At 41.8% G+C, this 243793-nt stretch overlaps 6 protein-coding genes and 1 long non-coding RNA gene across 10 annotated transcripts; 4 read left to right on the forward strand and 3 right to left on the reverse strand.

Annotated features, from left to right (window-relative positions):
- Positions 1–49024: 49024 nt before the first annotated feature.
- On the forward strand, positions 49025–53006 carry RPL29 (ribosomal protein L29). The gene is made up of 4 exons (XM_081847611.1): positions 49025–49132; positions 49899–49944; positions 51425–51489; positions 52797–53006. The coding sequence occupies exons 2-4, from the start codon at positions 49908–49910 to the stop codon at positions 52893–52895; spliced, it is 201 nt and encodes a 66-aa protein (XP_081703737.1). The 5' UTR covers positions 49025–49132; positions 49899–49907; the 3' UTR covers positions 52896–53006.
- Positions 53007–66845: 13839 nt separating this feature from the next.
- TNNC1 (troponin C1, slow skeletal and cardiac type) lies at positions 66846–76420 on the reverse strand. The gene is made up of 6 exons (XM_081847539.1): positions 76284–76420; positions 72605–72635; positions 71663–71809; positions 71003–71117; positions 69774–69910; positions 66846–67289 (listed from the first exon to the last, which is right to left on the reverse strand). The coding sequence occupies exons 1-6, from the start codon at positions 76305–76307 to the stop codon at positions 67258–67260; spliced, it is 486 nt and encodes a 161-aa protein (XP_081703665.1). The 5' UTR covers positions 76308–76420; the 3' UTR covers positions 66846–67257.
- Positions 76421–79561: 3141 nt separating this feature from the next.
- NISCH (nischarin) lies at positions 79562–116418 on the forward strand. Its single transcript, XM_081847305.1, has 21 exons — positions 79562–79956; positions 87425–87508; positions 89035–89217; positions 90390–90438; positions 91384–91547; positions 92958–93053; positions 93929–94024; positions 94416–94568; positions 94990–95058; positions 95368–95553; positions 96369–96497; positions 97006–97119; positions 101344–101452; positions 104012–104130; positions 105529–105584; positions 106069–107382; positions 108328–108502; positions 109418–109571; positions 111555–111683; positions 112221–112382; positions 114768–116418. The coding sequence occupies exons 1-21, from the start codon at positions 79870–79872 to the stop codon at positions 115394–115396; spliced, it is 4257 nt and encodes a 1418-aa protein (XP_081703431.1). The 5' UTR covers positions 79562–79869; the 3' UTR covers positions 115397–116418.
- LOC309333723 (putative CENPB DNA-binding domain-containing protein 1) lies at positions 98232–99590 on the reverse strand. Of its 2 annotated transcripts, XM_081847493.1 has the most exons (3): positions 99427–99590; positions 98720–99243; positions 98232–98674 (listed from the first exon to the last, which is right to left on the reverse strand). In XM_081847493.1, exons 2-3 carry the CDS (start codon positions 99224–99226, stop codon positions 98375–98377), a joined length of 807 nt encoding a protein of 268 aa, XP_081703619.1. In that variant the 5' UTR covers positions 99227–99243; positions 99427–99590; the 3' UTR covers positions 98232–98374. The 2 variants fall into 2 exon arrangements, with proteins under 2 accessions (XP_081703619.1, XP_081703620.1); XM_081847494.1 differs by having other exon boundaries at positions 98232–98668; positions 98744–99590.
- Positions 104140–104915, forward strand: LOC309333791. The gene is made up of 2 exons (XR_014152689.1): positions 104140–104599; positions 104663–104915. It is a non-coding gene; the product is annotated as an uncharacterized lncRNA (long non-coding RNA).
- A 3470-nt stretch (positions 116419–119888) lies between the features above and the next one.
- On the forward strand, positions 119889–212978 carry STAB1 (stabilin 1). Of its 3 annotated transcripts, none has more exons than XM_081851618.1 (69): positions 119889–120436; positions 123249–123385; positions 123708–123823; positions 124616–124701; positions 127871–127940; positions 128299–128394; positions 130839–130955; positions 132251–132447; positions 135362–135489; positions 136715–136842; positions 137488–137576; positions 139885–140001; positions 141083–141232; positions 141734–141796; positions 144018–144131; positions 145742–145795; positions 148186–148266; positions 148603–148761; positions 150290–150352; positions 150772–150873; positions 152970–153056; positions 153779–153890; positions 155822–156008; positions 156939–157032; positions 158844–159002; positions 160861–160956; positions 162240–162335; positions 163466–163513; positions 164654–164784; positions 166152–166263; positions 168043–168120; positions 168669–168770; positions 169628–169735; positions 171438–171569; positions 172025–172153; positions 174088–174144; positions 175441–175536; positions 176809–177004; positions 177793–177888; positions 178829–178874; positions 179824–179903; positions 182685–182810; positions 183519–183592; positions 184458–184532; positions 185055–185168; positions 186201–186248; positions 186861–186944; positions 187548–187694; positions 189211–189348; positions 189938–189997; positions 190597–190773; positions 190870–190956; positions 192433–192582; positions 195380–195439; positions 195583–195799; positions 198165–198314; positions 199315–199419; positions 201628–201735; positions 203485–203678; positions 204350–204494; positions 205274–205407; positions 205937–206102; positions 206326–206432; positions 206696–206815; positions 208111–208257; positions 208421–208540; positions 209639–209782; positions 210589–210699; positions 211649–212978. In XM_081851618.1, exons 1-69 carry the CDS (start codon positions 120356–120358, stop codon positions 211703–211705), a joined length of 7755 nt encoding a protein of 2584 aa, XP_081707744.1. In that variant the 5' UTR covers positions 119889–120355; the 3' UTR covers positions 211706–212978. The 3 variants fall into 3 exon arrangements, with proteins under 3 accessions (XP_081707744.1, XP_081707743.1, XP_081707745.1); XM_081851617.1 differs by having other exon boundaries at positions 120272–120436; positions 208424–208540; XM_081851619.1 differs by lacking the exons at positions 119889–120436; positions 123249–123385; positions 123708–123823; positions 124616–124701 and adding an exon at positions 124738–124914.
- A 1237-nt stretch (positions 212979–214215) lies between these two features.
- On the reverse strand, positions 214216–243133 carry NT5DC2 (5'-nucleotidase domain containing 2). The gene is made up of 14 exons (XM_081847346.1): positions 242495–243133; positions 237228–237412; positions 235549–235623; positions 232741–232796; positions 230690–230783; positions 225980–226108; positions 225152–225212; positions 224849–224951; positions 222371–222472; positions 221475–221556; positions 219422–219508; positions 217896–218036; positions 217589–217653; positions 214216–216298 (listed from the first exon to the last, which is right to left on the reverse strand). The coding sequence occupies exons 1-14, from the start codon at positions 242826–242828 to the stop codon at positions 216037–216039; spliced, it is 1776 nt and encodes a 591-aa protein (XP_081703472.1). The 5' UTR covers positions 242829–243133; the 3' UTR covers positions 214216–216036.
- Positions 243134–243793: the final 660 nt, after the last annotated feature.

The following is a 243793-nucleotide window of genomic DNA, read 5'->3' on the forward strand; positions in this document are numbered from 1 at the left end:
CAGTGCTGTAAAAGATCTCTGCCTGGGGAGCAGTCAGATCAGACGATCCTGGATTGTCCAGTTTGAGAGGAGACAGCCGCATAAAATAAGATTTATCTTGCTTCCTGAATACCCTCTGCACTTTAGGGCCTGGGACTCCTTTTAAGGCCAGAGCATACCTTATAGTTGCCATGGTAATACTGCTGAAAATGGACTCTCTGTTGGGAATGATGCTCAACCACTCAGGCTGTAATATTTAAAAAGCACTCAGTGGGTAGAGCTCATCCATCACAGTGAGACTGGAAATATCTGTGCCTGGTTAATGGAAGGGTGTGAGGAGCCAACTTGAAGTCGCAGTATCCCTGACACGCCATTGTCCAGCCTCTGCTTAAATTCCTCCAGCCGAGACCCCACCACTTCCTTAGACAGTCCGTTCCGCAGTCAAGCTGATAATTAGGAAGCTTCTCTTAACGTCTGGCCAGCATATGCACTCTGATATATTTCATCCATTGGTTCTAGTTGTGCCTTCTGGATCAATAGGGAACAAGTCTAGGAACATAGGAAGCTGCCTGGTACTTTGGTGCATCTAATTTAATATTTTCTACGGTAGCTGGCATTGGCTCTCATGGGTTTCAGGCAAGGGTCTCTCCCTTCCCACCTGGGAATTGAACCTGAAGCCTTCTGTATACAAAGCAGATTCTCTGCCACTAAGCTACGGCCCTTCCTGTTCCACCTGCATAATAGCTCTTCCGATATTTGAAGACCACCATTGTGTCTCCTCTTAATCTTCTCTTCTCCAGCTTGAGCGGACCCAACTGATCTTCACAGGACTTGGTTTGCAAAACCCTTCACCATTCTGTTAGACCTCCCCAGACATGCTCCAGATTGTCAAAGTGCTTTTTAAAAATGTCGCATCCAGACCCACCAAGCCCAATGTTGCCTAGCACCTGCACACAGTGGCCCACTAAGGGCTCGGCGAACCAGTTCTTTTGCTTGCCTCAAGCTACAGAAATTAGGAGAGGATGGTTGTATTCAGTTGGGCACATCCCAGATTGTGCAGGCAGGGACTGAGCCTGGACTGAAGCTGTCTGCAGGGATCCAATGCACATAAGCAATCCAGATCCCGCAGCTGGTAGTTGTGGGTGGATGCATCTCTAAAGGAAATAAGTGCTTGCAGCCCAGGCTCCTGCCACAGGTGGCTATGAAAGGAGCATTTATTCCTGTTCACCATTGTTGTATTCCATGCCCAACATCTGGAAAGGCTCCCACTGAACAGAGAGGGCCTCTCTCACTCGAGCCCTCAGTCTATAAAAAGCACTTGTAGTTGGTAAGCATTTAACCCCAGGAGGCACCTCCTCTAGGGATCCCACTGTATGGCTCATGAATGATGAATGGATGTGACAGGTTAAGTGGCAGAGGTTAAGCAAAGTCTGGTGATGGATGAGAAATGTAGTTGCCATGGAAATTACAAGGGAGCTGGCACTGCAATAAGCCCCAGTGTAATGGAAATTTGATTAATGGGATATTGGTGTTTTGCTTTTAAACCGAAAGCCTGTTACAAAAAATAAAACAACATCCTACAAATCCTACAAAGATGGAACAAAAGAAGACAGCCTTGCAGATAGTACAACATAGAAACATATCATCAGAGCATATTGGACTATCTGGGATTCTCCCTTCTGATACAACAGCCTGAATTGAAAAGCCCTGAATCATTGTAATTTTCATTGATTTATTTTTTCATTCATTGCTTTCTTCCTCCATTCATTCAACTGTCCTTTCCATTCATATTTTCCCTCTGGTTTAATGAGCCGCGCTTAGTTCCCTGCTTTATCAAGGCTCCTACTGAGCTCTCTCCCTCTATAGGCCAGCTCTCTTCTGAGATGTGACAGCTGCCTTAAAGGGCCATGTGCTCATGTTGAGTTGCAGAATGTTTGTGCTCCTCTTTTGGCCAGCAAAATCAGCAGTAGCACCCAATAAATTCTACTTTGTGTCTTTAGGCAAACCGCTGTCTCATAACATCAACTTCTACTCCTATCAGTACCACTATCTGCAACATCAAAGTAATGAATATATAATGTTCACCTATATTACAATGTTGTTGCAAGGTTTGTTGAAATAATGCATGCTTTGAACATTTGGAAGTGCTATACAACTTGTTTACTTTAAAAAATAGAGGCTCTGGTATGGCACTAAGGGAATGTTGTCTGTCCCAAATTTCCACAGTGATGGAAAAAGAACATACTAAATATGAACTTTCCACTCTAACAATGAATGGCTTTTGCCCTGAGTGGCGTTTGCTAAATAGTACATTATAATTCCCTTAAGAGGACCTATGCCTTTCCTCAAAACAGCACCCACAGTAAAGTTTTACGTATATGCAAATATATTCCAGTGTATTTGTTTAAAAGCCAGATGATTAATCAATTGAAACCTTTAATTACATTCAGGATTCATCAAACAGGGAGACAAGCCAGCCCTCCTTTCCTAATGGGGACTGTCACAAATACGTTCCAAGCCCTTTCATACAATACCCTCTCCCATTGTTTCTGCTCTCTCAGTTATTATTTCTGAATGGCTGCTTTCACCAGCCGCTGCTGATGTATTCCCTCCTCTCAGCAATTACAGGTTTAGTCATTCTTGCTGAGATGCTGTATTGTGGAAGTATGTTGTGTGGTCTGTGGCCAAGGTAAACTGAGGTGAGCCATGCTTGCTGACTTACCTGTCAAGTTAATTAGGAATGGGTGTCTGATGCCCCTGATCTGAGTGAGACAGGAAGAAAAGCAGGGAAGATGGAATCCATAGCCTTTTTAGATGCAAAAGGGTGGCGGGGGGGAGCAATAGAAAGATGGCTGGATCTGAAGTTTCCTTTTCAGATTGGAGCTAGATGGTTTTTACCTCACAGTTTGGGAAGCATCCTCCAGCGCATTGGATTTTGCCACTGTGAGAATGGGGTGGGCCGTTGCTCTGGTCCACCAGGGCTGTTTTGGTGATCTGATGTTCTTATACACTCTTCCTTTGTTGGTAGTAGAATTGTTGCAGAAATGGGTTGGTGAGATGCAACTGTAGTTATAGAAAGAGAAAAGGGCAGCATATCAACATTTCAGGATATCTATTTTTAAAAAAGAAGTAAGTAATCTTTTTTAGAAGGGGTCTGTAGTTTTATGGTTCTTCTTCTTCTTCCTCTTCTTCTTCTTCAGTGATCACTCTTAATCAAGTAAGATTGTCTTCCATGAACATGGTCTTAACAGTGAATCCATAACCCACCCTTCACTCTAAGGTTCCAGGTTGGGTTACAGTATTAAAACACAATATTAAAAACAGTTTAAAACAACTTACCATCATAGAAATGAAGTGGGTCCTGAAAATATACAATTGTCAAAAGCCAAGGTAAAGAGGTGTGTCTTTAGCATTTTCCGGAAGCTGTATAACAAAGGTGCCAAATGCACCTTTGTGGGGAGGGACTTCCACAGTTTAGGCGCTGCCAAGAGCGTTCCTTCTGGCAACCTTAGCACCCAAGGGGGGGGGGCTGTAGGGAAGGAAGGGGCCTTTCAGGTATTTGGGCCCCAAGTCATTTCGGGATTTAAACACTGACATGAGCACCTTGAATCGGAAACAAACTGGCGACGTAGAGTGCCAGTGGAGTGCATTGTAGTAATCCATTGTGGAAGTTACCAGAGCATGGAGCACAGTGGCCAAATCATTTGTGCCCCAAAAGGTACCAAGTGTATAAATAAAGGCCACAAGTCAAGGCAGACCTAAGGGCACTTTACAGTGCAATACTACACATACCTGCTCATTCTGTTCAATAAGGTTTACTCCCAGGGCAATAGGAAATAGGATTGCAGCCTCAAATCCACTGGTACGGAAAGATTTAAGTGCCTTTCAGTCTGCACTGGATTGTTGTAGAAACACTTTAGCCACCCTGGTCTCCTTTGGGACAGTCAGGCAGAAATGTCTAGGAATAAAACACACAACATACTGTTGAATATAAATACCAATGTATGGCATTTTGAAGCTTCTGCTAAATCATCAAGACACACATTTCCCCCACCATTTATTAAAGTGTGGATTCAGAATATTTGATATTTATTTTTAATTCCACAAAACACGGGAAATGTAAGTTGCATAAGACCCTAATTAAATCACCGTTCTGATGCCATCGCACGCCTGGTCAGACATTGTTTACTAATATCCTGTCCAAATGACGCCGTATCGTTCGTATGTCAATGCCTTCACCTAAGAGATTTCTGTTCCCTTCGCAGTACAGTTGGCCCGTAACCAAGTTTTAAACAAAGTACTTAATAGGAAAAATGTTGGTATTCAAGAGAGATTATGCTCAGTTCTACAAGGAGCTCATGTGCTCCACCACAGGACTGTGAGCCCCTGGCACTTGAGCTAGCTGGTGGACGCAGATTCCTAGATGAAGAAATCTGATAGGTGTCTGCATTTGAATTGCTTTCCAGTAATTCCAAGAACCAAGTTGTAAGGAAGACATATAACTTTTTGTTTCAGTGAACCCAAGATGACGAAAAGAAATACAAAATAAGGCTAAGACCATTGAAAGCACATGACCTGCCCCACGATTCCCAGCACCCATAACAAACTACAGTTCCCATGATTCTTTGAGGTAAGAAATGTGTGTATGCAGCCATTCATGAAAAAGAATGCAATGTACAAGAAGTTAGCCACTCTTTCACATCCAGAAATCCTTTGCACAAATACAGTCCATGCGTAGATAGAGTTCCTTAATTCAGGGAATGTTGTATATTGCTTGTGGGGGAGGGGCGGATCACTCATATGAAGAAACATACAGCAAGGAATTATCCCTGTCAAGTCAGGTCCCTATATAATAAATAGGCTGACTGAAAAAGATTTTCCACTATTCCATTTTAAAGGTTACGGGAAGCAGAAACAGGGTATTATGCAATTCATATATGAACTCAATAAGCAGGATCTCCTTGCTTTTAATCACACCTCAAAACTGCAATTTAAATAAAAAGCCCCACAAGGCTGGACTGGTTTCCGTTAAGCCATTTTATCTGCAGCCGAACAACCTCCCTGTCACAAAGCTAGTAGCTTGCTTGCTACTATAATGAGGTTAGGAATAGCTCCAAGAGCTTCCTTGCTTCAGGGAGTCATGTGACCTCTCCCATTCATTATGCAGGAATCAATGAAATAATGAATGCAATTCAGGTCAGGCCACCCATCCCCTGTACAATCTCTCCCTCTCCTTTTCAAAACAACTGAACGGAGAAGGCAGTGGTACTAGACACACACACACTGCCGACCCCACCCTGTCAGATATTAAGATATGGAAATACCTTATTACCATGTTCTAAAGTATGGCTGAAAAGATTTGGCCAGTGAATAGAGAAAAAAGATCTCCCAGAACAAAGGAGCATTCCATCTTTATTTCTCCTTAGCTGTTGCGGCTTTTTCAGTAAATATGCCCTGTTCCGACAGATAGTTTTCAAGTTGTTAAAGAAAGAAAACCGTATCCTATGTGGCTTTTTTTAAAAAAAAACAACATGCACACTAGGCAAAATCCAAATGTACTGTAAGCTATGCTATACTGTAAACCATGGGTAGGCAAACTAAGGCCCGGGGGCCAGATTCGGCCCAATCGCCGTCTAAATCCGGCCCATGGACAGTCCGGGAATCAGGGTGTTTTTACATGACTAGAATGTGCCCTTTTATTTAAAATGCATATCTGGGTTATTTGTGGGGCCTGCCTGGTGTTTTTACATGAATAGAATGTGTGCTTTTATTTAAAATGCATCTCTGGATTATTTGTGGGGCATAGGAATTCGTTCATATTTTTTTCCAAAATATAGTCCGGTGCCCCACAAGGTCTGAGGGACAGTGGACTGGCCCCCTGCTGAAAAAGTTTGCTGACCCCTGCTGTAAACTAAGCAGTCCTGTCCTTACGTTATTCTGGGACAGAAGATTTGGTATTGCAGCAGAACAACCACTGACTCCAATATGTGCTTTGGCTGGGAGCTGGAGTTTGTGTGTGTAGCCACCACTGGGAAATAGGGGAGAAATTTCTTAAAGACTACAGGTGTGCCCAGTGTTGGGGAAGAGCCACAACTCAATGGGAGAACATCCACTTTGCAGGCAGAAGGTTCCAGGTTCAAATATAACAAGCAAATAGAAAGAGAACCTATCCAATTGACGCTGACACCAGTGGCGTAGCGTGGGGGGTGCAGGGGGGGCCGGCCGCACCGGGTGCAACATCTGGGGGTTAGGGTTAGGGGGCGCAAATCCATGGGTTAGGGGGCGCAAATTACTTGCCTTGCTGACAACCCACGCTACGCCACTGGCTGACACAAAACGGCACACGTACACTATAAAAAAGAATATGTTTCACAGCCCCAACTCTCCTCTCCCCCACTCTTCTTCCCTGACCTTATACTGTACTCAACACTAATGTCTCATAGCAAATGTAACTGATCTGTACAAAAGATTTTACAACCTGGAAAAAGAGACAATGCACGTACTTTTGTAAACCAGGAAAATGTTTAATAAAAATTATTATTTAAAAAGAAGAAGAAGGTTCAGTCCCTGGCATCTCCAGGTCAGGCTGGGAGAGACCCAGGTCTGAAAACATGGGGAGCTGCCACCAGTCACTGTAGACAATATTGAGTTAGGTGGACCATCTTATTATATGGCCACTTCCAATGTCCCTAAGAAAGGGAGAGCACTGCCAGCCAATATTGCAAGGCATGACTAATGGTCCTTGTTTAATGTTGTTATTGATTCCACCCACCCACCTTCCAGCCTGGTTTGCCTCAATATGTTTGGAAAGGCAGGCTAGAAATCCAGAGTGAATTAAGGCAAGGAGCAAGGCAGATTTCTCCACAAATGTAGCTACACTTCTTTACAAATGTTGTTCTTCTATCCAAAGGCTGACTTTCCGGTAGGAAAGTCACTGTGTCTTGACATGAGACCCATGTTGGAGGAATGCTGTGCTCCTCACAGCAGCCCTTCATCTGGTAGCAAAGCACTGGGGAGAGCAGAATTCCTGTCAAATTCTTTTCCTCTTGCAACACAACTGGCGCAAGTGCCAGCAGCTGCAAGTCAAAAATAACAGCTACTGTTCCCTCAACCTGACTGATTTATCTTGTGGTTTTTCTCAGGCCTTTAATCGCCAGTAAATAATCTCTCACTTCCTTGTGGTCTTTCTAATTCCATGCTTTCAGATGGAACTTCCTGTAAACAGCACGGGCGGATCAGGAGCATAATGTACCCTAAGCTTAGGGGGAACTTTATCCAAGTGATGCATAAGACCTATTTCAGTGGGGTTGGAAGAAGAGCAAGTCATCAGAGCCAAACAGGTCATTCTCCTTTCACTTTGACCTGCCAGAAGTAACCAGCGGCTAAGTAAAATATGAGAGTTTTAAACCAGCTCAACTATTGGCGTGGTGCATTGCATACTGGGATTTGTAGTATTGTGACGGTGCTGAGAATTATTATTAAGTTCCACGGGGAACTGCAGTTCCCAGAGAACCAAAGTGGCAGGGAGCCATGACAATACCCCTGTTCATGCAACCACCAGTGTGGTTATTATTTATCTGACTTATTAATTGCTCAGTACAAAAAAAGGCTCTAAATGCCTTATAGGAATAAGTGCCAAAGGCATATCATGAGATCAAAAGAAGAATACATTTCAATAAAATCATTGATCCAGCAAAACAGCAGCAGCAGCAGAAACCAGTAAGCAATGCACAGCAGAACATTTGGTAGGATTGTGGCAGTAGCCTCTGCCCTGCCTTCTGCTCATGTAGTTGGTTGCTTGAAAAGACCCTGCATCACAAGTACAAACTGCAGCTGTGCTGAATCTCACCCTCATAGTTCTAGATAATCTTTGCCCCATGCAAAAGAGTCTGGCTTTTCCTGGTTATTTCTCGGGATGTTTAAGAAATTGTTTTATATATTCATTGTAGCAGAGTCGGCAGTGACTTACGAGGTGGGTGAGTGAGTGACCTCTTCCATTATACAGTGGTACCTCGGGTTACATACGCTTCAGGTTACATACGCTTCAGGTTACAGACTCCGCTAACACAGAAATAGTGCTTCAGGTTAAGAACTTTGCTTCAGGATAAGAACAGAAATCGTGTGGCGGCGGCACAGCAGCAGCAGTAAGCCCCATTAGCTAAAGTGGTGCTTCAGGTTAAGAACAGTTTCAGGTTAAGAACGGACCTCCAGAACGAATTAAGTTCTTAACCTGAGGTACCACTGTACAATCACCTCTTGGCAATTTGCAGCCTTACCTGCCTGTGCTCCCTCCTTCAGAACCCTATGACATCCTCAGGCCGACACTGGGACCCTGAAGATTTAGGGAACATGACACACAGGTAAATCCAAGAGAGGAGGCTAGTACCCTTGCAAACTCTGCTGCTAAATGAAAAAGGACAGGAGCGATGGAGGTGGGCAGAATTTGCCGTGGAAGAAAATAAAAAAGCCCAGAAAGAATAAAGAAGGAAAACGAATGGAGTAGCAACATAAATCCTTTTGTTGTTACACATGCCTGATGTGAGAGACATTGACAGCTGAAACAAAACAAATTCCTTCCAGTAGCACCTTAAAGACCAACTAAGTCAGTTCTTGGTATGAGCTTTCGTGTGCATGCACACTTCTTCAGATACACTGAAACAGAAGTCACCAGACCCTTCTATATAGTGAGAAGGTGGGGAGGGGTATTACTCAGAAGGGTGGTGGGATTGGGTGATTGGCAGATAGCTGTGATGAGCCTGTTGACGACTCTTAACGACTGCAATAGGTCTTACAGGAAAAAGCAAGGGGTGAAAAGGTGAAAAATGGCTTTGTCATGTATAAGGTGAAAAATGGCTTTGTCATGTATAAGGCCAGACCTTACGCCAAAGAATAAACGGACATAAATCGGACATCAGGAATCACAAGACAGAGAAACCAGTAGGAGAACATTTCAATCTCCCAGGACATTCTATACAAGATCTCAAAGTAGCTGTTTTACTACAAAGGAATTTCAGAAATAGACTGGAAAGAGAAGCTGCTGAATTACAACTTATCACCAAACTCAAAACCATGGAGAAACCTGGTCTGAACAAAGACCTTGGATTCTTATCTCATTATACATGACAAAGCCATTTTTCACCTTTTCACCCCTTGCTTTTTCCTGTAAGACCTATTGCAGTCGTTAAGAGTCGTCAACAGGCTCATCACAGCTATCTGCCAATCACCCATTCCCACCACCCTTCTGAGTAATACCCCTCCCCACCTTCTCACTATATAGAAGGGTCTGGAAACTTCTGTTTCAGTGTATCTGAAGAAGTGTGCATGCACACGAAAGCTCATACCAAGAACTGACTTAGTTGGTCTTTAAGGTGCTACTGGAAGGAATTTGTTTTGTTTTGACTATGGCAGACCAACACGGCTACCTATCTGTAATTGACAGCTGAGTCACCAAACAGCTTAAGCTAGACCCTGTGACCTGTAAATTCCCATTACTTTTTGTGCAGTGCCATAGTTCCTTCTTTGATCCTGCTTCCTGTGCTCTTACCTGATCAAAACTCTGGTGCTACCTCACCGGAGCACACTCTTAAGTGAAGCAAACTTCTATCGCTCTCTATGATTTGCTATTGCCTTGATATGGAAATTTCCCCTTGACAAGGTTTCCAACTCTGCTACCAATCTGTGAGCAGTAAAGATCCTTCCCTAGCCTGTTTTGATATTTATAGGGGGGAAATGTTTTAATCAAAGGAGCCTGTGCAAAAAGGAACATAGATGTGAGATAGTGCTCACGGCTAGGTGCTACTTTGTGAAGTCTGAAGAGGAATTCACACTGGAACAAAACTTGTTTTGATGTTTTAGAACTCCCCATCAGCTCTTACTTGACTACAGCACATTTCTGACACTGAAAAACCTGCCTCAGGTAACTGTGCGGCTTATAAAGACTGTGCAACTGCGGAATGCTCTGTGGTCTGGCCATAGTATTGAATTGCTTGGCGTGTTACCGAGGTGGATCTATATGTCCTGAGAAAAGTTTGCTTATTCATACAAGAATGAAGCTTCAAGCCCTTTCAGTGTGCATATTAACAATTTTCACATCCACGCAGGATGTGTGAAGCGACTTATGAACCGTTTAAACAACACTGATTGCATGACAGCGTGCGGCACATCTTTACTTTTCACCCTAGCTATAGAAAATTTTGGTGAAGATATCTTTTAGTGAAAGAACTTTGACTGGAAGCGTAGATATTTTCAAGTTACATAGAACAATACAACCAGAATTGTGCTTCTCCTTTGACAACCTTGCAGATGTAAAAAGGATGGAGTGGGGCCTTTTTGTGACATTTCACTCTTTCCCCTCACCAGTCCTCCCTGGTCTGGGCTCAGCCCAGAGGCCTGTTTGCTTGAGGTGGGGGAAAGAGCAGGCAGGCGACAGAAGTGGGAGAAGCCACCACCGCTGACCCTATACATTGTTCTTTCTTTTCAAATACTGTATTTTGAAAATTATTTGGCTTAGGCAGCCTTCTACAATGTGGTGTCCTCCAGGTGTTGTGCCCAACCAGCATGGCCAATTGTCAGGAAAGATGGGAGTTGTAGTCCCCCCCCAAAAAAGAGGGCATCTGGTTGGGGAAAGCTGGACTAAAGGAAATGAATATTCTGCATGGAATGATAAATGGCTAGACTACATCTAGACAAGTCCTTTGATGTGCTCCATTTATAATCAATTGCAATGCATCCAAATGATCTTTGATTGCTTTTCTACAATGCAGCAGGGCAGAGGAGGTGGGGATTGCTAATGGAAAGGATAATAAAAAAAAAATAGTGAGTGGAATTCAGTGTAGCACTAAGTAAGGTGTGCATACTCGAAATGAGGTCCGCTCACGCAACTTGACTGTTCCCTCCTCTCCTTCCCCTGTGTGCCCTTAAACTTGTTCTGAGCGGGGCGTGTTTCACCCAGTTCTCCAGGGCAGATTTAGGGGGAGGAGAGGAAGATGTCCTATTGCACAAGGGGAGCTTGCTCCGTGCACACAACTACTTAGCTGAATCCTGCCCCATGTTTGCCCATCCTGTGTTTAATGTATAATTTTAAAAAAATTAAAAGAACCGACAAGCACAATGAAACCCAGTCTGCCTACATCTTCTTTAATATAAAGAAATGACACCAAAATATTTTAAATAAAGTTTATGCACATTGTCAAAAAGATGAGTGAGAGAGAAGTTGAGGAGCTGAAAATGCACTTTTAAAAATGCGGGCAATGCCATGAACATTAATTATTGTAACTGAAAACACCAGTACTCTTGTCTTTTGAACCACATATACACCATATGTCGAAGGTTGTAGTTAAGGCTCAAATCATGTGTCATGGATGTTGTTGAAAAGTTTGTGGGGAAACCTTTGGAAACTATTTTTCACATACCCCAAACCGCCACTTTCTTGAATGTAAAATGAATGGTGCAGCAACCTTACAGGGCACGCCAGTTATATGCAAGAAAAACCGGGTGGCTGCTTTTCCCAGGGAAGTGAACTAGATAATCCTTGAGGTCCCTTACAATTCTACGATTCTACAACTTTTTTAATGCAGATAAATAATTGGGCATGCACTTAGAGACGTCTCCCTATCTTCTTCCTTTTAGATGCAACTTGACCTTCCCCATGCCTGGTGTCCTAGATGACATCAGGCCAGGGAAAGGTGGGCTTGGTTTGCCCAAAATGACATGGTAGATCCAGTTAGGCCCAGTTATTTCCCACCACTGGTCTAGCCCTTTTAAAAGTTATTTAACATGAGACCATTATCTTATGAGAACAAATTATATAAGCTGATGCATTGTGTGAAAAACCATCGCCTTTCGTCTAACTTGAACTGCCGCCACTCAGGACTCAGGATAAAGGAGTGGAATTGATTGGCAGTACACTGTCATCAACAAGGGTAGAGATACTCTTGGCTTTCTATCCATTTGGCTTTGTGGCCACATATTCCTTGTTCTGGAGATCCTCCTTCATGAAAATCCCCGAACAATTGTTGTGCCTAACAAGCTCACGCTGCCTATAGCCAGGAAAACGTGAGGCTCATAAGCACACACAGCTGTTGCTATGACAACCTTTCAGAGGCAACTCAGAAAAGGCCATATGTATATATATACCGATCATGAGCTGCAAGGCAGCCTTTGTACATGATCCCTCTCTCATTTCTTTTTTGTCTCCTTCGCTCTCACTAGCTTTGTGTTTCCCTCCTGCCTGTAGCTTACGCTCCAGCAAGCTCAAGGATGAGCCGTTCCCCACATAAGCTACGGTAGAGAGTGACTCTGATACATACTGACAAGCCTTCAGTTTCCAGGTCAATATGATCTCATTCACTACATCCTTGAATCAAGGCAGGCCTCAAAGAGCAAAAAGCTATTCCGCCTCCTTCTCCGCCTGTCACAGAATTCCCCACAGGTATTGTGGTTTCCTGTGCTGGATTCTCCAGGCTTGTTCAGCCACCAGGTCTAGTGTGTGAGCTGTCAGAAGATCCAAGTCACACTAGATCACTAGTGGGTGAAGCAGGAGGGAGAAAAGGCAGGAGGAGATAGCAAGGCTTTGAAATACTTGCCACCTCCTGAAAATGGGCTTTTAGCAGAGACCCTCAGTGATACTTCACCTTACTAATAAGCGCAAGGTATCCCTAAACATCTCTGTGAGATTAAGATGGCAGCCTAATTTGTTCAGTTTGGCGCGAATGACCTTCCTTGATAGTATGGCTGGCTGGACTTTATATCTGGGGTGCGGGGGGACTTTGCTTAATATCCCCTCTGTAAACATTTCTGAGACAGATAGGTAAGTGGTGCCTTGTTGCCATGACACTGGTGTTCTTCTGCTCATCTCCAAGGTTACATAACACAATCAAGGGGCTGGATTCTGATAGCTTCCTACACAGGGAATATGTGTGTATTTATTTGTGCGCAACACTTATATGCCGCATTTCAGGGTAAAGCTTCCCCGCCCCCCTCCACAACTCAAAGCAACTCACCTACATAATTAAAAACATAAAGTGCAACTAAAATAATCTATTATCTCCACAACGCTAAAACAGCAGTCTAAAAACACGATACAGCCAAACATATCCAATAAAACAGATTAAAACAATTTGAACAATCAAACAACCCAGTGTGGGGCAGCCATGAAAAAGGCCAATTCCATGCTAGGGATCATTAGGAAAGGAATTGAAAATAAAACTCCCAATATCATCAAATCTATTATGTAACCACATTTGGAGTACTTTTTTACTTTTCTGGTTTCTTCAACTCAAAAACGGCCATCTCTGGAGCCTGTCAATTATCTTGTCAACACCAACTTCTGAGGATGCTCTTAAGACAGGTTCATATGGGTGGGTGTATTTTTGTTAGCATCACCGGGTGCTAACAAAAATAGCAGTTATTATGTGTTGTGTCTTGAGGGTGGAATCAGGACTGTTTCTGTGAGATGGTCCTTTGATGTTTGGTATCAGAACTGCGTATCTCCACCATGAATTCAAGGAACCATCTCACAGAAATAATGCTCACCTCACAACCAGTGTAAAAGGGAAGTTGAGCATGACCCAGAATTAGCCTGGCTTTCTTTTCTCATCTGCTCTTTTCCTGCTCTTTTCTTGAGGGTGCGGGGAAGCAGATTGACAGTGAGGCGCTAATGAAAAGATGTGAAATGAAAATGGTGACCCAGTAAGAACTCCAAAGCTTGGTCCAGTGCTACAATGAACTGTGAGGAACAGTCTTCTCTGTTCTGTTCTACGCACATGAAAAGAGACCAAATTACTAATTTCCTTCATCTTTTGGCCATGATGTTTCCCCTTCCTGTGCACCAGAGCGACCCTTGGCCTGTGTTGAAAGGCTTTGCCTTTGTGCAGAATGCGGAGACTGTAAGTTTTGTATGGCTTCCTTTCTTTCTCGCACCATTGTACCTCACCAGTAATAATGAATGGTGATGTTTCCTCTCCTGGCACTCATCCTCTTGTCCTGCTTAGCCTCTGACAAACTAGGAAGTTATTGGATAGCAGGTTGGGGGGAGGGAAGCACCCACTAATCTCTCATATTGGCTAATCCCTCAGTCTGCAGGCATTCCTGTGCTAGACAATTTGATAAAGGAGGCTGAATCACATCCTATTATTTTCCCGAGTTTACAGTACAGTGTTGAGTGCTTGATTTTTCTTCCACCAGAAACTTTCCAAAAGGTCATGTTAATTAAGAGATCGTACCCTTGTCACAACCACTAATGCAACTAAATGTCTGTATACATCATAAATACTGTAAGAATGACGGTAAATTAAGACTGTTTGTCTGGGGAGCCTGGTTTAATATGCTGGCTCCAGGCTATAGGAAATTCCACAAACAGTCCTATATTAAGGACATAGATTTTTAAACATTTCAATGCCGCCATTAATTTTTTTTTTCCTCACACAGTCAGCCCACACTGGTACAGACAAGCAAGTACTTGAAGTTACCTCTTCCTGACTGTACCAGAACTCAGTGCAATTCCAGACTGTCATAATTTTTCAGGTGGGATTCAGTCACAAGTTCAGGTTGGGCAACTGAAGTTTTTTCCCATTCTTTTTCCTAGCAATTAAAAATCATAGCCTGCCTGCTATTTTTTCTCAGGGAGTGTACTACAGTGGGAGAACTGTGAGGAAAAACCCTAGCTTTTCCTAGTTTTGGCAATGAAGGTAAAATCACATAGTACACTAGCCCCTGGACCTATCTGTCTGCTCCTTGGTTGGCTTCTAACCCAGGGGAATTTCCCTGATGCCCCCAGGTTTCAAACTGATTCCTTTCTCCCACCTCCAGCCAAGAAAAACTAGGAGAAGAGACGTGATTAAAATTTTCACTCCAAAATGTTAAGGTCTGCCACTGTGGAAGAATCCCTGCATGTATCTTTATGAAATCTGGCAAGCCTTATCCCCTCAGAAGGGGCAACTATGCCTCCAATTCGCATCCATTTCTAGCAGAAAAGAAAAAAAAGGCCTTTTCTTCTTAAAAAACACACACTAAAGATCCTGCACAAAACCTCCTGCATGGACCTGCTTGAGACTTGGAGGGGCTCCTTTACCTACAGATGCCACCCACACGTGAAAAGGGAGAAAAGTTCATAGCCATTTGTCAGATGGCAATGGTGGTTGCTCGTGAGTAACCAGTCAGGACTCCGACCTGTCTTTTACAGGTTTTTATTTTGGTGCAAAACTATTTACAGTGCAGAGCCACAAGTTAACGTCTGCCTAGATCACTAGCAGAATCTGGAAGTGGTTGTTTCCGGGTTCTCCCCCAACATAATAGCTTAGTCACCCCCAGCCTTTTCCTTCCTTCTTTGCGTTTTGCACCTCTGCGCAATGTGGGCTACGGAAGGGGCATGCTTCCCTCTTGGCCGGCTTGATCAGGAGCGGTGCTGAGGCTCCCACCAGCATCCTCTGGTCCCTTCCCCTCTTCCCCACTGGAGGTGGGGCTTTCCCCACCAAAGGAAGAGGAACTGCTTTACAAGATTTTCGGAGGTTCCCTATAACCCAACTGCCCCTCTTCCCTGTTCCGATGGCAGTCCCCTGGCACCATTCTTAGATTCTCCAATGGAGGTAAAACAGCTTTAGATTTAGCAGATCAGATTCAGAGCCAAAGAATGATTTGAAGTGGAGTGACAACTGAGTGCATGTGAAGTAGATCCAGCTGCTTTCAAATGCAAAAGATACAAGATGACTGTTACGATTCCTACAAGATATTCAGACATTGGGCATGATCCCCTATCATAAGAAAGTCCAGTGTCCCAGATTTAGTTTAGAAGTCTGTGAGCACCTAGAAAGGAATACTGTGATCACCAATAGTCAGCATGTATTTCTGAAAAATAAGTCATGTCAGACTAACCTGATCTCATTTTTTGACAGAATTACAAGCCTGGTAGATGAAGGGAATGCAGTGGATGTATCCTACCTTGATTTCAGCAAGGCATTTGACAAGGTGCCCCATGATATTCTTGTAAAGAAGCTGGTAAAATGCGGACTTGACTATGCTACCACTCAGTGGATTTGTAACTGGCTGACTGACCGAACCCAAAGGCTGCTCATCACTGGTTCCTCTTCATCCTGGAGAAGAGTGACTAGTGGGGTGCCACAGGGTTCTGTCTTGGGCCCCGTCTTATTCAACATCTTTATCAACGACTTGGATGATGGACTCAAGGGCATCCTGATCAAATTTGCAGATGACACCAAACTGGGAGGGGTGGCTAACACCCCAGAGGACAGGAACACACTTCAAAACGACCTTGACAGATTAGAGAACAGGGCCAAAACAAACAAAATGAATTTTAACAGGGAGAAATGTAAAGTATTGCACTTGGGCAAAAAAAATGAGAGGCACAAATACAAGCTAGGTGACACCTGGCTTGAGAGCAGTACATGTGAAAAGGATCTAGGAGTCTTGGTTGACCACAAACTTGACATGAGCCAACAGTGTGACGCGGCAGCTAAAAAAGCCAATGCAATTCTGGGCTGCATCAATAGGAGTATAGCATCTAGATCAAGGGAAGTAATAGTGCCACTGTATTCTGCTCTGGTCAGACCTCACCTGGAGTACTGTGTCCAGTTCTGGGCACCACAGTTCAAGAAGGACACTGACAAACTGGAACGTGTCCAGAGGAGGGCAACCAAAATGGTCAAAGGCCTGGAAATGATGCCTTATGAGGAACGGCTAAGGGAGCTGGGCATGTTTAGCCTGGAGAAGAGGAGGTTAAGGGGTGATATGATAGCCATGTTCAAATATATAAAAGGATGTCACATAGAGGAGGGAGAAAGGTTGTTTTCTGCTGCTCCAGAGAAGCGGACACGGAGCAATGGTTCCAAACTACAAGAAAAAAGATTCCACCTAAACATTAGGAAGAACTTCCTGACAGTAAGAGCTGTTCGACAGTGGAATTTGCTGCCAAGGAGTGTGGTGGAGTCTCCTTCTTTGGAGGTCTTTAAGCAGAGGCTTGACAACCATATGTCAGGAGTGCTCTGATGCTGTTTCCTGCTTGGCAGGGGGTTGGACTCGATGGCCCTTGTGGTCTCTTCCAACTCTAGGATTCTAGGATTCTAGGATTCTAAGGTGCAGTCATGAGCCTCATTTCCTGAATTGTGAGTAGCTTCAAGTAGTGTAAAGAATGGAATAGAAATGTGAATATGCTCAACTAATTGTCTGCTCTGTAGAACAGTAGTTATCTCGATCGCATTACTTCATAAATATTTCCATTGAGGTTGAAGTCAGTGACAACACAGTAAGGCAAACGGATAAGAGAGGACTAGGAAGTGAATAGGAAGTTGATTAGTTAATGACCAGGCAGGCAATCTGTAGAAAATGCACTCCAAGTTACCGGTATATATTGTACATCTACAGAGCTCAGATCTCCCCAAAGAAAAGGAAAGAAGCCTTTGGCCAAAATAGCTACAGCAAAATTAAAAATACATGGGTAAGAGCGGATTGGAAGTATATTTTGTGGAATTTTTATATGCCTCCTGAATAGTCATTGCTTTGGTATATCTATCAGGAACAGCTATGTTTTAAAACCATGCTGGATCAGACCAGGGGTATATTTTAGCATACACAAAAGTGTGGTGATGAACATCACACTTTTCTGATCGTTCCATCAGCGCAAGCAAGTCTGCTTGCCAGACAGAATCATCCCCCCTCCTCCTCCCACATGCTGTTCAGGGGGTTCTCCCCCCCCAAAAAAAAAACAATTTCAGGGGGGCAGGGGGGAACCCTGTGGCGCTAGTGGAAGTCCTTGTGCTGGCCCTTGATAGTGTGCTGGTTTAGTTGAATCTGGGCCACATGTTCCATTTTAACAGTATGAAAGAAAACCATATGCTAAGTATACCTGCCTCTGGCCAAATTCAAATCCGAATACTTTTTCTGCTGATTTCATTACTGCCAGGAGGAAGTGGAGTGGGTTTTGTACCTTTGGAAAGAGATGTGAACCTTCTTGTAAAATGTGTTAGATAAAAGCTCCACAATTGTGATGTCGAGACAACAAGTACTGATATCCTATGAGTATGGGGAGAAAGAAAGACAGATAGATGACAGACAGAAAGAAAGAAAGAAAGAAAGAAAGAAAGAAAGAAAGAAGGAAAGAAAGAAAGAAAGAAAGAAAAGCTTCAGCAAGTCTAATTTTGGGAGTGGAGTTTTGCTGTGAGATTTGGTACAAGAAAAGTATTTTTAATTGATACATTTTACAAAAACGATAGAGCAACAGATCTCAGAATCACATACATCCAAAACAAAGTATTTACTTGTTTTCATTTCACACACACACACACACACACACACACACACACACACACACACACAAACACATTTTAAAAATATATTTTCTGAACATATAGATGATGCAAGGAAGGATATGCAGAAGAGAGAACAGAGGGGCAGACTGAGGACTTTCAGAAGGAATCCCTTGTAGGTTTCAGCTGAATATATAGCCACCAGGATTGGAGAGAGGAGCCATGCAGACCCTAAACAGAAACAATTGTTAAAACAGGGAGAGATTGCAGATGTGATTATATTGCTGTTACAGCTGGAAAAATGATGAGTACCACTTCCTTGAGGCTCACAATTCTGTGTTTTTCATGTATATACCCTCAAAGTCCTCCAATCTTCTTACAAGACAAATAATGATTTTTGTTCCCTAAATGTCAGACCTGCCAAAAATCAAACTAGCATTGGAAAAATGAATTCAGCTTCTTTCATTGCTGCCAGCACTATATTTTATATTGGGAAAATTTACCCCAAGGCAGCGTTACCAGTATATTTTCTGAAATAAATAACGTGTGCCTTATATGTTCAGAATGGGCTATTATGTGGAGGGCTGAGGATGCAGGGAGATATGGTGATGAGGGGCAGAGGAAGGGGTGTGTGGTAGGGGCGGTGTGCCCCAGGTGTCATCACTGAGGGGGCGTGACAAAATGCTGGGCGGCACTTACCACAGGGCCTGCAGCGCGCCATAGCCACGCGTCTCTCCTGGGAGATAAAATCAGAAACTGGGACACTTGGAGGGTCTGGTATCTGCCATGGTGGTCTTTGTGGAGACTGGGGACCAAGTCATTTAGGGCTTTATACATTAGTATCAGCACTTTGAATTGGGTAGCTCACTGGCAGACAACACTGTGCTCTCAAAACTGGAGTGATGTGCCCTCCTCTGGCATCTCCAGCCAAGCTGTTGAATTTTGCACCAGCTGCAGCACCACGACTGCTTCCAAGGGCAGTCCCATGCAGAGCACACTGCAACAATCCAGGAGGCACAGACCTGGGCAGACAGTGCTTGTTTCAAATCAATGTCCGTCCAAATTTAACTCCAAAGCTACTCAGTTTTTAGCTCTCCTTGGACACACCGCCCACAGTCAAACAGGCAATACCAGTTTTCACTCCCTTTTGCTCAAGCTGCATGACAAGATGTACCATTAGATACAGTCAAAAATACTTCCAAATGCCCCATTCATTCATTGTTCCCTTATTAATGACCATCCCATTCTGAAGCTTAAAGGGAGGCTTTGTGGAATAGGATGATTCAGAGAAATATTCATCATCACACAAACTGTTTGGAACTAAAAAATAAAATAAAATAAAGAGCTGCATAAGCAATTGGCAATAATTCCTGCAATCTACATAAAACTTAAACCATTCTACAAGTAGTCCTTTTCTTCATGCCAACAAAATATCAGGAGTTTTTTGCATTGTATTTCTCCTTTTTACCTACTACCACTAATTCAGCCCTGTTCATGTATTCCATGAAGAGAAGTCCCTGGATGTTCTTTGGCTTCTCCCACTTCTGACATTCACACATTAAGCATGATCAACTGCAGCCAAATGTGCAGGTGTCAATTCACACAGGCTTTATCCATGCAAAGCATACAGTACATGCTGGGAAGGATTAAGTCATACAACCTCAGGGGTGGGGCCAGCAGTGCAGTCCCACCAACCCTTGACTGCTAAGCATATGAAGTGGATTTCCATACTGAGGTGACTTGCAGTGGATCACAAACCAGGCAGCTTACGCTGATGATCACTGTGTTGCATGACAATCTGCCATGAATAGGAAGCCATCACATACTGTCCCAGATCAGTATTCTTAATCTTCTTTAAACCCAGGGCAATCTTCCCAATATGCAATACAGTGGTAGCTTGGGTTAAGTACTTAATTCGTTCCGGAGGTCTGTTCTTAACCTGAAACTGTTCTTAACCTGAAGCACCACTTTAGGTAATGGGGCCTCCTGCTGCCGCCGTGCCACCAAAGCACAATTTCTGTTCTCATCCTGAAGCAAAGTTCTTAACCTGAAGCACTATTTCTGGGTTAGCAGAGTCTGTAACCTGAAGCGTATGTAACCTGAGGTACCACTGTAATGGACCCATTTTTAATTGTATATAGGCTTTCCCCCTATTCTCCCTATTTTTAAATTTCTTCTGTGTCTTTCTATCTCTCTTCCTCGCCTATTTCTTTCCCTTCTCTTTGACAACTTTATAAAAAGGAACAAGAAAGAAAAAATGGCAGTAGCACCATTGCACTGGTGCAAACGAAATAGGTTGGGCACGATCTATTTGTGGGTCCTGACAAAAACAGTTGAACACCAATGTTTTGAATGAATGGACGGATCACTTTCCTACTTAGGTCAGAGGGGTAGTGATGTAAACATGCAATTGGGTGTTAAAGTTACTTGTCTTCCTTCCAAGACTGGGATTGACTTAGACCTTTGACAGAAAATTACAGATAATTAAAGAGCTTTGCCCCACAAAGGCTGCTCTGCCCTCCCTCCCAAGGTGATATGAAGAAGACCAGCAAGCAAAACAGGATGGATGTTCAGTAAAGAGATAATATGAAGGAGCCCACAGAAGCTAAAGATAATTGCCAAACACCACTGTGATCGGAACTTGGCTGAAGGTGCACAAAATGGTATCATTTTTAAAACTCAGAAAATGGAGCAAAGCCCCAAGAAATTGCAAATAGGAAGTATCATCAACATCTGTTTATTTGTATGCCACAAAATTGCGACCAAAGTGGCTCACAAGGTATCAAGTATAACCATTCAAAACCTATTAGAAACAATTATAAATATTCATAATTATGAGTACATACAAAAAAAGAGAGATCCATGCAACATTGTATTTAAACAATACAAATAGGCTAACCTAACTTTAAAGCACACATGAAGCTTGCTTTTATTCCTGCCAGAAAATTGCAGAGAACCAGAGGAGCCTGTCTGTAAGCTGAGGCACACACAAGAGGTTTCTCCTCGAAAAACCTGTAGTACCGCAGAGCTTCAATCTGCAGTTGGCACCTGCCCAAAAGGAGATAATGACGAGAAGAACTAAAGGCTGCCACGTGCAGCACTGCAGCAAAGGGTCCTCAAATTCCATTGCCAGAACTAGCTGGAGTATCCTGGCATACAAGCACACAAGACAGCCCAAAAGCAAGGTGCCGTCAGTCCATAAACGTAAAACTGAAAGCTGCCCTTTGCCCAGCTCCTTGCTGTAAAGTCAAGCTGCCAGCAATCGGTCCTGCTGCTTAGCAGAACAGGCTGTAGATGCCAGATTTAGACACCCCAGAGAAGTGTGATCCAAGTGCAAATGCTGGGGAAACAGTTTTTGTCTCTATCTTGGGGCTGCCAAAATGCTGAAGTAAACAAGCTCTCCTCGCCAGATGCATGAAATCGTGATCATGTCCTGGGAGAGCTTCTCTCCCACATTGGTCTCTACAGCCACAGCAGGCGCTGTGACCTTCCAACAGCTTGACCTCACCCCCAAAGGAGCACTCCTCCATTGTCTCCCGAGAGAGACGGCTGGCAGCAGAACCTCCTTAGCGTTAGACTTGTTCAGAACCCTTGTATTGAGACAATTTCAAAAGAAACTGCAGACAGAATAGAAAAAAAGACTGATCTGGCCATGTGTCTTCATTTGCAATAATCACATTCTATTAACTTACAACAATGTACAAACCAAAATAGAACGCACAAATGAGACAGATAGATAATCAAAGCAATTAAATATACATTATAATTAAGCCAAATTAAAAACTATTTTATATCAGTGTGTCACACAAACACACACTCGTTCTTCTTATCCATGATTAATTATCTTACAAAGGTAAAACATCATGTGTGGAGTTTTTAATATCACTGGCTTTCAACCTCAAACGTACTACATAGTAATGGTGACTATTAATGCGTTCATGTGTGAAGTGAGGGCAAATTGAGTAAATCCGTGTTTGAGCTCTGAAAAGGGATTAATGTGAGATGTGAGGATTCCCAGGTAAGATCCTCCCTCTATTGTGTGGGCAGGTAATCCCTCCCCAACCTGGCCTGGTCTCCTTGGCAACACCTCCCCCAGGTGGGATTGGACAATTGACTGAGGTAGGCGGAGACCTCTAGGTATCCCACCTGAGGGAGGCAAAGCCAAGCCTATGCTGTTGGAGCCGCTTCAGATCTAGGGGCTGCGCGCATCCACGCAAAGGCGCCCCCCGTTTTAAGCAGGGAGCGGTCATTCCGACTCCTTGAAATGATGGTTCAGGTGAAGCTTTCCAGCATAGGCTCTTTCTGTGGTTGTCTCCACATGAGGAATCTTCAGAAATCTAAAGGCATTGCTAGAAGTGGAATTAAAGTGGTGTTTCCACGTGGCACACAACTGAAGGAAAGGGGACAGCATACTTTTCTTTTAAAAAAAACAAACATTGGAAAGGACATTCCAGGAAGGAAATTTCAGGAAGGAAATCTATTGCATGTGATACCACTAACCAGAATTCCTTCCACTCTAGGAGCCCGTATTGAATTATTTAATTTCTATACAGTTGTACTTTGGTTGTCGAACAGAATCCATTCCGGGAGTCTGTTCGACTTCCAAAACGTTTGCAAACCAAGGCACAGCTTCTGATTGTCTGGATTGGCCCCCAAAACAATGCCAACAGCCAAAATGGATGTTCGGCTTCCCAAAAACCGGAACACTTACTTCCAGTTACAGGTGTGTATCTGAAGAAGTGTGCATGCACATGAAAGCTCATACCAATAACAAACTTAGTTGGTCTCTAAGGTCCTACTGGAAGGAATTTTTTATTTTGACTTACTTGCAGGTTTGCGGTGTTCAGGAGCCAGAACGTCTGAGTACCAAGGCATTTGACAACCAAGGTACAGCTATACTGCATCTGAAGATCACTGTCAGTTTACAATATAAAAACACAAAGCTACATAACATAGTAAGAAACAGAAGCAATAACACCCGCTTAATGTTGCTCAGGCATTACTTTTTCACCATCAAATGAAAGCAGAATGGTTGTTCTACACAGCACTTCATAGCCTAATATCAGTCTGTGATGCCAACCCCATATTGCCAATATTCACAAGTATATCCTATTCAGCCAAGATCCCTTGTAATACTAATTAGCATCTTTCTCCTTGCAGATTCTGCCACTTCTATTGTTTTCTGTTTGTAAAAGGCGAAAGATTTATACGATCTGAAGAGAAACCAGAGTATAGGTCGCTCTTACATGAATCAAGCAACAACACTACGTCCTTCGTTTTCTGTTTGAACAACATAGTGCTTTATTACTCTTCTTACTTATTTCATTCATAGCCTGCCTTTCCTCCCAGGAGTGCAAAGAAACATACAGTAGGTGGTTGTCCCTTCTCCATTTTATCCTCAGCTCTGATAACACTTTGCCAGTCCATATAGGACAGACCAGCGCTGCAATGGCATTTCATTGCAAATATCTATTGCCATGTATTAGATCTTAAGAAAATATTGAAAGAAAATAATAGAAAACACCGGAATGCAATGTTCTGACAGGAACATCATCTGGATCCTCTAGAACAGCGGTTCTCAACCTGTGGATCTCCAAATGTTGTTGGACTACAACTCCCATCATCCCTGAGCTCTGGCCTTGCTAGCTAGGGGTGATGGGAGTTGTAGTTCAACAACATCTGGGGACCCACAGGATGAGAAGGGCTGCTCTAGAAGAAGAGAGTGAGCAACAGATGGAAATTCCAGTGAAGGGGGAGAGTGTGGGACCAAGTGTGGGACCAACCTTCTTCCACTACTGTCTGTTGTCATTCTGTTTGCAAGAGAAAGCCTCCTCTCTAGAAAACAGAGCATGAAAGAACAAACGAAAGGATGGTGTCTTCCTGCCAATGACCCTCCATGAGTGGAAGAAGCAGGAGAAAGAATTTTGTACATAAAGCATGTACGAATTTGATAATGGTAAAGCACCGCCTCCTGTTGGGTTGTTTGTTGTTTGATTCATGTAAGAGCTACCTATAGCTGCAAATCTAAGTGCATCCCCCTGGTTGTGTACCTCTCTGAGATTTACTCAGAAATGTGAGTCTGCAAGACCAACACACCGGTTGCTTTTCCGGGGACACATAAGAAGCGTCTGACAAGGATCCGAAGGCACCATTTATTGCATCCCGAGACTTTGCCTAAATCTATAAAGCCATCCTTCCCTCACATTTTACCACCGAGTGCTCCCTGACTGAGGCCCCAGACAAATTGTGGTTTGTTGATCTCAGTGAAATCTGGAAGAAATTCATTGCGAAAGAATTTAGCAGCATCAAAGGAGACTCTCAGACTGGATCTTTGTTTGCCAAGACTTCTAAGAACAATTATTTAATTAGTCCCTTTCCAGCCCTTTGCTGACCCCGCAAGCAGCTGTGGAAGGGATTCCAGAGAAGAACCATAGACCACATCAGGAAATGTCCACAAAAGATGCAATAGAAAAATCCTAGATTGCTAGGTTTGGCAGCTAAGCTGCCATCTACGAACCTCAGGTCATGAGTCACTCATATAGATGCCCTCAGCACTGGATTCCTTGTGAAGGAAAGTAAAGAAGCAGAAAGAAAAGAGAGCATTGCAAGGGTGGGGGACAAATTTGCTTCAGTTTTCATTTAAAGGTGAACCCACCTAATTTGTCCTTTCTAAAACAATACATAAGGGATGCGGGTGACGCTGTGGTCTAAACCACAAAGCCTAGGGCTTGCCGATTGGAAGCTCGGGAGTTTGAATCCCCGCGACGGGGTGAGCTCCCGTTCGGTCCCAGCTCCTGCCCACCTAGCAATTCAAAAGCACGTCGAAGTGCAAGTAGATAAATAGGTACTGCTCTAGCAGGAAGGTAAACGGCCTTTCCGTGTGCTGCTCTGGTTCACCAGAAGTGGCTTAGTCATGCTGGCCACATGACCCAGACATAAGCTGTCTGCAGACAAATGCCAGCTCCCTCAGCCTATAGAGCAAGATGAGCACACAACCCCAGAGTCGTCCGCGAGTGGACCTAATGGTCAGGGGCAACTTTACCTTTACCTAAAGCAATACATGAACCTAAACATTGCCCTTCAAAAGTTGCATTTCTCTGAAGTAGGCAATGCTCCAGCCAAGTAATATGTACAAAAATGCATAAAATATGTGCAGACACTGTTTAGGGAAGTTTTTAATGTTTGATCTTTTATTGTGTTTTTAATAACTTGTTGGAAGCTGCCCAGAGTGGCTGGAGAGGCCCAGCCAGGTGGGCAGGGTATAAGATAGATAGATAGATAGATAGATAGATAGATAGATACACACACACACAGAGAGAGGGGGGGGGAGTATTTGATCCCCTGCTAAATTTGCCCGTTTGCCCTCTGACGAAGAAATGACCAGTCCATAATTTTAATGGTAGGTTTGTTGTAGCTGTGAGAGACAGAATAACAACAGGAAAAACCCCAGAAACCCAGAAGACAAAAGTCAGAGATTGATGTGTATATATAACACACACACACAATAACACATGAGAATTGGACTTCAGCAAGCTTGGGTGCAAAGGACACCCTCTTTTCCTGCAGTGACATCATGCCCCCTTGTTACCTGGCAACCTCTCCCTCTCTTGTCTGATGCTGAATGTCTCACCTTTTCTCATGGTAGAGACTCTGCTATTGCTTGTTTCTGTTGTTGGATGGCTCCTCTCTAAGCTCAACTCCTGAGGAATCTGGCTTGACTTCAAACCCCACATTTACTAATTTCGGGAATGATGTGGAGAACCTGGCATCCAGGAATTTTAGGGGACCCTTGTCCCCTGAAAACCCATAATTTTTATAGTTCAACAAACAGAGTTGGTTCAAGTATCCGCTTGGCTTAAATGTAGGTGAGATTTCAAACATTTGCTTTATCTGGGCTTAAACAACCAGCTCCAGATTTATATAAAGTAGCTCCGATTTATCATAATTTACTTTTGGACCCATCACTTTACCATACAGCTCCTTCACTATTTCTGGCTGTGCCTGCATTGGATCTGTCAGCAGGATAGAAGCTGTCCTTTCTAGAAGCAAGCGGAGCTTTTTCCTCCCATCAGTGAGAGAGGAGGCGTTGACACTCCAAAGAGCTTTGCAAGCAACAAGGGATATACACATCCCCCATTTTGTTGCCATTCAAAAGTTGGAAGAGAACCATCTCAGAATTCTATTGGAAGTCTGGAAGCTCCATAGAAACGTCTCAAGATGCTCATGGTTTGATTCAAAGCCATGAAAGGGGGCTGGTGGCAATGTGCTCTTAGTAATATAAGAATCTGCAGAACATATAGACAAGGAAAGGCTCAGACTGGAAATAAACATTTCCTGTTCAGATTCTTCAGCACCCCTTTGGGCCTTCAATGGTAATTCCAGGAGAACTACTCAGATGGGTTAAATCAACAGAGCTCCAGTTATCTCCATGAAGCTCTTTGATTTATATCAGCTGAAGAGTTGGCGCCACACTCTCCACTTCCTGGTTTCTTTGTCTCTGCAGGAGCTGCCTCCAAAAGAGCAGCAGCAGCTGGAGTTCCTTTCTGTTTTTCTCTTTTGTAGGTGCTCTCCACTGTGCTGTGAACACCTAGTCCTTTTAACAGCTCTCTGTTAGTGACTTTCAATAGCTACAGGCAGCATTGCACTTCTCATCTCTGAAGCCGAAGCTGCTTCATCAGTGATATCTTCCTACTGGCAAATGTGCTTTTTTTCTGGCAGGCCACACCAAAGGGATACCTTCTGTGATTTTCAGCTCCCAGTGCTGGGAATGGTTGCAAACTGGAAACTTGTGGATTGGAGCCATCCATCCCTATATTAAGAGCAGCAGTGTGTCCTACTTCACAGAGGATAGTCCTCTATTTGGATAGCAGTCAGAGGTTCTTTGTTTGAAGACATTCACTGTTTGAAACGTTGTCTAGTCCAAGTTTGTTTTAAAGACTTAAGAACTATAAAAATGAAACTGTTAGCACCTATATTACAGACTGAGCAAACACACACTATAGTGAGATTTGATTTGATTTGATTTAAGCTTTAGTAATTAATTACTAAATTTGCATTCATTCATATAGAATTGATATGTGCACATTTTTATGTAAATCTGTGCCTTCTGTCCTCTATTTTGGGGTGGAGAGGGTGATGTGTTAAATGGCCCCTCAGCTCTAAAACAAATTTATTTGGCTGCTGGTAAATTTCAGTCAAGGTATTTAAGAAAATTTGGTGGATCCAGAAGACCTGTAAGGGCTACATGCAACCCACAGGCCATACAAATACTAATGAGTGAGAGTGTGAATAAAAAACATTAGCACTTTGGGCAATATAAGAAAAAAGGAATTTACCATGTTCCTTGAATCTAACATTGGTCCAGAGTCAGAGGTTTCAAGGGCACCAGATGGAGACTCAGGTCATGATCAGGTCATTGCACCTGAGAGCTTTGGGTGTGAATTCCCAGAGGAACCTCCCAGACTACCAGGGCATGTAGGGCCAGAGCCTGTGAAGTGTAGGTGGGTTCCAACAAGGCAAGACACAGTGATAACAGCAAGAACCTTTATTGAACTAACAGAAGTGGGCAGCAGGGGCAAAGCAACTGCTTATATACATTTCTAAAGGCCTGGGCCACGCCCACACCCAACGTGATTGGCTGTCTAAATTTCCAAGCTTCGAATCACGACTCAGATTTTAAGGGCCAATGGCAGAGGCCCAATTCCTGAAATGTTCTGTGATTGGATATCATGTATCAAATCAGAACACAGGGGCTCAGAATCCTTAGTCCTAAATGGCCTCGGTCCAGTATATCTGAAGGAGCGTCTCCTCCCCCATCGTTCTGCCCGGACACTGAGGTCCAGCTCCGAGGGCCTTCTGGCGGTTCCCTCACTGCGAGAGGCCAAGTTACAGGGAACCAGGCAGAGGGCCTTCTCGGTAGTGGCACCCACCCTGTGGAATGCCCTCCCATCAGATGTCAAAGCGATAAACAACTACCTGACATTCAGAAGACATCTGAAGGCAGCCCTGTTCAGGGAAGTTTTTAATATGTGACATTTTAGTGTATTTTTCATCTTTGTTGGAAGCCGCCCAGAGTGGCTGGGGAAACCCAGCCAGATGGGCGGGGTACAAATAATAAATTATTATTATTATTATTATTACTTAGTCCAGACTCAAGCTCAGGCAAACAAAGACCACTGAATACATAACAGTCTGGACCTTCAAAGGCACCCTTCCCTGAGCCTGAAGAACCAGATTTAGTAAGTGGTTCTAGATTTCTTCCGAGCCTATTGGATTTGGGGTCACAGGTGGACAGGGTGCGGTTGTGCTCATGTCCAGCTTGCAGGCTTCTCACAAGATGATGGACTAGATGGGCCATTGGCATGATCCAGCAGCTCATCTTACATGTTTACTTTCTCGTGATATAGGAAGGTTCGTTTATATATTTCAGTGTCCATATGGAGGCTATCATAAAATGCATTGCGTTGGGGCTGTTATCACATAGTTAGCTCTTTGCGCGCGGCAGTTCTCCATGTGGATCAGACAGTTTTCTCTATGGTGCCACAGAAAGGTCAGTGGGACAGATAAAATCATCTGATTCACGAACAAACTGCTCAGAAGTAGATGTGACAGTTTCCATTTGGAGCTATTTGAAGTAGCCTCCACATGAATGCCAGAATGTGTAAAGCAGCTCTGACTTTCAGGATTAGGGTAAAATAAGCTGTCCCATTGAATCCATCTAAACCACTTGGTCCATCTAAACTACTATCACCTATTCTGATTGGCACTGCCTTGCCAGAGCCTCAAACACAGGCCTTTTTTAACACTGCTATCTCAGATCCTTTAGCAGGAGACATCAAGGACTGAACCAGGGATGCTCAACATGCAAAGCTATGATCTGCCACTGAGTGATGGCCCTTTCCAACACTGCTTCCAACTTTCTTCACTGCAGCATGACTTAGAGCACCATACTATGCATGTTTACTCAGAAGTAAGCCTTGTTGGGTTCAATGAGATTTACTCTCAGACGTTTGGGGATGGTGCTGCACCGTTAAGAACTATTGGAGACACTGCAATGAATACTCAGTACCATTATGTACAGAAGTGATAGTACATTTAAACCACAATGGCTACAGGATGTGACATTTAATTCTCGAAAATGTACTAGACATCTGAATCTGTTTCATATTTTGAAATGTGTACCATCCACGGTGTTTCTGTGTGCGGCACTAGTGCTGGATCGCCAGTTGCAGCTTCATCACGCTGGCCACGTGACTCGGAAGTGTCTTCGGACGGCGCCGGCTCCCGGCCTCTTGAGCAAGATGAGCGCGCAGCCCTAGAGTCGGTCACGACTGGCCTGTACGGGCAGGGGTACCTTTACCTTTTTACCATCCATTGTGTTCTTTGAAACTGTGAGGTATTCAAAAAGAAGGAGGAAACTTTCAAATTAAGCCATGAGGCATGCAAAAGAATAAGTTTATATAAATTTTAGTGTGGAATGGGATATAAATTAATAAATTATAAACAATAAATCATTTTTCAAAAGTTCTGTTGCATCCGTAACTCTGTTAAACCAGACTCTGTTTTTTCATAGAATGTGTGTATGTGTGTGTATGTGTGTGTGTGTGTGTGTGTGTGTGTGTGTGTGTGTGTATATGCAACTTCTTGAAACTATTTATAGTGTTTATGAATTGCATCTTCACTACGAAAACATGCCAGAGGCAATGTGCAATAAAAACATGAAGATCGTGTGTGTGTGTGAGAGAGAGAGAGAGAGAGAGAGAGAGAGAGAGTGAGTGAGTGAGTGAGTGAGTGCACTGGGCTTCTCCAACATGTTTTAATACTATTAATTCCACAGCTCCGCATTTTTTTATCCACTACACAAGAGCTCCTTCTACTGGCAGTATTATTTCTACACATGACCACCTACTATTAGCTCTCACTTTTTGGACAGGGATCTGCAGTTACTTACTTACTTGCAGTTTCACCTAAGGATAAAGACAGGCCTAGTTAAGAGATTTATTTTAATTTTTTAAAAAATATGTGGTTATTGACCACTATGTGTTCTTTCTTCCCAACAGCTGTAGAGGCATCCTCACACCTACACAACACCTAACAGAAGATAAGAAGAAGAAGAAGAGTCTGGATTTGATATCCCACTTTATCACCACCCGAAGGAGTCTCAAAGCGGCTAACATTCTCCTTTCCCTTCCTCCCCCACAACAAACACTCTGTGAGGTGAGTGGGGCTGAGAGACTTCAGAGAAGTGTGACTAGCCCAAGGTCACTAAAGCTGCATGTGGAGGAACGGAGACGCAAACCCAGTTCCCCAGATTACGAGTCTACCACTCTTAACCACTACACCACACTGGCCTCATTTGAGCTTCAAATATACTTCTGCCCACATTCTATCTTACATCTGCAATCAGGGCTGTATACCCATGGCACTTAAAAGTGGATTTCATGCATTCCGCATGTGCATATTTTTGATATTGTCCCCATGACACTGCCCACGTCCAGGTGATAGCACAACACCTCCCCTCCCCACCCCCGCATTTAATTAAGATTTTCCCAATCTGCAAATAATACAGCAAAGCGGGGCGGGGCGGGAATCAACATTAACGTGCATGTCCACCAACTGTGGATGTACTGAAGCCCATTCTGTGTGTGGGTTCATGTTTTGTTTTAATGTGTAGTGTCATTTTGCTGCTGCCATGTGCCACCACACACCGGCTACTTGCACTCACAAGATGCTCTTCGGTCGGCTGCTGGTGCAGCCAGCTATGGCACACATGGCTGTTTCTCAAGATTCTTTTTTAACTCGCTGTTTTGTGGAAGTCTGATATATAGGAACACTGGTGTCTCTATTAAAAATAATAATATCCAGCCATCCTGTGTACATGTCCATAATAGCCCTCAGTTTTCCTGGGAATGTGAGGAAGGACTGTTTGAGGGCAGGGAACAATAACACAGTGTGGATACATCCCATCAAGGAATGTCTGCTCCTGTGGCTGGGAAAGACAGTGGTACCTCGGGTTACAAATGTTATGTATTGAAGTTCTCACCCTGGCCACCAGGAGTATCATGTATATAGTTTTCACTCAGGTCCATGTCAGTTACTTTAGGCGGGAAACCCTGGGTTGTTGTTGCTACAATGTTGACAGCGGGCTGCCTATAAAAGCAGGCCGGCTGAGCTGTTTGCTGTTCAGTTCTGTTCCAGCTTACAAATAAAGAGCTGTTTGAAGAATCGCTGTGTCGTCTGATATGTTCACGCACAACTTAACAACAAACACCTTGGGTTACAAACACTTCAGGTTACAGACTCCGCTAACCCGGATGTAGTACCTCAGGTTAAGAACTTTACCTCAGGATGAGAACATAAATCGTGTGGCGGTAGCGGGAGGCCCCATTAGCTAAAGTGGTACCTCAGGTTAAGAACGGTTTCAGGTTAAGAATGGACCTCTGGAACAAATTAAGTTCTTAACCCGAGGTACCACTGTATTGCAATACAGTTCAACTGAAAAGACTTGTATGTAGATGTATATTCACAAAAGAACGCACAGGGGAGCAATCAACTAACTTACTTGTTAGTGCAAGGATTACTGCTAATGCACACACACTCTACACCCCCCCAAAAAAAAATCTGCTCTGGAGTGTTGGGGGGGAACCCCGAACAGATTTAGGGGGTGTATAGTGGGAAGAAATTGGAGAAAATCCTCTTCTCAGAGGTCTCCTTCATAAAATGCAACCTACCTAGGACATCTTCAGTCAGCTTCTTGGCCTTTTATCATTTTCATTGAGTGTGCAAACTTTCCCAGCGTATTGTTTCATAAAAAGACTCTCCAATTTTAAGAGAGATTAAAAGGTATTGTAGTGCAGAGGCAGACTTTATGTATAATCATGAATCCTGCCAGTTGCCATAATTAAGGTATAGCGCACATTATTACAAACTGCAAGAGTAAAGGTCTGAGGAGAGGCTCGAGTGTGACAAACAAACAGGAATGCAGATAGATGGTGGTGAAATCAGGTATGCATAATAGGCTGTGATCATCCTTAATAACAAAAACCCAGATGTCTCCAGCAAGCAGATTGGGCCACACCCCAAAGTTCGGACGGGGCGGTGGGACATCTGCATGGCCCCATCTCATTTGGCATATGCAGGACACTGCTTGAGTTGCCGATTTATTCTTATGTTGGCAAATCCAAAGCAGCTCCTCAGGATTAGTTGGCAAGCCACAGGTGTTGTTTTTTCTGGTTTAAGTGTTAGATGTGGCCACCCAGCAGTAAGGGCTGGGAGGAGCCCACAGATACACGCACCCCAAAAGGTCACAGGGGATCTGGCCAATTTCTGACTGAGCACTGGACGCTGACCTGGTCCTGCTCCTCCCTCACGGCATCCGTGGCAGAACCCACTTTTCTGGCCCTTAAACTAGCTGTCCTACATCTGTGTTGCAGCTGCTCTGGCCCAATGAGCCTCCTGCTTTAATGGCAGTGTTGTTTTAATAGGATTGTCTTATCTTATTGCATATTTTCATTGTCTATGTTTATATCTTCTTCTTATTTAAATGGGATTGCTTTATTGTGCATTTGCATTATGGATATTTACATTCCAAGGTCTGTGTAAAACTGTTTTTTATGCTTCATAAACTGCTTAGAAGCCCATTTTAGTATTAAGAGATAAATTAAAGGTTTCAGCAGTGTAACTGTTGTGTTACATCCTGTACAGGGATGCGGGTGGCGCTGTGGTCTAAACCACTGGGCTTTTGGGGCTTGCTGAACAGAAGGTCAGCAGTTTGAATCCCTGCAATGGGGCGAGCTCCCATTGCTCTGTCCCAGCTCCTGCCAACCTACTAGTTTAAAACCACTCCAGTGCAAGTAGATAAATAGGTAGCACTGTGGCAGGAAGGTAAATGGCATTTCCATGCGCTCTGGTTTCCATCACGGTGTCCCATTGCGCCAGAAGCAGTTTAGTCCTGCTGGCCACATGACCCGGAAAGCTGTCTGTGGACAAACGCCTGCTCCCTCGGCCTGAAAGCAAGATGAGCGCCGCAACCCCATAATTGCCTTTGACTGGACTTAACTGTCCAGGGGTCCTTTACCTTTACCTTTTACCTTACATCCTGTACACCAGTTCATCTAAGTCCCATTCAGGTGGTTTAATCTCTCATGCAAATGAGGGAGGGAGGGGACAAGTGCACTTGCTTCAGCCACCCATTGCCATCCCAACTGCCTTCAATGTGTCGGAGTCACAGAACCCTGATCTTCCAGGGCTCTTACAGGGAGATGGCATGAGTAGAGCAGGCTCTGTTGTGCAGTTCAGGCCCCAACATGTGGAGAGCTGCAGGTGCCTATGGTGATGAGGGGAGAGGGTGGGCCAGGGACAGTGGCGTAGTGTGGGGGGTGCAGGGGGGCCGGCCGCACCGGGCGCAACATCTGGGGGTTAGGGTTAGGGGGTGCAAATCCACGGGATAGGGGGCGCAAATTACTTGCCTTGCCCCGGGTGCTGACAACCCACGCTACGCCACTGGCCAGGGAGCACAGTCCCACTCTTCCCCCTCCCCTGATGATAATCACATGTAGGGGACAGCTGAAGAGGGCTTTAGTTTGTACCCTGTCTTTGGACAGTGGATGGAAATGAAGGCTATGACTGAATTGTTAGCACTTGTCTGAAATACAATAGTAACAGTTTACTTGCACTTACAGTTTCTTCCACATTCTGGTTCTCTTGCTTAAGAACTCCATTTACAAAAGCTGCTGAATGGGCCTCAGAGCATCTGACCTGCGAGAACTGCTTTTCTAAAGATTATTGGGGTGAAGTATTGTTCAAGAGTTTTTATTGGGGACAAGGTTTTATTGGAAGGTGCTTAACGTTTGCTGTGATTGGTTTTTGTATCTTTCTTGTTAGACCTTATTATGAATTCTTTGGGGGTTGTTGGATTTTATTGTATACCTACTGAATTGTTTTCATTTATGGTTTATGACTACTTGAATTTTGCTAGATTTTTGTAATTATGTAAATGTTTTGAAGTTGCAAGCTGCCTTAAGCATGGTTCAACCTTGGAAAGGTGGCATGCAAATGAAGATGAACATAAGGTCTGCTACACCAGACCAGTGGCCCATCTAAACCAGCATTGTTATCACCGTGGTTAACCAGCTGCCTATGTAGTCAGGGGTCCCTTTACCTTTATCTTTTATGGGAAGCTCATAATCAGAACCCCCACCCACCTCCATGGTTTCCATAAACTCTTATTCAGAAGCATGAGGCCTCCAACAAGTGGAAGCAGAACACAGACATTATGGTTAGTAGCCATTGTTAGTCTTGAACTTGTCTAATCCTCTTTTAAAGCTAGCCAACTTTTTTGCCATCTTGCTTAAACTTGTAAAGAGGATCTGCAGGTTACAGTGTAACCTCAGCCCAAAGGAAACAAGATTATGGTGAGACATAACCATAACCTTTTAGATGTCTAAAAGAAGGTTACCCAAAATATTTTTTTTACCTTGCTACTAAGGAAAGGGCAATGGGTTTAACTCAGAAATATTCAGTTAGATGATTTCATACCTGTTTATTACCTGAAAAGTAGCAGAGTAAACTGTCAAGAAGAGTTTGAAATTTCTTCCAGTGGAAAATTCTGAATGGCTAAATAAATATTTGTAAAGAGTGGTAGAACTATAATAAATGGAAGACATAGGAAGATAGTGAAATCTTTTCTGTGACTACAAAGCAGTAGGCAAACTACAAGGTTTTCCTGTCCATCCTCATTATTCTGTTTGTCAAAAAAGAGGCGAATGGCAGAAATGGTTGCCTCTGTGTTTCAAAAAAAAAAAAAGGCAAACTCCTAAGATTAGAAGTTCAAGCTAAAGAAATCAAATGTGGGCCTTTCTAAAGAGAGAGAAATCCAATGCCTCAAAAGAAAATATTTAGCTGGGCACATGATTTGTTTTTTAAAAATCAGCGGTTTGTTAGCCCTCTTAGTATCTTATGCAACATAAAACCTTGCCTTTATGTAATATTGCCTGCTTATCACTTCCAGATATTTAGAAACAAAAGCCATTGTTTGTGCAAGAGTTAAGCTGGAGGTACAAGGTGCACTTATGCAATCAAGTGTCCATCAAGATTAACTTCTTACTCTCATTTAGTCTTAAAACAATCTGAGACCTTGGCTTGTCCTTTGCCTTATGCCATACACAGCTCATACATCCTTGCAGATGAGCTCTAACAAGCTAAAAATGATTTCCATACTTTCTTGGGAATATTCGGTAAGTGCTTGTCAAAAAATATCAATACATATTCCATGAATGTTAATTGATTTACAGCTAGGTCTTTGTATTGCTCCGTTAGCATTGCAAGCCATGGCTTTGTAGCAACGATACAAGCAGATTGACCCACATACTACCATATATATGCCACACCTCTACCAACATGTCCCAACCTGCTCTAGATGATATATAGATTAGATTAGATTAGATTAGATGATAGATTAGATGATAGATAGATAGATAGATAGATAGATAGATTAGATAGATGATAGATAGATAGATAGATGATAGATAGATAGATAGATAGATAGATAGATAGAGATAGATAGAGATAGATAGATAGATAGATGATAGATAGATAGATAGATAGATAGATAGATAGATAGATAGATAGATAGATGATAGATAGATGATAGATAGATGATAGATAGATAGATGATAGATAGATAGATAGATAGATAGATAGATAGATAGATAGATAGATAGATAGACAGAGATGATAGATAGATATAGATAGATAGATGATAGATAGATAGATAGATAGATGATAGATAGATAGGTAGATAGATAGATAGATGATAGATAGATAGATAGATAGATAGATGATAGATAGATAGATAGATAGATAGATAGATAGATAGATAGATGATAGATAGATAGATATAGATAGATGATATAGATAGATAGATGATAGATAGATAGATAGATAGATAGATAGATAGATAGATAGACAGATGATAGATAGATGATATAGATAGATGATTGATAGATAGATATAGATGATAGATAGATAGGTGATAGGATAGACTTCCACTCATCTCCAACCCAGTGCTTTTACAGCTTCCACCAGCCCTAGGCTGCATGACCATTGGCCAAGGATCATGGGAGTTGTGGTCCAACATACATTTGGAGAGCACCCGGTTGGAGAAAACTGCTTGGTTTGGTCCAGATTGGTGCAACTGTGAACAGTAATGGGACCAGCTAGTATGGCCGAGGATGATTCCAGGGGGTAGTCTTTGGGGAACAGGATGGTCGTGGTGCCACCCACCTAGACAGAAGTGATGGCATGGTTCCTCCTCAAAATGCACCCCTTTGACCCTACAGTATTTGGCTGATACCTCCCAATGGCCAATATCACCCTTTTAGACAAAGTGGTCATGTCGCATGGTTGATGGGTAGTGTATCTTCTGTTGCAGAGTGGGACACGGCCTTCTCTGTGGCTGTGGAACTATTGTGGAAAAATAGTTGTCCCCTCACTGCTGACTTTAGCAGGTGCTAAAAGTGCATCTCATTACACAGGCATTTGGGGCAGGAAGGTGGTGCCTGAATCACTTAATAATTGTTGCTTTTTATTGTTTTTAGTTTATTGCTAGATTGTTGTGAACTGTACTTTATTTGTACACCACTCTGTGATTTTAAGGACTGATGGGTGGTTTGGAAGTATAAATGATCATCAGTGATATATGTGAATACACAAAGGTTTGGGTTGGTGGAGAATCTATCCCTTTTTCCTAGGCCCAAAGTCCTACTGAAATAAATAGGACTTCTGAGTATATCTCCAGGTTGAAGGAAATTTTTGGTGCTACTAATACTTTTTGAAGTGTCACCCTCTGCATGTCTGCTCCGAAGTAAATCCTGATGGGTTCAATAGAACCTTCTGCCGCGTAAGCGTGCAGGACTGCAGCCTTAGATCCGAATGTGTCACTGGTAAACATTGTTAATGCGAGGCAGAAAACAGATCATTTTAAATCAAGCGTACATCTGATTGCCTTCAAATTACAGATGTGAGAAACACAGGAACCAATTTACACATCACTTGGAAAAACACCATTAGACCCTTTCTGGAGTGGATACCTGAGGACAGGCCTTCAAAGAGAAAGCATCAGCAGAAAAATTGCCCTGCAGAAAGCTCATGCCTCCTGCAGTTACAAATAACACCTAAAATTACTATAATTGAGAGAGATTAAAAGGGGGGGATGTGGCTCTGCAGTTCAAAGTGTTGCATCTCTGCGCTTAGCAGCTCTATGCCAGCGAACACATTCATTGCTCCTCTATATAAGCAGTTAGTCAGTGCAGCACCTGGTTCTTTTTTGTGCATAGCTGACCAAACAACAGAGGAGAGAAAAGCATTTAGGAATGTGTGGTTTCAAAAAAGCAAAAAGTGGAAAGGGCAGGCGTAGGGTTAGAGCAAAACTGAGGCTGCAAGCCTAACTATGTCTACTCCCTGAATTCAAGTTATCCGTGACTCAATTCCAGTTGATTTTAATGAAAACAGACTTCAGCTAGCTTAGTCTGGCTTCAGCCCATTGTTCTAAAGCCCACCTTTATATTTTCTTTGGAAATTCTGTGTCTAAAATTGTTGGTGCCTCTATAATTACACTAGTAAAGCATGGTGGGAGTTCTTGAGTGAAATGTGCTACAAAAGAGCAAGCAGGCTATTATTAATGTAGGTGGTGAGCCTCCAACGACTTGCTTCAGCAGCTATTACTACACTTGAATAAGAGTCTCTAGAAGCAAGCAAGACTTAATTTCCAAGCCAATGTGCTTAGGACTGGGGTGGAGGAAGAGTGACCCAGTGCCACGCAACCTGGAGCTGTGCCAAATATATTGCCTTTGAGCACACCTGATAAAGGCTACTGCATTCCATTCTGTATTGAATTTGAGGACCCAGAAAGAGCCAAGCAGAAAGTTCACTGTCACTGCTGCCACTATAGGGCCAGTGGAACAGATAGGAATGGACCTCTGGGCCAAATATCAGAGTCACACAGTCCAGGGGACCCCTGCTGCTACCTTCCCCACCCCACCCCATCAAATGACCACTCAGAAAGTGGCAATTTGAGATGAGGAGCAAACAGATCCAGCATCATTCTTTCCTCCTCCATATTTTTTAAAAAATAAAAACATAGTCAAGGGGTAGCTGGGCAGCCATGTACACTATTAAGGATTCTTATTTTTTTGACTTAAAATCATAGAAAGGACCACGAGGATTATCTAGCCCGACGCCCTTGCAACGCAGGAATCTCAAACCCATAACCCTGAGATTAAGAGTCTTGTGCTCTACTGATTGAGTTCACCATCATAAGCAAATGCATTATCCTTTTCTACAACAAATGGTGCTTATTTCCAAGTAAACGTGCTTAGCATCAGGGCAACAGAAGCAACCCCCAGTTTATTCCTGTATTCAGGAATGGTGCTGAGATTTAAGTGAGTTTAAAATGCACGTTTTCAGGGTATTTCTTCTTCCTTTATAGGGTTGGCAATCTTTTGTTTGTTTGTTGGCTTTAATGTATTATAAATGTAGAAGCAGTTGTAAAATTGGGAATGAGAGCAATGGGGGGTGTTAATTGTGTGTCTTACAATTTAAGTAATACATATGACCACCTAAAGGGGCTCCCAGAAGACTCTTTACTTCAGGTCCAAAATTACTTAGCTGCTCTGTTTATGTGCCTTCACCCTCTCATCTTACTCTGGTGAAAAAGTCTGGAATAACCCTGCTAGAAGGAGAGATGGAATCACAGAACTGTGAATCAAAGAATCATAGAATTGTAGAATTGGAAGGGACCGCAATCCTCTACAATGCAGGAATATTTTGCGCAATGTGGGGCTCAAACCCACAACCCTGAGATTCAGGTAGGTAGCCGTGTTGATCTGAAGTAGTTGAAATATATATATACAAATTAAAAATTGCCCAGTAGCACCTTAGAGACCAACTAAGTTTGTTCTGGGTATAAGCTTTCGTGTGCATGTGTGTCTAAAGAAGTGTGCATGTACATGAAAGCTTATACCCAGAACAAACTTAGTTGGTCTCTAAGGTGCTACTGGACTACCTTGAGATTGAAAACCTCATGCTCTGTTGACTGAGGCTGATATGGCCCATGATCTGAGTTCATTAAAGACCAGCCCTGGTTTGGACCTTTTGAGTTCTTAATTGACACTGTAGGGTAGTAGGCTGGGGATAATATTGTTCAGGAGAAGGGAGGTTGTTCACAGAATCGTACAAAGGGCAAGGCGCCCATGTGTTTTTCTGTCTACAGTTCTCTCAGAAACACCCACAGCATTATAGTCAGTTCCCACAGTCTGATTTGTATAGGGAATTTGTCAATTTCACTTGCTCTCAGAAGAAGTGGGTAAGTGGAACTGGGAATGAAGAAGTAGCTTTTGAAAAGAAACCCAGAAAGTTCACCAAATGACAGCACATTAGAAGAATTATCTTGCTTGTATTTGCTCAGTTCCTCATCACACACCACACAAGCAAACACACTGCTGGAGCGGTATGGGGAGCATCCAGCACTCATGAAAAAATAGAAGTTGTATGAAATGGGAACAAACCAATAGGTGCTGACTTCGCAATTAAAGTACTGCTGGGGGATATGAATTATGGTGAATATAGGAGAGCGATCACTAGGATTGCAGCTTTGTGGAGAGAGTAGCCCTACTGACCCTGTGGTTTTAAGAGCAGCCTGATTCACATAAATATAGCAGGTGAAACTTTTTCTATCACACTCTTATGCTAGAAGAATGGCAGCCCAGAGAATCACATTTCTCCAGTGCCACAAATCTGATTAGCTCTCAGTTCACAGGCTAGCTGAGATATATACCCACAACACACACTGAATGAGCAAGCTGAGAGAAGGACATCTGGACTTCCCACAACAGCTGAGTAATGGCATTTGTCTGGAAAGTCCCTGAGATTGTACTTTCTGTGAACAAGGTGCCTTTTTTCAGATTCGCTTTCCTTGAAAAGGTGTCCTCATTTTCTCGGTATTGTCCCCTAATCTAATAAAATGGTTGCACTACTCTTTTGAAGGCTGGCGAATAGCTTTGCACAGGCAGCTACCCTTTCCTTCTACCCACATTTTAGATCTCTTTATTAACAGAAAATTGTCATCCCATATTTGTAGGCAAAATGGCATTCACAAAGGCTGCATTCATACATATGCCATGGTTTGTTTTAACCATGCTGTGTTCAACAAATCATGAGTCATCTCAATTATTATTATTATTATTATTATTATTATTATTATTATTATTATGCTGCCCATCTGACTGGATTGCCTCAGCCATTTTGGACAGCTCCCAGCAAAATATTAAAAACACAATAAAACATCAAGCAAAAACTTCCCTATACAGGGCTGCCTTCAGATGTTATCTAAAAGTCAAATAGTTGTTTATTTCCCTGACATCTGATAGGAGGGCTTTCTACAAGTCAAGTGCCGCTACTGAAAAGGCCCTCTGCCGGGTTCCCTGTAATTTCACTTCTCACAGTGAGGGAACCCCAAAAGGTCCTCGGAGATGGACATCAGTGTCCAGGCTGAGCAATGGGGGTGGAGATGCTCCTTCAGGTATACTGGGCTGAGGCCGTTTAGGGCTTTAAAGGTCAGCACCAACACTTTGAATTGTGCTCGGAAACATACAATGTAGATCTTTTAGGACCAGTGTTATATGGTCCGCGGCGGCTGCTCCCAGTCATCAGTCTAGCTGCTGCATTCTGGATTAGTTGTAGTTTCCTAGTCACCTTCAAAGTAGGCCTACATAGAATACATTGCAGAAGTCCACGTGGGAGATAACCAGATGATGTATAACTCTGGCAAGACAGCGCGCAGGCAAGTAGGGTCTCAGCCGTTGTACCAGGTGGAGCTGGTAGACAGCTGTCCTGGACACAGAATTGACCTGTGCCTCCCTGGACAGCTATGAATCCAAAATGACCCCAAGGCTGCACACCTGGTTCTTTAGTGGCACAGTTACCCCATTCAGGACCAGGGCATCCCCCACATTTGCCAGCCCCCTGCCTCCCAGAAACAGTACTTTTCTCTTGTTGAGATTCAACCTCAATCCTCTAGTCATGGCTTGTTTCTTGCCTCTGTAGCTTGGGAAGTGTCTGGTGTAGGGTGACAAAATAAACAATAGTTAAGCAAGACTTTTGGGTTCAGCCATAACACCAAACCGCAGTTAAAAGTTTGGGAGCCAACAAGAAGCCATGGCTTTATATCATGGGTTGTTGCTAGGAAACAAACCACAGTCTGCTGTGGGCAAACCATAGCTTGCAAACTAGACCAATATCTTAGATTGATTAAAGAACAAAACATGACCAGTATCAGTATCAATATAATCAAACAATAAACCATCAACAATTTAAAAAAACAGCAGGAGGAGCAAAAACAACAACAACTGGAGTGCTTTGTGCTCATGGCAATCATGTTCTCTGAATCTTTCAAGTACAAAAACAAATTTTGCTCACTATCACTCAATCCACATTGAGGAAGATCATAGAATCATAGAATCATAGAGTTGGAAGAGACCACAAGGGCCAAGCAGGAAACAGCATCAGAGCACTCCTGACATATGGTTGTCAAGCCTCTGCTTAAAGACCTCCAAAGAAGGAGACTCCACCACACTCCTTGGCAGCAAATTCCACTGTCGAACAGCTCTTACTGTCAGGAAGTTCTTCCTAATGTTTAGGTGGAATTTTCTTTCTTGTAGTTTGGATCCATTGCTCCATGTCCGCTTCTCTGGAGCAGCAGAAAACAACCTTTCTCCCTCCTCTATGTGACATCCTTTTATATATTTGAACATGGCTATCATATCACCCCTTAACTTCCTCTTCTCCAGGCTAAACATGCCCAGCTCCCTTAGCCGTTCCTCATAAGGCATCGTTTCCAGGCCTTTGACCATTTTGGTTGCCCTCCTCTGGACACGTTCCAGTTTGTCAGTGTCCTTCTTGAACTGTGGTGCCCAGAACTGGACACAGTACTCCAGGTGAGGTCTGACCAGAGCAGAATACAGTGGCACTATTACTTCCCTTGATCTAGATGCTATACTCCTATTGATGCAGCCCAGAATTAGAATTAGGATTGTGGCAGCATGAAAAATTGCAGTGTGTGCTTGTGACAACTCAGACAACAGCGCTATCTGGGAGGACCACCCCTTGAAAAATAACCAGATTTATTCAGGATGTCTCTGCAACTTTTGAGTTGGAATATTAATGGCTGTAACATCCCGGAAAAAAGGAGGAAAATTTTTCATATATTAAAAAAAGAACAATTGGACATTATCTGCTTACAAGAAACACATGTGACTAGGCTCCATAGAAAGGTGTTAATAAACAAAAGACTTGGCCAAGAATTTATATCTTCGGACAGAGTAAAGAAGCGAGGAGTGGTGATATATGCAAAAGAGAGCCTGTCACCTAAATTTTTGTTTAAAGATGAACATGGAAGAATATTAGCAATCGAGATACAACATCAAGGAGAAAAGATTCTGATATTAGGAATTTATGCACCAAATGACGGGAAATCGGAATTTTATAAGAAGTTGCATGAGATTATGCTGGACTATCTGGACTACAACAACATCATTATGATGGGAGATATGAATGGGGTCGTATCGACTAACATGGATAAGTCACAAAATCAAAATGTTACAAAAGACGGCAGACTACCAAAGACCTTTTTTGAAATGACTGACAATATGGACTGGATTGACATTTGGAGAATTAAGAACCCCCTGGGAAGAGAGGGAACATTCTTCTCTGAAGCCCAGCTGACTTGGACAAGAATCGACCAAATATGGATAACTAGAGGTCTGGCACCCAAGGTTAGAAAAGTGGAAATCTGCCCAAAGACCTGCTCCGACCATAACGCGCTGAAGATGGATATGACACTCTTGCCAACCGGCTCCTTTAGATGGAAGATGAATGATAGCTTGTTTAGAGACCAGGAGATTATTAAGAAGGCCCAAAAAACTCTGAAGGATTATTTCGAAATAAATATGAACACTACGGTGGAAAAAAGAACTATCTGGGACGCAAGCAAAGCTGTGATGAGGGGGTTCTTGATACAACAGAACGCCGTAAAGAAAAGGACACAAAATGAAAGGAAAGATAAGATCTTGCAGAAAATTAAAGAATTGGAGAAGAAATTAAGATCAAACCCGAAGTCACAGCCGATTCTGAGAGAAATTAAATTATACCAAGCACAATATTCCAAATTGATAAACCAAGAAATAGAATGGAAGATTAAATTAATGAAACAAAAAACTTTTGAATCGGCGAATAAATGTGGGAAACTGCTTGCTTGGCAGTTGAAGAAGAGACAGAAATTAAATACAGTTACAAACCTAGAAATTGAAGGAAGAAACATTCAGAACCCCATGGAAATTAGAAAGTGCTTCCAGAGATACTTCAAAAAATTATACACTCAAGGGCCGCAAGATGAGGTTGAGATTAAACAATTTTTGGAAAGAAATGGACTAACAAAGTTGTCACAAGAAAACAGAGTAATCCTGAATAACAAAATAACACAACAAGAGATTGAACAAGCTATTCAGAACATGCAACTGGGCAAATCTCCAGGGCCAGATGGCTTGACCTCCAAGTATTATAAGACATTAAAAGACTATCTGATCCAACCAATGATGGAGGTCTGTAATGAAATTATGGAAGGGAAGAAGGCGCCGGAATCGTGGAAGGAAGCTTTCATCACATTGATACCAAAATCTGAAACTGAAAAGACACAACTCAAAAACTATCGTCCCATTTCCCTTCTGAATGTGGATTACAAAATATTTGCAGACATTTTGGCAAGTAGACTTAAAAGAGTTCTTAATGAAGTAATTCATAAAGACCAGGCAGGCTTTCTCCCAGGTAGACATATGTTTGCTAACACTAGGAACATTATTGACATTTTGGAACTTTTGCAAACAGACATAAATACAAAAGCAGTGTTAATTTTTATAGATGCGGAGAAGGCCTTTGATAATATTTCTTGGAAATTCATGAAGGGAAATTTGAAAGAAATGGGAGTGGGACGGGGGTTTGAGAATGGGATTGATGCAATATATTCAGAACAAAAGGCCAAACTGATAGTTAACAATGTGGTTACAGAAGAGTTCAAAATTGAAAAAGGAACACGACAAGGCTGCCCGATTTCCCCTTTGTTATTTATCTCGGTTCTGGAGGTGCTCTTGAATATGATTAGAGGGGACCGGTTGGTGGAAGGGATTCAGGTCGGAGCGAAACAATACAAACTTAAAGCTTTTGCAGATGACCTAGTTTTGACCCTGCAGGAGCCAGAATCTAGTACGAAAAGAGTATTACAATTGATACAGGACTTTGGTCGGGTGGCGGGATTTAAATTAAACAAACAGAAAACCAAAGTGTTGGGAAAAAACTTGACAGACATAGAGTCAGAACGGTTTCAGAGAGAAACAGAATTAACTATGGTTAAAAAGGTAAAGTACCTAGGGGTAAACATAACAGCAAAAAACCTGAGTCTATTCAAGGATAACTATGAAAAATGTTGGTCTGAAATTAAGAGAGACTTGGATAGTTGGACAAAATTGAAGCTTTCTTTGTTAGGCCGAATTGCTGCTATTAAGATGAATGTATTGCCAAAAATGCTGTTTTTGTTTCAAACATTACAGATTGTGGACAAAACGGAGTGCTTCCGGAAGTGGCAGAAAGATATATCTAAATTTGTCTGGCAGGGCAAAAAGCCCAGAATTAAGTTTAAGATATTAACAGATGCGAAAGAAAGAGGGGGCTTTGCCCTGCCAGACTTAAAGTTGTACTATGAAGCCGCAGCTTTTTGCTGGCTAAAAGACTGGCTACTTCTCGAAGACACTGACGTGTTGGACCTGGAAGGTTTTAACAATGCTTTTGGTTGGCATGCATATTTATGGTATGACAAAGTTAAGATCAATAAGGCCTTTAAGAACCATATTGTCAGGAAAGCAGTGTTTAATGTCTGGACAAAATATAAAGACTTATTGGAAAATAAAACTCCAAGGTGGCTTTCACCTCTGGAAGCTAAGGCCCGAAAAAGACCCAATATGGAGGCCAAATGGCCAAAATATTGGGAAATATTAGAGAAAGATGGAGACAATTGGAAATTGCAGAGTTTGGAGAAAATGAAGGATAAGGTGCGAGACTGGTTACATTATGCTCAGATTAAAGAAGTTTTTAAAAATGACAAAAAGTTAGGGTTCCAGGTGGAGAAATCGAAGTTAGAAACAGAATTGTTAGAACCAAAGACCAAGGTATTATCTAGAATGTATAACTTGCTGCTAAAGTGGAATACACAAGACGAAATGGTTAAATCGGCTATGATAAAATGGGCACAGGACATTGGGCATAACATTATGTTTGAGGACTGGGAAAGGTTGTGGACCACTGGGCTGAACTTCACCGCATGTAATGCTCTGAAGGAAAATGTTATGAAAATGATATATAGATGGTACATGGCCCCAGTTAAACTTGCCAAAATATACCATTCGTCTGATAATAAATGTTGGAAATGTAAAGAAAATGAAGGAACATTCTTTCACCTCTGGTGGACATGCCCTAAGGTGAAGGTCTTCTGGGAAATGATATATAATGAGCTGAAAAAGGTATTTAAGTATACCTTCACAAAGAAACCAGAGGCCTTTCTTCTGGGCATTGTCGGCCAGAAGGTGTTAAAGAAGGATCGAACTTTTTTCATGTATGCAACAACGGCAGCAAGGATTCTCATCGCAAAAAACTGGAAAACCCAAGATCTACCCACACTGGAAGAGTGGCAGATGCAGCTGATGGACTATATGCAACTGGCCGAGATGACCGGCAGAATCCGTGATCTGGGAGAAGAGAAATTGGAGGAAGACTGGGAGAAATTCAAGATGTATCTACAAAAACATTGTAATTTGGTTGAATGTTAAGAAGGATGCTAGATTATAAAAAACTGGTCACCACTAAACTAGATCTAAATTTGATGATAAGTGAGACTAAAGAAAATATAAAATTTTTTGGAAGAAGCGCTAGATTATATGTGAATGAGTGGACATGAGATTGTAAACAAGTTGATAATTTGTTTGGAAAAATTTTTTTTTAACGATGTAAATGGGAGCGGGAGACGTGAGGGAGCCCAAAGAAGTGATGAAATTGTTGTGAAAGAAGTAAGATTGTTTATTATGTGTGCATTTATATTTAAAAACCTTAATAAATATTTATTAAAAAAAAGAAGCATCTTAACAAACTGTCCCTAACATACATGCATATTAGGACATTTCTTAACTTTCCAGTCATACTCCTAAAACGGTGTGTTCAATCCATGCTCATCTGCAAAGTGCTGTGTAAATGATATTAGCAAACACTTCCCTTAAACGCCTCTCAAACCTGCAAATATTTGCACTCACAATTTATGTTAAATGTTCAGAACCCTGCTTGGTTTCAGTAGGACCACTTATGAGATGGCAGGCAAAGCAGACATATTTACAGCTTTATGCTGTCATTCCATTATGTCTTGAGTCCCATGGCACTGTCAGGATCGGGCCTGGGTTGGCAGGTCCCAACACAAGAGGAGGAGGAAACGGGGGGAGGAGGGGAAAGATGGGAATCAGAGTCAGAGGAGGGAAGCTCTCCCCAGTGTGCCTTAACTTCTGATGCTTCTGAAGGGGGAGCAGACATGCAGACAACTTCCCCTAATCTCCCAGCACAGCAGAGAGTCTCAGTAGAGACTGGCGAGGGCTGTAGGCAGCTGGGGGGTGGGGGAGGCAGTGATCAGGAGCCTGAACAGGAGGATGCAGTATTGTTACCTAGGACCAGGTGCCATCTCTAGAGATGCAAGCAGACCAATGCATCCCAGAGCAACACACATTTGCAAACCTGATGTTCTTGCAAACTGAGTGAATATTGTGTGTGAGCCCCCTCTTTGAAAGACAAACATGGGGGAAATGGAAACTGCTGAGATACCTTAGATGCTTCCATCCAGTTGTGACCGTCTTGCCTGATTCCTGAACTCTGTGTCTGCTGCCAAGCCTATGCCATTACTTGCTTGAAGAAAAATTGCTTTCTTATTTAAAAGTAAGAGTCTCTTTCTGTATGTGTTGGGCATGAAGCAGGACATATTGTTACATTTTGAGGGGAGATAATAATACAGATACAGTACAGTACATGAACTGTCTTACTGTATCAGACCTAAGGTCTACAGTGGTACCTCATGTTACATATGCTTCAGGTTACAGACACTTCAGGTTACAGACTCCACTAACCCAGAAATAGTACCTCGGGTTAAGAACTTTGCTTCAGGATGAGAACAGAAATCGTGCTGCAGCGGCGCAGCAGCAGCAGGAGGCCCCATTAGCTAAAGTGGTGCTTCAGGTTAAGAACAGTTTCAGGTTAAGTACGGACCTCAAGAATGAATTAAGTACTTAACCCAAGGTACCACTGTATTTAGTTCAGCATTCTCCTGTCAATAGTGGCTAGCCAGATGCCCTGGGAGGTTCAAAAAGGCATTGTGGTGATAATCTTCCTTGGTTTCTACAGATGGTGAGTAGTTCCAGGGGTGCAGCACGTACCCAGGTTTGCATGCCTTTGGAAGGAGGTTGTTACAGAAAATATACAGGTGGAGCACAGATTGAGGCACACAGCTTAGAACCTGTGACAGCTTAAAGTGAAGGGGGCAGTTGCCCCCTTAAATCAATAAAAGCCAATACAAATCTGATGTTCTGCCCCCCCCCCCATACTCACTAAAACAGAACATCAGAAACAATAATCTATTAATATGTCCAACCAGTTATAAAATTTAGCAGCCTCCCTTGACTATTGTGATCAAATAGTGCCCCCAGGTGAGAGAACACATGGACCTCAGGTTGGCACAATGAATATCACAGCTGAGGCAGGAAATAAAGCTGCATTTCACACATTCAAGCTTACCATTACATTATACCATACCATTGCATTATACCATACCGGTTCTAGTAATAACCGAGTATGCTGTTTAAACTGACAATCTTGCAGGACTATGCTGTTGAATGGTATTACAAGGAACACTGTAGGAAAGTCGAGTCTTTAATGAATTGAGCAACTCACTAGCATTACTGCTTAGGGTTACTATGAGAATAAACACCACAATGCCACCACATTTGTGTACTCTGAGTTAATGAGAATGACTTCCTTTCAGACATAAATTTGCAATACAAAATACAACGTCAGGGAATGTTTTTCGAAACGTGCCAACATTTACAATATCGGATAGCTTTCCTAAAACGCCAACTCGAGGAGTCAAATGCCTGCATGCCTTCCTGATCACAAGAAAAAGGTTACCGAAATGTATTTTAAAACGTTCAAATTGAAAATTAAAATAAAACACCATTATTAGACGGGGGAGGCAAAAATTTTAAAGGTGTGAGTTCAGAGCGAAACCTTCTCTGATTCTGAAAACATGGGAGATTGCAGTCGTGGGTTTGCCTCTGGTAAACCAGTTTCTGTCCACAGAAAGAAAGAAAAATGCTTTTTTCCGCCCTTGATCTGACGCTATAATGGGCTGCGGTGGATCTTATGATAGGCAACAATGCAATGATAAACCATAAGGAAAGAAATCTGCCCAGAGAAGCAACGAAGCTTTTTATCGGAACGCCCTGTTATCTCAAATCGGAACACACTCAACTCCGCGAAAATCCTGCCAAAGCTCGTCCACTCTTTATTTCAGAAAAGGAAATAAACAGCGGAAGGAACGGAAGGCGAGGATGTTCTCCTGCGGAACCATTTTAACGGAGGCTCGTGTTTCCAGTCGGAAACACAATAACGCAGCCCGTTCTGCGTCTATGACCGGGCTTTGTGGCTTCCCAGAGTGCCTTACGAGTGTCGCTTCTCTTCCGGTTTTGGTCTGAACTGTGGCGGAGCTTCAGGTGAGCTTTCCATCTCTCGATCCGGTTCCATCCTTCCCGAGGGATGCCCCCAGAGCGGCGAATGGCCGGCGCAGGAGGGGTGGGACGCCTTCCTAAGAGGCCGTTTCGTGCTCTGTGCCCGAGGGATGGGAATGAGATCAGCTTGGAGCGTCTGAAAGGTGGAGTGGGTGGGTGGATGAAAAGATGGGAAGAAAGGGTGGCTGAAGCGCGCCCGGTATCGCCCTTGGCACGGTCGGGGTCCCGCTTGGTCGTCCTGTGGGATGTCTGGACCTTGTATCTTGGCAGGATATTGGATCCAGCATCCAAGTTTATATGAAGTTCGCTCCTGTGTAACAATCCCTATCACATGTGATATTGCGGCCACTAGAGATTATACTAATGCGTGGAGAAATATCAGCATTTTGTGCCGTGCGAGCTTCATCTTCTGCGGCTACAGACCTGTGACAGTGTGCATGTCTACACTGAGGTCAGCCAAACCTATTGGTGTGTTTTGGATGGCAGCTGTAGTCTCAATTAATTGCCAGGTATCTGTGGAGTCTGGTTGTCTTCATGACTTCCCAGGGACATTTAACTGCATGGATGCATAATACTGAACTAGGTGGCCTTTTGGTCTGATTCAGCAAAGCAGATCTTAGAAAGGTGTTTAGGATGTTAGATGGATATTGGTTTTAAAGTTTTTCTACATAAACTTGTTCCTGAGGAGCTTGGGGCTTTCTGCTATTCTGTGTTTGAAAGGAACACTTCTGATTCTTATTCTTTTTCACAGGTTTAAGCCATGGCCAAGTCCAAGAACCACACCACACACAACCAGTGTAAGTTCGCATAGAGGTCAGGGAGTGAATAGTGGTCAGTAATTGTTTATCAAGGTATAGTTGGATGCATGTAGTTAGCAACTCTGAGCATGCAGAAGAGTTTTAAGTAATGGTAACTGTAGTTGACCTCTTGAAACAACATATATCTTGATTAAACTTTCAGTATTTATAAGTGAGGGGATCCACATCCCTTTACTAACAATTCCAAATAACTGGGTGCTGAAATATAATTCATTGTTTTCGCTATCATGTTTTTCATTTGACTTGCATAGTGTGCCAGGAATAACTGGTCTGATCCAAAATAACTATAAGCAAACATTAATATACATGAAATCTAGATTCAAGTTTAATAAGACTGAATATCTGTATCCTATATTTAGTTTGTAATCTAACTGAAATTGTAGTGGGTAAACAGTCTCATATAGGGCACTCTTAAGTTTTGGCTGGTCCTGCTAGCCAAGCAATTGTTGTCTGGTCCTTTCCCCTCCCCTGTTGCCTTGATGGAGGTAAACACATCCCAAGGAGGCTTCAGAAAACCACTTTCAGGAAAGTCGGTCAGGGAGTCTGCCATCTTCAACTGATGGAGGAAAGCTGATCATGCAACAGCTTCATCCTTGCCATGGCAATTATAAATGTCAATGCCTGGCCCCAAAATTGCCCACATTTCTGGTGTTTATCATAGCATAACCAGAATAATCCCCAGTTTAGCTCTTTCAGGGCTTCCAGATGATCCTCATTTGGAAACCATCCTTGAATGTAATGGTCTCCAACAGTGGTAGGCAAGCATGTTTTTCTCCCACTAATAATATTACATGAGTAGTATCCATTTGGAGTAATAGAAGAGCATGGGCTTCATTGGCCACTGTGCTTGTGGGTTTAATTCAATGTAGGTGTTGTCAGAAGTTGGGGAAAGAATAGAAGATTTACACTTTAGTCCTAACTGCATACACATTGGAGTGACACTCATTCCTTTAAAACAGATTTCAAGTAAAAAGTAGGCAGGAATGCACCTTTTAAGAGTGCCGCAGGATGGTATTTGTAAAGGTGGCAACAGAGAACATTTGACAGTATGTTGACATTTCCTGCCTCCCAATGCAATCTCATGCCTCAAAGGGAAAGTTATACAGAGAAAGCACATGCTTCGAGAACAAGATCCAATAGCATTTGTTTGTATGGACATTGAGTGCTTCACGTATCAAGAGCCCACCAATTTTGGACATCCTTGATAGATAGCCAAAACTGGTGCTTACTAGGGACTGGCCAGATTCAGGATTTTAACTAGGGACTTCTACACTAGCTCACAGGACTTTGAAAGCCCACATGTGTGACAGAGGCAGATAAAGCTAGCCTGGAATGGTCATGCTCACTGGAGCTGATGGGAGTTGTAGCCCAAAATATCTGAAGGGCACCAAGCTGGCAAAGGGTGATGGACAATATTAACAGCCTTTATCCTTAATGTGAAAATGGTATCTCCTAACAGCTCGCAAGTGGCACAGAAATGGCATTAAGAAACCCAGATCAAATAGATACGAATCTCTGAAGGGGGTAAGTGCATTTTTCCTCATCAGCACCCTTTTCCTTTTCACCCATTACTAGTGGGCTTGTAGAGGCCTTGCATGCTAAGATTGTATGATAACAGAGAATGACATTAAGTGTCACTTTATTTGGAAATTTTATGTCATAATTTTGCTTGATTAATTTATGATAGACTTATTTAGTTATTTATTGGTCCTTTTGTATGATTTTGCAATTGTGGTATATTGTTTTTCTCTATTTATTTTCATTACGATGTTCCTCACTGTAGAATTGAGAACACTGTAAATTCTGTAAATAGATAAATAAAGTCTGTGTCATATTCGGTGAATCTTGCAAAATACAACCTGCACTTTGTACACTTGAGGCTCCATCCGCACTATACTTTTAAAGCAGTATCATACCACTTTGAATAGTCATGTTTTCCCCCAAAGACTCCTGGGAAGTGTAGTTTCCTAAGTGCCAAGAGTTGCTGGGAGACGCCTGTTCACCTCACAGAGCTACAGATCTCAGAGTGGTTTAACAATCAATACCCCTTCCCAGGAATCTTTGGGGAAAGCCATGACTACATAATGTGGTATGGTGATTGCTTTAAATGTATAGCGCAGAGGGGGCCTGAGTTTGAATATTACTGGTGTTTTGTTATATCCTTTTTCTTATTTGGCCATTGTTGAGGAACATCTTACTACAAGTTGGCTTTGAAATTCTTATTTGGATAGAAATCAGTGATACAGAATAGTCTCTTGGTGCAATGGAAAAGGGGTCTTCTCACAGTGAAAGAACCAGTCTGATAACACTCCTGTTTCGTCTGTTTCTTCATTGCTCACCAATGTTGGAAACTAACCTGCTTGGCAGTTTTTAGAACCTGGAACAGCGCTTTTCTAATGTCTCTCTTGAAGCAAGTATTGTCTGGAGATTGTGAACATATGCCTATATAGGAGATATGTTCTTATTTGCCCTTCTTGCTAGATGGGCTGCTCACCTACATTTTGTTTGGAAACTTGTCTTTTTGTTTGCCAGCAGTTACCAATAGCCACTTAAATTATAGTCATAACCATGGTTCTTTATGTGGTTGATCACAGTACCATAACAAGATGTCAGAGACAGAGATGCATAAGACTACTGGAAAAGCCGGCAGGTTTGAGCCAGACAGAGTAGGTTGGTGAGCCTGACGTGGCCAAAGGGCTGCTTTATTGAAGAACAGGACTGTACAATAGTATTATACCTCAGTCAGTTGTCCCACTTTAAATACTAGGACTTGTACCCAGCTATATGAGTTGCTAAGCAAATTATATCTCTCCCCACCCCCCATTTTCTAGGTTGATCCCAAGTTCCTGCGGAACATGCGTTTTGCAAAGAAACACAACAAGAAAGGGCTGAAGAAAATGCGGGCCAACAACGCTAAGAATGCCAAGTAACCAGCTTGCCTCCAGATGGCAAAAGGGACTGACTTGCTTGGCAACTGACTAGCAGTTGTTTTCATCTTTTCACTCAAGGAGTTTTGTATAAATAAAATTGAGTGTAATGTGTGGATGCCGTGCTTTCTGTTTTGACCCTGCAAGATATACCTTCTGAAGGTGATTTTATTCCTTTGAGGGGGGGAAGTGTCCCCCTTTATTTTCCCTTATTAAAATAGCTCAGGGGTTGCTTCATATTGTGGGGTATGCCATGGGAAATTGGAGGTGGTGGGGTGGGTGGGGCAAAACAGAGGGGAGGAGAAAACCTCAGGTAGTGCAGGACTTAGCCTTAGCACAAAGGGTTGCATGCTGCCAGGAGACTGGGGAAGTGGAAATCCTGAGCCCTACAAAACCATTGGGATAGGGGAGCCCAGTTACACAGATGGTAGTAAAAGAATTTCCATAGTTTCTTGGGACCTTGTGCAGTTGGTGGGAAGCGATGGGAGTGCTGAATTTCACATGGTAACAACGTCCTAAAGAGTAGCTGTATCAGTGTGCTACAGCAAAAACAATGTAGCACCTTAAAAGCTGAAGCTCTTGTATAATTGACTTCATCTGATTCATGAACTGTTACAACTCCGTTGACAGTTATGTACATGTATCACATATAAAAGCATACAGAGAGGGAGGCCAAGAAATGAGAGAATGCAAAAAGGACAAACATACTCTCAACAAGTGCCAGCTAAGCTTTATTATAGCTCAGTGCATTTCAGAACATTTCATGATGCTACGAAGGCAACACTAGGCTGCTTATGTGTCCAAACTGCTTCAGCTACTATATGGCACTTGGGATTTTATTTTTTCATATATGTTTATAATTTTCATTTATTACAAACATTTCAACAACAAAACATTAAACAATTATCAGATATCAAACTTCTACTTCCCTTCCCATCTTTAAGCAGTTCCAAAAAATTACCCTCTTTTTTATTTTGCATAATTAAATTAACTATTCTTTTCGTCATGTATTTTGTATATTTTTGGTACTTGGAATTTTAAGGTGGCGCCTGAAAAAGGAACCTTTGTCATGGAATATACTGACAAAAATTGTTGCTGCTTTTTGAGAACACATTTGTCCCTTTTCTATTTTTATTGAAAATGTAAACAGTTGGACCAAAACTGCTATGGTGTGACAATTATATATGAAATTTAGAAGTACACAAGGTAAGTGCAGTGACCATACATGATGTTGTGAATGTCATCATTCATTTAAGCTTCATGTGGAATTGTCAGTTTGTACTTCTAGCGTTTTATACCCTTTTGGCCTGCAGGTAACAATTTGGTTTTACACCCTGTGTGCACAGTGTCTAGTGCCCACAAGTTACTAAAGCAACTATTGAGCCTACAGAATTAATTTTCAGTATGAGATCCCCTTGCTACTGTTCAATATGGAAGAATATACCAACAGTAAGTTGAGTAAACATTTAAATAGAATAGCTTCTATCCCCTAGAGACGTGCATGAGCTATAAGCAGGGGGTGTGTTGCTATAATGTCATTTGTCCAGAAGGTGGTGCCTTCAGCATATGAGCAATGCCATCCAACTTAAAATGGGAATATAAGAATTTCTGATGGAGAGTATTGACAACTAAGTATGAACTACCTTTTATGTCTGAAATACAATAAAGAAGGTTTGATTACTTGTAGCATGTAATCTAAGGCAGGCTTGGTTCCCAAGCTTGATTCAGGAATAAATGGGGCTTTCCTCAGTCCACTCCTGAAAATCTGCAGTTTGAAGGTCTAGGTGGGAACAAAGGAATATATTGAAGGGGAGTTTAGCAGAAAGCAGCCCACTCCCTAACATAAACAGAGGAGCTATTTAGGGACAAAGCTATATAATACTGCTTTTCATTTCTTTCTGTCGTTTGTACGCCACATTTCCATAGTTAAACCAATGCTCAAGGCAGCTAACAAGATGAAAAGATTTACGGTACACAATTACAGAAGTAGTCATAATAAAGCACATCAAAAAGTACACCACAAAATCTATATTTCCATATGTCATGATAAGAGCTGAAAAATAAAGGTCTAAAAAATAAATATCAGTGACAGCAACAAATGCCCCTAAACAATACCTCAGCCCTATAGATCCTATCTGCCCCTGAAGTGACTATACATAGTAATCACTGCTTTATGGGATCTTCAGATACTATGTTGACTCCTAATAATCTTAGGACAAAGCCCAAGTTCCACCCTTTAGCTCAGGGGTCAGCAAACTTTTTCAGCAGGAGGCAGGTCCACTGTCCCTCAGACCTTGTGCGGGGCCAGACTATATTTTGGAAAGGAAAAAAAATGAACCAATTCCTATGCCCCACAAATAACCCAGAGATGCATTTTAAATAAAAGCACACATTCTACTCATGTAAAAACACGTTGATTCCCGGACTGTCCACAGGCTGGATTTAGAAGGCGATTGGGCCAGATCTGGCCTTAGGTTGCCTACCCATGCTTTAGCTGAATGACACTAAGTAGGGTTCTAGAATTCTATACTTTTAAGGGATGTCCCACTCCTGTGACAAAAATAAACTTACGTACATGTGACCACTTCATTGCTCTCAACTGAGCTTTGAGATAGCTGGCTTAATTCAGATGTAATGCTGTGATCTGGAATTACCGTATATTGAAGATTGTTAACTTACGGCCCTCCAGATGAAGGCGAGTTGCAACACCATCTGTGATCATTGGCCTGCATTACAAGAATGTGCCTCAAGCTTACGAACTTTCTCCTTCCCTTGTGTCACAAAAGGACCAGAGACTGTGGAACCTACAGCCCTCCAGATGTTAGTGGGTCAGCTCCTTTTGGTGCCAGCCAGCATGGCCAATGGTCAGGGATGATGGGAGTTGGAGTAACAGTATCTGCAGGGGCAGTTTCCCCATCCATAACATAACCCCTAATCATGATGAATAGTACTTAGGCTGATATTTTTCTATCATTTAATTACTAATTATTTTTTACTATTTGCAAACTATATGCATTATGTGGTAGCTGTCTTTGTGCCATAAATTGCTCAGCTAATACTCTCTTATTACACTAACTAGTAACATATTAAGCTGTGCATTTCAATTCCTGTGTTTTCTGCTCTCCTTTCTCTTACTGTATGTTCTTCATTTGTACATGTGCTGGGCCATTTTTAAATTCTGTGATTTAAAAAATAGGTGGCATGGGTAATAAAATGGTGATGGAGTTTGCTAGAATTCCATTCAAGCTAGAGACGGAGAACCCAGCTGTTAACAAGCTAACTACACATAAAGGCTTAATCCTCCTTTTCCCCTCCAATCAGTTGAATATTTTCTAAGTTCTTGAAAATTTAACGGTGACACTGAACAGCATTTTTTGAAGTGAGTGCCAGTAGAGGACTCAAAAAGGTTTGTGTTCCTGCTTCCATTTGCAATTGGGAAACTGCCTTTATTGGAAGGCTTTTGTCATCACTGACCTTCAGCTCTGTCCTGCCGTGCAAGACTTTCCCAAATATGGTCTGAACAGCTTCCAGCTCAAAATAGCCTCGTGTGACACAATGCAACATGGAATAATGCACTCTAAAGCCAGAGCTTCATTGTGTGAAAAGAGAAGGCGGCTTGCAAGCTTTGGCAATCCAAAGGGATCAGGTTGCCCTCTGCCCACTTGTCATTCTGGACACTTCTGACTCGTAGAATAACCTTGGCATGAGAACATCATCTAAATCCCTTTGAGCTAAAAGACGTCATGCTGCGGTTTGTTTGTTTGTTTTTTAATATTTTATTGGTTTTAACAGAAACAATAAAACAGGTAACACAGGATCAGTGATTGAAGATGCAACATCGACAGCAAAAACATGACCTGCAGTCACAATGCAGCAAGATATCAGTCATTTTTACAGAGAAACACTGAAAGGTTTGAGTTGTACTTGACCTATGAATAAAACTTACAAAGGGAAGCCGAATGTTATCAAATTCGTTGTGCTTTGCCATGCCTTCTATTATTCTGGGATGATAAGTTAGATGTTCTGAAAGAGCAATATTCCATACTCATTGCTACCAGCTTTCAGCGACTTCCAGATATGTGGTGACCAGGAGTAGGGAAACTACACCTTGCTACTCTGGTGTACAATCTAACTGCAGCAATACTGAATGGAAACGTATGCATGCTTCTCCACTATTACACTGCAGACAGTGCATCCAGTCAATCAACAGAAAAACCTGGTGCGTTCAAGCTTTCAATTGCAGCCGTGTCCTGTAGAATGATCTGTCTTGGCAGTGACTTCCATTTTTGCTATAGCCCAACTCCACCTTCCACCCAAGTGTTAACTGTTATCCACATGCGGTACCCATCCTAGTGTGGGTCAGTGAAAATAGAGAGCCACTTCTTGTGCCAGATGCTAGCAGTAGAACAAACAGTGGCATATGAGGCTATTCAGAGAAGGATTCGTCACTACAGTAGTTTATGTTTGGCAAGAGGAGGTTCTTGCTGATGTTCAGTCCACCCTCAGGGGCTACCCTGTTCGTGTTGCAGCTGACCTGGTTCCCTTGCAGTCTCTTCAGAGCTGTAGCCAGAGATCTTGACCTACTGTACTTACTGATCGAACACTTCTGCAGGCATGCTAAGGAGGTCACAACTTTCTCTCGATACTGAAAGGAAGGGAGGGAGAAGGCACAAGCAGAGCCTTAGATACTTCCACTGCAGCAATTTTAAAACACAGTCTTGATTCAGAGACATAAAGCTACTATATCAGTTCACCCAACCTAGATACTAATGTGATCATGAAGAGTTCTCCAGGACTGCCCCCTCTCACAGAAGTAGAGAAGAAATACCAGCATTGTTATTATTTTTATATCCTCTAAATTGTATTTTATAGCATGTGACTGTATGCAGCTGAACAACTGGCTACAACTGAGGCTACTTTAATAAAAGAAAAGCAGGCTTTTGACAGATATTATCAGTGGGGCAGCTTTAAATCTGGTTCAATGGCAATCTTATACCTTCTCTACTCTTTCTTAATGTTCTCACAAGCACATCTTTTAAACTGAATGCTTCATCTTGGCATCGGTCCACTTTGCTAAGGAAAGAAATACAATAAACTTCCTTGAAGTTATCCTGCTTCTCGATGGCAATTTGGCTAGAATGCTACTAATCCATCCAGGAGGTCAGATAAGCAGCGTTAAAGCAATCTCAATTAGTTTAGTGTTCTTGTGAGCCATTTTTAGCATTATTCATAAAAGGGGCATGGAAATAAACTTGATTATGATTCTGTTTTAACAGGATGGACCATCTGAGGCCTACTAGAAATGTATTCACATTTCAAATTTGCAAGTCATGCCGTCAGATATTATCTCTGTTCTGCAGCTTGAAAGGGGTGGTACCTCTGGTGGGGGACATATTGTGCTCCTTCTGGGGTAGTTTGCACCCCAGAGAGGTCACTTCAGTGCTGCTATCCCTTTCGGGATATCTTCGGGAGAAGAAAAGGCTAAGAAGTACACCCCACACAAATCCAGAGTGGAGTCCCTAAGATGGTTGGATGGTGCCTTGTATGCCCTCCTTCCAGCAACTCCTGTGGCCCAGCTGGTGCCAAACGTATTGCTCTGTTTTTCTTTGGACCACGTCAGTGAGGCCCGGAGGGAGTTCTTGTCATCTGGGCAGCCCAGGACCTCCATACACACTGCTCAGACTTGCACCCTGGGGAGGTTACCGGTGTTGCTAGCGCAGCAGTTTGACTTCATCCCTGGAGGCACACTCCAATGTCTCTTGAGACAGACGGATACCAGCAGCAACAACTAGGAAAAGCAGGGCGTGAGCTATTAACTGACTTGGTGAATATAATCAGTGCCATAATCCAGAACATTTTGCCTTTAAGCCAATCACAATGAGGTCATATTATTCTTCCTACATAAGCGACAAACCACCCATGCTTAATTTGCAACACTGCAAGGTAGACTAGAGATTTACCTGCTTATTCAGACATATGTAAATGACTGGATTGTATACGGTGCCTGTTTTAGCCATATACATAGGGATGCTCTGGATTTGGGGACCCATGATCACATCTGGATTCACCACTCTGGTCAGGGCAAAGGCAGCATAAGGCACCCAGCTGAGAAGAAAGGCCAGGATCATAATGACAACCGTCTTGGTCACCTGAGTCTCAGCCCGCTGAGTCGAATTGCTCTGGGCTATGCCACTTTTTGCCACCTAAAAAGAGAGAGAATGAAATGCAATGTATTGATATAAGATTGGGGGCTGGTAGCAGAAGGAACTGCTGAAATGGTCAGATAAAGATTTAGGGCTACAGTTTAGGCTACAGGGCGATTTCTCCTTTTCATCTTCTGCGTCTTAAGACTTTGTGGACTCTCCCAGTGGCTCACAGAAATGAATACACTGCTTTCTCTGCTTTTTGCAGCAGTTTAAATGCTTCAACTAAAACAACGGCAGCCATCCATGGATGCAAACGAGTCAAAGAGGAGGGACTCCAGAGACAACAATAAAGGATGGAAAGCGGTGGCAGCTGCTAAACAATGCCTGTGCTAAGTATTCCCAGCATGCCCTGAAATAATGTGCCTATAAATAGCTGCAAGTCATATTAGTGCAAAGGACATGCCTCCTTCAAATGCCTTAAGGTCAGACAGTTGTTACTGGAGCCTAAGTATGTATTGTCTCCCCAAGACTGCACGATCGGTTGTTGCTCTTTCTTTCTTTTTCTTTTGCCATTTCACACCCACCCACACGCACCTTTTCAAGTTAAACATAAGTTGAAACATCATGAAATTTTGCCTAGATTTCTTCAGTGTTGGTCCGATCCTAAAATCTGTGGCTCAGTGACAGAGCTCCTGCCTTGCATAGAGAAGGCCCCAGCAGCTCCAGGTAGGGCTAAGAAAGACCCCACTTGAAATCAATGAGTTGCTGCCATCACTGTAGACAATACTGAGCTAGATGATACCAATGACTTGACTCAGAGTAAAGCAGCTTCCTCTGTTCCTAATCTGATCCAGAGCTCAGATACATGAAGGGATGCTGTGCAAAGAGGTTCTGTCTCCATTCATATCGGTGGAAGACTCAGCTCCAGGCTCGCAATTTGTGCCAGATTTACGTATAAGCTAAACAAGCTATAGCTTAGGGCTCCACTCTCTTGGGGGCCCCCAAAAAAATTAAAGAAAAAAATGTTTTTGAATTATTAAGTTTGTTATGAATAAAAATCATTTTAAGTTAGAGCTTAATAATTATTTCACTATTGATATGGGTTAGGGTACAGGGACCTCTGACCATTAGGTCCAGTCGTGACCGACTCTGGGGTTGCGGTGCTCATCTCGCTTTACTGGCCGAGGGAGCCGGCGTACAGCTTCTGGGTCATGTGGCCAGCATGACTAAGCCGCTTCTGGCGAACCAGAGCAGCGCATGGAAACACCGTTTACCTTCCTGCCAGAGCGGTACCTATTTATCTACTTGCACTTTGACGTGCTTTTGAACCTCTAAGTTGGCAGGAGCAGGGACCGAGAAATGGGAGCTCACCTCATCATGGGGATTTGAACTGCTGACCTTCTGATCGGCAAGCCCTAGGCTTTGTGGTTTAGACCACAGCGCCACCCGCGTTCCTATTAATATACTATATAATATACTATTAATATACTTCTTCTTTGTTGTATTTCAATTCAACAATTACTTTGATAAAATACATATTTTGTTATGTGCAAATGGCTTTAGATACCTATTAGGTCCATAAATTACCATATAGCATATATTCAACACAAAAAACAGTAACAATTTGTTGTTGGCAAAGGGCAACCTTTTGCACTCATTGAAATATCTCTCCATTTAAATGCATGGAAAGGCTTTGCAAGGTTTTCTCTCTGTGTGTGTACTTTGAAAGGAAGAAGGTTGCCTGGGAAGGAACGCAGCCCTCAGATTGAAAAAATGTTCCTCACCCTCCATTTAAAAACTCAGGGCTGGATTAAACTGAGCTGTCCTGTAACTGGAAGCCGGAGCAAGGTCTCCCAATACCATAATGGGACTTCCCCCACCTCCTCCCTCAAATCCAGTCTGGACAGGGAGAACAAGCGTAAAGGAAGGGAAGACTAGATTGTTCCATCTGGGAAGCGGAAATGCTTATACTAATGGAACAATCAGAAGACAACCTGTCTATGGAGCCTTCATCCCGATTTGTTAGCACAAAGTGTGCGGGGTGTTAGGCAGCACCAGCTACTTACTGAGCCTTCATCCCCATTTACTTGCAGGTTAGATGGTATTACGTCAAACAAAAGTTATCCCACTCTTTGCAGTGCATTTTCCCATTGCTTGCCTTATTGCAACCAGTTTTGGGAGGGAGTGGGTTTGTTGGGCCAGAGCACCAAATCAACTTTATTTGCACAACTTGAATTTGCCAGTATGTGACCGAACCTCACCTGAAAGTAGCAAGGGCCTGCAAGCGTCCTGAGTATGGTACAAAGCAGACATTTTCGTTTTCTTCTAGGCCTCAGACTACCCAATTGTGGAAATCAGTTGCAAAAACCCCTTTTGGAACATGCATTCCAGACTCCTAGCAGAACTAGTGAATGATTTCCTCTGCTATGTGGAAGCAGGGTGGGTGACTCACCTGTCTGAGGACGTAAATGAGCTTGCCATAGGACCAGAGGATAAGGGCCAAAGGAAGAAGGAAGCAGCACACGAAGAGAGACAAGTGGTAACTGCGGCTGTTCCAGTCTTCTCTGTGCCAGGCCAGAGCGCAGTTTGAGGCAATGCCTTCCACATCGTAGCTACTCCAACCAAAAAGCGGTGGCAGAGTCCACATGATACACCAGAGCCAGGTAAACAGGAGCGCCAGGAGGGCATGCTTCTTCCCAAACTGGATGCCTTTGAATGGCCTGCAAACCACCAGGTACCTCTCCACAGCACACACCACAACAGACCAAAGGGCCACCAACCCTATAGCAGGAAGAGGAAGGATTAATGCATGCTGTTCTCAGGGGGGAAAGCTTCTCCAGAAACCTGGCTAGGATGCTGCCATAATGGTGGCAAAAGATGAAAGTGGCTGCAGGATGCCTTGCCAACCCTTTTCCCAGCACGTTCCCTCGCTGGCCGTGTAAGCATCCACTCAAGTCACATCCACACAGGCTGCTGCAGAGGGAGGGGGCAGCCAGGTACACTTGCCCCCAGTCTCAGAGAGCTAAGCAGGCTAGGGGGACCTTGCCAGGGGCCTCAGACACGCTCTGCACGGGCCGGCATCCATGCCATACATTTAAAGCACAGGGCTTGCCCCAAAGAATCCTGGGAACAGTAGTCTACCCCTCAGAGAGCTACAGTTTCCAGCACCCTTGACAAACTACAGTTCTCAGGTTTCTTTGGGGGAAGCCACGTGCTTGCAATGGACTTCGTGTGTATGGTGTGGGTGTGACCCTGGTATAGGAATTAATGTTTATTTAGGTCAGGTTCTTGCCTCACTGGACTCAGGAAAATTAAGTGTAAGAGGTAATGACTTTTCCCAAGCCCTCCTGACTGGTCCACAGGGACCCTTTACTATTATTCTTGTTGTCATTCGTATAGAACTTTCAGGGTTCAAATCACTTCACAAGTACCATTTCACTAATATTTCACTTCCTTATTAGGCAGGCTGAGGGGAAATACCAAGAAAGGGCCTTCCCTTCCACCACCCTCAGAAGTTGGGGGAGGTGTCCTGGGGGAGAGCATTCTTTGTGGCAGCCCCTAAATTGTGGGATTTGCTTCCCACAGAGGTGCATCTGGCACGTATACTGTACAGCTTTCAGCAAATGCTGAAGATACATTTCTTTACTCCGGCCTTTGACACCTGAAATACATGTTTTCAGGATCCACCCTGTTCCTGTTCCTGCGACTGCAATTTGTTTTAACTGTTTTTAATACTGAATTTTAAATTGTTGCAACCCATCCTCTGCTGGTTAAGGGCAGGTAATAAAAAACAATAATAGAACTACTACTGGTGGTGGTGATGATGATGATGATGATGATGCAGACAAAGGGCCTAGACTGAGGCCGAGAAACAAGTTGCTCGCTCAAAACCACCTAATAAGCTCACCATGGAGATGAAATGTGGACCCAGCAGTCCGCATGTACCCTATTTTACAGTGGACAGGCCTTTATGCAAAGGCATCCTCTGTTCAAAGGGCTGTCCAGCACAAGTCCAGTTTAAAGAGACCTTGAAGTTGACCATCAACAGTTAGTCCCCAGACAGTCAAATGAGCAATCACACAGGTCACCTGATCAAAGTCGATCCCAATACAGTAAGATGCAATTCTATAAAGTATTGTAATTATTTCTAAATTAGTATATATGCAACTTTTATGCAAATCTGTGCTCTGTGTTGGTCCCTTTTTTTGTTGAAACATTTGCTGTTTCTTGGTGATGCATAAGAAGCAACCCTAACCATACTAAGTACAGTGGTACCTCGGGTTACTTACGCTTCAGGTTACATACTCTTCAGGTTACAGACTCCGCTAACCCAGAAATAGTACCTCGGGTTAAGAACTTTGCTTCAGGATGAGAACAGAAATCGTGCTCTGGCAGCGCGGTGACAGTGGGAGGCCCCATTAGCTAAAGTGGTGCTTCAGGTTAAGAACAGTTTCAGGTTAAGAACAGACCTCCGGAACGAATTAAGTACTTAACCTGAGGTACCACTGTATCATGCTTCATAAACCTGAATGAGAAAACGACATTAGGTGGTCTTTTCTGGAGTGTCTGTAATGGTTGTAAAGCTAGCAACAGGGAGGTCCCTTGGTCTTTCAAAATTCAGCAGCACCCTGTGCAAGGCCAAAATTCACCCCTCTCACACCTCTCGCCTTCTATTCTGCATGTGCACTACATCATAGCTGTGACACCCTGCGGCACACACACACACACAGCTCAGCATCCAGTGCAGGGAAACCTGTCATGCTGCCCTAAATCTGCCTCTGCTAGCAGCTTGTCCAGAATGAGAAGAAGGTGTAAAATTCTAGGCCTCCCCACAAGAGAAACCACAGGAATTTGAAGAATATGTGGGTGGGTGGTTTGCTTGCTTGGTTGCTGTTGAATGATCACTGGGCCTGGGGTTTCCCACCCAGTTGGTGGGACTCCCTCCTGTTTTCCATCTCACACCACAGCAAGAGGACATTTTACTTCTGAGCTCGCATTCATCCACATACTAGCAGGCATGTCCAGGAGGTGGCTGCAGAAAGGAAGGAGATGGGTGCTGTGAGCTTCCCACCTTTCCATCTATGTGATAACTAACTTAAAACTCTCCAGGCAGCTGTCCAAATTTTCACTCCAGTGGTAGATGAAGCTTATATATTGAATTCCCTGAAGATTCACAAATATGGTTCAGATGTGGGTTTCCAGTTCAGATGCCTTCCCTTAATATATGATATGCAGTTCAGGTACTGAGTTACATTTTCACTAGACTGTAGTGACTAGAGCTTAACAAAGTGTTTACTTACATACTGAGAATTCCTCAAATTCTACTTACATACTGAGGATTCCTCAAATTGGAAATTGGAAAGGTCAACATTAATTTTTTTTTTAACCATCTGAAACGTCAAATTGGAACAAGCCCCAAACTGATTGTCACCATCAATTTATTCAAGGAAAAAACCCCAAGCAATTATTATCTCCATTCTGACTTAATAGTTGTTTATTCACTATAGTTGTGCTCACATTATCCTATGTCTGACAGTGATTCCCCACAGATTTCTATCTGCGCATGCAACATGGGTTGTATAAATGCATGTATAGACTACTATGTATGCAGCAGAACTTCCATTAGCAATGACACACATAAATCTAGAAAGGTGGGTAGGTGGGAATCACTTACCAAACAGAGCAACGGAGAAGCCCTGGAAGATGCAGAAAGACTTGTTTTCAAAGTAATACCCATGCAGATTAGCATCCGTCGTGGGGCAGAGTCCAATGACTATACTGCCCATGTCTGCAACCGACAAGTTCACCACAGCGTAATTAATAGGAACCCTGAGAAATTTGTGCCTGATGGTTAGTAGAATGATGGTTCCGTTGAACCAAATACCCAGAAGCGTGCCAAGGATCATAAGCACCCCAAGACCAAACTTGTATTTCCTTTCCCTGACCTGATCCAAGCAGGTGATGGCGTTACACGTCACATTGGGTCCAAGGGATGTTGAAGCATTGGAGGAAAACAGAGAATGATTCATCTTTCCATTTTGTTTGCAAGAAGTGATCCCTGTGCAAAGGATAATGAGCTCTCGTAATTCTCCTATTATGTCTCTCACAAAAGACGCTCTCTGAAAGATGCAGTAATACATTATCCCTTTTGGGTTTGAATCCATTCTTGTTTTTACGCCTGGGGAATGGATATATAGCATGTTTGAAAGCCCTGGGCCCAAACTATTAGAAAAACACCTCTCTTGGAAACCACTTAATTGTGTATCTGTTGTGCCTCTCTGCAGTGTAGCACTCATCTTTAGTGCTTGTTGTCATTTCAGATCTAGATAAATGATAAATAATTGTGAATTGCTTTGAGAATGGTAGTTATGCAGGCTGCTCTAGGTCTGGGAAATGGGTAGGAGAACCTATCAATCTTTTATGCCTGTCATCTTTTTCTCCAGAATACCAGCTCTTGCTTTGAAAGAAGATAAACCTCTTGTTAATATGCTATGCTTTGGGAGTGATAGTGACAGACAAACAACCCTGAAATATAGATGTTAAGATCATATGTAAGTAAACACAAATATATGACACTCTGGAGAGTAGCAGTGCTGGGAAGTATGAACTGAGTCTTTCATCTCTAGTCTGCCACCAGAGTCCCATTCACAGGAATGGCACTGGGCGGGGGGGGGGATCATTGGACACTTGCCCCTGAAGTGGGCCCGTTGCCATTCTCAGCAGCCCCCTGCTGCTCCAACCCCTTGCGATTGCTGCCTGCTCACCTGCCCTCTGAGCGTGCAATGAATGACAAGGGCGAGGCGATGGAGCAGCAACTCCCTCTGGGCAATTGTGCAGATTGTAGCTGGAAGAAGAGTGCAAGCAAGTGGGCAGGAGGAATACATGGCAGAGGAGGACAAGCCCACCAAGGACCCCTTGGCTCAAAACCTAAGAGTCGAAACAACCCATGGATCAGTATCTTTTAAGCATCTGAAGAAATGCTCTCTGCTCTAATAAATAAAGGTCTTCAAGTGTTACATTTCTGAAAGTATGTTAATAGCCAGCTTTGGTGCAGAAGCTAATAGCGGGTGAAAAACTGAGCATCCTAAGAATCTCAGATCATGCAGTCCATTTAACCAGGCTGCAGAACAGAAGGCAAAGCAGGGAAGGTGGCCTATCCAGCCAGCTCTGCTGAGAAACCAGCTGCCTTTGATGGATAGTCAATTGTCACTTAGCAGAAGCCTTTCATTCACTCTGACTGAACACTTCCATCCCAGCTGCTCTTTTTAGAGCTATAACTTTGGTGCTTGAGATTGATCCCCCCCCCATCTTTCTTCCTCATCCCTTATTCCTGTTGCTACATGCCTTTTAGACTGTAATCTTGAGAGCAGGAATTATCTGGTGTGTGTGCTTTTTAATTGATCAGTAAGATGCATTGAGAGCATTTTTTTTTTTTTTACAGCGTGATAGTGGCGATGTGATGATATACCTTTAAACAGTGTACATACATCAATTATCAATAGATAAAATCAGCAAATATTAAAAACAAATACTGTATGCATATGACTAAATCTTGTGCTTGCTGAAATCAAAGTTTTTCACAAGCATTTAAAGGAGTATATTGAGGATGGCTACCTAATGTTTTTGGCTGAAGAGCTGGGTAAAAATTCTTGAAATAAAGAAACAGACCTTGACAAAAATATGTTCAGAGAATACAGCACATGACATGTTTGATGAGGACACTCCAGTATAAACCCAAACCTGAAATGTTGATAAGCATCCCTAGCACCTTTTGGCAGTGAAAGACTTCTGCAAAACCACCAACAACTTTAGTTTTAAAATAATTTTATTAGCATTTCAAAAAGAAATTTTTATTTCTGTACACACTGTACTTTTACATTCCGCTTGACACTGGTGGAGGATGAGCTGTAGCTCCACTGTTAAATCAGAGTTTGTAGTGAATTACTAAATGTCTCAATAGTCATTTAAGCCTCATTTTTCATTGTCACCTGCACAACCCATTCATACATTAAAGGGCACATTATAATCATGGAAAGCAATAACAAGTAAACAGGACCACAACCTGACTCAGTAAATATTCCATAGGATGACTATCTGAGGCACTTAAGATATGGGTCAGACTTTCCTGATGTTCACCATCTTCAGTACATGACATCATGCAAGCAGTAAGGAAAAGAGAACTGGAGGTGTCCGAGGCTGCTTTTCCAGAGATCTCATGCTTATTCAACGCCTTTCATAAACTCCAGAAATTCTGCCAAAGAAAGGAAATCCAAGATGTTTGTTTAATAAGATGATGGTTGGAGAAGCAGGGGATGTTTCTTGACACTTCTTCCCCCCTCCCCAGCTCCACAAGTGTGATTCTCCTTTCCCATAGACCTCCTGCCCCACATGATGAGCTGTACTCATGCAAGGACTGTATACAGGGGTATGCATACCCCTAAAAGTTTTGTGAATCTAAGTTTGGCCTCATTGAGGGGCAGTATTTAAATATGAGTAGGAAAATGAGAGTACCCCTAAACACTTTTTTAGGAGGGAAAAAACACTGACTGTATGTATCAATTGTTGCACATAAGGCATGCATTTTGCCATTTGAGTTTGTCGTACCCATTACTTTCCCCGAGGCAAAACCACCCTATTATCATTCCTCAAACATTTTCCAAGCAAACAATGGCTATAATCCAAGACAGTTAAGCACACTTAGGACTACAGTATTTATTTCAATGGCCCAAAGCAAGCTTAACTCTTCATTAGACTGTGACCATGGCTATGAGACATCTCAATTTGTCTTGTGCTTTTTGTGAAAGGATAATCCAAAAATGATTTTGTGTATGGAAAATGATACCAACAGCTTAAATATGAGCTATTAAGAATTGACAATGCAGTGGCGGGGCCGTGAATGCAAGTTAATGCATTCTGACCCAGAGACTATTGCATACTGCAATACAGCCAAGGCTTTTCCTCCTTTATTTAGGTAACAGGATTTATATACCACTTAATCATCAAAACCTCTAAGCAGTTTACATAAAATGTACATTAAAATTTCTGATCACATCAAAATTTAAAAACAAGTTAGGGTAATTTTTGTTCAAAATAAAATCAGCTATTTTAAAAATCCACTATAAAACACATGTCAAATTTATATGTTTGGGCACGCTTGCTCATAAAAAAGTTTTTAGAAGGTCTGAAAACATTACAGTGAAAGTGCTTGCCTACAGTGCCAAAACTAAGGGCTTTTAGCCAGGAATTCTGCCCAAGGTGAAGCCTCCAGAGGGCGCCATTGATGCTCTCAGCCTGTTAGCCAATCTACGATGAGCTGGGGCTGCCTGACCACCACCCACTCCACCCCATAGGTCCAAAGTGGTTTTGCTATTGCCTTTCTTGCCTCATCCCATCCTACCCTCTGAGTCAGAAGCCCCTTCCTTCTCTCCCCACTCAGTGGCGTAGCGTGGGGGGTGCAGGGGGGGGCCGGCCGCACCGGGCGCAACATCTGGGGGAGGCACGCTCGCACTCGCAGCTCTCTGCCCCCTGCTAAAATCCACCGGTTAGGGGGCGCAGATTACTTGCCTTGCCCCGGGTGCTGACAACCCACGCTACGCCACTGTCCCCACTCACTTTGCCTGTTCCAGAGGGAAGAGTCCCCTCCGCGCATGTGGGGTGCCCAGGACAGCTGCATTGGGCTGCAGCACCAGCCCCTCTCTCCCTCGTGTGTCTCTACACTCCTTGGTGCCAGGTGGCTCCCTTGTCCCACCAGGGCTCCCCAGCTGGGACAGCTGTTTTTCTCCCCCCCCCACCCCAAATGTAACTGCGCTGATCTGTAAGTCTTTAAAGAGACATGAGAACCTTCTTTCCCACAATCGTGTGATAAGGTTGTAAATATGGGGGTTTGCTTTTTCACAATTCAGATCTCGGTCCCCTTGCTGTTTTTCGTGGGGTGGGGTTGGGGGAGAAGAGGGAAATTAAGACACAAAGAACTAAAACCAGACAGAGAAGTAAATGACCCTGTGCTTTGGGAAATGAAGTGAGATAATTCTTTATATTACTGGGAAATGACTTGCAGTGTTAACGTTTATGCATATTTACTCATAAGTAAGGACCACTGAGTTCAGAAGTAAGCCCTGGTGACTAGTGCAATGTCTAGGCATGCTCTACTCAGAAGTAAGAATCACCAAGTTCAAGAGGAAGCCGTAGTCCGTTCAAGTGAAGCCTCTGGAAGCTGCCCCTGCTATAATGGGCACAATGTCAAAGAAACTCTCAGGAGCTAGATATCAGAAAAGAGCAGAGGAGTGTGCGTGTGTACGCGTGTGCATGTGTATGGAAATGCGCATAGGGCTGGTCGATGTGAGCCTTCTACGCAGGTGAAAGAAAGCCTAGTTTTGCCGTGCTGCAGGGAATCGGCAGGGAATTCAAAAGTGCAGGTGTGGCTATACTGAAGGATTCCTTGCAAGTGTGAAATGAACACCATGTGGCACTCCCAGATCCACAGATCAAAGCAGTCAAGTGGGCATTTATGGGGTAAGGTGATGCTTCAAGTCAGCTGGTCCCAAGCTGGAAGGATTTTACTGAAAGGAGTACCTTTGGTCTTTAAGTAATGATGACTCTGAGTTTTTAAGATTAGGTTGTGTGTGTGTGTGTGTGTGTGTGTGTGTCCACCCTCTTTTTCTTTATAGTGGTTACCATCTAAGAGCACTGCAATTCTTGCTGTGATTTATATGCAAAGTTACACACAGTCATTTACCATCATAGTCAATCTTGCCATCGTTATTTTTGTCTCCATCTTTCATAAGTTCCTCAATGTCATCTTCAGTGATCGTTTCCCCTGTAGCTTGCAACATGAGTTTTAGTTCGTCTAGGTCTATGTATCCATCTGTATTTCTGTGAAGAGATGGGAGAGCTCAAAAAAGGAAGAATTCCATTCCTGTATATTTCTTCATTCTCATCAAGCATTGCATTGCAGCCGAGCGTTTATTTGAACACTGTATTCTATGCGATACACCACAAGATCAACCAAACAACCCAAAAGGCATTGTTTGGCATTAATATTTGTATTTCAATATGATCGTGTGCAGTTTCTCAGAGATCTGAATTTTACAAAGAAAGGACTTGCAAACAGCTGAGTGATAAGCTAGTGGAGCTGTTAAATGCACATGTGCAAATGCAACATTCGTACCCATCTAAATATTGGCCCTGAAGTTGTGGGTCTTTCTTAATGGTTGGCCAATGTGAAAGAGGGAAAAAATCCAAACGTGTTGAATCATAGAATTGTAGAGTTGGAAGGGAACCAAGGGTCATCTAGTCCAACCCCCTGCAATGCAGGGAACTCCACTAAAGCATCCATGACAGATGGCCATCCAACCTGTCAAGATAATGATGATGAAGAGAAAGTTCTGGAACCTTCTTGCCCCTGGGGGTCAGATTTTTATCTAGCCTTCCCCCTGCAGGCCAACTTTGTCAGGTGGGGAGGACAATAATCACATGGTATCATGTCGTGACATTCTTCTAATGTTTCTATGCCTAATTTTGCCTAATATATCCACCTTTGCAATGCACTTCCCCCTAATACAATACATTTTTGTATGGTGTTTTGTTTTTTTACTAAATTATGCATTTTATAAACATTCCACCCTAGTATATGCATTTTTCTGTGCATTACTTGGCTGGAGGACTACAATGAATCCCAACCTGGGAGAATGGCAGGATGTCAATATATTAAGTAATAAAAAGAATTGTAATATTCAGAGAAATGTGAATTTTGCAGGCTGGTTGTGTCTCAGTTTGCATATTGCCTTGAAATGTGAGCTGAAATGATTTCTCCCCCATCCTCGTAGTGGCAGCTATCACAGTGAAGGAAGTCTATGAAAGCTAGTTATCCTCTTCTTGCATATTACTAGTCACCCGGGACTAGGTATGAGTGTTAGAAACGTTCTGTCTCCACTTGATCACTGTCTAGGTCCACAAGGTACTTACTTGTCAAACATTCTGAAGAGATCGGAAAGTTCTTCTTCTGATTTTCCTTTGCTGTCATCTTTCATACACCTGACCATCATAACTAAGAACTCATCAAAATCTACAGTGCCACTGCCTGTCAATGAAAAAGAAAACAACAAAGGTAACTTATCTCTCACCTTGAGCATTTCCACTTAAATATTCCAAACATGGTAATAAAAAAAGCCATTTAATATGGTAAATGCTGTAGCAGTTGACAGAAGTTTGTTTTTCCTTCAAATTTAAATGGTGGTTGTTGTTTTTTCCCAAATTGTTGTTGCTCGTGTTGTTAGTTGTTCTTCTTGTTTCATCCATTCTTTGAATCCATAAACATTCAAGGAGGTGTGATGAATTATTTCAATATGATGATTTCCATCTAGAATTCCATCTATAAACCCAGCCAGATGCATGGGCTATAAATAAAAATAATGTTGTTGCTATTAATTCATTAAATTTATATACGACCCTTCATCCGAAGATCTCCGGGCAGTTCACAAGATAAAAATGCAGAATATGCCAAAGGACATCTGGTTCAACTCCTCTTCATTCCTCCTCCACACAGCTCTCAAGAAAAAAAATGTTTTACTATTTTTAAACTTTCCTTTCCAGATCCTTATAACCACCCAGAAAAAAATAGCTCACCATCTTCGTCTACTTCATCAATCATCTCCTGCAGCTCCTCGGGGGTAGGATTCTGCCCCAGCATTCTCATCACCTTCCCCAGCTCCTTTGTGCTGATACACCCATCCTCTGCACCCAGGACAAATATATCAAAAGCAGCCTTGAATTCTGGAGGAAGAAATGAAGTCAGGTTTTGCCACATTGAATTCAACAAGGAGGCTTCAAAGCCTACAGCACTTTCCAGCTGTGACTGACAGAAAATAGCTGGCAGCTTTCTACTCCTGCCTTCAAAATTATGCCAGATTGATTGTCTCTCATCCCTTCCCTTTCATGAATGGGACCAGCTAAGCTCAAAACGTTAAAAGGCTTAAAAGAGTTTTAAGGACATTCAGCCTCCCAGCATTTCACAGATGTACTCTGTTAGTTTATATTTTAATTCAAAAATATGCCAAATGCAATCTGTGGAGGGCCCATAGCTCAGTAATAGACCACATGGTCCATGCACATACAGACCGGGGTCAATCTCTTGGGTAGCAAGAAGTCCTTACTGTGGGAAGCCCCTGATAGACAGAGTCAACACTACTGGAATATTTGGAACCAGTACCTTGTCTTGGTACCAAGCAACTTCATGTCATATCATGGCCCAGTTGATCTAACATCATCAGGCAGCTTCATAGATCTATATGACCCCTTTTAAAAACATCTCTGGAATTACTTTATATCCTGCATCTGCCAATAAAGGGTTGGGAAGCATAAGCAGGAAATCGCCTCTTAAGATTAGAGTGAAGTGGTAGCAGGCTGAACTTCACAAATGGTCATCTTCCACCAGCTCTTTATTTTACATATTGATTACTTGTCAGCGCTGGTGGCTAATTGGTTAGTCAACCACCCCAATTACAAGTTGACAATGCGGCAAACAGCCTTCTTGTGAAATAAATGGGAAGATAAATGGCACAAGCTTACCATTTTTCTGTTCTTCTGTCAACTGCTCAACCTGTTATTAAAATAAAGACTCAGTTCAATCATACAGTATAACTATTTGTATATATATCATCCTTGTACTTCAGTCAAATATAGTCTTCCAGTAGCAAGACATTACAGGCTAACAAAACAGATATATTAATTTCTTAAAGTAAAATGTTTCAGTATCCTCCACCTTCACCTGCTCTGACATGAACTCTCTCTCTCTCTGTCTCTGTCTCTCCCCAAAATTAGTGTTGACTTGATTGTGAATTCTCCTCTTGATGCATCCCTTCTCATTAACATTGTATTTAATAGGCACATAACATCTTCACCTATCTCAAATATGCACATCTAATTTGCCTGGTTGTTTCCTCGTGGGATTTAGCCAGCATCTCCTTTAATGATACTAAATGCTAATTTGTACCATTTAGTTGCTATGTGCTCAAGTTAATACATAATACAGTGGTACCTCGGGTTAAGTACTTAATTCTTTCCGGAGGTCCGTACTTAACCTGAAACTGTTCTTAACCTGAGGTACCACTTTAGCTAATGGGGCCTCCTGCTGCCGCCACGCCGCCGGAGCACAATTTCTGTTCTCATCCTGAAGCAAAGTTCTTACCCTGAGATACTATTTCTGGGTTAGCGGAGTCTGTAACCTGAAGCGTATGTAAACTGAAGCGTATGTAACCTGAGATACCACTGTAGGAGCGTCCCCTCAAAATATCCATGCTTATGATCTGGGCCTTGTACTTCTGATTTATCCTCTCTGTTACCTTTGGTGAGCAGGCCTAAGTGCTTATGGTTTGCAGAATAGACTTCCAGGTTCTTCTGAAAGCTGGTGGTGGGGTGACAGAGTGTTGGCTCTAAATTCAGGTTCAGACCCAGGGACACACACCCCTCCAGCTCATTATTCTTCCGACTGGGCCATTGGACTCCAGTCTTGGACTCCAACTCTGCTGTACTCCTCCTACATACAAACAGATACCACCTCCTTCATGTCAGCATCTCCAAGATACACATACATCTTCTACCCTGTACCCCTTACACACCTTTGTGTAAATATGGCTGTTGAGAAACAATCCCTTATTCCTGACCAGTCCTGTTTGTGTCTGGAGAAGCTTTTCAGAGTAAACTGACACACATGGATCAACCTGTAAAATCTTTTCCAATTACCTATGAGGTCAGAACCACCCCATAGAAATACTGGTCTCCCATCCATCAGCCTTGCTTGTATTGCGTTGGAAGGCTGCAGAAAACGAATGACAAGATGGGGGAGGGGGATAATCTATGGAAACAGATAACAATAGCAGCAAGATGCCAGTTCAAAATTTCATAGTGAAACCTGAACCCGCTTATATAAGCCTCTGTGATGGAAGTAGAGCAGCTGTGAGATGCTCTTTCATTGTGATGACCAAAAAGAAAAATAAAAAAAACCCCGACAACCCAAGATAGTTGGAGACAGCAAACAAACGCCTCCTGTCACTTTTGTGTGCTCCACATAACTTGACTATTTTGGCACGCTGGCTATTTTTATGCCCTAGTGACTGAGATGCTGTTAAGAAAGATAACCCTTCTGATTGTTCACAGAAGCTGACTGACATTGGTATTTATCACTGGAGGCTTTTATCTCAACCCATGGCCCTGAAAATGTTCTTTGTATACACTGGCATCTGGAAACTTAGCATTCCAAACTTAGCTCTGCAGAAGAGATGTGAGCGGGCAACGCGATAAATCCGCTGGATTCCTTTGAACAAGTGGTTGCAAAATTACATGTGTTACAGGAGCAGTTGCATGCATGTAAAGATGATTGTACTTTGCAGTAAATGACGGACTAATGTAACATTCTTTCGTTTCCAGCTTGGCACCCCAGTTGCTGCCTTTTTATGTTAACTTGTTAGAGGATTGGACAAGAGAGAGACCTGGGGTCAAATACAGCCTCAGCCATTCGGCCTCTGGCAAGTCACATCTCTCAACCAAACCTCCCTTATAGGTTTGTTGTGAGCATAAAATGGGGAAAGAAATCAGCATTGAGCTCATTGGGCAAAGAGTAGGATACAAATGTCGTAAGATAAACATGTACAAGGCTTAAGCTAAGGCAACACATAAAGGATCATCTTGTTGACCAGGAGCCCCAAATGGACAAGGATGAAGAACTCTCTTAAGTGGCTGTAATTCTATTCCTACAACATGGGAAAACCAGTGACTTCCTCTATAATTGTTGTAAAGGCAAGTAAGTTAAAGGCTATGACAAGGGGTGTAGAACCACTGTACTAAATGTAAAGTAAATTTTGCTATAAATAAATTTCCCTCAATGCTTTGATGAGCCTAGTCTCAACAGTGTTGCTCAGAAAACAGACATTGCTGTCTGGGGTTGACTACCAACTTGCAGACTGCAGACCCTTTTATTAGTAAGAAAATGCAAAACATGCAGAACCCAGATAGCCCAGTGTTGTCCCATATTGGAAAAAGAATCTTCTGTATTTTAGACAGAAATGTGTCCACAGCCCAGATACATTCTTTTGCCTCAGTGGATTATTTATTTACAGCACATAGCAGCTGTTTAAACCTACTGGTAGGAGCTTAGCCACCACCAGGATATGCTCAGGCAGGAATCATCCTTTCTTCCATCTGTCTTATTAGGGTTTCTTATTAACAATCTTAACCACAGCAGAACATAAGCCCAGTTAGACTACAAATATAACCAGAACTGTTCTTCCCCCGATTAAAATGGAATTAGTGAGAGTATTTCTGTTATTGTCATTAGTTTCTCTCCTTACCCCTTTGATTTACTTTCCAAGCTAAAAATAATAACTAATCTAACTCTCCTGAAATTTAGGCAATTGTGATCTGGTGTCCTCTTCTTCATTGAACAGAGTGAGCATTTTCCTTCAAAATCTGTCTTGCAGAGCAGTGGTCAAAACCATAGGCGCAAAAAATTATAACCACATTACTTCTCAGGCCCCCTTGTAGTTCACAATTACAAGCAGAATTCATTATAGATGAATTCCGAATTAAACAAACCAACAAAAACCCTTCAGCTTGTGAACTTCTGGAAAAAAAACTATATTTGCATATATAAATAATAAATTGTTTCACTGCTATCTGCATTTTCTGTAAAACATATTGGCTATAATAGTACAAAGATAAAGTAGTTTTGAAATTATGCTCAACAACAGCCTTATGCAGTTAGGCATCCCTAATCCATTAAACAAAAACCTAAAATATATACTCTATTTAGAGCTGGGCTACAATGAAAACAGACTTTTTTGAAATTATGCTCAACAACAGCCTTATGCAGTTAGGCATCCCTAATCCATTAAACAAAAACCTAAAATACATACTCTATTTAGAGCTGGGCTACAATGAAAACAGACTTTCACATAAAACACAGTAAGTTTCATTAAATTAAGCAACAATGCATTTGTCCAAGTTTTTTGTTGTTTTTTTTAGAGAACTTAAGCTGTATGGCAAATCTCTTTATCATATCAACAAGTTGAAGGATCTCCATTATTACATTTAACATTAATGATAAAAATGAATCTAACATCATCACTAGCATTAACCAGAACATTAATATTTGCACCTTGTTAAGACATGTGGAGCATAATCCTATGCTTGCTTATGCAGAAGCAAGTCCCAGCCTCAGCTTTATATCATCATGTATGAAAATACTACTTACTGCTGCCTTGTAAATATCATCCATGGTTTGTTACTGTTGGCCCGGTGCTGGATGGAGATGACAAACTGTACAGAGACAAAATTAAGGTCTCTGCCAGCTCTCTGTCCCTTGAAGCTCTGCTTATATAGTAGGCTGTCAGCCCTAAATGTGTCAGCCAGGGACTGCTGATCGCTACACAGCCCAGCATATAAAGCCATCCTATCCACTCTAAGCAAGACTCTTCACCTTGTCTCAATGGGAAGCATGCAAAGTTTGTTACAGCTGACATTTCTAAAACATGATCCTAATTCCACTGATGCTTGCTTTGTTTGTTTTATACTTCAGAACTAAAGTGCAACCTGATCTTTGCTACACTTATGCTTCTTTCAGGGATCAGATGGCACACGTACGGAATGATGGTTCCACATTTTGGGGGTGCTTTAGTTTTCCGCGCTCAAACTCATCCATATGACTCACTGACAGCAAAACCAGTGCTTTGTATACTATGCACAGCTGATTTTCTACCAACAGAACATGAGTATCCTATTGGAAGACCTGTCCTTTCCAAAGGAAGCCTTTTCCAGATTCCACACGTGTATCACAATGTCAGGGGCAAGAACATGAGCCGATGGTGGTCTAGTTGTACACTCTGTGATAAATGAGAAACAATTCAAATATAAGCCTTTCACATACAGGTTTATGGTACAGTCCTTCACTCCACCCAATGGAACCACTTCTGTTTCCTTTTTAAGTAGTGAAGGAGAGTCTTCCATCTGAATAACTGTACCACACAATAGTCCAAATGTTTGAACTGACTCTTACCAAATTCTCTGCAAGCATCTGTGGGGTAAGCTGGTTAAATCCTTAACTCATGTCGACCCTTGGCAAAACAATTTGTTCCATCATTCACTTAGCTTGTTTAGGGACATGCATTGGTATTGAGGTTATACATATGCTAGAGTGAACAATCTCTCTCTCCACTGATTCAGAGCTCCCCCCTCTGTCCAAGTGTGTTTGCACACAGGTAGGTAGAGCTGGCAAGAAACTAATTCATCTGTAAATGGAAACTTATGTGAAGAATTTGCAAGTGGGCTTTACTTTGAATGAGTAGAGGTACGTAAGAATGGCACTACAATAGTCAGGATCACTTAACATGGATTTATTTCCTATATTTATTTATTTGTTCAGTCATATTGTGTTTTACCCCCACATCAGCCAACAATGCTCATGAAGCAGCTAACATAAGATCAATAAGACTAATACAGTGGTACCTTGGGTTACAAACACTTTGGGTTACAGACTCCGCTAACCCAGAAGTAGTACCTCGGGTTAAGAACTTTGCCCCAGGATGAGAACAGAAATCGTGCGGCGGCAGCAGGAGGCCCCATTAGCTAAAGTGGTACCTCAGGTTAAGAACAGTTTCAGGTTAAGAACGGACTTCCAGAACAAATTAAGTTCGTAACCAGAGGTACCACTGTATATAATTATAACAAATATTAAATATCCTCCTGGTCAAAGGGAGAGGTTTTTCTCCATTCTTCCAATGCTAAGAGTTGGCATTCTAAATTCTTCATCCGCTGCACTTGTATTCTCAGGTAATGGATGGCTCTGGGGCACCCTATCATTAAGCAGTGTGATGTGGCCAGGAGGTGGCCAGGAAAATAGCTGTGAGGTGGTGGAGAACCGAGCTGCCCTGTGCCCTCTAAACTAGCTTGCTGCCTTCAGACACAGTGGAGAATGCTGCTCCAGCCCTGGTGTTTGCTTGCCAGTCTGGTGGGTTTCTGAACATGGAATGTGGGTAGAGAAGGGACCATTTTGTCCTTCGCCACTTATAGCAAACTGTCTTAGGCTGGTACTGGCTGGCTGTACTTGAGGAATGAGCCAAAAAGGTGAACAGGCTCTGGTTCACACTGCTGCAAAGCTTGTTCTTGTAGCTCAGTGCATTCAGAAGTAAAATAATAAAGCATTTTTCAGGAGCTATAAGCAAAACAACAGACACTATTAACACAGTAATTCTTAAAGAGGTTACATAAATTATTGGAGATCTAAATCCTACCATAAAGGTTAACGTAGACAAGTCCAAAAATAATCCTTAAAACGCATGCCCCAGACAGTTGTCATAAATTACATTTTAAAAAAAATTAAAGTCATGTTCAGAAAAGAAAGACAAAACTTGCTTGGGACTCATACAGTAGCTAGGAAAGAAAAAATTGAGTGCAGAACTTAAAAGCTCTTATTCTGTTTTTGGTAATGTCTCCCTGGAGCCACAGGAGTTTAAAAAAAAATAGGCATTTTGAAGAGCAAGACAGACTGTGGTTAAGAGGCAGAGAAAAATAGTTGGTTAATGAGCCAGCTGAGAGCTAGCGAGGACAGAAAGATTGCCACATCCTTTGGGCCTTGCTGGATAGTTGCTCCGGTGAGGGAGAAGGAAGGGCAAGTTTTCTATTAGCGTTTCAGCTGATTATTTATTAGCTTAACATTCCATGAGGATTCTTCCATCTAAATCTCTTTTGTTTACCTTTGAATTTTGTAAGTGATAGCAAAGGATAACAGGATGACAAAGATTTACGTCCATGGGTGTACTCATGAGGTGAAGCAATTTGTTGCATAAACAGTATTTGCCTGGACATATCTACGTTGCATAATGGAGGTTCTTTCCGTGCCTCTCCAGGCAAAAATGGAGCCTCCTTCACAGGCGCAGGCTACCATTATAGCAGCAAAAGCCAGATTGTAGGGGTGATTTGCAATATAACGAAACAGTGGTGTTGTCTGGGATAACTTGTAGATGCTGGTGGCTCAGCAGCACAGGCCAAGGACTCACTAGTCAAGAGTGGTGGATCCTGTGGCTGGCGGAGCAACCGGCTTGAGATCTGGCATCTTATGTCAGCACCGTATCCGAACTGCAACACCTTCTTTCCAAAAGAAACTCAGGGGTGAAGCTGCAAGTCAACAGACTGGTTCCAAGCAGATGGGAACAAGCAACAGATGGGGCACCGTTGCTAGAAAAATGCAGTGAACACTCTGGCCACATTGCACTCCATTACCTCTCCTCTGAGGAGCTGCCTCTTTTTTTTTTTTTTAGGAGGAAAACGGGGTCGAAAGTAACCCGGAAGCTCCGTCCTCCAGCTGAAGGAACTGCGACTCTACCTCTTTCGAAAGTCCATGTTTCTTCCTCCCCCCCCTCGCTCTCCCGCGCTTTAGCCCCGCCCCCTACGCCCGGGGCTTCCTCGGCCCTTCCGCAGGCTGCGAATGACAGTTGTCGCGCGGCGGCGGCGGCGTCTCTCGAGGCCTCCTCCTCCTCCTCCTCCTTGCCCCGCCCCCGCCGGAGCCAGCCGAGTTAGGGAGGCGGGCAGGCGGGCGGAGTGAAGCCGAACATGGCGGCTGTGACGGCGGCGGGTGCTGCGCTGGCAGCGGCCCGTGGGGAGGGGGCAGCGCAGCAGCAGCAGCAGCGGCCGCCACAACAACAGCAGCAGCAGCAGCAGCGGCCGGCGGAGCTCGCCTGAGGAGAGCGGGCGCGTGAGCGCAGCTCCTCCGCCCCAGCGGCGCCTTCCCTTCCCGCGTCCCTTGCGCCCTGCCCTGCCCTCTTCTTGCCTGAGGAGCGGCCGAGATGGAGGTGGTCGGGGCCGGGGAGGAGGGCGAGGAGCCCCCGAAAGGGGTCCGGATCCTTGGCTCGGAGCTGGTGGAGACCTACACGGTGAGGCGGCGGCGGCGGCGGCGGCGGCAGGAGGGGCGAGGAAGGGGAGGCGAGGTCAGGGCGGTGGTGGGTTTCTTTTTCTCAAAGGGAAGGGTTCAAGTCTTTCCCCTGGGTCCCTCATCCCTCTCTCGGGGAAAAGGACGGGAATCTTCTGATCATGGTACACGTACACACGCACTATGTATCTATCGTGGGAAGGGGGGATAACGATGCGGGGATAAATGGGGAGCGGGTCGGAGAAAACCTGCTAAAGAGACGCCTTCCTGATGCATCCAGATCCGTTATTGCCCTGTTGGGAAACGATTGCAGGCTTCACCGGGTCCGTGTTATGCTTGTGCGCTTCCGAGATACACAGAACTCTTCCTTGGGCTGGATTTCCTTGGGCGGGAACACAAACTCCGAAAGCAAAGAAAGAAGATGCATATGAGAGAGCAAAGGTGGTGTTGGGGCAGGGGAGGCACTCCAGCCATGAAACATCATCCCCAGAGTCTCATCTTTCTAGCATTTGTAGAACCAGAGAAAGGAGGCAAAATGTGCTTATAGGTTCTTTTTTGTGAGAAATTAGCCCTCTCTTCCGCTTTTTAGTGTTTTACATCCCCGCCCCCGCCCCCCCCAAAAAAAATTCCTTTGGCACCCATGTGAGGGAGGCCATGGATGTTGTTGTCTCTCTTCAGGTTGAGGTTTAAAATACTTGCCTTCGAAATGGGTATGCCAAATCAAAGACCAAGTTCTGGTATGAGCTTCATTTTATTCTGCCCTCTCACTTCATGGTAAACAGATACAAAGCATCCTTTAGAAACTGGCCCAAACACATGACCTAACATATAATACATTTGGTATGTTGTTTTTTAAAATAATATGCAGAAGGGATGTGGCAATGGGCAAGGGACATTTTTCCAGTCTGGATCAAATTCAGTGCATGATAATCTTACGCAACTGTTAAAACTATGAAATGCTTCTCTTTTTGAATGGTGGGGTTAGAGGAAAAGAAGATGCTTTGATTTGCATTACACTAGTTGTAGTAATGCTCTTATCAATACCAGTAACTTTTTATACAGAGCTGTCCATGTGGACAAGTACATTACAGTTACCTAGCAGCTTTAGAAGCCAACCCAGAATCTTACCATTGAAACATCTCAAACTACTTGGTTACATAAATGAAAATGGGTGTGTCTCCTAGTTTTGTTTTAGCTAAGCCATTCTCTTAGATGAACTCTGAGCCATTATCATCAATGAATTTTGTAGTGTGAAAACACATTTCTAAACCTGTTTATGCCTATTTTAATAGTATGAAGGGGTGAGAATACTTGGCACCACATTGGTTTAAAAGTGATATATATGTTCCATTTCTAATGCTGCATAGATGCATGCCTTGTTGATTGCATTTTTAATACGTAAAGTGTAAAAAAAATCAGGGTATAATGGAAACGATTTACATAATGTGAGATACTTGGTAGAGATAGAACTGCAGTGTGAGAGTTTTGAAAATATTTTCCCCCTTGAGTACACGGGCTAGCTAAAATAAGAGAGAAGGGGGAGAAAGCAGTCTAGATAAAGTACTTTCAAAATGTAATTCTTTTGATCTGTGTGCAGAGCAGATAATGATATTATAGTGACTAATCCAGCCAAAATTAGGCAAACAGTCCCCCTCACAGTGCTAATTTTGGCTTGCGCCTTGTTTTGTTAGTGAATACTTTTATTTGTTGGTTCTACCCAATGTAAAACGAAGACAGACTGGTAGGTCGCCTACCACAGCAACCTCATGATAATAATAAGAAAACCATAGACAAGAAATATGTTTACTGATGAAGTAGACTGTAGTCCAAAAGATCATATGCCATAATAAATTGGTTAGCCTTTCAGGTGCTATAAGATTCCTTTTGGATTTTGTTGCTGCTGCTGCTGCTGCTATAGACTTAACGCCTACCCATCTAAAAATTTCACTCTCATAATAAGATCTCCCTCTAAAAAATTAGTAACTGTGTGGCAGCGCTCCACTTTTGTAAGGTACAGTGGTACCTCTGGTTGCGGACGGGATCCGTTCCGGAGCCCCGTTTGCATCCTGAGCAGAATGCAACCTGCGCGGGTTGCAATTTGCCACTTCTGTACATGCATGTGATGTCATTTTGAGTGTCTGCGCGAGCGACGAAACCCGGAAGTAACCCTTTCTGGTACTTCCGGGTCGCCATGGGACGCAACCTGAAAACGCTCAACCTGAAGCAAACGCAACACGAAGTATGACTGTAATGGACTTGCAGTGTCCCAGGAAACTTGTGATGATGGGAAAGGTACTAGACTTGGCTTGGGGAAACTTGCTGCATTTTTATTTGTGAGAGCCACCAATGAATATCCTTACACAACTTTATAAGTAAGCAAAGTAAGCGATACTTTTCCCTGCTTAAGAATCAGCAGTGTCTGGCAGCCATTACATCAATCCATACCCTCTCTCAGATCTACTTTCTTGCCTAGTAACACAGTTCACTAAGGGTGCACCCCCATGGCCCCTTGTCAGAGCTACTTCTTTGCTATTCAAGAGGTCAGCTCCTCCAACTGCAGTGGCTTAGCGTGGTTTGCCAGTGCCCAGGGCAAGGCAAGTATTGAGCCCCCTAACCTGTAGGAAGAAGCAATCATATATCACAGTCAAGGACAGGTTTGAGGAGCCCACCATGCAAGAGTCTGCTCTTCAGGGACTGGGACCATCTGGAACCAACCGCTGACATCTCAGTTTATGGTGAGCACAGAGTAACCCTTCTGATGGGATGGGAGCACTCCGATGGTGCAAACCTTTGCCATAATTGGCTTGCACTCTGCACAACCTCTGTGGCTCCTTCCCTTTTGCGCACCTTTCTCCACGCTTGGAGAAAAAGGTGGCGGGGGATTTGGTTTTGAAGAACAGCGCGTAGCAACAGAGTGCCACGCTATTGGGGCTGTCGTTGAGTGGGCACATGACCCTCTCTGCTGCAGGGCAGGCTGAAATGAGTGGGAGCATCTCTGCCAAGGCTCAGGGCAATGGGCAGAGGAAGCCATCGGTAGGCAGGACAGGGTTGGCCATTGCTCAGCCATCGCAGTGCCTCCATGCAGTGCTTCTGCTGTTGCCAGATGGAGCAGTGCAGGATATATGTGCACACCTCCTCAGGTTGGGGCATTGCCACTGCCTCAAGTCTCGCCGTCCATCCACCTTTCCCACCATCAGGAGACGCCAGACAGCTGAGGAATACAAGGGCCTCTCCTATCTTAGCTCCTGTTTGGTGTTTCTGCTCAGGTGAAGCGGGCAGGTGGGACAGGGAGTGCCTTTGGTCAGGGCAGCAGCTGCAGCCTCAGAGAGAACATCCCTATAAATTTTTGAACCCAGGGCAATCACCCTGGTGCCCCTCCCCCCTGCTACGCCACTGTCCAACACCGTGGGCCAAAAACAGGGCAGTTCCAAAAGTCCTCCTGGTCCCTTGACATTCCTCCCTATGGGAAGTCAGGGACACATTCTCCATGCTTTGGTGCAATTGGGGATAGCCAAAACCCCATTTATATTATGCAAATATATGTTCCCATCAGCCTACTTGGCAATACACATTCTCACCATTTAGTGAACAACTCACTAGTATCTCTTCATAGGAATTAGGTTGTACTCATTAAAAATGTATTTTTAAGTTATGTTATAGGGGGGGGATTAATAAAATTAAGAATTCTTAAACAGCTGAAGGTAAGCACATTTGAGTTGCACTTATTTCAGATGAAGTGATTCCCCTTCCCCCTCCCCAACTTTGACTGGATTGTGCCCACGGTTCTGCATGTATTTTTTCTTTGTTTCTCAGAATTATGAACAGCAAGAAGCCCTTAGGAGCCTTTCCCACCCTTATCTCCCCACGACAACTTCCTGCACCCCTTGAAAAGCTGCTCCTGAAGGTGTGGGAGGCTGCCTGAAATCAAAGGGAGATACAAAGTAATTCCCCCTGCAGCCCCTGTGTCCTGCCCCATCCTATTCCAGAGAGTTCCTTCATCCTCAGGAGCGGCTTTTGGTGGGCTGCAGACAAGACAGTGCAAAGATTCCCTTTTCCAAGCTTCCTTTTTAAGAGCCAATCCGAAATGAAAATGTGCAAAATTGTTTTTTATGAGAGATTTTGTATATACTCTACTTTGTATTTAGTGCCCCTAATGAAATCTGCAAGCTCAAAACACATAGCTTACCTATCAACTTGGGTAATAACATTGCCCTTTGTAACTGCAGATCTTTAGATTATTACTAGATAATACAAAGCAATAGCAAGATAAGTGACATTGATGATGACGTGTACAGGCTTTGAAGCTTCATTTACAAAAGGATTGTGCTGTGAGAAATGTAAAAACAACCCTGTCTTCTCTTGTGTGTAAATACATGCTGATTATTGTGATTCTAGAGACACAATCCAGAAAAGTGTGTGCACAGAGAAGAACTGAGTGCACAGCCTGAGCTTCCTTTGAAGTATTTGCTGCAGCAGCTCCTACTGCCATGGTTCAATTTACAAAACAGCTTGCTGCCTCAACAGCCAGAGCTGCTGCAGTGAGAACTTCAAAGAAACCTCCTGCTGTGTGCATGGTTCCCCCTCCTCCAAATGCACATGGAGCCTCTGTAGATTGCCGCCACTATTGTAGCTAGGTTGCTCCATATTATTTCATTTGTATTGTTCCATAGAAATAAGCAGTGAAAATAATTGATTTCAGGTAGTGGAGTCTCATTATAGAAATAGGCATGTATTCATCAACCTTCAGAATACAAGAGTACACACTCTTTTCTATTCCCTATATCAGTGAAGTATTTTAAACAGTATTTATTAATCTACTGTAATCTAATTTAACGTTAAGTCCCCTACATGTTTCCTTAGACATAAGTCTGTGTTGAGTGAGGAATGCTTCTAGATAAAGATGCATTGGATTCCAGCTTAAGAGTATAAAGTATACCTAACTAATGCCAAGACCAACAGATTTCTGACAGCGATGTGATGAAAATGCCATTAATGATGTCTCATGCCAGTTAAATTATTTGCATGCATTGGCAGGAAAAAATATTTGTACTTTGGACTGAGTTTTTAAAATGGGGAATAGTGTAGATATAGCAAAACAGTATCCTGTTACTTTTCTAACTTTTGCTTTTAAAACTCCCTTGTTTTATGATAAAATGTCCTGAGCAGCAGCAGCAGCAGCATTATTATTATTATTATTATTATTATTATTATTATTATTATTATTATTTTCTGATATACACCTTAATGACTTTTACTAAGCATTTTAGTGTGATCAGAGGGAGATAATTTGAATTACATTCAGACTTTGCACGAGTGGACTTCTACTCATGCAACAGGGTTTTACGCTGCAGCGTTGTTTGCCTGTGAGAGCTGAAAATTGCTGAAAATCAGGTAGCCTCTTTTAGTAATAGAATTATGTTATCAACATAGTACAACATAATGGTATGTTAATCTGCACCCCCATCAATTTCCTATATCAATATTAAAATTGGACAAGCTGTGAATGAGATAGAGACAACCCTGAATATATGCTTAGTTCTGCATGAGATTTGAAAATGAAGCAATTTTTAAGCACTCTTGTAGTGCCTTGTTTGTAATATGCAGTATTAAAAATCCTAATGTAGAGGAAATGCTAATCATAGATCTGGTTATCATTTCAGAATTAGTGATTCACAACCTTCTTCCTTAGTTGCTAATGCAGGGACTAATGCATGATTATATGATTATACTATAATTGAAATGAAGCATACAGGCTGCATTCAAACAATCATATCCTGACTGCTTAAGCCGTACTATGACCAAACCCGATGAACTTAAATGCAGCTCCTTTGCCTTGCCTTCCTGTGAAGAAAGCAGGAAGTGTCCACTTAACTATACCTTCCCATAACATACAACTTGATAAATGATAATTAATGACTTCCCAACAAGCCAGAATGTTAAGCTATGACCAGAATGGCTGCTTTAAATATCATGCTCCTAGAAAAACACCCGGCATTGCTTGTTCTAATAGAGTAGCATCCATATAAATTTTGGGAAAGAGAGATGTGATGAGAGAGAAAGCATTGCTCAAAAACTCTGTATGTTAGGTCACAGAATACAAAGCCTAAAATCCTACTTCATTAAAATACTGAATAAGTAATTATCAATAACCTTTGTTATTAATACAGTACTTAGTAGTAGAACAACCCTCCAAATTTTGTATCATCCTAGAGACAAAAGAGGATTGGGAGTGCCTTATCTTAAATTATATTATGATTCCTTTCAACTTGCACAAATAATGCATATTATTACTGATTTGCTGGAGATCTTGTGGGTTCAAATGGAATTATTCTGCACCACCCCTTTAGTTAATGCTCTGCCTTTTAAAAAACCCTTATTGAGTGTGTATTGGGAAAATACACAATCCCTTTTTTCAATTGACTTTTAGGGTATGGAAGAGATGGGCTCACACTTAGCTCCATCTACATCCCCTTTAATTCCTATATTGGACCACCCAGCTGTCTGCCTTACAGACAAATATGTACAATATATCTGAATTCTAAAGGTATCCAATATTTACAGTTATTAATAAGGCCGGCTATGGGCTCCTCCCCAGCATCTTAGCATATCTTGGGAGGATGACCTTAAATGTCAGATTCATGAACATAAATGGGATCAAATATGGGTAAATGCTCCATTAAAAACTATAACTTCGAGGATTCAGGAATCCACTCTAAAAACAAAACTTAGATGGTATTGGATTCTAGTGTGTCTCTCCAAAATCAATGCAAATATCTTTCCACTATGCTGACAATTCTGTAATACTATGTGAAGTTTTATATGTTTTTTGGATAAACGTTTTTATCATTATCTCTCAAATCTAAGCTCAGTCACTAACACCAGATACAGTCTTGGCCTTGTTTTTGATAGAAAGCAATACAGATCCCAGAGTATCTCATGACACTTCCTAGTGGCTGAAGAATGTCAATAGGCTGTCACTGGGCAAATGCTTTTGGTGCAAGAAGGGCTTTGAGGAGAGGGAGGTCTGCTTGTCGCAGTTACCTCTGTTCAGTTATTTCTGTCTGCTCCTCTTTCCTTACTTGTCCTTTCAGTATTATGCCCAGTTTATCAGGGAGCACAGCATAAATGTGATGGAAGCATTGCGATTCATAACTGTGCTGGCTTCATGTTGGCAAATCACAATGGCTTGCTTGATACAGGATATCATTTTTGCTGAAGGAAGATGTGTGTGTGTTCTTCAGATTAAACCAATGACTGGTACCTGAATATTGCTGGTAACGGGCCTTTGCTTTGTGTGTCAGTATGCTGTACTTGCACATGTTTAGGTATTATTGGGATGTGCAGAAGCTCAGAACTTAACTGGCAGCCTTTATTTAATGTTACACAAACACTGTGTAAACATTGTGTCTCTGAATGTGTAAACATTGGCCATCTTAGGTTCCTTGATCAGCTAAGAGTTCTATTTTATTTAGGTGTACATCATTCAAGTGAGCATTGGCAACCATCAGTGGGTGGTCAAACATCGATACAGTGACTTCCATGAACTTCATGAAAAGGTAAATATCCTCATATTTAAAATGTTTGTTGTAATGACTCTGTTACTGTTTTATTAACATTTATTTATTACTCTTCTTCTAACCCAGTGTCTCAATACATTTTATATATAAAATAATTAAAAGCAGTGAAAACACAGAAACAAAAGATACCCCACATTGAGATTCTCTTTAAAAAGAAAGGAAAGCCATATGGGAGACCGCACCATGAGAGGGAGGGAGTTCCCCTCTCCCCCAGCATATGGCTTTGTGACAGAATGCTAGAGTTGGAAGAGACCATGAAGGTCATCTACTTGAACTCCCAACAATGCAAGAATCTTACACCTGATTTTCGTTGATGAAAATTTCACACAGAAAGAGCTAAAACCTCCCTCCTTGCTATGCGGCAGTCAGAATCCAGACCCCTACACACACACAATTGAGTGAGAGCTGTTGCTGAAAAGAGAAGAAAAGAAAAGAAAAAAGAAAAGAAAGTACCAAATCATAGGATTCAAGCCATGGTTAACATTTAATGGGCCAGTAAGCTGTTACCTACACACACATGAGCAAATTCTATCGAACACAGTAGGGCTTACTTATGAGTAGAAATGTATGGGATTCCACTGAGAGCAAATTATATTAGGTAAAATCTGCTTGGTTTTTTTTAACCATTGCCTATGGAAAATAACTGATCTGTTTATGAAAATCCAAGTTCATTTATTTACATGGTCATAGTATGAACCTGGTCGTTACTTAATTTCTGGTACCTGCTAGTTTCCTATCCTTAGTGGTGTTCGAGCCTTGTGAGTGGTAATATGTCATCATTTGGTTCCTGAGCTCATTAATGAAGAACATTTGCTGACTTTAAAGTTCAGAATTGTTGAACCATAATGTAGACTATAACCTCTCCCCCGCCCCCCAAAGAGAAAGGCATTCACTTCATTATGTTAAAAATTAGGTTGGAGTGGAACTCTGCTCATGCAGTGAAGCTTTTCTGACTTGCCCTCCTCTCCCCAAAGACCATTCCTGAAGATCAGCAGATCTTCTGGTATAGCATAGGATCGGATGCAGCAGGACAGGAAGTTGGGTGAATTCAGCAAAGCAGTCTTACCCAAATGAAGTGCTATTTCACAACTGCAAGGTATCTCTGGATCCAAGCCAATGTTATTCATTTCATCAATATTAAGAACCTGCTCTCCTGGCACTATCTCGGTTATTCTGCAAGACCTTTAAGGAAGTTTGTCTGTTTGTTGGTCTGTTTGATTTGCGTTGTTGCTGTTTGTATTGTACAAATCTTTTTTGAGACCTTAGTCCCGTCCCTGTCCCCTCATTTTTAAAAACTGGTTTGGAAGGCATGCAAAGCAGTATGCAAAAGCTTTTAAAAAAGATCTCACTTTATATTACCCTGAGTTTTCAAACACTATATTGGTAATTACTGACAAAATAAATATTTTATTTCAGTTTGGCCCTAATTTTTAGTGTAAGCAGTAAATGCTAATTTCTGAAAACTCTGATTCATTTAGGAACAATCTTAACTCTTTGTCTTACAGCTTGTTTCAGAAAAGAGAATAGATAAGAATCTGTTACCTCCTAAGAAGATTATTGGCAAGAATTCCAAAAGTTTGGTAGAAAAAAGACAAAAAGAATTGGAAGTCTATCTACAAACTCTCCTTCTTACATTTCCCTTGGCTGCACCCAAAGTATTGTCCCAGTTCTTACATTTTCACTTATACGTAAGTTGCATTCTGCCATTCTTCACTATGGTTTATTGTCAAATATTCTGAGTTCAGTTCTTATTTTAAATTTATTATCTTAAATGGCATGGGGCTGATGAGAATTGTAGTCCACTATGTTGACAACTTGTCTTCTCAGAAATATGCCTTGAAATGACCAGTGTGAATTTAGGGTGTTTGTGCCTTTCATCTATTGCTTTTCATAGCTTGAGTTTCAGAAAACATTTCACCACACTTTCTCTTCTGTATTTGTAGTCACCTTTTAAAAAAAATCTTGCAGCACAAGAATTTGTTGGTCTTTTTTCAAACCCTTTTACATATTATTTGAACTGTGACCAGAGTATGTCCCATCGAAGACTAAGGCACAGGTGCTAAATGATGACGTTTCATTGCCATTTATATATTAGATGCATATTTTGATGTTTAATGATTTCATACAGCATTTTCTGATTATGCATTTATAGTTGCATAATTATATGCATTCTTGCTGAATTTTCTTAATTGCATTTAGCTCCAAATATTGACTGATTATCAGGATAATGTCACAGGGAAACAAATGTCATTCCTTACGTATTTCCCTTTCTTTTCTTCTTCATGGATTTCTTCTTTAATAGGAAGATCACCAAAAGTAATCTTCCTATTTTGAAATAGCTTCCTCTCTCAAGTTGTTCATTGATACACACCATCTGCATCTGATACAGCAGTTTTAATTATTGTACCATTGAGGAAATGAAGTGGTTGTAACTTGTGCAATTAGAACTGCAGTAAAAGGAAATAGATTCTTCCCTGTCTTGTGGATCTTTTCCCCAGCAGTAGCTTAGTTCATTAAAAATAATTTTTTTTAAAAAAAGAAAAATGAACACACAGCCTTCATCTCCACTGGGGAATAATTTCAGACACTTTTTCTCCCTTATTGGCCGAGCAGCTAATGAGTTGAACTAATGTCTTCTGCAGAGTGCTGTGATGTACTGGGTATATAAGGGATAAAATAGCCTCTCACTTAATTGACTTAATTTCCTGAGTACAGCCAGCACTGAACATCACTCAGTGTTTGGATTATTTTAATTCTGTATTATTTTTTAAGATATATTGAATCTTGTTTTATGCTTTTTAAAAAAATGTTCAAGCAGAAAAGTTTGTGATTTTTAATTCCATTTGCTTGTTCTTTATAGGAAATCATTGGGATCACAGCTGCATTGGCTGAAGAACTCTTTCACAAAGGTATTATTTATTTATTTTTTATTTTGTATGACCACCCAGTAACATATATTCACTGGATCACTCACAAAATAGAATATGGTATTAAAAATACAAAGCAGCAAGAGCAGCATAAATAAATGTTCATTTTTGGCATGCATACAATAAAAATCTAATCATAAAATTGAAAAGCCCAGATTATAAAAACACATGTTATTTTAAAGGCTTGAGTGAATAAATAATCTTTCATTGGTGCTGAAAAAAACTGTAATTCCTCTAAACACGATATAATTCTTGGCATGTGTGCTGTTTCTCTATAGCTAATTTAGCGACATACCTGGGAGTGAATCTGTTGAAATCACTGTGGCTGTCATCGGAACTGACACATATAGAACTGTGCTCTTAGATTTGAAGCTAGCCAAAGCAGATGTGCATGTTTGTATGTAACATGCCATCAAGCACATATAATAACGGTCTTCCTCAGTAACTTTATGTGTGTTAGGTGATTCTTTTTCTACAGTGGTGTGTCACATCACATCTTATATTGGTTGGCAGAGGTGGGGCTCTTGCCAAAAGTAAGGGATGTACAGCAAAATCCAGTGTTGCTTTAGCAGACTTGTACTTGCTCAATGAGACTTCACCTTCCTCTCCTCTTCCCTGCAGCCCCAAGATAACCCTCAGAATCTGCTCCTGGGGGACCCTGGACAGCTTTAAACACAGCTAAAATAAAATAAATTAGATGTTTTAAAAAGCTTTTTCAACTTTGTCTAAGTGCTTACATATGCAGTGGGTGCTTGGTACTATTATGATATATAGAAATCCCGGTTAAACTTTGCAAATTCTGGTCAGAAATGGAAAAAGACTTAGAAGATTGCAATCATCTATAAGGCAAATTGTAGCATTTCTGTTTTATTGTTCTCCCAGTAATATTGGTGAATGCTTGCCAAATCTCTTATTTTTGTTTCTCAGGAGAGCAGTTACTTATGGCTGGTGAGGTCTTTAATATCAGACCCTTGCAGTTATATGCTATTACTCAACAACTTCGTCGGGGAAAGCCAACATGTGCAAATGGAGATGCCAAAACTGATCTTGGCCACATTCTGGACTTCACGTGTAGACTCAAATATTTAAAGGTAAATGTGTTCTTTTCCATTTTTTAATTTTGAAATAAATTCTACATGCTGATAATTGCAATAAGCAAAGATTGAATAATGTCCTGAAGATTGTTCCAAAACATCACACATCATCTTTCTACTCATTCTTCTGTAATACAGTATTTTAATTTGGATAGTATTGCTATGTTCCATATTATGTTAAGCCATTCTGAAAATGGTGGAGTGATATTTCCCCCCTCATTTGCTTCTTTACAAGTATTGCTAGTTGTAAGGAGAAAAATTACCATTTCCAAGTCAACATCAATAATGGATTCCTTTAAATAACCCAATAGTAACAGCTTTGGTTCTAATGGTAATATATATCATTTCCCTGTCTAGGCTCCGGATTGTAATCCAAACAATCTGGATTATAGGACAGTCCCAAAATATATTTAGAAAGTCTGCCCATGCTGCTTTATATGTCCCAACAATTTATTCATGCTGACAGACAAATCTGGCTCAATCTATATGGTGTCAAATTCCATCCGTTCTGAGTTTTAAAATACTTTTCTTTTAAGTGTGTTGATAGTACATTTATTATTTCTTTCATAAAATTTATATACTGCTTGGTTGTAAAAACAAACCTCAAAGTAGTTTACAAAAAAGTATATTAAAAAAATCAAACTTGATAGTTCCTTAATACAAATCCATTGCCATTTCTTAATGTCCAATTCTTGATCTGCATATCTTGCCCATTATTACCTTGTAAAAGTACATGATAGATCTCTTAAACTCTAGTATCAAAATGTATAGCATTCCTGTCTGGCTGTTGATAAGTGCCTCACTGCAGTTACCTTCCCTTGATTCACTATATTTCCTATGCAGGGACAGGACCACCTGGGCGTATTGAAATATTGGTGGTCTTGCCATGACTTATGCAACTGCTTCAGATGATATTATATTTTGCCCATTCATTAAATGTTTAATTGTGTGCAAACCAAATATATTTGGTTTCACTGTCACTTTGATATATTTGCCCAGTTTTTCTCTTGGTATCTGCAGGTAAATATGTTCTAATATAAACATTTTATCACCAGGAATGAAGAGTCCTCAAAGAAAAATATATGAAGATCCAATATATTTTGAGTGATTGTATCGGCCAGCACAGGATATTGTTTTAGCTACTCCTTAAAAATACTGAGTCTGTTTGCCCATGAAGAAGAGTCTTTTAACTCAAACACCATATGGTACAAAATATAAACACAAGGTGGCAGTGTTGTTTTAGCTGCATATGTGTGCTGCATCTTTAGATGGTTGTCACATGATATTACATTGAATATAGGTCCTGGGAGCAGTAAAATTCGCCTTTTTATTTTTGCCAGTAAGCACGTGTGGATTATTCATCATAATTTGTACTTAATTTAGCAATATCTTAATTTTTGTCTTTAGATAACAGGCACAAGTGGACCTTTGGGAACCAGTAACATTCAGGAACATCTTTTGCCTTTTGACCTATCAATATTTAAATCTCTTCATCAGATACAGGTATAGTTGAAAAAGAGTTTGGTGAAGCCAAAGACCAAAACTGGGCCTTTGTGCATGCAATATATGTCTGAGTTTTTTGGTCCCAGCTTTGAAATATTGCAAAACCTTCATTAATTGTCCTGAAAACTGATAGAGTTGCTTACTTGAATATTAACCTGGAGATGGAGGGGTTTATTGGCCTACTCATTCTCAGTGCTATGGAGCCCATAAGCCTCTTTCAATTTTCAGAAGGCCAGACAGCAGCTGGAGTGCAGGGAGCACAAGTCACATAGTGAATATCCAACCAAACATGTTGTTGAGAGGCAAATAAAATCTTATTTTGCTTTCTCCATTGCAGCATTTGAGATGTCATCTAGCAAAGTTGTTCCAAGTGATAAAGAGCTTATTGAGATCAGGCTTAGAAGTGAAGTGGAACTTTTAACCACCTGCACTTAGAGAAAAAAGTTGCCCATATCTGCTTGTACTATGATGCTGCATTTGAAGCAGTGTGTGGCACGGTGTCCAGTGCGCGGTCTGTTTAGGTTAATTGGGATCAGTTTCAGTCCTTGTTGGCTGAGATGTTTTCATCACAGACCCAGCTATTTACACAAACACCTGGATTATATTAACTTCATTTCAGTGCTTTATCTGCTTAGGTTGATGTTTGCTGTTGAATATTGGATTTTGTAGTATTGGGTTAAAATTTTTATGGAGTAATGTGATTTTTATTGTTTATATGTTGTGGTGCTGATTTTATCCCAACATGGTAGATTGGTACTAGGTGTGCTAGAACTAAAGGAGTAGCTGTAGTAGTACAGTAATAAAAAATGGAATTTTGCTTTTCTCTGATGATCTTCATTTTGCTTTATATACCCTTTTTGATAAAAAACAAACAGATAAATCACTGTGGCGCAAAGGTTATTAAAGGGCTGACCTCCTCAAAGCACACTTTGGCTACACTGAGTGTTCAGTTCTCAGCAACATCAATGATGGTAAGACTGAAACATTAACCGTTTGCAATTATATTGTGGCGGTTGTTTACAGCTTTTGACTGTTCACAAAGTAACAAAGTTATATTCAGAATTTGAATGCATGAATGTAAGCATGTTTTTATGAGATGTCTTATTGAGATGGTTTTACAGCTCAGCCCTAAGCATTTATACTTGTAACCCCACCAAAATCAGTGTGATGCAGTGTGACTGCATACAGTACTCTGGGTGAAATATCTTACAACTCAGGCTTTTAAAATGTAGGCTTAATTTATCTCTGCATATAATAATTCTTGAGGGGAAATGGTTTACAAGGCTAAAACTTCTTTGGGGGAGGGAGAAAAGTCGAAATAAAAAGAATTTCATTCAACGTTCTCCTCTGTGTTTTGAACAGGAGGTCCTAGTTCCTGAGGCCTATGAATTTGACCAGTGGGAGCCAGAGGGTGCACCTTCCAGTTGTCCCGTGACCGCAGTTATTCCAACATGGAGAACTTTAACAACCTTAGATATGAGTCACAACAGCATAGCTCGAATTGATGAATCTGTGGTAAGACCATATTTTTAAAAATGTATTCAGACAAATTTTAAAAGAAAGTGAGTGATATATGTGTTTTACGTATTGATGCTAGCATATTGTGAAATGATCAAGGCTTTTGAACATTGTCAGGGATGCCCAAAAGCCTTGATCATTTCATAGTATGCTATAAAATGATCAAGGCTTCTGAACACCTTTGCCAAAGATCATGCCTAATTGTATTTTCCCCGTTGAACTGCAGAGAGCTATACTATATTGCAAACTTTTTTTGAAATTTCCCTTACTTTCAAAAGAGGTGTGCCTTGTGGCCTTCGAGCTCTGCTTGAGAAATTGAACTCCTAAATTCCTTTGGGAACATAGCACTAATCATGTCGTTCTGATTCCAAACAGTGTTCAGTATTCACACTGAAAGGTTACTCTTCCTTTGTTTTAGAAACTTATGCCGAAGATAGAATTTCTTGATTTAAGCCACAACGATGTACCACTAGTGGAAAACTTACAGGTTAGCTTTGACAACTTTGGTAATATTATAGTGTGTATTTTTGTTTAGTTCCTTAAATGTTTGCTTATGATTTGATATTGAACCTGCTTGATTACCTTTCTCTTGGTAAGTCTGTCTTCAGTGCAATTTTGGAAGTGAGCATTGTAATTGTATGCATGTCTGCTCAGAAATAAGGCCCATTAAGTTAATTGTATAGAATTACTGCTTTAAATGCTGTGTATGAATAGCAACTTTATAAAGCCTCAGGGTGTCAATTTATGGCACAAATGCTATTAAATTAACATGTAATCTGCTTGTTTTCTGTTGTAGCATCTGTACAACCTCATTCATCTGGATCTATCCTACAATAAACTTGCAACACTAGAAGGTATTCATACCAAAATTGGGAATATCAAAACACTGAACTTAGCAGGGAATCATCTGGAAAGACTTAATGGCCTCAACAAACTCTATTCTTTAGTCAACCTGGATCTTAGCAACAACAAAGTGGACCAGGTATTATGCAGCACAATCATATACATGTTTACTCAGAAGTCTTACTGAGTGAAAAAAGTAGTGTTAAACAATATGTGTAACTATTTTGGGGGTCTAGAAATCAGCATGGTCTCATACTGCAAATCGTGCAATCTGATTCCTGTTCATCTCCATGGAATCCTGAGCATCTTTATTTCCCCTTTTTAAATAAGAGAGCAAATTCCTAACCTTATTGTGTAGCTTCCGACTACTAAAAAGCTCAGCTTATATCTCTCTGCAATGGCAATTTCCCCACTCATTTGTGGACCACATGATGTCAAACAGACAAGCCATTGTTTGTGTCCTGTATCTTTCAAACATTTGTATTATGTAATAAAATAAAATAAGGAAAATTTATGGGAGGGATGTTACTATCCCCAATAATCAACTATTTTCTGGGATTTTGAATGAAACTACCCAAATTAGCTTTTGTGTGCACAGTATGTTTAATTTTAATTTTACTTCAGTTGTATTGTTTCACTTTATTTATTTCTTTATTATTGTATGTTATTGAAATGTATGCCCTTCCTTCCTTCCTTTTGTAAAAAGCTCATTTTGTTTGGATGGAATCTTCAGTCCTGTTTCCACCCATTCCTCCAGTCTCTCTAGCCCCCTCATAGTCAAAAATCTTAACGCTTTTGGTGCAGAACCGGCAAATATCTTCTGATTTATTATTGTCACAGAATAGGATTTTTAATAAACTGTTTTAGAGTTGCAATCTGCAGCCTATCACTATAAAGAGAGCAATCAGAAAATAATATATGGAAGAATTTATTTTTTATTCCTGTGCTTTTCAGATTGATGAAATAAAGAATATAGGCGGTCTTCCATGCTTGGAAAAAGTTGTCTTATCCAACAATCCTTTGAGTATTATTCCCGATTACAGGACCAAAGTGCTAGCTCAGTTTGGGGACAGAGCCTCAGAGGTAAATGTTCTCATACTTAACATTTGATGGGATTTTCTTTAGTATAATACAGTGTGAAAGCAGCACATTTTTTTGAGAAGCAGTGTGACATATGATAAAATTTCTTGATAAAACGAGTAGGACCCACAACATGAAAATTTAGTGATAGAGCCCAAGCTTTTCATGAAAAAGGTCCTAAATTCAATCCCCAGTATCTCCAATTAACTATACTATCAAGTAGCAGTGGTAGGAGAGACCTGTGTGAGAGACTTTAAAAAGGTGCTACCACTCAGGATTGACAGTACTGGGCTAGCTATTCCAGTGTTTAAAATATGCTTTGCCAATTTTAACTACTGGTAGTTCATATGATAAGCAGGAATCTTAAGTTGAGATGTCTGTCTATATGTACTTGAGTTCTAAAGGCTTTGTTTTAACTTTTGCATTGATTTAATATTGTCTGGGTAAGCTAATGGGATTCAAATTGCTTTATTGTAGAAGATTTATTATGATTGGTCCCTTGGTTTTTCAGGTCTGTTTGGATTATACTGTGACCACTGAAAAAGAACTTGACACTGTGGAAGTGTTGAAGGCTATTCAAAAAGCAAAAGATGCAAAATGCAGAATGAACAACTCTGATAAAAAGGTGAGAGATGGATGGATAATGAAACCTGTTCAATAGGATGCTTTTAAACTTTTTTTAGGAAGGAGGCAAGATGATGTATCAAATTATGTGGAAGTGGTGGCCTGTTAGAAGACATTTCTTTGTGCACTATACTGAAATTGCCATTTAGACAATATCTTCTCCCTCACTTTGCTGACATTCCTTGATAGTGTTTGGACATAATGCAAAATCATGGTTCAGAGTTATGAGAATGACTCCCTGAGGGCTTGCATATTTCCTGCCCCACTGGCACAGCTATGAGGAGATGGGAAACTTTCGTAGAATGTGATCAGCATGCAATATTGCAATTTCTAGCACAACTAGATTATAGTGGGGCTGCCCAGAATCTGATCCAGAATATGCCACTGGTGCAGAATGCCATAGCAGGTTTGCTGCATGCTATTCCTAGAAGGATGAATCATAGAACACAAGTTCTCTGGGAGCGTCACTTGCGCCTATTGGCTACCATGTTGCTTACATTGGTGTATAAAGCTTTGACTGGCTTGGGAGCGACACACATGAAGGAGTGCCCCTGTGATCTATACAGATGAAGGTGGTTAGGAAATGAAATACAAATAAAGAATAATAAAAATATTGAACAATGGGTATTAAACATATTTCAGTGGGATGTAAATCTCTAGGGATCTACATGTAAAGTACACAGGTTTTTTATTTATCTGCTTAGTGGTAAATATTATTTTAAACCCTAAGAAGTATTGATCCTCCATGTGCAGCAGGCTGTGGTCTTGGTTATATTATAAAACCCACATCAAACTACTCTCTACTGGGAAAAAATTGTGATATTGCAAGGTCGTCGTTGTCATTCTCTTCCCCCCTGCCTCCTGATTTTCCATGTCCCTCCACGCAACCACAACTGGTCTGCTTGTTTTGGCTGGGCTGTTGCTTATTAATATACAGTAACCATAAAACAACAATATAGAATACAGTGGTGCCCCGCAAGACGAAATTAATTCGTTCCGCAATTTTTGTCGTCTAGCGAATTTTTCGTCTTGCGAAGCACGAAATCCCATAGGAATGCATTGAAAATCAATTAATGCGTTCCTATGGTCAAAAAAAGTCCAAACAAAGCCAAATTTGGTACAACAACAGTTTATTAACTGCTCTTTAAAGTCACACATACTGTAAAGAGCAGTTCAAAAATTGAAGGGAAAATAAATTAACTTTATAAACATGACAGAAAAACATTTAAAAATCAACAAAGTGTACAGTACATTTTCTAAGACTCTGGGGGACCACTCGAAGAAGGCTCCTCTTCCACTCTTTGCTTCTTGGTCAAGAACCTGTCCATAGTCTGCTGCTTTATCCGCCTTTTCAGCAGCTCCCTGAAAGACGACATGACCCTCGTATCATAAAAGTTCCCAGCGTCATGTGCCACGTGCTTCTGATGGTGGTGTAGATCTGCAAAAGTCTGCACCTCCTTCCACTTCTGGCAAATGTCCCTCAGTCTTTCGGAGGACAGCCGTTCCTCAGTTGCTTCCTCCTCTTCCAGTGAGGCCTGCTCCTGCGCAGCCTCTGCCTGCAGAACGTAGCCCTCCGTCGTCACAACCTCCAGGAACTCTGCTGCAAAGTCTTCAGCCGCAGGAACATCAGAACTGGCAGCCTCTCCATGCCTGACCACACTGTGGATGCCAGATCTTGTCTTGAACCGGTCAAACCAACCTCTGCTAGCCTTGAAGACTTCTGGCTCGGCTGAGGTTCCTGGCTGTTCCCGGATGAGGTCAGCGTGCAAGGCCTTGGCCTTCTCACAAATGACGGCCTCAGACACTGTGTCCCCTGCACGCTGCTTCTCTTCTATCCAGATGAGCAGCAACTTCTCGACCTCCTCCAGGACAGCTGGGCGGTTCTTCACGATCCTGGTGACTCCCTTGGCTGCATCAGTCGCCAGGATCTTCTCCCTCATCTTCAGGATGGTCCCGATGGTCGATGGGTTCCTGCCGTACTCCCTGGCGATGTCCGTCACACGCATTCCGCCGTCGTGCTTCCAGATGATCTCCTTCTTCATTTCCAGCGTCACCTTCTCCTTCTTCCTCTCGCCGGCCACCGCAGCAGCAGTCTTCTTGGGTCCCATGGCAGCACAGCTCCTACCTTCGTAAACTCAGAAACAGAAAAAAAAATCAGTGATGTGCTTCAAACCCAAAAAATACAAAAGCAGCCAGCCACCCACCACACAGAAATTAAAACCCAGAACCAAGGCCTTGAATCCCAAGCACCCCAACCCCAAATCCAAAATCCAAAAACCCCCAAAAAAGTTTTAAAAGTTTAGCTTACCAAATGGATGAAAGAGAAGTTCTGGAAAAGCTTCAACAATCAACCACCGAAGTCCTCAGAAACCTCAAATGGCTGCAAAATAAGTTTAGGAAAAGCTTCAAAAATCACCAATGTCTTCAAAAACCTCAACTGCTCCCACAGACACGCACCAACCCACCCACAACACAGAAATTGCAAACCCCTCCCCAACTGCTCCCCCAGCACCTCCCCAACTGCTGCAAACCCCTCCCCAACTGCTTCCCCACTCAGACAAAAAAAAATTTCAAAAAATAACAACATGGCCAGCACTCAGAAATTCAAACTCAGAAAATTTTTCAAAAAAAAACACAACCTGGCCCAGTGGTCACAGAAAATCATAAAAATTCCCCAAAAAACCCCACATGGTCCCAGATTTCTGCAGAAACCTCCCCAACTGTTCCCCTAGCCAGCCAGCACTCAGAAATTCAAACTCAGAAAAAAAAAATGAAAATAAACAACCATGCCTAGTGGTCACAGAAAATCATAAAAATTCCCAAAAAAACCCCACATGGTCCCAGATTTCTGCAGAAACCTCCCCAACTGTTCCCCTAGCCAGCCAGCACTCAGAAATTCAAACTCAGAAAAATTTTCAAAAAAAATCAACCTGGCCCAGTGGTCACAGAAAATCATAAAAATTCCCAAAAAAGGCCCACAAGCCCCCAGATTATCGCAAACCCCTTCCCAACACCAAGTCCTTGAATCCCAAACACCCCAACCCAAAATCCAAAACCCCCCAAAAAAGTTTTAAAAGTTTAACTTACCAAATGGATGAAAGAGAAGTTCTGGAAAAGTTCTGGAAAAGTTTTGGAAAATCTTCAAAAGTGAGCAAAGTCTGAGAAAAGGCTACCAAACCACGTGCTAACAGTTGCTCCTCGAAGTCAAGTCGCAACTGCAGCTGCTCAAGCTAAGCACCCTTGGTTTTAACGGTTTTTACACAAAGGAAACAAAGTCGCGAGACGTTTTCGTTTTGCGAAGCAAGCCCATAGGGGAATTCGTCTTGCGAGGCAAATCGCGGGCAAAAAAACCTTTCGTCTAGCGAGTTTTTTGTCTTGCGAGGCATTCGTCTTGCGGGGCACTACTGTATACAAAATGAATCTGCAGGTACAACTATAAAATCATCCAGAACGTCACAGCTTCAGCAAGTTAGAATTCCTATGGATTGTACTGTTAGCACACATGGATACGTGTTTTTTTTGTTCCATGAGGTTGTCAAAATGTTTTGTGTTTTTTGGGAGTTGTGAAACTGCACATGCTTAGAGTATTGGTTGCTTCTTCTTCTTTTTTGCATATTTGTATCTTGCTTTTCATCCTGGCAACTCATGGTTGTGTACATTCCCCTCCCAACCCTTTCTATCTTTGCAATAGCCCTGCGAGATAGGATAGGCTAAGTTTATATATGTACACACATAAGCAGCAGTTATTTTCAGTAGGCTGCATTCATGTTGTGTGTATGCAGGGGGCCCAATCCACATCCAGTGTTCCATACACAGGGAATCTTGTTGGCATTCCTGAATTTCACTAGGTCTGCTTTGAGTATGAGTAACATTGGATTATTGCCCATAGGAAGAAACAGTTACTCATGGGTTTCTTCTCACTCTTGGGTTTTACTTTGGAGTTTCTTGGGAAAACAATCCTAACGTTTTCTTTCTGGTACTAAAGTTAATTGGTCCATTGAAAGGTGGATAATTTGCTTGTGTTCATTCACTTGACTTTTTAAAATATCTTAAGTGCTGTTAATGCAGTATTGCCAACATCCAGTATTATGGCGAAGAAGCTGTGTTTTAAAATTATCTAATTTATCAAAGCCCTACTGCTTGCTAACAAATCTGTCTTTGTTTTCATTCAAGATAGGGATGCTTTGTAGCCTTTGTTCCCAGCCCTTCATTTTTTCTTTCTCAGATCCCTGAAGATCCCAAGCTTTCTGCTGCCAGTTCAAAATCAAACTGTTCTTCTCTTTCTGTACATCCTCCCTCTCCTTCTCTGCCTCGTCCTGTCAGCTCCAGTCAAGGTAATCATGTATGTATCATGCTGCATGGCCAGGCCTTTTGGTTCTGCCTTTCTAGGCTGCATTGATATACATGAATTTCTTTACAGGGAAATGGGGTTTGGCAACATCAGTGGAAGCACAAAGGCAAATGATCAAATACCCATGGTTGGGAGGCAGTATTGCTTCTGAATACCAGTCACTGGAAACCACAGGGAGAAAAGTGCTCTTGTGCTCAAGTCATGCTTGCTGATTTCTCACAGACATCTGGGTGGTCACTGTGAGAACAGAATGCTGGACTAGATAGGCCATTGGCCTGATCCACCAGGCTCTTTTGTGTGTTCTCATCAGCCCATAACTCTCTACTGGTGGTGAAAGGGACGCAGGTGCCGCTGTGGTCTAAACCACTGAGCCTCTTGGGCTTGCTGATCGGAAGGTCGGCAGTTCAAATCCCTGTGATGGGCTGTGCTCCCATTGCTCTGTCCCAGCTCCTGCCAACCTAGAAGTTTGAAAGCATGCCAGTGCAAGTAAATAAATAGGTACCGCTGCAGCAGGAAGGTAAACGGTGTTTCCATGCGCTCTTGTTTCTGTCACAGTGTCCCGTTGTGCCAGAAGTGGTTTAGTCATGCTGGCCACATGACCCGGAAAGCTGTTTGTGGACAAACGCTGGCTCCCTCGGCCTGAAAAGCGAGATGAGCACCACAACCCCATAGTTGCCTTTGACTGGACTTAAATGTCCAGGCGTCCTTTACATTTACCTTACCTTTACCTTACTCGTGCTGAGAATACTACATAAGCAGTAAATGAGGCATATACTTCAATTTATTTATATAGGTTATTGCAAACAAATAAAATATAAAGTAGAAAACATTTTACCACATTTCTTCAAACACTAAGAAGATTGTGGTAGGAATCTGGAAATATCCAAATGTTGTATGTGCAAGTTGTTGCAATATCTTTCCTTGTTTTCTATCCTCTATCAGTACAAGACATTTCCTCCAAAATCATGTGCATTTGGGTTTTTTTTAATGTTGCTAGTTTTCACAGGTTCTTTTTCAAATATCAATGTAGCCAAAATTCAAAGTCATGGACATATATATATGGAATAGGTCATATCTCAGTGACCTGCCTCTGCTCTGCACACAGGAGGTCCCTCGCATCTCTAGCTGGAGCTGGGAGAGATCTCTTCGTGAAAACCGGAGGCCCTGTTTGTAACACTCTTTCTGGTTGAAACTTCCAAGGATGGACATGTGTTCTGCCATTTTATTTTCTGAAACAACTGCTGATGTTTTTGTGACACCATCTGTTTCCATAAAGTATTAATCATATCAAGTGTTACAGGAAAACTGCCTTTTTGCAGGAAATCCAAGATTTAAATATTTTTTACAGGAAACAGAAAAGCACAAATATTTCTTCAGCTTCCTTAACTACTGTCAGAATTCAGTAGATAGTTTTTTTTTTTCTTTCATAATGAACAGGTAGACTGTAGGGGTCTTCTGTTGAAGAAATTATCAATGTGTGATGTTACACATTCAAAATTTTAAGGGTTTTGAAAACCTAATTTTTTTGGTTGCAAATTAATAGGAAATACAAAAGAAATTCTGAAACTAAATTACATGACACTTCTAGACTGCCATCCTAAGCACATTTACTAGAGAAGCAGTCTTCAGCAGGACTTGCTTCTGAATAAACGTGCTTATGATTATTCTGTTAAGACAGGAGTAAGCTACCGCATTCCACTGTAATAATTTGTTCTCACTTCTGAGCAAACACAGAATTGGGCTATTAGCCTTACTTCATACCATAACCAAGGATCATTTCACATGAATGTATGGCCACGATTACTATAAAAACATTAACAGCTAAAAATATTTCCATTTGTCTTCTGATTTTAACAATTATTGTTCTCTTGAGTGCTTGAGGTTATATATAGAAGAGAACTGCAAAGAAATATATATAATACCCAGTACAGTTAGCCTTGTTCAGTACATGAATTCCTTCCCTGAGCGCACTCTCCACTCACAGTCCTCCTGGGAGTTCAGCTGGCCAGTCATGGGACAGTTGGGGGGTGATGGAAAGTTCCAAACATGGGCTCACATATGCAATAGGGAAAAGGATGAATGCAGTGGACAAATGGATGCCTCCCTAATTTTGATCTGAATGACCTAAAATTATTTAAATGACTTCAAATCTGAAACAATCTGAACTGCAGTCCAAGCCTTTCACACATTTCAGCAGCCCAGTTATTTCAGTGGAAGACTGCGGCTCCATTGAGATAATTTGCTATGCATAAATGCAGCCGCCTGGGTGGGAAGTAATAAGATTCCAAGCTTCTGATGAACCTGCGTATTCAGTAATTATTGTTAAATTATCAGTATGTCAAATAGGCATGTTAGTTGATGGATGTGCATTTCTCTTAAGTAATCTCAAGCACAGGATGACATTGTATAAATGTATGCTTGAAATACAATGCATTTTCTTTCTCAGAGCATGTGAAAGTTAATACGATTTAGTATATTTTAAATCACATTTACTTGTTTTTACATCAGTGGTGTTCAAGAACTGTTTTTTTATCTGTTCTAGAAATAACTTTTAGAAAAACAGTCCTAGCCAGCAGTTTCTCATCAAGTAGTTTGACTCCTACAAGCCATACAGTTACTCAAAGATGCTCTGAAACACCCGGCCTGGGAAGCAGAAATCAGGTAATGGCTCATTTTCTGAGATAGTTTTTGTCATAAACCAGCTAAGTCTGTAGCCCACTCAAAGCTGAATGCCATGTCTGAGAAAACTGGAATAAGATTTCAGCAAGATGGCTGACTGGAAACGTATTTCAAATAGCTGTCCATATGTTAGATAATCTTTCTGCTTTAGTGAATTTGTAATTGTGTGTGTGAGAGAGAGAGAGACAGAGACAGAGACACAGACAGACAGACAGACAGACAGACAGACAGATGCAAAAAATGACAGGAGGAAACAATACCATGGCTATTTTAAAAAAGCAAACAATTTTTCTTTTCCTGAGGTTTGCTTGTAAACTCCTGATACAAGGAAATCGGCTGTATTCACTGAATTATAAGCAATTCAGCAGGCATGTCTTCTACCTATAGCAAGGGTGGGGAACTATATCTGCTTGGTGGGCCAGAACCTATCTTCTCTCAACTTCCCTCATAGGCAAAGTTAAGTAGGTAGCCGATGCACCCAGTTGTCACTATCCTGGCATCACAATGACTGCAGGTTCCTATGTGGATGATCAGCTAATTATCAGGAATTGCAAAGAGCTACCTGTTGACTTGCTAAGTTGCACTGAAGAACAACAAAGCCTATATATGCCATTCTGCTTTAAAGGGGGAAAGCACCATTCAGAGCAATCACTAGCTACTCCAGATAGCCAAGTGATGCTTATTAAAGTCATTTTAAAGTTAAACAGGTTATCTAGGGTTGCCATATTTCAAGAAGTGAAAATCCGGAAACAAACAAATTAACATTTTTTTAAAAAAAATAATAATGCCAAAGAATGTCCATTTTGGGTGACAACACAAAAAAACCATTGAAATCCCAGTAATGTCTGGGATAATCAGAACGTATGGCAACCATATTATAGCCCACAGTTCAGCTAGTTATTGAGCCATATTAACCTTTTGAACTATGTTAAGGTTGTTATGTGACTAGGCCCACATTTTACTAGATTATCGTGTCTCCTTTTGTATCTTTGTTTCTTCACTTTAATATTTTTTCCTGCTCTTAAAGCAATCAACGATTCAGGCTTACAATCTTAAAAACACAAAAAGAAAAGTGATTGGAAGGGAGGAGCAAAGAGACCCCACTTCTTAGTTACAAAGTTCTTGTAAGTGTTCTTTCCAGCAAGCAATGGCAAAGCAAGCTCCCTGCAGCTGCATGCCATGCATGGGGACCGTCTGATCTCCCTCTTGTCCATTACTCTCTACTTGGGAGTCAGTAGGAGCAGCCTCCCAGCGGCCCTTAGTCCCCTGGCCGATGGCAAATGCAAGAATGTACTGCCCTTCAGTTGTGCAGTACCAGAGGCAAACGTGACAGAGGCATCAGAGTGTGACTTATTTATTCTGACTCCCTTCTCTTTCAAGGTACCTGCTTCTCAGTTGGACTCTTCCAGCAAATATGAAAATGCCCATCACATGTGGTGAGAGTGATGTTTCATTTTGATTTCCACTTCTACCTGTTGAACATTTACGTGCATTCAAAACTTGTAGCTGCTAGAGATCACTATAAAGAGGGGAGAAATAAAGTTGTGAAGACTTAAGGGGGTTCATCTGCCTGGGAGCTCCCTGTACTTCCTGTTTAAAGCAGAAGTGTGAAACAGGAAGTACAGGAAGCAGCTCCACAAAATGCAGATGGGGCAAGTTGAGGTCAGGGTGGACACTGTACACACTCAAAATGGTTTGTAAGGACCAGCTGAATGAATGCATACCTGTGCTTATGTTCAGCAACCGTCTACTTTTATCTCAAATGCCATTGCCTCATTACATATAATAATAATTAACAACAATAATACATATACTTGTATTTTAAATATTTTAGTAATGAAAAGACACCAGAGTGAGACTTGGAAATAGGATGATTATTTTTGAACTTGGATTAATATCGTTTTCTATTTTTTAATAAAGCTTGGGCCATTCAAAAGAAGAACCTGATGCCTTGCCCGACTCTCTTAATACTGTCATCCTGCCTTTCACCTGTATGTCGTACACTGCCACAAATCAGGATTTTGTGCAACATCTCTCTGCTTTGATAGCAGATGCTGTGGAAAGTGCACCCTCTTTCTCAGTGGAAACTCAAAATACAGGGAACCTTTTGAGTGATTCCAGAGTTGCAGATACTGAAGATGGCTATTTTGAAATGGGGCTTCATGAAGGGGACAATGTATTTGAGTTCATCCCTACATCAGATATTGTGCAAATAGCTTCTGACAGCACAAAAACGGAGCCGGATGACATACTCAAAGTTCTCTGGAGCTTTTGTATTCAGGTTCATAAAGGACTCAAGCAGTTTGCTTCCTGTTTGGTTTTGACCAATAGTGTGGTAGCTGTATTTGAAATCCCTCAAGATCCCAAAGGAAACTGCCAGAATATTCTTTCTGCCTTGAAATTAGCACTGTGCTTTCCATATTCTGACCTTACAGAATTTGGCTTTTTAATACCAGAAATATGTTTGACACTCAAGGTAAATAATGGTGATACCTGCTTGTTTGTTGTTTCGGACTCTCAGAATCTGCAAGATTTCTATTCCTGTTTACATATGTCTCGCTCTCAGAGCTGTATGCCTGCTTTAACAAGTTCTGTACTGTACTGTGGCAAAGCAAGTTTGCAAGAATTTGTCTACCAGCTTATGGGATTTTATCACATTTCATCTGAAAACACAGAGATAAAGGGATGTTTCCCTGCCTACCTTTTCTGCCGTAATAAAGCTGATGCTCAGAAAGTCTTGTGTCAGCTAGAATCTGCCAGTGATGGCAAAACTTCCTCTAAACACGTCGGTTGTTCTGCACTTTATTCAACATTTCATAAATCTGCTGAAGAGGGCCACTGCATGTTCCATCCCTGTTGGATATTTCTAACACCCCAACACCTACACATCGTTCAAGTTGACTTTAATGTACTGCCAGGTAAATACATAGACTCTGAGAACGCAAGGAGCATATTCAAGCTGAGCAGGATTCCACTAGCTTCTGTTCTCTTGCACCCTGTCAGCCATTCTATTCAGCAAGAAGGTTCGTTTTCAGATGGCCATGTGCTTGAATTGCTCGTTGGCTACAGATTTGTCACAGCTGTATTTGTCCTACCTCATGAAAAATTCCGTTTTCTAAGAATCTACGGTCTTCTGAGAACACTTTTACAAGACATCAAAACTATAATTATTTTCAAAGCAGAATCTGAAAGAAACCCTCTCTGGGACTCCAAGAGACATGGCCAAACTGCAAGGTGAGGATAACTGTTTATACTAGCCATCTCCAAAAATTTAGCCATATATTGCAGTATGGGAAGATGGGAACAAACCTGTAGGCCCCAGCTTTCTGGCATATTTTTGTTTTTCAGCTGCATGCCAGGGTTTGGACTTCTGCTGCTCTTCTACTCGTGCAGGTTCTCTGTGTGATTTAGACTCCTGGAAGATGAAGCTTCTAAATCACACAGGGAGCCTACTCTGGTGTGGCAGGCTCCCCAGTTCAGAACTTAGCCCTCAAATGCAGAGCTAATTGACAGAAATGTGATGGAGAGGACTGGGCCAACAAGTTGGTCACCTTCCTCCCTGTTGTGTCATTGTAATCACGTGCTGAAAAAGAGCTAGTGAGAACTTCTTGTCCGTGAAGAAGGCTTGCAGTGAAGTGAGCAACGAGTATTCTATAAATTGCCAGTTTGATGACCTCTGTCTCTTGCGGTTTACAAAATGCTGCACAATATTACAGAGGAGGTGTACATCTTGGGAAGAGTTCCAATAAGTAAAACAGTTAAGATGTGTAAGGGTGTTAAAACTGCACAATTAATGTATGGTCATTCGTATAAAAGTGCAGGAGGCAAAGGGATGGGTTTAAGGGTAAGCTTGTGATTTGTTTAGTCTTTAAGCAACTGCATCACACTGTTGGCTCCTGTTCAGCTATGATCAGCTAAGACACCTAGGATGCTTTAACATAAACTTTTCAGCTTGGATTAAGGGTCATGATCCTGAGATCTTGATAGGAAGTATTTTAAGCAGAGGCGGGACAATCATCTTTCAATGAGTCTGTAGTTGCATCCTGCACTAAGCAGGAAATTGGACTAGTTGACCACCAAGGTTCCTTTCAAATCTGAGTCTGTAAGTTTGAATGAAATTGTGTTTCATTCATTTGGGTTTGCCTCTGACAGTGTATATTCATCTCTCTTTGTTCCCAGCTTATTCAAGCCACATTTGCCATTCTCATCTCTGTATCCATCTGAATTTCTGGTGCAGAAAATTACTGAAGAGAACCAAATACCTGTGCACCTTCCAGTCTCTTCATCTCTTCAGTATGTGGCTGGGCTAAAGGGAAAATCCATTATGGAATTTTTCCACAGCAGCATTGCTGAGGTATTGTACAATACACAGGGAAGGGACATTCCTGATGGTAGAGGTTCCAGAAGTCTAGCCATAATATTCTGCTGCAAAAAAGCTAAATTGTCCTCTAGCACCTTGAAAACTAACTGGTTTATGGTGGCATGAATTTTCATGCGCAATATATGTTCAGGATACATTTTGTCTTACATAATAGTTTTTTCTGTGGAGGGAGAAAATGATAATAGAAATAGTGCTGATGACTTCTGATTTTACTATCATTAATATTATAAGGTCATATGGCAATAGATTGGATTTTTTATCGCTCTAAAATCAAATAGACCAGGCAACAGCAAGGACAATAAATTTATCATATTTACAAGTTGCATTTTAAAGAACTAACTCCCACAACTCTCAACAGTTGTGAATATTCTGTTGTTGTTGTTGTTGTTGTTGATGATGATGATTATTTGACCATTTGGGTTCACTCATTACAGCAGCATCAAAATTGTTATTCCGCTTCCACCAATAGTGAGAGCTAAACTTTGTTACAGTATATGTATTAACTAATGGGCACCTCAGTTACTTTAAAAGTCTGAAAATGGGAACACTCTTGGGTCCAGTGGTGGTAACTCTGGATGTTAAAGAGTATTTCATAATACTGATGGATGCAAACCAAAGCCACAAACAATAGGAAAATGTGGATCCACAGGAATTCTTGCTCCACATGTTTAATCAGTCCTCAGTTTGTTATATCACTAGGGAAGATTTCCAGTGGCAAACAGGCATCCCAACTCTACGATTGTATGAATTTCTTCCCGAACTGAAGCTATACTCTCCAGCAATTGAATATGAAGTGGGTTAGAAAGGACTCGCATTTTATAACTATTGATGAAGAAACTGCATTCAGACACTTAAAATAGTTGATTAATTGCCTTGTCAATATTTTAGGTGGAAAACGAAGAGCTGAGGCATCTCATGTGGTCATCTGTTCTGTTTTATAAAGCTCCTGATATGGAAGCGACAGCTTGTGTTCTGCTCTCAACTAAAGCTATTTACTTCTTGTTAGATGATTCCGTGAGTCATTCTAACGAACGCCACTTCGGTAAGGCAGAATATATAATCCCTGGCTTCTAATAATGTTCTCAAGGACAAGTGATTTTAGATTGGAGCCACTTCCATATTCTTGACGTTCATTGTTTGATGAACCATTTTGACTAATGAATTAGAATGGGTGGTATCCTTTGGAAGGATCCCCGCTCCCCCAGAAAAAGCTCTGTGTGTGCCATGATTTTCCACGAGTGCAGAAAAATGGCATTGGGGTTAGAAGATACAAAAAGGAGATTCATTACCTTTTTTGAATGTTGAATAATTATTTAAGGCCACTCTTGGAACAGAACTGCATGCCATGAGGCAAGGAGGTTTGGGAACACTGTGTTTTTCTTGTAACGCTAATGCAGGGGGGATAAAGAGGCATTTGCAAAAGAGAACTGGCAGGTGGAAATACATTTCTTAAGTTTGCTGAGCTGTGAATTCTCCCCATAACCCTTCCCACAAGACTGTATTCAGCTCTCTCCCCACCACCACCACCACCAGCTAGCTGCAAGGGCAAAATAGAATTGGGGAGTGGTCTGCAGGGGAGAGCAGGGAGTGCATCAGTGGCTGCTGCTTGTTTATTTTCCTTTACAAATGCTATTACAGTGGTACCTCGGTTAAGTACTTAATTCGTTCTGGAGGTCCGTTCTTAACCTGAAACTGTTCTTACGCTGAAGCACCACTTTAGCTAATGGGGCCTCCTGCTGCCGCTGCTGCGCGATTTCTGTTCTCATCCTGAAGCAAAGTTCTTAACCCGAGGTACTATTTCTGGGTTAGCGGAGTCTGTAACCTGAAGAGTATGTAACCTGAAGCGTAAGTAACCCGAGGTACCACTGTACTTAGTATGGTTAGGGTTGCTTCTTATGCATCACCAAGAAACAGCAAATGTTTCAACAAAAAAAGGGACCAACACAGAGCACAGATTTGCATAAAAGTTGCATATATACTAATTTAGAAATAATTACAATACTTTATAGAATTGCATCTTACTGTATTGGGATCGACTTTGATCAGGTGACCTGTGTGATTGCTCATTTGACTGTCTGGGGACTAACTGTTGATGGTCAACTTCAAGGTCTCTTTAAACTGGACTTGTGCTGGACAGCCCTTTGAACAGAGGATGCCTTTGCATAAAGGCCTGTCCACTGTAAAATAGGGTACATGCGGACTGCTGGGTCCACATTTCATCTCCATGGTGAGCTTATTAGGTGGTTTTGAGCGAGCAACTTGTTTCTCGGCCTCAGTCTAGGCCCTTTGTCTGCATCTGCATCATCATCACCACCACCACCAGTAGTAGTTCTATTATTGTTTTTTATTACCTGCCCTTAACCAGCAGAGGATGGGTTGCAACAATTTAAAATTCAGTATTAAAAACAGTTAAAACAAATTGCAGTCGCAGGAACAGGGTGGATCCTGAAAACATGTATTTCAGGTGTCAAAGGCCGGAGTAAAGAAATGTATCTTCAGCATTTGCTGAAAGCTGTACAGTATACGTGCCAGATGCACCTCTGTGGGAAGCAAATCCCACAATTTAGGGGCTGCCACAAAGAATGCTCTCCCCCAGGACACCTCCCCCAACTGGGTTAGCAGAGTCTGTAACCTGAAGCGTATGTAACCCGAGGTACCACTGTACTCCAATAATAATAATAATAATAATAATAATAAATTTTATTTATATCCCGCCCTCCCCAGCCGAAGCCAGGCTCAGGGCAGCTAACAACAATAAAATAGTACAAAAGTACAGCACAAACAACACTCTAAAATCATTCATTATAAAATTAATTCAATTACCTCAGCAAACATGGGTAGGGAACCCATTTTTGCTAGGGCAATACAAAGTTCCACCTTTAGTAGGGGGTTATTTCTATTTTTTGTAAAAAAAAAAAGTTGCACTGACTAGTGAACCTTCCCTTCTGATCTTAAAATGATCTTCACATTTCTTCTCATATAATTACCAAATTTCTTAAATACTATCCAATAATCAATTTAACAGATTTTTGGAGCAATGGACAATTGGACTATGAATTCAGTTCTTTCCATCTCTCTTACTGCTTGGTCCTAAAATTAAATGATCTCCACTCAGTGAACATTGGACTTTTTGATCAGTATTTTCGACTTGCTGGTAAGTAAATTTATTTTCCATTTCCCTTTCTCTTTCCTCCTTCTGTTCCCCTCCCACCAGGGGGGAGTTCCTGAAAAGTATCAGTGCACTGATAGTGCCTGTAAGTCCAGTTTATCATAACCATTTAGTATTGCATACTGTAGTTCCAGTTTATCATAACCATTTGGTCTTATATACTCAGTTAATGAGATTTATCTATAGCATGCCTGGCATTAGTTTAGCATTGGCACAGCTAAAGTTCTGCACATTTTCAAACACTGGCGCATTTTACTGAAAATGTCTAGTTTTAGTAGAGACATCTTGCCGGTAAAAGTGTGATTTTCAAAGAATTGTTGCTGTATTGCCTGTACAGTGGGGCAGTGCTCATCAGAGGTTTGGTATTGAATGTTTAGGAAGGAAACAGACAAACCCTGCTAATAAAAACCTAAGATTTGGCCCAGTGGACATATAGCCTCTGTTAAACAGAAAGAAACCTGCACAAAATGTTGCAAAATTGTAATAGGACTTGAAGCACATTTGATTCTGTCTTGTTTTCAGGGCGTTCAGCTGAACATATATTAACTTGTCTAACCAGAGACAGTTATAGCACTCATGCTTTTATTCAACACCTTATGGCAGTGCTCTCACTACTGGCAAGGACACCATCCCCAGAGCCAGTGGACAAAGATTTCTACTCTGAATTTGGAAAGAAAAATACAGGTAATTTTTTTTTTGGAAACGTTTTACTTAATAGGACCTATAAATATATTTCGCCATACTGTTCTAGAGTATGCAATATACATTAGATGTGTTAAGATCCTTCCTTTTAAGGAAAATGCAGTGTGTTTAGCACATTATTTGGCCAATAATGGAACTTGTAATTTGAGACCAAGGAGGAGACAACTCTTTATCAGTAAATTTCATAGATCTTTGTAAAAAAACATATGTAAAAGGAGGCAACACCTGCAGCTTTTGTTAGAATTGTAGACTCAGGCTTCAATCCATGCACAGTTACTAGGGAGTAAGTCCCTTTGAACTCAGTGGTGCTGGCTTCCAAGTATACACATATGGGCTGTAGACCTGAATATGAAGTGTGGCAAATGTGGAACAATTCCCACAGACAGACCCATTCTAAGCTTTCAGTCTTCTGTGAAGCCATTACATTTGGTAGCTAGTGTATTCTGACATGTCTAGGCAGGTTCACTTCAGGCCCGCTTTTCCTTACCTAGGGAGGTCTGGCATCTTGTACTTTCCCAAGTTCTTGCATGCAGTTGTACCCTTCCTTTTCCTGAGAGTAGCCTGAGTGCAGTGGACTTGGAGAAGAAAGAGCTGCTGGATGCTCCTCAGTAAGTCTGGGGTGACTTCAGATGGACACAAATTGTTTAGCCAGGGGATTGAACACTTGGCATGCCTACGTAGCAGTAGCTTTGACAAAGCTTTCCTTCTTTTCGCAATACAGTTTTAATTGGTCCCTAATTTGACTTGGGAATCCAGACAATTGCAGCATGAAAATCTGAATTTTGAAAATCCAGTGTGAATAGTATTCAAACTATTTAGATCTTCACTGTAAAATCCAGTTCAGAACTCAACCTCCTGCCACATATTAAGCCATTTGTCCTGTTGGTGACATCATCCCTGTCTTATAGTAAATCAGAATTCAGCTGGTAATCTTTTGGGCAATGCAGTCAGTGACGCTGAACTCATTACGGAAGTGCAGCCTAAAAGATGTATTCATTAAGCACTGATTATCGATCTTTTCCTTTACCTGAATGAAAATAGAGTTAAAATACCTGAATGTATTAATGTTAAACTACAAAAGGGTATTCCACCCATCATGTACATAAAATTACCTCTAATGTGAGTCACTGAGAGAATGGGGGGGGGGGTGTAGCAAAATTTAAGCTCATGGTGAAGAACATTTCTAAAAATCCTGTTCTAAGGATTTAGGGAAATAAATTGTGATTGGGTAGAGTCTGGAGGGTTAGAAAAGGGAAGATGCAAAAGCAGATGGAAATGAATAGCCTTAATTGTCTGAGTTTTCTTTTTCTTTTTGCTGATCTAAACACTGAACCCATTTAGATTTTCCTCTTTCTCCGTCCCTGCCATGCAAAAAGCCCAACTTATTACATATACAAAATTAGCAGGATGGAAGGATTCCAGCCTTCTGACGCAGTGCTTTTCTATGTGCAAGAAGCTTTCCCCCACCTGCTGGCTCAAGTAGTAGAATCCTGTGACTCCTGCACCATGTGATTTCTTTGCATGTATAGAAAGGGTATGAATAGTGTTTCTGGCAATGCTAAACAAGTATAGAACTTAACTGAAAAGCACAAAAAATACTGGGGTAGAGGGGAGCATATGGGATTATGCTGACAACTGCATTTTTAGCACTCTTCTGCACCCCCTCGTGAGTAAATTCCAAGAATGAAAGAGGAAGTTGAAAAGTTAGGCCAACAAAAATGTTTACCATCAGCAGTTAACTTCTTTCTGAAAGTGTTTTATACAATTTATTGATACTTAGCATGAGCTTAGTTTGTCTGACTAGGCCTGGGAAAATTGTAATTCAGATCCCCACTCAGCCATGAAGCTCACACTGGGTGGCCTTGGACCAGTTGCTACCTTTCAGTCTGACCTCACAGACTTGCTGTGAGGATACAGTTAGCAAGGGAATAACCATGTATACTACCCTAAGCACCCTGGAGAAAGGGGCAGGGACTAAACTGCAATCTTAAAAGTGATGTAATTTAGTATGTTCAAAGTGCTTCCCATACATTATTTCAATGATGCTTAAAATAGTACTGGCCTGCTTGATGTGATTACCATCATATTACATGTGGGGGACTGAGACTGAGAGGGAATGACTTGCCTAAGATATCTAATGAATGCATGGCAGAGGTGAGATTTGAATCAGTGACTTCTAGTTCACTGGTGCCTATTTTAATATTTGCCAGAGTATCCACTTATCACTCCAAGTTTCAGTTTGAAAGCCTGTTGTTAACATTACAGATAAAAACATTCTGTGTGAATTTTAGCCTAACTTTTTAGTTGCTTCCTTGGTAGAATTATTTTAATAAGTGCAGACTATAAATTGTGTATTTCTGCTTACAGGGAAAATGGAGAATTATGAACTGATTCATTCTAGTAGAGTGAAGTTCATATATCCCAATGAAGAAGAAATTGGGGACCTTGCCTTTCTAGTAGCAGAGAAGATGAACTGTGTGATTAACTTCCAGTCTCTGAATATACTTCTCTATGTGCTAGCATTTCAAGTGAATGCTACAGAAGGGACTGCTCAATCCAACAGCTCACTTCAACCTAAAACGCTGATCTTAACCAGCTCGGATATGTTTCTTTTCAATGAGGATTACATCAGTTATCCACTTCCTGAATTTGCTAAAGAACCGCCAAAGAAAGACAAGTATCAACTTGCAGATGGAAGAAGGATCCGTGATTTAGACAGAGTGCTCATGGGATATCAGACGTATCCGCAGGCGCTCACGTTTGTTTTTGATGACATTCAGAATCAAGATCTCATGCAGAACCTGACCCTTGATCACTTTGACAATGTTCTCAGTTTTCCTAAAGGGCAGGTCACCCAGGAAGGCAGCAGCAGTCGAGAGGTCCTGTGGTGTGTCTTCATCCCAAGTCCAGAAAGCCGCGAGAAACTAATATCTCTCCTTGCTAGGCAGTGGGAGATCTTATGTGGTCGAGAGCTACCTTTGGAGCTCACTGGGTAGTTTTGTTTTTTTCAAATATTTTAGTTACTGCAGAGCTGAGAGAGATCAGGCCGAAGACTATGACTTAAAGCACAGCATTGATTGAATTAAGCAGGGATTGGCACTCTCTTCACAGCAACATGATATTACATTGAAGTTTCCTGTGTGTTGCTGTTATAGTTCCTTGTGCAGTGAAGAGGTTTTAATAGTACAACCAATCTGCTAAAACATTAAAACTGGAATTTTCTAAACTATATTTTTATGTAACAGTACACATTCAGATTCCTTATTAAGCATCCCAGGCAACTGTATGGAACAAAAGGAGTCAATACTTGGCATACTTTCATTAGGACTGTTATGTTTCCACTGTGGTTTTTGTACATATATATCAGTCTTGCTATTCTATACAAGATATGTAAATAATGGTAACTAAAAATGCTTGAGCTATGTCAAAGTGCAATGTTCTTTGTTCAAGATGTATTTTATTGCCTATGCTGCTAACAATTATTTAATAATCCTTATAATTTTTACATTTCATTCTTTTATGATGTGTCAAATTTAATTTTGTTTGCTAATCATGAACATGATGAAAGAATTCACCTGTAACTGAAAGTTACTGTTACATCCGATGGACACTTTTGAACAATTGAGAAAAGTTATCAATTTCAGTTCACTAATGCAGACAAAGGTTGGCCAGGATTGACAATAATTGCCCTGTTGCCAACAAATCAAAGGATACTTGTAGTTCAGAGCACTGTGTTTGTCTGTTGCCAAGTTTCTCAATACAAATAAACCAAAATTTGTGTTTCTGACTTTCCATGATTTTGCTCACAGTGCAGGTCAGTTGTGCATTTGTCTTTCTAATAAGCCTTTAGCCCTGTGTAGGAAGCCTCAAAGGAAAAGGAAAATTTCTGAAGAGACCATCATATCAAATAATCCAAGTCATGGGCAGTTCCTTCCAGGGGAAGCTTTCATAAAAGGGACTGAGCCTATATGATTATTTTGTCTATCTGGCATACACAATAAAAACCCATTGCAAAATGCTTGGACTTTGCCAATTTGCATTCTTTCAAGTTCAGAATGATTCCTTTGGTATCCACTTTTCTCATGCATAATCTGGCAGATATACTAATTATGCCAAACATTAATAGGAGCATATTTCATAATGGGAAATAAAAGAAGGGAAATGTTCCCTCGAGTGAAATTATAGTTCTGTATACAGTGGTACCTCGGGTTAAGAACTTAATTTGTTCTGGAGGTTCGTTCTTTACCTGAAACTGTTCTTAACCTGAGGCATCACTTTAGCTAATGAGGCCTCGCGCTGCTGCCACACGATTTCTGTTCTCATCCTGAACCCGAGGTACCTTAACCTGAGGTACTATTTCTGGGTTAGCGGAGTCTGTAACCTGAAGTGTCTGTAACCTGAAGCATCTGTAACCCGAGGTACCACTGTAGTTGAAATGGGCAACATTAGGGACAACTAACTGCTTAAGTGTTCATTAAACTCTCTTTTTATTTTGTGTGGAGAGGAATGTAGAACTTTTCCAAAAGTAGATCTTGAAATAATGCTTACAAAAAGAATAGTTGATACCCAGTTGTAGCGACCTTGCACAACGACCATTCCACTGCCATCATTCTTAGGATAGTGCAACAGCTAAATACAAGTGTCTTGCAATTCTGAAAGGTTGTGCAACACATGGCACAACTGCTGTTATGATTATACTCTGATAATTAAGCTTGCACACTACCACTTGTGCAATGTCAGTTCTCTAAAAGTTCTTGTGCTAACATTATTTTGGATCTCCCATAATATATTTAAATAGAATTTGGGAGTGGGGGGAACTCTTCCACTCTAGATAGCAGGAAACTGGCCAATTGTTTCTAGCACACTTGAATTCTAGGGGATGCAAGTTATCAGAGAATTGCTTCTTTTATATACCGTAATCACAAATCTCCAGATGAGGTTAGCAGCTCTTCGGCCCACAGAGAATAGTAGGATATCCACGACAGAATTCAACATCTTTAGTTCCACAAGTGCAGCCTTTGGGTGGCCCTGAATGAGTTTACTGGAACTCGGGAACAATGGAGTACAGGGTATCGGTGAATACTGTCCATGTTATGCCAAGCCCTGAATGAGTTTACTGGAACTCGGGAACAATGGAGTACAGGGTATTAGTGAATACTGTCCATGTTATGCCAAGCTACTTGCCAGTACTGTATAGTGTTAGTACTTTCAGTGCTTTTCAACTACTTGAAAGGATCACTTCTCCCTACAACACTTGGTAATAGGTTAAAAGAATGGAGAGCTGGACTTCTCTCTCAAGCACAAATCATACCCTTTTAGAGGTTTGCTGTCCTAGATGAGTTCTGACTCTACTGGCTCAAGAGTTCAAAGTCACATGCAGTCGTTCACACAATGACCTTCCTCACAAGGTTCTAATGAAGCTGAGCTATAATTTTGTTGGTTTATTCTTAATTATATCTTTTTCTCTCCCTGCCTCAGATAACTTATGCAATCAGACTATTATGAACTGAATAGAAATGTTTCCTCAAATTTAAAATACGAGATTTTAACAATCTTTCTCAGCTGACCTTAGGAATTTGTAGACCTCAGAAAACCCACACAGGATAATGTACGTTTTGTGGTATACCTTAAGTCTTGGCAGTCTTTAATTTTTGTCAAGACTACATAAACACAAGGTTTCAATTGCAGGAAACAGCCAAAGCTAATTGAAGATTGCAAATGCTTCACAAAATAATGGTTTTCTAGCCCAGCGCTTTCTCCAAGTACTTGAAAAATGAAAGTGCTTTTGTGTATGAAGGAGGGAGAGGACCAAGATCCAACAACTACACACAGAGAGAGAGGGGGGGATAAACAGTGCCTGAAGCCAGAGCTTTGTTTCTGTTTCTACACCACCGCTGCTGAAGAGACAAGCCACTAACATTGAACCAGCGGCTTGTCTTGGGCTGTGGAAATACTGTGGTGGTGGAAGTATCAAACAACATTCCAGCTATGTGTGCAAAGTTGACTCCTCTGTTGCGTTTCCTGCATATCTCAATCCATTCCTGTCGACCCCCTGCTCTGCTGTGCAAAGAATGACAAGATACTGCCATTTGTCATAAATATTAAAGCACATCTTAGACCAAGGTGGCAACAATGAGACCTGGGTTCATAGAATTTATACAGCCCGTAAATAGTACACTTTGTTGTTACTGTAAAATATATAATGCCACTCCTGTACTGTTTCCACCATTGCAAGATGAAAGAAGTGCCTGCACTATACACTTTTGTGGATATACAGTAGGCAGTTTAGGTCTGTTAATTATTTAAATTCAGGGATCACACCAGAAGATTCACTACAACAAATATGGCTTTATCAGTTGACGTACTGCCCTATGCAAGTTTTTGTATATGTGAAGCTGGGGTGGGAATGTGTGATCCAGATGTTATCTCCTTCCTTCCATCAGCCCCATCCAGCATGGTCAGGGATGATGAAAGTTGTGGAGGGCCATAGGTTCCCCATCCATGCTGTTGAATTGTATTAAGTATTAAATAGGCTGTTGAAGTGAATATACTAACGTATAAAATGAAGGCTGAAATCTAAAGCAGTGGCAAGGAACTTGTGACCTCTCAGATGTTGGTTTTCCAATTCTGGTCATCTCTGACCATTGACCATGCTGGTTGGGGTTAATGGGAGTTGGACTCCATTATCTGGAGGGCCACAGGTATACAACTAATGATCTAACACTAATGGTCCCAGAGCATGATTGAAATGTACATGATGATGCTTGGAAACTAGTCCAAGTCTGGTCAGTGCCCAAATGGTAGATCTTTTGAGAACTCTAGGCATGTACCATACCTAGAGATCCATGCTGGACAAAAGGTGGGGAACCAATTAAATACATTTTAAAAACCTATTTGCTTTTCTTTTGTAGACTCCAAGTATTCCATAAACTACTTCTAAAAGTCATTCACAGAGGAACTACTGTTCAGTTAACACATCTGTACCCCCCTTGGGTGTTCAGAACTAGCTGTGAGGCTTTTTGGACCCTGGTCATTATGTTCATGAGGTGTACATTCTAACTGTATAATTTAAGAACATAATCCAGCCATTTTGCTTTGTAATTGTTCTCCCCAATGTTATAATTGTGATGGGATAGGAATATTCTATGTCGAAATCAACTAAAAAGAGGTTCTGATATATTAGGGAAGTTGAATGTGGGGGGAGCCTGTATGTGTGGTGTCTTTGGCAGCAAGGTCCATTTCAAAACTGGCCCAAGACAACATATATTTTATTACTCCATATATTTGAGGAAAACACTATAGGGATTAATCTAGCTGTCACTAACATGTCTTAGAAATAGTTTCCCTTTAAAGTGCCTCAACTATCTTAATAAGATTTTTGTGAAGATGATCCCAGACATTTTTAAAATACCCCCCCCCCAATATTTCTCAAATATGGCATGTAGTTTCTTTATTTTTTGAACAGTAGAAGCCTATTCAATGGCAGTAAAAACACAAAAACCCTGAAACAATTTGATCATACTATATTAATTTCCCATCTGAATCAAGATCCAATCTAGTTCAGCCTTCAGCTTTACTTCACAAGAATATGATTAGCATACTCCTTTCCATACCGCTGAAAACGAAGGATTTCCTTCCTTCTGTTTTGAACTGATATGTGAGAGGAAATCCATAGACGTTTCTGTTTTGAGCAAACTTTTTCCCCCTCAGGATCATTTTTGTACCTCTGCTTTCTCCCCACTTTAAAATATCTGCTGACTGACAATTCATGCTCAGTCAAAGCAATGCTGCTTTTGTATACTTTGGAATAAGAGACTTGCAGCATGCAAATCTTTTTCTCTGTTTACGTTTAACTTCTGGTTTTCTTGGATCTGATTCTTAGTAGGCGGTGTTATCTTGAAGAAACAGCATCTTCCACATCTCCCTTTAAGCACTGGGGTCTTTTCAATCAAGGCATGGCCATGAAAACTTCTGGCTTCTTCTTTTTATTCTATGCAGCTTGCTTGATTTCTACAGCTGAAGAGAAAAGCCAGCAGGTAAGTTTGCTGCTGCAGCAGCCTTGGGTATTAGAAGGTGCTATTATATAGGCACTTACTTGGAAGCAAGCGCCGTTGAACTCCCTGGGATCAGCCTGCAGTGAAATAGACAACAGCATGCCTAGTATATTGCTGTGAAGTTTTATATTTGAAACCACTAAATCACCTCTGTAATAAGGCTTTGTGGCTGTGGCCGATTACTCAGTTTAAAAAGTGCTAGGCCGAAGTTAAGTTGGCTCTTAAAATAAGTTGGTTATTTTTAATTTGTATTAATCACAGCAACAGATAGAAACAGTCTTCTCTGCGACAGTGCTTGCTTTCTCACACAGGTGAGAATGCCTCTTCTAAGACGGTAAATGCTTTCCTTAAAAACTATATTAAATTTGCATGTACACTTCTGACTATGTAATTTATTACTGTACAATGTGACAGATGGTAGATTAAGATTTATTCAACTTGGTGTCAACTGCTTGAGTGTTTGTGTGTGTCTGCATTCTTGTGTATGAAAAAATAGTTTGATAAGTAGGGTTAGAGCCAGACTAGCCATGAGCACGGTTAAGTTGATGGGATGCTCCCAGGGATGGAAGGGAGGAGAAGGCAATTTTTGCAGATTGCTCCCCATGCCTACCTGCAGCCTCCTAAAAGCTGCTCTAGGTGGTTGGGGAGCTCTCTGGAACCATATGGGAGATGGCATGAATGGGAATTTGCAAGGGGAATTGATGGAAACGGTCTACACAAATGCATCTCGTCTTCTAGCAGGACCCTGTTAGGTTGGAGTCCCTTCCACAAACACAAGGAGCCTATTGATTCATAGAAGGGACTTCTGGATGCAATTGAGGGGCACATAGATATGAGAGACATATTTAGGAAGGCATTTGCCTCAGCACCGACAGTGGAGAGAAAACTAAATTCAGTACATAGAACAAGAAGAATCAGAATTGATAATGATTTGGTCTTTTCTGTAAGTAGGAAAAACTAATCAAGGACCTTTGCATGCTTATCTGTACGCAGAATAGACTTTAGCTTGTCCATTGTGAAGTGAAATCCTCATAAACTTCCATTTATTTTTTTCATTTTTTTCATATTTCACTTCTGGAAATTGATTTTATACATGCAACTCAAAATAAATCATAGCTCGTTCAAAAAATAAAAAAGAATCACCGCATTAGGTGGCTGATAATTATAGCAAATCAATAGCTCCATCCTCTCTATATCCCTGAACAATAATCACCCCAAGAACTGAATCTGCTGTGCTACGGATCAGCAAACAATGAGAGAAAGAGAAGGCCAGCCATTTCCAGTGAATCAAAAGAAGCGGCTTCCCCGTGTACACTAAAATTGATTTCAATCTGTGGGATTTTGTAAATAACAATATTCAGTCCTGAGACTTCTCTCGCAGTCTGAATATTGGGTTTTAAGTTCCTGAGGGGTAGATAGGCACGTCATTGACTTTTGGTGAATATTGTGAAGAGGTATTGCAGTCCGTTTATATCAGCCAATGCTGAGGTATTACCTGAAGTTACGAATCAATGACACATCGTGTACAGTATTTCTGAAGTAGGCTACTGCCAGAATCAGAAAACTTAATAAGGTGAACAGTTTAGTCTCCCTGGCTGGTATGTGTATTTTGCTTAGGTGTACATACTTCCTTTGATTTCACTGGAATTGTACACTTGCACATATCTGCAGTGTATTGTACAAAAAAAAGAATATGAAGGTTTGCCTGGACTTTGCACTTGTTGAAAAGTGAGGTATAATATTCTGGCTGGTCACTGTAGGAAACAGATGGCTGAGCTAGATAGAAAACTGAACTGCTTGGTTGTAACAAGTAAGATGGTTTGCATGTGCTTAAAGGATTACGTTCCTTAGCACAGTTACATTTTGTCACGAAGGAGAGCCCCTGGGAATAAGCTATATGGGCAAACATGTATGAGAGACCCCTGGGATGTTTTTCTTAAAAGAAGTACAGCCATGGGAGTGGGTAATCTGGACAGGAAAAACTGCTGGCACAGGTGGGTGGGTGTCTGAAAGTTTTATGCAAGAGGTAACCTGAATTTTAAATGCCACTTTGGGTGGGGGGGGGGTAATTGAAATTGGAGAAACATCAGGCAGGGAAAAGGATAAATACCATCGTTCCATCTTCAGCAGATTTCTCTACTCCAAATACCCCCACCCCAAAGTGTTTTAATTGCGCTGGAGCTCTGCTGCCTGCTCTTGGACAGCTTATAGTTAGCATTCCCAGCTGCAGTATCTGTCGGTGCAAACTGTACATGCCACTCCAAAGTAGGCCCCACTGAGATTAATGGAACTACTGACACAAAAGTGATAACTCTATAGGTTTGCAGGCTGAATGAAAGCACCTGCATGTGGATAATCGGGGGGCCCCTGCTATTGTCAGTGGACTTTTAATGATCTCAGGACAGAGATATAGTAGCCGCTGCCTGATCCCATTAACAAGCAAGCACCATATAAAGTATCACAGTGCAGGGACAAGCAGTCTGTGTGTTCCACCACATTTTATTTTCTGTGAAATGTTGCAGAGATAGGTAAGTGTGCCTGCATCTGTCTAACTGCTTCTGTTCACGTGTGCAAAAAAAGGGAGGGAATTGTGTCTCATAAATGGTTCATTTGCATAGATTTTGTATGGCTCAATTAGCGTTGATCCCACAAGTCTATCAATTGGCTCTTTTTCTAGACTGGGGATGAGAAATCTGAAAGACAGTGCTTGAAAATCGGTTTCATTTAATGGCTACCATATTGCAGTGCTGTTACGCACTTAAGAATAATGGTGAATGCTCTTCCCACTTTCCAGTTAAAGTCTAAGCGATGTGACCAGAAGTTTACATATACACGCGATACAGCTTGTACCTCTTGTACCGTGGTTTCCAGGCTGCCATGCCCAAAAAGGTGGTCAAAAATACTTGGAAAGGAAGGGCAGAAGAACTGCAGGTGAGGCCTTTGCTGCTTCTTTCTTTCTTTCTTATTTATTTTATTTTCAGGGTAAAATGATGTCGAACCATTGCTTGCTGTTCCCCTGAAGCTTTCTGCTCACTGACACTGAAAGAGCCAATCCACAACATTTTTTTCAAGCTCTAGTATGACAAAGAAGCATAATGCAGGGTTGGGCTATATGCAAATAGGAAGGGGAGATTTGATGCTGACTGTCTGGGTTCATCAGGGGGAGGGGACAAATTTAGATGCTGCTCCAGTGGTGTTTTTGAGTGCACCCCTTGTTTTCTCCTCTCCCAGACTGCTGTCGTTGCTCTTTCAGGTATACACTCAAGCTAGGCGAGACTACTCTTTTACTCCCTGGTTGTGCTCAAATATGTAAGCAGGAATTTGAGGAGAAACGCTGCTGTCCTGGTTTTTGGGGTCCTGCTTGCTACGGTAAGGCTTTAAATTAAGTGCATTAGATTCCAAACAGTCAGGGATCCTGGAGCTTAAACCATGGTTAGGGCAGGCACGTGGCTCTGTATGCTCAAGCTTTGCAGCCCTCTTGAAACATGGAAGGGAACAGGAGTGTAAAATACTGGCCCCTGTGGGTAGACTGAAAACTCTGGATTGGTCCAACCTACTATAAAAACTGGGAGCCAGGCAGACAGACAGACCTTCTGCTCTGCCAGGTTGGCAGAACAGAGCAGGGCGGGCTACACTTCAGGCTCCACTGCAACCTACTTTTCTGCTCCTATCCAGACACAGCTTTAAGAACAGTTGCCCAGAATGGTCCTGGGTATACCCTTCTACATGCAGGAGTGGAGACTTCCCCTCCATTCCAGTTCACTATGAAGAGCTTGGCCTACATTGTTTGAATAAGCTTAAGAACTCAGTTGCTTTAATAGAAGTGGGGTGCTGGCCATAGTATACCATAAGTACCGGTAATAGGCTCCATAATAATGTAAATAATAGGGCTGCCATACATCCAGATGTTACCGGGATTTCAAAGGCAGAATTGACACCCAGGGGGAATTTCTGCCCCCCCCCCCAATGGTCAATCGAAAAAACATGTTTTTTTGGCATTTTTATAAAAGCTCAACAACTTTGGGGTCTTTTTTGGGGGGTGACCTGGTTTTCACTTTTTGAAATATGACAACTCTAGATAATAAAGGGGTGGGCGTGAGGAGAAACCAACACTGATTTTAGTAACTGAAACTGGTCTGCAACTGTGTTTTTGTTTTCCAGAATGCCCTGTTGGATCTGGAAACGTATGCAGTGGTCGGGGGACTTGTTTGGAAGGTTCAGCACAGAACGGAACTTGCACCTGTGAGGTAAAAGCGGGGCTGTTTGCAATTAGCAATGGTTGTTGCGTATTTCCTGGGGCTACGGTTGTACATCCAGTCAGGATAAACCAGAGAACGATGGTCTTCTGGGAAAAGATGTTTGCAAGGTGAAAAACATTGCAAAGGAACAAAGCTAGGGGAACTACAAAGAAAGCATCTTCATCTACAAAGGCTAATAAGCAAGGGCTTCAGATGGGGCAGGTAAGGGACATTTTGACAAAGAAGTAGCAGTAGCACAGTCATATGGTTAGGGATCCAAGGGCCTCCTTAAATTTGCCAGGCTTTCTGGGGTTTTTAAGTTTTGTGTTTATTCCACTTCAATATAGCTGGTTCTCTTGAAAATAATGTCTCAGTCAGATCCTCAGAATCCCTTTAGAGCTCAGTCGCTCCACAATGTCTCTTACTGAAAATCTTGCCCCAGCCCGCCGAGATTTCCTTCCTGTTATTCAGCTAAAAAAAAACCCATTGCTTTTGGCTGAGGCAATGCCTGTATATTAACGGTGGCTTTTTTCACTGGTAAGGCATTCTTCACATTTTAAGCAGGCTTTGAAAAGGGTACTACAAAAGAGCTCAAAATGCACCTAACCAGATCTAATAGGTTGTTGTATGCTATTGAGAGAAAATTTCAAATATATTGGAAGTTTCTTACGCAGAGGAAATAATTTTTGTTGGGCAGAAGGTTTTTATTTTTTAAGATGAGGTTTCAAAGAATGGACTATCACCCATTCACAATCTGTGTGTCTCTAGGTATTTATACTTCCCCCTTTAAAAAGACCACATTTATGTAACAGTAGCACAGTATTTATTTCTCCATTTGGATTAAATACACCTACAGTAGGAATGAAGAACATGTGGCCCTCCAGATGTTGGTGGACTTCTATTCCAGTCACCCCTTACTGTTTGACCTGCTGGCTGGGGGCTGATTTGACATAGAGTTCAACAACATATGGAGGGTTATAGGTTCCCCCATCCCTGAGCTTCAGACCACATATCACATTCTCTTGCATATATTATGAGCATTGAATTAGGGAAGGATCTGCTTCCTTTCATATGGTCTAGGCTATATTGGTGATGCAGAAAGCTCAGATCATGACTGTGTTCAGTTCAGTTCATGATAAGTCATTAGAATTGGAGCAGATGATCAGCGTAGTCTTGTTTCTGACCACTGAAGCATGGCAACGTTCATTACAATGAAATAACCCCTGAAATATGCATAGTCATAGAATCATAGAGTTGGAAGAGACCACAAGGGCCATCGAGTCCAACCCCCTGCCAAGTCTCTCTTAAAATTTCCTTTAAAAACAGTGATTCCATTCTACAACTTCTCAGGTTTCCTTACTGCATTGTATGTGCATTCTTTAAGTAAGAAAATGTCACCCTAACACAGATACTGCTAATGAAATAAATTGTCATTTGCTGCTTCCTCATCGGCAAAGGGGGATGGTTTGCCTCTTGTTTGTGACATAGCATTTTAACAATATTTGGAAAATACTGGCTCTTAATTTCAGTATAGCAATTTCCCTCAATTTATCATTTTCCCAGTCTTGAATTCTGTTCTCCACATTTCTGCACATTTCTGTGATTAAAAAAAAATGTTTATGGCAATCCCTCAGCTTTTTAGTGTGAGTTTCTCCTCATGAATATATTTTTGTACACAGCTTTGACTTATGTACACATTTGTGCAAGAAATTTTATCTAACACAATGCCTTTTTTGTTATTGTCATTAATAAATTCATTTATGTGAATGCTTTCTCCTAATATCTGCATTTTTGCATTGCGAAAATTAGGTAAGTGCAGATTTTGAACAATTCTCATATTGGATCAGAAAGTGTGACTCTGATAGATTTGCCTTTAAAGGTGAACTTAATTGAATTTCCCCTCTACCCTAATCTTCACACACTGGCACACACATGTATTAATTGTAATGTTTGCAGCCCAAAGAGAAATGGCTACGAATCAACATACACACCCTGTATATTTGGAATTCCCTTCAAATCATGGTTTTCATTTCTGTATGGCAAACTTGTTCTCTGATCAGGCACACTGTCAATGGCTGCCAAATTCCGCAGCTGGAGGCAGCAATGCTTCTGAATCCCAGTTGCTGGAAACCACAGGAAGGGAGAGTGCTCTTGTGACTGGGTCCTGCTTGCATGTTCCCCACAGGCATCTGGGTGGCCACTGTGAGAAGAGGATGCTAGACTAGCTGGGCCATTGGCCTGATTCAACAAGGACTTATTATGTTCTTGTTGTTGTTTAGTCATTTAGTCGTGTCCGACTCTTCGTGACCCCATGGACCGGAGCACTCCAGGCACTCCTGTCTTCCACTGCCTCCCACAGTTTGGTCAAACTCATGTTTGTAGCTTCGAGAACACTGTCCAACCATCTCGTCCTCTGTCGTCCCCTTCTCCTTCTGCCCTCCATCTTTCCCAACATCAGGGTCTTTTCCAGGGAGTCTTCACTTCTCATGAGGTGGCCAAAGTATTATGTTCTTACTGTGAACAAAAATTTCCAGGTTGGCCTTGATAGATTTGTGCACTTCCAAAGAATGAGCTTCAATCTGAATACAAGCCTAAAATGGGTCATTTGAATCATTCCTTATTTGTATGGAAACAAAAAAATGCACTTCCTTTTATCTGTTTCTGCTTACTTCAGGAGAAATGTTACTTTCATAGATTTGCCCCCCTTTTTTGTCTCATGTGCATCCTGTATTTATTCTATTTATTTTCTTTAACAAAAACATTTTCATCCTGCCTTTCCATAATTGCTCGAGTCAGCCATCCATGTCATAAAAACAACACAAAGGATAAAAACTAAGAGAACCAAGCCAAACCAATGTGTAGGTCACTGGCTTCAAGTGGCATGGCAGCCCCTTGGGGCTAACTTCCCATTCATAAAATGTTTGTCAGACACAAGAAAAATTATACTAATAACAGTGCCTTCTTCTCAAGAAAAACAAACTAATTGGCACAATTTTGGAATCACTAAGTGTGCAAACAGGTGATTGACGACATGTATAGATAGAATCTCTCATTCCCTTTGTGTATGTGACAAGTCCAAGGTGACTTTTACATCTGGATGTCAAGCAAGGCTGTTGCAATGTAAGGATCATGGAAGCGCCAATGTACTGTAAAAAGTTGTTCTTTTTAATCCATTTAGGAGAAGTATAGTGGCTATGCATGCCAAGACTGCCTGGATGAAACACGTTTCGGCCCTGACTGTGAATCTGGTAAGCTTCTTGACTTAAAAGTGAAATTATTTAACGTAATGAGTGACCCATTTTCAGCTGTAGGATAACTGCTGGGGTAGGCAGAGGAGATCCATGTGGACAGGAAATGACTGCAGTATTTTTGGATAGGATCATCTTAGTTGATTTGGGAGACAGGAACCACAAACTCAATGAGTGTGGAAATCCCTCCTTTCTCTTCTCTGTGTCAGGTTGCTTAGTAATGCCCTGGATGGGACACAAATATACTTTTAGCTATTTTCCTATGTGCAAAAGCTACTATATATATGTAATAGCTTTGGGACCCCCTACCCCATATTCTCCAGACAATGCTCCTTCATCATCATTTTCTCTCGCATAGTATGTGAGTGTCAACACGGGATCTGCAACCATGGACCTTCTGGAGATGGAAGCTGTACCTGCTACGCTGGCTATACTGGCCCAAAGTGTGACCAAGGTGTGTACTTTCCGCATGTCCTTTCTCACAAGATTCCTTAAAGAAAAACTTCACACAGAACAAATGTAGGGAAAATAAACACTTTATGCCATCTTGCTGCTTTTGCAAATATTGTATTGCATTTATTTATTTATTTTTAAAAATACTGTTGAATAGCTTCCAGGATTGGACTACATATACTTATATTTAATAGTGTGGATCATAGTGTTGGAGTCTCAGAACTGTCGTCTTAACTGGGAATTCTACACAATTGGGATGTGTACAAAAGAACCATTTTAAGCTAAATGAATAGAATGGTAGTGCTTCTCAGTTGGGATTTTTCTTGTGTTTGTTTTCAAATAATATGTCCCAAGAATATATAATATAGTTGTTACACTTAGGAATGTTCAAGGATTTCATTTGGTCTGTGTTTTAAGTGAGGTGGCTTTGTTAGCATTTTATGAACTAATACTGTCGTAAATTTTGTGATGCAAATTTTGTCACTGCAAAAAAGGTATCAAAATGCATACAAAAATATGCATTTTGGGATAAAACGTGTGCAAAAATAATGTGAATGTTTGTGACATATTTAAATCATAGATTGTTATGGAAATGGGTCAGTACAGACTTATGAATGAATGCATGTGAAACTGACATAGACCAGAACTAGACCTCTAGCTGTATCTGGGGTGAGGTCCATAAATTATGGATCTATGTCTGGTTCGCTCTCTCTGGATGATGAGTATCTCGTCGAAGATTTACTTTCTCTACAATAATTCTGGACAGGCTTTGTGAGGAATGTTCGCCTTTGCAAACTTGCTAAAATGGCAGGATGATGCAGGGGGCAGTTGTTTTGCCCCCTCTTTAATCGGATCTGCTTAACAAAGAATTTGCCAGAACTTGCCATTTGAAACTTAAAATATTGAGGTGCCTGCCTGCAAGTAGACCTACTATCCACAGTGAAGCACACCTTGCTGGAGTGCTTCTTGACCAGTAATTTCTGGGCTGTTCTTGTTAAGGTGTGAGGAGTTTGTGGATGCAGAGGAAAGGGACAAGAAAGGGTTACGTTAGGCTAATTTTGGGGTGTGTTTGTTCTGCACCTGCAAATAGTTAAGCATGTGAGAGGGACTCAGGACAATCTAAATACACTTCAGTTTGAAGCAAGCTTGCTCTTGGCCTCTGCCCTTGGCCAGAGCCTTGTTGGAACTTCAAGGAGACTGTATGTTGCCGGAAAGACTGTAGACCAGGCATAGGCAAACACTGGCCCTCCAGATGTTTGGGAGTACAATTCCCATCATCCCTAGCTAACAGGACCAGTGGTCAGGGATGATGGGAATTGTAGTCCCAAGCATCTGGAGGGCCGGAGCTTGCCTATGCCTGCCGTAGACTGTATGTAGCTTCTAAGCTTTGGAGAACTGCATTATGCTGCCAGTAAAAGAACTCACACTACCTAGAACGGTCTGGTGTTTTTTTCTATTCCATTGGCACGCTCCTTTGCTTGTGAGAACTGCAGAAACACACACACACACCCCAATAACTGGGTAAGGAAGGGCAACTAAGCAGGTCTTAACATAGTCATAACATGTATCCAGGGCAGGAACTTATTTATGCTTGGAAATGTCATAAATGTGGCTGATGCGTCCACATTTATTACATGACCTGGCTTGACTGTCACAGGCAGTTCCTTAGTAATCAAGTACTAACTGCCATGTGAATTTATGCCTAGACAAACATCTTACAATGTTGTGGTCCTGCCTATGCCATCATTTTATTCATTTATTTAGAAAAATATGTATATACCACTGTTCAGTAAAAAAATAATTATTTTATGTTTACAATTTCTTATTAAAAATACTGTACTGCTAATGTTGCACACTTAATCCCTCTCCCTCCGCCCTGACACTTTATAATTTCCCTTTGGCCATGGAGCCCAAGCTAAGGCCTTCACATCCCAGGCAAGAGCTGTGTATTTTTGTTTGTTGTTGTTTCATTTAGCTTTTATTGAGTACCCTACCTAATAGAACGAAACTGTCTCAGGGCCCTCCCTCCCTTTTCAGACCCAATAAAAATTGTGTCTATTCTACTGATTGTGTCTATGTGTAAATAGTTAGTGTTCTTTTTTATATAAAAAAACAGCTCAAGCATGGGGAATTAAGAGTGAAGAAGCTGGAAAAAGATACTGAGGTGCGATCATAACACCACAACACAACAACACAACACAACACAACACAACACAACACAACACAACAACAACATAACATAGCAACATAACATGCAGCTGTGGATCTTGGGCCTAGATGTGTCCTTAGATATGCTAGATACTCATGCAGACCAGACTCTTGTGAGCCCTTAGTTGTGAGTGAACACACTGAGGCTTACTTACACGTAAGTGTACCCAAGGGGCTGAAAGCCACATATTTTCCTTGGATGCCCAGTTTAAAATATCTCTGTTTTAAATATTTCAGAACTTCTCAACTGCGGAGGTGTAATCTGCGAAGCCAATTCCATTTGTGTGGTGAAGGGCGGGCAGTCGAGATGTGAATGTCTGCCAGGGTACAAGAAAAATGGAATTTACTGTCAAGGTGAGAGGAAATGTGTGGTATTTGAGTAGCACTTTATAGTGTTCAAAGCCCTTCACATGCATCTATAGCAAATGTATACTAATTAAACCTATGACAGCTTCAACAGTATATAAGCAGTAAAATGATAATGCAGTTGAATAATAATAAAAAAAAACCAAGCCAACCACCTGTTCTGTAGGCCTACTGGAATAACAATGTCTAAACAGCTTCAGGAAGCTGAGTATCGAATAACCTCCCCAAATTTCCCTGAGGAAAGTTCTAAAGTGTGAATGCTACTACTGAAAAAGTCCTTCTTCCTCATTCTTACCAGTCTAACTTGAGGCAAGGAAGGACCTCAGGGCAGAAACTTATTCAAAAGATCCCGAAAGAAGGGTAGCTAGTAAGAGAGAAGTGTTGCCATAAGGAATCAGGGCCCAGACCATTTAGGGCTGTAAACTCAACAAAATCACTACGAATTGTGCTTGGAAAAATACCTTTGGAACCAATGCAGTTGTTGAAACACTAGTGCTGATGTGTTTCCTTTGGCTCATCCATGAAAATTAACCCAGTCTCCACATCTTGAACTAACTGAAGTTGAACAATTTTCTCATTTAGAGGATATCATTGTAGTCCAGTCTGGCATGTATCAAGGAATGACCAGGATAAACAGTTGCCTCAAATACTACCTGTGGATCCAGGAGCAAGGCCTGGAACAGCACTCCAAAGCAATGCACCCAATCTTTATTTAGGCTTCTGTTAGGTAACCTCCCCTTTGGGATTGAGCTTTACCTTATTCACCCTCACTCACTCCCTCATTGACTCCAGTCACTTATTCAGAACTTCCACTCACCCAGCCTTGTTAAAAGGAAGCAGAACTGGGTGTCATCCCAAAACAGCTAGACAGCTGCTCCCTACATTCATGTAGATGTTGAAAGGCATGGGGTCAAGTTCAAAGCTTTCTGAAGATCATTATATAAATCCCTTGGGACCAAGGCATCAGTTCCCTAGCACTGCCGCTGAGGCCTGATAGAACCACCAGAAAGTGATGTCATTGGCCAAATCAGTGACTGCAGTGCCAAGATCTTGACCTGGTTGATATTAGCTTTGGTGAGGTACATGTTGCACAGATGAAGGAGACACTTTCAAATTAGATCACGTCTACTGAATTTCAGCAAAAAAATTATCCAAGTACATGCTAGCCCTTCCATTCGTTGACTGTGTAACTATACTGCACAGCCTTTAAGGTCTGGGGGTTAGGCATCTTTATCCAGTCTATCATTTACCCATAATATCCTTCACTTACCTTTTTTTTCCAGACCAGGATCCTTGCAGCTCCTACCCATGCTCCTCGTTTGCAACTTGCAAGACTCTTGGGCCAAACAAGTATGAGTGTACTTGCAAAGCTGGGTACCTCGGAAATGGGAAGATTTGCCAACCCATAAATCCTTGTCTCACTGATAATGGAGGCTGCCCTAGAAATTCTTCCTTGTGTAGCTATATAAGACCAGGAGAGGTAAGCTGATTGATTGCAGTTAGGTTTGCTAATAATGTGCAGTAATAGTAATAATAATAATAATAATAATAATAATAATAATAATAATAATAATATTTTTTATTTATACCCTGCCCTCCCCAGCCAAGGCTGGGCTCAGGGTGGCTAACAAGCAATAATAAAAACAAGTTGAATGAATACAACTTAAAAACAAGATTAAAATACAACATTAAAATATTGAAACATTAAAATATTAAAATGCTGCCTCATCACAGGAGGAGAAAGGAAAAAGAAAAAAGAAAGAGGGGGAGGGAATCAAATTGGCTCCAAGCCAAAGGCCAGGCGGAACAACTCTGTCTTACAGGCCCTGTGGAAAGAAATCAGATCCTGCAGGGCCCTGGTCTCATGAGGCAGAGCTTTCCACCAGGCTTGAAAAGGCCCTGGCTCTGGTTGAAGCTAATCTAACTTCCTTAGGCGGGACCACTAGGGTGTTGCTATTTATGGACCTTGAGGCTCTCCGTGGGGCATACCGGGAGAGGTAGTTCCGTAGGTACGAGGGTCCTAGGCCGTGAAGGGCTTTAAAGGTCAAAAGCAGCACCTTAAATCTGACCCTGTATTCCACCGGGAGCCAGTGCAGCTGGAAAAGCACTGGGTGAATATGCTCCCATGGCAGAGACCCCATACAGTCAGATATATTGGCTACCACAAGACCACACAGGTTCAGCTGTTACTGTTCTGCCCTAAAAGCAAATGACACTGTGTGCAGTTTTCTAGATAGTTTTCAAAATGCCTGTAGATGATACTTCCTAGAAATGGAAGGGATAAAACTTATAAAACCACTTGAAAGCTGAATAATTTATCAGCGGAGAATAAGTCATTGTGGATTACTTCAGTGGTCACACTCTACAGTACAGATTACTAGAGAGTCACACTCTGTGCAACAAAGAGTAGTCAGCTTGCAATAAGGATCTTTTAAGTTTGCATGTTTCAAAGTGCAGAAAGTTTCCAGAGAAAGGTGGGAGTGAAACTAGACCCAGCCAAGACCATCTCTTGGCGCCATTGTTGGGAAAGCTGCAGGTAGCCCAGTCTACGTGTCTTTGGCGTAATTTCTTATGGTATGTTCTCAAGCATAGGTTTGTCTGCAATAAAAGGAAAAAGGGGGGGGGGGAAGCATCATAAGCACTTGTTTGAAACACTTGCATTGACATACATGTTTATTTCATACTGAAGTGCATGTTGGTTTGGAAGTTAGTCCCACTGTGTTTATTGGGGCTTCATCCCTAGTAAGTATGTTTTCAGATGGCAGTCAGAATGGTCTTTTGAGGTTCAAAATCGTTACTCAGGACCACCAGCTGCTGCCATGTGCCCCATTACACAATGGACTATTAGCTTGTACTTTTAATAATAGTATCCCAAAGTTGAAATACGTTCACGGAGTATCAGTGATATTTTATGGATGCTTTTATTGATATTGGCCACTTACCATCTTGCTGGTGAGTGGCGGTTGCGGCTCGGACGTGCGACGCCATTTTAGAATGTTCTTTCCATCCTCTCTGGCCGACATGAAGGCTCACGGGTTCCCGCCAGACTCATCCTTCAAACAAGCCAATCTGCAGTGGGGTGGGGCATGGCCATTTACTTAGCCTGGCGGCCGGGAGCGTCACCCACCCTTCCCCTCCCTTCATTAATAGTTGATTACTGCTCTCACCATTTCTTTTCAGCTAGGAGCGCTTTGCTGTGGTCTTTTGGCAGTTGCCATATTCAGAGCCAGAAAGGAATTTCCCCTGCTCTGCAGGTTTCACCTTTCCCATAGCACTAGTCACAACTTTGACGGTTTAGGCCTTGGGCAGAATCCTAGAGTCTTCCATCCAATTGGGGTGTGGTGAAGTGGTGAATCACCCACCCCTTGCTCCCTGTGATGGTGATAACAGGCTACCCCGTTAGAAGGGTCCGAAGGGAAGTCTCTGTCCAAAGAGCCAATTGCGTAGGGGTAGTTCCTTGTGAACTGCAAGGAAGAGATGCTGAAGGAGCCTTGTGCAAATGCTCCCTCAAAGATATCATGTGTTGTTGTTTAGTCGTTTAGTCATGTCCGACTCTTCGTGACCCCATGGACCAGAGCACGCCGGGCACTTCTGTCTTCCACTGCCTCCCGCAGTTTGGTCAAACTCATGCTGGTAGCTTCAAGAACACTGTCCAGCCATCTCATCCTCTGTCGTCCCCTTCTCCTTGTGCCCTCCATCTTTCCCAACATCAGGGTCTTTTCCAGGGAGTCTTCTCTTCTCATGAGGTGGCCAAAGTATTGGAGCCTCAGCCTCACGATCTGTCCTTCCAGTGAGCACCCTGGGCTGATTTCCTTAAGAATGGATAGGTTTGATCTTCTTGCAGTCCATGGGACTCTCAAGAGTCTCCTCCAGCACCATAATTCAAAAGCATCAATTCTTCGGCGATCAGCCTTCTTTATGGTCCAGCTTTCACTTCCATACATCACTACTGGGAAAACCATAGCTTTTACTATATGGACCTTTGTTGGCATGGTGATGTCTCTACTTTTTAAGATGCTGTCTAGGTTTGTCATTGCTTTTCTCCCAAGAAGCAGGCGTCTTTTAATTTTGTGGCTGCTGTCACCATCTGCAGTGATCATGGAGCCCAAGAAAGTAAAATCTCTCACTGCCTCCATTTCTTCCCCTTCTATTTGCCAGGAGGTGATGGGACCAGTGGCCATGATCTTCTTTTTTTGATGTTGAGCTTCAGACCATATTTTGCGCTCTCCTCTTTCACCCTCAATAAAAGATTCTTTAATTCCTCCTCACTTTCTGCCATCAAGGTTGTGTCATCTGCATATCTGAGGTTGTTGATATTTCTTCCGGCAATCTTAATTCCGGCTAGGGATTCATCCAGCCCAACAAAATTGCTCCTCTGGTGTCTCTTTCCTTAGGCACGTTGTCTGTGTAAGCCAGGATTCATCAGGCACGGTGATAAAGATTGCTTCAGCACCCTTTCATGTCAGCCGCATAACTGTGACAGATCTGCAAAGTGTGAGATTGACCCAGATGCTTCAATAAGGTAAGCTTTTCAGGAACACATTATGAAGGTTGAGGTGGGGGAAACTGTTCTGTAGCTATAGTGTTCCTTTGCTCAATTTTAACTGCTGGAGAAAAGGCATGCATATAGGATAAAAGGAAGAATAGAGGTTAAAGGCTAATGATCAGGAGGGGAGGAAGGTGGGGGAAAGTTTTCCCAAAAGTTTCTGCAGGTTCAAAACCACTCCCACCAATAACAATAACTCACAGAAATCAACAATACAAGGACAATGCAATAAGAACAAAGAAAAGCAACCATTATCTAAAGAGTCTTGAAAAATTCCAAAATAAAAGGAATAAAGGCAAAAGGAACAAAGTAACTACAGTTTTGCTAATGTGCTGTGTGATTTATAAGCAAGCAAGAAGCAACAAAAGAACATTAATGTGAATTGAACCCTAGGATTATCTTGATTTTTACTGCAGCTTTTAATTGACACTGGCTATATTTATTGCCTCTGTTATCATATTATTGTTGCGTAGTAAGTTAAATGATGTCACAAGCTACTGTGAACATTTAAAGATTGATAAGCAATGTTTAATTTAATTATTTCTGTTAAGTGTTGAATGCTACCCCTATCTCTGAGCCATGTGAAATTCCAGGGGTTCCTGCTGCTTACCCAGCATTCAGCTTTCTCAGAATGAGGGACAGTGGAGACGGTAGTGTCTTTAGGATATTTGGTTTATTTAAACATTTATGCAATCTGAGCCTGAGATGGAGGAGTTCTCCAACATTCACACTCAAAGGGGGTCTTGCCTCTCCCATGGCCATGGTCTTGGATTCAAGTAGAAATCAAACATGGCTCTGACCTTCTGCCTTCCTAGCCTGCTGCCTTGCTTCCAGCTTCTACGTAACATAAAACTCTACAGTACTCTGAACGCCTTTGTCCTTCTCACCCACAACCAGGTGAGGGGGGGGGGGCACCCATTTGTAATCTGGCACAGAACCACTTCCTTAGCAACCCAAACTTAGGCCTGGCTAGTCCAGCAATTTAAACCTTGCTGGATCCAGGAATTGGAAGGGACTCAGGCATACAGCTTAATCCCCCCCCAAACTCACAACACTATTAAAATGTCCATTGTCCGTCCCATGGTGCATGTGGCTCCGGCATTGCTATAAATCTGTGTGACTTAGTTACAACCAGGCTTGGTAACTGAGCAGCTTACAGGGGTGGGGGGGACCATTCTCATTCTTCTCTTATATTGATCAGATGTACCTGCAAAGATGGAGAAATTGGAGATGGCAGGAGGTGTTACAAAACCTTCCTGGGGGAGATCTCTTCTCAGAATGTGGTAGGGAGACACGCCAGGGCAATGAGCAATGCAATCAAAATGTTTGGTAAGTTTCTTCAGTGTTGGTTTGATTATGCATCTGGAAGTATTTTAATTATGTATTTCAGAACATAATTAAAATATTTTTTGGTGGCCATTTCAGGTTCATTTCACCAAACAGGTCCTGTCAGCAGCAATGATGGGGAACCAAGACAGTTATGTGGGTGACTCTTCGGCAGATGGGCCAAATTATGATCAACTGCTATTATCAGAGTTATTATTTATCTTATTTACAATATTATATTTTAATTATTTATAATAAGCATTATAGTATTATAATATTTGTTGATTATGTTGCCGCTTTACAGATTTATTTTTTTATTATATATGCAGCTGTAGGTGCTTTAGACAGAGAAGTGGGGTAGAAATGTATAAAATAAGCTCAAATAAAGTTTAAACTGGGAAAATGGCACAGGTGAAAACATTCTCCATTGTTCTTCAGGGTAGTGATGGGGGCGGCTGCTTTTAAGAAAACAAAAAGGAATGTGAGGCAATCTATAATGGGATCTCTCTTTAGTACTAAAAAAAGTGAAAGTTGTTCACCTCTGCCTGAAGATACAGTTTAGCATAAATATTCTGCCAAATCTAATCAGGTCTGTCACAATTTTTATACTAATTGTTTTTCTTGGGGGGGGGGGGTTGTCTTTTACAGAGATGGGTTGTTCGTTTCTCCTGGAAAACCATGGGCCTTTAACTGTGCTTGTGCCAGCCAATCTTTACTATGACAGAATGGAGTTAAATGTAAGCGCTGGTGTCTGTTGGTAAATATTGCTACTTCTGAAATTGGTCTTTACGGAAAAGGGGGACGGACATCCACACTTTTTCCTTGTTTTGGTTCAGGCCAATATCATGCCTAACCCAGCAGTCTGTTCTCAGAGTGGCCAGCCAGAGGCCCATGGGAAGCCTGAAAGCTGCACCCATGGGCAAAGCACTCTCCCCACTTGGGATGCCAGTAACTGGTGTCCAGAGGTGTTCTGCCACTGACAGTGGAGGCAAAACATAGCCATCATGGCGAGTAGCCACTGAGAGCCTTACCCTCCATGAACTCATCTAATCCTGTTTTAAAGCCATGCAAGTTGTTGGGCCATGTGAAGAAGTACTTTATTTTTTCTAAACAAAACAAATTCCTTCCAGTAGCACCTTAAAGACCAACTAAGTCAGTTCTTGGTATGAGCTTTCGTGTGCATGCACACTTCTTCAGATACCTACAAGGTGCTACTGGAAGGAATTTATTTTTTCTGTCCTGGATTGTCCAACATTCAGCTTCTTTGGATGCCCCCAAGTTCCAATACTATGGGAGAGGTTTCTCCAAACCATGCATAATCTTCAACACTTTTATCAGGTCTCCTGTTACTCACCTTTCTTTTAAACTTAAAAAGGCCCTTTCCTCATAGGGACTTGCTCAACTCCCTTGATCATTTTAGATGCCTTTTTCTGAACCCTTTCCAACCTTACAAATCCTTTTTGCCTGTGAAGACTAGAAATCTACGCAGTATTCCAAGTGCGGTCACACCATAGATTTGTTTAAGCGCGTTATGGTATTGGCGATTTTATTTTCAACCTTGTCCTTAAGGTCCTCCAGCCCTCAGTGACATCTTCATCAACCTACTAACCCCAAGTTTGTGTTCCTAGTTGGACACTGCCAGTTCAGACAGTTAATTGAATTTGCCATTTCACTTCTCATTTGCTTTGCTTGTAGAGATTCTTTTGGAGCTCCTTACAATCTCTTTTTGCTTCAACCACCCTGAACAATTTGGTATCATCAACACTTTACTATATATCATCAAGCTGAAAAGCACAGCCCTCAGTGCTAGTCCTTTGAGGACTCTGCTTTTTACCACCCTTCATCATTTATTCCAACTCTGCTTCCTGTTTCTAAACCACTTAACTGATCCGCAAGAGGACATCTCCTTTTACAGTCCATGACAATTTCACGTGAGGGTTCCATTTCTTGCCCAACCACCACCATGCCCTGATGGAGCACGTGTAAGTTTGCCCCGCCCTGTTATACCTGCCACCGTTATGCCCTGTTCATGATGTGTTGTTGAGTGACATTTTTGCTCACTTCTGGGTTCAGTGTGTGCACAATTGTTTGTCTTTTGTACGCACGTTTATTGGTCGTTACCTGTATTCCACGACTGCTAAGCTTACTCAAAAGACTTTGGTGAGGGACTTTACCTAAAGCTTTTTCAAATTCTAAATACAACCCATTCAACAAACATACCCAGTGATATTAAAAGTCCTTCTACATTTGGCTTGTTTGTTTGCTTTTTGCCATCCTGAAGAGGAATAAAATTATGGTGAATATAGCCTATTTTAGCTACTTAAAACATAAAAGTTAATCATTCCTTCTTATTTGTTTTTTAACACTCCAAGCCCAGAAATGTAAATGGATATTAGGGCAAATAAGAGAGGCAGTTCAAGAGGTGATAAAAATACCCCCTCCCTCATCAGACAGCAATAAAATGTGCTGAATCTGCAAAGAGGAAGATAGAGCCCTTAAAATCCTCAGCACCTCAGTAGAACTCTGCCCACATTAGTAGTGATGCTGCTATTAGGAACATATGAAGAGTCTGCTAGATCAGACTCTAGTCCAGCAACCTGGTCTCTCCTCTTGGTCTCTTGCAGTGAAAACTATAAGTAATTTTTGGGCTGCAACCCTAACCCCACTTATCTAGGAGTAAATTCCATTGAACTCAGTGGGACCTCTGAGTAGACGTTAGGATTGCACTGTGAATTAGTCAGTCAAATGTTTATTATTTGTAGCCAATAAGTATTACAATATAAATCTCAAGAAAACAGGACAAGCTAAGAGTAAGTTAAAACCTGCCATGTCAATTTTCAGAACTCCAAATTATCAGAACTTAAAACTGCAACATTCCCCAAATCATTTTGATTGAAAAAAAGAAGTCAACGCTTGGCAGTCAACGCTGTTTTGGTCCAAACAAAACACTTTTTGTACTGTGGAATTGGAAATGCTATTATAAAAAACAGCATGAGTAAACATAAACAGTTCTGGTTTTTTATATCCTATTTTGTCTCCTCAAAGGAAACCCTTGCAAATAATTTATGCAAACTGCACATAATCCCCGGGCAGCATTTAATGGATAATACCGAAAAGGACCTGTGGACATTAGCTGGTCCGAAAGTGACATTCTCCAGTCAGGTAAAATAAGATAATGGGAAGGTTATTTCTAATCCTGGTTTGAAATTCTAAAAACTGGACTGTAGGTCTATCCTGACATTGCTTCATTCCACCCCCCTCCACCCAGTTATTTCTGTCATGCTTCAAGTCTTACACTCTGTTTTAAATGCCTTCAGGTGCATTCCTCTGGAATTGTCCAAGTGTAGCTTCCTATTTTGCTCAGTATATTTGCCACTTCTCATGGGTTTAGTGCAAAGTATTTTATTACCTTGGCTTTTGGATTGTTTTCAGATGCAGTATTTTCCCCTGTGTAAATCAACAATTCCTGGATGTTCTTTTTGCTTTTCTTCAGTCTTTCCATCTGTGGCTGGCACAAGGCATTGAGAGGCCTGAGGCAGGCAGGCCTTCTTCCCCCCTACTTCTTCTTGGGCTGCAAAAAGACTCATGGGAATAGGGATGGTTTGTGTGCAAAGGGAGAGTTGCGGAAAAGGAAGGAGGAAGAGGGAGGGGAAAGGGAGAAACGGGGGGCTGGAAATGAAACTTTTCAAAAAACGGAGGGAGTAGGATGCATGAGAATGAGGGTAAAGCGGAGAATGCAAAAGGGGCTGCAGAATAGGAGGGGGTGGTGGCTTCATAATTGGGCAGAAGGTGGAAAAGGTGCATAGTAGTTGCAATGTGTGGGGAGAGGAAGATGAAGGAGGTTTCCAAGGGCTGGTCTCTATACAAGGGGAGTTGCACAAAAGGGAGCTGCATGGACATGTGGGTAACGGTGAAAATGGGTGGAAAGTTGTGCAGCAGAAACAAAGAGAGAAGTGGTTTCAGAAATGGGGTTGGGAAGGTGAAGCTCCAGTGTTGGGGGAGTGGCGAGTGGAATGAGCAGGGTTGCAGCCGTGTGTGTGTGTGTGTGTGTGTGTGTGTGTGTCTGCCTATATAGCAATAAACTTTTTTTTCCCCTGAGCTTGCATTCAGTCTTGCACTGTCCTGGAATGTAAGGAACAAATCAGTCCTGCCTGTCAATAAAGTACAGATATCCGAATCTATTAGCTGAATTCATACTGTATTGAAATGTTCACCATAGAATGATCCTGTATTACTTTCCCAGAGGTCACCCACAAAGAACTACAGGTACTCAGATGAACCAGCACAACAATATTTTATTAGAGAACAAAACGTGCCAGCTGCTAATGGGATCATACATATCGTCAGCATGTTAAGGAAAAACCCCGTCTTGGACAACCTTAGCAATTCTCAGGCATGTTAAATGTTTCTTTTCCTAATAGAAAGGGCAGGAGGGTAAGATATGAGAACTCTGAGTAAATATTCTTGGGATTGTGTTGATAGCAGTGGGCACTGGTGGAGGAAGAGGAGCGAGGTGGGAGCGCACCACACCCGGTGGCGTGATCCTGGCGGGGTGTCATTGTGGCTGTTCCCCCACCCACACTGGCTGCCACGCCCCCACAGACATCATGCGACGTCCCCTGGATGCATGTCACACCCCTGCGGGTGGCATGCCAGGCCCAGGAACATGCGCCAGGCCCGCCCCACCTGCTCTCCGCCCCCCGGTGCCGGAGCATGAAGCTCCGCCACTGGCAGTGGGTGAAGTTTGGAGTACTACTGTACAAAATAACATTTGTCCTAGCAATGAGTGAAAGGGGGAGGTAAATGCTATTATCTGTTAGCTTGTGCATATTTTCATAGCATGTTGTCTGTTTCTCTGTCTCATTCTGCCATCTCTCTCTCTCTCTCTTTGCAGAAAACAATTGGAGAAATTCTTGTTTCAATGGAGATTGCCAGCCGATTTGAAACCATATTGGAAGTAAGACACTTCCCACCCAGGACTTGAAGTTGACCTGGGCACATGTTTGTTTCGACAGTGCAGCTTTTGTTTTTCATATATTTTATATATGAGTGGCATTAGGGTGCTAGTGAAGTGTGAATGTGCCGGACACTGTAGAACATATTATTTTCTACTATCCATTGTACAACCAGTTATGCAAATGTGTGCTATCCCCATTTTTGGGTAGTCTAGCATCAAGTCAGGGACATGGGTGGCGCTGTGGTCTGAACCACAGAGCCTAGGGCTTGCCGATCAGAATGTTGGCGGTTCGAATCCCTGCGACGGGGTGAGCTCCCGTTGCTCGGTCCCTGCTCCTGCCAACCTAGCAGTTTGAAAGCACGTCAAAGTGCACGTAGATAAATAGGTACCGCTCTGGTGGGAAGGTAAACAGCATTTCCGTGTGCTGCTCTGTTTCGCCAGAAGCGGCTTAGTCATGCTGGCCACATGACCCGGAAGCTGTACGCTGGCTCCCTTGGCCAGTAAAGCAAGATGAGCACCGTAACCCCAGAGTCGTCTGCGACTGGACCTAACGGTCATGGGTCCCTTTTCCCTTACCTTTAACATCACGGCACAATGAAAATATCAGATTCTATCTGTTTGACATTAACCCAGAAGTAACCGCAAGGGTGGCTGAGTTTTTGTCAGTAGTATCTCATAGAGTAGTGAATGGTACTATTTAGCGGTAAGAAACTCCAATGAAAATCCTCATTATTACATATTTTACATGACTTTTTGTTTATATTTTAGAATTTTAAATATGGATGTTTTATGATGGCCTATATTTCTAATGCCTAATAAAGGTTTGGGGAAGTAAGTAAGTAAGCTAGAGAAGTCAACTGAGAGGCTCAAGGCTGGAGTTTATTTTCCATTAAGAAAACAAAAATGCAGAGGGAGCTTTAGGGGGAAACGGAAGTCATAAGAAGAAAAGGGGCTAGTCGCAATTAGAATTATTAATGCAAAAGATAAACAAAACAAGCATTTTGATTAAATCTTTGTTGTGGAAAATGAGAGCCCTAGAATAATCCCACTCTCTTAAATCAGGGGTAGCCATCACAGTGCTTTCCAGATGTTGGAATTCAACTGCTTAGCATTGCTGGCCATTGGCCATGCTGGCTGGGGCTGCTGGGAGTTAGAGCACAACAGCTTCTGGAGGGCACCACATACAGCAGCTATCCCTGATCCTAGGAGCTTTCCCTTCTAGGAAAAGGTTGCCTATTGAAAAATAAATAAAATACAGGAGCAATGTGATAGCTCTTCTCTGCCTTCTTACAAGACACTGAATGCAAAACTTGAAAAGCCAACCAACATTTAGATTGCATTCATGGAAAGAAAAATATTTTCATTTCCAAAATGAATTTTTTTTTATCCTTTATGGTTGTTAATGTAGGGAAATTCTCCAAAATGACAAATCTGTGAATTTAAAATATATATATTTTATCCCACAGATTATATATTATGTATTTTTAATTATACTGTGAGGTTGATTTTAGATCTTGCTTTCTCTCAACTGGAGTTTTCCCACACACATTGCAGTTGTTTTTATGACTTATAAATATATATATATTGCATTTTAGCTTTGTGAGCCATCTAGATAATATGCCAATATGTAGCCAACATAAATAAATAATATTGTTGTTGGTTTGCACCTGGTTTACGCCTGGTTATGATACAGGCGCATATAAAAAAATAAACAGGTATCAGATGATAATAACACCTCTTGAATTACTCATCCCTGTCCAGTGATTTTCATTGCAACCAGGAGAGAGATATCTTAATGCTATCCTATTCCTCCTTATGATCGCTCTTGAAATAGTTCCAGAAGAGTTTCTTCTGTTTAGAGGGCCAGTTGTTTATAAAACCTATTAACTGTTTTTCTTGACCCCCCCATACATTGGGCCTGATCCTGTTATAGTTAACCACACCAGGTCATATTAAAATAAATAAGCCTTTAAGTTAGTTACAAACAATTCAGTAGGACTTAAGTGATACTTGAACTTTACTTGGATTAGGACCAATATATAAAATTTGAGTTGCGTGTGTATTTTAGCACCAAATGCAGAAGGAAAACCATCTTCACCAGTCGTTAGCCTCTATGATTCAGTGGTTTCTGGTAGTGTACACTCAATATAGTCTATATTTCTAAGCCATGATTGTTTTAGACTAGACTGATATATTGTGGTGGTGCTTAATATTTCTGCAGAACTGTGGTCTGCCTTCATTTCTGGATGGCCCAGGACCTTTCACTGTGTTTGTACCAAGCAATGAAGCAGTGGACAAATTAAGAGATGGAAGGCTAATTTATCTCTTCACGGAGGTGAGGCCATCTTCACTAATTATGCGGGTGGCGGGGGGGGGAGGTGCTGCAGTTTTAGAACTATCCTAAGGATATTTCCATCACCTCATGGAGATCCATGTGGTTCTGCCTTAACCAGTATTAGATGCTTCAGAGGATATGGGAGTGTCATCACATCAGGTATCTTGTGACTGGTTTTCGTGAGAGAGAGACTGGTTTCATCTCAAAAGAAGGCACTTCCTTATAGGAATCAGCAGGCAAATTCCACAAACAAGATGTTCCAGTGAATCATGGTTTTGCAGAAAGGGGAAGATTCAACTAAACTGTTTTGCCAGTGGGAGCCAGTGCAAAAATTCTTGCTAGTGCAACAAGATTTCAACACCCTCACACCCATTTCCCAGAGCATGCACCACACCATCTCCATATCTGCTCTGGAGAGTTGGGGGAACCCCCCCCCCCCGAATAGATTTAGGGAGCACATGGAAGGAGCAGGGGAGACAAGGTCCTGCTGAGAATACAAAAGTCATTCCACTCATGCAGAGTGTTGCTTAGCACTGTGGTATCTCATTGCTTCATCTGCATCCTGCCTTGCTGCTATAGGGCAGACCCACACCATCCCTTTAAATAGCATTCAATGCACATTTAAAGCACATGGAGAGGAATTCAACATAGAACTAAAAGAGATTGCCTGGTCAGCGTAAGCATTTCTGCTTGCCTAGTGAAAAAATTCCCCTCTCCTCTTCCCCCGTGTGCAGTTTTAAGGGTTCTCTCAACCCCCTGGGCCAACTTGGGGCAGGGAGTGCAGGAAGAGGCGATGGGAAAAGCCTTGTTGCTCTAGGGGAAGTCCTTGCGTAGCTTCCACTAACAGAGCCGGTTAGTTGAATCTGGTCCATGAGGTCCCCCAAAGGACCCTGGGAACTTTAGTTTCCCACTCAGACCTACAAATCCCAGTACCCATAAACAAACTACAGTTTCCAGGATTTTGTGGGCAAGTTATGTGCTTTAAAGGTGTGTTGGGTGTGCCTTAAAATGTATGGTGTGGTTCTGCCCTTAATCTCAAGTACAGCTATTCTTAGGTCATTCAACCCAGAATCTGAAGTCTGTTTCAAAATATAACCTTCTGGCTTTAAAAATGTGGAAGGTGGGGAAAGCCAGATTCTCTTTTGCATTGTTGCGGTACACAGACCAGAGATCAAGGAGTAAACTTTTTGTGTCCAACAGACTTCCTTCCTATCATCCTTTAGTCCTTGTTAGTCAGCATCTTCCGTCCTTGCTATTTGGCCCCTTAGTCTTGCTTGAATGTTCTGAATTTGCAAAAAAATGCAAGCATGCTATTAAAAGGAAGTCTGCTTGAAGCATCCGTAGAAAGCTGTCTACTGTGCAAAATGTCAGCCTCCTGGTATGTGAAATGTGAACTCTTCTAGGGTACAAAGTTCCCCTTGACATATTTGTAGTGAAAACTCTGTTGTCCATCCTTTTGTAATGCAGTAAGAAACTGATTTTTTTAAAAAGATGCACAGTATAATCTGCAGGCACAAGCATTTGGTATTTACATTAGCAATCAGGTGCCCATTACTGTAGTTCTGCAAAATGTCTAGGGAGAGTGTGTAATTGCTTTCTTCCTGCTTTAGGGAATAAACAAGCTCCAGGAACTTGTGAAGCATCATATCTACACAAAAGCAGCGGTAAGGCATATCTGTTTCCAGCTTGTGTGTGTGTTTTCCCCACTACATCTGTGAGGTAGAATGAAATTAAGGCAGCCTTCTATATTACTAGTTCTTAAAACAAAATGCTTAGTTATTTGGCTTTCATTTCTGCATTGTCCAGACTAAGGAGAAGTGAAACTCAATTCTGTTAAAACGTTTGCTATTTCCCAACATGGATGCTTTTGCTATCGCTTGACTTTTTCCTTCAATGACACAAACTATTTTTTATTAAATACGCTGGGGCTGGTGATAGTTCCAGCAACATCTGCATGACCACAGGTTCCCCATCCCTGTTGTAAAGAGATCCTGTAGGCCTAGTTCACACACAAACGGCATGCGAGAGGATTAAGCTGGTAAATCTTATCTTAAGCTTTATCTGGACTGTACCATGTCCTACTGGAGGAGGCAAGGAAAAGGCTGCATAGGTGAATTTACTTCTCTTGAATTTTCTTGCATGCCAAAAATTTAATGTCAAGGGTAGGCCCATGCAGAGCTTATTTGAGGCTTGGGGAGGGTGTCCTCTGTCAGCTAGGTGGCACAAGGTGTTCTTGACCTGAGAGCATTAAGTCTTGCAGGTCCTTGGCATGGACCCCATCCAGTGTAGCCCTCCAAGGCCTAGGGCAAGGGTACCCGGCTGCCCCCACCCCCCTGCATGAGCCTGTTCAATGAGATATGAGTGGGAACATTCAGCCATGCAATTGCATTCTTGCTATCTTAAGTGGTACAGTCCAGGAACAATTTTACCATCACAAGTGCTGAAGGCGTGAACTAGGCATTAGTTTACCATAGCCAAACATTAACTTGTATTTACGCTGGTATGGACTGTAAATGCATAGGAATCTTTAAATCTCTTTGTGCTTTATTCACTGCACATGAAATTTATTTTGAAAAGTTGGAGCTCTTTCGGCCATATGTATATCCTGCAGGTGTTACATGAAGCTCTTTTAAGTACTGATGTCATTTTAATAACAGGAAGTCCTGTATATTGATTTTGAAATATTCAAAATATGCTCCCTCACGCTGTCTCCTGCAGCCCTTTCCCTTTCAAAAACACCCAGCAGCTGCTATGTGTGTATCATAGACCTATCTGCAAATCTGCCAATGACTGGCTTGGTCACTGAGCAAAATTCTTCCTCTCTAGGTGGTTGATCCAGGGCTTGGTATGAAACTTCATCACGAGATTCTTGCTAAATAAAAAATGAAAATGGGGAAGAAAATGCCTGCACAGGGGAACAAAAATCACCCCACTGCCCCAAATCAGACTTGTTGGTATTTTATTTAAGGCACTAATAAGTATGCCAATATGTGTAACACTGGATATGTTGCCATAAGAACACTGAGAGAGAAGCCAACGATAGGAGATGGTCTTGGAGCTATAAATTGCCAGGGCTTCTATGTCAGGAAAAGGGGACAGTTACCAGAAACAAATTCAACTGAGCATTTGGAAACTGACAAGAAGGGAATAACTCTACATAGTTTGGATTAACAAAGGTCTGGGACACTTGCTATGAGGAAATATGATCTTGCTTGATCAGCCTGTTGCTTGAACTACAAAGCTGGATGTTTATTCATAAATAATAATATGCCAGACTGGGGAGCATATATAATTTCTATTAATCATGATGTCTAAAACTGAACAGTATTAAACTCCAGCATTCTGTCTAACTTAAACGTACCTCAACCATTTTGTGTCCCCTATATCATTTTGTGCAAGAAGATACAAATGTCTTGCTCTCAGGATAGTTTAGAAGGTTTTGGGAGGCTGCATGTTCTGCGAAGAGGAAGTACTTTAGCTATTTTTGTCCGTCCCTCCCCCCACCTTTTTGATAGAGAAAATTACTGATGATCAGATGCTGGTAGCAGTAGGCAGGATGTCTTGAATGGCCTGCATATCAGATTTTAGATTTGTGGTGATGCAGGGTCAAGGTCTCTGAAATTACAACCCAACAGATCTGTCCAAGGAAATAGATACATGAGAGAGAAAACCAATCTTGAGCTAAAATGAAGTGCAATCTAGAACGAGGGATTTACCAGTAGAGTTGCGTGGTTTTCTGGAGTTCTGCAAGGATTCTGACTCCTAATTACTTAGCATCCACAAGAACAAAAAATCCTCTCCTCACCCCCTTCTTAGGCTATGTACACATTGCAGCTTAAAATGCAGCAAGGATATTCCCGTCCCCCTGCATTCCAAGTCGCATTTGCATGCTGTTGTACATGCTAAAATGGGAGTGGGGGTGTCTTCAGCCAACATGCACTGCATTACCTGTTTGGTTTTTGTGCCCTTGTGTTTTGATTGCCACATGGAAGTAGAAAGTGTTGGTTCAGAAAGCTCCTGATAGTGTAAATAAAATATGAACAATATTTTCCAGGTAGACGTAGAAACGCTGATTACCTTGCCACAGATTTTGACCATGGCAAATCAGGTTCTGACAATCCATTTCAGTGAGGAGGTAAGTGTTTCATAACAGTTGGAATTAACTGTTGTTAATTCATTTGGCGGGGAACTGCTTAGATAAATGCATAGGATTTTGACTTGGTTTTAGCTTCATTCCAGAGACATTAAAACAGGTTTTTGTAAAACGGTTAATTTTCTAAATCCTTCCTCTATCAAACTGTAGTTTATTAAGAGTACTATGAATTGTAGCTCTGTAAGGGGTGTACCACAGTTCCCGAGATCCTTTGGAAGTTAAATGTGTGAAGTGTAAGCAAAGGCCAGTTTACTGACCTATCTGCTTTGCAAAGCTCTGTTTTGGCCATTAACTTCCAAATTGTTTCTTTTTACACAGGGAAGAATTCTGTTAGGTGACTCTGATGTTGCCTTAAACACAAGGAATATTTTGGCATCAAATGGTATCATTCATACCTTAGATGGCATCTTCATCCCTCCATCAATCATCCCCATTCTGCCGCATAGATGCAACGAAAAGGATTATAAAGTTGTAGCGGTAAGTAATTAAGTCTATCTAGACTTTGCCTTTATTCTGGGCTGATGGGAAAAGATTGCGTATTTTTGCAATGTGAATTTCATTTTCCATCATGGCCCCCGCAGTGCAAGTTGCTTGCTTTTGGCCAGTACAACCCCTACAATCATCTCAGCACAGCTTTCCTGCAAAGTTCAGCGGTTTTCCTTAGCGTGTTTCTCATTTTAACTCGAGAGTCAAGTTTTTGGTTGTTTCTGTGGTTTTAATCTTCCACATTATAACCCACAATATTTCTGACTCAGAAAGCAGTTTGGCTTTTCAGAGGCCATCCCCTTGCGATTCCTTTGAGAGCTGGCCCTTCCTGTTGACACAGCCTCTGCCAACGGGTCTGATGATGATGTTTCATCATGCGCTTGGAACATCTGCTTCCTGTTGCCTAGATGGAGAAGCAGACAGGGCTTCTAGGCACGGACTTTACATTGCTCCTTACTGTAGTTGCGGCAGCTGCAAAAAGCAGATACTTTAAGAGGGGCTTCAAGCTGCATTTTATTTGTTTGTTTTAAAATTAAGTCCATTGGAAAAGCTCTCCCCTGGCTTTGTAAATGACTTCCACAGGGAGAGGAGACTTTTTGAGATGTTTGCTACCAAGCAGCACAGAGAAAATGTGTATTACACATGGGGTATATTCTTAGTAGGTGACTGGTCTGCCTTCATTGCTGCTATTGTTACTGCTCAGTCAATATACTGGGTACAATCTGTTAGTAAATACTGTACATCTTTTGCTTAAAACATTTTGGTATTAGCAGTGTGCACACACACCAGGCAAAGACATTCTTCTCCTCCCAGACCTTTGGCTAATTAAACAATGTATGCCCTTTTAAACTGTGTATGTGGCTTGCTTTTTTATCATTTTTGTTTGTTACTATGTCACACATGTTTGTATTTTCAAATTGTAAACCTCCAGGGTGATATCTAAATTTAATAAACAACAGTAATAATAATATTATATCTCCTCCTTCCACTATCTGTAGTGACATTTATTTGTATCAAATTTGTATACCTCCCTTCATCCAAAAATCCCAGGGCGGTTCACACAGGTTTATTCAAGATAAAAACGCAAAGTACATAATAAAAACAAGAACAATACCACCCCCACCCCACAAAGCAATAACCATCACCACCACCACCCCTGATCCCACAAACATTTAAAAGGATATGGTATGTTAATCAGCCCAAAGCCTAGTTGAAGAGGAATGTTTTGGCCTGGCACTTAAAGGTGTATAATGAAGGTGTTGGAGAACCACCCTGGGGAGAGTGTTCCACAAACAGAGACACACTGCAGAAAAGGCCCATCCTCGTGTTGCCACCCTCTGGACCTCTCATGAAGGAGGCACACGAAGAAGGGCTTCCAATTATGATTGCAGGGTCCGGGTAGGTCCATATGGGGAGAGGCTGTCCTTGAAGTACTGTGGTCCTGAGCCGTTTATGAACTCAGGTGTGTGTTTGACTTTTTTCATGCAGTAAGAATTCCTACTCTTGATTTCTGTTTCAGGGATCTTGTGTGGACTGTAGTGCCCTTAATACCAGTGTCTGCCCACCTGAAAGCACAGTTATGGTAAACAATTCTTAGTTTTGTTTATGGTTATGGTGGGTTTTGGTCCTCACGAAACAAAGCTTATTAAAAGCTGCTTACAGAATTGTGTTTTACTTCCTTTCTCTTTCTAAAGTAGGAAAATACCATGTGACATTCTGGCTTTTAACCAAAGAAACTTGTTTGTGACACGGTTTCTGCTGTATCTTCATTGTTCTTCCTTATCATGAGGTGAACCAGAGAGCTATCTCAGAGGGCATGATCTGTATTGACTGTCAAGAGAGGAAGTGGTTTTCCTGCCTTTTCCTGACAGACATGCTGACGGTCCAGTTCACCTTGACTTCCCCCCAGTGAACTTCCTCTGGCTAGCACAACATGATGGATATACATCAAACATGTGTGAAAAGTGCTCTTTGTACTCACAATCTGTTTCATTTCCAAAGGCCGAGGGGATCTTTCCAGGGGAGTGTGTATACATTCATGACCCATTAGGCTTGAACATTATGAAGAAGGGTTGCAAAAGAAACTGCAACCAAACTGTGGTGGTAAGTATAAGGCACATAACTAATTGTTGCAGTGTGATTTGCTCCTGTTCATGATTTTGTGAGCCAGCCATGCTCTCATCTAGGATATTCCTGGTTTTCCTTTTCCCACCGCAACAGTCAACCAGCATTCTGTGCTTGCTGGTTATGCTCAGTCCTCACTGGATTGTTTTGGGTTTTCCTGCGTCTGGGGTTGTTTCCCCTGCTAAATACTTCTTTTGTGGTTCTGCGAAACCTGGGTGCACCCCAAGCCACCTCCTTGTGCATGGCTGGTTCCATTTTGGAGAATGGGTTTGTTATTAGAAGGTAAGGTGCTGTTGTGCAACACATTTCTAGCAGGCCTACTGGACAGTGCTAAGTTCATAGCAGAAAAGCCATAGGAAAAGAGAGTTGCCATGTCTGAGGAAGGCCTCATCTTTTCTATGAAATATTTTCAAAAAGTTGCCAGAGATGATGTTATGCCTGTCGGCCCACAGAGTTCCAGAGGCTGGTTTTGTGGGCACTGGAGGCAAAGTTTTCTTGCTTGCTTGTGCTCCCAGTGGCAAATGGCATCAGTTCCCTGGTGAGGGCTGGACAAAGAATCCCCTTCATCATTTATACGGCTATTTGGCAGGGAACACAGGCCTCTTTATTAAGACAATAAACAAACAAATGAACAAAGACCAATCTCTCTCTGTCCCTCTCATGAGGAGAGTCAGTTCTTTTATGGAATATATGGCGAAGATCTTCCTTAGGAAGGGGTGAAGAATAGGGGGAAGGGCACTGGACAGCCCCAGCTTGTGCACGTCCCTTTTCACAATTGCTGGGTGATTCCAAATGGTTGCTATTTTTGAGTGGGATTCACTGGCAAATTCATGTTGTGCAGTTACAGTTGGCTGGGAAGTGTTACACAGGAAGCCCTCTTCACCAAAAGCTTACAACAAGGAAAGTAATGGGGAAGTTGACTGGAAAGTGTGGGGTATTATTAAGTATTATGATTTATGAAATTTCTATACCACCCTTTGTCCGAAGATCACAGGGCAGTTTACAAAATAAAAGCACAAAAATACATACCATAATAACAAACAATAACCCCCACACAACAGTTTAAAAGGCCACATAGATTGTTCATTTAGCCAAAGGCCTGGGAGAAGAGGAATGTTTTTTGCCCAGCACCTAAAGATACATAACAAAGGTGCCAAGTGAACCTCCCTGGGGAGAGCATTCCACATCACACTTGCTTTAATGCAATTTTTAAAAATCTTTATTTTTAGATGTGCAAATTGTTCAAATTTGGTTGTGTTTTTGATATGTTTTATTTATTGTTTAGGATTACTTTTGTTACATTTGTAATTATGTAAATCAGGCTTCCTCAAACTCAGCCTTCCAAATGTTTTGAGACTACAATTCCCCTCATCCCTGACCACTGGTCCTGCTAGCTAGGGATCATGGGAATTGTAGGCCAAAAACATCTGGAGGGCTGAGGTTGAGGAAGCCTGGTGTAAATCTTTTCATGCTGTAAGGTGCCTTGAGCATGGTTTTAACTATGGGAAGGTGGCATACAAGGTGGTGGTGATGATCAACATCAACTAACTTTCCCACAAACAAATCAGAATGAATGTTCATTAAATAGCCAATGCCATCCAACCTCCCTGCAAATAAATCAAGATAAGTACTCGCTGAACCAATTGTTTGGAAGCAGCCAGCAAAGCAGTGTCCTGTAGTTCCCTGGAATTAAAATGAAGCAAGATGTTAGAACAGGGGTCAGCAACCTTTTTCAGCTGTCGGCCAGTCCACCATCCCTCAGACCATGTGGTAGGCCGGACTATATTTTGAAGGGAAAAAATGAACGAATTCCTATGCCCCACAAATAACCCAGAGATGCATTTTAAATAAAAACAAACATTCTACTCATGTAAAAACATGCTGATTCCCAGACTGTCTGTGGGCTGGATTGAGAAGGCGATTAGGCCACATCCGGCCCACGGGCCTTAGGTTGCCTACCCCTGGGTTAGAAGTTGAAACTGCTATCAAATGTGTGCAGTCTGTTTAATCATCAGGGCTGATGAGTGTAAGTGAACTTGAACATCGTTCAAGTGATGTAATTAATGTCTTGCTAGGTGCCTGGATGCTGCAAAGGGTTCTTTGGTTCTTCCTGCACCCCATGTCCTAGTGGATTTACCAATCCGTGCTATGGCAAAGGAACTGTAAGTAGCAAAGACTCTCCTGGGTTGTTGGAAAGATTGGTTATTAACTTGTCATCAGATCCCTTACTACTGTATAGTCTTCAGCTAATTTATCTGAAGGGACATGTGTATGAGCCATGCCCCTTTGTAATCCATTTTGATCCAGGTGTTAACCTAGTAACATCAGGAACTTCCAAAAGAAACCAAAGCTATAAATAAAGTGCGAACAAGAATGTTTTCAAATGCCTCATGAAAGTTAGTGGCAGAAGGAGGCCCATCTCACTCAGGAGGGCATTCCACCAACATTGAAAAGACTTCAGCTAAACAATCAGAGCTTCCCGCAAAGAGTCGTGGGAGTTGTAGTTTGTTAAATGTGCTGTTAGGAGACCCCTATTCCCCTCATAGAGCTATGATTCTCAGAGCTCCCTGGGAAGAGGTATTGATTATTAAATGACTCTGGTTTGTTTTTTTCTGTATTAGGGGATTAGGGATCTCCCAACAACTCACAGTACCCTTAGCAGATCTCAGTTCCTAGGATCCTTTGGCGAAAGCTGCAACTGCTTAAAGTGTTACGACACAGCTGCAAATGTATTGTGCAGATGAGGCTGACGTGCCTATAGTTTCCAAGAGGATCTCCCAGCTCCTAAACCATTGCATAGTACCCTACAGTTACAATATTCTGTGTTTTGTCTTGCGACATCATATCCCATTTAGCACACTGAAATCCATTTTTTTCTCTCCAGTGCAACGATGGGATTCGTGGGAATGGCCAGTGCCACTGCCATGAGAATTTCAGAGGAATTGCCTGCCACATTTGTTCAAACCCAAACAAGCACGGAGAGAACTGTGATGAAGGTCTGTGACTCTGAATCTGCAGGAAAGCAACCCTGATGGGTGACGGGAAACCTCAGGCAGGGTAAATCAAGGCTGGGGATATTTGAGACCGTGATCAGGACTTTTCCCCTTGAGAACAGCACTAGTATAGTGGCAAAAGGACAGTTTTTAGATACATTGATGTTAGAGTTCTGTAATTTATTTTTACATAGGGATGCAAAGGGGTGGGGTTTTTTTTGGGGGGGGGTTGGAACATTCTGATAGCAGCTATCCTCAGGGCTCTCTTGGACATGGAGATCTGAAGGTGCCAGTAAGAGGAGGAATCCAGTTTCTTGCTGGCATGTTCTGATACAGCCAGGGCTAAACTGAGAGTTCTGAGGCCTCTCTCGCCTACCTAGAAGCCATAACCTTTAACTCGGGGAGTCTTTAACTTTCTTGCAATGAGTGACCTCATGAAACTTGAGAGCGGATAGCAGAGAGTGTGGACCAATGGTCTGACTCTGTATAAGGCAGTTTCCAGTATTCCGTACTTGGGTGCCCAGCTGCAGAGTCCCCCCACCTAGTGCGCCTGACTACTGAGTAGTAAATGAATGGATACAACTGTCCAGGATTTAAAAATGGCCACCATTTTATTGATTTCAGATGTAGGAAGCCTTGTCATAGGTATTGGGTGTGTATCAGCTTCCCTGCTGGGGACTGAGGCATGACAGGGTTTATTTGGGGGTGGATCCGTTGCAAAACACGGGTTTACGTGAATGGCTCCCAAATACTGAGGGAAGCTCTGTGACCCTGCTAGCCGTATGCAACTGGCTCTTTGGACACAGACTTCCCTCCAGTCCCCTATAACGAGGTACCCTGTTATTGATGCTGCAGCAAATGGGGTGGGTGAGTCACCACTTCACCACACCCTGGTGGGATGAAAGACTATAGGATTCCGTGCAAGGCCTAAACTGCCATAGTTGTGACTACTGCTATGGGGAAGGTGAAACCTTTTATTCGGCCTCGAATACAGCGACCGTCAGAAGACCACAGCAAAGCCCTCCTAGCTGAATAGAAAATGGTTAGAGCAGTAATAGACTATTAATGCAGGGAGGGAAAGGGTGGGTGACACTCCCGGCCAATTTGCTGCCCCACTCAGGGGTCGGCTGGGCTAAGTAGATGGTGGGCGGACCTGAAGGAAGCCACACCACACACACCCGGGCCTCCCTCAGGTCCGCTTGCCACACCATACCCCCCCTGGAGCCGCCATGGATTGGCCCATTTGAATAAACGGGTTTTGGTAGGAACCCCGTAACCCTCTGTGGTGGCTGGGGGGGGGGGGAGGCAACCAAAGATGGTGCGGCACACTTGGAAGGAGAGGAGGCACTGTGTCAGGCAGCAATCACTGCTTAATGTGAAGAGTGGTAAGCGGCCATTGTAGACATTCTACATTTTGGGAGCTACTAATATAGAACTGGGTAGCTTCTGTTCTGTGTGTAGCAACACTGTGTGGTAAGCTGCCAGAACTTCACTTGGAACACCTTCCTGTCGGTCAAGTATTTTCAGACTCCCAACTGGCCATAGAATTATAGAATGGTGCCCACTAGGACTGTGCCAGTAAGCCATTCTGGATAGGAAAAGCTATAAAAGACTTCCTGTCTGGGATAGATTTGCACCGGAGCAGCAGACTCTTCCTTGGTGTGTTCCCATATGTTCCTTGACTCCAGTGGCTCAGCCTTGATACTGCAGTATCTAGGCATAGAATCATAGAATCATAGAGTTGGAAGAGACCACAAGGGCCATCGAGTCCAACCCCCTGCCAAGCAGGAAATCTCCAAGCAGGCATCTCCTTGTGGTGACCAAAGTGGCTTGACAGAATTTACAGTTATTTAAGAAAGTATGTGGTAGAAATACAAAAGTAAATGTTGTCATGGTGGTTTAGCAGCTGAACTTATTCTCTCTCTGTCTGGCAGATTGTGGCTGTGTCCATGGAGTTTGTGATAACAGACCTGGAAGCAAGGGCGTGTGCCAGCCTGGGTCATGTAAAGCGGGCTACAGCGGGGAATTTTGTGACAGGAGCTCTCAGAATTGTGCTTCTTCCAATGATGCCCCTCTGAATTGCCATTTGAATGCAGTCTGCATCCGGAACGATACTGTAAGGTATGCCTCTTCACTGATGTAGCCTGTTTCTTCGGGCATTATTATTATTATTATTATTATTATTATTATTATTATTATTACCATTTATTAATTTTATAATAACCAAAAACCAAAAACACACACATCACAATCAAAATCATACATCTTTATTGACTTTCCTCCTACTCCCCCTGCCATTATTTTATACTTACTTATACACATCCACAAAATATTATACTCTTTAAAACCTTATGCATGTTATTACAAGTAACCTTTAAAAGTCCAACTAATGTAAAAGCCAATACACAAAGCTTGCTAATTATGCCTTGAACATTTCCCCTTTTTAAAAAAAGAAAAGAAAGAAAAACAGTGTCCTTTTTCTTTCTAGGGTTTCAAATTGTCTAATATGTCCAGCACAGTTCATTAGTTTGTTTTGCCAATCTCCTTCATCTTCTTTCTTCTATAGGGATGGGCAGCTAGACTAGGGATAGAACCCTTCCCCAATTTGAATTGTGGGAGATGTGTATCACTTTTCCTTCCACCACCTCCCCCTGCCTTGCCAGTCATGTCCTCTCTCCTGAACACTTATTGGGCAAGTCTAGAGAAAATATCATCAGTTATATTCTGCCCTTTGAGAAGCAATTTTCCAAAGAGTCGGAGAAGAGAGATTCAGAGTAATGCAAACTGATATATTATTTGCCCTCACCCTCCCCATGCCTGAGAAAAGTTTTTAATGACTTTAAGGCTAGGGAAAAAGGAGAAAAGAGGTATTTTTAAACAATCAGGATTCAGAGTTTGTTTCCTAAGTATGGTACACAGGAATGTACATGCTTGCAACCGTTCCTCTGAACAGTATTTGCTTAAACTGAATGACAAGATGTCAATAGACATTCCTGCTTTGTGATTTAACAGTTGCCTTTGTTTATTTATAAACCTTTGTTTATTTCCAAGGTGCATCTGTCTTGATGGATATGAAGGGGATGGGTTTTCATGTGAGCCTATTGATGTCTGCAGCAAGCCAGAACGGGGAGGATGTTCAAAAAATGTATGTTGGTAAAGCTTTTTGTACTGATTGACTAATTTTTGTTCATCTTTAGTCTGCTTCTTCCGAAGAGTGTGCCCTGAGAAAGATACTTTAGAATAAATCACTAGCGCCTAGAGCCAAGGATCAGGGTTTTTCCTGGCTTTCACTCAAACTGGCTATCAATGAAGTCGTAGGATTGAAATGATGCTATCGTTAGAGTCATGGCATGGACATTCATGATTTGTTCATAATGTTTTGAAAACTTTATGTGTGTTGAATAGTTTTGTCTTATTTTTAAATGTACAAGTGATAGGAAACTGAGTAAAAAACATATGTTGCAATGTTTTTTAGTGTGGACCAAAGGGGCAAACAATATTTCATACCCATTTGTCTTGACTTATTATTTTAACAGAAAACCTGAACAAAATACTGGTAGTGGTTGGTTGGGCAGGTGGGGAGAGAAGCCTAACCATTTCTCATTTGGTTATTTTCCTGTTTGAAATTGGACCCCCCACCATAATTTTTGCCCTGCAATTGAAAATATCTAAGGCCCTGTATCTTTTGCTCTTCTGCAAGGAGCAATTTTGGGAAGAAAAACAGCCCAAGAAAGGGTTAAGCAGCAGCCTGTTCTAACAGCCTCCTGTGGCTGCTTTTTGTAGAAATAAAAATGGAAGAAAAAAGTTAAATATAACTGATCTTTAGGGGTAGTTTGGTCCTATTTCTGTTACTTCTAGAGCATTTTTGCATACTACAGTGGTACCTCGGGTTACATACGCTTCAGGTTACAGACTCCGCTAACCCGGAAATATTACTTCGGGTTAAGAACTTTGCTTCAGGATGAGAACAGAAATCGCACAACAGTGGCGTGGCGGTAGTGGGAGGCCCTATTAGCTAAAGTGGTGCTTCAGGTTAAGAACAGCTTCAGGTTAAGAACAGACCTCCAGAACTAATTAAGTTCTTAACCTGAGGTACCACTGTACTGCCAAAGGATGCATACAGAAGGACGCTATGTTGTTTTTAATAATCTCTAGTGTGGGTGAGGTCTGCAAGAAGAGACTAGATGTGAATTTAGTGTGACAGCTTTGAAGTGAGACAAAAGCAGTTACCACAAACCTTGGAAAAGCTGAAGCCAATCTTTTCAAGAAAGTTCTGTGCTATCCTATTTCAGTTTTTGGATATTACCCCCGCCCCCCCAAAAAAACCTTTAATTTTGATAGTCAAAGGAAAATTGAAATTTCTTTGAAAGCATAAACAGGGAATGCATATCTCATGATGTAGAGTTTTCTTTTTCCACATCTTAAAGTTGATGAGTTTCTTGACAATGGCCAAGAATGGAGACAGGTCAGGAACCAGAGCTCCTTTTTGATGGAATAGGGCACTCTCATATTTTGCCTGTATATTTTCTGCTCCACAGCTAATAGCAGCTTTAGGAAGTCAATTTAGATCAAGGTTTGTCACACAGGGGGGAATGTCAGAACCTCTTCCCCCAGCACCACAGCACAGTTCAATCCAAATCCAACCCCCAGCCTTCCTTACTGCTCTGTTAGCAGCAAAAGGGGGTTGAAGAAATGTCCAATACCTCATGTAGTTTGGACCTAAGTTGGGCAGCTAATTGCTAACGTGATGGCATTTTCTCAACACTTCAAAGCCATTTCTCTCGGTAAGCTGAGGCAGTAATTTGCAACAAAGCAATTCTATTTCTATCAAGACTTTCTTAGCAATTTGGAAAATTAAAAAAATTACTCGGATGGTGAAATATCCTTCCTTTGTTCTGTTTTGCTAGGCATGATTGTAATCCCTTCTTTATTTGCTCTTTTCCTATTTCTGATCAGGCCATGTGTACCAGTGCAGGCCCTGGAACAGCAACCTGCCAGTGTAACAAGGGCTGGACTGGGGATGGAAAGGACTGTGTTGCTATAGACAACTGTGCAATGGAAACCAGAGGAGGCTGCCACGTCAATGCTGACTGCATCTATATTGGGCCTGGACAGGTGTAGTTGGCATCCTTTGCTGTCTTGCTGAAAAATATTGGTGGATACCTGGTACATTTTACTGTGAAGATGACATAAGTGCCCTTCATACTTTAACATGTGATGGGGTATAATCACACATTTAAGAGGCTCTTGGGACTGTGCTTCTGGCTTAGCCTCTGAAATCCACACTTTAGTTACAAGCCACAAAGACCTATGTGTATAGACCTCTCCAGCTCAGACTCCTGCCCAGTGCTGAATACAGCACTGCATTGCATTCAGAAGACTTGCAGGACAAGGCATCGGACTTCCCATACCCCAACCCATATAAATAAGAGACCAATAACACTGGGTTTTGGGTAAAAACAGGCCACAACTTTATTGAATACAGATGAAAGAGGTTTGGCTTGGGCATGGGGCAATAGAAATACTTCCGGCCCGCCCACTGGAACTGACGCGTGGTCAATCCAGGCGGGGGTTCCTAAGACTTATATCAAATAGGGTGACCCTCCCCCCGCAGGGACTGCCATCTGGGGGAGTGCCTTCGGGCTTGGCCCCCCTGGGTACGCGGATATGGCCACTTCCCCCAGATCCCTTTAACGGGATACCCCAGCGTTTGGAGGGGCAGGCGGGGACTACAACCTCCCCTCTGTCCAAAACAAGGGATTGCCCCAATGCCCAACTGCCAGGGGCAGATCCAAGCGAGGCCCACCATCAGCTCCATCGGCTCCACCCCCTAGGCATAGCCAGCCTGCATCCCCATTCGCCAATGCAAAGTGCTGGCTAAGATCTGGCTCCTGATAGGCGGCGGGGGCTTATGCCTCCTCCACCTATCAGGAAGGGCACTGCCGTATGAATTCCACCTTCGGGGCCCCAGTGAAGCCTCTTCCGTCCAGCAATGCCGCTGCACCAAGAGAGGTGAGCGGACTTGTGTTCCATTGATTTATGTGTAGCCACATTGCACCTTTAACCATTTAAAATCTCTAAAAGAAAAATACACATGAAGCAAGACCTGACTTAGAACAAATTGATTTCGCTGCTATCATTATCCTTTATTTCCCTTTTGGTAGCTAATATGCTGCAGCCTACTCACAGCTATGCTAAAATCCTTTTTCTATGGGCAGCTATCACTTTTGCCCTAGGACAACCATAATATGATGTCCAGTCAACCTGGAAGCTGGGCATTTTGTTTGATTCTAGATAACATAGGTTTGATTGTATGTAAACTAGTCTACAAACTTTGCAGCTGTGGACCCAGCCTCTGACAGTAATCTGCTCTAACTGTTTTTAATTTCTGAAATTTATATTATTGTAATCTGCCCTGGCACCTGCTAATGAAGGGAGGGTAATAAAAGTTATGATAACAGTAATAACAATAATAACCAAGGCCTGCAATATTTGGGTCCCATCTCTCACTTTGTATATTGTAGTCTGTTTAAATATTTTCTTTCCTCTCTGTCTTTCCCATTGTCTTTGTTGCTCTCTTTCTCCAAAAGATGGTTGTTTGATACTAGTGCAATCCAGTCCTTCTGCAGGGCTTTCACTGGCAGGATTTATTCTTCCTGAAATTCCAGGGTGTTTCTGGTTCTGTGCATCTAGCAGTATCTGTACTACAGTCACCCAACAAAGAACAATTGTACGCAAGTGCACTGAACTTAACAACCTCAGTGTACCTTTGTTATGCTCAACATTGTTTTGTTCAGTGTAGTGCTAGCCAAATATTCCCATAGCAGCATTCAATTTTTGTTTCTATATTTCAAGGAGCTGTTGAGGAGACTTTTAAAAAGGGACATTTTTTATTTTAAAAAAATAGCAATGTTCTGGAGAAGAAATTTAAGTAACAATTGATAACCATAGTTCTTGTTGTTTCTGCTTTCAGAGCAGTTGCATATGCAAGAGAAATTACAATGGTGATGGTTACAGCTGTGACCCTGTTGCTCCTTGCTCTGTGGACAATGGTGGCTGCCATGAACTGGTAAGAAACTGGAAAAGTCCAAGAAATGCTGCTTTGTGAAAACTGCTTTTTGAAGATGGGTACTAAATGGGAGCAAACAGTAGTTTTTGAGAGGTGATGGTAGTTTGAGAAAGGCTTCTGATTTTTATGCACACACTTCTACTTTGTCCCAGAGCTGCTTCTGGCCAAATTAGGTTTTAAAGTTTTTAAAATTATTATTATTATTATTTATTACTTATACCCTGCCCATCTGGCTGGGCCTCCTCAACCACTGTGGGCAGCTTCCAACAGAACATTAAAAACACAATAAAACATCAAATACTAAAAACTTCCCTAAACAGGGTTGCGTTCAGATGTCTTCTAAAAGTCAGATAGTTGTTTATTTCTTTGACATCTGATGGGAGGGCGTTCTACAGGGTGAACCACTGTAGAACGCCCTCCCTACCACTACCGAGAAGGCCCTCTGCCTGGTTCCCTGTAACCTCTCATCTCGCAGTGAGGGAACCGCCAGAAGGCCCTTGGTTCTGGACCTCAGTGTTCGGGCTGAACAATGGGGGTAGAGATGCTCCTTCAGGTATAATATATTATTATTATTATTATTATTATTATTATTATTATTATTATTATTAACAACTGGGGGGGAGTGAGCTGTGGGCAATTAAAAAACTGTCACTATTTTCCAGTGGGATTCAGGTACATACTGGCAAATTAAGGTTGCATAACTAAATTTGATTTGGTGCTTTCAAACAGCAGGCAGTTTCCACCTCCCCCAAATGTGACTTTTTGCAATAACAAAAGTAATGGAGAAAAGCACTTAGGTTGTACTCCCATATGTAAGGTGAATGCTTGTTTGTGCGGAGCGGAATCCAGATTCTGAACCAACTTAACACTTTCATGATATTTTGGTCCTTCATCTAAATGAATGGGCTGCCCTTTTTAATTGATGGAACCATGACGGCTGCTCATAAAACTGTTTCAGGTGTTTCATCATCACATGAATATGTGGGGGTTCATGGATTGTGCTAAGTATGCAGTGTCTGCTGGGAATAGGTGCTTTGCACATCATATATATTTTTATTGTCAGGCTTGTGTACAGAGAAAATAAGCTTCTCCAACACATGATCACTGAAGATGGAAAATGTTTATTTTAGCAAAAGCCCTAGCCTGTGTCACAGGAGACCAGGGTTTATGTCATTGCTTAACCACAAACTTCCTGTGTGGACAACACTGAACCATGTTTCTTTTATTAGAGAATTATCCTGCTGAGAGTTGTTTTGCTTTGTTGCTTTTTAAAAACCCAATAGGCTACATGCCAGTCTCTTAGTACTGGAGAGAAGGTTTGCCGTTGCTCTGATGGATACATGGGAGATGGAGTTCTATGTTATGGAAATATAATGAAGGTAAAAATACACATTCTATTTTATCCTAAGAGGTGAGAAAGCAAAGTGAATTCATACATGGTAAGGGCCATCTAGCTCAGTGACAGTGGACGTGCTTTGCAAACAGAAGGTCCCAGATTCAATTCCTATCCTCTCCAGGTTGGGTTGGGAATAACCCTCTCTGAAATCCTGGAGTACTGCTTCATAGAGACATGAACAGCTGAGTACTTCTGTTCTTAAATCTTCTGTTCTGGTTTTGTTGTAATACCCACAAGTAAAAGATGAAAAGTAGACAATATATCAAGTGTTGCTGTACGGAAGAATAATATTCTACCAATAGCTTTCCTATCAAAGACAATGTACTAACTGCTCTCGCCACATTTCCCACTGTAACCCAGGAACTGTAGCAAATATGTTTTTGTGAGGGAGCTTAAAATGGCCTTCGTGGGCATGATAGAGTTGAAACAGGGGAGAAGGAGGACATTGAGAGGAGGGGAGAAGAGGAGGAGGGCAATTCCCAAACTCATTGTTTTTATTTCTGCAGCTTTTAAATTCTGGATGGCTTTAATTCTTGTTGGACTTTACCTCCAGAATTAATATCTTTCCTCTTTGCTTCTACTTACAGCCACTTCAGTTTTCTTCCTACATCCCTTGCCTTGTTTTCTAACCTCTTCCAGAGTCTGTTCCCTTCCATTCATAAATTTCTGGGCACCCTTCCTCCAATGCTCCAACACCTTGCCCTTTATGTAACCACTCTGGGCATCTGATTATTAATGCTCTGCTCCTGTTTCTGTTCCTCTCCCAGCTCACCTGTGCTTTCATTCAAGGGAGATAGGAGAAGAAAGTGATAGGAGGAAACTTGAACTGCAGCTCCTGTGTCCTCCTGACATCTAGCTTGTAAGCTTTTCACAGGCACCTGGCTGGTTCCTGTTTACATCAGGATATTGGAACCTTGACTTGAGGGACCAGGATTCTAAATTCAATAGGCAAAATTCACCTGTATTCATTTTTGACCTGTCACTTAATCAAGGTTCATGCTTGAATTTAACATCCACCTTTTATCTGCATACCTTTTCATGTGCCTACTCACTGCTGCATTTGTTTGTTGATTTGTTTTATTTTTAAAAATCTGTTGTCTTTTCTTTTTGAAGGAGTTAGTAAGGAATTACCACTTTTCTGACTTCTATGGGTGGATTAAGGTAATACGTTTACTGTTCAAAGTAATTAAGTTTGGTGCTCGCTTCGGCAGCACATATACAAAGTAATTAAGTTTGTTTGCTGGTGGGAGAGAAATTGTATAACAACCTAAAACTACTGAGGGGTTAAGCATACTGTCCAACTGGTAGAAGTATTCTATTTGCATTTTACAACAAGGTGCAAAACAAAGAAACTGGGTGTTTATTTCGGGCTAAGACTCAGTCAGTGCATGTGCCATATAATTAGGAAAGATGCTTGGGGCATCCAAACATTTTGATACTTGAAAACGATCTGGGCAACATCTGTGTTTCATTTAACATACTTTTCTGATGAGTAGTCAGTCAGCCAACATACATTAATGAGGATGGGGCAGCCTTATGGATAGGCACTGCCCTGGACTCCTGTGTTCATTCTTTTCTGTCCATACTATTACAAAACTGATTTCCGTAAAGAAGAGGATAGAGCTTCATAGTTTTGCCCTCCTTTGCTATTGAATATGAAGAACATGTTGTCAGTCAGAAAAGATACTACTACCGCTTTAAGACCTTATTGGAATATGCAGGATGCGGGTGGCGCTGTGGTCTAAACCACAGAGCCTAGGGCTTGCCTATCAGAAGGTCGGTGGCTCGAATCCCGGTGAAGGGGTCAGCTCCCGTTGCTTGGTCTTTGCTCCTGTCAACCTAGCATTTCAAAAGCACGTCAAAGTGCAAGTAGATAAATAGGTACTGTTCTGGCAGGAAGGTAAACGGCATTTCTGTGTGTTGCTCTGGTTCACCAGAAGCTGCTTAGTCATGCTGGCCACATGACCCAGAAGCTGAACACCGGCTCCCTTGGCCAATAAAGTGAGATGAGCGCCGCAACCCCAGAGTCATCCGCGACTGGACCTAAGGGTCAGGGGTCCCTTTCCCTTTCCCTTTTATTGGAATATGCACAGTTTCATTAAAATAGCTAAAGATGTTGCATTAAAGATAGCTTTAGTAGCTCTGGGAAGTGTCCACCCTTGGCTAAGTTGAATCAATTTGTTGGGAGATGGCAATTTGGATAATAAATAATCTCTTCCTTATCTTTTCATTCAAATTGGCAAAGGAGGCTAACAAAGCAATAATACATGTTTCTGTTTTGTTTTTTGCTTTGGACAAAAGAAATCCCTCTTCAGCATCCCTGAAGGAACTAACCTGACTGTTTTGGTACCAGTGAAAGAAGCTATCCAAAACCTGAGCAAAGATGAAAAAGATTTCTGGCTACAGCCAGACATGCTATTATTACTTGTCAGGTACCGTTGACCCTTTGGGCTTGCTTACATACTTACCTATATATGACTATTCTCTTGATCTAAGATGGTCAGAAATTACCACAGGCAGGGGCACAGAGTTGCAATAGAGTTACGATTGCTCCAAGAGTTACAGAACGGGAGCCTCCAACAGGCTGGTAGAAAGGGTTGGATTTGGGGTGGGGGATCAAGGTCAGCAGGGGCTCAAGACTTTTAGTTTCTTTTTTAAAAAAGTAAGTTTCTGTGTGCTCTACATCAAAAGATATAAGTCAAAATGTGAACACTGCACCTCACCAACAATTTTTGTGAAATGAGCTAGTCTGGTTGGTAGTCCCCAACTTGCAGGGTTTTAGCTAATGGAGAAAATCAGAGCTGTGATTCACAAGTGATCTTTTTGGACATCACGAGGCAGAGCTAAAAAATGTATAGAGCTGTATTTTCCCGCTTTCTGTCTCATTGCTGCCCAGGCACTGCATATAATGGTGTGTGCATATGCACATTTCACAAGTGAGATGAGTGAGCTTATGGCATTCAGCAGCAGTATGTGCTCCTGCCCACCCACTGTTCTCTCTCTGTGCACATCCAGCACGAGGTCCAGAATATCAAAGAAGCAAAGACAGGTAGCACAGCTGTAGCTGGACCTTGGTAGGCATACACATTGAACAATTTCTGCGATGATGATAATAAAAGTGTATATGCATCCTTAAACAAAACAAAACACACCCCATATTTGCAAAAGTAGCATATCCAACCATGGTGGGACAGATTTGATGGGTAAGTGTGATTTAGGGGAAATAACCTTGTAGGACAAATTAGGATCCCTGGTGGATCAGGTTTGGCCCATTGGTCAAAGGATCTTGACCCCTGCATACAGCACACAATTACTGTATAGTGTACAGTGCTTTTCATACAAGAATAGCCAGAGCCTCTCTTACCATTAAGGACGCTCTCAGTGCTCACCTGAGAAGCTGTTTGTTCACTTGTTTGTTTATAAGCTTTCTTAATGCACCCTTTGGCATCGTCCCATAAGGATGGGTTACAACACTACAGTATACAGTTATAAAAACAGATAAAACCATTACCATTATAAAGCAAGTAAAACTGTTCCAAAGTGGACAATAGATTATAGAATCAGCAAAAGAGATATGAGTCACTGGAGACAGTTTGGCCTTTCATGTCCTGGATTAAGATGGAAAGAAAAGACCTCAAACATAACTCTTGAAATATTTAGAGGAGGCGAAGCTTGTTTGCTGGTAGAAAATAACTGGGAAATATAGGGAAATGCAACCTAGTTGAACTGAAAGGTTTCTTCTGGCCATTAACTCCCTAGGAAATAATATTCTGAATGCTCTTTCCTTACTCAATTGCAGGGGCCACTTCCTTCTGGGTTCTTTCACAACTGAGCAACTCAAGAAATACGTGGGCCAGGAGCTGCCCACCCTTAGCCCACGGATCAGGTGGAAAATTAACAACAGCAGCGGGGTAAGAGATTTCTAAAAATAATTTTAACATTTTAAAAGTATTTATATAACACACCCTACAGATTGGCCCTTAGATAATTTTACATGAGGGTTAGATGAGGAAGAGACTGAGCAAGAGTAAGGAGTAAAAGTGCCACACTCCTCCTATTATCTCTCTCTTTCTCAGTAAAGGCCATCAGTCAGAGACACCATGGCCACTTCATTGCCAAAGCCCAGTTGGAATTAAGACTGGAATGGGTGTACTGAATTTAGACCTGCAGTCTAAATCATGGTTAGTCATGTGGGTGACCATCAAAAGTTAAAACTGTAGGTTTAGTTCTATGAAGTGTGGGAAATTGCAGTCAAATATAATTAGCAAGCATAGGGATAGTTAATGCATGAAGCAGTTAAGACCATAGAACGATATTCCTAGACTCAGGTCACCCCATCACCTCCAGTGAAGAAGGAAATGAAGCTTCCTTCGTTCACTTTCTTCCACCATGTGACACCAACCAGGCAACACTTTTGGGCTTGACTGCTTCAAGCCCAGACTGCATGCTCAAAAGTATTTCTGTATTTTGTAACCCAAGAATTTTCTACCTATGTTCTTCTTGCTGCTGCATGGAGTAACGCATGAATCTGACCTTTGGTGTTTGTAAGTAAAGCATTTAAGCTCACTAAACGCTGTGGCTTGTTCATTATGAGGGGGTAGAAACTGGGAAGTACTGTAAGTGGACTAAACTAGATATTAAAAAGGTCTGACAGCCTATATTCCTATCACTTTACCAAGGTTACACATTTTGTGACTTTTAAACTCTGCTGGGACTCCCTAACTGGATAGTGTATTTGGATCTAGGCAGTGCTATTTTTCTAGAAAAAGGTATCAGAACTCAGGATGAATGCCTCCCTTGTTAGCTTATAATGGTGCCCACCTGAGAGGTGCCAGAACTGAGTTCTGGTGAGTTCTAGCTGAAAAAAAGCCCTGTATCTAGGGATCCATCCAAGTCTATTATTAATAACCCCACATGGGTGAAATATCTATATCTATTTTCTACCCCACATGAAGTTCATTTTAAGTTGAGACCCACTTCCAATGGCACAGCTCCATCGAATCCCACACTGTAGTGGTTGTGAGGCCATCCTTTGTTCATGCTTTTAAGCAGATAGAATATCTGATGAGAGGGTTTGATGAAGTCATGAAGGTATGGCTAATCCACACACTGAGGTCTCTGGTCTAGAGGAGGAGTGGCTAAACTGTAGCCAACCGTGGGCTTGAGACTGCTGGTAAAGTTCTACATATGGACATATTTCATTACTCTGGCTGCAGACACACCATGCACTGAAAGCACATTACTTTCTTGGAATTGTAGTGTGTTTAGGCTGGTGGGACATGTTGTTCAATTCCCAGGATTACACGGATTATAATGTGCTTTCAGTGTACTTTAAATGTATAGTGTGTATGCAGCTGGGTTATTGGTAAGCAGAATAAGTGAGCCTCTGCTACTGGGAGATTGACTGGGAGATTGACTGTGGTGTGTGTGGGGGGGGGGGAGAGTTCTCTGTGTATTTTTTAAAAGGCGATAGGAGGTCCCACAGAAACTAAGGATAAAATCCCATGGTTAGAGAACATCAGTACTGGTAGTGAGTAGATTTTGTGGAACAGAACTAGAGTGTTCCAAGACAAATGGTACGCAATTTAAGGTGTGTGTCTGATGCAGCACTTTTGTGTAAATATGCATTATCCATTAATTCTTGGCAGCCTAATGCAAATTTATGAAGTTTGATTCTGCTTGCTTTCCAGGCTATAACGATTCAGAATGCAAGTATTGTTTTGGGTGACATCCCTGCTATTAACAGCACTATTTATATCATCAACAAGGTACATTGACAGATTGCATTGGACATGTTTCTTTCTATTTCTGGTTAAGAGGATTTATAAGGTCTGAACAGAAATGCACCAGCCCCAAAGCCATAGCGATACTGAGATTATCTAGAGCTGTTTCACTGGGTAGATAGCAACCAAGCTGCAGAGTTTATTTATTGACTTCTAAAGGTTGATATTTCTCCTTAGATTGATCCACACACTTAGCAAACATTTCCAACCAGCATATAATACCTATTAAAGAGGTGGCAGAAGACTGGTGTGGCAATTAAAACATTTGATTTTGACTGGGGATAGCTGATCTCACATCGCTGATCAGCCATGATGTTAAATGGGTGATCTGGAGCTAGGAATCTCTGAGCCTAGCCTACCTAACAATGGGATTGTTTCCCAGGGTAACCTGTCCCCTGCCCCACACGCACACAAAAAAGAGAAGTATACTACAGTTTTTGCTGTGGAAAAACTTCCAGAGCTGTACTCTCCCTATATTTGTGCTGCACTACACCACTGAATCTCATTTTGTTTTCACGTCTTCCTCTGCTCAGGTTTTGTTGCCCACCTTGGATGACATCCCTCCAAGAGCCCCAGGTCTGCAGCAGCAACTTAATGCGACACCCTCCTTCAGTAGGTTCAAGGAGCTGCTAGAGGTGAGTATGTCAGCTGTGTTGCATTTAAACGCATAATTTGAACCCATTAATTGTTGTACTAGTCTGCCTAGATACAGGAAGTGTCTTTTGTTGGGGTAAGGAGGAAGACCAGTTCTAAAACAATCTGCATTGTCTTGGTGGGGGGAAGTGAAAGGAAATGAAGGGAGTACATTTTGATAAACCCAGAAAGTGATGGCTAATAGTGTTGTAATCCTGTCACTGCCAAGGGCATCTGATGAAACACTAGGAAAATGTTTCCTTTTCCCCCTGCTCATCTTCAAAACACAAATGTTTATAATGGGGGAGCTGACATGGAGACCTACAGATGTTATGGTCTACAACTCCCAGCAGCCCCAATCAGCATGGCCAATGGTCAGGGATGATGGGAGTTGTAGTCCACAACTTTAGGAGGGCATCAGTTTAACTACTTTATCTATGTAAGGGAACAGTGGAAAACTGTTGTGAAATGCAGAACTCATTGTGCCTATGCAATTTTTTTCTAACCCACAGCCATGCAGCAGCCCCAAAATTTGTCCAGAGACTGATGGGGAAAGGGATAAACCTCCTCTCATTGTTTACCACAGTACTAAGACTGACACCCCATGCCTGGAGTTAATTAAAGAAAATCTAGGATTTACTCGTACGTTGCACAATAAGCACAGTGTGTTGTTTGGCCCTATTAAAAACAGAGAGCATGCCTTTCTTTCTCTAAATCATCTTACCTTGAAACTCTCCTAAATGTATCTGAACATATAATTGGCAGAGTTGTTTGGTTTCCCCCCACGTTTTCTTTTGCTTTCTCTATAATCTTTGCTGACCACATTTGCTTGTTAATTGTATTCTTCTGAAACTTTCAGCAATACCATCTGATTGCAAAGATTGAGTCATCTGAAAAATACACCATTTTTGTCCCAGGAAATAGTTCAATTGAGAAGTATTGCCAAGATGCTAATATTACACAGCTGGTAAGAACTATGTATGTATGTATGTATGCATGCATGCATTTACTTATTTTTACAAGCCTCTGTACTTATTCTTTGGGGGTAATGCCACATCATCACTGAATCAGATTTTGTATACTACCTTGTGAAGTCATGCTTTGAATGAATGAGTAAAGGCTGATTCATGCATTGCAAAATTTCTAAATGGAAGGCATAATAATAATAATAATAATAATAATAAATTTTATTTATATCCCGCCCTCCCCAGCCGAAGCTGGGCTCAGGGCGGCTAACAACAATCAAAATAATCCAACATTCTAAAACATTTCATTATAAAAATTAATTAAAATCAAATTTATGGCAACCAATAGGCAAAATTCTGTGGAGATTGCCAGAGGAGGGGGGTCAGGCTGCGCCCTGACCAAAGGCCTGGTGGAACAGCTCTGTTTTGCAGGCCCTGCGGAAAGATGTCAAGTCCCGCAGGGCCCTGGTCTCTTGTGACAGAGCGTTCCACCAGATTGGAGCCGCGGCTGAAAAGGCCCTGGCTCTAGTTGAGGCCAGCCTAACCTCTCTGTGGCCTGGGATCTTCAAGATGTTTTTATTTGCAGACTGTAAGTTCCTCTGTGGGACATACCAGGAGACGCGGTCCCATAGATACGAGGGTCCTAGGCCGTATAGGGCTTTAAAGGTTAAAACCAGCACCTTAAACCTGATCCTGTACTCCACCGGGAGCCAGTGCAGCTGGTATAGTACCGGATGAATGTGATCTCGCAGCGAAGACCCCATAAGGAGTCTCGCCGCGGCATTCTGCACCCGCTGGAGTTCCTGGGTCAGTCTCAAGGGTAGCCCCACGTAGAGCCAGTTACAATAATCCAGTCTGGAGGTGACCGTCGCGTGGCATATTGTATCTCATGTTCTTTACACATGAACTTCCTACTGCATGCATTGTAAATGGCTCCACTTCACTAACACTTTCCAGAGCAGGTGAAAAATTCACATGTAAAGCCATTCATACACAGGTTAGCATAACACTTGTCTTCCATTTAGAAATTCCGTACCCTGCAAGGCACCTCTAACTCATTCAAACATCTAAGGCAAAATTATATATATATATATATTATTATATAGCAAGATAGACGTAATGATGCAATTCATCAAACAGAAGCTGGAAATTCTTCAGAGTTATTTTAATAACCATCCAAATTAATATCTCACTAATAACCAGTCACTTGTAAAACATTGCCCATTTATTTATTGGTTGAGAATAGCTTTAGCATTCTCCTTCAGTATACAAGTATTCTATGAACCTCAGTATGCTCCATTGTTGGTAAGGAATCTGGCTTTAAATCCCGCCAAATTCACAGAATGGATTTGGCAAAGGGCTGTGTTTCTGCCAGTGTTCCACAACCTATGTAATAAGAATAATAACTACGTACTTACTTCTCAGGTTGTGAAGAGGGTGACTCAGCTGAGGAATGTAGATTCCTCTACATTAACATTTTAATTAAATAATGGTAATAAAGGTGCCCAGGTAAAATATTTGATGGAGCAAAGCAACAGTGAAAGATTCATTACTATATACAGGCCTGGTTATCAAACAGAATCACTGATTACCACAATGGCATGTGCTTCTTATCTTTACCTATCTCCAGCTGTTATCTCGCTGCTTTTGTTCATTTATTTAAAATAACCAAATATTTTGTTTCCTGTACACCTTGCTTTCTAGGACATGGACACTGTACAATACCATGTTGTTCTTGGAGTTAAACTGTTGGCCACCGACCTGAAAAGTGGAGTTCACAAAACATCAATGCTAGGATTTTCATACTGGCTGATGTTTTACAAAAACACTACTCAGGTGAGAATGAGAGGTGAATTATGCTTCCATTCTACAATGTATGGTTTTATAGGAAGCCACTAATTCAGTCACATGTTTCAAATGATGGGGTTGCTCGTGGACTGTGGCTGCATCCTTAAAACCACTTGGTCACAAGCAGCACAGTTTACCTGCTAAAGTTTTCTCAGTGACCTTTGTGAAAGAATTGTAGACCCGATTAATACATTGGTCTTTGCTCATCAGTGCAGCTGACTGACTTCTTGGTTAGCTGTGTACCTGCAGTGTGATCACATGGGCTACTGAATTGTACTTTTGCCTCTGGAATGTTTTTTTTTTTTTTTCTAAGACTTAATAATGCTGGCAGGACAACATGATAAACTATTCATTCTATGCCCTATTAGAAATTAATGTTGGAGCCATTGTGCTTTTCCGGAGCATACCTAGATTTCATTACTTTCCATCCTTTCTTACTGCAGGCATATGTAAACAAAGTCCTCCTGAATGGCCAGTTTGTTGAAACAACAAATGGGATGTTGATTGGGGTTTCTGAAGTCCTGCAAGTTCAAAAGAACCGTTGTAGTATCAACAGCACAACAGTGCAAAAGGTAAAGTGTTAGAGACCTGTAATTTCTTGTTTTGTACTATATTTACATGTTTGTTGATGGTTACTTTAGAACTAATTAATTGGGCATGATAGGTTTCTTTGCCAATTGGTTTGGGTCATTCACTGAGAATATCTGCTCACTTGGGGCTCTGGGAGAGGGGTGGGCATTTGCTGCACAGCTGCACATTGCCTGTACAGACTGTCCTCTTTTACTGAGAATCGGCTGTTCCTTTTGAGCTCTGATATATTGCACCTTTCAAGACTGAACGTGTTTAATGCTTGCCTGATAAGGTATCCTCCAGGGAATTCTCATAGCCATGCCACTGTGAATATGCCTAAAGTCACTCCTTGTGTTTAGCATGTTTATGGAAAGCTAAATTTGATACCGGTGACAAGGCTAAAATGATCGATTTGGTTTTATACCTATAAGAGCAGTCTGCTAGGCCAGTCCAATGGCCCACCTAGTCTAGCATGCGGGTCTCACAGTGGCCAACCAAATGCCTCTGGGAAACCAATAAGCAGGACCTGAGCACAAGAGCACTCTCCTCCTGTGGTTTCTAGCAGCTGGTATTCAGAAAAATTTCTCCCTCTAAATCCCCAGCTGCATCCACTTCTTCACTTGTAATAATTATTGCCTGACAATATTTTACATAAGCTCCAGCATCTTGGAATTCAGGCAGCAATGCTATACTCACTTACCCTTCTGAATAGACATATATGACCCAAGCTTTTTACAGCAAATTCTTTTCTGACGCCTCTTATTGGACATCTATTTACTGAGTGGCTCACATTCCTTTCAGTTGGTGCTCTCAACTTTCTGTACTGATGAGCAATGTTTGCAGTCCCTGGAAGTGCTCACAATTTTTTTAAAATAAACCTCTTGTTACCCCAAGACACTCAAAAGAGCCCTTGGACATTATCAGACATGCTCAGCATCTCCTGTATGGTCCCTAGTGCCACTTTCACTTTCCATAAAATCACTGCTTAGTGGACTGGGACCAGAAGCCAGCGGCCCTACAGCTCACTTCCTGTTACCTTTAAATTAGAAGTTGTGTGTCAAATATTGAAGAGAGTAAAGTGCAGCATGGTTCACTGAAGTGCTGGTGGGACTGAATTCAGTTGGAGCAGGTTGTCAAAGCACGCTGCCTCCAATTGTGGATCTGAGGGGGGGTTTTGACCTTCTAACCCATTTGAGATGGGGGGACACCACTAACTGTAAAGTCCCTTCCCCAAGAATCTTAATGCATGCTGCTACATTGCTTTGCCTGGTCTTGAGCTGTAGGAACCCACACTGAGAAGCAACTTAATTTGCCAAAGAAAATGAATGAATGAATGAATGAATGAATGAGGGTATATCTTTCTAAAGCCAATTCTTTCTGCCATATGAATTCATATAAAAGGAGAACAGGAAAAACACAGACCCTAATGTCTGGGAACTAAATATCTGATGGCTGCTCGTCATACCAAAACCATTGCTTTTATTTGTTTTAGAGGTATTGTTTTGCCACATTGCCAAAAGTCTATGGGTTAGGTTCCAGAGAATCATGTAGTTATAATATAAATTGAAGAGTTAGATTTCAGTTACCAAAGGTCTCATAGTCTAGGGATCCATAGGTTGTTAAAACAAATTAGAAAGTCACACAAAAAGTTGCCATTTGAAGGGATTGACATTTCACAATGGAAGAGTCCTGTGACCACAACACTGGATATTAGGAGGAATAATGGGGCTTCACATAATTTTTTAAAATTTCAGCAAAGCCATTAAGAATGTACTCTACCATCTTAGCTTTTGGGAAATGGCAGTTAATTGGCTGTATACTTCATCTTCTACCTTGTATGCTCTGCATCCCTGTAGCTGAGACTGATAATTGTTAACATGCTGTGAACATGAAACTGACTTCTCTCCTTTTTTAAAAAAAATCCTCTGTACCCTAGACAAGATGTGCGAAGTGTGACAAAAAAATCAGGTGCCCAAACGGATCAGTGCTTGCTGTAAGTCGTGATTTTTATTTTGAATATTTTTCCTCACAGAATTTATGTATTTCTTACTTACTCCTTTATCTTGCTGCTAGGGATGGAAAGATATGTTAGTATCAGTCCTCTCAGTTTCTAATTTAGCCAAACGTAAATTCATTTCTCCACATTTCTGTAGCAATTTTTTGTAAAACAATCTTTGTGAAAATTATTCAACAATTTAGTGCAAATTTCTCTCAATAAGCATATTTTTATATTCATTTTTACAAGCAGTTTCACTTTATACAGTGTATTTTTGTATACTGCTTTCATAAATGTACCTGTTTTATACACACATTCCCCTGATATGTGTAGTTTTGTAAACATTAGTTGGTTGGAGAACTGTGTGACAAACTTTGCGTGTCAACTATGAAGGATAGCTGTGTGGCGGTTCTTGAATTGTTTCAGAAAGTTCAAGTTTGAAAGGTTTGTTTTTAAATGCAAACTGAATTGAAATTCTCCCAGTTCCTATTTGCAGCATTTTCCACCTAATCTTCATTGATAGGGTTGTATCCAATTCAGTCCTACTCAGAGTAGACCCATTGAAATGAATATGACTAACTTGGCCCATTAATTTTAATGGGTGTACTCTGACTAGCACTTAATTGGGGACACACACACACACACACACACAGAGAGAGAGAGAGAGAGAGAGAGAGAGAGAGAGAGAGAGAACACAGAGAGAGAGAGAGAGAGAGAGAGAGAGAGAGAGAGAGAGAGAATTGGAACAAGTTGCTTTGTTCATCCAGTATTTGTTTTTGTCTTTTTAAAATGCCTTAAGAGTCAAAATAATCCCTCCTCTTTACCCCCAATATTTGAAATGGGCACCAGTCATCTCCCTAACGGATTTCTCTAAGCCAGGGGTTGGCAACAAAGTGGACCACAGGGGTCGTTTAACTGGTCCACATGCCACCCCCAAACTAAGCTGCCTGCTCAGCAAGTCCCCGCACACTGCACTAAACTGGTGCAGCACGGTGCGGGGACTCGCTTCTGTGGCACTGGAAATCACGAGCGTGCGATCCAGTCCACGGAGACATCTCCGCTGGAGTGAACCGGCCCAGGCAAGGTAAACCTTGCCAACCCCTGCTTTAAGCTTTTTACATGAACTTAACCCATGATTCTCTGCATGAGCAAAGCCCTTTGGCCAATAATACTTTTATATTGAGGCAGCTGAATGAGAGTTAAATACATTTGCTGGTTAAAGCTGAGTGTTGTCTGCTTGGAATAAATATATGTTTATGATGTGATTAGTAATGACTTTTTTATAATTGACAGGGAGCACCAGCGAATGGGAGTTTTCCTCACTGTGTATTAAGGTCTCAAGGCCACAGATCAGTTGGCTGTCATTTCACCTGCATCAAAGTTTCTTTAGTAAGCAAGCTTATTGTATACAAATGCATGATGACCACATAGAGAATTGTTTATTCCTGCCCCACACATGGAATTCATACTCATTTCATTATGGCTGGCACAAAAGTGTTTGCATGAGAGCTGCGAAAGCCAGCTTCTATAGATCTACTTCCCATTCAATGCATGCAGTTGGCTAGTGATGATTTAGAGCCCTTGGATGAAATAACACCACTTCCATCATAAAATGGAAAGATGCTTCAGAGACCTTTGTGCCATCACTCAGGAAAGCCAGGAGAAGCCGCAATCTCTTTAAAGGTGTTGCGCGGCTTCTGCGGGCTTTTGCGAGAGGTGAGGGAATCCCCCCACCTCTCAGGAAAGCCAGAAGAAGCCGTGCAGCCCTTTTAAAGTGTGCGCGGCTTCTGCCAGTTTTGCGGGAGGTGGAGGAATTCCCCCACTTCCCAAGAAAGCCAGGAGAAGCCGCAATCTCTTTAAAGGGGTTGCGCGGCTTCTGTGGGCTTTTGCGAGAGGTGAGGGAATCCCCCCACCTCCCAGTAAAGCCAGGAAAGCCCTGTGCAGCGTCTCCCGGGAGGGGGAGACTGCATGGGGCTAAAGGAGAAGCCAAAACAGCGAGCGGGATCCATCCCGCCCCCTGCCTTGTCTTACTCCATAGCTGTGCGCAACCCCTCCAGCAAGGAGAGGCTGCACGGAGCTAAAGGGGAAGCCAAAACAGTGAGCGGGATCCACCCCGCTCGCTGCCTTGGCTTCTTCCATAGCTACGCGCAACCCCTCCAGCAGGGAGAGCTTGTGCACAGCCTGTACGCTACTCTTTGGGGCTGGGGGGGGAATATTTTTTTTCTTGATTCCCCCCCCCCAAAAAAACTGGGTGTGCCCTATGGTCCAGTGCGCCCTATGGTGCGAAGAATACGGTATTTAGAAAATTTTAAAAGCAATGTACAAGAATTTAAAACATGAGTATACAATAAAACAATATTTTTTAAAGTTATACAGTTCACACATAAATTAATAGTATGATTGGCTGGGATCAATCCTTCAGCCAGGTTCCTGTTTGGAATTAACATGGTGTGGACGTCAGGAGCGAGAGGCAGCACTAGCAAAGCCTTGCTTGATGACCACGGAGTAATGCTATTATGGCACCATCTCAAGCACTAAATAAATATAACAACAACTAACAACTGAAAAGCAGTTTTAAAAATAATATTTGGACTACATGATGTTTCACATTTCCTCCAGTATAATGTGTCTGACTGTTGTTGTTTTTTTTTTTCCCCTGAGGTCTCTGTCTGCTGTTCAGGTTACTATGGCCATATGTGTGAGATGTGCCCGGGAAAACCAGACCGTTGGTGTTCTGGAAACGGAGTGTGCCAAGATGGCATTGATGGCAATGGCGAGTGCCAATGCCATGAAGGTTACCATGGAACTGCCTGTGAAATGTGTCAGCCAGGAAGATATGGAGCCAACTGTAAATCAGGTGATTCACGGCTAGAGTGATGTGTGGAACTTCTGTGATATTGACAGGGAGGGAATATTATTCTACAACGTTATTCGACATACTCTTTGTGAATTACTCATATATTTTGTTCCACATTTGGTTCCTAGGGTCCAATGCGGTCATTAGCTATAACAAATTCATAGGTGCGGTCCCATTTAACTTTTGTCTATTGTCTGAGAGAGCATCCAGTGGGTATATCAAAAGATTAAACCTTTGCTACTAAAATTGTGGTGTTAGAACTTTTCCATGTGTGTATATTTAAAACCTCAACCAATGATCTTCAAAGTGAATTATAGCAAAGTGCAGGGGAAATGCAAAAATAATGAAATCGAGGGAGTGGAATAAAAAGTTTTGCTAATTAATACAATTATTTAAAAATAAAAGTAAGATTAATAGATGAATTAGTAAGATCAATAGATTGTAGACAGCAGAATCCCAAATTTGCTGTGGGCTGGAGTCCCTTGATTGGCTATTGGCATAAAAAAAATGGTGTTGAACTTTAATACACGCTCAGTTTTACAACTTCATAATCAACCATTTGAAAATGTATGTACTTTGTATATTTTTTTAAAAAAATAGATTGTATATGAAGGATTTGTATTTATATTCTATATAGCTTGCTTTGTACTCATATTTCATGATGATTCATCATTTATTTTAAAATGCTACAGTCACATACAGCTGATTATGAATTTGTGGAAAACTCAGCATGCCTTAATGTGGGCTTCTGTATGTATCCTTGATAGAAGCTTAATATTTATCCTCAGAATGCAACTGCGCACATGGGATATGCAACGATGGACTGCTGGGGGATGGAAGCTGCACCTGTGCGGCAGGCTTTAAAGGGGTTAGCTGTGACATAGGTAAGTGAATGAAAGCAACTGTCTTTGTGGATATGCAGTCATGATGTTGCTGAACTCAGTGAATTAAAAAACGAAATCTTAAAAGTGAGACCGATTTAAGAAAAAGCAGTTACGTAAGGTTGAGTAACAGCAAAGATTAATGTCGTACTGGCAGTGATAGAAATGGAATGATAGACAGTCATAGGATTATGCACACATAGAGATACTCTGGGGGATAAACTTAATAAACAGGATAAACATAAAAGTATATCTGGAGTGCCACAGGTGCCGAACATGAATACAATACATAAATTAAGTATTTGCTGGAGCATCAAATATGAACGCTGCACAGTTGTTGAAACACAGTCAAGCACTTCTTCTCGGGTCAATAATTAATCTTGGGTCCCCAAAACTATGGATTGTCCAAGATTAGGGATAGCTAAGTTTAGACCTAACAGGAACCTTGGTATTACTGCTGTGATATAACTTAGATTATTTTCCTTTTCTTTTACCCCTGCAATGGGATCTGCTTGTATCTCAGCATTCCACCACAGGAGGATTTGGGGAAAAGTCAGAACTCTGATTTAGTGAGGCCATTATTAATATCTGTGTGCAGGCAGCCGTGTGTGTGTGTGTGTGTGTGTGTGTGTGTGTGTGTGCATGCAGTAAGGCTTTTTAACTTTGTTTCCACAGTAGCAACTCTGCTTCTTCTGTCACCCAAATAGTCACATTGCAGAAGCAGCTTCTGATGCAGTGCAGAGAAGCTGCTGACTTGAGATCACAACATAAAAAGTATCGCTGCAAAGACTGATCTGGTTCAAGGTCCTGCTGTCATTGTTCTTAGACAGATCTCAATTACCGTACTTGATGAGTCATAGAATCATAGTGGAAGGGGTCCCAAGAGTCATCTACCTGCAATACAGGAATAATGTTGTAAAAACTTTTTTTTTCTCTCTCTCAGAAGTTAAAAAGGATTTCTGTAATGGCACTTGTGATGAACATGCAAAGTGAGTACAATTGGAGGGCACAGTTTAAAACATGTGATGCTATGCATGTATCAAATGAGTATTTGAAATACGGAACCATGACAGGACTTTCGTAGTGGGATGGGGTTGAGCTGGATTTGCCCTTTTATGCATATTATTGTATTTTAGGTTGTTGTTTTTTCTCTTTATATCTGCTTTCAATGTTTATAAGTCACTGTGAGTTCATTTTTTTAAAGTGACTAATGAATATAATTATTAATAATAATAATGGAAGCTGATGTTTTAATTCAACATTTTGCATTTTCAATTGCTCCATCCTTTAATGTCACCCTGCGCAGTTTGTGCATGAGAGAAAGACCTTCATAAGCAAAGATTATAAAAGGATGGCTTCTGCTCATCAATATATTGTTTAATTTAAACAATATATTGTTTAATTTAAAATGCAAATTCAAAATGCATATTCCTTTTCTGAAAATGAAGTGTGAATAGGTAAGGCATTTACCAATTCTGTTGCTTTGTATTGGGTATTATCAACAGCTGTAGAGCTAAAGATGTACCTATCAAGGAGAAGTAATTTTGATATAGATGGAAATTGGTCTGCCAATAACTATGAGACCACCTAAATCTTTTGTCAGCAATAGCCTTTCGGCAGTGGCTTTCACTTATGATCAACTGGGATCCTGTGATGCACATGTCACTGAGATGCAAAACTTCCATTTATTTTGCACAAGGAAAAGCAAAAATGCATTGCTTGAGCTTCTTTCAACCCTGCATGATGTAATGTCACTCTCATAGTTCTTAATTGCATTTACTTGGGCAAAGGAAACCAGGATCAACCGCTTTATCTGTTTATAGAGATCTAATAATGCTGGAGTTTTAGACTGGTCATGACCACAGAATAGCATCCTTGAACATGTTGGTGAATTTGGGTACATACATACCTTCTCAGTGCTTCCTTCTTCCATTTCAGTTGCGTCAATGACTCTACCACTTCCCAACCCACTTGCTTGTGTTCTGCTGGATACAATGGGAACGGAACCTCTTGCACAGGTACTTCTGGCAAATGTCTGCAATCATGTTGCATACATGGTAAAATCATAACCCATCCTGCACAGAAAAGTCTGGATACTGAACTGAGTAAGCAACAGAATGTGGATATTTGATTTAAACAATAGCTTTCATTTATCAAGTGATGAACATGCATATATGAGCCAGCCCCAACCTTTTCAAAAATGAAAATTCTGTGGGTAAAAGAGAACATATGACCTTTTCTGACCATTGCTGTCCAGCTCTGTGAACTGCAGCTTCAGAAGGATATTGACAAACTGGAATGTGTCCAGAAGAGGGTGGCAAAGTTGGTGAGAAGCCTGCATATAAAGTCCTGTAAGGAAAAGTTGAATGAGTTGGGTGTGTTTTGCCTGGGGAAAAAAATATGAGTGAGTTGCGATGGAGTGTTGTTGTTGTTTAGTCATTTAGTCATGTCCGACTCTTCGTGACCCCATGGACCAGAGCACGCCAGGCACTCCTGTCTTCCACTGCTTCCCGCAGTTTGGTCAGACTCATGTTTGTAGCTTCGAGAACACTGTCCAACCATCTCGTCCTCTGTCATCCCCTTCTCCTTGTGCCCTCCATCTTTCCCAACATTAGGGTCTTTTCCAGGGAGTCTTCTCTTCTCATGAGGTGGCCAAAGTATTGGAGCCTCAGCTTCAGGATCTGTCCTACTAGTGAGCACTCAGGGCTGATTTCCTTCAGAATGGATAGGTTTGATCTTCTTACAGTCCATGGGACTCTCAAGAGTCTCCTCCAGCACCATAATTCAAAAGCATCAATTCTTCAGTGATCAGCCTTCTTTATGGCTTCTTTAGGGAGTAGCCATCTTCAAATACTTGAAATGCTGTCACATAGATAATGGAGCAGGTCTGTTTTTATTCCTCTGGAGTGCCCACATTAAAAGAAAAAGGGTTTAAACCAGTCATTCCTGTGGTATAAGTTGTCTGACAATGGAAAGGACTGCTGCAGAAGCTGGTGTATGCACCACCATCAGAGGTTTTTAAGCAGAGGCTGGATGGCCATCAGTTGAGGGGCAATTGACTGCATTGGGATTCCCTCCATCTCTGTGATTCTGCTTTCTGTTTCTTGAGAATCCTATGGGACAGGTTTTCAAAGGGTCATTTCCTATGGCCCTTTAAGATACCTTTTGGCCAATCATTTAATATTGACTCTTCATTTAGGTGCATTTGGTTGCAATTTAACTAGAAACAGAAATGTTCAAGTTATTGCAGAGGATAAGGCAAACCTATAAGAACTAAAGTACAAAAATTAAAAGTAAAGCTACAGCAAAATAGCTTTGCTCTCCTAACCCCTCCCTGCTTTGTCCCCCATTCTGCCACAGTTATGAAAACAGCAAGCACTTCAAGTGCTTAGTACCACGCTAATCAAATTATTATGCCACCTTGGTGTATAACAGCTTAAATAGCTCCTCTACAGTAATCTCTACACTAATCATTTTGAAATCTGCAATCAGGAACAAACCCACTTTCATTTAATCAAGCATCCTTATTTTTATGGATTAACACGGAACTTCTTACAAGACAGGTATTTCAAAGCAATCAGCCAGAAACTGATCAGATGCAGGCTATGAATCCTGCATTTTACCTCAACAAGAATTTTGTTAAGCATCAGCCGCCCCCCGCCCCCACATATATAGTGATTTAATCAAAATTGGCAATGCAATTGAACAATTTTTATTGGTCATATTAATCAAACCACGTAGCCAGAACCAGATGAAACCATGATCTATTTTATAGCCTCAGTTTAGAGCAGACTAGCTCTGGCCCCACTCAGCTCATGTTACCAGTGAGATTCCACCTCCATGGCATGCAGCACACTAGGTTCTTACATGCTGGCCAAGGCCCAAAGGGTTCCCTGTGCTTAGGTGGTGTATTGGGCTTCAGACTGGCAGTCTTGTGAAATGATGGATCTTGACCCCATGCCATCCCAACCCCACTTACCTCAGCAAGCCAGTTGTGGCTTGTTATCACCTGTTCATGTATCCTGATAGTTATTCCATCCCTGACTGGCTGTGTGTGTGTGTGTGTGTGTGTGTGAGCGAGCACAGTGGACCTGCCACAAAATCAGAGAGGCAGAAAAGAAGCAGGCATGTTCTCCCTTCTTTGAAGGAGGAGGCAAAGCCATACATCCCCTGCAGTTAAACTCTATAAATGATCCCCAATGTCTTAACTGCCACTGGAGTCGGAATTGGGGTACCCTGTTAAAGGGATACTGGGGTAGTGCTTTGTCCATAAGCCTAGATGGGGCTAAGGACCATAGCACTCCCCAAGGCAGCAATTCTATTTGTTGTAAGTCACAGGGCAATCCTTTCTCAGATTCAACCCTTTGGGAAGCAGTCAGCAGGTGGGCTGACTGAGCGAGAAATCACCCAGTGCCTGAGCCAAATTGCATACACCTGTAATGAATAAAGTTGTGGCCTGCTTCGATCCAAGAACACTGCACAATGAATCTGTCTGTGGGGGGAGGCAACAGGCTTGATGTGCCTGACCACGCAAATAGTACACCTCTCTGAGTGATTCTGATGTTCCCTCGGCAATTTGGTTAAGAAGCATGAGCAAAACAGACTTGCAATCCTGCCTTAATCATCTGTTCACATAAGGGGAAAATTTCTGTTAACTCCCCTCCCCATCTGACCTCCCCCCCCCCCCAATATATTCCATACTGATCACAAGGGTCACCCTTGCAGGTTTTCAGGAAGCTGCAGAGGGAAGCGAGAAAAAGGACAACCCTGTTCTTAATTTCTTTTCTTTTGTAACACAGAAATTGATCCCTGTGTGGTGGGCAATGGTGGCTGCTCCCCACATGCCAGCTGTACAAAAGTTGGGCCTGGTCAAAGAACTTGCTCTTGTAAAGAAGGCTATGCTGGAGACGGGACTCTATGCCGGGGTGAGCACCCATGCTGCTTGAAGCACATGAACTGCTGAGCAATTCTGTTTTTGAAAATAGATGCTAACTGCAAAGGCCAGTATATATGTAGATGCATGAGTGAGCATACTGGTGACATTTAACTCAAGTAAATATTTATGGTATCATTAAAATGAGTTTGAGAACTTACAGTCACCCTGTCTCCCTTGCAGACCTGGCGTCTCACACCACCTTAATTATCTCATGCATGGTTCAACCACCCCTTCTCTACAGCAGATATCCTTCTGTTGTGCCTAGGCAGAGTAATAAAGTTGTGGTTGTTAGGAAATGGGAACTGTGCTCATCTACCTGCTTCTAGGACAATAGGACTTCTTACAGTTTGAACAAATCCCAATTTTTGCCCAAGACATGCTGTGGCCGTGGCCTTTCCTATGGGGTTCTGTCTTTTCTTCACAGAGCTGTGTTTAATTTTTAGCATGGAAAGGGCTTTATTTGGGGGTTGAGAGTGAGTGGGTCAAAAATGTTGTCCTTAAGACCAAAAATGTAACCTTTTTTTCTACTGATTCACTCTTGCTCACTTCTCCTCTTGGCAGACAGCTTCATATAGAACAGCTCTGTTCATGCCTCCTAGCATACTAGGAACTTGTTTTGTTAGGCAGGTGCAGTTTTACAGTGGAAGCAAAATTTTGGTGCATACAATCCTTTCTCCTACATCTCTCCTACATACAGAAATTGATCTATGCTTAGACAACAACGGAGGATGTCACCAGTTTGCTGAGTGTGTTAAAACAGGACCAGGCCTCGTAAGCAACTCCTTTTCTCTTTATTTTTGGGGCTTTCTAACAGTACATTTCTCCCTGGGGGGGAAAGAGTACTACCCTAAGGGTGGTATCCAATGAAATCATTGAGCCTGTGTAGCAACATCAACACATGCAACATATTTCTCCTCCCCATGTCCCCCTCCCAGATCTACCCTGAGGGTTCCACAAAACACACCTTCTGGAGCAGATTTTGTGGGAGCTCCATTGCACAAGTCACTCCATGAGCGCATATCTATATTATCTAAGACTGAAATCTCATCACAATGAAGGAACAGTGTTAATGCGCTGCAATGCATCTCCAGCTGCTGAGTTTGGTGACCGTAAGGGATTGGGTCTCACTAGCTCAGAAGACTATTTAAAATTCTTGCAGCTGATTGCACTGTTTCTCACTGGGAAAACACAGTGGCACACTCTGGTGGCTATGCATGTGCTCTCTCTTTCTGTTATGCTCTCCTCTGTTAGACAATCATTTGAATCCTGCAAGGTCATGGTGCGTAGGGAACACTTTCCACTTGTTCAATGGGACTTCCCCCTTTTTATCCTCCAGCCCCCCTATAATTAGCAGGGTTGGGGTAGAAGCCCAGAGCAGATACAGGGTGCACATAGAAGGAGAAGACAGAGGAGAAGTTCCATTGCTCAGGTAGAAGTGATTTGTTGCATGCTTACACACAACAGCAGAAATAAGATGATAAAGACAGCTGCAGGTTTCTAGACTGAGGAAGGTCCTGTGATTTTAATTTTCATTGTAGAAAATCAATCTATTGCTACTGTTGTCTGCAGTTTTGTTTGTAGGTCCGAATTATATAATGTTGACTATACGTTGTTGCTTTTGTTTTATTTTACATAGGTTGCCTGTAACTGTCTTCCTGGGTTCACTGGCGATGGTGTTAACAAGTGTGAGCGCACTGATCCTTGCAAGGAGGTTTGTTGGCACTCATCTGATTCTCTCGTCAAAAGATTAACAAATGATTTACACCGATCTCCTTTCTGTCCATTATCAGACAAATTATGGGTAGAATCTTGAAATGTTAAAAAAAAAAGTATGTGTTTGGGGAAACCAATCGTGAATATCCTGTGTAGTGTGTAATTTGGCATAAAATGGACCATTCAGATAAGAAGCATTAAAAATCTAGAGCCCACCTTGATTATAGAGGTTTGTTCAAGAAGTTATGAGAGTTTTATAACATGCAGAAAATAGCATGTGCAGAGAAATCAGAGAGAGGAGCTGAGGGAAGTCCTAGGGGGGAAGGGAGGGAGGAAAGGGGGGAATTATATCTGTGATTATACGGTTTGACAATTTGTTATGTTGAAATTGCTTAATAAAAACATTTTTAAAAAGAAGAAGAAGTTATGTGAGTTCCAAGCACTGTGTGTTTTACGCATTTCCAAGTAGGCAGTATTTCAGCTTTCTTACTGACTAATATGTTTCAACTTTTCTTCCCAGGATAATGGAGGCTGCAGTCCGCATGCTCTCTGTCTCTCTAAAAGTGGGGATCGAATCTGCATTTGTTTATTTGGTACCGGCGATGGATTTAAATGCACAGGCACTGTGTGGCAGGTACAAGACATTCTGTTGGAAAGGGGCTGCCATGATTTCTTTTATCTCAACCTACTCTTAAGTTCCCACCGGGCAGCATTATACCAGCAATAATATATTATTGACATCAGGCTCCTTACACAATCACTCCTCTTTCTGAAGAAGAAGCAAACTAAGATTATTTTTTTAAATGCCAAGCGGATATTTCAGAGGAGGTGAGAAAGTTACAAAAGGTCCCATAAATTAAATATAGCAGTACAGTAACAGTTCTGGCCATCGATTAGTTGGGGATTAATTTAAAAGAAAGTGAAGAAAAAGATTGCTGGTTGAGGAGCTTGCAGTTAAAATACAGATATTGCCTAGAATTGTTCAAATGCTACCATTAGAAAACTTATCCTGTAGTGATTTCATGCTCTTTATTGCAGCTTGTAAAACAGTGATTAAATTGTCCCCCAAACCTCAGGCTTTTATATACATTATTTACACAATGTGTCCCGTCTGATTGGCTGATTCTGATTCCCTCCTGGAGCCCGATTGGTCTTCTCCTGCAAGCCAATCAGTTGTTGCATTCTAGGATCCTACTTACCTATTGTTCTAGGATCCAAGCTTAGTACATAACATACCCAAAAGGCTTTTCTCTTCTGCAAAAGCGATGGAATTGTCTTCCAAATACCTCTTTGGACTAGTAGAGCCTTTGGAGGACTTGGAGTTGAGAGTAAGTTCACTCTGAAGGCAGAGGACACTGCAGTTCATTTTTGCTTATCAGATGTCTGTGGGACCGGTTCCTTAATCAATTCTCTGGCCAAACAATTCAAGGCAACTGGAAAATTCAAGCCCAGAATGTATGTCACAAGTCTTATAATGGGATTATTTTCACAAACCATTCCCATTTCATTATTCATTATTGTACTGCCGTTATTGTGTGAAGTAGGGTATAAATGTTCTTTCTTCATTTGGATATGAAGGATAAGGTTGTTTTTAAAAAAAAAATGAAAAAAAGCAGAGCTTTGTCATTAATATTAAATGGTTTTTAATTTCTTTCATTTTTTTTAGGAGCTCAGCACAAGACAAGCTGCATCTAAATTCGTTAATCAATTCAAAGTAAGCATCAACATCCTCTAAAAGAGAGTTAGCCTTGAATTTAGAGAGTCCCTTGTGTCACTTCCACTCATGCAGGTTTAGGTTTATTAAGTGTGTGTGTGTGTGTGTGTGTGTGTGTGTGTATTGCTTCCCACTAAAAAAAAAAAAGTCTCAAAGCAACTTACAGCCAAAATTAACAAAATATAATGATGAACATAATCACATAACAACATAAATGTGATTAAAAACAGATTCATCAGTGTAATAACATGTCATTGGTGGCGTCCAAATGCTCAGGTAGACCAAAATGGCTGGCACCAAAAGGATGACAAGATTGCAAATGGGCAGGACTCCCTGGGGAGAGCAATCCATATACAGGGGGCTATTCGAAGTTACCTTAGATTTCTGCCAATTCTCACTCTCACCCTACTCCATTCTAGAGAGTCTCCTTCACTTCAGGAGTGGACTTTTGGGTGGATAGTGGTAAAAGGAGCTGCATCAGGATAAAGAACATTGGAAATGTCCAGTGACATGAGCAGAGTCCTTCTTCATCTTTTCTGAGCAGTGTTTTCTCGCATAAATCGTGTTGTGCTGCTGTGTGTGTTAATCTCTGGACATGTTTTTGTGCCATAGCGCTTTAGCACTGTTGAATTGACGGGATCTGGACCGTTCACTGTTTTTGTCCCACATGCTGATTACATAAAGAACAGCACCACGGTAAGAAACACCTTTCTGGTTGCATTTGAAAGCCTATAGTTCTGTTTATCAGTCTGTGCAAGTTTCTTTAGAGCTAGTTTAATACAGGGATAGGCAATGTGGCCCTCAGGCATTGCATGCCAACAGTGCCCAAAGCCCAACCCTCTTTCTTTCCTCCCTCCCTCCCTCCCTCCCTCCCTCCCTTCCTCCCTCCCTCCCTCCCTCCCTCCCCAGCATTAAACTCACCCCTTCTAACTAGAAAAGGTTAAATCCTAAGAAAGCTTCAGTTAAACCTGAGTGTATCTAATCTAAGCAACTTTCAACTCATTTGTATGAATCTGAATTTCTGCTGCATATGTAGGTTTGTTTCAGTTCTCTTCAATGTATTAGTGATTATATTGTGATTGGCTGTCTTCCCTAATTTTTCAATTAAGTATAATAGATAATGGGGAAATGTTCCATAATTCTTCATTCTTCTCTTTCTTGAATGAGAACAAGTTTTCTCAGTAGGTGAAGTGTCAAATTGATATTTGACTCTGGGGCATCCCATTCTCTTCAGCTAGTTTCAGTTCTTTGGAAAGGTGCTGAGCCCGTGCCTGACTTGTATAACCCCAGTTTCTTCAGTTTTCAGAATGGGAAGAGGAGGGTTTCATCAAGGATTTGCTTAACTATCACATAGTCATCTGCCACCAGTTACAGTCAGAAGACTTGCAGTTGAAAAATTCCATCACATCTCTATCTGGACTCAAAATAAAGGTTTCCATGAAAGAGGTATGTGCCATGTTATTCAGTACGTGGGCAGAGCAATGGGTGTGCCTCTTACCCTTTGTACAACGAGCTACCTTCCCACCATGTAAGTGCTTCCTATACACGTTCTCACATCCAGCCAGGCAAGAGGCATTCGTGTAAATCAAGGACACATCCCAGGCAGGCAAGACACAGCGTGAGTGTGGAGGAGGGTTTAAGTAGAATCCCAAGGGTTGGATAGAAAGGTCTGAAGGGTCTCATTTGATGCCCCCTGGTCCCTATTCTTTTAATAAAGGTGCTTCTTAGTAAGAAACCTAACAAACTTCAGAAAGATAGGTGCAGGGTTTTTTGTTTTGGGGCACTGTTGAAGTTGATCCTTGGGTGTTTTGTTTTGTTTACAATTATATTAGTATGAAAATGGCATGCGTTGAAGAAGGGTCGCTAGGGAAGTAACATGTAACATTTCAGAAGGATGGAGGCCAGGGACTAGGGGGTTATGGACACTTTCCAACCAGGCAAAAATACTTGAGGGTGCAAAGTGGGACCAGTATGGCCTGGGAAGAGTCCTGGGGGCCTGATAAGAGAGGCCTGGAGGATCATATTTGGCCGCTAGGCCTGCAATTGTAAGAACATAAGAAGAACCTGCTAGATCAGGCCAATGGCCCATCTAGTCCAGCATCCTATTGTGGCCAAGCAGATGCCTGGGGGAAACCTGATAGCCTTCTCCTCCATGAATTCGATCCTCTTTTAAATCCATCTCTCCATCCCATGGGAGAAAGGTTCCCCACTACTGCTTCACAATGTTGCCCATAAATTTCTGAAACATTTTTAGCTATACAGTGGTACCTCGGGTTACAGATGCTTCAGGTTACAGACGCTTCAGGTTACAGACTCCGCTAACCCAGAAATAGTACCTCGGGTTAAGAACTTTGCTTCAGGATGAGAACAGAAATCGTGCTCCAGCAGCACGGCGGCAGCAGGAGGCCCCATTAGCTAAAGTGGTGCTTCAGGTTAAGAACAGTTTCAGGTTAAGAACGGACCTCCAGAACGAATTAAGTACTTAACCCAAGGTACCACTGTAGTTGATTTGGGAGACAGGAACCACAAACTCAGTGAGTGTGGAAATCCCTCCTTTCTCTAAGAATTAAGTTCTTAATGCGAGATTCCACTGTACCCGGCTTGAGTAGTGGAAGGCGGGGACTGTGAGAACACGGCTGTATATATTCAATGGAAGGTCCATAGCCCAGTGATTAGAGCATATGCTTTGCATGCTGAAGGTCCCTGGTGTGTCCAGGTAGGGTTGGGAAAGACTCCGTCGGAAACCCTGAAGAGCTGCTGCCAGTCAGTGTAGACAGTGCTGGGTTAAATGGACCAATAGTCATGATAAGGCGTCAAGCCTAAAACATCTATCAAGACAAACCTACAATAAGTTACTACTGTAGCCCATCCCTCACTGGTGATCATCACTCAAGAACAAAAAGGCTTTGTACATGAGAAGGTGTGTCTTACTGGGAATGTGTATTATGTCCCTTTTTCTCAGAACAACGTGTACTTAAATGATGAAGCAAAGATAATTGAGAGTGACATTATGGGAAGCAATGGTGTCCTACATTTCATTGACAAGATCTTAATCCCATATGACCTGCAGAATATAAATATTTCATCCAACCTAGCACAGGTATGTCTAAAATTATGAAGGGCTGAAATGACGCATTAATTTTTATACTCAACTCTGTATTTTTTTAAAAAAACAAACAAACACAACACTATGGTTTTAATGGTTAAACATGAAACCTTGCACTTGCTTTAATATATATATAAAAAAAATACCAGCAGTGACGTAAATCTGTCAAAGGCACACCCAAGGTAATTTGTATGCATTGGCAATGTATGTGAGCCCATCTTGCCCCTTGCTGTTACACAGTTGTTTGGTTTGCATTCCTATGTTGTACAGAAGCATTTCTAGCTTTGCATATGAAATCTCTTACATGGTGGAAGAACGTTTTATAAATATTGGAATGAGGCCTTTCACAATTAGTATGTCTGACCAGAATAGTAGTATATTTATTAACTGCATTGATGATTGGCAGAAATCATGACTTGCTGCTGTTTTAAGGAGTATGAGTGTCTGTGTATTGGGCAATTTCTCTTCAATCTTCATTATAATGGACACAAAGCGGCAATGGGAGTGGCAATGCATTTGGGTTTCCTCTTCCATGATATAGAGACTTGGTTTCTAATAACTGTATCTTTTTGTTGCTTTCCAGAAAACCATCACAGAAGTTGCAGATGCTTATGGATACAAAATCTACAGCAAGCTTCTAGTGGTAATTTGTAGTCTTTAAAATGAAACATTAATCTCTAATAAAAATACAAAAAACCCAAAAAAACTTTCAGATTCAGTTCAGAATTCATTTCAGAGTATACTCCCTCCAATCTAGGCTACGTGTTACATTCAAAGGATTGTGCAGTATATTTCTTACTTTTAAATATGGAACATGTTATGTATTCAGTTGTCTGTGTTTGCCTGAATTTGAGTCTGGACTAAGGATTCTGAACCCCTGTGTTCTGATTTGATACATGATATCCAATCACAGAACATTTCAGGAATTGGGCCTCCTCCATTGGCCCTTAAAATCTGAGTCGTGATTCGCAGTTTGGATGTTTAGACAGCCAATCACGTTGGAAGGGGGCATGGCCCAGGCCTTCAGAAATGCATATAAGCAGTTGTTTCCCCCTGTTTCCCAGTTACGTAGTTCAGTAAAGGTTCTTGCTGTTATCACTGTGTCTTGCCTTGTGGGAACCCACCCACACTTCAAAACATTCTTTTGTTTCTGATGGCTAGTTGCACACAAGTAATTTATGATTGATACTGCGTGTACGGTATTTTGATGTGTATACACTTTGCTGTATTGTCTCTGTGTAGGAGGCGGGACTTCTTAATCTGGTTAACAGTACCTTGCACCAGCCCTTCACAATGTTGTGGCCTACAGATGCAGCATTTAATTCTCTCCCTGAGGATATGCAAAAATGGTTGTATCATAGAGAACACCGGAGCAAGTTGGCTGCTTATCTCAAAGGACACATGATCAGGGACACGCTGGTAAGTTGATAGTGTTGTTGTTGTTTTTTAAAAAAACCACCCTTCTGAATTTATTTTTGAAGTTGTCTCAGAATCATTACTTTTGTCTGTGTCTAGTTATCGGGTTCCAGTCTGATGAATACTCATGGTTTAAGAACGATGCATGGATCACTCATCTCATTTGGCTGCAGCAAGACAAGTGCCGTAAGTCAATGTTTATCTGAACTAAATGTTGTGTATGTAGGGGTGGAGTGATTATTGTACTGCTTCAGTGGGTCAGCTAGGGATTGAATTGGTGACTTAATAATAATAATTTTGTATTTATACCCCTCCCTCCCCGGCCAGAGCTGGGCTCAGGGCAGCTAACACCAGTAAAATTACAATAAAAACATAATGGGGGGGGGGGAACCAATTTAAAATACATGTTAAAAATACAATTTAAAATGCAGCCTCATTTTAATAGTAGCCCATAGATCAAAACCATAAGGGGAGGGAAACATAAGGGTCAGACTGAGTCCAAACTAAAGGCTAGGCGGTACAGCTCTGTCTTGCAGGCCCTGCGGAAAGATATCAAGTCCCGCAGGGCCCTAGTCTCTTGTGACAAAGCGTTCCACCAAGTTGGGGCCAGTACTGAAAAGGCCCTGGCCCTAGTTGAGACCAATCTAACCACATTGCGACTTGGGACCTCCAAAATGTTGTCATTTGTGGACTTTAAGGTCCTCCGTGGGGCATACCAGGAAAGGCGGTCCTAGACCGCATAGGGTTTTAAAGGTCAAAACCAGCACCTTAAACCTAACCCTGTACTCCATTGGGAGCCAGTGCAGTTGGTAAAGCACTGGATGAATGTGATCCTGCGGCAAGGACCCCGTAAGGAGCCTCGCTATGGCATTTGCACCCGCTGGAGTTTCTGGGTCAGCTTCAAGGGCAGTCCCGCGTAGAGCGAGTTACAATAATCAAGTCTGGAGGTGACGGTCGCATGGATCACTGTGGCCAGATCAGGGCGAGAAAGGTAAGGGACCAACTGCTTAATACAGTGGAGATGGAAAAATGCCACCTTTGCTGTGGCTGCAACCTGCACCTCCATGGGAAGGGAGCCATAGAAGGTTACACCCAAGCTCTTGACAGAAGGCGCTGGCACTAATTGAGCCCCCGCAAGAGATTTAGTCTTTCAGGTCTCCCCACTAAGTGCTTTTCTGTCAACAACCTGTGTGTGTGTGTGTATGTGTGTATGTGTGTATGTGTGTATGTGTGTGTGTGTGGCAATTCTGAGTAGGTAAAACATCAGGAAGAGAATGAGTTGGAGAGGTCCTCTTCTCCTGTCTCCCCTCTTCTACTCCCATTGGCAGCTTTCAAGATGTTGTTAGACTCCAACTGTCATCAGTGCCAGACCAGCATAGCTGATAGTCAGGGGTGATGGGAATTGCAGTCCTCAAACATCTGGAGGGCCAAAGGTTAGCTGCCCCTGGTCTAGATCTTGATATGGCTGCTGTACTTTTTTTTTACTTTTTTTTTGCATAGAAGGGGAATTTTTCAGTTAATTTTTTTGCCTTGGCATGTGATCAGGCAAGCAAGCCTAAGGTGCCATTAAGTTTCAAGAAGTGGATGGAGGCAGGGATGAATTTCACATAGTGGTTTGAACCGAGCACCTCCTGATATGCTTCTTGTTTTCCTTCCTTGCAGGGGGAAATTCTGGTGAACAATGGCAATGCAAGGATTGTACAGCAGTTAATGAAATTTAGTGGTGGGATTGCTTATGGTATTGACCAGGTGCTGGAACCTCCAGACTTGGGATCCCGCTGTGATGAGTTTCGCGATGTTGAGCCGCTATCGGTGAGTGTCTTAATATGCACATGCTTGTTGATTTCTGTAACCTTCCTCCTTTACAAATCCCCAAAGAAGTTAAGAGTCTCTCCTGGGAAAGTACCAACTCTTAAAAAAAAATTACAGTGGAACCTCAGTTGTCGAACGTAATCCATTCTGGAAGATCGTTCAACTCCCGAAACATTTGATAACTGAGGCACAATTGCTGGTCAGCAAAATCCATTGAAAAATTGAAGAAATGTGTCTCAGAAGCCTTTCAAAAACAAAAGCACTCACTTCCGGGTTGTTGGCGTTCAGGTTCCGAATTGTTCAGCTCTCGAAGCGTTTGACCAACCGAGGTTCCACTGTTTTTTAATATTTTATTTGGTTTTAAGATTCAAAATTACATTTTAAAACTCAATAATTAGAATCCTACTCTTATGATCAGCTAAATGTACTATGAGATAGCAAAAGAGATAATTAATCTGTGGAGACCCCAATGAGCAGAACATAACAGAACAGAACAGAATAGAACAGAATAATAATAATAATAATAATAATAATAATAATAATAATAATTTATTATTTGTACCCCGCCCATCTGGCTGGGTTTCCCCAGCCACTCTGGGCGGCTTCCAACAGAGATAAAAAATACACTAAAATGTCACTACAATACAAGTAGGATCCTATATTCTCCCTCCCTCACCCCACTGTTTTAGCACAAATGAAAATAAAAGGAAAACAATATTGCGTAAATACTAACTATAACATCTCCCTGTAAAGTATGCTCTTTGCACAAAGGTTTGTGACCAAAATACTTTAGAACAGACTCAAACACATGATAAAAAGCCCACCAGAAATCAGCTGCCTATGGCCTGGTCCCTAGAACTCCTGAGCTTTGGGTAAGACCTGGAATGGAACAGCTCCAGACCCTGATGGACTGGAACACAAAAAACACAGATTGGATTCCCTAACATTACACACCCAGTCCTCAGGGAGGAGCTACAAGGCAAAGAAGGACTGTGTTCACATGGCAGTTTCTTCCATCTTTATGATAACTGTTAATTTCCACATTATATTTAGAGTTGCCATATTTTGAAGAGCAAAAAAAGGACACATTTGCTGACTTCTACTTTTAACTATGGATCGCCATGATGACTCTCATTTTTAAAAGGAACACAAGAGGACATATGGCAAGTTTCACACAATGTAAAAGCCACTTCCAGAACTATCGTGGCATACAGTGCATGTTTAGCAGTCTTTTCCATATTGTTTGGAAATGGATTTTTTCTGGAAGCAAATAACATGGAAATCTGCCCTATATTCCACAGCAATTCTAGAAATGTCATTTTATGTTACATGACAGCTCAGTTATAATGCAGAACAAAACAGGGGGAAGTCATGAAAATGGAATAAACTGCCATATGAATGGCAGTGTTCATTCATATGCCAAAGTGTTCTCAGCCCAACAATTCTGTGTGTGTGTGTGGCAGGAGGAAGAGAAATTTGCAGCTGAGAATTTATTAGAAAGTGCTTAACTCACCCCCTGTTTGCAAAGGCCACCCTGCCAGCCATTTTAAGCTTGGTCCCCACCCCCTCAGCTGAGCTTGGAAGCCAGAAGCCCAGCAGACTGGGGGGAAAGGTCTTTGAGGAGAGAATTGCCAGATGTGTGGTGGATTAAACACATCAGGTGAAATTCACCTAACCAGCTCTGTGAGTGGAAGTACTGCACACGGACTTCTGCTTGCGCAACAACCCCCCCCCCCCATGGCTCCAGGGGAGTCAGGAGAATCCCCAGAACAGTTCACAGGGGGAGGAGAGGAGGTTCCACCTGGGAAGCTGCAATGTTTGCGCAGATGGAATGACTGGAAGGGCATAATGTTGAATTCCACCTCCGTTCTGCCCACTGATTACTTCATCAGACCTATTCAATTGGAAACAAGCCATTTTGAGCCTTCTGGTTCCCTTCCTTTGAGGATTTTGGGCATCCCTCCACGGGAAGAACCTGGCATATATTTATGCAACAAAGGAATGTACAGCTGCACTTTTACCCCAATTTTGAATTGGATATTTTTTATCCAAATTAGGGTAAATTGCACCACAAAATTTCCAGATTCCCTAGAGCAGGCATGTCCAACTCCAAAGAGGCTGTGATCTATCCATTGTCATTGCCATGAGTTTTAGGCAGTGGCGTAGTGTGGGTTGTCAGCACCCGGGGCAAGGCAAGTAATTTGCGCCCTCTAACCCGTGGATTTGCGCCCCCTAACCCATGGATTTGCCCTAACCCCAGATGTTGCGCCCAGTGCGGCCGGCCCCCCCTGCACCCCCCACGCTACGCCACTGGTTTTAGGGGAGGGTTCACCGGAGTTATTGAGCTTTTTGGGGGGATTGATAACGACCACCCAGGTGATCACTTTATTTTATACTGCAATCGACCATAGACACCAAGGCAATCGACCTATTGTATATGCCTTCCCTAGAGTGATATAATTTAGCATGTTTGTTTTACTTGTGTTAAGTAAACACAACTCAAAGCTTCCAGTGTTGTCTAATATTGTTTCTTAATATATTCATTTCTTAATATATATTTTTATTATCATTATATTTCTTACCTGCCCTTCACCATGAGGTCCCATAATGAGCTGATGAAATGGAAAGATTTTCCATGAAAAATAAACCACTGGTGAACTTGAAAAAGGGCCATACTGGCTGTTATGCCTGCGGTCATTGCTGGTGAGACGAGCTCTGCTTAATAGAATCAGACTGGCGACTTTTAATTATAATTTTTGTGGACCTTTTCTCCTCTTCCTGCTTCTCTTCCTCTCAGGTTGCTGCTTGCGGTTCCTGTGGTAATCCGCCTCGTTGTTCCGGTGTCGCAAAAGACGGGGTAAGTTGAACATGAAGGTTCCATCTAAATAAAAATGTACTAAGCCTGTGATATATATTACAGTAGATATTTGGCATGCATTTCTACCCTAAGGAATAGATATCAATCAAGGGCAAATAAAAGTTTGTTGTTTTTCCTTACAGGGGGAGACCCAGTCTTGTTACTATTATGAAGATGGATTGTCCACTCGTCCATGGTACTCCCTTTCTGAAAGAAGGTCTCCCTGGCGATATCGTTCATATGGGCTGAACAGATGGCGTCCACTTTCAAGGTCCTTGATGAAGGGGTGCAGGAGAACATGCTTTGTCGTTGAGTGGGTGCCTCAGTGCTGTCCAAACCACTATGGGAAAGATTGTCAGGGTAAGAGATCTTCGTTGTGTGTCCACAGGGGAACTGTATACTTGTGTGTGTTTTTCTCTTTCCTGGTGATCATAGTGATTATTTCAGCCAATAAAAACAACACCAGACTGTTCATCATAGTTTTCATTTTTATATGGGGAAGATTCCCCATAGTTTCCTGTTGAGCTCTTTTTAGATTTACATGTCTTAGGAAGTAGCCCTCATAACTTCAAGCAGGAGCCACTTCAGATACTTCTTTGCAACCTGTTTGTGTAGTATGATGGATTCACTTGCTTTGTCCCACTTACAAATGTTGAAAATTTTCCTTTATTCCAACAACCCTTCCAACATACTTCTTTGCCTTGAATCGTCTGTGTCCCCCACCATCCCTTTCAAAATGATAGACTTCCTTTTTAAGTGACTTAGTGTACATTCCACTTGGCCATAACACGTATACCTGATGGAGCGCTCCACACCGATTGTTCAGCCCGGACACTGAGATCCAGCACTGAGGGCCTTCTGACGGTTCCCTCCCTGCGAGAAGTGAGGTTACAGGGAACCAGGCAGAGGGCCTTCTTGGTAGTGGCGTCTGCCCTGTGGAACACCCTCCCATCAGATGTCAAAGAAATAAACAACTATGTGACATTTAGAAGACATCTGAAGGCAGCCCTGTTTAAGGAAGTTTTTAATGACTGATGTTTTAATGTATTTTTAACCGTCTGTTGGAAGCCGCCCAGAGTGGCTGGGGAAACCCAGCCAGATGGGCGGGGTAGAAATAAATCATCATCATCATCATCATCATCATCATCATCATCAACATCATTATTCAGGAATTTCTTCTAATCGGTCACCTGGCAATGAATAAATGCTGGAGCGCCATGGGCCATGTTTGATTTAAATGAGTGAAGGCAAATGACTCTTACTTGCAGCAAAATCTTAAGCCTGTATATTCAGAAGCAAGTCCCAATGAGTTAAATGGGACTTATTCCCTAATTAGTGTGCTTCAGGTATGATAGCCCCGAACATACCTTTAGCTTATTAAACATTTTTTTCTGATGACAGAAAGTTGACCCAGCTGGAGAAGACTTGAAAACCTAAGATCGCTGCTTGTTCCACTATATGTAGAAAAAAAGGCATAGTTAGATTTCTTTGATTTTTTTCTAGCTTCATCATGTAACAGTATGATACAAATTATTTTGAGGAACATAAAGCTGTGTACACACTCCTGTTTATTCCACCGCTGGTTTGGGAAGCAGTGTACGGATGTCATTAGTTACAATTTGTATCTATCCTGCCATTTCTTATGAAATACTGCATTTTGATGTGTCTCCTCCCCCATTCCAACTTTGAGCAGAATTGAGAAAAAGAACGACCTAGCTGCATTTTAAGCCAATGATGTGTATGCATCTATAATAATCCATAGTGATCACATTATACAGTACATTCACTGGCAAATGATAGGCTTATTAGATCTTGATCATTATTATTTTATTGCCCAAAATAATTGTTCAGCACTGCACAAAATGTTAAAACCAAACAGATCATGCCTTTAGACTTACAAGTCCAAAGATCAGGGGCGCCGACTTATAAAAAATATTGGGGGGGCGGGGGCCCATACCGACTTATAAAAAATATTGGGGGGGCCCAAGACCTCCAAACCACTGCTGCTGGGGGAACGAAAGGGGAGAGCCCCGGGCTGCCCCGACCTTAAGTGAACCTGTGAGGGCCCGCCCTTTGCAGCAGCCGATTGGCTGCCGCCGTGGGCGGTGAATATTAATGAGCTAGGGGGAATCCCCGCTTCTCGCGGGGCTGACGCCAGCCCCGCGAGATTGTTGATGGATCGAGAGCCCACAACCCCACCCCCTCTCTAGATCGGGAGTGGCTTTGTTTTAACTCATTACTGAATGTATTTTAAAAGGTAACTATCGTCAAACAAGGAAAATAAAAAATACCAACATAATTTTGTGATTTTACAAAGCATAATCTAACTAATAATTTTTTTAAATTATTGGGGGGGCAGAGCCCCCCCAAACGAATTTTTGAGGGGGCTCGGGCCCCCTCAGGCCCCATGGAGTCGGCGCCTATGCCAAAAATAAAGACGAAGAGACACTAAGGAGGAAAGGAAAGGGGAGTAAAATGCAAGGCAGGTGAGTCCCAGTACTTTCACCTTGCAGTTTGATTGCATATGGATGTGCTTCTACTGTTCTAAGACATTAGAGAAAAGTTTATAATTAGGTTTGCTAATTAGGCTGGTGTTTTTTTAAGGAGGCTGCTAACTTAAGCAATAAGTATAAGGTTTCTGTTCAAGAGTGATTGCCAAAATGGTTATGGCTGTTTAATAAGAACTCCTTCTGTTGGATAACATTCAGTGCGTCCTGCCTTTCAGTGTGTCCTGGAGGGCTTAAGGAACCATGCAGCAATCATGGTACCTGTAACGATGGGCAGCAAGGCTCAGGATGGTGCTCCTGCAACAAGACCTTCATTGGGACAGCTTGCGAGAACTGTGCCCCAGGCCACTATGGACCAGAGTGCAAAGGTACATCTTTGTTTTCAAAGACAGCAAGTCTTCCTGCTCCAGTTTGATCTCAGCAAGTTCACTGGTAATATGCTATGAGTCGGGTTGTCATATCTGGTACCTGAGGATTGCTTTATAGATGTTTTCCTACACCAGGCGGGCATGGAGAGTGCTAAAACAATGCACGGCCAGCTTTGTTCAGTACCACATTTGAAGATAGGTGGCTGTCTCCACCTCCACCCTCCTCCATCTTGTGCACATGTTGGGAAGGTGCTGCCTGGGTGCAGCCTTACGCTGCTTTTAGCTGGAAAGGGGTGTTTTCTTTCCTTACAGTTTTGTTTGTGACGTGTGTTAGTACTTGAGTAATAAGTACTTTAAAAGCAAGGAAGTGAGATACCTACTCAAAATCAGCTGGCACATAACCTAAGCCTGTGCACATACCACTGTGTACAAAAATAGCCCTTTAATATTAGTCAGCTTCTTTGTATCTAGCTTATTCTTTTTCTTCTTTGGCGATCACTCGTAGCCAAGTAAGATTGTCTTCCCAAACAGGGTTTTAGCAGCGAGTCTGTAAGTGACTGTGGAGGCCAATTCTGGATCCACACGTCCTTCCACAGTGGGGACATAGGTTTCCGGGCAGGAGTTGATCATGGTGAGGGTTTGCCAAGTGTGCCTTCCTCTTGGCACATTTCTCCCTTTTGTCCTGAGTTCGAGTGTCTTCAAAGCCCACGACACCTTTGGTAAAGGCTGTTCTCCAACTGGAGCACTCACAGGCCAGTGTTTCCCAGTTGTTGGTGTTTATATTGCATTTTTTTTAGATTTGCCTTGAGAGAGTCTTTAAACCTCTTTTGTTGACCACCAGTATTATGCTTTCCATTTTTAAGTTCGGAATAGACTAGTTGCTTTGGAAGACGATAATCAGGCATTTGCACCACATGACCAGTCCAACAAAGTTGATGTGGAAGAATCATTGCTTTGACACTAGCCCAAGACAGTGACTATTGCTTTTTTTCCTTTGCAGAGTGCAATTGTACCAGTAATGGGATCTGTGATGAGGGGCTGCACGGAGATGGCTTCTGCTTTTGCAGTGCAGGGTGGACAGGAGAGCGCTGCGAGACTGAACTCGGTAAAGTAGACCCCAGCTAAATCCCTAAGCAGCATTCTTCCCACTGTCTTGATAGACATTCTAGGGAAAGGATCATGTTACACAGTTCCTGGGTGCTTCCCTTATTTTTTGTCTTGTTCTTATCCCATTATTGTGCAAAAAAATCTTTTTGGAAGTTTTGGGAGTGCTTCAAAAGCTTTAAAAGTTTGTAGCAACAAGGTGGAGATGAAAAAGCACCAAGTGCAGACGCCATAGGTATGTATAGGGATGGCAGGCCTTCCAAATCCATAGCTTGCCCTTCCCCCACTCTGGATCATGTGCCTCCAGCCCAGCCCAGGAAATCTAGTTAGCAAAGTGTTTTTGGCAAGTATGGGGAGGGTTAAAGGGATAAACAAATACAGAGATTCTCAAATAATTGGATCAGTTCAGGAATGTGAGACTTGAATGACAAGATAATAAAATGCTAAATACTGGTATGACCTGTAATAAACAAATCCAGAGAACTGGAGACAATGGCAGTGTCATCAAGTAACCTCTTCCTTCCCTCTGTCTGCTCAACTTATGTCACAGGCAATTCTACTCTCCTTTTTTTCACAAGCACAAGGGATTTATATTGCTCTCTGAACCGGTTTTCTCAGCATAATGGGAAATTGCTTAAGAAAGTGAGCCTGGAAGCCAAATGACCCATTATGCTGTGATTACATCTTTTTGCACATTCATAAGAATAATTATCATATACACTGTGGGGGGCAGGGATAAACAACAACATGTAGAGGGGATTTCTTTCCATGCTGCAGCCCTGACCACAACCTCCCTCACCGCTATTTATCCTGGGAGGGACGTTGCTCTTGGTGAGATTTTTTTGTCAGGATTTAGAGGTGGAGGTTACATTTGTGTGGACAGGTGGAGTCCCCCCAACCCCAGGCGACTCCCGAGTGGAATAATGACTCAAGACAACGTGCTGTGGGATTAAAATTGGAAAAAACTTTATTAAGTTTCAGATGTAGGGAGACCTTGGCTCAGGCATTGGACGTTTATCCTTCCCAGTCCCCAGCCGGGGATCTGGGAGACTGCAGGGTTATCCAGAATGTGTGGAGATTGGGCTGGCTCGGAGAACATATGTTCTCCAGAGAGCCCCCCCCCCCCCGTTTCGCCGCAAGAGAGCAATGACAACCTCTTGGCGTATGGCCAATTCCTCCCCTCAAGATTCCTTTAATGGGGAACCCTGGGATCATCGCCACAGGAGGGGCGTGGGTCACCGCTTCACCCCCCCCCCCCATTTAGGAAGCTAGACTAAAGGATTCCGCCCAAGGCCTGAAACTGCCTTGTGATGTTTTGTTACGGGGGAGGCAATACCTGTGGAAAAGACGTTAACCTGCAAAAGAAGGCTTAACTGAGGGAGGGCAGGGTGGGAGAAGCTCTGGAGCCAACTGATGCTTGGCAAGTAAGATTCACCTGTTGTGTGGGCAGGGCGGTCCCTCCCCCTACCTGGCCAATCCCCTGGCAACGCCTCCCCAGGCAGGATTGGGCGATTGTCTGAGGTAGGTGGAGACCTCCAGATACCCAGCCTGGGGAGGGCGAAGCCAGCCTGTACTACCAGGAGCCGCACTGGGATTCGGGGGGGGGGGGCTGCTCATGACCACACAAAAGGCGCCCCCCCATTTGATGTGGGAAGCTGTCATTGCCTTTCTGCATGCCATGGTTCTGATACTGAAGAGCACCCTAGTCATTTACATTTCTTGTAATGTTTACTTTCTCCCTGAGAAGCAAGTGACCTGCCCAAGGAAGCTTTGACGCTGAATGAGAAATTGCAGCTACCCCTGTGCAAGCTCAACACACACAGTCCACTGTACACTAGCCCAGAGTGCCTTTGATGTCTATAAACTGAGCAAAAGAAGATTAGGTTTGACCAGCCTCACTGTACACAATAATGGCATGATTTTGGGGGGGGGGGTTGTGGGAGAAGAGAGGTGCAATCTCTTGAAATAAACTGATTTGAGATGTGTTAGATGTGTTTTGCTCACTTGCATTTTTGTTCCTATGAGAAATTTTGGCAGATGAAATGCTTTTTCAAACAAAACTTTCCTCCTGGACATGAGGAAATTTGCCAGTTTGTGGACTTCCCACATCATCTCTAGCTGGAAAAGCAGTGCGCTGTGAAATAAGCCCTGAAATGTGTCTGAAAATGGAATGGAATTGACTAATGAGCCTGACTTCTTTTATATCTAGCTGTGGTGCCTGTGTGTTCCCCAGCCTGCCATCGTAATGCTGTGTGCCGGTCCAATAATACATGCGAATGTAGCCTACATTATGAGGGAGACGGATGGACATGCAAAGGTATTGAATGAATCTAGCATTTAAGAACCATGATTAATCAGTCACTAAGACTCTTGTCATGTTGGGGTAGTATCAGAAAAGCTTTCAATAATACAGTGGTATTGCAAATAGCAACAAATTTAGATTGTGAACCATCCTAAGACCACTTATGCTGCATCCTTGGATGCAAGGTTGCATTCTCCAAGTGACTATATCAAGTCTGCGTGGGTTTTGGTTTTCCCCCAGTAATGTTGCAAGATACTGTGACCATGGTCTTACAAACAGAGGGCTTATCCATGCTTACCCTTTGCCCTGCTCTTTCGAGGCACAGGTCCACACTTAAAAGCTCCATGTCCAAGTGGTTTGTTTTTTGCTTTGCCCCCGAGATTTCCTCCTGAAAACCCTGCTCTTTAGTGCTTGATTGGAACAAATGTCAATTTGGGTTTCCCACGGATTGTCATTTGCTCTGATTGAGCTTTAAAAAGCAGGTTTTGAAAAGGAAGGGTTTGGACCAAAGAAGAAGAAGAAAGGGTGTTCGGACATGGAGTTATAAAGTGCAGACCGTGCCTGGAAAAGAGAAGAAAGGTTAGTGTGGATAAATTTAGAGACTGGTTTATTTGTCACTGCTTTGAACTGAGGATCACCACCATAGAACTCTTAAGAATCCTCTCAGATATTCCTTTGGGGAAGGTTTGTAATGAGGTGTGGACTTTGGAAAGCTCAAAGGCCATATCTCATTACAAACGAACCCTCCCCGAAGGAATATTTGGGAGGATTCTTAGCCTCTGAAGAGAATTGTTATTCTAGATTCACAGATGGAAAACTGCTAAGGAGAATTGTTTCTGAGAGGGTTACTTTAAAGCATGCTTCCCTGAATTGAAATCCATCCCAAACTACTCTAGTTATTGAAACTTAGAGACAGAGCACTGGTCATGATTCTAAAAAGTTGATAACAATCAAATGCTTGGATTCTCAAGTTATTTTTTATTATTCGTTTTCAAACATTGCAGAGCCCTGACAATGCAGTATACTTGTAGTATACATAAAATAAAATGTAATTTGCCTGCTGGTACTGGTTTGGTCAATTCAGAAGGTCCTTGGACATTAGGGTCATCTGGAACTGCTCTTCTAAAGTACTTTCTGAATAGAGATGTTTATAGAATCACTTCTGTCAGATTCCAAGCTGGATGATTGGTTTCCTCTATACCAGAACGCATTGTTGTGGAGGTACATTTTTCGAATTTTCCAAGCTGCTTCCTTTTTTTGCACTCTTTGTATTAGAAACTCATCAAAGGTAAATCTTAAAAATGAGCTGTCTTTCCATCATAATATGGGCAGTTGCATAGTAGTGTAGAAGCACAATTGTACAAGTATGTTTTTTTAAAACTAAAAAGAATGAATGGTGAGTTGATGTTGCTTTTAATTTCCCCCACCAATTCTGAGTACATGTACAAAACTTGTTTCCACATTCCAAAACCTGGCAATCCTGCTAAAATTCAATGTCAGTGGGATGGTGGCATCTCTCAGAACAGTTGTGGAACTGAAGGACTCTGCTCATCCCTACTTCCGTGTGTTTTTATATTTTGTTGGAAGCCACCTATAGTGATCGGGGCAACCCAATCAGATGGGCAGTGTGCAAGTAATAAATTAATAGTCTTATTCTTATTAAATGGCAAAAGAAGTACCAGGTGAGTCTTGTTCCCCAATTGGTAGCAGGAGAATTAGAGAGCCAGAAGTGAGGCTTTACTGAAAATTCTCTTTTTCATACAGTGATTGACCGGTGTGCGAAAGACAACGGTGACTGCAGTGACTATGCCAACTGCACACAGATTGGGATTGATGTTTCCTGCAGCTGTTTCCCAGACTACGAAGGTGATGGCTACATCTGCAGCCCTATTGACAGGTGTGCAGATGGCATGAATGGAGATTGCAGCGAGCATGCCACTTGCATCAACACAGGTCCTGTAAGTATGACTCTTGGTATAATACAGAGCGTAGAAGTCCTAGGAAAATTTTGGGATGAAAATGGACAGTGGCTATAGAAACTCTGAGGTTCTTCACATTACCACTTGTATTCTTGTTGTCCGCTTGCAAACCTAAGCTTCAGTAAAGGAATGTGGAATTTTCTGTGCTATACAGTTGTAGCTAGGAGCTGGGGAAGGAGATCTCATATTTAGTTTGCTTGTCAGTGCGCTGCATATAGGAAATAACCCCCCCGCCCCACCCTTGCATTGCACTTTTAGCAAAATCAAGGCAAAGCACTGCCTAGCTGGATGACTTGAAACCACATTTGTGAGAGCAGGGAAACTCACACATTTCTTCAGCCTCCTGAAAAAAATCATGAGCAGGTCACCACCATTTTCAGCTCATGAGAATTCATGCAAAATACAAAGCACAGTGATGCAGGCGAAAGATTTCTGTTTGGATTTGGAAATGCAATTCAGTGAAAAGTGTCACCTAAGAATTAACCCCTCTTTGACCGTTCCAACATGTAAAGTTATCAGGAGACTTAGCATGACATTTCCCCTTTGGCTTGGTGTTCAGTTGTCTTTCCCCTCAATGGTCCTTGCCTTCTGCATCGTCCTGTGTTTGGTCATAAGATTGCAGTGATAATGTGGGTTCCTTTGCCATGCAGAATTCCCGGCGGTGTGAGTGCCATGCCGGTTATGTTGGAAATGGAATCCAGTGCTTGGAGGAAGCTATCCCACCCATAGACCGTTGCTTGGAAAATAATGGGCAGTGCCACTCTGAGGCTCTCTGTAGTGACCTGCATTTCGAAGGTACAAGTCCCTGTTACCATCCTATAATTTCCATGGAACAATCCTTGTTTTATAAGATGTATGCTTTGTACCTGTAAGATTTTAAATAGTTTTTAGTGTTGTATTATACACAGTTGTAACCTGCCCCCCAGGACCTTAGAGGAAAGGGTGGGAAATAAACCCTCCTCCGCCTCATTCTCTTCCTTGTAATGTGTGTGTGCAGCAGAGGGGGAACCCCAGACCCCATCTTGGCAAAGCTAGATACATACCCATTCAGGTCCATCTTTCTCTTTCCCATTAACACTCATCCAGTTTGATGAGCTTTCCTCTACTGCCCCTCTTGAAATTTATTGGTGGCCTCTTTTGCCTGCAGACATCTACTACCTCTTTCCTTGACTATTTTGATACATTATCTATTAGATCAGAGGATATCATCCCCCGGGGCACACTTGTTTCCTTGGCACTACCATGGAAAGCCTACCCAAAAGCTATCACTCAGCTTTCTTTTCCATGACCTCCCCTGTCTCTGAGACAACGCTTTCCTTGAAAAGGAAAAAGGCCTCGCAATCAGAAAATACAATTGCAGCTCAATCTTCAGCAGGTCACCTATTGCGTTTGGGTTGCAGGCTGTTAGTCTGGAGAAGAAAATGGGGGATGGGAAGCGTTAGCCCTGATTTGCAAACCATTTCCCTCAGAGATGGGCCCACAGTCATTTGTGCTGGGCACACCAAAGGGCACTTTTCCAGATCTGACCCACAGCAATGTCTAAAGAGGCACAATATTGTATGCTTGTTTTCCAGAAAAAACAGTCGGGGTCTTCCACCTGCAGTCTCCCCAGGGAAAGTACAGATTTACTTATCAAGAGGCTGAAGCGGCTTGTGCTGCTGAGGGAGCGACAGTGGCTACTCTTAAGCAGCTGTCTGCGGCACAACAGGTAACAGTGCAGCCATTGCCTCGCTCATTTCCCTTCACAGTTGGTCTGAGGAGTTCAGCTCTTCTCCCACCAAGTTGCTAAGAACGTGCATGCACACGCATGTTTGTGCACGCATGTGCCTCAAGAAGCCCTCGACATTCCTATTGGGTGTTGTTTCCCAGCAGTTGCCTAACACACTCAAACTATTTCATAAGGTGGGCCTACTATAGGTGTTGACCTGCTCTTTCTGTGATGAAATAGGCCGTGAATGAACAAGCATGGAAGGTAAATGCTCCTAGGTGGGTTCCTCCCCTCCCCCACACACTCCCGCACTCCACCCAATAGCAACATTTGGTCAATGAGCATCTTGCCTATAACATGTGAATGAAATTAAATACTGCCCCCTCCAGCCCAGGCATGGCAGTCTGAGTGAGACAAGTACATGGTGTATAAGAGCAAGTTGGTTCTCAGGGAGAGAACCTCTTCAAGGTCATGGTCTGACTGAAATACAGGACGTTAAGAGAAGCCTGTGTTTCGTTTCTTTCTCCAGATGGGTTTCCACCGGTGCATAGTAGGTTGGCTTTATAATAGGTCTGCAGGCTACCCAACTGTGTACCCGAGTTTGAAGTGTGGTGGTCACCATGTTGGAATTGTGGACTATGGCTTTCGAAGTAACGCCAGTGAGAAGTGGGATGCTTACTGCTACAGAGCTCAAGGTGAGAAAGTACGGCTTGATCAGTATGAGTTCAAACTAGGGATACCTCAAGTTTGGCTAGATGGGGATATTGAAGCTAGCGAGTGCCCCAAGCTGAATTGGAGATGGAATAGAGAAGTGAAGCTAAGTGGGATGGAAGCTCTGTTGCCTGAAACTGATTTGCATGCCAAATCATGGCATACGAAAGTTTACACCATCTCTTCCTCCTTTCCCCCCTCTTTCAGATGTGCAGTGTGTCTGTAGGGATGGGTTTGTGGGAGATGGCTACACATGCACAGGGAGTCTTGTGGCAGTGCTGGCCCAGAAGGCAAATTTCTCAGTCTACTATTCTGTAAGTACATTAATGCTTCTTTTGGCTAGTATGGAGCAGGGAGGCCTCGGGAGGTGACTTTCTCTATGTATTCTTGCTGCTATGTGTATCTGAGAGCAGGGGCTCCCAGCTTAGGGAGCCATGGACTTGTCCCAAGAGGTTCATGAAGAAGGTATTCTACCCTTCTGCTCGCTCGATGTTTAAAGGAGAAGGGGGGTGGCTGCTGCTTCCAAGAACAGAACTATTCTTTTAGGCTGACCACCACGTTCCTTTCTCTGTTTCAGATGGTACTGGATTATGCCAATGCCACCCAAGAAGGATGGGAATTTTTTAATTTCCTCTCCACAGACATGACTTACAAAACTCTTTTTGTACCCCTGAACTCCGGCTTTCGAAAAAATGTGGTAAGAAATGCAAAACAGGACTTTGCAATATTATTTTTTTGTACTTGCACTGCAGCCTTAAAGTGGTTTAGTTTTGGTTGAATGAACGCATGAATAATTGTATGGCTTATTTAACCAATGGTCATCACTGTCTACAAGAACTGGTCGAATATAAGATCAGAAGATAAGAAGTAAACCGTTGTATCAAAATACATTCAAATCAGATTCCCTTAAAGCAAATGACCTCCAAAAGAAAAGACTAGATTAAATGTTTATTCCCTTTTCCCATGGAGTCCTCAGAATTTCTGCGGTCTCAGGGAATAGAAGTTTGTAGCACCTTGGCCAAATTATGTTAGAATTATTTTGGGAAAGCCATGGCAGCTAAACCATAAATCTAATTTGTTGCATTGATAATGGCCTCAAAGTAGTTCTGAAACAAGGTTTCTATTTTAGAGGAGGAGATCTGCATTCCATACCCAAATAAAGCCAGTGACATCAACTAGCCACAGAGTCCCTGTTCTTGTGTCATTTAAATGTAAATGAAAGCTTTGCAGCAGAATAGCTTTGAAGAATGTCCTCAGAGCTGAGCTCCAAATTTATTTACTGAGGTTTAAAAATAAACTCTTTGATCTGATGGCAGAAGGTATTTTCAAGGAGGCGTTGAAAAAAGAATGAGTTTCTTTTCATGTTTTAAGTTTCAGAATGTGAAACATCCTCACAGCAGAGGAGACTGGCAACCCAGTCCGTGAAGTGTGGTAGGACAAAGAGACCCTAACTGGGGTCCAAACAGTGCAGATAACATAGCTAGTTTTATATCACTAAACTGACCTCACTTGAACAGAAAGTAACATATTCAACTTGCGAAGGAATGCAGAATTTGCTGTAACTACATGGCCAAGCACCAGGAGTTATATAACAGATGGCTCTTTGCTCCAGTGAAGGGTTCCATGAATAGAAGGACACCATTTTAAAAAAATCCTTCTCAATCCTAGGGAACAAACTGGAGGGGGGGGCAGGCTCAGGGGCAGCGAAAGGGGGAATTAGTGAAAATTGCTTCCCCCCTCCATTCTGCTCACAGAGGCTTCCAAATGATAGACAAACATTCTACGAGAAGAGAGATACAATTCAATATCTCTGTTCAATCCTTTCCAATGGCTCTACCCCAGCTGTGCTTCTGTTGTGTGTATATATTGTGTTGTCATGCAGAGAGGTTGAACTGAAGGTTGCAATGAAGTTGACTATGGTTTTGTCTCTCCTCTTTTTCTCACCAATATCATAACTTTGAATGGAACTGAAACTCTTCTTTGTCTTACCAGTCTCTAACACTGAATGATCTAAAGCTTCATTCATCTGCGAGAGACGTGGCCCTGATGAGCTTCAATCTCACGTCTGGTGCCGTTATACCTTCGCAAGCCGGATTCAACCTTTCCATTGCAGATTCCACAAATAACACCCGCTTTCCTGTAAGTATCTCATATGGATAACAACAGAATCAGCTTTACCTTTATGGATTTGACTGTGTAAAATGCTTTGCACCACATGCAGCAAATTTTATTTGCAATCCTTAAAGTCTTTAAATTGTAATTCAGTGGTTTAGTAATTTGGTTTTCTTCACTTTTATTGCACCAGGGTTGTAAGATGATTAATAACTCAGTGATAGTTGAATGGGATATTCTGGCCTCCAATGGGATCATTCATGCTATTGAAGCACCTCTGATGGCACCTCAACTCGGGCAACTTGACCAGGTTGGTTATTAGTTGGTTTGTATTAATCTTTCAGAATTATCCTGCTGCAGAATAATCCAGTTTGCATCCCATTCATCTCTGCTTTACTACATAAGTAGGATTTAAATTCAGTCTTTTAAGAAGTGATGTGCTTTGCAAATAATGATCAGAGGATTTGACTCTGTGTGTTCCCAAATCTATATATATGGAGGCCATGTTGTTTAACTAACATGGATCTGATTGTAATTCCTTTTTTCCATAAAATTTCAGCTTTTTAAGATTGTGCAGTTACTCATTTTACAGACGAAGATCCTGAACAACAAAATAAACCATATCCAATTTCACAAAACCTTTAAACGAAAATTCACCCCAAAACTAAGCCATAAAAATTACCCAGTTTCTTATGTTCAAGGCCAAAATGATACTATAACTATCCGATTAGCTACCCAGCAGTAACAGGATAGCCAAAATTATGATCAAGATGCAACATTATATTGATTGAAGAGAAGGAAAGCTGCAGGGCTACTTGGGGGTTGGTCAGAAGTAAAGGTAAAGTAAAGTGACCCCTGACCATTAGGTCCAGTCGTGACCGACTCTGGGGTTGCAGCGCTCATCTCGCTTTATTGGCTGAGGGAGCCGGCATACAGCTTCCGGGTCATGCGGCTAGCATGACTAAGCCGCTTCTGGCGAACCAGAGCAGCGCATGGAAATGCCATTTACCTTCCCGCCGGAGCAGTACCTATTTATGTACTTGCACTTTGACGTGCTTTTGAACCGCTAGGTTGGCAGGAGCAGGGACCGAGCAACGGGAGCTCACCCCGTTGCGGGGATTCGAACCACCGACCTTCTGATCGGCAAGTCCTAGGCTCTGTAGTTTAACCCACAGCGTCACTTCTTTATTGGTTGCTGCTTCCTGTCCAACTTCTCTGGCAGTTTTCTACAGCTTCACAGCAGGAAGCATGCCAACTCACCTCTTGCTCTGGTGGCTGTTATCATAATGATAAGAGTTTTCGGATTTGCTGTAGAACAGCGTGGCACTTAAAAAAACAATAGCTGCCTTTAACTAAGGCAGGACTCTAATCCAACATTTTGAAATACGAACAAAATTGCTTTTCACAGGTTGTTGGTGCTGTGAAATCACCTGCTGCTGTGACCATCGGTGTATCCATTGTAGTCTCCCTAGTACTGTGTGCAATGGTGGCTGGCGTGTCCTACATCTACCTCAAAAGGAAGAACCAAGGATTCCAGTTTCGCTATTTCAAGGTATCTTCGTCATGCATTTTGTTTATTTAAACCATTAACATACCACCTATCATAGTCTCTAAACGGTTTACAAGTCCTGCAAAGTGTCAGCTCTTCATTCATTACTCCCACAGACTTTCCACCTTCAATTATATGGATTAAGTGGGGAAATATCTTCTAATTTGTTGCATTCTCATTTCTGGTCACAAGCACCTGTAACATTGCATCCATGCCAAGTATTGGGAGGAATTCAACATAGCACTTAAAGTCCCTTAAGGGTGTACTAATTGTGCTAGTGGAATGGCTTGCACAGGAAGCCAGTACAGTTGGATGCGCAACAGATTTTATCTAGCCCTGATACTTCCTGTTGCTCAACCAGTTGCACAACCAGCTTTTGTTTTTTTTTATTTTTACGAGATTTATATCCCGCCCTTCATCATAAGATCTCAGGGCAGTTCACAGAATAAAATACAGGATAAAAACAAGTAAAGATTTTTTTTTTAGCAACTACTCATTTTTCTGAGGAAAATAATTAGTTTGATTAAAAGTTTAATAATTCCTCACATCCCACTCACATTGTAGCTTCAGTTATGCATCACAATAGGCAGGACAACTCTAGCTATCGGCTCATTTGGCCGGCCATGCTGCAGGTGTATACGGGATGAGGGAACCCCTTTGAGCACTAATGAAAGATCACTATATCAATACTAATTATTAAAGTTATAGACCAAATTGATGCCAGTGGTTTGTGCCTTTTTTAATTAATTAATCAGCTTTGCAGTTAGAAGGGCAGAGACATGCTTAGCCTATTTTTACTTTGCCTGTAGGCTGAGCTGGAAGATGACGAGCCTTCTCCCTGGGAGGAAAGAAGCCCACACTTGGTGTCCATTCCAAATCCCATTTATGGAGCAGACATCTCAATCTATGAGCCATTTGAGGTAAGACAACTGGTCTTTATATTTTGTTGATATATTTATACAAAGTGTAGTGAAGTTTTTCTAATTTCAACCTTTTCTACATTTACTGTCCATATATAATCAAAATTAAGAAAGCATTTCTCATTAGTCTCTTAACTGAATCATTTAGAAGCCGCCTTGATTTTCAGGCAATCTGAAGAGGCATTGCTCCCCCAGTCTAGTGGCTGTAACTGAGTATCACAATAAACCAGCATTTATAATGACAGGAAAATTCTACCCTCCTTCTGGACTTGGCCACTCCCTTGCAGCACAGCTGAAACTTTGAAAGCTTTCCATTCCCTTTTCAATGAACTGCAGTTAAACTTTTTGCAAGAGCCCCCCCAAAACTGTGGCAAACCTTAACAACGCTCTATTTGAAGGAAACCAACAACTATGGTTTGTAGAACTAAGCCAGCTTCTTCAAGATTAGCTACAGTTTAGGGTTCAGACTAATGTTAAAATATGATTAATTCAAACCGGAAACAAACATTTCTGCTCTCCTTGCAGTCTCAGCAGAAAAGAGAGGGGAGCATGCAAGTTTGTGGGAAAGCTAGGTTGATTCCTGTGATCACAAACCATAGTCTATCATGGCATCTGAATACAAGCAAAGTTTTGCTTTCCATTCATCTTTCAGAAGGCGATCACCAAACTGGGATTGGCAGTACTGGTACTTAGTATCTTGGCATAGTGCTGTTGAATAATCTTCAATAAAAGATCTAAAATGGTGAATTTAAGGCTGCCCAAAATGATTGCTTCCTTTGCTCTTGCAATGCGCACCAAGCCACAGATGGTCCACATGGCATATTTGTAGTGGAGAATTGATATTGTAGTGACCGGTTTGCTTGTACTACAGTAAGCTTGCAAAAGTCAAGCTTGTTCTCTATAGAACTCTTGTCAGATTAACTGGCTAATATGTATTTGAATGTTTCAGGATTCTCTCACCGGAGAAGATTTTTCAGATGCCTTTGGAATTCAAGGTGACCAGTAAGCTGGAAACAACACTTTTCCAGAAGCTATGTAATTCAGAATGAGCAGAATATGGTTGCTATGGACTGCTAAGAAGCCTTGCCTGCCCTTTCAATGGTGACAAATTAACAAGCGGCTTGAATTGTAAATGTTTAACATACCTCAGTTCCATTCCTCTTCTCAAATACATGTGCAGGAAATTGGGGCCCATAGAGCTCATTGCCCTTGCATGCACACAGGGACTTTGGCAATTTTCTGTTTGAATGTAGCCCCCTTGTGCTGTTTTGGGTGTCAGGAATGAGTCTTTGGATGTCATAAGGAGTGGCAGTAGGAAGGTGAGGATGGAAAGTCATGTTGCGTTCTTTGGATTCTGCTCCTAAATCTTCAGGCTGAAACTTAGAGAATATGATGACTCTTGAATGTGTTTGGATCGGTGGATGCTGTGGAGAATCTTCAGTGGGCCAATAAAATCTGAGTTCAGTTAGATAACTTTACTCTGAAACTGCACTATGGAGCCTTCTGCCGATCCCTTTTTAAAAATGTTACTTAAAAGGCAGTTTGAAATAATACTGCAGGCCCATCTTTGTTTATAATCCTACTGAATTTATGTACTGTTCCGAGAATGACAGATGTTTGTAAATGAATGGGAACAAGCAAATGTTGTCAACCTTCATTAAGTGTTTGGTTATTTTGAACCTGAAGGTAGTTAGTCAACAGTAAGGATACATAATGGTGAAAAGGTATGCTCTGCCTTAGGATTGAGAGCCATTATTTAGTAATCCCCACACTGCCTAAGAGAAGACAATGTCAAGAGAAAGTCATTATCCCATGATGCAATACTTTATTTTTGTAAAAATAGTAAATAACCAACAAAAGAAACATTCTACACTTGCAAGGTCACTTAGAACAAACCATAAATTCTGTGTAGTGTGGGAAAGAAGAATGAATGTTTGTGCAGATTGTTATGAAGTAGGCACGCAGCTGACAACAGGATGCTTGGTGAGCAGACCTGTGAGCCAAAACTATTTTACCTAGCTCGGACAAAATTTGACCAAATCATTATTTCAGTTCTTCAAGTTCTGAGCCATTTGACATTATACATAGTAGCCTACTTGTAATAGAATGAGGATAATGCTAACTTGAGCACCTTATGACACAGAACCTTAGGTTGGGTTTCAAAAATGCTACAAGAAAATTCTAAGAATAATTTAGATAGAACAATGTCTGACAAGTAATCCAGTATCACTTTTTCTGCGGAATACAGTAAATACAATGGAAACAGTATAGCAAGTTAATTGGTTTCTCTGCCATTTCAATTTTACAGCTTTTTATTCAAATGCTCATTTCCTTCACCTAAACATTGAGCCAAACTGATATTATATCACTTAGGAAAACTAGCTGTTTAATATATTTCATGTTCAAGAGCTAGGTCACAGATGGCTTTATGATGCAGGAATTGTTATGTTAGTTATTCATGTTATCTCTTCTGTGCAGTATAAAGTTAATTGGCACATTTAAAGCAGGCAACATTAATAAGGAAATGAGGTGACATCAAGTTTTATACCTTCACTTAGAATTTCTGGAAAGGCTGGGCATTCCCATTCAATGTTGGGCAGGGCTTATTCCCCCTCCCCCCATTTTATTCTGGTTGACACCCCTGTAGGCATTCCACAGTGTTATGTGTTTGCCTACACAGTGCTTATCTGTTTTTAAAAGTCATCATGTTTGAAGACAGACTTGACATAGTTGAGAACGTGTCAAAAGAGAAGAAATAACAATAAATAAATAACAGCCCTACATAATATATTAGCTTGCAGGACACATGCATATAACTATAGTTGTCATTAAATACAGTGGTACCTCGGGTTAAGTACTTAATTCGTTCCAGAGGTCTGTTCTTAACCTGAAACTGTTCTTAACCTGAAGCACCACTTTAGCTAATGGGGCCTCCTGCTGCCATTGCGCTGCCGCTGGGCGATTTCTGTTCTCATCCTGAAGCAAAGTTCTTAATCCGAAGTACTATTTCTGGGTTAGCGGAGTCTGTAACCTGAAGCGTATGTAACCCGAGGTACCACTGTAGTAGAAAACTTCAGAGAGGCCATTTTAAGGTATGTTTGTTTCCTTACTTAAGATGTGAATGATAAAGTGATTTTTTTTTTTTGCACAACTAAACTTAAGCCTATTATAGCTACAGAATAATTTATCAAACCACATTTTATAAACCAGCTCAGTGTGTTTGACTAATACGTAGAATCCTAATATAAATCCCTAAAAGAGTAAAATATAAGATACAGTACACAAAGGCCAGTATCCTAGTCTTAAACGACATCACTTTGGTACCATATACATGAGAAAGAGCAACAAAACATCTCCTAAAGCATCAACTACAGTGAAAACAATTTCTATAGCTTGACAGTAAGGTTGCTTTGGCATCATGAGAATGCAATTTACCATGTCAATGCACAGTTCAGCTTAATTCCAGTTTTGAACTGCCATTTGTAAGACCAAATAGTTCTTGATTAGATTTTTTAAAAAATTGTGCTGGAATCATTTGGAGCAGCTTTATTTATTTATAGCCATACCTAAATTTGCCAGCATAAAATCCATTATAGAATTCAATCATATTGCAATATTTAAAAAATAAACACAGGTCCCCTGCCCAGCTTTTAATTTATACACCTGCAATGCTTATCAGAGCCAGCCCAAATGGACTTTGGTGAGTCTTCCAGGGAAAGATGTTCTATTAAATGGTATGTTTCTGATCTGCAGTAGCTGGGTACAAAAACAGGTATTATGTTGAGGGTCAGGGGGCTCCATTATGATGAAATATAGAAAAGATGTGTCGCCAAACTAGCTTCGGCCCAAAATGTTTGCCTTTACCAATATATAGGAAACGGCCTTCTATTAAGTCAGACCAGTTGCAGGATTTTAGATGGGACATTCCTAAACATACAGAGAGCTTGAACATGAGGTTTTTTATATGCAGAGCAAGTGCAAACACTGGAACACTTCAGTTAACATGGTCCTGATAACTCACCACTTGTATTAGCTGATGCTTCTTCTGAGTAGTCTTTCAATGGCAGCTCCACCTATTGCACAGTGAAAGAGACCCAGGTTTACATCTCACACAAAGGAGAAAGCACCCGTGGCTTCAGCCATTAAACCCTAGGCTCACCTTTTGCAGCATGCTGGTGATAGATTGTGTCCTTCATCTGTGTCAGGCTAAAAAGTAGCAGATGCTTAAATAATACCCATTTGTTTCCAAATTTGGATCTCAAGTTAAGAGAATAGGTTTGAAATTCAAGCGACACTTATACAATGGTGAAAAGTAGTTTTTAGAAATATATGGGATGGTATATTTAATAGGGCTGATTGAAACATGCATACACATCATGTGACGAGTGCAGCAGCTACGTTCCTTGTTGAGCCATTGCAAAGCTACCACATCAGCTGACCACAAACACAGTGCTTTCCAATGGTCAGGTCACACATTGTGCTATGAGTCAAAGTGTAATCAAGTGGTACATGTGGACCAGTCCACGTTCTAGCAGAAATGCACACTACTTATTGTGAAATCTCACTATGCTCCCAGCAGCAGTCATTGATCTACCGGGTGAGAAACTTTGCTTGTTTAGCCCTTCTGGGCCATGCTCACAATAAGCTCTGTTGATCACTACATTTGTACATAAAACTGAATTGGCTATATGTTGTTTATTATACTGTGCTCAGTTGTGCAAAGATACACAAGCTAGCACCTTTGAATTTATAACCTAATCAAGTGTTAATCTAGCACATTCTGAGCTGCTGGCAGTTATTAAAGTTTAAAATTCTTTTGCCAAGGATTTAGAGTGCATCTCAGCGCTAGTGAACCAAAAGTAATTCTGGCTTAGGTCTTAAGAATATAAATGTGTCCACATTTTAGTAGGAATACATCCAGAGCTATTTGCCAATATAATCACAGCTAAGTCACATCTAAAGTCTGGGTAGAGACATGGACAAATAGGGCTTTATAGTATCAACAAGTTCTGAGAATATCATCGGATCACGGCTACACAGCGCACAAACTCTGGATCTACACAAATGTTTTGGGTAGAATCTCGATGTAGAAGGAACTACTTTATGGAGACAGTGCACAGGAACCTAATTCACCTTTGGACTTCTTATCAGTGAAGCATTTCTAAGACATAATTTGCACAGCCTTTTCACTCGTTCATCTTGAGTATCTATTAGGAAGTGCTGGGAGGCAAAGGACAGCAATAGGCACACACTGTAACCAGGTCGCAATCTAAGGCTAAGCTGCTGGGCCCTTCCTATACAACAGCTGTATTGCAGCAGTAGGACATACACATCCTTTCACCGGATGTGCACCATTTCCTCCAAGAATGGAGTCTTCATGCAACCAGTGCAGAGCTGGTCCATCCAGAGGGGAGCTTCATGCTGCAGCGGAGTGCGCCGGGGGTAGAAGGTGAAGTTGACATCATAGTTCAGCAGGCAACTGATGGATGCCATGTAGATGTCAGAGAAACGGATCAGTCTTCGAGAAAAGTAGGTCGGGTTGTGGAAGGTTCGAAAGATGCTTCCAAATTGGGGGTTAAAAAGATTCTTCGAAAGTGACCTGGAAGGAAATTATTTGCTATTAAGCCATGAGAACAGAAACCCTTGAAAACGTCTGGGGGTTTGCACGGACAGGCGGAGACCCCCCCCCCCCCGCCAACCCCAGGCGACACCCGAGTGGAATAATGATTCAAGACAATGTGTTATGGGATTAAAATTTTGGCCACAACTTTATTAAAGCTTCAGATGTAGGGAGACCTTGGCTTAGGCATTGGGCGTTTATCCCTCCCAGTCCCTGGTCGGGGATCTGGGGAACATCAGGGTTATCCAGAATGTGCGGGAATTGGGCTGGCTCTGGAGAATGTCTGTTCAAGCAGAGAGCCCGCCCCCCATTTTGCCGCTGTCGCAGGGGAGAGCAATGACAACCTATTGGCGTATGGCCAATGCCTCCCCTCAAAACAACCCCTTTAACGGGGAATCCTGGGATCGCCACTGCAGGAGGGGCGTGGGTCACCGCTTCACGCCCCTCCCATTTAGGGAAGATAGACTAAAGGATTCCGCCCAATGCCTGAAACTGCCAAAGTTGTGACGTTTTGCTACGGGGGAGGCAAAACCTGCCAATGCAGGAAAATTCCTTTCCGGCCTCCAACAGTGACCATAACGTAGCAGTGCAGTGTAAAGAAGAGGTTAACCTGCAAAAGAAGGCTTAACTGAGGGAGGGCAGGGTGGGAGAAGCTCTGAAGCCGTCAGAGAACTCCCAGGTAAGTTCCGCCCATTATTGTGTGGGCAGGGCGATCCCTTCTGGCCAGCTGGGATTGGGTGACTGGCAGAGGTAGGCGGCTACCTCCAAGTGTCCAGCCTGGGGGGGGGGGTCGAATCCAAGCTGTACTGCTGGAAGCTGCATGGGATCGGGGGGGGGGGGGCTGCATGTGACACGCAAAAGGCGCCCATTTGATGTGGGGAGCGGTCATTGGGTTAGCTACTCAGAATTCCTCTGCTGTGTTTGGCCAGTAGATTAGTCTGTTTAAGGGAGCACCCAGCATCCTCTTCAGAGCTTGCTAAAAACTTTTCCTGCACCTCTTAAGTTCTGAGAGACAGATGAGGAGTGCCCGACATGTTTGTCTTGCTACTTCACCTGCCCTTAAGTAGGCCACCTGCACCCCTGAACTGTGTTCAGTATAGAAGCAAAGCAATATTGGGGATTAGCATACTATGAAAATGCCTTTTAAGTCACAACCAGTTCCTAATTAAGTGCGAGATTTGTGTTTGGAATTTATGTAATAATGCAATGACAGTTTTCTCTTTTTTTGAGGCGGGGAGGAACAGACAATAAAAAAATATCAAGACCCACCTAATTTCCTGTCGTTCTTTCATCCATTCCAGTAGCACCTGCCTAGATTCTGCATCTTGATACATCTAAAAGTAAAATAAAACAAAACCAAGATGTTTGAATATTGAACATATCTGAATATCAGGCTAAATACATGATTTAATACTTATGAAGGTTGCAGTTTTACATCTCCTTTCTTCAGAGAAAAGAAATACAAACAAGGTAATATAGCCAGGAAGTTGGCTTAGCTAAGGTTAGGGTGATGGCAAGCCTAACCATAATCATGCTAGGCAACTACCTAATAAAATCACCATTTGGTCTATTTTACCTGCATTCTCTCCAAAAGTCCTGTAAGAGCCTGCTGCCAAGTCAAAGAGTGCATATATTGTTCTGTATTAATGATTCGGATTTCCGTCTCAAGTTCTGGAACAATGGCACCTGTCCTCCAACCATGCCGCAGCATGAGATCCTAAGAAAGAGGGAGGGAAGGGCATAGCATACGATACTGTGATGCAGCCTTGTAAATAAGCCCACAATACACATTTTAATAGCCCTGGCATACTGATAAATCAGTTCATAGCCTGAAGGAAACAGTTTTTCATCCAGTTCTTACTCGCCAACAAAAAGCAGGAATGACACTATTCGTTGTTAGCTTTTCTCTTTATCCTATAGTCTACTCTTTTCTTTCTCACACAATTTTTAAATAAACATTAATCTTCTTTTAGCTTTATTAGTCCTTGAGGAGTGGCAGTCCTTAGGAGTGGAGAGGAGGGGGTGGCGATCTCTGGGTTGAACAGAATGTGCTACAGAAATGTATGGTGATGTTTATTTACAAAAAAGGGGAAAATTCTTAGTAAACAAAATGCAGCAGTTGAAATATGTTTGTAGATGACAGCATCTGCAACCGCAGGCTAAGGAGTCTACTCAAGGCCAGATCATTCCCAAAAGCAGTCAACCACTCATGCAGACTTGGTTTTATTCCCCTTAATGAAAAATATATATACCCTGCCTACCAAAACATGAAGATAGCATACAAAAGATACAATATACTCCAAAAACTATGATGTCAGATACGATAAAAGTACCCAATAAAACCATTCAATAAAAGCTCTGCAGAGTTTTTCCTAACAGCAGCCTCGGCAAGGAAATCAGCTTGAGTATAACTGAGCCAGCGCACAATGTCAGCTGGCAGGCTGGAGCTCTTCAGATGTACATGTAAAGAGATATAGCAGAATAGAATCCTATGCACCGTTATTACAGAACAAGTTCTACTGACATCAGTGGGCCCTAGTATTTTTGACTTAAGCATGCATAGCAATGGGCGTCTGTCCAACAGAAACACCCTGCATCCCACCGCCCCATCCAATTTTCTGGAATGGTTCTTGCAAGGTGCAAGGGGTTGCTGCCAGAAGGAAATAGTGCCTCTCTGCTCATAAGGTATAAGGCAGATCCTGGCTAAGCAGAAAGGCAAGAAGTGGTGGGAGGAAAAATCTCTCATTTTGCAAGTTGCCTTTAGAAAAATAAAGTTAAAAATAGTAGACCCAACAGTTACTTTTTAAACTGTTATTCTTAAAAATGGTTATGTGCCTTAAAATGGCAGACTAGAAGAAAATATTGGACCTTTTGCAATAAACCTGATGCTGGTATGGGTTTCAAATCAGGACTGGCTAAAAAGGAACCACCTATGCAATGGGAGTTGATCATTGAAGAATCAAAGCCATAGTGTGGGTGTCTTCCACAAATATATCCCAGAGCAACAATACTGAAGAATGAAGCTGTCCTTGGATTTTGGTAGCAAGCAGAGGCCACTAAGTAGCACTGAGATAAAATTCCAAGTGGGGCTGGAGTACTTACTGCAAGGTCGCTGTACAAATGGTCACCAAAATAAAGGACCTTGGACCCACGCCAGCCTGTTAGCCGCAGAAAATCAAACAGATTGCCCTTGAAACATAAGATGAACAAAAGAATGTGAGAATAAACTTAAATATCTGGTTTCTTCTTGCAAAGAAAAACAGTGTGTGCCGGTCTTGAAAAGGTCAAAAAAATAAGTCTCTCATTACTTTGATTTTTCTACAGAGCCAAGGAAACAAAGAGAAAATATTTGTTCAGAATAAGCTGCTTATTAAAAAAAAACATCCATGGGTAAAAGCTTAAGGAGTTCTCACGGGAACTTTGTCAAATTAGAGGAAATGGCGACTTTGGAACGCTAGATTTATAATCTCATCATTCCTACAAATTCATATCTTGCACATTGGTTGTATTCAAGGAACCATTCCTAAATTTATAGACTAACTGATCCCTAAGTGTGTGGTGAGTTAAGTTCTTATCTGATTTAGCCTCACTGTAGCTTTGTACGACAATCCACTGCTACTCCAATACTACAGTTGAAAAACTACAAACAAAAAGGGGTTGTATCCCGAAAGCAATGGGACTGATGTTAGTAATGATTAATTTCGGTCCTATTACCTTAAATGGGGCTGCTTTAAAGCATAGCTAAGTCATGATTCATGTTAGTGATTTGCTACGTGCTGAACATTAATTTCAAGATAGTCTAGGCCCAATTTCAATATGCTATTCCCAGGGCCCTCAAAGTGGGACACAGGCTACCTTATAAAGGTACACTTACTTTTTTGCAGTAACCATTATCTGTTCCTAAGCTTCTCCCACTGGCCCAACTTCTGTATGTTTTGACTGGGCTGCAAGGCAGATCTGTCCTCAGATATCCTAGCAGCAAAACACAGGCTGCTGGGTTCCCTCCACTATTACTCATGCTTCCTAATGAATCCTGGCATGACCAGAACTAGACTTCCATCATCACTGACGTCAATCCCAACCCATCACATTCAAATTCACGCAGGATGAATGAATGACATTTTTTGCTGTTTAAAAGATCATCCCAATTCCAACTTTAGGAAACTTTCCCAACATTGGCATGCCTAGTAAGAATGGAGAAATGTGTTAATTTCAGAGGGAATTTGTTGTCAACCACATACGCACACACCAATAATCATCTCCCTAACTATGACAACCATTCAAATGTTTGTGCTGGGAAGGTTTTAACATATCGGATTCTAAGACAAGAGTCTGGTAATAAAGACATCTGGGAAAAACATAACTAGGAAACTGCGGGTCAAAATGATTTCCCTACTGGGACACTTTTACCCATGTATTAGGTCACATATGGTATGAATATACAGAGCCTTCCTCATCTTCCTAGTCTCATCCACACAGCATTCTATTAACTGAAGATATTTAGCCATAGTATGTTTGTTTGGATGATGCTACAGCCATTGTCCAATTGGCACCATATTGTTATGTCCGAAATCATTGACTCAGCAATGAAATACTTTGACATTATAATTCTGAAGGCCTGATTTGATCACAGCACTGCCTCAGAACCATTTCTGAATTTTGGAGAGCTCAACTGCGAATCACATAAAGTGGGTTACTAACAATTTTTTGTGATATCTTCTACTGATCAATAATCTTCTAGCCTTCCTCAAAAGATTTTTCAAGACCCTGCTAACTCCTAGTCTACCTGCGGAACAAGACAACCTCATCTACATATTAAAATAGGAAAACAAAATCTTGCTCGACTGTTTTCCTTCAGAAACAATGGGATGAAATCATTTCAAAAGAACAGGACAAATATTGTTCATGACTTCAGAAGGGTAATTATCCACCTCAGCTTTTATCTTATGACATATTTGCATCACAGTTCTAAGAATGGGAGATTCTAAGAAAATGGAAATAAAGAAGCTATGAAAAAAGTATAAAATTACAGCTTTTGAAGAAGAGTAGCAAATACCTATTTCATGCTTGCTCACATACTTCAAAGTGACTCAAAAAAGTTCTAGCATCCTTAAGCTAAGCCATGAAGTGATAAGATACTGTTAAGTAGTCTTACCTGTTTGTAAATTTTCCCCTTTTCCAGTTTGCTTATTTTATCCCAGTGAAGTGAACCTTTTTCATCCATTTTCCTGAAGGGTCTACAAAAGTCAAACAACTGCTGTTACAGGCCTGCAAACGAGTGAATCTTGCTATGGAAACTTGAATTAAAATGACAAATGGGAAGTGATTCCTTAAGTCACTTTGTGTTAAATCATCATTAGTTTTATTATGTGAACTGTTCAAAAGTTTGTTAATGAAAGCAGCAGGAGGAAAGAAATTGGCCCATTTATTCACAACAGTTTGCATAATGAAAATGTATGGTCTGTTTTAAGAGAAAAAACAGCCACTGCATGCTTTCTTTTTCTAGGATGTTAGGGACTCAATATATATAACCACTTCAACACACATGGCAGCTGGGATAGAGGAAAAGGTGTCCTAAAAATAGTTATTTGACTTATTGTACATGGATGCTTGACGTCAATGGCTTGCATTACACACAGTATTAAAGACTTCAAATACTCTGCAAAAGGCAGGGAATTAACATAATACATTTCTGTGCAATTTGACAAACAAGCAGTTTTAGAAGAAGGAGCTTGGGTTGATCTGGCCAGAATTTGAAAATGCAAAAAAGTAATTTGGCATCTTGAAAGGAAACCCAGTACTGCTAATGAACAGCTGCTGTCAAAACATGGCAACTGCATACTTAATTCCTCTCGTCCCTCACCCCACCAGTCAGGATTCCTGCCCATAGCCTGACTTCAGGATGTTCCACATTCCTGGCTCTGCCCCCCTTTTATCATCAACTAAGGATGTGGGGCAGAGAAGCACCGAATCTGCAGTTGCCATTTTGTGTAACAGCTGCAAAGTTAAATGTAATATGTAGGTCTGGTATACTACAATCACAAAACATACTTGCGTCTATCAGTGAAGAAATTCGGCTTATCTGCTTGAACAATGACCATGTCGAAAAGGTCTCGCCAGTTCTTGCCAACCATGTGCTTCATTCCTTTATCACTGCAGACAAAAACAGGGAAAGGTTATTTCATTTAATCCAGTGCATGGTACTCTAGAGAAAGATTTCATTTTGATCTGATGACAGACATGGATTATCTGCCAAGATTTTTTCTTTTAAAAAAATAATTCTAACCTGCCTTCCTAACAGCACAGCAGGAGCTGAGTTTTCTTAGGGCTTACTGTTCGTCTACACAAAGATGGGGTCCACAAAATGATTTTTCCTCCCTTTACTCTGAATTCCAGAAGCAGTCAAGGCAATAATATAAAATTAATGTCATTAGCGCAAGGATTTTTGTGTGTGCAATGAAACTCTTCTCTGCTCTCCTCCTCTGTGCCCTCTAAAATTGTTCTGGTGGATCTTCCCAACGGTCTAGAATGTTTTGGGGAGGCCATAATTCCATTGTGCAAGTGTAAATCCTTGAATTAATTGAACAAATGTACTGGATACTGCCCCAAGCCTTCTTACTTCTTCACTGGGTACCTCCAAAATGCAGACCAATCCCAGAAGGGAGCCTTTCTCCATGCTCAGGAAAGGGTTGGGGTTTTGTCCTCAGTACTGTGCTAGGCTTCAGAAGCAGTCAAAAAGTAAGAAAGCTTCAGTCCATTTACATGTGTTCATTAGGCTGTCTTCAATACATACACTGTTCTTAATGTTCTGCAACTTTATTTTTTTATTTAAGCAATTTACGTAGCAGTGTATAAGGAGGTTACAAAAGAGAAAAATATTAACTATGAAAATCAGTAAAGTTTTCTTTTAATGCTTTTAAAACTGTTCACCAAGCACCTCAAGTCTGACAGGGTAGACCCCTGTCAGATCTCAGAGGCATTCCAGAGAACTGGGCCCACAGTTCTGAGCACACAACCTCTGGTGCATGCAAGCCAAGAGCAGAATTCAACTAAGTTGTCGTGTGCACAGAACAAGGTCTGCTAGCGCAATGGGCCGTCTTCTCCCTCTTCCCTGCCCTGCATCCCCCAAATATGTCCTGGAGGAAAACCCAGAACAGACTTAGGGAGTGTGTGAGGGCCCCATAGGAGAAAAGTCTTGTTGTCCCTATGTTGAATTCCACTCCATGTATCAGAGCCACAAGGGCCAACTAGCAGCAACTCCCCTGAAGACCTGGGTGATCAGACAGGATAATTAAGGAATCAGGTGGTCCCCAAGTTGTTAAGGCCCTGTGAATTAAATTATTCTCCAATCCTTCCCTGCCTGAAGTTCCCCATGGCTTCTGAGTTCAGCTTGACAAGACCTCAACCATGCCTTTAGGCTAAAAGGTTCATACTGGCTAGTCCATTCGTGAACTAGGCTAGGAAGCCAGGACGGGTGTCACTTGCTGCATAACACATGCAGCAGCAAACATGCATTTGCCACCATATTACATGTGAAGAAGGCTTCAGCATTTTGAGGGCTCCTGCGGAGGTTTCTTAGAGAGGCACTTGGTACTTAATTCGTGAGATAAATGGCTCCAAGTCATTTCCAACCTAGATCAACAACAGAATAGCACCTTCAGTTCTGCAAAGGCACGGATGGAGTTCATGTTCCATTACCAAAGTCTACAAAAAACACCTATTATGGGAGAGTTGATTTTCTTAAAAAGGAGTTTACTATAGAATCTGAAGGCTTTGGCCCATTACCATCTATTCATTAGGTTACCTATAATGCATACAATGTTCTATTTTATTGCACAATCCTTCCCTACATGAAGATGGGGTGCATCCAGAGATCCCATCAGAGCCCAGTTGCTTCTCACTTTGGCACATGTGGAAGCACCACACACCACCAGGACATTATAGAAAACAGGATGCCTGTATTTACCTTCTCTATCCCCAGCCAGCCCTTTCCTTTGTTCCAGTAATTCAGATCCATAGCATGAGTCACAGCAGGCAAAAAGGGAGGGTGAGTTGGAAATATCAGAGGCACACAGACCATAGAGTTTAGTCCACATGCACCTATGCATACCAAGGTGGGACAACGAAACAGACCTTGCGCATGTACCAGGACAGAACTGTGCCCCTAGGAATGATTACAATCACTTTTCAAATTTAACTTTGCAACCACAGAACTAGCAATGCAGTTTCTCCAGTTTCACAGTCATGTACAATACTTTGCTAAAACTTGCTGTACTTGTTTGTAATGGTATGATTACGTTGTTAACTGAACGCCACCATCACCTGATGGTGAAAGCAGGGTAACAAATCAAATACACAAATAGATCCTCATGTTATTATAACAATAATAAAATCTTATCTTACAGCAATTAAAAATGTTTACATAAGAAAGCTGCTATCCAGATGGTCTACACTGAACAGTTACTACTGTCATTTAGCATTTGCACATAAGCAACCATTTCATCAAGATGCATAAGAGATGATACTCACACAAAGCTAAAAGGACTGTTTGTGATAAGAAATAGTTTTTTGTTATGGTTAACCAGTCGATTTAGGACAGCATAAGTTTCATCTCCATGAAGAATATATTTTTCTGCAAGAAACAGATTAAGCTAAGCATAATGTAGAAGTACACAACACTATGACAAAAAAGAAGAAAACATTTAGGCAAATTTCAGTTTGGTGGTTCATTAATTAAGTTTTGGTGGTTCATTAATCTAAAGCCATTAGATGCCAGACTGCATTCATTACTATTCAAAAAAAACCTTAATCAAAGTTTAGAACTTAACTGACCCATGTCCTTTTCAATCCATTTGTACATCATTCCTTTCACATGAACATCTTTAATGGCATCCTAAAACAGCAATGAGTAGTTATGCATAAGTCTTAAACCTTGTATTGTATTATACAGGACCATCAATGTATACACAGCTTTATAAAGTAATTATCAAAAGAGAAAACTGTCAGGAACTTGACATATGATGTAGGAAATCTGCACCCAAAGCACTAACACAGTCTGTGTATCAGTGGACTTTGAGGGCTCTCTCTCTCTCTCTCTCTCTGTGTGTGTGTGTATGTAACACAGAGAAACCAAATGATAAGTAATTTCCATGAATCCACTAAAGTCACTGATACATGGGTATATTTAAATTTACAGTCCAAAGCAACTGTGATGCTAAAGATGTATAAGCAGAGTTCTGCTTGTGTGGTCAGGTTCTTATAGGTGTTGAAAAAAAGCACCTTAGGAGTATTACTGAGGATGACAAATGACAAAAGCAATGTGCAAAGCAGAGTCATGACACCTTAAAGATGAAGTGGAATCCAGTCCACCAAAGCATATGCCACAATAAAACATGTTAAATCTTTAAGGTACCACAAAACTGGTGCTTTTGCTGCAACAGAATAACATGGCTGCCCCTCTGGAAAATGCAATATAGAGATTCACTATACTTCATGCTAATTAAAATAATAATTAATGATTGCTTGATTTTTTTTGTCTCCTTTATTTATTTATTACTATTTGACAATGATACATTATGCTTGCACAATGCAACTCTCATATAAGACACGGGACTGCCAAAGGCAGAGTTTTCACCTATACCCTAAAACAGCTGTACTCACACTTATATCCTTGTAAAGATGAACTTGGTCATACTCAATATTGTGAGTCATGAAATAGTCAGTCACGGATGAAAGCAGAGTCATTTCAGGAAGGGAGAAGATGTCCATAAACTGCTTAATTGATGGACCCTGTCCAAAAGAGGAAACACAATATAAAAACTGCTGTTTAACATAATGTACTTCTATATGAAGTGGGAGGTTGGACACAGTGTCTCACATTTCAGCTGAACACAGCGTACCCTCTGCGAATGCAATAATAGAGAGTTACTGAAGTTTTTGAATCAGCAGCTGTGGTTTTCCTCTCCAAAGCAATGAATCAAACGTGGCATGCATGTACAGGAGTCAGAGACTTACTGTAACTAGGCAAGTATAAGATGATTTTAGAGATTCTGGTAAACAACACTGGGAACATGGATACTTAACTGGCATGCATCTAATTCTATCAGGATTTGTGAAAGATTAGCAAGCCCCCTCTTTTTCCATCAGCTTTGGGACTGACGGAAAGAAACACCCATCTACTGATGTCTGCTTTTTTAAAGCTACTATTACGTTGTTGAGGCTGTTCTACTGCTGTCTTGGGTTTTACTTGAGATGCCTTTCGCTCACCTAATGGTCTCAAAAGATGGGATATAACATACACACACATGAAAAAACTGCTTCAGCAGCAACTTCATATGGCCAAGGAATACAAAAACAAATAACATTAATTCATTTACTTTGGTAAATTTGGTAAAAATTCCACGCAGGAAACAAGATCATTCAAGTTATTAAAAACTGCAACATTGTAAATAATTATGTATACAGATTCATTCCTTAATATTAATATACCTCTTTAAAGGAACTTCATTGACCCATTAACCTATGATCTACAAATTATATTCAAAATTGGATTGGGTTTGGGTTGCTATATATTTTTAACTGTATAATCAGTTTATATAGTCACTTCCGTACAGAAAGGTGACTGGACAGACTGCACTCACGTGTTCACCATTTCACTATAGAAACTGAACAGAGAGATTGCACACACATAGGTACAGCAAATCTTTGTCATGATGCAAGGGGATAAACCTATTGCATGGTATTCACATGCTATCAGACATGGAAAAAACATAGTAGATAGAGGGATAAATCATTGGTTAGCTTTTGATTTGCATGGGACCATTGTGGGGACAGATTGGTAATGGTCAGGAATGTATATGTGTTATTGTATAGAACAACAACAAAAAAGTATTCTCCCCCCCCAATCTTTTGAGGCAATACAGCTCAAGTCTATTTGAAGCATTTGGATTTAGCTGTATTAAAATAAGCTAAATGAAATAAAAATAAAATAAATACAAGTACCCTAGATTGAACTGCACTGACATGCAGAATATGAGAAAATATCAGTGATCTCAAACTCTGTACCTCCAGTGCCTATTCTGGTCACTAAAAGGGTATAGTAAAAAGTAGGATACTACTGTACATGGTGATTTGTTTATTTCAAGAAGTACTTCCCAATTTCTCAGGTCTTTAAAGAAATGAGTCTCTAGAAATGGCAACAATGACACAGACAAAAATCTGTTCTCTTTTAGCAGCTGAGCAGTACGAAACAAAAAACAAAAACAAAAAGCCAAGACTGAACTACAAATTAAAGCCGTATGTGGCAGTCTGTTAACAACTGAAAATTATTGAAATATGACCTTTCCTTTCATCTGACTAAAGGAATAATCTGCTTTATAATACAGATTATGCTAAGAAACACTTTTATTAAACAGAAATCAGATACTAACTGCCATATGGCCATGGGGCTGGTATCGTTGCTGATTGAGCAAAACAGCTACACCATAATGACCTTAACTAGTCAAGACCTAATTCAACAGAACTCATCTTCCAACTATAATGACATCAACAAATTATTTCTGGTCTGTCAGTTGGAAGGGACTTATGTACACTGTCAATGCACACACTAGAGCAATAAACTAATCAATACCATGTTATCAGACCATTTAAGACCTACCTTCCTTCTTTTTAGGCTTCTGACTTGCTAAGCTAACATTATTCTACCAATATCTTGTGTTTTTTTTAATACATGTATCATCTCCAATGCTTCCCATATTTTAATCGGATACTTTTAATTTCTTGATGAAACCCTGACATTTGTTTTAAAACAATGTAATAAGCAGCCTTAAATGTGTTCAAAGGACCCCAGGAGGGGAGATAATTATTTTAAATAAGAAAGGCCAATGAATAGTTGCACTCGTGGGAGCCAGAACTGCAGACCTAGAGGTTACTTTAAAGTATAGCAGAACATGGAATATCTGCTATAAGGTAACTGCATATTATCTTAATGGAGGAAGAGGTCAGGGAAATAAAAAAGTGTTGGGAGAAGCCAAAGAAGCTAGAATGATCTTTGTTAAAACAGAAGGGATTCTCCCCGCCAGCAGACCACCACCTACAAGGTTTTAGATTAAAAACAGACAAATACTGCATAGGAATAGATGTTTCTTACTCAATCCAAATGCGAAGAAAAAATGTACCGTATAGTTAAAAGGTCTTTTTAAAAATCAATGTAATTTAGTTCTTTCTTCAAGCAATTATAAAAAAACCTCATGGGTCAGAATTTCCCTTTTTTGTCATCACATCATATATCCATGGTGTATGAGACAACAGTGTTTGCTTTACATATGGTTAATCTACCACTGAGCAAACAATTCTCAAAACTTTCCTACCTCACAGAGCTGTCACGAAGGACAAATAAGTCATGTTTAACCATGGTGTGTAATGGGTTTTGGTTTTTTTTGGTTTTGCAAAAAGCTATATAAAGCACCAAAAATCTGTCTACTGCAACTATGCTCTCTATCTTTTAAGATTTCACTGAACATCGCTCCCATTAAAGCATATCTCCACAGCTATTTTTTATGACATTACAATTTACAGGATGGTTAATACTGTACATCTCTTGATTGTACAGTATGATCATATAAAACACATATTAGGCCCTCCTCCCACGAAGATAGAAATAAAACTGAATGGAAGCTAGTATGCAGGAATAATTTGTACCAACCTTTAGGAGATTGTTAATGGATGAATACACACACCATTTACCGGCCTTTCCCACAGACCTGTACCCAATGAGGGCAAGGAAACATGAAGACATGACTGCACTGTTGAAGGAACCTCACAGAAACAGAAAACCTTCTCTAGAAAAGGCGGCTGTTCTGCAGCTCAATTGGCAGCAAACAACAGCTTACACATCTCTACAGACAGGTAGGCTATGAGTCTCTACAGACAGGTAGGCACACATCCCCTCTCCCAAAATTCACGAGAGATTACATACTCTCATGAAGTGAGTAACAGGGTACTAGTCCAGCTCAGGTCAGGAAAAGGGATTTAAGTCAGCTGCTTAAAGACAGGTTTCTGGCATTTCACAATCTTCTACAAATGAGAAGGAATCCAGCTGAGGAGCGTTTTACTGTCACAAAACTACTTCTAGACTCCACTGAAATGTAACATATTGTATCCAACCAAGTCACCCCATTAATGGAGAAACTTCTGCCTACGCAAAGGAACTTCCTCTACACCCCTTGAGCCCCTTTACCCAAAATCTTGTTCTGGGGTCCTTCCAACCTTCTGGATCAACTGTGGAGAGGGGGACATGGGAAGACAGGAAGAGTCCTTCTTGGATGAATTTGCTGAGTACAACCCAGTGTGTTACATACAAGTATTACTTCTGTTCTAAAGGGGTGTATTGCACGTCTCCCTGTCCAATGGGAGAAGGACAATGTATTTCAAAAATTGAAACTAGGGAATTGTTCAAATGTTACTTTATCTGTGAACCTTAATGCATAAAAAATGACGAGAAGGAGAGTAAGGCAACACTTGCACCAGAAAAGCCTATGTTTATCTGAATGCACTATCTCATTGACCTTGAGGAATGAGTACACAAGCCTGAGATTTGCTCATGATTTAGGTGTGCACAGAGATTCAGAGAGTGACGTAGTCTGAACTGTCTCCAAGAGTAACACTATTTCTGAATAAATGCAGAGCGTCAAATTACAAGCCTAGAGAAAAATATTTTCTTTTAATAAGTTGCTGTTAAGTCCTTTGGAAAGGAACACTATACAGTGAGTTGGGGTGGCTATCTGGTAGCTTACAGATCCTATCTGGCCATTGAACAACTTCATCTAGTCCTCTGCAGTGCTACTAAATTCCAATGGTGTTGAAAAACAACAACAAACTTAGATTTGAAGGGTTGAAATGGTTGTAAAAAGATGCAAGAGATCTAATCTCCATATTAACACCATGGCTGTTGGGGTTTGTATAAATATGCTGACAGACACCCAGACTTCTGGGATACCCATTGGAACAGCAGAGCCCCAGAGACGACCACTCCCAAGAAAGATGAACAGATGCATAAGTACTATGCAAAAATATGAATAATTATTCAGCATTGCTAGTAATAATAATTAAAGTGCTCCCTTGGTGGTCTTATCTGGAGTCATCCAGTCAGCCAACAAATTTATTATTATTTTACAAAAGTCAACCAGACTCACCGTCTCCCTGACAAATTGTTCATAAAGCTCCTGAAGAAACAGTATGTTTAAACTGGCAAGCACTGCCTTTTCACACTTGGAAGAAATCACTGGCATTTACACTTAATTCCTTAGATATTGGATTTCTCAGAGCCAACGCCCCATTTTATTAAATGGTCAAGAACGAAGCTTACGGTACCTTGCCGTAAAAGTCACTCATCTGGTATAATGGAATATGCTGGGTCCCGCCATACATCTCAATAACCTCTTCATCAGGCACTGGTTTCAGCCCTCTATAAGCAAGTTCAAAGAGTGAATGTCAACCTCAAGTGAGATAAATGCCAGAAAGGAGAAAAAGGACAGACTGGAATGAAAGTCTATTTCTATCACAGCATGGGCCTTTCAGCTGCCCCAGAATCAAAGAAAGCAGAGATTAAACTTTTCACAGATCATTTGTAAATTGGTAGCCAGCTGTGTTCACTTCACTGAGAATCATTTCTGATTGGTTATTCTGTGTAACGTTTTTTTAAAAAAGTTATATAATGGGTATGTACTTTGGAAGTGCAAATCAACCAACATAGCTCCTCTTGGTTTTATCACCATGTTAATAAAGGTTCACTGTATTTTTTTATGGGGAGTGTTAAATTTCAGGTGCTTCAGCATTGACCCAAGATCCTTCAATGATTCAACTCACTGCATAAAACAGTAGTGTCTGAATATTATCAAGCATCTTTTGAAGTAGCTTCTGAATCATGCAAACAGCTTCATGTAATGTATAGACAACAAACTAAAGAATATTTCTCTGAAGGAAATTAAGGAAACAAAATATAATAATATAATATAATATAATATAATATAATATAATATAATATAATATAATATAATATAATATAATATGATATGATACTGTGTAAAAAAATAACAAATGAGACTTAGTTTTTTGAGAACAATCGGAAGTTTATTTTATCCTTCTTACTGTCATTTTTTATTTCCTTTTTATTTATTTTTTGTTGTATTTTTCTTTTTCTTGTGTAGTGTTAAACTGTAATATGCATAAACTGTAATATGGCAAATTGTTGTGTAAATATGTGTTGAATGTTTAATAAAGATTTATACATTTTTTAAAACAAAAAACAAAAAAGTAGCTTCTGAATCATGCAAGACAGCTTCATGTTTCATTGTTTTTCAGCTGGAATGCTTTTATTACAATTGTATCAAAAGTGACATTGAAAAGGACAAGGTATATGAAGCTAATAAAAGGAACCAGAGAATCTACACACACCAAAGTTATTAACAAAACAAAAGTTGACTAAACGAAGAACTGAGTCCAAACCCATCTGAGTCTATAGGATGCAAAAGGAATTTAAACTCTCCTCGGCTAAGCCAGTGTTCTTGGTATTGTATCTTAAGAAGTTATTCAGTTGGATTGGACAGTTATGTGGTTGAGACAGCTGGGCAAAGTAATGGGATACCACGACAGTTGCAAGAGAAAGGAGAATAAATGTCAGTGGAGCCCGGGCACAATGACAATAATTGCTTCTCCAGGGGAGAATTTCCACTAGACTCTGGTTCAAAGATGGCATAGCTGGTACCTGCTGCCTGTCCCCTATCTCTGCATTACTCGCAAAATTAAAACCTATTCAATCTAACTGGCAGATATGCATGCACGACAGGACATCATTTTTGTGCATTTTGCAAAGCAATAACTACAATCAGTTACTTTTGATAAATAAATAAATGATTAAACTTTCACTTCGAACATCATGTTCTGAACTTTTGACTCAGCTCTTAATTGACTGCTACTGGGTTTTGTTTTTTTTATGCTCAGAAAGGATCTTTCCACACAACTTCACTAATGAATGTGGCGGCTAAGCATATTTTTCAGGGCAGGATGCCAGCTTCCTTTTTTAAACTGTTGATGCAACTTGTGCACGTTTCAATTTCTTAGTGAGGGACAGTGAGATAAAGAGAACATCCGACTTCAGTAAGTCTTGCCAGCGTGTTCCGCCTGCACTGACTTAAGTCACGGACCTGGAATTCAATTGTGTAAACAAGAGTTTAATCTCTGCCAATAAAATATAATTAGGTTTTCACTCCTACTACATGTGGCCATTAAAATGCTGCATCAAAGCAACAAGCTTTAATAAGAGCAAGCAAAAGGCAACAGACCCAGAAAGAGAATGTACAGAGTTTGCATTTTTATTTGCCTTATATTCGCATATATTTTAAAAGAGATGATATTCAACTCACTGATATGCAGTACCCAACTGAACATAGTGGAAAGCATCAATCTTCATCAGAAGGCTCTGAAATATAAGCAGACCTTTACTGAGAAGATCCTCTGTATATTTTACTCATTCTGCAGAACCTAACATTAGAAGAAGTCCTACCTAAACTGATTTACAGATAGGTAGCCGTGTTGGTCTGCCGTAGTCAAAACAAAAAATTCCTTCCAGTAGCACCTTAAAGACCAACTAAGTTAGTTCTAGGTATGAGCTTTCGTGTGCATGGTATCTGAAGAAGTGTGCATGCACACGAAAGCTCATACCTAGAACTAACTTAGTTGGTCTTTAAGGTGCTACTGGAAGGAATTTTTTGTTTTGATCCTTCTATTGTAACACATTCTTAAATTCCACTCACAGATTGCTACTCATGCGTTAAGGTGCACTGGAGAGGGAGTGCTACTAAACCCCTCTGTCCCTGCAGAACACAACCACCACCACACCAAGCACATATAGCAAGATATATAGCAAGAGCCTTCTACTGGTTACCATTGGGCATGGAGGGAAGGGGAAAGAGGGTGAATTTGGAGGTATTGTAGAAGTTATTCAGAAGAATCCTACAGTTGCTTGGTGACAACCCTGGTCCTGATGGTATAATGTAACATTTGCAAAAGAGACAGCGCAAGTAAACACACTTTCAACAGAGTGTCTTGATTGGCAGCCTAGCTGTGCTCCACCTCCAAAGTCACAACAGCCAACAGGATTCCAACTAATTCAAGGACCAATCTGAGCCCCAGCCAGGGAACAAAGAGACAGCTCACATAAGACACGCAGCATGAAGCCACACTGGACTCATGGCTAGAGAGCAAAGAGCACACATATGGGAATTTGGTTATGGAGAACTTGGCATACACTCCTACCCAGCAGCTTAAGGGCAGGGAGGAGACAGGTAGGTGAGGATCACTTGTCTTCTCATCCCCCTTAAGGAGGAACTTTGCTTCAGAATTACACACAGCCACCGGGAACTTTAATTCCACTTCTGCAGTTATGAGTGAAAGGGCAAGGCAGTCCACACATGTAAGCAAGGGAAGGGGAAACCGAGGAGGAAACCATGTCTCAAAGCATAACTCTAAAGGCACCATCCATTCCTCCCCACTGAACACAACATGAAAATAAATGGGCATGCAGAACATTCAAAACACTTACGTGCTTCAGGTTCCCCCACAAGTTTGAACAGTGTACTTGCTAAATAAACTTTTCGTACTCAGCAGGTTGGCACATAACTGCATGTTAGCTAAGAGGGCTCCTGTTTGCAACAACTCCCTCAATACTCAAACATATACTATGCAATTATCAGCGAAGGACACTGGGAGCACAGGGATCTCTGTTGGTGAATTCTGTCTTTTCTCACTGAGGACCAGACATGCATGACTTATTTTTCCTTGCTGGATGGAGGGGTAGGAGGAGGAGAGAATGTGATATAAGCAGAAAAGTGTTCTATGGCAATGCCTTACAATACTGAACTTCAAGTTTTTAAAAAAGAAGTATGTTCAGTGTTAAATCTCTCACCTTGGTAGTTTGGAAGCTATAAAATACTTTCCAAATCCTTTTTTAAAAGTCATCTTCTCTAGCCCCAAGACTCCTCAGCTGAGGGTGATTGATAGTTCTGTGCAAATATCATATGGGCTTCATATATTATTGTGTTCTATGTATTTGACAAGCTAGCTGTCTGGCCCCAGTCCAATGCTTGTTAAGTTGAAAATAATGCCTTGTATGCAGAAGCCAAAAGGATGAGGGAAGGAAATTACACCTGAATAATCCTGGCCCCATAGGAACACCATACTGTTATATTAACCAGGCTTTTATGATATGTTTATTTTTTAATCTTGCTGTCCCATTAAGAACACAGTTGAGCACAACACACATATATCACTTTTTTAGGGTGCATATGAGGAACTTCCATGGGAAACTAGAACAGCACAGTAGAATTGTAGGAGCAATTGTAAATTTGCTTGCTATATAATGGGGCTGCCCTGTTTATCTTGTTTTCATCTATGCAGACACTCATGCTTCACAATCCACTGGATTAAAGACTAAAACTCCCAACCTCATAAAATTGCCCAAGTTTCTCTTCTGTTATGTATGTGTGGAAAGACACCCTCCCCCTTTAAAACACACACACACACACACACATTTATATATGCCAAGTGCATGAAGCAATAATGTGCGCAAGTTAAATGCACACAAGTTGCAAATTACCTGTAGCTACAAGACAAAGTCTGAGGAGCCTTGATAGCTCAGTTGGTTAGAGTGTGGTGCTAACACACCAGGTTGCAGGATTGATCCCCTTATGGGACAGCTGCATATCCCTGCATGTCAGGGGGTTTGGACTAGATGATCCTCAGGGTCCCTCCCATCTTTACAATTATATGATTTCTAGCATCACTACAACATAACAGTGTCTTACATACTATTAACAGTGTTGCCCAGCAAACAAAACAAATCCCTTAATCTTCCCCAGGTATTTTGCTGACAAAGATGTGAAAGAGCCTGTACCAACACCCAGCTTCACCTCTTTGACAATGCAGTGCACTCTGGCAATGCTCCCAAGTCAGTGTGTGATTGGTCAAGTCACCCAAAGGGCTGCCTGCCCAAACACTCAAAGTCATTGATAATTACACTTCTTATTCTAAGGGTAGCCATGATTTTTCAGCAGTAATTAGCTCACCATGCACACAGATATTTCCAGTGGGCATACAACTCACAAGCTCCCTTGTTCGTCTCTATGAATACAACAAGCTAACACATGAACAAAGACTGAAGTTGTATATCTTACCTTGTGGACATCATAGTGAAGCCCTCTTATGGCAAATCCAGGAATGTATTCATATTTTCTGAGTCCTTCTGGGTACTACAAAACATTCCACTAGAAAGCATCAGTATGTTTTGTTTCACAGGGGTGTGTACTGCATTATATTCAGGTTTTTTTGTTTATCCAAAGACCAGTAGAAACCCAGAAGACCCAGAATGTTGGACTACAACCTGGGAGACTAAGGTTCAAATTCAAGCTCAGTTACAAAACTCAAAGGATGATCTTGAAACAGTTATTGCCTCTCATTCTCCATCACTCACAGCATTGTTGTGATGATAACATGAAAATTGGGGAACTATGTACATCATTTTTAGCACCTTGAAGAAAGGGAGGATGCAAATAACACAATATAAAATTAAAATAAAACAGGAGACAATGGCTTGGTTTGAATAAAATACTAACATATGGTTAAATTAGCATTACAAAAATTATTCTCAGTGAGCCTGGACTTGTGCACTCTGCCCTCTAGTGTGACTGTGTGGACGACTTTGGAAGTTTCTGCTTTAGATTACCCACAGTTTAACATGCCAACCAAACACTATACTATGGTTTAACCTAACTACAGTTAGCTGAAATAAGAGAGATTATTATTTATTATACCGTCCTTCACCCGAGGATCAGAGGGAGGTTTACTATATGAAAACACAAAAATACATAACAAAAACAAAACCCCTTACAGTTTAAAAGTCCACAGATTGTTCGATTAGCCAAAGACTAATTAACATAACGCAGGTGCCAGGCAAGCCTCCCTGGGGAGAGCCTCCACAAACTATGGTTTGGAGTTGGCTTTAACTAACCATAGTAAGATTAACTACAGTGTGTCTGGATTCAGATGCCATGGCAAGTGGCAATTAATTTAAAATGGAAGTGAAAGCTTTTAAACACCTAGTTGTGACTGTAGGGTGGGGGAGCTTAGCCTTATGTGAATAAACCTTGGGTATGTATAGACCTTTGACACCTGAGATCTATATTATCAGGATCAACTCTATTTTTTGTGACTGCATGTTCTGTAATTGTTAAGCTTTAAAAACTGTTTTTAATGTCATACTTTTTAATTTTAGCAACATGATTTGGGCCAAAGGGTGGGCAATAAATTAAAATCATAATCCATTTTTGGGAATGGCTACAAGGGGAAGAGTGGAAGCATTTATTTACATGTTCAGGTAACTACATTTGCTCCTATGAATTAATCTGGATCAACTGTGGTTAGGGTTAACAAGCAATCTTCAAACCATGGTTAATAATCCTTAATCATAGTCAACACTAGCTGCAGTTTGTTCAAGTGTGGTCAAAACAAACACTAGTTAGTTTTTTTAAAAAAACAGCAAATGTTTCCAGTCTCCTTTTGGCTGTGTCAGAGGACATGAGGGGGGGGGGGGCGGTGCAGGGACTCAAGGCTTGCGAATATAATACTTAACACATGTTTATTATTATTTGTGAACTAGGCTATTATCATACAAAAGGTGTGGAAGGATCTTTTCTTGCTATTTATTTTATAAGCCCCAAGCAAATAAGTAGAGAATTATGTACATGCTGGTCTAAGGATCGTTTCCATACTGTCCCGTCATGCCCTGCTACAAATCAAGTGGATAAAATCAGCATTTGGTAGTTAGGCAATAAACAGCAAGATTAAGGTACGTTACCTTAAACTGTTCAATCAAGATGTCTCTGGCAGTGTTGAATATCATAGAATGTAACAAATTTGAATATTGCGCTAATGTGTAATCATAATCAAAGCCATAGATCTCCACATCTCCCAGACTGATCTCATTATTTGCATAAATAGCCGCTGGGTTAAGAAGACTGCAGACCCCTGGTGGGAGGAGATCTGGAATAAAATAAAGAAGGGAAAAAGCAAGAAAAAATAGCCTTTAAGCTTTTGATCTGAATACCATGTGGAGTGAGGATGCTGCCCTGAACTATGAAGTACCTGCCACTACAGTTTTCAGAGATGCTCCTGTATGCTTATATTCAGAATTGTGTTCTTCTCTTTTCTGAGATAGTGCTAGAACCTATTTGGCATCACAGTAGAGCTTAACCTGGGAAATTAAGAATTACTGATGTTGTCGTTTAGTCATGTCCGACTCTTCATGACCCCATGGACCAGAGCACACCAGGTACTCCTGTCTTCCACTGCCTCCCGTTCATTGTTCCCAGGGACAATAGGAGGCTCCACAGACAAATGTTTGAACCAGCCCCAAGTTAGAAAAACTCACAACACTTGGGAGTTGGAAATGTAATGCATAGTTGAAAGATGTTTAACACATTTGGTAGAGATGCCTTTTGATAGAAACAAATGGTTGATGACAGGAATTCATCTTAGATGAGAGGAATTAACATTGATTTTGAACTCTTAAAGACTATGTGCATATGAAGATTAAGCAGTACAAGCCTAGAAATTCATGTCATTGTTTATGGTATGAAATGGATTTGCTGGTTTTTGTTGAACAGTGAGTTTGCTTGCTGAATTATCTTGAGAAATTGCTTATTTCACTGCATATTTGAATACATATTCCAATGCTCTAAGATAGGATGAATAGAATTCACGTAACAACTGTAGTAGGCTTCATAAAACTTTTTTTTAAACAAAACAAAACAAAACTGTAGTAGACTGCTTGATGAATTTCCAACTTGTTTTACGCTGGTGGAAGAAATCACATTCACATTTTTTATGTTTAATGTTTCCATGATGCAATGTGGAATATCTCTCTGAATTTGAAGGGAAAATCTGGATTTCCAAGAGCCCTAAAGATGTGTGTAGTACTTATGGAATCACCCAAAGGATCACTAATTTCAGTGTGAAAAATTAAATATTGTTTGGAATAACAAATCTTTAGAAACAGTAAAAATTCTCTTCTCTCAATCACGTATTAGTCTGAAAATTTTGACCATCACCAGCCCAAAGCCACTTAATATGTGCTTTCTTACTGAGCCGTAGCTAGGTGATCTTGCGCCCCTGGCAGAACCATTCAGATTGCACCCCCTAGCCATGGACAAATTAGCTCTTCTTTCTGTTGGCTATTTGTAGTATGGTAGCGCTGCAGAGAGCTTGCTGGGGAGACCATGCATTAAAAAGGGACTCAAAAATAACTTAAACAAGGTTTTAATTACAAAAAACAAAAACTCCTTATACACTAAATACATTAACAACAAACCAGACCCAACCACCAACCCAACCCCCAGGGTAATGGGAGAGCTAGGTGCTGCTCCTTATATACTACATGCAAATACTGACACACCTTAATCAATGCAACTCAGCAGCACCTGCTATGTTTCACAGCTGTAAAGCTGGGTCTCCTTATCTTGCTCTGGCCCTTGCTCTGGCCCCTTAAAGACATACACATTAGGTGGAACAATGATGAACCTTTACATTTAAAGAAACCATTCAACACTTTCCACCTCTCCTCCACACACCCCTTTCCACCCATTCAATTCATCCTCTATTTAAAACCATTTCTTATGAGGCAATAATTTATATTTATAGACATATTTTTAGCCGATTTTGTGGGGGGGGGCATCGCCTGCGCCCCTGCGGGGGCCCACCTCGCCACCCTCTAGCTACAGCCCTGCTTTCCTATTCTATATACCTCTCTCATGAAATGATAACAATGCTCTATTGTTTTGGATAGAATTATGCAAGATTTTGAATACTAATGAACCACTTCAATTACTACTGAAGCTAAAAGTATGACAATGTCCAAATAAATATAGGTTGCATGATACAAATAAGCTATTTCCTCAAAACACCATGCTAAATGCAGCATTTAGCTTCCCAAAGAAGGGAAAACAAAATGCTGTGAAAGCAGCTAAGCTTAAGCAACACTGAGGACTGAAGGAAGCAAACACTTCATCACACAAGATTTAACACAACACATCAGCTTCACATTCCTAGTGCCCTAAAAAAATATTTGCTCTCCAGCAATTTATTCTAAGTGGCCCTGCTTGATTCCTCAGGACTACTGCTATCTAATGAGAAACCCCCCCCCAAATGGGAACAAGTTAGCTAATGTTGCTACCATTAATATGCAAATAGAAACACCACAAAACAACTAACTTCCCAAACTCATCACTACAGATTTGCAGTTGATACTTAAGTCACACAGCACCCAGGTTAAAAAGGATTAAGACCAAGCTTGTTTTGTTAACTGATGTTTTAGCATATTGTCTTACGTTTTTAATATAAGAAGCCAGGTCCATTGTGGGGAAAACAAAGGCTCCAGCAAATCAGACTTATCATAAGCCATGGAAGGCTCAGCAGGAGCACTGGGAGCTTTTCATTTTCTTCTCCCCTTAGTCACATTTATGCCTTTCACTACCCTCCTTCCCATAGCTCATGCTTGGTTCCACATCCATTTCCTCCCTTTCTTTCTCTTTTCCTCCCTCCAGTTTGAACCTTACAGGCTCCTTCCTACCTCCCTCCCTCTCTAACCAACTCCCACAGACGCCTCTGAACTATGCATGTGGAGAACTGCTGTTAGCGTCCATTCAACTAAAATGCTGTTGGGGGGCAGGGCAAGCTGAAGTGCTGAGGGCCACTGGTGACCTCTGGCCACTACTTTAAAATGCTGACTAGTCTGCTTAGAGCAAGAAAGGTAAATGTTTGGAATTGCACTCAGAAACCACCCAGGAACCAGGGGAGCTGTTTCAAAATAGATGCTATCTGCTCCCTGATACTTGTCAATAATCTGGCTGTCACATTCTGAATTCCCTCAGCTGAAGTTTGCAAAAGCACTTCAGGAGCAGCCTGAAGCAGAAACCCAATCTAGAAGTTACAAGCATGCAAAACAATGGTCAGGGAACTATTCCCCATGAGTTCCCAAAGAGTCCTAAAGCTGGTAAAAAAACAAGTCTACAGACCACTGCTCCCACTCCACCATACCAGCACCTTCAGGCAGACTTCAGGCTTAGGGAACTAACTTGCTTTTACTAGCTCTACTAACTGGAGCCAGGTGTAAAGAATTCTCAGTTCAGCAGTTTGCTTTGGATACCAGAACTGAATGGAACTCAGTTCTTCTACAGTTTGGGAATGGTCTACCCACATCCCCAAACTATTCATTTGAGGAGTATAATTTAGGGTCATTCTTACTTATAATGTAGGGTCATTCTTAGTTAAACAACTATGAGCGAGAAATCCTTGATAACCTACTTCAGATCACCCAGAGAACTGTCCAACTCTGTCTTAAGGAGGTATGTAACCCCATTTACAAAGTCTCTCCCAAAGGGATCAGAACATCTGACCCGAGTTTCAGCTTGTTTTGCGCTTATCCAGCTCACCACCAAACTGAATGAAACTATTATCTTGAACCTTTTCATTCCAGGTTCTGGTCTGGTTCCAGGACAGAATTGGCTTTGGTCACCCTGACAGGCAGGGCCAACCCACTACATGATTTTGACACCTTTGGTGACTCACAAAAAGGTGCCCTCTCCCCACCAGGGAAAAGGGGTGAAGATTTCCACCAGGAACAAGGGAGGAAATAAATACATACATTGGGATTTGCTGCTCCTGTGGATCCTGCCACCTGAGCCAGTTGGCTCACCTTGCTTTATGGGTGGGCCCTCCTGATAGGTGACCTTTATTGGGAGAGGGAAAGGGGGAATTGCAGCTCTGTTACTTTTGCTTGATCCCTCAACAACTTTCAGCTGATGACCATGGGGTGGTAGTTGAAGGCACTGTACTGTATTCATTCTCTTCCAACTTGTGGTACTCCTGAGAACAGTACTAGGTTATTGCCAGGTGACAGAGATACAATTATGCTGCAGGGTGCAACAAGTATCAAATATACAAATAAACTCAAGAGCTTACTTGGATTTTTAAGATTAGAACATTTGTAAATATTTTAATTCATGACAACTCAGTAACATAGACTTCTGTTGTTTAAATTTTATGGGGGAGGGGAATGAAGGTATTGAAAAAATCTTAACATACCGCTTTTAGCAATCTGAAGAGCTGCATGCCCATTATTTAATAGATGGTGATAGTCTATTAATTACAAATTTGAAACTGCCCAACATGACTGATATTGTATCAGCTCATTATGTTATTTATTTTTATGAACATGCATTTTTAGACTGCAGATTTTCTATAGAAAAATATAGCACTGTAAAATTTTCCACCCCATTTCACTGGGTTTTAGAGTAAATGAATCTGGTATTTTTTTACATCTGTTATCTTGAAATTGTTGTCCCTGCTAGTTTCTTCCACTAGCATTTAACATACTTGGCAATGGTAAACTACTGATTATGACTTTGCCAAGGGGACATTTACTCACTGAGGGCATTCTAGAAATACAAAATGGTTTCAGATGTAGACATTAACAATACATCATATAGGATATGAAAGGCCCTAAAGTGGGCAGATGAGAACTTAATAATAATCTTATCTATCTATTACAAGAATACAGTACACTAGATACTGATATCTAAGTGATTGAAGGAACTCAGCTGTATATTAACATGTGTCCCATATGATCTAACTTGGTTTATGCCCTTCTCATCTGAGCAGACATCTATTCTCAAAAGAGTATTTGAAGCCATTCTAACTTTGGAGGGCTGCGGATCTAGAAACTCCTGCTTGCTCTCTACAGTGACAAATGAATATCTGATGAAACATGTTGGACAAACCAACAAAAGCAATCAGATGGGATTCTGGCCACACAGCTCCCTGGCGAAATTAGAACACAGCTACGGTACTGCACTCCTTTTCATATAAAACCAGGCTGCGAACAGCTTAATCTGATGGCTCCCAACGGGGCTAACGATTTGCAGTGGGGCAGCTGGGGGAGGCAGCATTGCAATTTATCACCATCAGGTTCCACTTCCACAAATGCATCAGGCACACAGTCAAAGCTCCCACCCCGCGTGGGAAGGCTAATAATAATAATAATAATAATAATAGTAATATTTTGGTTACCGTAAACCAGCTTTTTCATCTCGTGGTACCTGGCCCAGAGATAGGACTTGGTGTCGACCCCTTCGACGGGGCTGCCCAAAGGGGCAGTGGCTGCATGGCTGGAGTCCCCGGCTCTCTTGACTTTGCCGTTCAAGGAGGGCGGCGGCGGCGGCGGCGGCGAGTGTCCCGCCGACTGGTGCTGGTGGGCCCTCGGCTGGCTGCAGCCAGCGCGCCCGTCTCCGCTGCCTTTGGAGGCGCAGCTGTGAGTGGAAGCGGCAGCGGCCACCAGCTGCAGACCGACTCCGCCGCTCTTCCACACGCTGCCGCCTGCAGCCTTGAGTCCCGCGGCAGCCATGGAGCCTCTCCGGGGCGGCAGGACACCTCTTCTGTGGGGGGTTAAAAGGCCATAACCTCAGAGAAGCACGAAAAGGCCACCTCAGCCCCTCGCAGTCCCCTGCTCTCTGCTCCGGCCACTGGCCGCGCGACGCGACTTCTCCAGCCTCCGCCGCCGCCGCGCAAGAGCCAACCAGCCAATGGAAGCGCAGCCAAGCTGGCCAATCCCTGGCGCCCCATCAGGAGAGACCCCTTGCGAGGAGGAGCAGGCGGCGGGGTCCCCGAACCCAGGCGCTGCGTGGCGACGTGGGATTTGTAGGCTGAGCGAATCTTTTCCTAGCGGCCTCTCTCCGAGTATTCGAGGAGCCAAGGACTACCACACCCGTGAGCCTTTTCGCCCGCCCAGCTAGAAGGCATTTAAATCATTCAGTGCGGGGATGTTTTCCAAAAGACTGCGCGCTTGACGATTGTGTTGCGCGGCGGTTCTTGCCGTGGGGAAGAGGGAGGTTTGGGCTACCGTTTCTATTTGTCGACTGCTTTTCCTCGCTTAGTTGTTTCTGCCTGTCTGGAGAAAGAGGGGACGTCTATTCGTTAGAGGAGCTCGCAGTGAAATAAATGGATGGGGGGAGAAGAGAGAAGGAAATTGCTCCTCCACGCTAAGCCTATTTATTCAGAAATAAGTTCCATTGCTTTCAGCGGGGCTTACTCCTATGAATTCTTACCAAGGAATAAGCGCCACAGGGCTTCTGTGAGCCTAGTGAGATTTGGCGTCAGGGGTCAATATACTGATGACACTCGGTTCTCTTTGTCTCAGTCTAGTGTAAGGGTGGCCCTGCAGGTATGAGACCGGTGTTTTCATTCTGTAATGGGCTGGACAAGGCCAAGAAACTGAGCTGGTATTCTGACGTGCTCTGCGTAAGTGGTGCCTGTGTCCCGGAATGAGGTGCGCAGTCTGTTCTTTGGAAAGTTTGCACTCCCTTTGAAAAA

Source organism: Podarcis erhardii, assembly GCF_964252035.2.
Source record: "Podarcis erhardii genome assembly, chromosome: 2".
Taxonomy (NCBI): Eukaryota; Metazoa; Chordata; class Lepidosauria; order Squamata; family Lacertidae; genus Podarcis; species Podarcis erhardii.

What these genes read in the sequence shown, in the direction of transcription:
- NISCH (XM_081847305.1), top strand. Translation starts at nt 79,870, where the DNA reads ATGGAGGTGGTCGGGGCCGGGGAGGAGGGCGAGGAGCCCCCGAAAGGG. An exon ending in CTCGAATTGATGAATCTGTG is followed by an intron (nt 94,569 to 94,989) that starts GTAAGACCATAT and finishes CCTTTGTTTTAG; the next exon opens with AAACTTATGCCGAAGATAGA. An exon ending in TTCTAACGAACGCCACTTCG is followed by an intron (nt 109,572 to 111,554) that starts GTAAGGCAGAAT and finishes TCAATTTAACAG; the next exon opens with ATTTTTGGAGCAATGGACAA.
- RPL29 (XM_081847611.1), top strand. Translation starts at nt 49,908, where the DNA reads ATGGCCAAGTCCAAGAACCACACCACACACAACCAGT. An exon ending in CCACACCACACACAACCAGT is followed by an intron (nt 49,945 to 51,424) that starts GTAAGTTCGCAT and finishes ATCTCCTAACAG; the next exon opens with CTCGCAAGTGGCACAGAAAT. An exon ending in GATACGAATCTCTGAAGGGG is followed by an intron (nt 51,490 to 52,796) that starts GTAAGTGCATTT and finishes CCCATTTTCTAG; the next exon opens with GTTGATCCCAAGTTCCTGCG.
- STAB1 (XM_081851618.1), top strand. Translation starts at nt 120,356, where the DNA reads ATGGCCATGAAAACTTCTGGCTTCTTCTTTTTATTCTATGCAGCTTGC. An exon ending in AGCTGTCTGCGGCACAACAG is followed by an intron (nt 205,408 to 205,936) that starts GTAACAGTGCAG and finishes TTCTTTCTCCAG; the next exon opens with ATGGGTTTCCACCGGTGCAT. An exon ending in ATTTCTCAGTCTACTATTCT is followed by an intron (nt 206,433 to 206,695) that starts GTAAGTACATTA and finishes TCTCTGTTTCAG; the next exon opens with ATGGTACTGGATTATGCCAA.
- NT5DC2 (XM_081847346.1), bottom strand. Translation starts at nt 242,828, where the DNA reads ATGGCTGCCGCGGGACTCAAGGCTGCAGGCGGCAGCGTGTGGAAGAGC. An exon ending in TTCACTATGATGTCCACAAG is followed by an intron (nt 232,797 to 235,548) that starts GTAAGATATACA and finishes CTTATATTTCAG; the next exon opens with AGCCTTCTGATGAAGATTGA. An exon ending in TTCTTCACTGATAGACGCAA is followed by an intron (nt 221,557 to 222,370) that starts GTATGTTTTGTG and finishes TGACTTTTGTAG; the next exon opens with ACCCTTCAGGAAAATGGATG.
- LOC309333723 (XM_081847493.1), bottom strand. Translation starts at nt 99,226, where the DNA reads ATGGGACCCAAGAAGACTGCTGCTGCGGTGGCCGGCGAGAGGAAGAAG. An exon ending in CTGCGGCTGAAGACTTTGCA is followed by an intron (nt 98,675 to 98,719) that starts GCAGAGTTCCTG and finishes TACGTTCTGCAG; the next exon opens with GCAGAGGCTGCGCAGGAGCA.
- TNNC1 (XM_081847539.1), bottom strand. Translation starts at nt 76,307, where the DNA reads ATGGATGATATTTACAAGGCAGCA. An exon ending in TGATGAAGTAGACGAAGATG is followed by an intron (nt 71,118 to 71,662) that starts GTGAGCTATTTT and finishes TTTCATTGACAG; the next exon opens with GCAGTGGCACTGTAGATTTT. An exon ending in CTCTTCAGAATGTTTGACAA is followed by an intron (nt 69,911 to 71,002) that starts GTAAGTACCTTG and finishes ATCTCTTCACAG; the next exon opens with AAATACAGATGGATACATAG.